Genomic DNA, 232,927 nt, shown 5'->3' on the forward strand with positions numbered 1-232,927 from the left:
TCTTATGATTTGTTACAATTTACTATAACGATTATGACGTATTAACTGCGTACCCTTTCTCATAACATTGAATTAAGCCGGGTAATTTTCCATTAAAACTTTAGCACATGCATGTCATAAACAATTAATCTTTAATATTTCCGCCTCTACAGGTAATATTTTGGAAATTAACCCGTAGGATTTTTTGTAAAAGGTAAAAAAATGTGTTTTGTTTTTATTTACTTAATGAAACGTGAGATGGGGGCAAGGGTAATGGCCCTAATGCGGTAAAAACTTAACTCATTTTAGATTTTTAGTACTAATTAACCCAATACCATTCTAAAATCATGATTACAGAAATACTTGTTTAATAATTTTAAAACATTTTATAAAAAAACATTGATGTTATATATTTTCTAATTTAATTTATAAAAAAATCTTAAAAACTTTTACTAAATAGTTTGATTTTTTGGCGAGTCAACTGGCCGTTTGTTAGTTACTAGTTTTCCTCGATATTTTACCTTATTAGGGACATCACACTACTCGACCAAAAGCTTGTTTTTATTTAAAAAATATTGTTTTAGTGTGTATTTGTAAATTAAATTAACAGACCAAGTTACCATAACTCGGCTGATTAGGTTAAAAGACTTAATTTTGGTATTATAAACGTCTGTTGTATATTAAATTAATAATTATAGATAATTGCAGCAAGGTCACTTCAAAAATATTTATATTTTTGTGCACAAACTAATATTTAGACCGTTTGACTGACAAAGATAAACTCTCTAACTACCCCCTTGTAATAGCAAATAAATTATGTTATAAAACAAATAAATGTTTCTTTTAAATATTAAAATAAAGATTCTTTTTTTTATTTAGAATCAATGTAGTTTTACTTTAACAAAATATGTGGAAAGACATCCACATTTTATTGCTGGGCGAGCCCCAAGTTGGAAAAACATCACTCATTTTATCATTGGTTAGCGAGGAATTTCCAGAGGGTGTCCCAACAAAGGTCGAAGAGATCACAATACCCGCTGATGTCACCCCAGAAAAAGTACCGACCTATATTGTCGATTATTCCGAAATCGATCAACCGTCCTATCAGTTATGTGAGGAAGTTGGCAGAGCAAATGTTGTGTGTTTGGTGTACGATTTAACCAACCTCTCCACCCTAGAAAAAGTCAAATCACGGTGGTTGCCATTAATTCGTGAATATTGTATGCAGGACACCATGCTACCAGTTGTATTGGTTGGCAATAAATCGGACTTAATTTCGGACTCGAAAATTTACGAAGCTATGCCTGTTATGAACGAATTTCCGGAGATCGAAACCTGTATTGAATGCTCTGCCAAGACTTTAAACAATGTTAGCGAAATGTTTTACTTTGCACAAAAAGCTGTTTTACACCCTACTGCCCCTTTGTATTCTGCGCAAGATGGTTACCTAAAAGCCGAAAGCAAAATAGCTTTGACTCGAATTTTTAAATTGTGTGATAGTGATAACGACGGCGTTTTAAATGACGAAGAGTTAAGTCATTTTCAAAAATTGTGTTTTAACACACCTTTAGCATCTCAGGCATTACAAGATGTTAAAAATGTTGTGCGTAAAAATTGTCCTGATGGCGTATATGAAGATAACCTAACGCTGGACGGTTTTCTTTATTTGCACCTTCTTTTTATTCAGAGAGGAAGACATGAGACTACATGGGCAGTCCTTAGAAAATTTGGCTACAACGATAACTTGTCTATTGCAGAAGAATATTTAATGCCTGATCTACCTGTTCAAGTCTCCGGTTCCGTTCCACAACTAACAAATGATGCAAATGAATTTTTAAATAAAGTTTTTCAAAAATATGATGCCGACGGTGACGGAGCTTTAAATGAATCAGAAATGAATGATCTGTTTAGTGTATTTCCATATGAACCATGGGGCCCAGATGTACTGCATACTGTCTGTACAAATCAAATAGGATGGATAACAAAAACGGGATTTATGTCCCAGTGGATGCTGACAACTTATCTGGATGTTCCACGAACACTGGAATATCTCGGCTACTTGGGGTATTCAACATTAACTGAGAAAAAATCTCAATCAAGTGCAGTGGTTATGGTACCAAATACTCAAGACGCTACAAACCAACAGAATTCGGTTTTCAGGAATATGTTTAGTTGCAAAGTTGTCGGCACAAGAGGTTGTGGTAAAACCTCATTTCTTCGCGGACTCATTGAAAAGTCAAACTACAAAGTCGAAGACAGCCATGTTTCTGTTATCGCAGTCAATGAAGTTTTGGTTAAGGACAATATGACAAGATACCTTCTACTTCATGAAGTTGATGCAGTCGATCTTCTTGCCTCAAGCGATCTTGAATTTATGTGTGATGCAGTTTGTTTATTGTATGATGTAACTGATGAAAAAAGCTTTCAATACTGCATTGAAATCCATAAGAAGTTGAATTCAAGCATGCCTGTTATAGTAGTTGCTACAAAGACAGACCGTAGTACAGTTCAGCAACATTGTGGAGTTCAACCTGTGCAATTTTGTAAACAAAATGGGCTTCATCCACCACTGCAGTTTTCACAAAGTGCAAAGGACTTTAATCTTTACCAAACAATTGCCGAAATTGCTGCTCTACCCAAGAGAAAAGATTCACAAAATAAAAACACTTGGGTTCAATTTTGTTTTAAATTCGGTGTCGTTTCAATTCTCGCTGCTGTTATTGGGTATGGCTGCTATAAATTTGGCCAGCGTAAGGTATTCACTTCCAAAACTTAAACAAAAATATATTTTAAATATGCTTAAATCCTAATTTGTGCCTTCCATTCATTAGGGTCGACATAATATTTATGATTATGCAGCTTCTACCAACTTTTAATTTTTATAAATGTTACATGTGTACTCAACAAAGTGTATGAATTTGTTATGTCATTAAAATACCTATTTAAATACTTGTGGTTTTTTGTAAAGAGTACATTAATACTATTGAATAAATGTAGAATTCTGTACTTAACCAAAGATTTATTTAACAACAAAACAGCATATTAACGCCGGCACTTAAACATTAGGTCACTGACCTTCAAAGATAACTTAAACCATTGACAAAATGATTTTTCACCTATATGCTTACGTTAACTAATTCCTGATGAAAATCATAATTCTGTAACAAAAAAAACTTGGAAAAAAAGATTATCTGCTGGTCTTTAAATAGTTTCTAATTCTCGGAGACGTTGCCAGATTTGTTGGATTTCCACTTTGGGGCAACTCTATTATTGTTGTTGTTACTGGAAGGTGGAAGTTCGTACACCAAGTATGGGTTCACCACATTGTTGCAGGTATTACACGTCTGCTTTATGTAAACCTGAGTAATATTTTAATTAAACAACAGAAAAAAATGTTATTAAAAACTAAAAAAGGAGTTTTTTCCAGATATAAATATGCTAATAAAAATATAATAAAGTTTAGGAGACGATATCTTTTTAACTTCACCGGCAGCTTGGTGTAGTGGTAAGGACACTTGCTACACCACACATGAGGTCGTGGGTTTAATCCCCACTGAGCTCATGCTGTAGCGCCCTCGAGTGAGGTGCTATAAACAATACGAACTCCTGCTGAGCCAGCACTTAATTAGCAGCATAATTATTGGGCAATTATAATCTATAAAATCCCAAGCTACCACAGGCAACTTGAGACTGGGTCGGAGTAACTGATGTTACTCTATGTTTAAGTCGCGCATTCGACTTTCCCACATCGAGGATAAAGATATATACAAAAAAAAACTAACAAAAATTATTGCAGGCGAATATTAGTTTATATAATTTTTAAGAAAAAGGTTTAGATATATAATTTAGTTTATAGAGTTTTTTTACCTTGCTTGTGCTAAGAACACACCACACATTTCGACTCTGCCATGCCCTCAGACATCGACGACAAAAAAACTGGCCGCACTTTCTCTCTAAGTCATGTTCCTTCGTTGGCTTGTTCAACACCACCACAACTGAGTCATCATCCCCACTCGATGTAATCGTTTGTTTTTGCTAAAAATTTTTATAAAAAAATTGTTTTTTGTTGGTGTGAGTAACATTACACATAAGGTCGTGGGTTCAATCCCCACTCATCTCATGCTGTAGCGCCCTTGAGTAAGGCGCTATAAACGGTACAAACTCCTGCTGAGCCAGCACTTTTTCAGCAGCATAATTATCGGGCAATTATAACCTATAATATCCCAAACTGCCACAGACAACTCGAGACTGGGTCGGAGTAACTTATGTTACTCTATGTTTAAGTCGCGCATTCGACCTCCCCACATCGAGGATAAAGATATATACAAAAAAAAAAATTACATTAATTTATTTGTATTTTTACCTTATCGGCATTGTCTTGTTCTTGTTTCAAAATTTCAATCTTGGCATGTTTTGGTGTTTTGTTCTTCGGAATGTTTTCTTTATTGTTTGACTGCTGTGTTAAATAAAAACAAATTAAGTTTTTAATATTAAATCAAAAAATTTAAATGTACAACTCTTGTACCTCAAAAGTGCTGTTATCCAAGAAAGACTGACCCTGATTTGGTTGCTTTCGGTTACCGACTCCACCTATAAAAACACAAATGTTAAGTTAAGGCTATTAGTTAAATGCGATTCTTTTACATTTAAAAACAAAAAAGGGGCAGTTAGCAAACCTTAAATATTTATCCTAGATGTGGGAAAGTCGAATGCGCGACTTAAACATAGAGTAACAACTGTTACTCCGACCCAGCCTCGAGTTGCCTGTGGCAGTTTGGGATATTATAGATTCTAATTGCCCAGTAATTATGCTGACGATTAAGTGCTGGCTGAGCAGGAGTTTATAGCGCCTTACTCAAGGGTGCTACAGCATTAGATCAGTGGCGATTGAACCCATGACCTCATATGTGGTGTAGCAAGTGTTCTTACCACTACACCACGCTGCCACCATTGCTAGGGCTTTAAACAAAAGATATACTTTTAATAATATTAATTTTTTCGAATTTTTAAATTATATATTAACCTTGCTGATAAAAATATTTTTATAAATTTTAACTCACGACTGACAGTTGATTTGTTAGGTTGTCTCTGACTTTGGTTCTTGATGTTAACTTGTTGAGAACGTTGGTTGGTAATCGGTCTTTTCCAAGCTGATCTACTAAAATCCAAATCAGTCTAAAAATGTTAAAAAAATATTATTTTCTATTTCTAATAAAATAGAACGATAATTCAAAATTATAATATTAATAACCGGCAGCGTGGTGGAGTGGTAAGAACACTTGCTACGCCACACATGAGGTTGTGGGTTCAATCCCCACTGATCTCATGCTATAGCGCCCTAAAGGCGCTATAAACGGTATAAACTCCTGCTGAGCCAGCACTTAATCAGCAGCATAATTACTGAGCAATTATAATCTATAATATCCCAAACTGCCACAGGCAACTCGAGACTGGTTCAAAGTAACTGATGTTACTCTATGTTTAAGTTGCACATTCAACTTTTCCACATCGATGATAAAAATATATATATACAAAAAAACAAACAATTTATGCAAAAAAACAAATTAGAACTTAAATGTTATCAATTTTTACCGGTCTTGAGTAAAGAGATTGGTTAAGTCTTATTGGATATTGAACCATAGTTGATCCATAAGAAGATAGAGTTTGACTTAAATCTTCATTTCTAAATTTTGGTTGAATCCTTACACCAAGACCTTAAATTAAGAACACAAACATGTGTTATTTAGAAAATTAAAAAAATGCAAATTATTAGTAAAAATTGCAATTTTTAACAGAAGCTATTATATGCATATCTGTAAATGTTAGTATTTACTACGTCTAAGCTATAAATGGAACAACTACAACGTAGATGTTAATATTTTAAAGAATACCATTTTGTCGGTAGTGACTAAAACAATTTTGTATTTAAATTTTTGGTACATAAGCAATATAGAAAGGTTAATGCACAGAGTTAAAATGATAACATACCACTATAGTTAAGTGGAGATCTTCCATTTCTACCTGATGCAAATTCATATCTAATATCAGGGACTTGCACTCCTAAAATTACCAAAAAAAATTTTGATAAGTTTAAATGAAGAAAGTTTAATTTTAAAATCCAAGTCATTAAACACAGTATTGTATAAGTTATAACTTTAAAAATATTGAAATTAAAATGACAAGAAAATACCAAAAAATAAAATGTAAAAACATCAAGATATTTTTTTATCTTTTAGCTTACATACCTTTTTAAAATAATAAACTTTTATTTGCAAAAATTAAAATTTCAATTAATTGGATAATTTGACTTGATCATTTTTTAAACAACCAACCTCTATCAATGGTATGACGAGCAGGTTGCACAGGTTGTGATTCGCTGCCACTTTTTCGACATAACTGGAGCTCTGGGTTGATTTGCTTTAGAAGTTGGACAAGTTGTGCTTTACGAACGGCTTCAGCTCTTAATTCTGGTGCTAGATGCTAAAATAAAACAAAAATTATCAAAAAAAAAGAAAAACACAAAGATAATTATTATTTATTAAGTTTAATGTATATGTATATTATCCTTTAGTGATTTTAACCCAAACTATAGTTATCTAGAAATGCCCTTTTAGGCTTTAGGTAAGTTCTAATACAAACACAATTTAAATTTCCCACACTACTTAAAACGTATGGAGAAATAAGGGAGTTACCCTAAACTGCGACAAATAACACGTGTAATTTTTGAATTTATTACTGGCATTCAAACTAACATGGAAACAAATTTTTGTAATAAAATAAAGCAGTTACCTGCCAAATAGCGTTTGTTGCTTGAAGGGGGCTATTTTCATGCACCATTTTAGGATCAACGTCAGTTCTTTTATTCCTATAATTCTGTTCACGTAGCCCTGTAAAATCGGTAACAAAACACTTTATTTTCGCAAAAACATTACATTTTTACTACTAAGGGTATGTTCTATGACTTTAATTACTATAATATTGCAAGTAGGTTTTATTTGCTTTGTCTTACCTTTAGGAGTTTCCTGAATAGCTAATCTAAATGCAGTTTTCTTAGTTGACATTTTAAAGCCAACATTTCAAATTCGAGGTCTAAATAAACGGAATTGAATTTTTAATTAAAATCATAACAGTAAAATATAAAATAAACTTTATCATATTTGTATGTTAAATTAAATATTTTTTATACAACTGCAGCTATTTGTTTATTTGTTATCCTAAAACTGTTAAAAGCTAAATATAAACTGTAACTGTAAAACAAATTACTCTCAGTAGCTAAATACTACTGCCTTGGATTGATTTAAAATGCTAAAACCTAAATCAATTAAAAGTGCCTTGCCTATGTCGATGCTTTAGGAAAGATCCTTCGCTAAAATATGCCGCGCAATTAGGCTACACCGCAAACAAACGCACGTTAAAAAAGCGCGTGTTTTGTGCCTAAGTTAATGCAAGCGGCTTCTTTAAAGGCTTTTCAATAAAAACTACTTGATATAATTTAATTAATGTTTAAAGCTGTGGTTTGTTTAAAGGTATACGTTTTTTGTGACACATTTCATGTTGTTTAAAAGATATAATAAAACAATATGTTATAAGGACATCACTTATTGTAATATATTTAATATATTTGCGTTTGATTTTCAGATGTATATAAAGAAAACGATTTTCAATATAGAATGACGAATTGTAGCTTTTGTATCACTTCTTTAGTAAAGTTATTTGATTTTAATCGTGGGTTCGAAAATTAAAAAACACATAAATAATTAAAGTGCTACTTTATGTGTACACCTTTCTCGCAATTATATCGAAATTGTTGCTTTTGAATACAAAGAAAGGGTTTAACGGTAAAGGTTAAATGACTTAGTCAAAATTTTGGCTTAGTAGTTCAACAAATTAAATGTATTTATAGGTTAATAAAAAGAACGTTAAAGAGGGACGTTTTGCATCAATTTTTATGTTTGTTTTTTATTGTTTTGCGTTTATAAATTAGCTAAATGGTTAGCAGTTATTAGGGCTATGCATTACTTTTACTTATTAACAAAGGCAACTTTATGTAAACCAAAAATAGTTAATTAAAATATTTTGAACTAAACAATTTAATAAAACCACAAACGCCGACGCAACTTAAAATTTATTTTCTCCCATAATTAGCCTACCTGCTTTATACAAGTAGCAAAGCGTAAACGACGTTATAATTGTGTACATCTGTATGGGTATTCAAAAATCGTACAAATTTCGCATAGAAATTTAGTATAATTGGTATTTAAAGAACGCAGATTAAAATAGAATTCAGTTGTGCAATAAGTATGTTAAAGTTTATGTAAAAGTAAAGATGTATTGTAACCTTGTTAGTAGTATGCTGTTTAACTTGGTGAGATTGAAGCCAAGAATTTTACACAATTAAAACTTTACGAAGGCCATTTTAATATGACATTTTAGCAAAAGTCTAAATACATTTATTTAAAGATCTTTCAGGACTTAAATTAAAAGTAATATTTAAATGGAGTACTTGCAAACTTTTGCGAAGTCAGGGGCTAAAGAAGCATCGTTTTACATTTCAAGCGGATCGTCGATTTCAATAGAAACTGAAGCTGCCATTTACTTTGGTAATAAAATACTTAAAATATTGTCTCTTTCTATATAACATCATCTTGGAATAAAAATTGGTTTTAAAGTCATGTTATATTTTAGATAAAGAGAATATTCTCCGCGGTAACTTGGAATGGATTCCCGATCCAAAGCAAGCAAAAGTCCAAGTCTATTTCTGCTCAAATCCTATGGGTATAGCAGATAATTAAAATGCTAGCTAATAATAAACCTAATTTACAAATGTAAACAACATGTTTGTTGTAACAGATTCAAAGCTAGAACGACATGAGATTATGACAAAAGTGAAATCGAAAATTAAAAAGAAGTTTGAGACTGATTACGACATTGAGTTAAAGGTACATCCAGTCATACCTAACTTAATTTTACTTTAAACATAAAGAATAACTTTTTTTTTGTTCTTATTTAGATAATTGACATGAACGCAGGACTCGAATACGGTGCAATAACTTCTGCGGAAGAACGTTTAAAACAAATAGAAAAATGTCAACAAGAGTCATTATCAACTTGTTTTATTGTAAGTTAAAAATCCCCCAAAAAAAATTGTTACGCAGCAGTTTTAAAATTCAAAAACAAAAACATAATACAAGTTGTTTTTTAAAAAGTTTTAAATTAAATATTTTAGGCAATGATAGGGCATAAGTATTGGGCGTTATCAACACACCCATCTATAGATGTACAAGTTTTCAATATTCTTCGACAAACAAGCAAACGATATTCTATCCCCGATGCGGTATTATTGGATGATTGCTATAAAAAAGACGACAACTCTATACCACCAGCCTACATATTAAAAATTAAGAAGGTACGCTACTGGTAACTTAAGGTTGTTTATACAGGCCAACGATTGCAGAATTGTACTAATTTAGCAAAACTTTTTAAGTAGTTGTTAATAAAATAGTTCAAGATGTTACAATAAAATATTTTTTACAGGACCACCAATACGACAACAAGACCCATAAACTTGACAAAGTTTTAAAATTGGCAGCAGAAAGAGCGTTTCAAGATGACCTTTTAACAAAGGAGCAATCAGATATGTTTTTAACGTCATGTAAATACATTTTTTTCAGTTAAAAAGCGGTTGCTTTTTAGTTACGTATATTATATGGATTTTTAAAAAGGGCCTGATTTTAAAATCAAATGTATTACTCTGGATTTTTGTATAGCCAAACTCAGCAGTATATGTGCAAAACTAAGCATGTAAATTGTTCAAAATCTTGCAAGTTATAACACCTCAGCGTTTTTTAAAGGTTTTAAAAAGGAACTCAACAAAGGTTTATTTGAAGCACAAGAAAAATATCTTGCAAACAGCGTGTGTTACATTCGTACGATCGAAGGCATGGAAGTCGACATGAACCTGGAACGAGTAAACTGCTTTATTGACATTTTGTCCTCTAATGTCGGCGAAACTTCGTATGTTAACGATGAAATGGTTGACGAGGCAGCTGCGCGTAACATGGAATTAATAAGAGAAGTAACATGTATTTTTAAAAAGTTTAATAAGGCTAAATAGGCCACCCCTTGTTAGTTTCACGTAGGCTTTTTTGTTTAAAGGCCGGTTCACTAAAGTTGCCTCGCGTAAGGCTACGTAGCTTATGTCGTGTAAACGGGCTTTGAAAAAGTAATAACACGACGACTAATTTACATAAAAAATACTTTCATACATACTTTAAAACAAGACTGTACTTTAGGTGGAGATACCCAAGGTAATAACAGAATCACAAAGCAACTTAAAAGTTTACAAATGTCAAGTAAAATGGGTTCCACAAGTCGGTTTACAAGCTCAAACACAAGTCAATTACTTGGACGATTTCTCAAATGAAATATACAATGTCATCATCAAAACAGCAATACCAAATATTCAAGATATAAAGTAAATAAAATATGGGTATCATTTTTATGCAACAGCTTACGCGAAAATGGCGATTACTCAAATATTTTCCATCACCCTTTTTAGAAGTAATTTATTTCGATATTTTTACAGAGATTCACAAGAATATAGTGAGATACTTTGTCATTGTTATATTGCCAAATCATTGCACGAAAGATATCAAGAAATATCAACGGATGCGATGAAAGATATACATTGTTACATAAACGATCAAACTAACAAACCTCTTATTTTACAAGGACCAAAAGCATCTGGAAAATCGTTCTTAATGGCCAATGTTGCATCTGAAGTAAGTAAAGAAACTGGTAAAATACAGCTTCCCGTGGCCTTATTAAGTACGATAGCTATAATTGGGCTCTGGTTCGTAACCAATTGGCAAAAGGTTAAAATTATTTTTTATGTATAGTTAAAAGTATATTGCCTATAAAACACTTTGCCTTAACTTTTTTACCAAGTTGAATGATAAATCAAAGCTTTATATCTTTTTTGAGGTAATGGAATGGTTTGAAAATGATGTCACTCCAATATGCGTTACTAGATTTATTGGTCAAACTTATTTATCTTCATATATGGTTCTACTACTTGATAGCATTTGTTCTCAACTTGAAAGTTATTTTAACATCAGTAATGGAGATAGATATTACACAGGTAATGATTTCAAAACAAAGAACTATATATATAGACTATTGGTATTTTGCCAAAACATATGTAAAACAACTTTTCTTCAATATATTTCAACAACTTAAAATGCTACCTAACAAACAAAAAAAAGTTAACACTTAAATTTGTAAATTATTATTATTTCAACTATTTTTGCCTTCTTATTCAGATAGTTTATACCTAAAGAAAAGATTGCTTACCTTATTAGAAAATGCAAACTACTACCAACCTATCATAATTTTGATTGATGGTATTGATCATCTTGAAGATATTTTTAATTTTCAAACATGGTCATCATGGCTACCAATTAATCTGCCAGAGTATGTGAAAGTTATTGTTTCAATGGATTCTAGCTGTACAAAAGTAAATGATTTACTACAAGATTTAAGGTAAATTTGACTTACATGCTTCTTAAAAAATATAGATATGTAAGTGTAATGAGAAAAGATAATAAGAACTTGAGGGTGGTTTAAAAATTGTATAATAAATTTAAATGTAATTGAATTACAGAATTGAGGGATTTGAAAATGTAAGTGTTCAGCTTATAAATAAAAACTCATATAGCCAAGTGTTAAGACATATGTTAGCCTCTGAAAACCGGTGTATTACTCCAGGGCAACATACATTTGCAATTCAAGCTGGATTTTTAGGTGATTTTTAATACCAAGTTAAAAAAATTTGAATAGTTGTACTACTTTTGACTTCCTTTATATGGTTAACATATATAAATTTAACTTAATATTTAGATAAAAGAATTACCACTACAACACCATTAATGGCAGATATTGTACACGCTCATGCAAAAAGGTATAAATATAACATTAACAAAAAACTAAAACTATTTTATATAAAATATATTCATAACCAACATTAAATTTTAAGTCTTGATATTAATTATGAGTATTTTATATAAATATTTTGGGTACCTCATAGATGGAGTTCAACAACAAATATTAATTTGAAAACTTTGGGCGTTGGCGAGAAAAATTCCCTCCATATATTTATGTTCAACTTGGAAGAAAAATACGGAGAAGAATTTGTCAAACTAGCATGTTGTCTAATTACTGTTTCAAAATTTGGAATTACTGAAAGTGATCTAGAAGACATATTGACAAGTTCTAAGTTGGTTGAAAACGAAATTTTAAATCAAAACTTGGATAAAGAAAATCCATCAATACCTGAAGGTGTAATTACTTTGAGAATCTCAAATTTTTTGGAGGATTTATCTTTTTTGCTGGCACAAAAATACATAGGTGGCTGTAAGGTAATTTGCTGGTCAAATTATCTCACAAGTGACATCATAAGTTCATTGTATTTTACCGACAAATCTACAAAGAAAACAATTGTTAACACTTTAACAGAACGTTATCTAAACTATATAAGTCATGGTACTTACCAAGTATGTTGTGATGTTCCATTAAAGACATTACATGTTGCTTTATCACTGCCATTTCTTTTAGAACAAACTGATAATCAAACTTCAGCCCTAAAAACTTGTTATCTGAATTTCTTTTGGCTTTCGATTATGATGAAAACCTATGGAATTTTATTTATATTGTTTAACTTAAAATTGGCATATGGAAAATACTGTGAGCAGGCCTTATTAATAGTTGAACAATGCATAAGAATATCTCTTCCAACAATTGCAAGGTCGCCTACTAGTTTTTCTGGGGAGATATTATCAAGAGCTTTACCATTTTCGACAAAATTTCCTTTGTTAAAAGATTTGATCATTCAAAGCACAAGTGCAAACTCTACTTCTGTTATTTGTCCTGCTGGTATAATTGGGCACAGTCCTGGAGCTCCTTTAAGAGTTTCTTTTAATGAGAATTTCCCAATTGCCAGTGGTTTAACAACCTATGAGACACAAAATGGTTTTGGGTTGGTATATTGTACAGAAAAGCATATCAAATGGTTTAATATGTTAACTGGTGAATCAATAAAAGAAATGGCATTTAGCCAAGAAATTACTTGGATGAAATTATCTTCAGATAGCCAGGTAAGTTTTAAAAACTAGAATTAAAATTTATTTAATATATTTTACTTTCAATAGATAAGATATTATCCTTTAACAAATAAAATGTGTTAATTTAAATAAAGCAATTCTTCACTAATCTTAGATTTTTAAAGTGTTCTACTTTACATTTTTAGCACATTGTAATTTATCTACACAATGACCAAACCTTGTTCATTATCAAACAGAAAAGTGGTTCTTGCCAAAATAAATTCAATTTAAAAGATTACTTTGGAGATGGTTTGTTTTAACCTATTTAATTTTCATAATTTATTAAAAAAAATTGTTTGCCGTTTTTTGGTAATTCTTAGTTTTATTTTTATACCTTTTAGATAATTTACTATCAAATTGTGGAGAAAACTATCTTGCTATTTGGTCCACCATCAACTGTGATCAAGTAGTTGTGATAGATATTCATCAGGGAGTTATCATACATTCCTACAATTGCAAACATCCAGTAAATATTTATAAATTTTCACTTTTCTTAACATCAAGTTGAATGTAACCAAAATTCTGTGACTGAACTTATAATTTATATTGTTTTAAACTACTTTTTTTAACATTACTACCTAAAGATCAACTCTATTTTAGCATTAGTAGCCTAATAAATAAATATTGTCAATTATTTTTTAGGTGGAAAAATGTTTAATTTCTGACAATGAACAGTTTGTATTTAATGTCCACCTACCTCAAACTATTTCAATATTTGACATCAAACACGAGTTCTTGTTTTGTACTTTGCAACCTGAAACAGAAACAAGTAAGTGTTTTAAAGTTAAACGCTAATATTCTAACAATAATATGAAGTTCAATTTTTAGACAAAAACCTCTATTTAAGTAATTAGGATAACCAAAACATACATTGTCCTAAAAAACGTTTTATTTAAAATTTAGGTGACAAAATAGTTGATATATATGACGTATTTAGCCAATATTTTATATCAGTTTATGAAAGTGGTTCTGTACATGTATGGGAATTTAATCGAGGCCAAACATTTAAATATATTACCGAACTAAATTCAAGGTAAATAATAAAACTAACTAACATATTTTACGTATGGTTTTTAGTTTCTTTTTTTTTCTGTTTCAGACATTATGGACAAGATCAATCAGTTAAAGTAATAAACACTTGTTTATCTAAAAACAACAAGCAACTTGCTGTGGTTAAAAGTCAAGATATTAGTATCTGGAATATGGAAACTGGGTCAAAAAACCTTATTCAGTCTCGAAAAGATGAAAAGTTCTTAATCGCTAATTTTCAAAATAATTATCTGCTTGTTGCAATGTCCAACAGCCATTTAGGAATTTATGTATGGAAACTAGAAAGGTATTAAATTTTGATATAGTAATTTGCTACCAAAGAAAATTAATGAGAATAAATGAAGTCTCATGAAATATCATCTAAACTATAAACAAACTAAAAAACATCATTAAAGTATTTTTACTTTTTATTTTAGAGACTACCCAGCATCTTGTGTTGCTATTTTAGACGGCCACACCAGTAATATGTGCAAACTTTTAGTGCCTTATTCACTAGAAAATAATAAAAACAAATGGGCTATATCGGTGTCGGGAAAAAATACAATCAATGTTTGGAACTTGGAAAATGTGAATTTTATACCAACACCTACGATTACTGGGAGGTTACTACAAACTATTTTAAACTACTGATAAATTACAACATGCAAAGCTTGTAATTTTTTTTCTAGAAATTGTAACATATAAATATTAAGTACACCTTATTTTTTATTCTTAGACCTATACTTAAAGTACTTACAGTTGGAGAAATAGCTGTGTCCATTGACAACACTTCAAAAATAGCAGTATGGAATATCTTGAATGGCAACATCTTGTTTTATCTTGAACATAATTCTCCTGTTATTCAATGTGTTGTGGCAAAAAATGGATTCAAAATTATTACAGCTGACAGCCTAGGGTTTCAGTACATTTGGGATCTAGAAAGTGGATTGAATTTGTTTAAAATTAAAGGCCCTAAGGTAATAACTGATATTTTTAGAGAAGCACTATTTCTAACTTAAATAGCCTCATTAAAATCTACTATATATGAAATAATAATACCTCATTTATTTTATATTTGTTTTTGATATTTTTTAAACTTATAAACTCACCAATGTTTTCAGGTCAGTGCTTTGGTTATTTCACCAAATGAGCAGATTATTGTTTCAGTTTTCGAGGAAGATACAAATGAAGAAACTACTAGAGCAGCTGCAAGAGTAAAAACAACTTATAAATAATTTTATAGCAAATTAATTATAATCAAATAGAGCAACACTTACCTTTTAGAAACTAATTGAATATTTAGGTTTGGAGATTAGACACAGCACAATTTGTGTGCACATTTAACTACACACTGCAAGATGCACAAATTACATCAGAGAACACTTTCGTTGTTGGTATTTCTTCCAGTGGTCGACTGAATGCAATCAGTGTTTGGATGGGAAGAATAACAAAGGTAAGTGATACCTCGAGTAAATAAAGACACTTCCTACACTACATAAGGTCCTGGGTTCAATCCCCAGTGATCTCATCTTAAGTAAGGCGCTATAAACAGTATAAACTCCTGTTGGGCTAATACTTAAACATTAGCTTAATTACCGGGCAATTATAATCAATAATAACCGTCAAAAGCAACTTGAGACTGATGTTACTCTATGTTTAGGTTGCGCATTTGACCTTTCAACATCGAGGATAAAGACATATACAAAAAAAACAACTTTAAACCAAAACTTTTTAATTTAGATAAATAGACAAATAATTTACCTTTAGATATCAGAAGTTTTATTTTTCTATGATATATGTGTAATTAGTTACACATAAAACAAGATGAAATTTGTTTTGAAGGTATTAGGGGATTCAACAAGTACTGTTATAAGTCTTCAGGCACTTTCAAAGCACGATCAAGTCATCACCCTAGATTCAAGAAATCAGGTTGTGGTGTGGAGTTTGAAGAAAGAAGAAATTCTTATTCTGTTGCACATCAACCAAGAAGATGTCAGCAGTGTAAGTATCACAAGTTGACTCATTTTTTTAAATTTATAATGCTCTGTTATATTAGTTTAATTTCCAAATTTTAATTAGAATTAAGCCTGTAGTTGCCAGAATACAAACCCCCAAATTTTGATTAGAATTAAGCCTGTATTGCCAGAATACAAACCTGCAGAAAATATAAAATGAGTTGGTTTTAAACCTAGAGTCCATAAAAAAATGTCACTTTTCCTAAACATTGTACTTAGGCATTAGTTTACAAATATTTTTTAAAGGCTTGTTTCTGTGAAAGTGGTGCTATAATGTTAACAGTGGATAGATTTGGAAACATGAAAGCATTAGATGTTAAACGAGGTAACATGATCTCAATTCGAAGCCACGTTCAACCACTTATGATTGAAATTGGGAGAAAAGGACTTTATTTCGCTTTTGTCAGTGCAAGTCCCAACCCAGTTAGTATATGTAGATGTTTCGAAAACTAAAAATACAAAAGTAGGATTAAAGCAAAAAATTAATTGTTTAAAAGTATAAATACTATTTTACATCTTTATACATTTTTTGTACAGAATACACCAGAAACTGACTTACTTTATGATCTAAATGTTGTTAAAGTAACAACCAGTCATATAATTGCCACTTACCCATTAGAAAGTGTTCCAACATGTATGTATATGTCACCTTCTGGTAGAAGGGTTGCTATAGGAACAGCTGAAGGCAAAGTTCTGGTTTTTAATATTAATACCACAGGTATACTACATAGAGAATATGTTGGAAACTAGAAATACTGTTTACTACACTTTTAAAAAGTTGCTTTAAACAACAAATTTAAAACCTTTTATTTATTGTTTTATCAATAGATGTCACTCCTGTTGATCCAGCAAATTTTCAAGCCAAAGAAACGCAAAGAAAAGTTTTTGATTCCGAATTGATTCCTGATGAAGATTGGAACGACCATGAACCAAAGTATTTACTGTAGACATAAAGCATAGTAAACTTAATATTGATAATATGTATTTAAAATTTTTATTGAGATACTTGTTCTTGTTATATTTGTAGTTATGATGAGTCTTTTACACCTTCTCAAGTTTCTTCATCTTCTTCAAGTTATTCATTAAATACAAAGAAGCAAACAGAAGCTCAACCAAACAAGGTTAAAAAAATACCTGATATATTGTTGTAAAAACTATTTCCTAATATAGAAAGTAACAAAAAAATTAGAATATATATATAGTAGTGCTTGTTGGGCAATAAATAAGTCCAATTCAAAGGCCTACAACATAAATAAAACTGCAGTTTGTGGTGCTCAGCTAAATCATCGCCGGCAATTAAGGTCGAGAATTGCGACTATATTACAACAATTAAAATGCTAATCATAGGGCAGGCTATCAAATAGTACTTTCTAATAATGCAACTTGGTTTTAAATTACTCAATCAATAAAAAGGAACAACTTAACAAATGTAGATAAATGATTGTGATATATTCAATCTGTTTATTATGATTTTAGATGAAGATTCACTTAGGACCAATGAAGATGCAAAAAAGTCAACCAAATAAATCAGTTAATATGTCACGCATAAGTAATAGCAGTAAAGTTAAAGTATTTATGTAATTTAAATCAATGTTTAACCCTTTCCTTAATATTATTATTCAAAAATGAAATAACATAAAATGTGAATCTAACAAAATAAAAAAACATTATACTGTAAATTAATAATGGCTTTATAATTAAAATAGGCAGCAGTTATTTGAAACTTTTTAAATGAAATTAAATATTTTTTTAAGTACGTTTTGACACTCATTTCTACACATATATTACAACTTTAAATTTATCAACACAATTTCAAAATCGACCAATAATAACATATCTGCTTAAAGATTTATGTACAGTATATATTTATACAACAAATTTATAGTTTTAAATATGGGACATAAACATAAATCATAATTTCACTTTACTTAGTACAAAGTTTTTCAATCATATTTTTACAAATAAACAATCATGCTGATCACATAGAGATCTTATATTTTCTTTATCTCTTAAATGAACTTGTCAATTTCCATGCCTTTGTTTCCCAACGTTGGGTAATAACGTTTACAATATGCTAAATATTAAAATATAAAGTCAAACATACTAGCAAAATTTCGATTTTTTAAAGTTTGATTCCACTTTCTAGCTTGTTAAGGTTATCAAAAAATAACAAAAAAACTACAATATTATTATTTCAAACAAAAAATATAATCAACACTAGTACAAGCAAATCAAAGTAGTATAAGAGTTATTTAAAATATATCAAAATAAAACTTATATTAGGCTTTTAAAATTTAAATACTTTACGAAAAATTATTTTCACAAGCAATTAAACACCATAAAAATCAAGATTTAGTTAGAATAATTTACCTGTACATCCTCTAGCATAGGTGGGTCAAACTGTGCTGTATAACTTGATGACTTTATACCAAAAGCAATCTTAGATTTAGTCTAAAAAATAAAAATATTATTTAAAATACTACATTTTGAATAAAATAAAATTTTTAAATTTTAAAAACAAAGCAATTAATTTAATTTGCATTTGATTGTTAATTGCAAATAGTTAATATATTATAAAGCAAAAGTTAGTAAAGAATTAAAAAATCACGCAGAAAAAGTAGCCTAAGGCATGTAACTTTAAAATAAAAAAAACTTTCCTTGTTTTAGTACTCAATTAACCAAAACCATGCAATTATTTAAACAAATAGGTAATAATTTCTTTAACCTTATTTAAAAAGTAAAGAAATTACTTAAAAATTAAAAGAAAACTTATAACAACTACAGCAAACATTACAAAAAATAGAATTGGATTATACATCAAAAATTACATCAAAAATTTGTTAATATCTTGTAATTAAAAATATAAGCTAAACACACTTCATCAATATCACTTAAAAATTATTTTAAATTCTTTCAAAAATTAAAAGAAAAATTATTTTAAAATCGTTGGGTTCCAAACGTAATACCGGATCGTTAGGTTGAGCAGTGGAATAAGTAGCAATATTAGTTTTGGTGCTTCTACGGCGGCCAAAAATAGGAAAAATTTTGTCTTGAGACGGTTGCCTTTGCATTTTAGCTTGTAATATGGCATTGACCCGGTTTTCACTATTAGGATCATTTGGCTAATGGTTAAAAAAATAAAAAAATCTTATAGAAAATAAATCACATTTATTTTATTTTTTTAGCATATAACATTAGCATTTGTTTTTTTTTCTAGATTTTGATACAAAGAAAAAAAAATTCCCTAAAAAAAACTAAATTCGAAACCAAATTTTTTTTTTGTATAACATAATAAAAGAAATTTTAAACAAAAAACCCCTGGTATATATATTACTTATGTAATATAAATACATCCACATTTCTTTACCTATTTTTTATTATATCATGAAGTTAATAAATGTATTAAAACATGATATATACAAAATCATAAAACCCAAATTTAGTTTTTATGCTTATTAATATATATGGTTGACCAAAATATTGAGCAATATCATGCTTTAAAAGAATGCACCAACAGCCCTTAAATAAAAATGCTCAGATTTTTAAGATATTTCGTACAACCCCTTTTACCTTACAGCGCTTAAAAGCAGAACGAGATTTATGTTTCTGAGCAAAATTTTAATATTTTTAAACAAATATTTTATTTTATTTACTTAAACTAATATTCCTTTACCTAAAAAAATTTAGCTATTGTGTAGAAACACTGTTTTATTAATTCCTATGTTAGTATAATAACATAGGCTTATTTTATAAAGAAAAATGTATTAGTAAATTAGTAAAATGCACCTATAGAAACAATGTTTATCAAAAGCCTAATTTTTTTAACAATCTTTTTTTTTGTTATTTACAGTTAAAAAAAACTTGTGAAAAAATATTTTTAATACCAACCTTTACTGAAAATTTGATTGAATTATTCGCCCAAATTGCTGGTTCATCTGTTATCTCTTCAAATAAAAATTTCCAATCTAGTTTCCACTTTCCCAATATTTCACCAGTATGGGCATAAAACACATTCCTAAAATTATTAAAACAATTCATAAACTTAAAGTTTAACTAGGCACAAAATAAACCCAAGTTTGGTAAATAAATGTGCAGGGTGCGAATTACCGTTAAAAAAACGATTCGCTAAAAATGAGGTCGCATTTTTAGAGTAATTATTAGGTCCAAGTCATAATCTTCGTTTTTTGATAACACTTGACGCGTTGCGTGGCATTTTTAAAATGTAACGTATTGTTACACAATTGTTAAGAATATTTCGCACGAAAAACGAGACATTTTTAATTCTTTTAAGGCTGTGTTATGCATTTAAAAAATTGCGCAACAACTGAACGATCTCGGGAGCGAAATTTACGCATTGCCAAAACATGGAAAGTGATCGTAAAAATATACACGAGAGTTTTATCACTGCCTGAACCTTTTTTGGTTGATTCGCTATTTCTAATATATTTGTAAAAAACGATTCGCTAATTTTAAAAAACGATTCGCTTTTAGCGAATAGCGACCCGTTATTTCGTTCCCTGATGTGCAATCAAATATTACTATTTTAGGCATTTAAATATAAACTATAATAAATTTAATTAAAATCTACTTAAGTTAACCCAGCATCTTACCACCTTCTGTATTGTAACACCTTTTGTACATGTATTTTTAAAATATTAAAGATAATCCTAAATAAATCAGCCAATAATATATATAAAAAAAAGGAGTATTAGGTATTAACTTACAAGCTATCAACTATAATCACTGAAACTGGCTCCTTCTTGGAGTTGACTTTTAAAGTTGCATGATCCAAATATATACCTTGAGCATAAGCACCTTCATCTATATTCTAATGGGAAAAAAAATAAATAAATAAAAACATTTAAAATTTTTTTACCCTACAAATATACCCTTGTAAGAATAATGTTATTGTACCCTTAATATTGACATTCCGGTTGCCTTCTTAAGGCAGTAAGGTTCAATAATATGAGAGGTTGGATCAATCCATCTTGCTGGTCTCATTCTATCCACATCATCCAATCTATCTGTGGCTCTAAATAAATCAAGTTTAAAATGTTAAGTTATTTTTTTTAAGGTTAACTTGAATAATAAAACCGAATCTAAATATTCAAACCTTTATTAAAATTGTAAAAATTATGTTTTTAAATATAAGACAATAAAAAAAACATTTTTTTTTTACTTTTGTAATCCTTCAAAAGTGTTGCTGGCAAGATCAACAAATCCACCAACAGGGCGAGCTACAGCCCCAATTAACCCCTTTCCTACCCCTTTAAAGAACCCAGAAGCCCCCTCATTCTTTGCCCCTTCAATTGGCTTCGTTACTAACCCAGTAACCCCACCAAATATACCCTAAAAAAACACAAAATGTAAAATACAAATTTTGTAGAAAAAAATAATGTATTAGGAATTTTTAAATCTGAAAATAGTTATGACATTACAAAACACATTAATTTCAACAGGCTTTCTGCTTAAACCCTAAATTAATTAGCAACTTAATGATAAGGAACTCTTACCAAGCAAAATTGCAAAAAGCTACAAAAAATTGAGCTAAAATAAAAAAAGTTTTTCTTAATTAAAAATAAACAAAAAGGATTTACTGTGATGACCCCCTTGCCCCCTCTAGCCAATCCTTCTTTGAGGTCTGCCGGTTTATTTTCCAACCTCTTCTTTTTATAATCATCATCCATTGTGATCGTGGCAATCCCTTTCCCGAGTGCTCCTGTTACCTTGGAAACTGCTCCTGCTGCTCCTCCTTTTAGCAAAATTTAAATGTTTAAAAAAATAAAATATTAAGAAACATTAAAAAAAGATACAATTTAAAAAATAGAAAAAAATTGCACAGAAATAAAAAGATTTATTTATATAAAAGAAATTTAATTTTTTGTGTTTTAATTTTTTCATACCTAACTTTACTTTAATGATCAAATTTTTATTTAATTTTTAATGATTTACCAAATGTGTGGCCAAGTAGACTGAGAGCTCCTATCCCCAATCCTTCAAAGAACTCCTCAGGTCCTTGAATAATTCCTTGATAAGGTTCGTAAAACAAATCAGCTACACCATCAGCAATACCTAAAGAAATAAAACAAATTTTTAATTATAATATTTTGAAAAACTTTACCAATTTCATTTTTAGTATTTATAAAATCCTGTTTTTCCAAATTTTTCAACGCTTATAAAATAAATTTAAATTTCCATATTGTTAAAAACATAAAACAAGAAAGCATGTACCCATAACCAGTCCATATGGATTTCCAATCACATCTAACCCAAGTACCAGAACATAAAGTTGCTTCATAGCCTGGCCAGTATAATGAGTTGAAACTGCTGACAGGAATTCTGAGCTCTCATAAAATTGAAATTTTCTTTCAAAGTAAGCGAGCCTAAGAAATATTAACACTTTAATTAGATTCGATAGAAACTTTTAATATTAAGTGTTAAACTACTGGCAGCATGATGTTGTAATTTCACAACATAAGGTCCTGGGTTCAACCCCCACTGCTGTCATGCTGTAGCTTCTTGAGTAAGGCACTATAATGATATGAATTCTTGCTGAGCCAACACTTAACCAGCAGCTTAATTATTAGGGAATTATAATCTATACTATTCCGAACTGCTAAAAGGCAACTCGAGACTGGGTTGGAGTAATTGATGTTACTCTATGCTAAGGTTGTGAAGTTGACCTTTTCACATCGAGGATAAACAAATATGAAAAAATAACTATGCAAGCACTTACTTGAACACAATGTCATCAATATCACTAACTGTAACACCGATGGATTTAAGAACTACAGAAAAGGCGTTAAACGGTAATTGTATTACACTTCCACCTTCCTCACTGCTTTTTGCTGTGTTTTGCATTGAAAAGGAAACATGAATCTACAAAAAATCAAAATTTAAACAAAAAAGTTTTTAAATACTTAAAAAAATATGTTAGACGGCAAAACGGTTAACGAACAAAGTAATGCAAACCTTTGTAAACTTCTGAAACCTAACTTGACCTATTATGATCATTATAACTTTAAAACTTAAGTTTTACCTTGAGTGGGGAAAGATGAAGAACATCGTAAAAGTTGAGTGAAGTTCCAGACTTTTCTACAACGCCATTTCCAATTTTGGTTGTCATGGCGACATCTTTAAGAAAGTAATGTCGATCCTAAAATTAAAACAAAAATTTAAACTTTACCACAATTAAATACCTAGATTTATTTTATTAAAAATAAAAAAAATTCAGTAGTTTTGTTTAGAATGCATGAGAACTGACTTGTTCAGCCGTCGTTGTAGTTTTTTCTGCTCCAAAAATTGGCAAGATTGAAAATATAAATCCCATGTCAACCTTAACACTAAACTCTTGCACAAGAACCTACAACAATTAAATTATTTAAAAATATTTAAAACCCAAAATACTTTTTATTTTAAATCTATAGTTTTACTTTTATTCATTTATTTATCTTTGATGTGGAAAAGTTGACTTTACAGTCTAACATTTGATTGAGTTCCTTTTGGCAGTTTATATGTTCTTGGTTACAATGCCTGATAATTAACTTGCCAATTGTTTATAGCTTAACAGAAAAAGTTGCTATAATATAAAAGCAGCAGGGATTGAACCCAGTACCTTAAGTAGTAAAACCTATTTTTCTAACCAGTACACTATTTTACCAGTAATATCATAAATTATACATATTTAATATTACAAGCTACAATAAAAAAAAGAGTTTCTACCTTAAAGTACTTGATGTGAGTAAAAGTTTGTTGTTTGTTTGTTCTCTGCATGATACTAACTTCAGCAAACGACTTTGGTGTAACTTCTGATGCAATACTCCGTGGTAGTGGAGTCCTTGATAGCACAACTGGAAAGATTGCCTCTGGAAGTTGGTTGTCTAATTGAAGCTCATTAACCTAGACAAAGTTAGGAATATCTTATTATTATCCTTACCAAATGGTATGTACAATAGTTTTTTTTCAGGTTATTTATCCTTGACATAAAAAGGTCAATAAACACATTAGCTTGCTTATAGTTTAACAAATGTTAATCCAGTCTCTAGGTTAATCCAGTCTAGAAGTCTTTGCTTAAGTATCACATCATTTTATATTAACAGCTGATGACATGGCAACAGTGGGAAACTGAGGCCAACCCCTGCCTTTTTAATTACAAAAACAACATGCTAAGCTAAGGGCCCTAAAAATGCATTTTAAAAAAAACTATACTTTTTTAATTAAAAAAAAATTTATGAACCTACCTTAGCATGTATAGACATTTGGTTATCAGATGAACTCATGAGAACCCAAACACCGGGTTGGAAGGAACGTTTGAGTGGACAGGAATAAGGTTTAACAACCCTCATCATTACTAAGTCAAACACATACTTGTCAACTGAAACTGTAGCTAAAAATATAAAAGTATTCGTTCATAAAATGAAAATTGGTTTTTTATTAGGATTAATAGAAAATTGTTTTTATAATAATTTAAAACTTTTTGTTAATTAATAATTAAATTTTTTGGTAAAGTAGCATTGTCAATGTATTTTATACATATATACTCAAGCAAAATTTTTTTTTTAATTTGACTAAAAATATGAACATTACTTTGTGAAGAACCAGCAATCGATTGTTTTTGATAACTTTCTTCAAGCATGTTGCTATACTTGATTGGAAGCTCTTTCCATCTCCTCTTAGGTTGTTCTTGCCATACTACACCTATGATAATAACATAACAATTTTAAAATTAAAAAAAATCAATTATTTTTTATTTAAAAGCATATATTGGATATGAATCTATGTATAATAGAGCTAAGTGAATGATATCTATATGTATGTCCAATTAATAGGCTTACAAAATTTATAAATATGCCGTTTTTGGTGCTGGTAGATTATTAGAGGCAAATATGAGTTGAGAGTTGTGACCATATTACAACAATTAAAAATCTTAATAGAGTGGGCTATTGACTAGACTATAAAATATTGTGCATTAGGCTTAACTATATAAATATTTTAACACTAGGAAAATTCAAACCTACCCGAACTTGTAATTGCTAAGAAAGCAACTTCCTTATGTAATGCACTATCAGTTAGTGAAAGAGAAATTCCATGCAAAGCAAAATCAAGTTCGAAAGCTGCTCGTTCAAAGTTGATCAAAGTCTCGGCTCGTTTCGATCGTTTTTCACTTTCAGTAAAGAAGAGGATACGCTGAAGACCATCCACCAATAGAACATAGTAAATCTAACAAAAAAAAATATATAAATTAACTTGATGGTATAGTTAAGTATATAAATTTGTAAGATTTACTGCAGAGGTTTCTTAGTTTGATTCTAATTGGCAGCATGGTGAAGTGATGAGAACACTTTACTTTACTACATGAGGTCCTGGGTTCGATTCACACTGCTCTCATGCTGTAGCATTCCTGAGTAAAGTGCTATAAATGGTATAAACTACTACTGAGCCAAAAACCAAATGGCAAGATATTTTTCGAACAATTATAACCAATAACATCCTTACTGCCAAAGACAATTTAAGACTTGGTTGGTGTAACAAACGTAACCTTTAATGCATTAGCATTCCACATCAAAAATAAATCTACATAGATAAAGTCAATAAGAATAATTTTAAATCTAAATTGTGAATGTTTTAATTCCCAAAATATTTCAACATTTACCTTTTTGTTGTTAGAAATAACAACTGAGTTTGTTTGTTCCAGATAAACATCAATGGTTTGAGTTTTACCATTGGGGTTTTCCCATGATAGCTCCCTCTTATCAGTTGGTTCAGGCCATAAAATATGGGTTGCTTCCCCGCTGTTCACTGACATTACAGCTGATCTATCTTGTCTAAGAATACAAAAATTGATATATTTATTGTTTAAAAATATATTGTAGGGTTTAAACACTTGGCTTCACCACATAAGGTTCTTGGTTTGATCCTTGCTGCTTCTATGCCAATACCTGTTTAGTCATGTATGGCAATAATATAAGCTAAGCCTTTTAAGAGTTAGCAGTAAAAACTAAACATTACTCTTTATATTCTATAACTATACAAAACTAAAAACCTATTTAATGTTATTATACATAAACAAAAACATAACAAATATAATAAAACACATACATAAAATTCTTAAAATATAAATACTTGAACTTAAGAGTTATTTCTTTTAGATCATTTACAACATAAACAGCTGAAGCTCCGTGGAAATAATTACGAACAGAAATATTGACGGCAGCTTCAGTTACCCCAACTTCAACAAACAAGGCCCATTCTCCAACTTTTACTAAAACTCCACTGTCAAGTCGGTTGTACCTGAAATTGTAGGGTGTACAATAAAGTTGTGTCTTAAAAAAAATGCAGCCTCAACATGGGAAAACTTTTGTAACCCAACCTAGTCTTGAGTTGACATTTTCAGTTTACGATATTATTGATTAAAGTTAACCAAAAATTAACCTGCCAATTGGTTTTTAGTTTCGGCAAAAGTTTATGCTGTTTATATTGCCTATTCAAGGGTACTAAAGCATAGAAGCAGTGTTAATAAAACACAGAAATATATCTAGTGAAGCCAGATGTTTTAAACCGCTACATCATGATGCATGTTATAGTAATTTTCCAAAAGTCAGTTTTGAATTACTTAAGCAAAAAAAAAAAATTAACTTTTATTACCTAAACTTATTAGACAGTGAAGATTGGATTCCCTTTATTCTCAACACAGAAAATTTATTTTCATGTTTTGGCCAAAAAGATAATTTTTTGCCCGATTCCACGGCTCTCCAACCTGTATGTTTAGAATCAAATTCTTTAATCTCAATATCATGGTCTGACTTGTTGTGAAAAGTGTAGTAAGGTGTAAATGTAACTACTTTGGTTAAACCAAAACTGGTTAGAGATATTTCAGTACCTGGAAATTAAAATTTAAAATTTAGAAAAAATGAAATTAAAATTTATCAAGTAAAAAATATGGACAGCTTTAAATAACTGGCAGCGTGGTGTAGTGGTAAGAACACTTACTACCCAAAGGCGTGGGTTCAATTCCCACTGCTCTCATGCTGTATCGCCCTTAAGTAAGGTTCTATAACTAGTATATACTCCTGCTAAGTCAGCACTTAATCAGCAGATTAATTATTGGGCAATTAAATCTATAATATCCCGAACTGGCAAAGGCAACTCAAGACTGGTTTGGAGTAACTGATGTTATTCTAAGTTTAAGTCGCGCATTCAACCTTCCCATATGGAGGATAAAGATATATACAAAAAAATAAAAAAAATTATTAAAAAAAAAAACTGAATAAATAATATAAAATATCTTACATTTAAAATATTTTTTAAGTCAACTTTAAGAAAATTTACAAAACATTACAATAAACAATTACCTACCGATCATATAAGAAAACTGTTTGGCTTTGCATTCAACGGATCCAGAACTACCAACAGCATCAATAGTAAAACCATCACTGAAATTTGAATTACAAACTCTGAGTTGAAGTTTGTTTTTCTTTAGCAATTTCGTTGATGTAAATGCAAAAAACTTTGCATCCTAAAATTTAAAAATTGACATTTTATTGTAACTTTTAATTAATTTTAAAAGTAAGTAGCCTAATAACTACATTTGGTTATGCTAGCAGTGGGAATTAAACTTTAGGCCCCCATTAAAGCAAATATTAACATTACATCATAAGTAAGTAAATATTATCTTTTATCTACATAGCCTATAGAAATAGCATTTCAAATTTAATTTATAAAAATAGTTTAGTATTTTACATCAAAAATGCAATCTTTTTATTTTAATATAAATATTTAATTTAAAACATTAAATTTACCTTATCATCTTCTGGGTGTTGCACAGAAGTTTCGTTGTTATTAGTTGACCTATAGTCAATGGGAAGCCCAGTTTTATTAACAACCCAATAAGGTGAATACAAAACTATCTCCATCACTCCATTAGTGTAAGCTAAAAAACAAATTTTTAGTTTAAGAAGGCAAAGATGATTTATAACATTAGCATTTTTATGGGTGTGAAGATAGTATTTAAAAATATTATGTTATAATGCCTTTAAACTAATACAAAAATAACATAAACAAAAAATTGATGAAACATTTTATTTTGATAAATATTGTCACATATAAACCTAAGTTTTAATTCAGTAAACACTAAAAATTATCTTACATTTATGTACGACATTAAATATGAGCAAATAAAAGCATTTACTTATTTGTTTAGCCAGTGTTAAAATAATATTGGGGTCATTTGAACTTTTAAATTCCCATGGAGATAATTCTGGCAGATTTTCACTCAGTATGATATTGGAATACCATTCTGAGGATTGGTATGATGGAATCTGTGAAAATAAAATTAAAAAGCATAACCATAAAAAAGATTAACATTGTCAAAGATAACACAAAGGTGGGTTAGATTAATGAATGTAACTCTATGTTTAGACTGTAATGTAGGCCATTTTCCATCAAAAAAAATAATAATCAAAACTATGTGTAAAAAGTTTTTACCTTTATTTTGATGTTACTTTTCCCGATGTCAGCTTCAATAAGTTCCACACTTTTTCCACGTTCTAATGTTTCCATCTTATTATATCCCACCTGGAGTAAATCATATTGAATGGGAAGAGGAAGATAGTTTTTGATGATGGCCGACTGGCGTAAATGAATAGACAACCCACGTTCGTTAAATTTGGTGCCTGTCAATTAAAAAAAATATAAACCGATGTTTTAGTAGTCAGAACACTTGGCTTCACTACATGAGGTCTTGGGTTCGATCCTTACTGCTTTCATGCTGTAAACCCTTAACGGCAACTTGAGACTGGGTTCAGGTAACTGATGTTACTCTATGTTTAGGTCATTAAGTTGACCTTTCCACATTGAAAATAAAAAATAAAATTACCTTTTTCAATAAATAATTTTTCTTCCTCAAAAGAAGTAGAAATATTTATCATTTTAAAATTAGCCACTTCATCAGTAAATGTAATGTTGGAGTTTATAATTGTTGGGTCAGTCATTGGCTTTCCCCATGATAAAGAAGCTCCTCTAAACTGGTTTCTAAACATTTAAAATTTTATAGTTCAGCAAAATATGTATAAAGAAAAGAATGCAACAATTCCTTATAACTTCTTTTAAAAAACTGCACACCTTCAAAAAAAGTTTTATTAAAAGACTAAGATTTTTTAAAATTTTACTTACTTAGCAGTAATTGGCTGTAGTTGGACAGCTTTTTGTTCCACTTGATTCAAGGGTACGTAATATTTCTTACCAGCCTTAAAAATATCAGCCGAGTTTTTGTTGAAAACTTCTGGTGTGAAATCTATGCTGGTGTGATTGTACACAACTATATGGCTACGTAAAGTGACAGTTCTAACACCTAAATGTAGTAAAAAAATTGTGTTTATTTGAAAATTGTTTCTTTCTAAAACGTTATAGGCCTACATAAAAAATAAATTGCTTTTTGCGGTGTACAGGTATATTATCAAAAGCAAACATTTGTTAAAAGTTGCTACCAGATCACAACAATGAAACCCCAACTGTAGGGTGTGCTACTAACTAGTTTATAATAAAAACTCAAACTTACTTGCACTTGTAGATATTTCAGCCACAAATGGGAAGGTTTTATTTTTCTCCGAGATAGAAAGAAGAGTGGAGCCAGTATAAGTGATATCAATCCTTATTGGACTTTTACCACCACTCACAATATCAAGATAACTGTTTTCTCTTTTTGTGTCGTTAGTTTGGTTAGCCAGCACTGACCACAAATCTTGTTGTTCTGACTCAATGTAATCCAATAGTAGGTAGTTGTTATTTTCTATCTTGTACCTAAAAAAGTTAATGACATTTTAATAAAAAACACAATAGTTAAAGGTTCAAGGCTTCACCAAATGAGGTCCTGGATTTATTCCTACTGATTTAGTACCCTATAGTTAGAGGCTATAAACTGTACTAACTTCTGCAAAGCCAAAAACCAAATTGAAAGGTTAATTATCAGGCAATTAAAATTAATTATATCCCAAACTGTTAAAGGCAATTAAAGACTAGTTTGGAGTTAATAGAATGAGTATTCAGATAAACAAAAAACAATATCTTTTGTTTAAAATCTAACCTTTTTCCAGATGTAAAAATATTAGCTGCACAAATAGCTAAACCATGAGTTAACTCAATCTCAAAACCAAGATGATTTAAAACAATAATTGAAGCTCCACTGCTTTCAGCCTCACTTTGAAACTTGGATAGTGTTTCAACTTGTTTAAATGAATGTTTGTCATTCAATGTTGCATCTTTAAATGCTGCAGCCAAATCATTTATCACCTAAAAAAATAAGAGTTGCCTGACTGAGTCTAATAATAAATAAAATAATCAAAAACAGTATGGCTCTAAGTAAAACAATATACTGTTAGGATTAACTTTAAAATGGTAGAGTTAACAATAAAATTTTGAAACACTGCATGACATAGAGACCTTTGCAGCATAAAAAGTCTTTATCAAAATATTTTAATTTACCTTATAAGCAGCATTAGTAAGTGTCATCTGTAATGTGTTATTTGACTCAATTGAAAGTGAAGTCAAGGGTGGTAGTTGACTGTTGGTGGCATCTTCTTCAATCTAACAATAAACAAATTTATATAATGTACCATTTACATTTATTTGTAATATTTTTTTTTTGTATATATCTTTATCCTCGATGTGGGAAAGTCGAATGCGCGACTTAAACATAGAGTAACATCAGTTACTCCAACCCAGTCTCGAGTTGCCTGTGGCAGTTTTGGATATTATAGATTATAATTGCCCAATAATTATACTGCTGATTAAGTGCTGGCTCAGCAGGAGTTCACACCGTTTATAGATTACTCAAGGTCGCTACAGCATGAGATCAGTGAGGATTGAACCCACGACCTCATGTGTGGTGTAGCAAGTGTTCTTACCACTACACTCTGCTGGTTATATGTCATGTCCAATTTAAAAGCCTTAAAAATAAAAAAAACTGCTGTTTGTGGTGCACCGTTAAATTATAACACGCGTTTGAGTGTGGTGACCATATTATGATAATCACAATACCAACTAAGTGCGGATTATAAACTAATGTTGTTAACAAACCTTAAAATAAAACAATAAACTAAAATCATTTTATCACTTACTGGTTTTCTTGCTTGGATCTTAGCAGTTAATTTCCAAGGTTCATATTTGCAATCTAACTGACCGGGGTTAATCTCAACCGGTTCAATAAGAGGTTCCCATAGTGAGAGGGAATCGTTAAAGTAAGCCGTACCTAGAGTCACATCAAACCAACCGTCCATTATATTTCCACTCCAGTTATTTATTCTGCCTGAAAAAATAAAAAATTTGTATTAATATTGGGTTATGGTGTGCTGTGTTTTAGCTATCTGTAAACGCCAGGCTTAAAGGCAAACAGTTTGGCATCGATAAGGCCCGAACTGTAAACCTATTGGCCCTGTGGCAGTTTAGGATATTATAGATTATAATTGCCCGGTATTTATGCTACTGATTAAGTGCTCAGCAGGAGTTTAAACCATTTATAGCGCCTTACTTAAGGCGCTACAGCATAGGAGCAGTGGGGATTGAACCCAGGACTTCATCTGTGGTTGAGCAAGTGTTCTTACCACGCTGCCATATATATGCTTTTATATTTAAAAAACTACTGTTTGTGGTGCACAAATTCTGAATGAAAAATATATTGGGTGACCCTGTTAAAAAAATAAAAATGCAAACATAAAAAAATGCAGCCTTTAGGGCAGAAAGTTTAAGTTGTTTTAAATTTACCTTCAATATGGCATTCTGTTATCAGTAATGGAACAGTATGGTGCCCTACACCTGCTTCTAATGTTATTTGAATCATGGGAATTTTTATTTGAGCCATTTCCATCAGACTTGGAATACTATGTTCAACTAGTTCACCCCTGTAATCTATCACATAAAAAATAAATTTAAAATAATAAAATTTATTAAAAAAAAATTAAATAACTAACCTTCTAAATCAACAAATGAGGAATCATCATCTTCCATAAACAATAATTTCATTGAAGATATCTGAATTAAATAAATATTTAATAAAATACTAAATTTAATAAATTTAAAATAAATGATAGATTACACTTTTAAGTTATTTTCTTATGTTATAATATTATTTTTAATTAAATTGACCTTTTGTGAAACCCATAATGCTGCCACATTCTTGCTCAACAAAGCTTTCGACAAATTCTCTGCCTCTTTAGTGTCCTCTTGTGGTAAAGATAATTGTGCGGAGATCTCGCTGATAGCAGTGATTGTAATTGGAGAAGCTTTAAGATGAACTGGGCTAATTTCAACGTTAAAATTCTAAAAAAAAAATAAATAAATTTTTAAAAAATATTTAAAAAACTGCAAAATTTAAAGTTGATTTTGGCAGTTTTTGGTAATTTGGATCATATTCCCAGTTAGTTAATCTATCAATATAGGTGTTAAAAGGACATATAATTTATAAAGCATTATTCTTTAGCACTACAGCATATAAGCATTGACAATTGAAGTAAAAAAATAAAAATATGGTATATACCTGTTGAGTATCATTGATAATAGCTTTTAATGTAACATCAAATGGGTGTAATATCTTCTTGTGTGTTTTGTTGGATTTTGAAAGCCTGTCCAACACAGTCTTAAATGAACATCCCATTACATTCATGTTTGTAATACTTGCAGTTAACTAAAACAAATTCAAAACATAAAAAAAGTTTGTAAATAAATACATTTTTTTAATTTTATGATAAAATACTCCATAGTAAAGTACTATATATTAATCCTCAACGTGGAGAGGTTGAGGTTGATTTCACAGTCTAAGCCTTTAGCTGTTTGAGATATTATATAAATTATAACTGCCTGATAATTAAACTGCAGATTAAATGTTTGCTCAGCAGAAGTTCATACACCTTACAGCGCCTTGCTTAAAGGCTACATTATAAGGGCAGTAAAATTAAACCAAGGACCTCATGTAGTATGGACAAGTGTTCTGACCACTACACCATGCTGCCGGTCAATTGTATTTATCAACTTACATTATAATTAAATACATAAACTGGTGTTAAAAATTTAGTTAAGTCTTACATTATCTTTTCCATATCCAGGGTTTGTGTTAAAGTTTGCAGCAATTTTCATCCCCAACAAAATAGCTTCAGAATCATGAGAATGAATATCTGTTACTAAAACTATCTCAGGTTCTTCCAGAAAAAAAGATACTGAGATTGTTGCAGATCTAAAAATATAATTTCTTAAGTAATTGTACAAAAAGGCAAAATAGATGAAGCACATCATTCTAAAATCTATACATAATGGGGTTCAATTGACAATATAAATATATATTTATGTATGTCTGTGCAATATATAGACCTACAAAATGAAATTACTGCAAATTATTACTGGCAAATGTTAGTTAAAAGTTGCTACCAAATTACAAAAATTTAAAACACCGATCGAATGACAAGCTATAAACTAGTATAATATTAAAAACATAACAAGTTGGCACAACTTTTTTAAAGAGTGATTTTAAAATATATAAAAGTTGTTCTCTTACTTGCTGTCTGTGCTCATGGTTGAAATTGTAGATTTTGATTCCTTTGGTTTAACTTGGGATTCAAGTTTAGCATCTTTTACAACAACAATATCACTTTCTTCTTCAACTTAAAATAAAAAAATTATTTTATAGTAAATATTAAGTTAAAAAAAATTAAATTAAAAACTTAATATATTTTATTTTTAAAGATATTTTTGTTTACATAAATTAAAACAATTATACATACCTTCTTTTATTTTTGGCGTTTCTTTTCCATTTATGCCAGTTAACAAGAATTGGACGACTTTCATTATAAACTCAACATTAATGATAATGTTTAATGAAGACACTGTACACTTAACATTCGTTGAACCATTTGAAGTTATTAAAATCTGAGCTTCAACTAATTGTTTAGGAACATCTAAAAAACAAAAGTTTAGATAGCAAAACATACAAATATCACATTATGTAAATTGACAACAGGAATTTGATAACTCCATAGGGTCCTGGGTTCGATCTCCAGTGCTTCCAAGCTGTAGTAAATAAGATGCCATAACCGGTATGAACTTTCTCTAACCAACAATTAATAAGCAACTTAATTTTTGAGCGACTATAATCAATGATATTCCAAACAGAGTAACTTATGTTACTCTATGTTTAAGTCGCGCATTCGACTTTCCCACATCAAGGATAAAAATATATATACAACAAAAAAAAAACTGCAAAAGTCAACTGGCTTAAGGTAACAAAAGTTACTCCATGTTTAGGTTTTTAAATTAGGTTTTTCACATTAGGACAAAAAATAGCAAAAATAACATAAAACTTACCTCCTGTCCCTGTTTTAACTAACACAAGTTTAGTGATTCCATCCTTGCTGCCTAATCTTGAATCTTCAATAAAGAACTTGGACAAAATAAAACCAACTCTAGTTGACTGATCTGATCTTATCACCACATTTGTTTTAATCTCATAAAGTTGTAGAAATGATAAAGGTTGAAAATGTTCGTCATCACTGAATAGTCTTAAGTTGATTGAGTTCACGTTAAATGAAACCTAAAAGTAAAAAAAATTTTAAATGATAAATTACATTCAGCCAATTGTTTAATACCTAGTTAGAAGGTTTAAAGTCAAAAACTTTTATTTTTTAACTTTAAAAAGATATGATTTAAAATAAAATAAATAAAAAAAAAGTTGTAATGGTCAGAACACTTGGCTTCACTACATGAGGTCCTGGGTTTAAACCCTTGCTTTAATGCTGTAGTGCCATTGAGTAAGGTGCTATAAACAATATAAACTACTGCTAAGCCAACACTTAATCAGCAGCTTAATTATCAGGCAATTATAATCTATAATATTCCAAACTTTCAAGCCGATATTAGATCATAGTTACTGATGCTACTTTATGTTTGGGTCGTGCAGTCGACCTTCCCACATTGAGGATAAATAAATGTAAAATAATTTAACTTTGTTCATTACCTTTAGTGTATCCCATATTTGTGACTTTGTTGTTACATCCGCTGTTACTGTTTTAACAACAGCACTTTCCTCTGTAGCAACTAGAGCCACAACTAAAATATCAAAAACATTGTTAAAATTTTACATCAATGTAAACTACTAACCACAGAAGGTTGTGGGTTCGATCCTTAACGCAACCATGTTTATAAACAAACAAAAATAAAACTTGATTAAGCCAAAGCTTTAAATTAACAATGGCAAAAGCAACTCAAGACAGAAGCAAAATATAAAAGAATTCTTGTTTGGTCTGCAAAGTTGACCTTTTCACATCGAGGATAAATGGGTATATGCATAAATAAATAAAAATAATTTTTACCTTTTTCTTTAGAAGCACTTGTTTTGGGACCCTCAGTTTCCACTTCATTTATGTTTTCGTTCAACATTGTAATGATAGCTTGTATCACAGATGTTGTAACTTCTAGTGACACATCAGGGACTTCCCCTTTGATTGTTATGTCAGGAATATTGTGATACCATGATGCAGATAAATTTCGAACAATCTGAAATTTAAAAATTTTGGTATTTATATATTAGTAAAGATAATTGTCGGCAGCTTGGTGTAGTAGTAAGAACACTTGTTACACCACATATAAGGTCGTGAGTTCAATCCCCACTGAGCTCATGCTGTAGCACCCTTGAGTAAGGCGCTATAAATGGTACAAACTTCTGCTGAGCCAGCACTTAATCAGCAGCATAATTATCAGGTAATTATAATCTATAATATCCCAAACTGCCACAGGTAACTCAAGACTGGGTCGGAGTAACTGATGTTACTCTATGTCTAAGTCGCGCATTCGACTTTCCCACATCGAGGATAAAGATATATACAAAAAAAATTGTAATATAAAATTTTAATATAAATATATAGAACTTTTAAATTAACAAAAAATTTACTTAAAAATAAAAATTTTTACCTCTACATTCATAGTAATTGGTGTCAGGAAAAATCTCTGATCAGTAACCTTCAACATTTGATCCAACTTACAAGTTGCCATCTTAACCTCAGTTAATGAAACCATCAACTCATCTTCAATCACTACACCTTGACTTTGTTTGTTTATCTTAAATGTGTTGCTTGCCTTGAAAATAACAAAAAAATGGGTTAAGTACATTTAAGACATTAATTTAAATGCAAAAGTTTTTACAATTTACATATTAAAAGTAAACTGTTATATATATACACATGTGCGTGTTAATATTTTCAAAACAGTTTTTTATTAACTTTTTTTGCATTTAATCTTACCTTCAATATACTACGATAATATATTTACTTTTTTTAAACCTCAATTATTATTAAAACAATATATTATTTAATTTATTATTAGAAATCTTACCTTTAAAATACCAAGATAGGCCACTAATGCTTCCCTAGACATGGAGTTCATTGGGATAACAACTTTTGGAGCTGACAAAGTGACATCAAGTAATATCCTTGGGTTAGAATCAGCTAATTCTTGTGCTTTTTCTGACACTTTTACCTAAAATAAAAACAAAATTTAAATAATTATTTTCTGATTTTTATACAATTTTTAATAAAATAAAAGAAAAAAATTAATTTTAAAATTAAAAAAAATATTTGTGAGCTCTTCGTGATTTTTAATTTTTTGATATGTATTTACTAAAAAAGTCAAGTTATTCTAAAACCTATTGTTACCTGTGCATCTGCTGCTGTTTCTATTGCAATTTGTTTGGCAAAAGCTAAATCTGTTGTAAAACCAATCAGGTTGTTCACAAATTTGTTTAAGAACACAACTTCAACTCGACCCATCTAAAAATACAATTTTATTAAAGTGATGTTTAATATGTACCTCAAACTTATATTTAATTTATTAAAAAATATTTATAAAATTTTGCTCTAAAAAACACTTGGTTCCACTACATAAGGTCCTATGTTCGAACCCCAATGCTTTAGGGGGTCAAAGTAGTAAATGTTACGTTATATAAAGTCAGCCTCCCCACATCAAGGATAAATACGCAATAACAAATGGCTCAAACTGCCAAAAATAATAATACATTTTTAACATATATAGTTTAACCAATTTAAAAAATAAATCTTTTTATTTTCAATACCTTTAGTTTAATGCTGGAATCTACTTTACTTGCATCAGTATACCCTGGACCTTTAGTTGCATTATTATAGGCTATAAACTCCAACATTAATATTTTATCATCCTCAGAACTTAATATAGTTGAATATAAAGTGTTGGGAGATGGATCACTTATCATAATGTTAAGAAGATTTAGATGTAGTTTTGTTGTTTCTTGAGTTAAAGTTACACTGCTTTTAATGCCATTGATCTAAATAAAAAAAGGATATTAAAAATTCAGAAAAAGGATATTAAAAATTCAAATAGTTGACTTTAAATGAGGGCAGTGGGAATCAAACATTAGGTCTTAGAAAAACTTAGTTTTAAATAAGGAATGTAATGAGCACATTTTATGATATTTCATAAATGATTCATTAAAAAAATTTATGCCCAAAAAATTAGATAAATAAAATAATATTTTACAAACTAAAAAGTAAAGAATTTAAATTTAATTGTAACTACAGCATGGTGTAGTGGTCAAAACACTTAGCTTTACTACATGAGATCCTAAGTTCGATCCCCACTGCTTTCATGCTGTAGCACCCTTGAGTATGGTGCTATAAATGGAATATTATCCCAAACTGCCAAAGGCAACTCAAGACTGAATTGGGTTAACAGTTGTTACTTTATGTTTAGGTTGTGAAGTTTGTAGCACAAATTTTAAGAAAATAGATTAACAAAAAAAAAACTTACATCTAAGTGGGCAATCTGTTTATATTGGTCCATAACATCCAACTCTATTAAATTTAAACTAGCATCCAAATGTAATTCTATTATATCAGGATTCACAGGTGTTATCACTGGCTCACTTATCTTTGATGTAGTGGTCTTGTATGTATCTGGCATCAAATTAAAAAATTTAATACAAAATAGGTTCAAAATTTATTTCCAAAAAATATTGAAGTTACGCTTTATAAAATCAAATTAAAAAAATTATGCTACAATATAAAGTAAAAATAGAATTATAAAAAATTTTAAAGTTACATTTAAAAAAATCAAAAAAAAAAAAAAAAAAAAAAAATTTTTATACATTAATTGAAATTTAGAATCCTTTCAAAATTTTTTAGATATAATTTACATTACTATGCGTTACTAATCGTACATAAACAGACTTGCAAGCTATGAGAATTGAACCCTAGACCTCATGTGGTGATGCCTGTGTATTAACCAATACACTTTAACTAAAATTTTGTTATAAAAATAAATAATTACCTTCACTAGCAGAAGTAGACGGTGAAAATGAATAAAAAGATGATTTTGATTCATCACTTGTAACCGCTTTAACCTCAGGTTTAACTTCTTGTTCGGTAGTGATAAAGTTTTGAGCAAAATCTCCAATTTTAACAATTGCTTGAGAGTGTAACGAAAACTTTAGTGTCCCAAACCTAAAAAATAACAAATATATTAATTTAAGGATATTAATCTTTTCCTTTTGATATCATTAATTACCCTTTTTAAGAAAAATATATAATCTATACAATGAGGTATAGTGGATGTTATATATATATACATGCATATTTAATTTATTGGTTTAATAAATAAAACTGCCATTTGTGATATTTTTTTTTTGTATATATAAATTTATCCTCGATGTGGTCGAATGTGCGACTTAAACATAGAGTAACATCAGTTACTCTCGAGTTACCTGTGGCAGTTTGGGATAATATAGATTATAATTGCCCGATAATTATGCTGCTGATTACGTGGTGGCTAAGCAGGAGTTCGTAATGTTTATAGCGCCTTACTCAAGGGCGCTACAGCATGAGCTCAGTGGGGATTGAACCCACGACCTCATGTGTGGTATAGCAGGTGTTCTTACCACTACACCAAGCTGCCGGTTGTACACCAAGCTGCCGGTTATATATAGTTTAATTATTGCAGGCAGATTTAAATTGAAAGTTGCAACTATATTATGACAACTAAAATGCCGACATAAGGAAATCTATTGACAGATAAAATATGAAACACAAAATATAAAATAAATAAATTACTTGATGTTAATTTTTTGTTTAGTTTTCTTGTGGATTGTGTTAAATTGTGGAGATTTAGGTTTGACTTGCAAGTAATCAACAGATAGAAGATAATCTTTGTCCTTTTGTGCAATGTTTTTGGATGTTAACAAATATAATGGAAGACCACTTGGCTCTTGAAACTTAAAATCAAAATAAAATAATATTAAAATTTATCCTCAATGTGGTAATATTTTTATATTACAACATAGCTAAAAAAACTAAAAATTACATTGAGTTAAATTCAGAATCAATTAAAAGAATATTTTAGATATTTTTAATATAGTTACCTGTGGTAGCTGTACAGTTAGGTAGTGAAGAATGACAGAAACATTCATTTCATAAGTTAACATATTCATTTTAGTTGATAGATTTCCAACAGTAAGGGTAAGCAAACTGTTGTATGTTGTTTCACCATTGAATTTCATTTCTTCAGTTAAAGTGACAACCATCTAGAAATTAAATTCAAAAACTTTTAACAATTGGCAGGTAGCAGTGTAAAGTAAATAATATTAAAAATTGGAAAACAACCTGGTAGAGTTTTGGTTAGAACACTTGGCATTACTACATGAGGTACAGGGCTAACACACATTTTTCTAAGCCATTGTTCTTATTGAAACATAATTTTTTATTTTTATTTTGTATATATCTTTATCCTCAATGTGGGAAAGTCGAATGCGTGACTTAAACATAGAGTAACATCAGTTACTCCAACCCAGTCTTAAGTTGCCTGTGGCAGTTTGGGATATTATAAATTATAATTGCGGTAATTATGCTGCTGATTAAGTGCTGGCTCAGCAGGGGTTTATACCGTTTATAGCACCTTACTTAAGGGCGCTACAGCATAAGATCCGTGGGGATTAAACCCACAACTTCATGTGTGGTGTAGCAAGTGTTCTTACCACTACACCATGCTGCCGGTATATATGTATATTTAAAAAAAAAGATTATATTTTTTACACTGAATGCTGTTCTTTTGTAAATGTACTAAAATACTTTTTTACTCGTTTTTACTAAGTTAAGACTTTCAATTTTGTCTTAACTTTTCTATGTTGATATACTTACTAACTTACATTTTTAATTTTCACTAAAAATTGTAATTCTGTTAATTCTTTGTGTTTTTTGCCCTTTTTCTTAAACTTTAATGCTTTTGTAATATTCATAACCTTGAAAAATCTGTTCTAATAAATGTAAACTGTTTTAACAGAAAAAAAACTAACTTACTGTATGCTAGATTAAGCTTAATAAATTTTTAAATCTTTTTTAGAACCAAAATTTATGTTTAATTTCTATCACTAGCAACTTTAGAAATTTTTCATCCAACTTAAAAAAAATTAACAAGCTAATAAAAAACTAATAACATCTAAATAAAGATTTAATAAACTGCCAAACCAGCTTATTTAATAATATTCAATAATGATAATTTAAAAGTCCAAAAAATAAATAAATTACCTGGTTCATGGTAACAGAAAGTTGAAGAGTTGTTATTTGTTTATCTTTGTTTTCTTCTTTCACCAAAGCTCTTGGTTTTTTCTCCTTGTCTTCAGTCTCACTTCTATATAAGTAACAAGATATACTCAAAATCACAAAAAATATATATAATGGAGCTAAGTAGACTATATACTATATATCTATCTAATTTATACCCCTGCAAAAATAATTAAAAGTGTGGTGCGCAGGTAAATTATTACATGCAGAATTAGAGTCCCTACCGCAGGGCTATTGACCAGCAATTATGTTATAGATATTATCAGGTAAATTATGTTATAGATATTATCAGGTATGTGAAAATCAATTTATAGAGCCCATTTAAAAATATTAAAAATTTTTCATTTTTTAATACAAAGTTTAATTTTATGTATACCCTGGATCATTTTCAGCAGAGTAGAAATCACTTGAAGTCTCGGAGTTAAGACTTAACTTTGATCCAAACTGATTCTTTATTGCTTTGTTCAACAACCTCACATCTCCAGTATTGTGTTCATACATCCAATCTTGTGTGTCCTATACGTTAAAATATATAAATTATTAACCAAGTTTTACTATCAAGTATTCTTAACGTTAAAATTCATGTTTAGTTTATTATTTTACACAGAAATTGCATAGAAAGAATTGAGTTAGATTGTATTTATTAATTTATTTTTAAAATAAGAAGGCTAACCATTTAGCTTGTCATTACCCTAACATAGTCTTAAGGTACCCCCTTTTACACATACCCTTGCAACACTTAACCCCAAAATATAAGATTCTACAAAAAAATAAAACAAACAATTTTAAACTAACCACAATATCATCAACTTGTTCATCAAAAGATGGAAGCGGAATACTTTCAACCAAACTCAAAATTTCTTTCAATTTCTTATCAGAAACCTCAATTCCTAAGTTAGGAATAGCACCCATAATTTTTAACCTGTTATAATTAATATATTTATTATTTATACATTTAAAAATACATTTTTATTTGACCAAAAAATTAAATAAAAGATATTTGTGGTATTGGTAAACAATTATGTTTGACAACTTTACACAAAGTTCAACATTAGAAATATTTTAAAATAGTGCTTTATATACTAAATACGGTTTATTTTTTAAGCAATACATGTAATACTAACAAGGGTAATGCTGCATCGTTAGTTATCATACATTTATAGATTTGTACAGAGAGGTTGATTGGCTGCAGAATATGCATTGGTGAAGTGTCAAGGGTTCGACATAATTTCCAATTATCACCTTAAATTAAAGTCAAATTTTAAGCAATTTCTAAGCTAACTACAATATGTTTTTTATTAAAACATAATTTTAGATATCTTTTTTATCTTTAAAGTAAGAATACTTAACTTATTACTGTGCTAGGTCTTCAGCTAATTAAATTAAATAACTGTTTATTAATATTACCTATATTGACTATTAAATAACCTCACAATTAAATGCTGTCTATATAAGAAAGAAATTATGTTAAACATTAAGTTACATACCTGCTCTAGCATATAGTAGTTGAATCTTTCTGATATCAATCTTAAATTTGTCGTAAGCTTTTGTTCTTAGCTCTTCCAAATCTAAAGAGTGATCCTAAAAAAATTAATCATTTTTATTTTCTAAACTTTTATACAGATAACAAAAAAATATTATTAAAATGCTAAATTATTTTTTAAAGTACAAAAACTATGAAAAATTGAACTCATAAAAAGAAACACAATTCAAATGCAAGACAAATTTTTTATTATAAAAACATTTAACAATGTTTTTTATATTTGTTTATCCTAGATCTGGAAAGGCTGACTTCACAACCCAAACATAGAGTAACATTTGTTACTCCAACCCAGTCTAAAAATACTATTAATAGTGTATTTTATTCACCCAATAATATGGCATCGTGGTGTAGTGGTAAGAACACTTGCTACACCACACATGAGGTTGTGGGTTCAATTCCCACTGATCTCATGCTGTAGCGCCCTTGAGTAAGGCTCTATAAACGGTATGAACTCCTGCTGAGCCAGCACTTAATCAGCAACATAATTACCGGGCAATTATAGTCTCTATAATATCCCAAACTGCCACAGGCAACTCGAGACTGGGTCAGAGTAACTTATGTTACTCTTATTTAAGTCGCCAATCGACTTTCCTACATCGAGGATAAAGATATATATATAAAAAAAATTGGTAGCTGCCTTTTCAAAAGTAAGTGAGAATTAAATTTTAAACCTAAACAAGTATAGATCATGGTCTTAACCCAGGCCAAGTTTTAATTTTAATGTAAACATTATGTAACAATACCTCCTTTGGTGCTTGCGTCCATGCAAAAGTTGGTGCTTTCTACAAGACAAACATGCAAAATAAAGTTTCATGAACAGCTACAATTCAACACAACATTGACAATATCTCTTTTATATGCTTATTTGTACAATGCAATCTACCATGCCTTTTACTAATACTTATTCTATATCATGCATTATTTATAAAAGTTCATATAGGTCTACACTTATATTAAATTTTACAATTTTAATAAATATCATGCACTCTTAGAATCTAGAATTAAGATAGTTGTATTTAAGCTAAACTTTAATATCCTTAAACCAATGCATTTACATACATTCTAATTTAATAAGTTTAAATTGTAAACTGAATAAATAATGTGAAAACTTAATTTTTTAACATAAAAATCACCCAATGTCGTACAAATAAAAAAAAAATTAAAATTAAAAAAAAATAAAACTTACCGGTTTCTTAGACTTTGGGGTTCTTCCTTCGTTGATACTATTAAGACTGAACTCTCCAAGATCAAGTACAATAACATTTGGGTTACTAAGAAAAAAATGTTAAGAATTAGTCAGATAATTAAAAAAAAAAAAGGGTTTTATGTTGTTTTATGGTAAGAAAAGCATTGTAGTTTATCCGAAACCTAATTTTGTTAACCAAAATCCATTTTTTTAATTCTTTTTAAAAAACCTTACATTATGATTTTTGACATTTACATAATAATTCAAAACTATAAAATAACCCCTACTTTTGCATGGTCCCGCATTGTGGAACAACCACAAAAGATGAGAATACATGAATAGAAATATCAGTGATTGATGTGGTGTCCATTACATGTTGTAAACCTGTTGCTGTCTGATCTTTTATTTCGTTGTAGGCAGAGAATGCAACCGACCGCAACCTTAAGAAGAAAACAATTGTTTTTTTGGTGAGCTAATGAAATTTATTATCACAACTAGTTATTGGCTTCTTCCTACAGTTAAGATTTTAGTTGTATTAATAGGGTTGCAACTCTCAACCATTAGATGCCAACAATAATTTACCCGCACACCACAAAAGCTAGTTTTGCTTATCTAGTAGGCCTATAAATTGGACATATATACAGTATATTCGGTCCATGATAAAGAGATTACAAAAAGTTGTGTGGTTAAGCGGTCATGGCAGCGAATTACGAGCCAAAAGGTTTCGGGTTCGAGCCGCACCATTGCCACACTATTAGCCCTTAAGCCTGGCGTCCACGGATAGCTCAAACACGTCACAATATCACATCCCTACCCAATAAAAAATATAATCAACATGGAAAAAAAAAAGAGATTACAAAAAGTTATGATTCAAAGTAGCCTGAAGTTATAATATGTTGTTTAAACTTACTGTTGTAACTGAACATCTCTCGGCGGTTTAAAAAAGTTGGCTAAGTTGTTGATAGTATTCTGAAAATTAAAGATTTAAAAGTTATTTTAATTTCACATGATTATGTTTTTTAATAGGCAAGTTATAAAAAATTTTATTAAAAGAATTTATTTTTAATTTTTTTTTTCGTATATATCTTTTTAATTTTTTTTTTTTGTATATATTTTTTTTGTATATACCGTTTATAGCGCCTTACTTAAGAGCGCTACAGCATGAGATCAGTGGGGATCGAACCCACAACCTCATGTGTGGTGTAGCAAGTGTTCTTTCCACTACACCACGATGCCAGTTAAATTATAATTAGACTATGATAGAATACTAATTTTTAAATACCTATTTTTTTTTATATTATTTAACATAAATTAAATTATTAATAAAATAATTTACAGCATCATAGAATATCTGCAGAGGTTGAATTTCCAAAATAATTCTTTGATCACTTTTTTCATCAAGAGGTTTTGTCTCAAATAGAACATTGAGTAAATGACCTGAAGAAAATCTAAACAAAAAGCACAAAAGCGGTTTTAAATAACATAAAAAAACAAAATTGATGTGTTATTTAACAGTTCAATTTATATTTAGTAATCATTTTACTAAAAAGTTAACCAAAAAAAAAAAAAAAAAAACTGAACAAACTTTAAATTAAATCATATTAATTTTTAGTTTTTTTTAAAGATATAAATTCTGATCTTTTTTTACTTAACAAAAATGACATAAAAATACTAACTCTGCATGGTCAACTGGTGAAATCATTCTTAGCTGGGAACCATTAACGGGCATGCCATCAACATTAAGTGAAGTCAGGTGAGCGGAGACACTAAAAGCAAAAGATGTCAATTAACCACCTAAACTTAACCATTTAATAATTTAAACTTTAGGTTATCGTAAAATAGTACTAAAAAATATCTATGTTAAAACAGAAGGTCTTGGGTCCAATCCCCACTGCTCTCATGCTGTAGCACCCTCAGATAGGGCATTAATTAGTAAGCCTGCTAATCCAACACCTAATCAGCAGCATAAATACCAGACAATTATATTCTAAAATATCCCAAACTGCCAAAAGCAACTCGAATCTGGGTCAAGGTAACTGATGTTACTCTTTGTTTAAGTTGTGAAGTCAACCTACCCATATCAATTGCAAATAAATATAGAAAAATAAAATAGAATATTTATTTCTTTAATTTAGATTTACCTGATACCAGATGTTGAAGGTCGTTGTTCAATTACTGATTTAACTTTGTCAAGATTAACACTCAATAAATCCTGCTTAGATACCAATTTATCAGCCAACTCAACTGAAAGCTGTAAAAAAATTAAATAAATATATAAATATTAACTGTTTTTTCTACAGCAAGACATTTTAAATATTTAAAATTTCTTAAAAATCAAAAATTGACCCAAAAAATGTAACTGAAGTTATTAAATTAAGTATTCCTTTTTGAAATACGAGTATTTAGGTTTAAAAAAAAACTTACTTTTGTTAGCTCCAGGTTTAATTGTGTGCCCACATAATCTGTAGGAAACTGTTCCAAGTCTTCAACCTGGCCTTCAGAATATCCGATCGCCGAAAATAAATTCTTTTTTTCCTCATCTGACATAACACTATCAAGTCCTGAGAAAAAGAATTAAAAAATTTAATATTAATTAATTAGTGTAAGTGTGCCTTGTTAATATCTTTATATTTTAAAGGTTCATATTTCAAGTACCGGCAGCATGGTGTAGTAGTAAGAACACTTGCTACACCTCACATGAGGTCGTGGGTTCAATACCCACTGCTCTCATGCTGTAGCGCCATTGAGTAAGGAGCTATAAACGGTATGAACACCTGCTGAGCTAGCACTTAATCAGCAATATAATTATCGGGCAATTGTAATCTATAACATCCCAAACTGCCACAGTCAACTCGAGACTGGATCGGAGTAACCAATGTTACTTTATGTTTAAGTCGCACATTCAACTTTTCCACATCGGGGATAAAGATATATACAAAAAAAATATAACAAATTGAATTAAAGTTTAAAATTAGAAACCAATCTGTCCTATATAATAATACAATAACATTGCCACAGTAGGATTCAAACTCTAGACCTCAGAAAGTGATGTTTAGTTCCATTCAATTCATCACACTTCTATGTTCAAAAAAAGTTATTTACATTTAAAGAATTTACGAACCTCCTTTTTTCTCCTCCTCCTCCTTAACTTCCTTCTTCTTTTTTGATCCAAACCAACCTCCAAACCATCTGGAAGACTTCTTATCTTCTTCAGATTGTTTCTGATGAACTGAAACTTTGTTTTTAATCTGAATTTTTGCTTTAACCATCTAAAAATTTTGATAAAAAATATATTTATTAAATTCAAATATATTTAAAGAGTACAATACTGTTATAAGCAATTTTTAGAAATATTTTACTTGAAATTAACTAGAATTTACAATATTCTATAATGTAGCTTAATGGACAATATATATGTATGTCTTATTTATAGGCCTACAAAATCAATACGACTTCCATTTGTGGTGCCTGGAGTAAATTATCGCAGACCCATATTAGTTGAAAGTTGCAACCATAATATGACAGTTTAAAATGGTAACCATAGGACAAGCTATTAACTAATAATAATAATAATAATAATAATAATAATGTTACCTCCACTTCTGACGTTTGTCTTGCAAGAATAATGTTAAAAACACTCAAATTATTTTCCATTGCAATTAGTTCATTGACCAGTGCCTAAAAACAAACAACAATTAAAAAAAATTTATAAGCAATCAACTATATATAAATTTAAATTTCACAAAATAATTTTTTTTTTTTTTTTTTTTTGTATATATCTTTATCCTCGATGTGGGAAAGTCGAATGCGCGACTTAAACATAGAGTAACATAAGTTACTCTGACCCAGTCTCGAGTTGCCTGTGGCAGTTTGGGATATTATAGAAACTATAATTGCCCGGTAATTATGCTGCTGATTAAGTGCTGGCTCAGCAGGAGTTCATACCGTTTATAGCGCCTTACTCAATGGCACTACAGCATGAGATCAGTGGGGATTGAACCCACGACCTCATGTGTGGTGTAGCAAGAGTTCTTACCACTACACCACGCTGCCGGTTAATTAAATTTAATATTGTTTTTATTGCAAAAATATTAGGCATAGTTAGTAAGTACATAAGTGAAACAATTTCCTCTGTTTTGTTTTTCACCTGTGGTGGATTTTTTTGCTGAAGTTTGAGTTTATATTTCTCCTTGTAATTTCTAACTTTTGCTCGATGTGCTTTTATGTGAGCCCAACTCCAGTATTTGTGTCTATCTGCAATTCCAGTTGATAGAATACTGTTATAAGCATATAACCACCTAAGAAATAGTAAGATAGGATTTATACAAAAACATAAAAAATATGAACAGGTAAGAAATGTTAAAAGAAAAAATTTTAAAATTATGTAGTTTTTAAACAGTTACAATTTGTTAGTGGGTATCGAACCCAAAACCTCATGTAGCCTTGTGCATAAGGCCACTAGTTTAACCATGCTAAATTTTATTTAAATTTTAAATCCAAAAGAAACAAAACAAGAACTAAAAACTACCATTCTTTAGCATTCCCTGAGACACCAGATAGTGGTTTGTATTTACGAAATGGTGCGTTAACAACCATCCTGTCCATACTTTCAGCCAGTTGCATGACCCCATGATATTGTTCGTGTAATAACCTGACCCCAACCTCTTGAAGGGTGACATCAAGGGTAATTTTAGGGTTCTTAAGATCATTTAAGGGGTGGGGGTTCATTCGTAAATGCGATTGCAGAGTAATAGGCTTAACAACTAAAAATTTTTTTAGAGGTTAAAACTTATAATTAACATCATATCGAAGCCTAGGTTGTAAGTTATAGTTTATTTTTTAAAGCAGGAATATTTTATCCACTCAGCAGCGTGAAGTGACCGTAAGAACACTTGCTACACCACATGAGGTCGTTGGTTCAATCCCCACTGCTCTCATGCGTAGCTCTTTTGAGTAAGGCACTATAAACGATATGAACTTCTGCTGAGCCAGCACTTAATCAGCAGCATAATTACCCGGCAATTATAGTCTCTATAATATCCCAAACTGCTAAGGGCAACTCAAGAATGGGTCGGAGTAACTGATGTTACTCTATGTTTATGTCGCACATTTGACGAAAATAAAGATATATAAAAAAAAAATCTTTTTTAACTTTGAGTTTGGAATTTGAAAAATTATTCTAAGTAAACTTAAATGATGCTAGTTTTTATAGTTAATTATTTATAACATGTGGTACGCTACCCTTTATGTTTGCCTAAAGTCTTAAAATTACCCAATAAAATTTAAAACAATATTTAGGTTGTACTTACTGTAGTTAAAAGTGTCAGGCACAGAGCTAGTTGAAGCAATTGTTTGTTTAAAAACCTTAAATTGGTCTGCTCGATTTATATCTAAACACAATATAATTAATTTTTTAATTTTAATATAGGTTTCAACAGACCAAAACTGAAATAATTTTAATACAAAAAAAAACAATATATTTATAGGATTTAATTGTCATATAATATCTTTATACAATTTTTTTTTTTTAATTAAAGAAATAGAAATAATGTTTTTCTCAACACACTAAACATGTTATTCCGTTATTTTATTTTTTTATTGCGTTTTAAACATTATTGTTTTACTTGAAAATTACATAAAGTAAAACACAAATATAACAAAATCCCCTTACTTGATAAAAATATTTTTGGGTGTGTATTCCAATAAACAGCAAGACATTGAAGGTCAACAATTTTATAAATAATTGGCATTGATTCATCCAATATACAAGGTAACCAATTTTCATTCGTAGTCTAGATAATCAAAATTTAAATTATTACCAAAAAATATTACTTTTTGCATTTAAAATTCCTATATACGCAGTATACAGGCATATTTTAATTTATATGTTAAGGATAATACTTATAAAGTTGGTTTTTTTTTATTATAGTGTTGCATTTGATATGATGAATTGAAAACATTAACTTTGTATTCAATATATTAAGTATATAAATTGATTGAGCAAGGAAATTATTTATCAACAAATTTTTTATGATCAAAGTTAAACTGAGGTTAATATCAATGATGTATTAGTGTTTTGGCTAAAGTTTTTTGTTTACACTTTGTCATTTTAGTCATAAGACTAGAAGTTTAAAATGGTTAAAGCAAGCATGATATTACCAGTAAAAGTGACACAAATATATTAGAAAAATATTTTTTTACAGACTTTTTTTAAAACATATAAACTTTTAAATTACACTGCTTAAGTTTTTTTTCTCGATGTGGGAAAGTCGAATGCGCAAATTAAACATAGAGTAGCATCAGTTACTCCGACCCAGTCTCGAGATGCCTGTGGCAGTTTGGGATATTATAGATTATAATTGCCCGATAACTATAATGCTGATTAAGTGCTGGCTCAGCAGGAGTTTATACCGTTTATAGCGCCTTACTTAAGGGCCCTACAGCATGAGATCAACAGGGATTGAGCCCACGACCTCATGTATGGTGTAGCAAGTGTTGTTACCACTAAAACTTAAAATTTATAAAGTGAACCTGAAAATGAAGACTTGAAAGTGTAATCCCAACACTGAAAGGTGGCTGAGGTGCTGGGGTAAACTAAAAACAAATCCACAATCATTTTAAAAAGCAAAAAAATTAAAAATAACAAAAATTGAATATAAATTAAATTGAATAAAATAATAAATGTTTAAGCGGTAAGGGTAAGTTTTACACACTAAAAGTGACACAAAAAATTAAGAATCAAAAAAATTAGGAATCCATTTAAACTGCAAAAAGATTTTTTTTAAATAATAAACTTCACTTACTTCATCCTCATATCTAACATGAATGTTTGAAATGTGAATTTGTAAATTTTTAATAACTTGGGTCGCAAGTTTTTCTGCAAAACTATCAGGCTTGTCTTCCTTTCCTACATAAAAAAAGTATTTAAATTTTTTTTATATATTTTGTCTAAAAATCTAAGTCATGCTATAGAAAAAAAAACATTTATTTAAATAGAATATATAACAGAAACAAATTAAGTTTTTACTAAACATTAAATTGTTTAATAAATTATCTTATTTTTTTAAAGCATTTTTTCAAATCTACATTGTTTTAAAATTCATAATCAATAAATTTAAAATGAACTAAAATTACCTTTTTTGCTTAGTAATTGTTGCTCTTCGATTGCTTTTAGTTCGGCTTGTTTATCTTTTTGTTCTTTCTCAGCTTCATGTTTAGCATCATACACCACACCTTAAGCACAAAAATTATTATTTTAAATTATTTAAATACTACCTAAAATTTGTAATAAAAAAAAAAAAAAAAATTTAATTTAGTAATTTATGTATATACAATGTATGTTAACTTTTGGTTTTTTAAATAATTATATGATTATTTTTTTTTTTTATATTTAAAATTTTATTTTTGAGAATTATATTTAATACAAAAGCTTTTGAAAGCCGCAGACAGCATTCGCACTTAGTAACAGGTTTAAATTAGATTTTCTAATCCCATGTGTTTTGTATTGTATTGTATACAGAGAAAAATATAATATGAACAATACTTGTATTTCATATTTTGAAAAATAATTGGCTATTTAAAATAAAGATCTTAACATGTTTATTTTTTTAACTACAGTATAATATTTTTATTGCAATACTTCAAATTTTTTTTTGTTGTTTTAGAAAAGCCAAATAAGGTTAATCACACATTAACTAAATTTAATGATTATTGGTTTGTTTACTGCTGTTAGGAACCGCCAACAAAAACAATCCGTCTAATGTTGCCTCCACCGATTCTTTGTACAAATTTTTCCATGGAATTTTCAACGTTAATTTTCCTGCATAATAAATAATTTAAAATCACAAAATTATTTTAAATATAATTAAATTATTTAATTATTAATTCCTGATAAAATGTTTTTTTTTTCTGTACAAGAAATAATTAAAAATCATAAATAATATATAAATATATAAACAATTACGAATATTTACAAAGACTTTTGGGCAGATTTTAATTATAATTGTATTAAATTTAATTAAACTAATTAATTATTTACACTAAAATTAAATCTTTCTTACCAATATAACCAGATTTTATTTTGACGGGAAGATTCAACTCTTTCTGTAAAATAATATTATAACAAAATAAAAAAGCAATTCATAAAAAAGTTCTTGACAAAATTTAAAAATTATAAACACACAACAAACAAGAATAAAATAACAAACCAATGGGCCTACCAAATTATCAGTAAATAATATATTGTCAATGTATGTAGATATTTTTTTACTTCACTTTATTTAAATATATAATTGCTAAAATACACATAAGCGTGTTAATAATAAAATGTAATGCAAGTATAAAAATATCATATGCTAAGTCCTTGATATAGAACCAAGCAATACAGGAAATTTTATTTTTAATCCGAAATTTTATTTTTAATCCGAAATTTTTATTTTTAATCCGAAATCTAGTATTTAAACGAAATCCGAAAATGTTCTTGGTAAAATAAGAACAATATAATTCAAAAATGATTTTTTTAATAATAATAGTATATATATACTTTAAATAAAAACAGACATATATATATATATATATATATATATATATAGGCTATATAAATCTTTTATTAAAGTTAAGTCTAATAATTACCAGTGCGTCTCCTTTAACATGTAAATTCTCTAACACAGCATTACCTGCAAAATGAATTAATGATAATTTTAATCTGAATCTAATATATTTATGTGTTAACCCAAATTGAATTAGTTAGTCAATCAACAATTCCTTATTTTTGCTTAATTTTAATGCAAGGATAAGAATTAATACATGTTTAATATAATATTGCAATTCAGTAGCGACAATACTTATTATTGTTTTTTTTACAAGAATGCAACTTATTTACCTCCCCAAATACCAAGCTTTAGTTGTGAGGAATCTAAGTTCTCTATATAAGCTCCCAGATATTTGTTCATTAAATCAACCACAAGTGATTCGAAAACCATCTTGAGTTTTTCAACTTGGATTTATTAACTTTTTAAACTTGTAACATTTTTAGTATGCAAAAATAAACCTGTCAGAATGAGTATTAATTAAAACAGAGTTCAATGGTAGGATGTGGGTTATACAATAAATTGCCCCTAAACTTATTATTTTGTTAATATTACTTGAAATCTAAAGCATATAAAAATTTACCCGTAATGGTTTACAAGCTTAAATCTTACATTACAGTACTTACTAAACCTAATAAACATCGTTTTTATAACAAAAACTATTCACTTACATCTAATAAACAAGTATTCATAATTTTTTTAGTGCAATATGTTTGTTATTAATGGCGGTTGCACTGTGCACATTGCATAACGTATTTTGTTGACGTATTCCGGTTGTCTGATGACGCTTGCACGTGACGTACTTTGCACGTAGGGGCTTTCCCGTCAATAAATTAAAACCTCAAAAAACACAATGACCTTGATGTAAAATTGTTAAATAATGATAAACAAGGCAATTTAGGTACTGTTTTAAAATATTAATCATAGACAATGTTCAAAATTTGTACGTTATTAGAATAATATTGACCTAACAGTCGTTAACAACGCCCTTCGCAAATGCAAAATGTCACGAGCTTCTGTACACGTGATTAATGTTTAAAACATTATTTAAAAAACAACAATTTTAAAAAAACATAAAAAAATGAGTAATTTTTGTAATTTACACGAGGTTTGTTTTCAGCGCATAAAAATATTATAACATTTATGTCATGCTTCGTTGCATCACATGGTTGCTTACATTGTTTGTAAACAATCATCCTGGCACCATACGTAATAAATTTGTACCAGTTGCAAAATGGTTGATAACCTGAACCCAGTAAAGCTATACGCAAAAGCTCATCCAATTGAGTGTATATTTTTCAGTGAATTCCATCATAAGCAGGGGCCAAGAATCACTTACCAAGTAAGACTTAAAAAAAAAGTAAAGTGACAACATGGGGTTTTTATATTAGCTGCTTCTTTTACTACAGCACTTCATTGCATGTAAGCAGTGGGTATCGAACCTAGGACCTCATGTAGTATAACCCAGTTTTCTAGCCACTACACCACCCACTGCTCATTAACTTTTGTGGCTTAGATCTTATTTATGTCACTTATTTTGTTTTGTCTTTTTTGAACTTAAATTTTTCTGTTATTGGTTTATTAATATGCCATGGAATTCATTTTCAATGCTAACATTGTTTTATTATTCAGTATCCAGATAGTGTTTTGATGAAAAATGGAGAACTGTTGGAAGCTGTTCTTAACTACATCATTCCAAAACCTGATCTTAAAAAAAAACTTATTACAACGTCTGTAAAATTTAATTATAACAACCCTAGTTCATAATATTTAAAAAATGCTACTACCTTTTGCCCATACATTACCATACCAAAAATTGATGACACTATTTGTTGTATTTATGTCCCTTTTTAGTTAACTTTTAAGAGCACACATTTAGATTCCAAACCTAATAAAACCTTGCCTTTATAGCATATATAATTAACTTTTCTCTTTTTTTAATAACTGAATTTTATTTCCCAGAAATGCTGTTGGTAAAAAAGTAATTGGTTGCCCAATTTGTATCGACGACGACACTTACATTCGAAACCAATATATTTTTAACTTTGGTTTAATTATTGACAACACCCATAAAAGCTCACCCTGCATTCCTATGGTAAAGAAATTGGCAAGATATATGACAGAACTTGAAAAAGAAAGCTATTTTGTTTCGAATGAAAATACAAGATCTCAGATACCGTGTACGTTGTTTTATTTTTTAATACATTCGAGTTTTATATTTGACAACGTGGTGGATTGGTAAAAACATTTGGCTTTACCATATGAGGTCCTGGGTTCGGTCCCCAATGCTTTTATGCTGTAGTGCCCTTGAGTAAGACGTCGTAGTTGGTGTAAACTTCTGATAATCCAGCACTTAATCAGCAGTCTAATTATCTTGCAATGATAATCTATAATATCCCAAACTGCCAAAGTCAGCTTGGGACTGGTTTGGGGTAACAAATGTTACTATATGTTCAGGTTGATATTAAAAAAAACAAACTGTAGTAAAAATACTTTTTGGTGATTTTAATAAAAAAAGTTAAATTTTTTCAGTTATTTTAAAAAACTTATATGAAGAAATAAATGCAGAAGGACAGTGCATGGTATCGGTAAATGAATCAACCACACTTTATCTTAAATTCTTCCCACCGAGTGTTAAACCTCCCGTTGTAAACAACCATGATGTTCCTATCTTATTGCTTCCACGCAAAGAATTTAAATCTGCAGAAAGAGACCTAACTACACAACAAGTTAGAACATTTTTTCAAGTTTAAATTTTTTTGTGACATGTTTTGTTTTGCAGTTTATTTGTAGATTTTTAGTCCCATTTTTGTTTTTTATCCTCGATATGGAAAGGTTAACTTCACAACCTCAACATAGAGTAACACAAGTTGTCTTAAAAATTAACCTATTAATTTCACCTTGGCAGGAGTTTGTATTATTTAAAGTGCCATAATCAACGGTGCTATAACAAAGAAGCAATGGGAATCGAACCCTTGACTTCATGCAGTGAATTTTTACCTATTTTATTAACTTTTATTTTGTATAGATATTACACTTTATCGATGGCTTTACCCATGTTCAAAAGATAGCAATGTTAGCTGATGTAGATCTTGAATTAACGAGGATATGTATTCAAAACTTAGCATTTTACAATTATGTTCATTTAATATCAATCTTCCAATACTCCAATGTGTATATGACTACATCAAAGCTAAATGGGTAATAAATATTATTCAATTAAACATTGTATGAACAAAACTATATTTTAACAACAAACGTTATGGTACCTTATTAAAATTAAATTTTCGATAGGCTATTGATTTTGAAAATCGATTATTGTCATAAAATAATATTGATTTTTTATGCAGTTTTATTTAACTTAAACAAATGTGTAGAGTCAATATTAGCTATTTGCGATTTACAATACTGTGTAACAATCTGAAGCTAAACTTTATAAATTTTTGAATGTAGAATAGTTGAAGACCAGCAACTGCAGGCCCAGTGTTTACAATATGTTGCACAGAAAGGAAATGTGTTGCCTTCTATACATGATGTCATGACCTTGTATTGTGGACTACATCCTGGAGTGACTGTAAAAGATTTGTGCATAAGACATCAAGAACAAACCTCAAGAATAAATGAACAGTAAGTGGTTTAAATTATGGTAAAAAAGGTTTATAACTTACAAATTGGTAAAGAACTACACTACACATGAGGTCGTGGGTTCAATCCCCACTGATCTCATGCTGTAGCGCCCTTGAGTAAGGCGCTATAAACGGTAGGAACTGCTGCTGAGCCAGCACTTAATCAGCAGCATAATTATCGGGCAATTATAATTTATAATATCCCAAACTGCCACAGGCAACTCGAGACTGGGTCGGAGGAACTGATGTTACTCTATGTTTAAGTCGCGCATTCAACTTTCCCACATCGAGGATAAAGATATATATAATTAAAAAATTTTAAAAAATACTCATTTTTCTGTTATCTTAGTTCTATTTGATTTATTAGTTCTGTTTTTTATAAGTTCTGTTTTTTTTAGCCTAATGTTTGCATACATTACAAAATCCAAATTATGTGAACTTTTAATTTCTTGTGTAATTTTATTTTAGAAAATTGATCCAGTTTGGATTAATACACGGGTTAATTCGAAGAATAAATATGTATCCAGTGCGACCAGAGTCAAAATGGCAACAAGTATTAAAATTCTAATTCCTATTACCTCTAATTTTTTAGCATACCAAACAACAGTGTATATAAATATATAGATAACAAAGATTTTGAAATTTTTTTATATTTTTAGAGTGTAAATCACAAACGCTACACTACTGGACAATATAGCGCCGATGAAATTTGTTGCAAATTTGCAATGAGCCGAAACGAACTAGTTACAAGACTGGAGAATGATGCAAACATTGTTACATGTTGGAAATAAATTCACCTCCTAAAAGTAGATATTATATGCTAGACAACATGTATAATATCCAATAAACTTTGGGTTTTTGCAGCTGTTTTCATTGGACTGCGTTAAATACAAATCCCTTGCTATCATATTTTACCTATCTAGAAAAAGAAAAGGGGAAAATGTTGTAGGTTTTTTTTTGTATATATCTTTATCCTCGATGTGGGAAAGTCGAATGCGTGACTTAAACATAGAGTAACATCAGTTACTCCGACCCAGTCTCGAGTTGCCTGTGGCAGTTTGGATATTATAGATTATAATTGCCGGGTAATTATGCTGCTGATTAAGTGCTGGCTCAGCAGGAGTTCATACCGTTTATTGCGCCTTACTCAAGAGCGCTACAGCATAAGGTCAGTGGGGATTGAACCCACGACCCCATGTGTGGTGTAGCAAGCGTTCTTACCACTACACCACGCTGCCGGTTTGTAAGTGCCTGTTTAGTTTATTTTTTCAATTAAATATGTAAACAATAGTCGCTTTCTATTAAGTATAACATTATCATGATGTTGCTTATTTTAACAACCTTAAGAAATAACATTACGTAATGTTGTATTTGCACTAAGCCAAATGTTATATTATCCACTGTACTTGAACATTTAAACAAATATTTTCCAACGCAAAGCTAATAAATCAATTGTAACATTTATTGATTTTTAGAGTTTCGGTTTTAAAAATGTTAAAAATAACAGAATTATGAAAGAGAATATAAAACTTTCAAGATTTACTGTAAGAAATATTGTTTAAAATATAGTGAAGTAATGGCCTTAATATTTATTTAATGGTCGTTTAATGATTAAAGGCGTAGGATAGAAACATTAATCCACTAGGTCCATAAAAAGAAAAGTTTTATTAGCCTAAACAAACACATAAACAGCGTTCTCGTTTTAAAACTTAAGTTGTGATGAGGTAAAGTTAAAATAGAAGACGCCCATTAACAAATTAAAGGTGTAACCATATTTAATAGGTACTTAATATGGTTCTCTAACAAATTTTAAAACCAATTCGACATAAACCACCAAAGTCACAAAAACAATGCATTTTTAAATATTAAAAAATAAAAAAAAATAGTTATATATCATTAGATAGAGTAATTACCGAGTAAGAATATATATGTATTTTGGGTAAAAGTATATATTTTAAAGAACCGTAAAAAGAATCAGCAAATTTCGAAAGTTTAAAATCGGACTTGATTTCAAATATTTACAGTTTATTAACTTCCACATTTAAGCAGAAGTAATTTTAATTTTTCGATGCTGCGCAAATGTTTTTTTCGTTATATCAACTCATTTTCGCTACAACCTTTCAGTCGATAAAATTTTGTTTCTTTAAAACAATAAAAGTAAACACGCTTTACCTCAATACGTCCTTAAATATTTGTATAGTGTTGAATATTAACATTATGGTGTGCTTACCCAAAGAACAATTATATCGGCCTTTGCACGTTATAATAGCGCCGGACGGTTTAGTATTATTTTTTAAATTTTAAATTTCGAAACCTAATTACTTTTATAGATTTTTACAGATAAGCGCGCCCGTATTTTGCGCCAATTAATTTTTATATCTATTAGTGATGTTGCAAGCAGTTCAAATGAACACAAGACAGTTGTATTGAATAATAGCTCAGTAAACATTTTCAAAGATCTTATAGTTTAGATAAATAAGGTCTTGAGGCGGGATTAGATCACGTGGTTTAAACGTGGTCGCTCGTAAAACGTCGTCTATAAAGAGTGACAAGCAAAAAACAGTTAAGCTGTTTATGTAAATATATTTTATTTTAGAATAGATATTGGTATTTAAAATTGAAGAATTAGGATTGGTTTAATAATTATTCGTTGTAGTTTTTTTTTAATTTAAAAACAGTGATGAGGCTGCCATTTTTCTGCATCGTGGTTTTATGTGTTACAACTTACGCAACAGGTAAATTTTGGCGCCTTTTTTACCGAACTTTTGACAATGTTTAATTATGATTAGGCAGTAAATATGCCCCCAAATTTTAAAATAATTTTATTATTTTTACGTAAGAAAAAACGATTGCTCCAAAATTTTTAAATATAACGTTAACAAACACGTTAATTGTGTATTTAATTATTTATTAATCTGTAAGCGATTAGTTTTAAATAATCAGGGAATTTAACACATGTAATATAATTAGTCGAATTCTCTAGTAATTTGGTTTTTAATAATAAAGATGGTGTCTTTATTAATATCGATTTACAATAAAATTTTACCAAAACATGCTTTTAGTGCCTTGGGTTTTTAAGTGACTTTGACGATCTTTATTATATTACGTTTATTAAATTGAAATTTTATGATGTCTATTAAATTTGACGCCATTTATTTTTCCCGCCTAAACAAAAATTTAAAATACGAATAAGCAATTCAATTGTGTTATTGTTACTTTAAATAAAATATCTTAAAAACAATAAAAAGGTGTATTTTGCGGGTGTATATAAAAAACTAACGAAGTTTTAAACGACCACTGTTTATTGTAATTTACATTTACGCAAATAAATAATTATATCCCTAACAAAACGGTAAATTTTTTAACTTAAAGCAGTAAGGTTTTACCAATTACAACATTCCAAAATAAGTTAAAATAATAATTTAAAAAATGACTTTATAAAACAATAATTATTAAACTTTTACACTTAAAAGCCTGTTACGCTGCTACAGGCCGTTTGCTGAATTATTTAAAGTTATTTTAAATTGTAGGTGATGACTCTATTTCCACTGGAAAAGGAATATTTTTAACTGAACCACAAGACCAACTAGTTCCACTCGAATCAACAGCGACGGTTTCTTTTCAATGCGAGGCCCAAGTAGAAAACCCAATTTACGAATGGGTTAAAGATGGCGTTGACGTAGACAGCGGTACGATTGTTGTAACAAATGGGTTTATTAAAAAAGTTTTATAACAAAAAGTGCTTTTCAGAATAATATTTTTATACCTAGGCCCGAATTTAAAGGTACTAAGCGCGTCCTTAAATTATGGGCACACTTTAAAACACAAACACTATCTAGAAAAAAAGTAAGGGCGTTTAATATATATAGATTAATGTTGATATTTTTTAAACTTTTTAGCAAACAAAAGGTACGAGATATTTAAAGGGTCGTTGTCCATTAAAACCCCACAAAAAGAGGATGCAGGGAGCTATCAATGTTTGGTACTATCTGCAAATGGCGACCGTATTGTTAGCAACTACGGCGTACTTAAATTCGCATGTGAGATTTTTGGTCAAATTTTTTGTACACAAATTTTGTTACAATTAAAAGGCAGTTATTAAGTATTAAAATGGATCTTTATATTTTTAGATATAAGCCAATTTGTGGATGTTGTAGCGAGTGAAACGATTAAGAAAACTCAAGGACATGGATTTGCAATACCATGCGAAAACGCTGACTACTATCCAAGTATATAGATTTTTTTAGAGTAATTTTTTAATAATATAGCCAAGGACCTTTTTGTATAAGCTCCATTAAATTAAAACCTTTATTTAGAAAACTCTGTTGCCTTTTATTGGGAGCGAAAAGACGACTTTGATATTATAAAACCTCCTGGTAACACGGAGTTATACGTCTCGCAAAAAACTGGTTCACTTTATTTCTCTAACCCTCAATTGGAAGATAGTGATAAGTATTCGTGTCGAATAAGATCTGCGTGGTCAGTAAACGATGAACATAAGACGGTGAAGTCAAGCACAAATAACATAGTGATCGTTGAAAGATCTAGTAAGAAAAAAATTAGAACCCAAATTAGTTTCAAAATAAGATCGTTAGAATTTCACAACAATCATAAAACGTTTTCAAAAATGCCATTATTTATTAGTTGGCCCTGCAAATGTAGTCTTACCCATAAAAAATTATAAATTAATTGTTTAAAGTATATTTTAAATTAAGACTTATTTTGAAATGCTGCTAAATATTTACACTTTTTGGTTTTGTTGCAGCTGCCAACTTGGCACCAGAATTTTTGTTGAAACCATATGGAGTAACTTATGGTGTTTTGGGTGGAATAAAATTGCTGGAATGCTTTGCTGGTGGAAAGTAAAACAAAAACTTTTTTGTCGATTTTATCAAATATAATAAATTTCTCAAATCAATAATATTTAATTTTTTATCTAAATTTTGTAAATTCATTTTTACATAAAATGTGGCTTTTTTAACAGCCCAACACCAGAAATAACATGGAGTAGGTTGGAGGGATTACCGATAGGCCACACTATCACCCCATCCCAACAACTTCTTTTGCAAAACATCACAAGTGATATGACTGGCACTTATACTTGTACTGCTACAAACTCTGAAGGAACTGTCCAGGCGTCTGGACAACTACATATGCAATGTGGGTAACATAATCTTATGTGCATTATATAGGGTCAGCAAACCGGCAGCGTGGTGTAGTGGTAAGAACACTTGCTACACCACACATGAGGTCGTGGGTTCAATCCCCACTGATCTCATGCTGTAGCGCCCTTGAGTAAGGCGCTATAAACTGTATGAACTCCTGCTGAGCCAGCACTTAATCAGCAGTGTAATTATCGGGCAATTATAACCTATAATATCCCAAACTGCCACAGGCAACTCGAGACTGGGTCGGAGTAACTGATGTTACTCTATGTTTAAGTCGCGCATTTGACTTTCCCACATCGAGGATAAAGATATATACAAAAAAAAAAGTTAAAAAATTCAATATGAAATTTGACCCATAAAAAATAGATTTTCACAGCTTAAGGTCATGTCATCAACCTATCCCAGGACTGTATTCCTTAAAAACAGACCTTTTTTACGAATTAACTCTTTTTTGTGATGTTAATAGATAAACCTCAATGGACGGATGAAATAGTATCGCTTAGTGTGGATGAAACCTTGGATACCAATATTCACTGTTCAGCTTCTGCAGAACCCTATGCTCAATATAAATGGTTAAAAGATGGAGCACCAGTTCAGGAAGGACACCGTATACGTATTGTAAGCATATTTTCTTCATTAAAATCTTATTTTTTTATAAAGAACTTTTCTTATTGTGGAAAGGCTGATTTTAAACATTAACATAGAGCAACATTTGTTTAATAGTTAGTGTCTTTGCAGCTGGGCTATAACTTTAAAGAGTTTTTTAAAAACAAACTTTTTGAGATCTTTTCTGTGATTTTAGTTTTTGTATAATAATGCTTTGTTGATAGGTAAGTGATAAGGAGGGAAGTTTCCTGCAAATAATGGAAGCAAATATGTCAGATCAGGCAATATATCAATGCATTGCAACTAACGAACTTGGAAGTATATTCTCAAGTGCAAAGTTGACTGTAAACTGTAAGTAAAATACTTTTTTGTAAACCATAAAAAAGCAAAACCATTTTTTAAAATTTAAACTGTCCATGCCCATACCTTATAACTATAATGTGAAAACAAATAAATTTATGTGTTATTTTAACATTAGATTTCATTAATTATGTTTTAAATCGGCAACATGGTGTAGTGGTAAGAACACTTGCTACACCACACATGAGGTCATGGGTTTAATCCCCATTAATAATATCCCAAACTGCCACAGGCAACTCGAGACTGGGTCGGAGTAACTGATGTTACTCTATGTTTAAGTCGCGCATTTGACTTTCCCACATCGAGGATAAAGATATATAAAAATCATCACTGTTTTAAATGCAATATTTCATAGCCTATCCCCCACAATTTAACCCTGGAAGCCCGGACATAATTGAAGTAAAAATAGGAAGTACAGCAAACCTAACTTGTGATGTAAGTGCTGCACCACCACCCAATGTAACTTGGTATGATGGGGAATACGAAATACAATTTGTGGACAAGTAGGTTCTAAACTAAGCTTGCTATTTATAATTTTAGATTTTTATGAGAGCTAAAATGTTAATTTTTTTGTGTATATCTTTATCCTCGATGTGGGAAAGTCGAATGCGCGACTTAAACATAGAGTAACATTAGTGACTCCGACCCAGTCTCGAGTTGCCTGTGGCAGTTTGGGATACTATAGATTATAATTGCCCGATAATTACGCTGCTGATTAAGTGCTAGCTCAGCAGGAGTTCATACCGTTTATAGCGCCTTACTCAAGGGCGCTACAGCATGAGATCAGTGGGGATTGAACCCACGACCTTATGTGTGGTGTAGCAAGTGTTCTTACCACTACACCACGCTGCCGGTTATTTAAAAACTTATAATAAATATAATAAAATATATAAAGTTTTTATTTTCCCATTCTTATCTTTAAGTTGCTATGACTTGTTTAGTGGAATATATCTTGCATTTTTGAATTAAATACTTATGTTTTCTCTGCTTTTATAATGCTTTAAATTTTATGCCAGTACACAAGAGAATTTGGTAAAAATATTACTACACTAAAAGCTGTATAAATAATTTTGTTGTCATAGTTACATGCTGGATGATGGCAAACATTTGTTGATCAAAGATGTAACACTAGGTGATGAGGGGGAGTATACTTGCAATGCGACAAATGTACTAAATCCTGTTGGAGTGACAAGGGATATTTTACTCAAAGTTTTCGGTAATTTTGCACAATTTTTCCTAAAAAAACAAGATAGCATATCTAAAGACTTATTCTATTTAATATCCTTAATGTCACCATACAATTATTTATAGATAAGTGTTAACATTATTACCCATGTCAAGACCACAATTTTAAGTGAGGTCGTGGGTTCAATCCCCACTGAGCTCATGCTGTAGGGCCCTTGAGTAAGGCGCTATAAACGGTATAAACTCCTGCTGAGCCAGCACTTAATCAGCAGTATAATTATCGGGCAATTATAATCTGTAATATCCCAAACTGCCACAGGCAACTTGAGACTGGGTTGGAGTAACTGATGTTACTCTATGTTTAAGTCGCGCATTCGACTTTACCATTTCGAAAATAAAGATATAGGTATACAAGTTGTTTAACAGACAATGTCATGCGTCCGACAATATTTAAAATTGTTTTTTAAACTTTGAAGGCATATTTTTTATTTAAATATTAATTTATTTTAATCATTTAACCAACTTTAATACAGAACCAAACGTGATAACACAACCGCCAAAAAACTTAACTGTACACGCTGGGGGGAACACAGAATTAAACTGTGGGGCAACATCTGATCCAAATCTTGAACTTAATTGGGTTTGGAGACAAAATGGTGATGTGGTTGCAGAATATGGTACTCATTATGTGACTAATGGAGATACATTAATGGTGAATACTATGTAAAAAAAGAAAAAGTTTAAGTGATATCTATTTTAAGAAATGTTAACAAAAAAAACAACATCTATATACATTAAACTAAACTTAAATTATTATTAGTTAAAGTCAGTCACCAGTGCTCAAAGTGGAACATATGAATGTTGTGCCAATACTAAGGTATCAACAGCTTGTGCAAGTTCAATTGTCATGGTTATAGGCAAGTTAAAACATTTTTAAAAATATTGCGCACCATACAAAAAATCCTAGTTACATTACAATAATAGTTGACCGGCAGCAGGGTGTAGTGGTAAAAACACTTGCTACACCACTAATGAGGTCTTGGGTTTAATCCCCACTGATCTCATGCTGTAGCGCGCTTGAGTAAGGTGCTATAAACGGTATAAATTCCTGCTGAGCCAGCACTTAATCTGCAGCATAATTACCGGGCAATTATAATCTATAATATCCCAAACTGCCACAGGCAACTCGAGACTGGGTTGGAGTAACTAATGTTACTCTATGTTTAAGTCGCGCATTCGAAAAAAAAATATTCCAAACAATTTAAGACCAGGGAAGCAAATGTTACCTCTATGTTTAAGCTCTAGTCAGCCTTCTCATACTAAGGTTAAACGAGTATATTATTCTAAAACTATTATTGTAGGCCCACCTGAGCCACCAACTGATGTTATCCAAACCACCGAATCCTCAGTCACAGCTCATATTACATGGTCAATCCCTGAAGACAATGGTGCACCAATTACAAACTATCTTGTATATGGCAAAAACGAATTTGAAAGTGAACTTAAACTGCTGTCGACGTCGCCCAATTATCTTAATCAAACATATTGTGACGCTCTTAACTTGCTTCCCTATAACCAATATCAATTTTCAGTTGTAGCCATTAACATGAATGGAATGAGTTCTTTCAGTGAGATGAGTGAGTTGGGACGTTATACAACACCAGCAGGTTTGCTTTTCAAACATTTTTCGATCTTTAAGTTATTTTAATTTGTGTGCTTTATTGTATAGTTTTGAAACATGTTATGGTGCATAAATGTACAAATTTAAAACAAATTTTTTTTTATTTTTAGCACCTGTAGTAGCTCCATCTAATGTTGGAAATGGAGAGGGAAAACTTGGAGAACTCGTTATAACATGGGAGGTTAGACTTTCTGTCCAACTACTTTTCACATTTTTATTTATTTTAAATAATTGCCTTGTAATTTTTTTTAAAGATTTGAAACTATTACTACTTGTTTTGTCCATAATTATTATTTTTTTTTGTATATATCTTTATCCTCGATGTGGGAAAGTCGAATGAGCGACAAATAAACATAGAGTAACATCAGTTACTCCGACCTAGTCTCGAGTTGCCTGTGGCAGTTTGGGATATTATAGATTATTATTGCCCGATAATTATGCTGCTGATTAAGTGCTGGCTCAGCAGGAGTTTGTACCGTTTATAGCGCCTAACTCAAGGGCGCTACAGCATGAAATCAGTGGGGATTGAACCCACGACCTCATGTGTGGTGTAGCAAATGTTCTTACCACTACACCACGCTGCCAGTTTTATAATATAACACTAAGGTTTATTATCCTAGGATAAACATTAAGCTTTCTGATTTGTTTGTAGCCATTACAACCGGAGTATTACGGATCGGATAGGGAAGGTGTTTTATACGAGATTGCTTATCAAAAATATGTAGATACATCCACAGGACTATTGGGAGAAGTTCAATGGATTACAGATATAAAAAGGGGATACCAATCATCAGAAATAACAATCACAGTACTTTAAATATTAAAAATAACTGACAATAAAATTAGCTAAGTAACTAAAGGCCTTTCATTTACCAAAATGATGGTGCCAATCATAATTTAAACATTTAAAAAAATATATTAATTAAGTAAAAAAAAAGTTTATAGACACAAAAAGGACCACTAACAATATTAGTCATTAATATACAAGACCCAAGACTTTGTGGCTGTATTTAAAATGTTATTTTAATTTTTTTTTAGGTAAGTGTGGATGAAATTTATGAGAGGTATGAAGCCAAAGTAAGAGCCGTCAACGACTTAGGAGAAGGGCCATACAGTGAAACTGTTTCAGTTTATACAGCAGAAATAGGTGCAATTTCAAAATCTTTAAAATTTTTATATTGCCCTTGTGTTTAAAACCAAATGAGAAACACCTTTCTTCTCATGCACCACCTTAGTTTTATATTTGTTACTATTTTTGTGCAATTAGTAAACCAAAATTATAACAATCAAGACTACAGGCAGTTGTTTTTTTTGTATATATTTTTATCTTCGATGTGGGAAGGTCAAATGCGCGACCTAAACATAAAAAAAACATCAGTTACCCCAACCTATTTTCGAGTTTACTCAGCAGGAGTTTGTTTATGGTGATCGAACCCAGGACCTCATGTAGAATAAAAAGTGTTCTGACCACTACACCACGCTGTCAGTAAATATGTTTACGTATTCTAACTAACTATCACAGTTTATTTTCAAATTTATGACATTAAATTTACCTCTATATAATAAGAATATTACAATATAATTATTATATCCGAAAAAATTTGACATTATTTTTTCCTTAACAAACACAGCTCCAAATGAAGCACCAAAAGACTTTAAAGTAACTCAAAAGGAAGCATATTGGGCAGACGTTGCATGGGAACCAGTAGCCCATAGCACTGGATACACAAGACTATATTACGTAACTATCACCCTGTTTATTTTTTATTCTTATTTAAAAACCCATTAACTATAAAAATATGTTAATACCCATAGGTGCGCATTTGTGATGTAATGGCGGATGAAATCTGCGAAAATCAGCAGCAGTGGGAAACTAAGGATGAGAAACCAAAAATTCATTTGATTGATTTAAAAGCGAACAATGTGTACAGCATTTCAGTTGCTGCAGCTAATTCTGCAGGTATCATTATAATAAAAGATACCATACTTAACTTATACATAAACAAGTTTTACCATACTTAACTTATACATAAACAAAAAATATTGTAAATAACACCAACGCTAATAAAATTGCACATTACTAACTAAAGATTGCTAATATCAAGTTAAAATATTTTTACAATGTACAAATTCAGGTATTGGACCTTACAGCACTTGGTGGGAGTTTACAACTAATCAACCACCCCCAAAAAATCCCCCGCAAAACTTTAAAATTACATTTCATAAGCAAAAGGTGCATGCTCAATGGGACCCAATACAAGTGGAACCCTTTGAGGCCAAAATTAAAGGATATGTGGTAAATATTATTTGCATTTATACTTTCTAACCACACTCGTACTTACTAATATATATTACCATAAAAACCAACAGCTTAACAGTGCATTAAAATATAAAATTTAAATTTGGGCCACTTATTAACATAACCTAGCAGCGTGGTGTAGTGGTAAGAACACTTGCTACACCACACATGAGGTCGTGGATTCAATCCCCACTGATCTCATGCTGTAGTGCCCTTGAGTAAGGCGCGATAAACGGTATGAACTCCTGCTGAGCCAGCACTTGATCAGCAGTATAATTATCGGCAACTATAATCTATAATATCCCAAATTGCCACAGGCAACTCGAGACTGGGTCGGAGTAACTTATGTTACTCTATGTTTAGGTCGCGCATTTGACTGTCCCACATCGAGGATAAAGATATATATACAACAAAAAAAAAACTTTGAATAATTTTAAGCGCTTAAAAATTGAAATAATTACTGTATTTAAAAACTTGTTGATAATATATTTCTAGATTCAATATTGGTATATAAACGAAACCAGTGAAAATGCAAAAGAGGTCTACACCCAGGATACAAGTTTTGATTTTGAATTACCCAACCAGGCAGACTATGATTTATGGGTGAGAAGTTACAGCGATGGGGGGTTCGGAACCCCATCCGCTACAATCTCAATATCAGGGGACCCAGGTATTATAAAAATTTAATTTTGAACTGAGCTAGTTTTTTTTTTATGTATATATCTTTATCCTCGATGTGGGAAAGTCGAATACACGACTTTAACATAGAGTAACATCAGTTACTCCGACCCAGTCTCGAGTTGCCAGTGGCAGTTTGGGATATTATAGATTATAGTTGCCGATAATTATACTGCTGATTAAGTGCTGGCTCAGCAGGAGTTCATACCGTTTATAGGGCCTTACTCAAGGGCGCTACAGCATGAGATCAGTAGGGATTAAACCCACAGCCTTATGTGTGGTGTAGCAAGTGTTCTTACCACTACACCACGCTGCCACATTATGTTAAATGATTTGATGGTATCTGGACAAATTGAATAAATTATAGCCGTAGGGAAGTTTAATAAGTTTTCATAAGCTAATCTAAATAGCAAAACATACTTTGGGTTTTGATAATATTAGTTATCAACCCTTACTAAATTTTTGCTTTTTCAGGGACAACTTTGAAATATTACGGTGGAAAAGCTAACACTTTGCATCAAGGAAAAACCATTTTCGTCTCGATATCTCTCCTGTTAGGTGTTTTGTACTCACTGCATTAATCATATTAATAAAATTAAAAAACTCAGCTAAAAGTATTCGATACCCCTCTTTAAGATGGAAATTAATGAAGAAAAATAAATTGTTTTTATACAGTTGTTGCTAGGCTATAATTTTTGTTGAATTTGATAACGTTGACACGATTGAATGAACCTTTTTAAGTTGTGTTTCTAATAATTTTTGTTGCAATGAAATTACAATCTGATTTATTTAATTAATTTAATTTTGTAATATTATGCAATTTTGTCTTAAATATTTGTTTATTTTTGCACAGTTAAATTATTAACTTCCTTATTTGATTTTGTTAGGGATAAAGTTAATAAAAAAACTTCTGCAAAAAAACAATTGGGTACTATTTAAATCTACCTAATTTAGATAGAAATGTTTTTGGGATAAATAAAAAGGCATCCATGTTTAAAACACAGACATTTAAATATACATAATGACTGGCAGCGTGGTGAAGTGGTAAGAACTCTTGCTACACCACCCATAAGGTCATGGGTTTAATTCCCACTGATCTCATGCTGTAGCGCTCTTGAATAAGGCACTATAAACGGTATGAATTCCTGCTGAGCAAGCACTTAATCAGCAGTATAATTATCAGGCAATTATAATCCATATTATCCCAAACTGCCACAGGCAACTCGAGACTGGGTCGGAGTAACTAATGTTACTCTATGTTTAAGTTGCGCATTCGACTTTCCCACATTGAGGATAAAGATATATACAAAAAAAAAATCTAAAACGGGGTCTCCACCCTCTTTAGTAAAACAACTTTATCTAAAAGATTACACAATAATAAAAATTTGCTTACTTTTAAATGTTGAGTCGATACTAGCAGTTTTTAAACTTTATAATAGAAGAGAGTTTCCATTCAACGAAGTATGTTAATAACAAATTCATATAACGCGGCCTCGGAATACAATTTTAAAACACAATAGCACATGGCGTACATATCTCAGAGTTGCCAATTTTTTTGACGTAATATTTGTTATTTGCCCTTAGAATTTTAAAATCTTTACTTGTTTATTAAATGAAATATTCTTAATAGAATGAAGTGGGGTTTATTAAATAGAATACGACTTAAAACGTTGTGTTTATAAGTTTAAAAACCTACGATTTTATCTTAAGTTTTTGCTAGGGATTTTAACCATAAAACGTAAGTTGTAAAAATTAAAATAAGAATATTTTAATATTAAAATAACTAAAATTCTATTTTCTTTAATTAGATTTTAAATTCAGTTTCTTTAAAGGTGTTAGCATATTTTTAATGTGTTTTAAAATTTTGAAGAGTTGTCGTTTCTTTATTATTAGCTTTAAGAAAAAGGGAAAAAACAAGGAAATGAAAATATAAACTTAAATTTCTAATTTTGTAAAACCTTATAAAAAGACCAAGAAGCTTTGAAATAATAATTTAGATTTCGGTTTTGGCAATATGATTAATTTAATTAATCGGATCTTTACATAATTTTTTTTAAATTCTAAAATCACGGAAATCCATAAAAATAACACATTCCATTGCAACTGAAATTTATTAAGAAAAGTTAACCATGTTGCGCTGGGTTAAAGTGTAATGAAATGAGGTTTGGAAGATGTGGTCTATCCTCAAGCTTGCTGTACTCCAAGTAGAACTCTTTCGCAACTTTCCTCCAATTCTGGCAGTCAAAATAGTAGTAAGTTCCCTGTTCATATGAGCTTGTTTTCATTCGTGGCTCAATTCCGGGTGCTCTTGTGATCCAGATCCTTTCCTCTTTGTGGTACCTCCAATCCCGATTATAAAGCTCAGCAGCAGCAGCAAGTTGTAGAACATCCCCTGGGTTGGAGTAGTAAACATAAAACAAAAGATCTTCTCCGTATCGGTTAAGCTTAATAGGGGCAAGCTTATCTCTTATATGAGCGTTGGTAAGATACTCGCTTGGTACAAAGAAATCGATGTCTTGAAGTCGGCAGGGTTGCCTAGAAAACGGGGATTGGAACTTATGATAGAGATTATCAGGAGAATTAAGGTTAAGACCCAAAGTGGTTAGGTCACTTCCAAGAGCAAGATGAACTAGAGTTGGATCCGTTTCCGCTGCTTTAATAAAAGCAAACAAACCGACTATTCCGTATTGATCTGTTAGCATGGAGTTGGGTATGTGTTTAATCGAGTTATCAGAAGACACTTGAATTCCTTTCTGGTGGTTGGGCAGTGTAGGTTTTTGGTTTGATCTGTCCAGCATTACTTGGCCGCCGATCTGCAAACTTCCGAGAGGATTAAACTTGCTGCTCGACTCGTCCCCTCTTCCATCTTGTTCCGGGAAAACAGCTTTCATAACATTCATAGCAGCCGCACCTGGCAGCGCTGGAAAATCTTCTTTGTGAATTTGAAATTCAGTATTTTCGTTGGGCTTGCTTAATAGGCCAACGTAAGGAGCTTTCGAATTGCCTGAACTTGAATTTGGCTGAGAACCAATCGGTCTTGTTCTTTGCTGAGCAAGGGCTGGAAAATCAGATTGCTCCAAATTGAAAGGGTTTAAACCAGGACCTCCGATGTGGTTTACGGGTGACGAGTTTTGAATGGGTTGTTGTTGTCTCATTTGAGATAAACTTTCACTGCCGATTGCACTCATGGGCATGGGTGATTGTGTAGAAAAAGATGAATGGTTTCTACTTATTGTGGAATTGAGTAAACGATTCCCTGGTTGCTTCATGTTATTGAACAAATCAATTGGAGACATGTCAAGTCTATCACTGACTTGTGTTGGACTGGGCATGCCTGGGCGATTTATTACATTGCTTCCAATTTGGCCGGGATTTTGTTGGCTTACACTCATGTTGTTTCGATTGATTGGCAACATTCCTCGGTTTTGATTCAGAGGCATGTTATGATCTGAGTTATTGGTTGGAAGATGGTTCCCGGTGCCTAAAAGGTTTCTTGGAAAACCAGGTTGGGAACCGACACCACTTCGGTTACCCAACACTCCAGAATTATGCTGCCCGTAAAAAGCAGAAGAGAGGGACGATGATTGACCAAAAAGATCTGTCACATTTGTGGAATTTCCCAGATAGGAAGACATATCGAATTCGCTTTCCTCTGGCATTTTATTTTTCTTTGGCGTTCCCATGTTTGAGCTAAACATTATGTTAGCTGCCTTTTCAGACTTTTGTGTTCTTTCATTAACCATTAATGCAGTTTATTTACTGATTGTCGAATTCCGTTTAACACTCAACAGCAAACCTTATTTTCGACACAAATTTACATACAAGTCAACTAATTTCCTGTGACAAGAAGAAAATTACACTAGAATTTTTAATAAGCATGGTTTAATTTAAAAACATAGTAAAAAAATGAGAAAACTGTAAAAGCGTTGGGGTGAAAAAAAACTAAGATAGTATAAATTAAGTAGTCAGACAGACATTTTAAAGCAGTAAAATTTAACTTATTCAAGCAAAAAGCATGCTTACATCTTGTAACAACATAAGTTATATACTGTAGTTGACATTTGTTTAAGCGGAACATACAAATTTATAAAAAAAATCTTCAAAAACCAGAAACGAAAAACAAAGCAAACTATTATCTTTTTTGTCAACCTACTAGTGGCAGATTTCTATTTCTAAATGGGTAAACAATCGCTAAGCCCGTACCTAAATTTTACTTGAAATATATTAACCTATGTTTTTATTTAAAAAATTGGAATTTTTTTAAATAAATTTAATGTGTATTGTATGTATTTAAATATAAAGAGAAAGGGGTTGAATACAAAACACCACTAGTGGACAACTGACTTAAACAGCTGGTTTATTAAAACGTGCGCATACTGGCTTAGAACAAATTTGTATTACTTACATTTGTTTATAACGTACAGAAATAAATAGACAAGAATGGATGCTAGTAATATTGCTTCAATGCTTAAAGGCATAGACAGATACAACCCTGAGAATTTAACTGTTCTAGAACCTTACATAAACAAACAAGTCGAGGAGAATTTTTGTGACGAGTCAGCGAACCTTGCAGTTCTTAAATTATACCAATTCAATCCATCCTATTTCCAAGTCGATATTGTGTGTAATATCCTATTAAAAGCACTAACCAATTTACCAAGTGCTGATTTCTCATTGTGTGAATGTTTGATTGACCAAAATCATCATGAAGACCCACAGATCGGAAGACTTATTTTTCTTCATCACTTATTGGAAACAAGCGACTACCGTCTCTTCTGGAGGGAGCTGGATGCTACTCCAGAATTGATTGATGGTTTCAAAGGCTTTGAGGATGCTATAAGAAAATTTATTTGTAAAACGATCGCAGTTTCTTACCAGAATATTCATTTATCTGAATTGTCCTCGCTTCTAGGAGATCTAATTGATTCAGATTTAGATAAATGGATAACTGAAAATGGTTGGGTTAAAAAGGAGAATGATTTAGTTTTTGTTGCCAACCAAGAGGAGAGTGTAAAAACCAGAAATATTGTCGATAAAGTTAACTTTGATAAAGTGCAAAGTGTAATGGCTTCAGGCATAGTTGCCTAAATGTTTAGGTGTTGGGTTTTAAAACTTTTTCTAATATACAAAGATTGTAAAGCGCTGGCAAACATTTTTAAATGTGATATACAGTTAATTAAATAAAGTATTTGAAAAGCATACCAATTTGTTTCCATTTTTTACAAATAAACATTTTAATATATGTATAAAAAATAAACTGATATATATTTTTTGTTAACAATTTTTATAACTTCATTATTAAATTGTGGTATGTTTTTTTGAATTATTTGTAATCTTCCCCTCGATTTACTTAAAATGGTTGATTGTATACTGATAATAAAACTGTTTTACTATAAATAAAGCTGCAAAACAAAAATAAACAACAAAATTCATAAAAAAATAATTCATTTCATTAAAAAAAAATAAAAGCACATTGTTTTAAGTATTACATGAATGATAAAAAATAAAAGAACAAATTTAACTTGAAATAATTTTAATAGGACCTATTCGATAAATAATAGCTAACCTAATATGCTACTAGTTAAGTGTGTAAGCATATGTCTGGCACATTGAGATTGTTCAGTGAAATATAAATCACAATAAAAACAGGTATAGTTGGTAGTGTCCATAGTAAGGGGTGATTCTAAAACAAAAGAAAAAATTTCAACCACAATTTATTTAATTTTAAATTATTTTTAACTAACCTTTAGATAAAGTTCCATTAGGCTCTTTTAGTTCTTTGGTTGGCGTAGAACTGAACAAAAATATTTTAACTTAGAAAAACCTAATCAATAAATTTACATTTTGAGCCGGCAGCATGGTGTAGTGGTAAGAACACTTGCTACACCACACATAAGGTCGTGGGTTCAATCCCCACTGATCTTATGCTGTAGCGTCCTTGAGTAAGGCGCTATAAACGGTATGAACTTCTGCTGAGCCAGAACTTAATCAGCAGAATTTCCCACATCGAGGATAAAGATATAGACAAAAAAAAATATATTTAAATAAATTTAAATTACCTTGTTTGTGTATTCTCTGAGCTATCTGATGATTTGCGTTTTTTAGTATTAGGTTCTTCTGCAGTTTCTAAAAAAACCCACAAAATTATTTATTTTTTAATACCACAATTTATCAAAAATATAAAGATTTCAAATTAATTACAAACCTGATACAATCTGAGCAGTGTTTTCACTTATTTTGGCTACACTGTCATCCTTAGTTTTAGGAATATGAATTATAACTAATTGTTCGTTATTTTCCGGTTCACCAGTCATGGTAAAAACATTAACTCGAGGCGAACGTTCTTCATTCTGTTCACTATGTTTTAATTCTTTTAAACTTTTTTCGGAAGTTTTTAAAGTTTTTTGTGTAGGTAATAAACCGTTCTGTTGATTCACAAGTTTAAAAGCAAATTTTTTGCTCATTAATGAAACAATTTGTGATAAATATCGCCGGGTTTCACTTCCAACAATATTTTCAGTTGTAACGTCAGATTCTAAAAACATAAAATGATTTTAAAAAATAATTTACAAAAATTTAGAAGCTTAAAAAGAGAAATAATAAGGCCACTACTTGATAATCGAGCTGAGTTGATGTCTCTTTCTTTACATGATTTTAGAAATCGATTAACATTTAAAAGAAGATCTTGCTCCGCTCTTCGGGATGTATTCACAATTGGTTTGTCAGAATTTGACCAAGGGCATGCTCTTTTTACTGGCATAGAATTTGTATGAAAAATTGGCATTGATTTGTTGGAATTAATGTTTTTATTATTGTCTTTCTGTGAGGAGGGAGTTGTTTTTAAATCTTCGTCATTTCCAGCAACCGTAAATCTACATTCGAGTTCACTTCGGTTAGAAATCTCCCATAACTTTGCTACCTCAAGAAAGTAACTTACAGGAAGAACAAACTTATGTGACGATTTTTCCACAAAACTAGTTCTGTCCATTTCAGTAGACTCCTCAGATGCTGGCATAAGTCGATAACTTTTAGGTGATGAGTTCACGAAACGGGTGTGAGCTAGTTTTTTAATATTGCCCTTGGAAACAGGTAGCCACGGCAAATTATACGACATCTTCAACAAATCTCGATCGTCAGATTCGATTTTAAGACCATCAATTGAAATGTTGTTAGATGGATAACTTGGCAGTGTACGAGATGCCTCATTAGTTGGTGTAAAAAACTCCCGGTGTGATGATGTGCTGTTAGGTTTCGATTTAAGTAATACAGAATGGCAGTGATTTGAAGTCATTCTTCTTAATCTAAAATTTAATATATAAAGGTAATGTATCTTATATAGCTTTTTTTTGTATATATCTTTATCCTCGATGTGGGAAAGTCGAATGCGCGACTTAAACATAAAGTAACATCAGTTACTCTGACCCAGTCTCGAGTTGCCTGTGGCAGTTTGGGATATTAAAGATAATAATTGCCCGGTAATTATGCTGCTGATTAAGTACTGGCTCAGCAGGAGTTCATACCGTTTATAGCGCCTTACTCAATGGCACTACAGCATGAGAGCAGTAGCTAATAAACAATACGTGTCACAATTCTAGTGTTGCTGGTTTAACTACTAATGTTAGTATATGACATCTTAGGCCAAACCTTTGCGCTTATTACATATATTGTAGACAGATTTTTAATTGATAAAGAAATAGAAAATATTAAATAATAGGCAATAGGTGATCATATCGATCAAACCTGTTTAGACAACAATTAGTTTACAAATTAAAAAAAAAGTTATAATGTAACAAAAACTATACTCAGATAAGTCGTACAATAAGTTACATACGATCCACCAAACTTATTTTCCATTTACATTTTAAACTAATATATATCAAAATTATTAAATTAAAATAAATATGTTTTATACACTTACCTTGTTCAATTTCACGATGACGTCACCTAAATATTACATCACGGTAAACAATATTTTATAAAAGTAGACACTTTAAAAAAAAGTATTTAAATTTATTTTATCCTCAAACACATTTTATAATTTTTCAAAGTAAAGTTATTTAAAACTAAATATATTACAATATTACCCTAAAGTTAACAATATAAATCATTTTATAATTAATAAAATTAAGAGAAAATTTAGTCAATTCTACAAAGTTAAACAAGAACCATTTTTTAAATTAATCGTGTGCAATTTATTTAATTGAGCAGACCCTTTTACCAGAAAATTAACAAATTATAGAACATATAATAATGAATAGTAATGTAATGCACATTTAATAATAAACAAACAAAATTCTGAAGCCAAGTGGTGGAAAAAAAACAAAAAAGGGAAAATAATAAATTTGTAGTAACTTTTCAACCAAAAAGAATAGTAAGTACGATTATATATTTAATATTTAAGTTACATTTTTGCCTCAACCAGCAACTTAAATTACAGAATAACAGAAATGCAATTGACCATTAAAATAAAACAATAGATAAGGCATTAACCAATTTAATTTAACAAAATAAACAACTAACTTTTTTGATGCACCGACCGTTTTATATATTAAGTATGAAGCCAGAAAATTAAATATTACTTACATAAAAAAAATTATTACAAAATATTGCCAATCGCAGTAATATTGGAATTACAAACAATAAAATTCTTAGGTTGAACACAGAAATTTAAAATGCATTTTTTTGTGTTTAAGTACCGTAGATAATTGGAGAAAATATTGTAATTATTAGAATACAATTTTAACAAAAAATAATTAAAATTTTATATTTATTGTGCTTAAAGAATAGATTAAAAATTAAATTTGATATTTGTACAGAAATGAAGTGCAAATCAAATTAAAAATTGACGTATAATGGTAATGACGCAATTTTCAAAATATCAACGTCATTTCCGTTAATTTAGATGGTAAATAATAAATTAATGCGTAGGTTATATCGGGAAAAATATTCATCAAGCATTTAATTTTTTTGTTATTAATTTAATGTCATTTTTTGAAATACAAAATATCTATTTAATCATTAAATTATTGATGATAAAAAAACACAATAATATAATCATTTGAAAAATTCCTTGATTCAAAATAAAAAATTTTTAAATAAGTAAGTAAGAACGAAGATATAAATATTCACGTCTTTGAAATGTGCAAGCAAAAAATAAATAAAACGAATTAGTAATTAATGTGGAACCAAATTTCGCTGAACTTTTTTTTCTGATTTTCTTCCTTGTCATTGCCATCCCATCCAAAATCATTTTCATTTGGGGTTTGAAAATTTTTAAATCAAAAATTTGAATCAGTTTTTGCTCAAAGGATCATCTTTAAAAATGCAGCAAAAAATCAAAAATGTTTTAAACTTTTGTAATTAGAGTTGACGGCGAAAATCACAGAGTGTTAGTATAGAAAAAAATTGCATGGCGATAATTTATTCAAAATCCCTCTCTCACGCCCCACGTGGCTGTATGACGTCATAGTTTGTAAGAAAACCTCGCAGTTTTTTGCGAGCCGGTGTTAATGCTAAACGTTAAACTCGTCGACCACCTCTTCGACTTTGCCCCCACATCGCAGTCGGTACTTTCCCGCGCCCCAGTTGATAGTGGGGTCCCAGAAGGCCCGGGATATTATGTAGGGGGTAAGGGTCTCCCTGACAAACCACGCGACCAAAAAGTCGCATTTTGTCATAAGAAGATGGCCGTTCTTTTAAAAACAGAAAATGTTAGTTAATTTTTGGAACGTTTATAAAAAAAATATTAAAATAAAACGTGAGTTAAAAACACATAATAGGTAGGATGTAGTATATAAAAACAAACTTTTACTGTTTATTTATATTAAACCCTGTTTGCTAATAATTCAGGAAGTCAAAATGCCTTTGAAAATATTTTTATTTCAACAACCTAATACCGGGCATATTTTGTAAGGCTCTTTTAACGCAGTGAGGCGTTTTACTATTAACGCTTGACCGCTTTAATTACTGTGCTATTGTACGGTGTGGTAAGTTAAGATTGCCATTACAAAATAAAAATATTTTGAAAAAATAAAATTTTAAAAATTTAAATTTTGGATGTTAATAATTATATAAAAAATATATTAAAAAATTGTAAAGTTGTGCTAGTTTTTGTCTTTTTCTGGTCTACGAATTGATTTTATCACTTTCCTATAAAAATGTGAGCAAATACAAAAACAGATATAAAATTGCCTTCAGCAATATTATAATAAAATAATAACATTTTTTAACGTTTTCAATAACAAGTTTCTGAAATGACTTCAAATAACCAGCGTTAAGCGGGTGTTTTTTTTAGTAGTAAGAAAATGTACCGCAAATTTCTTATTACTAAATACAAATATTTTGTTACAAAAAATGGCCTGTTTTAAATCACATCGGATAAAAAAAAATCGAATACTTAAAATTTAAAAAATGTTTTATTCTTTTTACTATGATTGAATTAAGTTGAAATTACCTCTAATTGTCGAAACAGCATGTAGTCCAATATAAACCAAGCCAAAACATGGTATAAAAACACAACTAACATATTCCAGGAGAAGAAATAAACACATGACCACGAAAACAGGAGACCAGATAGAAAGCACTCGGAAAATGGTTCTAGAATTACTGTGAAAGGAACCATGGCTATTCGAAGTTTAGTCCATCTAAAAACACAAAATTATTTAATTTTCTTTTCTTAAAAAATTTGGTACTTGATTTTAAAGGGAAGTCAATACACAGCTTAAGGTTCACAATATGTTGTCTTATCTTAAGTAATAGCTGACTTCCTATAATTTTCCTTTAATTAAAATACCGAAAACTATTCAATTTTTAACCCTATTTCAAAATTATCAAATGTTAAAGATAAGGAAATGTAAAAAACAATGAAAATAAACCAATTTTTAGCATTTTAAACTTTATTTTACGATAACGTTTTGTGATTGAACTGTAATATTAACAATGGCCTTATTATGTGATGCTGTTGATTTTAATATAAGCAATAACGATTGTAAGCCAAAATGTAATGCATTAATTGCATGGAAGTAATAGCAACAATATAAAGTCCATGTTTCTTACAATATGTAAATTCCATTCCATATTTGTTACACTGAACTTTGCAAGATTTTGAAGCGATTTTATATTTTATTTTTGAAATTTAAATTATTTATTCCTCCAACCCATTATGAGTCGGTTCCGTTGTTTTAGTATGTATATAGAGAATATTACGACAACCCTATATTAAGTTACTTTATCACAGAATTTTTTAGAAAGCCAAATTTACAAAAAGTTTTTTTCGAAAAAAAAATAAAAAAATTTTGTACATTTTTAGTTTGGTTTAAAAAAACATATGAGTATTTTTTCTTTTTAAAACGCGATAAAACACGAGTACTTAAATATTACGTAACCTATAGGTAGTATAATATCACACGAGAGGTCCAAAAATCAATGGTAATAAAATAATCAAATATTAGCTTTTTCAAACGGCCTAAGTACTAAAGGCCACGATATCAGCAAAGCACAAATGTTTATTTAACTTACTTAGACAAACATAAGGTTTTGACAAGCGAACGGGCGTTCATATAATTACTTAAGGCCGGGGCCGCTTTCTTAAAAAATATAGTAAGAAGAAAATTAAAATTTTTGTTTGTTTTTTTGTTTTACGCCCAATTTTCAAACAAAATGTAGTCCATTCACCATATTAACCCCACTTTTAAGGGTTAGATTTTTTATTTTATAAAATGACAAAAAAAAATTAATAATTAAAAATTTATTTTTAGTTTTTTTGACGCGATTTTATCCGAATTCAAGCCGCTCAAAGTTTTCGATCACGCGCACAACTTTACTACATCACGTGATCACGTGAAGTCGCTTAACCGATGACGTAATGGCCGCCTGTGACGGTTGAATATTAAGCCGCGCGGAAATTAGTCACAACTCAACCACGTGACCTGCAAATGGATCGAGATAAAAAAGAGAACGACAAATAAACATTCTGTGCAAAGCAGAGGGATTCGTAATAACCAGATGACGTCACGCGTATTACTAACTCTGTTATTTATTATTTAAACAACCTAACTTGGCGTAATTAAAAAACTGCCCAACAAAAGTCGTAATATGTTATGTAAGCATGGTTAAGCATATACGGTATGCCCCTATTTGACTTGGATATCCTACCACTCGACTTTGTCAGTGATTTATGAGAAGTGAATATTGCAGCTTGTGGTATTTTCCACACACAACTAAAACTATTATGTTGCCTCAATTCAAAACATCAGATTATAATCACACCACTATAGAAGGAAGTTGCATTATTTTACACTTGACAACGTTGTGAATTTTAGAAATGATTGGTTTATTAGGCCATATTTTCCCTTCGCGCGAATTTCACAAGTTTTAATATAAATAGTAAACAAACTGAATTAATTATAAACACAGCAATCTAATGTGTGTGACTAAGTAAACCATTATTCATGACCTTATTTTAGACAAATAAATAATGAGGCAATGTTCTAAAAGTGGTATAGAAGTGTGTAAACAACATAATAATAGAAATATTGGCCAAGTTACAGCTTGTCTACCTTAACCTTATGACAACAAAGGTATAGAGAAATATTAAAAAGTTTTTAACAATCGAAAAATTCAAACTAAACATATTTTTTAATAAGGCGGATGTCACAATTTAAAAAAGTTAAAATTTTCTCCTATTATATTAAACAAACGAAATTGAAAACAGATCAAGTGTCTTAAAAGAATGAGCTCACAACACTTTCTTTTTTCTACGTCACAACACATTGAAATAACGAACACAAAACAATCCCTTACACATTTTTAGGCCTTACAAAGAAATAATTCCACAAAAAAATGTAGGGTAATATACACAATAGCTCACAAGCTAGTTAACCTTAGTAGGATTACAAATAAGCTTTAAAGAAATTCTAAAAAACCTAAGTCATTCATGCTTAACCAGTGTCCATTTTATACAAACCTAACTAACTGGACATAGAAAATAACTTAAGCTTTTAACAAGAACATCGTATGGGCTTGTAACGGAAGGATTTGCTAATGTATTTTGAATGTTTAATATCATTTTGTTGTTTTCTTACCTTGTCATTCTGTCGATAAAACTTCGGACACCATAGTTCCCAGAGTTTTGCAGAGCTGGATAAGAGGCCAACGCTAATTTGTAGCCACTGTAAAATAATAAAAAAACATGATTAAAATTGTCAACAAAAATGTCACGTTTAAAATCATAATTAAGCATTAATAAACAAATGATTATGCTACATCGGCAACATTATGATGACAATTTTATGACATATATTTATAAACTAAAAATTACTGATAAATAAATTTTTTTCATAACATTTTGATAAAGTTTTTTTGTTGTTTTTCAAAACAATGACACACACATACAAATGTTGTTACTGTAGTTAAGTAAATATGTTGTTTAATATACAACAATAAAGAGGTTTAACAGATTGTTTCGTTAGTAATCGCTAACAGACTTACAGGAAACTGAAATCTCATTTATAAACTGAACAAAGATGAATAACAGTTTTGTATTACAATACTTATGCAGATACACAATCTGCAAAACATATGTTTATAATAAATATAATATAAGACCAATATTTAATTCTTTTTTTTTCTTTTTTGTACATACCTGTCTGATATTAGTTTGGCCATGAAATAATCCTCGGCGATATATTGTGAAAGTTTTCCTAAACTTCCGACTGATTTTTCAAAATAATCTTTTCTGATTAACGTTGACATTCCGGTCATACAAATAACTCCCATTAAGTTGGCGTTTAAATAAACCCTCGTATGTTGGGTCCCAAAATATATCTAAAAATAATAAGAACACAAACATAATAAAAATTTGAAACAGAAAGTCTGTACTTTAGGCAAAATTAAAAAAAAACATATAGTTTTAAATTAATTAAACTCATTAATCATTAAATACCTTTTCTATAGTGCTTGAAAATCCCTTTCTATTAGCAGTATAGGGAACTGCATGTACTAGGGCCACATTTTCCCCCATTTTTGATACTAAATCACGAAGGGTTAGCGGCAGGATTCGAACCCCGGAATCGCAGATCCAAAATAAATTATGTTTCATGGAGTTATATGCTGGCATTAAATTATTAATTTTCGGATTGGCTCCGATTTTTTTACCACCTGAAAAAAAATTTTTTTTAGGATTTTATTTCAGAATTAGAATTTAAAGTTTAATGAATAGAAAATGCTGCAGGCAATTTAACATTTTTTGTTTCAATAACATCAATATAAAATATGGATATAATTAAATAATGTCAATTTTTTTAAAATAAAGGAAATAATTAATTTAAAATGTTGTCTACCAGCTAAGGATTAATGTTTAAATCATTATCATGTTCCAATCATCACTGTCACGTTTACAGAATATATTACGAAAATAAAACATGCATTAACTTGGCAATAAATACAACTGGCAATAAATACATTGACATAAGCACCAACTTAGTAGGTATAAACTTTATTGTATATGTACTAAGTCGTAAAAGGCTTAAAATCTTCATTAAAATTTTTTTGCAAACTTTTGGCATTTTAAACTTTGGACATTTTTATGTTGACGATATAACAATAAACTGATAATTAAAACTAAGTTTAAAATGGTAACTTTGTGGGATCATGTAAGCCTGTTAATAGGAGATCGGAAAACAAACATTTAAAACTAATATTTGTTTTACGTCATGTTGTTAAACCTTACTTAGTTTCCTTTTTTGGACCAATGAAGTAACTACAAATTTTGGTATTTTTGGACTGTATATGAAGTAACAATTAACAGCAATTTATCAATATCAAACTAAATAATTTATAACACAATGAAACATTACAAAATATATAAAAAACAATTAACGAAATGACTCAGAAAAAAAAACTTTAAAATAATAAATAAGTATATAATATCAAATGATTGTTAAATCATACATAAAACTGAAACTGGGTAAAAGTTGACAAAAAGGTTTAAAATTTCATATTGTAAATTTGTAATAGAAGACATACCTGATACAATGCGAGCATCAATGTTGGGATGTTTTTCAATTAAGCGATTAACAACTTCATGAGCTGGATCATCAGCATCTTGTATACAAAATAATATCTCTAACTAAAAAAAGAAAGGTCATATTACTTTTTAATCATTGTGTGCTTTTTTTTCTAGTAAAACAATAATTTAAAAAGGCAGTCACATAAAAGATTGTAAAATAGGCTTAAATATCAAGTTAGGGGGTAAAGATCAACCCCCAAAAATGGGTATACACTGTTGGTACTTCAAGTGTACCAGCAGAATAACTATATTTATTAATAAACCCCAAACATTATGTAAATCGCTATTCTTACAAACTTTTAACATAACTTTCTTTTTTTTCCAAACTTGTTAATATTAATTATTACCTCTGGATAGTCGACTTTAAATAGAGTATCTAAATTTTCTTCTAAATGGGGATCCACCCCTTTCAATGGTTTAAGAATTGAAACACCTTGAACTTCAGCTTTCATTAAATCAGGTGGCTTCTTATTCATATAAAATTTTCTGCAAAAATTAAACACATTTTAAACTTAACTACAATATGTTACGGATATAGACAACTTTATCAAAATTAAATAAATATTCAATCTGCATTTAAAACATAAAAATCCAAGTATATAGTAGGCCCTATATATTCCATTAATTTATCAAATTTTTACAAAAATTTAGAACCCAACTTACGAATATATAATGGCAACGATATGCATAAGAAATAAACATGAATTTAAAATAATTCCAAACGCCGCTACACCCTCTACAAAATATACAAGTGAAATCCACCACCAGACCATTATTATTTCTGCTAAAAATAGAGATAATTTTTATAATTGGTAGCTTATACTGTTCAACTGTTACTATGAATATCATATTTAAAAACAGTTTTTGAATATCTAAAATCTATTTTTAATTTACTGCATTGAAAACCCTTAAAAGTTGCTTTAAAATGTACAGAAATGTATTTAAAAAGTTCTAGCGTTCATGCCTAATCAACCAATACATTCTGACATTGCATTCTAGTTTACCAAACTTGTAAACCAATTATACTACAGCTTACTGTAGTGTTATATTACAGCGTTTATAAACTGTTAAATCTTATTGCATTACTAACTGGCTTATAGTAATCTGGTTAACAATAAAGGAAAGATAGCACTAACAGAACAGGTCGTTTTTATATTAATGTACTTACACAGTTATAATAGATACCATTTTTTTTAGCCATTTTATAACACATTATTAGCCTATATAGCGACAGACTGACTTACCTATCTGCCTATAAATCCCCCGCGTAATTTTATTAAAAAATCGATTGAAAATTTTGAAATACGAAATACTACGTTGTTTCCTTGGTAACTTAATATAATAAGCACTTCTACGTACGCCCTACACTACTTCTCGTCAATGGTATCACATGCTCACCACAGAATCTGTCTGCTGACCATTCTCTCTCCTAGAATTTAGATCGTTTTATTTATAAAAGGGTATACCAAGCTGTATTGTGCGTCAACATGCTTTGTCATCGTAATACGAAACGAAATTTGTCGCCGGCCGTAATTGAAATCGATGATTTCGCAACTCCATTTTCTTTCTCTATACCTACTCCCTTGACTACAAAATGCGTACAATATTAAACAAGTTAGAGTTGAGAGAGTAAGCAAGGAAGGTTTGTATTTGTGCAAAAGGTAAACTAAACTGTTGCGCAACTGCCGGGTCCATTGATCAAATTTGCAATATTCCGTTTATAGTAATACATCACTAATTGCAGAAACACGGTCAACTAGGTGCATTTAAAATGTTAGAATATATATTGGTGAACTATAGATGGCTTATAGTATGCGTATTTCTTTTACCAATCTCGTTTTTGTTTGATATTTACATGTTTTTGCGGGCAAAAATTATATTCAAGCTGAATAGTGCACCGAATCAACATGACGTAAGAGTTAAAGAGGTGCAACGACAGGTAAGAACTGTTAAATCTAAAAATAACCTTAAAATAACTTAACACGTGCTAAAAAAACGCAATGCTTATATGCAATGCTATGCAGCATATAGTAAGCAAATATGCGGACTAGATTTTTTCGTATAAAATGCTATTTGTGGTGCCTACAAAGTTAGAAAAATTAGAACTTTTACCAAGTATAAATTGTCTTTAGGTTCGGGAATGGAAAGATAATGGGGATGGTAGAAAAATGTGTACTGCTCGTCCAGGATGGATGACAGTCTCCATAAGATTGGGAAAATACAAGAAAAATATGAAGAAAATAAAAATTAATTTGATGGATGTTCTAGATGTGGACACAGATAGAAAAGTAAATAATCTTTTAAAACTGTTAAAGATTATATAGAAACTAAATTGTGTTTAAAATAAATAACTTCTGTATTTTCATGGATTATGTTGGTGGTGGGAATTGAACCCAAAGCCTTAGGTCCTTACATCATGATGCTTAGTTTTTTAAAAGATTAAAATTTTATTTTTTTAAGATTGTAAGGTTAGAACCACTCGTAACAATGGGTCAAGTAACATCCTTGCTTTTACCAATGGGATGGACTCTTCCAGTTTTACCTGAGTTAGATGACTTAACAGTTGGTGGCCTAATTATGGGAACAGGTAAAACATAAATAAAAATTTTTTAATATATGTAATTGCTCTATTTGTTGAAATAAATATTTAATTCCAAAAAAATTAATTTTATGTTTTTAAGGGGTGGAAACTTCATCTCATAAATATGGTTTGTTTCAGCATATTTGTGAGTCTTATGAACTTGTTTTACCTGATGGATCATTAGTTAAATGCAGCAGGGTATGATAACTTAACTTTATTTTATCCAGTAAAATAACAGCCTTAAAAACATTATGTTTTTGAGTGTTTTATAGTAGTAAAGGAATACAAAATTTAAATATTTTACTTATCAAATAGTGTCTTTATAATTTAATATAAATTCTTTTCCTAGGAAGAAAACAGTGATTTGTTTTATTCTGTGCCATGGTCTTATGGTACTCTTGGTTTTCTAGTGGCAGCTGAAGTAAGAATAGTCCCTGCTAAACCTTTTGTTAAACTTAACTATCAACCTGTACACTCACTTAAAGAAATGACCGATCTTTTTATTGAAGGTAATTATTATTTTAAGAATTTTAAAGCAATTTATTTTATGTGTTATTGTATTTTAAACTTGTCGTGATATTTTAGAATCATCAAAACCCCAAATAAACGACTTTGTTGAATGTTTGGTGTACTCTGAAAACAATGCAGTTGTTATGACGGGCAACTACAGCGACACCTACCATACTAACAAAGTAAATTACTGTCCTGTTAAGATAGCAAAAATCCCAATCAAGTCCTTAATGTAAAAACTTAAACATATAAAATTTTGACAGTTAAATGCGATTGGAAAGTGGTACAAACCCTGGTTTTTTAAACATGTTGAAAGCTTTCTAAGGGAAGGAAAAAGTGTAGAGTATATTCCTTTAAGGGATTATTATCACAGACACACAAGAAGCATATTTTGGGAGTTGCAGGTAGATTAATCTACTTTTGTATGTATAACTTGTGAAAAAAATTGCTAACATGTTCAAATATAAGTTAATAAGTGCATCAAGAATGTAATTAAGTGTAACATTTTGATTTTTAGGACATTATACCGTTTGGAAATCACCCTCTTTTTCGCTTAATAGCAGGTTGGTTGGTTCCCCCTAAAATCTCGCTCCTTAAACTTACCCAAGGTGAAGCAGTTAAGAAGTTGTATGAGGAACATCACGTAGTTCAAGACATGATTATTCCTATAAATAAGTTGGAGGATTGCATAAAAGTTTTCCATAAAGAAATAAAGGTGAATTTAAATTTTTTTTAATAAGTTAAAGTACAAATAATATATTTTAAAATTCTGATCATAATTTCTTTAGTTGTATCCTCTGTGGGTTTGCCCCTTGATGTTACCTGATGACCCAGGCATGGTTCACCCATCCACAGGGAAGACAGAGATGTATGTAGACATAGGAGCTTATGGAGAACCCCATGTTGAAAATTTCAATAGTCGAAGAACGATTGGAAGGTTGGAAAGAGCAACAAAAGATTTTGATGGGTAAAAATTTGTAGTTTTTTTATACAATATATTTTATTTTTAAAAATAGTTTAAGCTCTAAATGATGTTCTTAAACTGATATCCTTGGTTAAATTATCACTTGCAGCATAATGGCTTAATTTTAAAGTAAGCTTTCACCTGTAGTTAAGTTGGTTTAAGGCTAAAACCAATTGCCAAATTCACAGCCTTAACATTAAGTCCTTTTGTTATTATATAACCTGGTCTCAAGTGATTTTTGCCATGTTTAATCTAACTTATTACTTACCTCTAGATTTCAGATGTTGTATGCAGACAGTTACATGCCAGAGGATGAGTTCCGTGAAATGTTTGATCATAGCTTGTATGACAAAGTTCGCGCTGACATTCCACTCTGTGATAAAAGAATGCCGAGAATTTATCAAAAAATTCATAAAGAACGATAAATTGATAACTTTCTTTGGAAACAGGTTTGATTCTGATTGTCTTGTTGTTTGAATAACCTACAAATGAAGAATCAATTTTTGTTTTGTGCCTTTATGATATTTAAACTCTAATTTAATTTCTATAAATTATTTATGCAACTTAATTATTAAGTTATGCGAGATTTAATTATATGCATCAGGTTGCCTTAAAATTTATTTATATCATGTTTTAAAATATTTACTTAATTTTTGCATTGTGAAATTTAGAATTCTTAATTGCTGTGATCTTGTATATTCCTTGTTTATATTGTATGCAAAATTTAGTGTTTTAATACAGGTTAAAAGTGTGTAATTCTTATTACATGTAAGACCAAAATTAGTTTTATATTAGCCTACTTTAAAAAATCAATAAAAGTTAAAAATTTTCGAAAACAATTTAAAAGATAAAATAAAAATGCCAAGAAAATGTTTATTGATGCTAAAATGGGCAAAAACGGATAAAAATAAAAAATGATTTCACTAAATAAATCATTCTTTATTTTCTTGACAGGTTCGAAATGGGTGAATAAGCATTTTAACCCACTTGTTTTTACAATTTTGTGAACAAGGCATAAACTAACAACTACTATATACAAGTGCCTAGTACTTAATACATCAAATATACACTCACATATTCAAGTACATAATAACACAAAGTTCCAGAAAAAAATTTAGCTCTTGAAAGCTTACAGAAAGTTTTCAATATTTTAAAAATAGTTAGTCCATGATTTTAGCAATCTTATCATTAAAGTTCATGTAAACTTTAAATACATAAAGGGTCATAAAAATTGTCCTTGCAACAAGGTTAAATAAATACAAAACTGGCAGTTTTCTATCAATAACAATAGAGTTGGCAATGCAAAAAAAAAACACATAGGTAAGCGATGATAACCAATGTGAAAAACCTGGAAAAATAAAATTGTCCAAAAAAAAACATTTGAAGACATTTAATAATAATAATAATAGTAGTAGAGGCTTACAGAATAACTCACATACTGCAACATTAAACATGATATTACATTTACGATAATGAGAAATAGATACGCAAACATTAAAAACACTGTTACTTACAGAAGAGCAATAACACAAGAGTTTTGTCAATGTTTATTTTAATGTGCAATTAAAATACAATTCATTTTTCATTTGTTTTTGAGTTGCAATTAACAGTTAATGGACCCCAATTTTCAATTTGATAGTTCATAAAAAAAACACTAGATAAAAAATAAAAAAATGATAGTTTTGATATTTATAAACCACAAATAAAATAACATTTTTGTTTTTGTGTATTATTATTATTATTGCTTTGCAATCAAGCATTAACAAAGGCAGTGCAAAAATGAAGTAAATTTTTACAAAAATTCATATTTTGATTTAGCGACCTTTGTGATAAAAAATTAAAAATATTTTTCAGATTTTTTTTTTAAATCAACTGATGTTTATATATATAGTTCAAGGTAGTATAAAATTATGTAAAAAACAGTGAAATACAAAACATAGTAAAAGCACCAATTCTGAATTTGTATTCGGCACTTTTTGATAATTATATAAAAGTTCATTTAAAAAAGGATTTGATTAAATTTTTGAAGAGTTGAATATTTTCAATGTTTAATGTAGAAAAATACACAACTATAAAAGTTATACTTTTCACAGTGCATTTTACTCATAAATGACCACCATGAACAGTATTTGATTAAAATATTAATACGACAATGTACTACGGCTACGCACGATTAAAATATGTTTCAAGATTGTACAATTGATTGAGAATGCGGTAACATATGATCACTGTAGCCCTGAATAGGGTAACTTTCTTCTGTCTTTGGATTTCTGAACGTTGTTAAACGACCATGAACCTGAGAAAACTGTCCGTTACATTCTTTTATCACTTGAGCGTCAGGTATGTTGTTAGTTTTAATATTTTGGTGTCGTAAATTTTTTCCAATTTTCGGTGCTTTGTGATGTTTGTAGAAATGGACCATAAGTAGATTTCGAGAGCTGTAGTTGCGACCGCATTTAATACACACATGCCTGTTGGTAGTGCTGTGATGTTTCACAACTATGTGACTTTTAAGCAGGGAGAGCCTGGAGAAATTACGGTTAGGGCAATGTTGGCATTTAAATGGGAACATCGACTTTTTCTTGGGTTTTTGAGGCATCATTTTGGCCTTGAAGATTTTTTTCATTTCCTTTCCAACTTTCAGATGTGAACGGTTAGTAAATTTTTCTGGATTTTGCTTTACTAACACTGGTTGCTTGGGCACACTGTTTAAACTGTTATTTGTAGCATTATATTGGGTAAATTGGGGCGTGGGTTGGGTCATAACTGGGTTAGAAAAAGCTGGATTTGCTGTGTTGTTGTTAGGGTAAATGTTTTGGGGAGCAGCATCATTTTGCATAACCTGATTCTAATAAAAAAATTCACTTTATAAATTAAAAATGTTATAAAGATAAACACAGTCTTGTTTATTTTGTTTTTTAATAAAACTAAATAGGAAATCTTTGTTGCTTAAATTAAAAGCTGTGAAATTTTTAATGAATTGGTCATTGAATTACCCAGTAATTTCCCTTGTTGTGCTCATTATTAATCACAGCTTGTTGCCGGTTTCCTATTCCCGGTTGAGATTGAGTTTGTTGATAAGTTTCAATAGGATGTTTGTTTACCACTTCATTCTGTATTCAAATATAAAGAACAACTAAACTGACAAAGTACTGTTAAGATAAAATAGAAATAGAGTAATAATTTGAAAAAATCTTTTTCAAAATCAATTCATTTTATCTTGATATTATTTTTTTTCTGTGTTAAAATATCCATTACTTACAGTGTGCAGGTGTTTTTTGTTGCTGTAATTAGGTTTCGTGGCAGGTTTAATCGGCCTTCCAAAGTGATCTAACTCCTTAGCTCCTAAAATGGGTTCAGTTTCTACAAAAAGGTGGCTGTACTTCTGCATGAACTCGCCTGATTTTTTCTTGTTTTTGGCAAAGTGCTTGCGCTGCATGTGCCCTCGTAAGTGGTGCGCTGTGAGGCACCTCTTGCCACATTCGGGGCAGTTGCAGGGGTTTAAATGGGAGGTGTCAGAGTTTGTGACTTTGGTGTCAATGTGGGAACGCATATGACGTTGCAGGTAACATAACCTGTAAAAATTTAATCAATTTCAAATTTATTACCATCTACAAAATATAATTTTTAGATTAAGGCTTATTAAACATAACTGTGCTTATATTTAAATACTAACATTGATGCTTAGGCCCTATACAAAAATCATTTGGAATATGTATTTTAGTCTACCTTAACCAGGGGCTTTCTTCAAAAATTAATATACAGTAAAGCATATGGTATTACCTGTCAAATGTTGAATCACATTCTCTACATCTGAATGGACGTTCTCTTAAATGCACGAAGCGAATATGACGCTTCACGTTGCCAGCTTGTGCAAACCTCTTGTTACAAATACAACACTCGTGCGGGTTAACACTGAGATGGACACTTTCAACATGTTGCATCAAGTTATCTATTCCCTGAGTAAGTAAACATAAAAATTAAATTTAAAAATGAAAAAAAAAATACATATAATGAAGTATATATAATAGATTTTTAGTGAACCCTACAAAATGAATAAAACTGCCATTTGTGGTGCAGGGTAAATTATCACAGGCAAATATTAGTTGAGAGTTGTAATATTACAACAATTAAAATACAGACTGTAGGGCGGGCTATTGACTTTTAGAAATACGAGTTGTATGTATTTTAAAGAAACATTTTTGCAAAAAATATAAATTTTGATTAAGGAGCAATATCTTACCATGAACACTTGATTACAGACTGTACAGTTAAACTTCTGTGACTCTTCATCCTCCCCCTCCTTGACAATCATCGATTGTGATCCATACAAGTCATCCTCATCTTCCGCACCTTCCTCCCTTCTTTTCCTCTTCTTTGGTCGACCCCTTCTAGCCTGGATCATGGGGGAAGATTCGATCCTCTCAGTTTGAGGAGGATGTGGAGTGATGTTTACTACAGGAGGAGCAACTTGGGTCTTCTTCTGAGGAGTTGATTCCGGGATGACTGTCTTGGTGTTGTCAGAGAAAGGTTGGACTGGCTGTGGAGGATAAATCATGCTCTCTTCAATGGTTTGTGGGATTCCTGCAACATCCAGAGGAACAGGAGTACTGCCAAGAGGAGCTGGGTTGGGATTATGGAAGATTGGAAGAGGAGCATTCGGTTGGAACACAGCCGGAACTCCTTGCAAATAATCCTGGGTGTTGATAGAGAGATCATAATAGGAGAAATCTGATAATGTCTTCATAGCCATAGAGAATGCCTCAGAGACTGTGTCGGTAGTGTTAGTGACCCCAAGGTCAATCGAATGAGGATAATCCATAACAGGATTCATATTTTTGTTTATTTCTTCGCAGTGCTTAGGTCCACTATTTAACACAACCTGTTGTTGGCAAATATTCAATTGAGGTACAGAGTTTGAAGTGTTTATCGCGGCATGGTTCAACCACTCTGGGTCCGGTAATTTTACTTCTTCACTTATGCTTTGTTGAGGCATTATCAACTGTTGTGGTGGATTCACAATCTGCTGTTGTTGATATAGCATCTGGTTCTTGGTGACATTAGTGTTGATGTAGTTTGTGTTGTGTGGTAATGAGTAGGGAACATAAGAGTGAGAGGAGATGACAAGTTGTTCAGGTTTGTGGAGAACAATTTGTTCGTGCGCTGTTGAGATCGTAGGGTGTTGAATCTCAGGTCTTGATTGCATTGCTAAAAATAATATTTACCTTTAAAAAAATTGTTTTTAAAAAAATATCCAAAAAGATTAAACCAATGGTGTAGTTGTTAGAACACTTTGCTTTACTACAAAAGGTCCCGAGTTTAATTCACACTGCTTCTTTGCTGTAGCGGCTTTAAGTTAGGTGCAAAGCATAAAACAAATTTTCCATTTGGGAGATTAATTATCAGGTAATTATAATCAATAATATCCCAAACTGCCAAAGTCAACTCGAAACTGAATCAGGACAACAAATGTTACTCTACGCTTAGGCTTTGAAGTTGACCTTTCCAAAACTTGATTTTAATTTTTACCAAAAAACTATTTACCTTCAGTTTTTATAACTTGAGATAAATTTGAAATATTCTGAGTAACCAGTTTGTCATCAGGATGAACTTGTTTCATATGTTCTTGCACATTTAAACTTGATGTAAAAACTTGATCACATTTTACACACATCAACTTATTATCCCCCTTTTCACTGCAAAAAAAACAAGATTTTAGTTAAAAAATTGCCAAGTTTTTTGTAGTTTTATAGTTAGGATGATTTTAAATGCAGAACAGAATAGGATTTTAATGAATACAGTGTATCATAATATATGCTACAAAATGTAACAAATTTCTAGGTAGATTAATTATTAAATGCAATTTTCCTGCAACGTTACTTAATTAAATTATCTAATATTTTAATATAAAATTTAATTATATTCAGGATGTCGGTTTTTCCACCTACATATTTAATTAAAATTAAATGTAAAAAAAATCAATATTAAACCAAGAAAAGACAGAACAAGTTAAACTGTTTGTAGTTGTTTCGCTTATCTTGCTAACACGAAACCTTAAATTTCATTTTATTGACTGACTTATTTACACTTTGATTTAAATAACAGGATGTTAATATCACCAGCAACCTTTCTATAAATACCAAATTGAAAAACAGGAACTGTTAGAACAGGAAATAGTTTAGTTGTATAACTAAATAGTATAAGCAAAAATTTTCAATACCTGACTGTGATAAAATATATGACGTTACTTAATAAGCATGAACTGTGCTACTTACTCGATGCCTTCAATATTTAATAAGAAAAACTGAGTTTTTAATTTGATTAAGTCGACTGACTGCAAAACAACATATCAAATATTTATGAGGCAGAACTAAATAAGGTTAAAAAGCGGGTGAAGCTGCAATATTCTTTCTTGCCAATATTAAATATTTACAATAAAAAATTAACTGTCAGATTGAATTTAATGATAATTTGAAGATTTTTTTTTTCTAGTCTATATAAATATACTTATCAATATCTGTATTAGTATTTTTTTAATATTACTTTTTGTTACTAAATTGACACAGTTTTAATTCAAATACTACAAGCCCTTTTCTTTTAAAATCACAACATAAATAAACTAGCAATACTTGAAAAAAAAACTGATAAATAATTTAAACACATCCTAGAGGCCCTTGTAATTAAACAAGCAAATCATTAATATTAGAGTCCCCATGCATTTTTAAAGTCATTGACCCAATTTAGAATCTAAATCTCCATTGTCAGTTGATGTTTATTCACAAATTGGGACTATCAGTTTTAATTTGTTCTAATTACTTAAATCCAATTATAATTTCATTTTTTGTTGTCAAATTTGTAATAATCTATCTATATATACACCTATTGATTAAGTCTGTTTATTTTTATTAAATTCTAAATAAAGATTAAAATAATTTTAAATTGGATGTTTGAAATTAAAATATTGACTTGTATAAACAAATAGCTTTTAACTGTCTAGACAGGAAAGAAAATTACAATTTCTATCAGATTGTAATACATTTGTAATTGGAAATTGGTTTGGTATTAGCTTATTTCAAATAAAACTTCATATTTTCTTACCCATGTAGTTTCTTGATGTGCCTTTTTAGATTTTTTTCTGATGACACGGTTTTATGACAAATCTCGCATGAAAAAGTTCGACTGCTTTTATTAATCTTACGCATGTAGTCAGCATCTTCAAGTTCATGTAAACTCTTACTGTGATTCTCGAAAATTTTGTTGTTCATAAAACTAAGATCACAGCTAAAAATAAAAATGATTCAAATAAAGAGTTTAAAATCAATGTATCGCGATTGTTCAAAAAGGGTTAAAAATGCAAAAAACAAATTGTTACTTTAAGACCTATTAAAGTTCATTAAGTATTCATGATTTAAAGAAAATTTAATTATGTTCTAAGAAAAGATTAGACAAAAAGGGTAAAGTTAACTAAATACATAATTTTAATGAATTTTATATATATATACTTGAACAATATATAAAAGTTAGATAATAGTTTACCATGTTTAAAATATTAATACATAGCTAAATAAAAATTAAGCTTACCGAACACATAAGTGCCCCGTAACATTCAAGGCATTATGGGATGCTTCAACATGTGAGAGTAAACTGCTCACTGACACGAAACCTTTCGAGCACTCTCCACATTTATAAGGATGTTCATGGTCATGCACAGTTAGAAGATGCCTCTTCAGATGATCCCCCCTCTTAAATTGCTTTAAAAAACACAAAAATTAATTAATTAGTAAAAAATAACATCTTTGAAAATAAATCAACCCTAATGCTATAAAAAGCTGTTTTACATAAGCAAACATTAAGTTAAGAACATTTATGACTTCTTTAAAAATTTAGAATATTATTTACCTTAGAACAGGTGGGGCAAGGATAAATACGTTCTTGTTTTCCTTTGTTATCACCCGTCGATTGCACGCTTACATTTAAAGTAGATTCATTAACAGAAGGTTGTAATACTGTGTTTACAGGTTGAACATATTGTTGTTGTTGGTTATAACTATATTGGCTCACAGAATTAAAATTGTTTTGTTGTTCTAGGTTAGGTTTTGGTAAAATCCGAGCGGTTGCTGATATTGAATTTTGAAAACCAGTCGGTAATAAGCTAGACTCTGTGTTTTGTGGGAAAAGGTGGTTGTTGTTGTTTATGTTATTTTGTGTTGCAGTGACATACATTTTAGATGGTTGTTGATCCGGTAAAGATGCTGAAAACTGCAGGTTATTAAACTGTAAACTCGTTGACATGGTTGGCTGTATAATACCAATATTTTGAGAGTTAATGTTTGAGTTATTAGTTTCAAAGTTTTCTTTGATATTTAGAGTTGAGTTTCCATTGCAATGGTGCCATTGAGTTGTGTTAATTTGAGCATTAGTTTGGTTTAAAGGAACACTTATAATAACATTATTATGATGTTGAGAATTTAACCTATTCATCTAAAAAGTAAAAGTTTTAAATTAAAATCCTATATGGCCAGAAGTATATAAAAAGAATCACAATAAAACTATAGCAATTTAACTTATAAAATAAAAATATATGTAAACGTAAAATGACAGACATTTTTAAAAAATATAACAAAGATTTATACTTTCAGAATTTTTGACTTTCTTTGGCACTTGCTTACTTAACTAGAAAACAAACCAAATACAGCTTTTAAACTAACTAAATATGAATTAATTAGACCTTATTAAGTGTATACTCTTATTAAACAATCCTGCTGCTAAACAACCAACTAATATTTATTAACAACAATATTTTACCTTTTATTTATTGAGACTGTTCTGAAATGCGGTTCACCATGATTTGCTAAACTTACAAAATATCTCCGCCAAGCGGACACAAAAGATTAATCTATAAAAACCATTTTTTAATCAATTTATTAAGCATATTTATGTAGTTTATATAACTCTTAATCCTTCCCTAGTAATTTTTTATATATATGTTAAGTTATTTATTAAAACTAAAAGTCGTTATTTTTGCGAAAGAATATAGGATATGTAGCGTCGTCCAAAATTCACGTATTGCGCAATTACAGTACAAAAACAACTAAACTTTATAGTTATTGACCTAAAAAGTATATTTACAATCACTTTTTAAAGCGCTGTGCTCAATACCTTTTACTTACTGAGGATTTTTTGTATTGCAACCTAGCACAATGATGTCCTACTGATTAAATAAATAAAACAACTTTTTACAGTTTAGAATACTGATAAAATAAAATTGAACGAGCATAATAAAGAATAAACAATTATGGGCACCAGCTGTTTATAAACAATTAAAATTATATTTGCAACTTACTTTTTTCTTAATGATTTTTAAATTTAAAACAAGACAGTATTGCACAAAAAAATAAAAGTAGTTCATAGAAAACACAGTTAAAAACGTAATTGTATTTGTTTAAAATCATCTAACAACAACGGGTAGATATTTTTCAAGGTCGGATCTTAATTTTAGTTCAAGTTTACGTCCATCGTTATGGGAAAGAACAAAATCATGAGATTGTAATGCAATCTTATAACAATGACTTATTCTTTTAACATCGTTTATAATCATAACGTACTCATCCGCCAATGAAATATTAACAATTAAATCATCTAGAACGTTCTTTACAAAGTTCATAAAAATAGATGGTGAATATTCAAGTCTTGTAAAGAACTTTTCGTTTTTGGAATTGTTTTTAATATCTTCATAATCATTCAACCAAAAACTTATGTGAAATTCATATTTAGTAGGGTAAAGTGAAAATAGTTTGTACACTTGTTTCCTTAGGCAAGCATTTTGCAAACGTAATTGAGTTTCTTTGTTAAGAGACCATACTATTTGTTGGTCTGGAATAGATAAACCAGAAATTAAAATGCATGCTATTAGGTCCATATCAAGCAATATTATAGTATAAATATGTTGTTTATAATCTACCACTGCTTGAAGACCAATTACTTGTGCATTGCTATTTGTTGAAGGAACAGTGATCAGGGTTAAACTTTTTGTCGAGTAATTGCAATCATTGACATTATGTAATATAACATCAATACCATGTCTTACGTTGGATGAAATGTTATAATTATCAAGGCACTGTTTTACATTTGAACTTATGTTATTGTCAGTAAATTTACAGTGTATATTTTTCCATTCAAAAGTGTGACTATTGTTTTCTGGCGAATATGATTTAAATATTTTGGAAGATATATCGTCGGCATTTAACATTCCTTTTTGTATCATCACAACTTCATAATGAACTTGCGAATACATTAAATCTTCAATGGTATTGCATAGGTTAATAACAGGACCACCATAACTAAAATATTGGGTTTGGTTGGAGTGTATTTCAAATAACCAAAATTCAAGGTTCTTTAGTAATGATTTTGCTAGAGAAATTTCCTTTTTAATTTTGGAAGAAATATGTAAATGGTCTATTCCGCCACAATCTAAATTGTCTTTTTGTGGATAGATTGAATTATCTTCTTCCACTTTTAATAAGAAATCTTTTTGTGGGTTAAATTTAAAATTTGATAAAAATACATCTTGAAAATACTTCTGGGCCAAAAATTGATTTGGATCTTTAGCTAAATTTAATTTTTTAGAAATTGCAGGGGGTAGTGTATTATAATCTACTTTGTGAAGAGGCAAAACATCCCAATCTAAAAAAAAATTGGCAATTTTAAAGATATATACACCTGAAAAGTAAAGGTATCATATACATTACCTTCATTTAACTGTAAAATTGTGGGAGCCTGTACAAATGTATGAGTGATTGCTCCTTCCAATATAAATTCATTCCCTGCTCCTCTTTTACCGGTGCATTTATACTCAGGATATTTATCATAATCGAACTCAAGCACCTCATTTAATATAAACCCAGAATAGGCAGCCATTTCAACAATCTATAAAAATAATTAAAACATACATTCATAACAGTTTAGTGGTCCATTTTTTTAATAAAACTAATTTACATTTCAAAGTCAATAAATATAAAAACACCTTTTAAAAAATGTGTTTTGTATAAACTTGCCTGCCAATGATTTTGAGTTTCTCTGTGTTTTGTATCAGCTGGTGTTCCACCCTGTCCTGCACAAAGAGTAATTTCTACACATCCATCTTTAGTTAAAACTTGCTTACAAGATGCCAGAAACTCTTTTAATAAAGCTCTAAATTAAAAAAATTAGAAATTGAAACGTTACTATTATTATTTTAAGGAAATATAACTGTATTTGTATTTACCTATTTCGTTTGATGCCAGCTTTTCTTCCAATATGTGGAAAATTAAATATTACTTTCTTAAAAAGAGTGTCTCCAACATTTAAGGTGCCTTGTATGTCTTTAGCATCAACAGAGTGAAACACCTTAACGCCATTTTCTTTTAACCACAATATGTTAGAAGAAGTTTTATCTCCATATTTTTTTATACATGTTGTTTCGTCTTCATATGTTGAAGTCCAAATGTTCAATTTGTTTCCTTCGGATATTAAAAGTTTTGCAAGAGACAAGCTAAACGATAAATTACCTTCCCCGACAATTAAACAACTCATCATATTAAGCTATGTGGAAAAAACAAAACTGCTTTAAGTAGAAAAAAAACTTTGATAAACAATAACAAATAGTACACGTGGATCCCGGGTCGAGCTGGGTTTTCCGGGTTTTGTTTTTGGCACCAGGAAGTGAATACATACATAAGGTTTTCGCTAAAAACACCACATCGCTTATATAATAATTTATACAATTATAAATAAACATAAATTTAATCCGTGCAGTTATTCTTTTGCCACTAACACTTTGCAGCTTCAAGCCGAAAATGGCGAAAGTCACGTGGGGCTAAAAGGCAAGCTGCGCAAGCGCAGAACGTTGGCTTTTTTATTATCGCTAATGGCAGATTGTGATCGGCTTTTTTTTCTTAATTAAACCTTTATTTTAAATAACATAGTAAGTTATTTAAACCTTTAATTAAAAAAAATATAAATTTCAGGTTTTAAATTAATATTGTAGTGGATTTATAAAGCCTTCGTTTTAAAGATTAAAATTTGTGGTGTTTACGAAAAAGTCAAAAAAGAATAAACAAAACGGACAACGGTAAGTGTTTTACCCCACTTTTGTTTAATTATTGATTGTTTAGTTATTTTTTAATTTATTTCTGAATATTTTAAAGATGATGCTTATCTGCTTATTGCTTACAACATTTAAAAATTGAATTTTCAAGCTGTCAAGGTTTAATACGAAATTTTTTTATTGACTAAGAAAAAAATTTTAAACCTTTACAAAAAACATTACATTTTATAAACCAATTAATATTTACTCAAATTTATTTAAAGTAGTTCTTTTTATTTTGGCTTATAAAATTTGTTGTTTGTTTGTTGCAAACATATTATCTAATCTAAATATATCTGATTATTAATCCATAAAAATGTTATAGAAGCTTTACAAGAACCTTAGTTTTTAGAAACACCTCTTTCAGAAATATGTTTGTGGTGTATAAAATCAATATCAATCTATTTTATACAACAGAATTTGCCCTTTCTTTTTTTGGTCATATATTTAGCTAAATCTTTATGATTTCAAATGCAGTTAAAATCCTATATGTTTAGTTTGTTTTATACATGATAACAGTCCTCGACCTCCTATAAACTTCGCGAGCCCTCATTTCTAACAAGTTAAACTATGCAAAAAAAAACAGATCTAATTCTATGCCCATTAAATGAAAACATTCTTTGTTAGCCTTAACATGAATTTAAAGTGCCCCGAAAAAATCTCAATTGCTTTCGAACTTTTGAATTAAATATGAGATTGTATTATATTATATCTAATTTATTGTAATATTTGTTACATTAGCAGTTTGCGTACAACTTATTACTGATTTCTCAATTTCACAATACAATGTTATTCTCTCTAGAATTTACCAAACTTCATGATCAAAAACAGAATCTATCAAACTTTTAAAAATCTTCTTTAAATAATAACTTTAGGTCGAACAAAGTTGATATTCAGTCTTCTTAAAATGATGTGTAATTATGGCAAGCAGTTAAAATGTAGCAGATTTTGTTTTTCTATCTTTGCTTACTTACCAAATTTGAGGTCTTTATATTTGGGCTTAACTATTTACCTTTAACATTGTTTATCAACAGAGTTTTAGCAAACAATATGGATCGTTACGGAGACTCACAATTTAGGCCCCAGGGACAAGGGGGTTACCCCAGGCAAACTGGGTCTGGTAGAGGGTCAGGTATCTTAGGCCAGATGCCAACTAGAAGGGCACAGGGTTACCAAGATTCTCAATACTCACCTGCCACTTCCCAACAAGGGTATAACAATAAACCTCAATGGAAGCCTAGCCAATCTACTGGTATTTTAGGTGCAAGTCCAAAGCGTGAATATGGCCGTGATGATGGAAACTATAATAAACCAGCCCCCTATTCTAATCAAGCTCGTAACCAAGCAAATCCAGCTAGAAATGCGCCTGTCCCGAATGAAGTTCGTAAGCTTATGCAGACTCTCGGGCTTTCCCAGTCTGACATGCAAAAACTAAGCCAACTTCCAGAAAAGGATTTGTCGCATGGTAACTTGGCAAGAGCTATAGGAAACTTGCGACAACAAAAAGAGCGGGCCAATCAAGGGCCAGCTAATAACTCAGATGAAAGGCGATTCGAGTCTTCTAATGCTGATAACAATTATCAAGACTCATACGATCGCTCTGACTATCAAAATGATAATCGCAACCGTGGTTCTTTTGATAATAATAATTACAATAACTACCCCTCACGTCAGCAAGATAGTGGCCGTATGGCACCCCAAAACAGACCAAAAACAGCCAATAACGATCTTCGTAATGATATTTACCCAAACAACTCTGCTCGTAACAAACCCACAGGGGTTAAAGTTACGATTAAGCCGTCTGACTCTATGCCATCTGGCCGATTTCGTGATCAGGGTTACTATGACAACAGACAGGATCGCGGTGAATACTACAGTGATTCTAATCGCCGTAGCGATTACGCTGATAACCAATCAAATGATCGATTCGATTCTTATAGCGAAAACAACCATAGAGATGATTTTAACAAACCAGTAAATAACCGTCAGGTAAAGTAGATAATTTTTAGAGATTTTCACAAGTAATAAATGTTTTGCCGATCTTGCAAGGGATGGTTTCTTTTAACTTAATCTCATCTATGCTGACTTCTTCTGTCATAGTCTACAAAAATCTAGGCTGACTTTCGTTTGGCAACGACATTTGTTCTTCACTGATTAAAGGCTTTTCTTAGTTTAATATGTCCACCATTCTTTTAGTTTTAATAATCTTTATTAAATTTAAATGTTTATATTTATACTTTGTTACGACCGCATTGGTGTGTTTTATACTTATATTAGTTTTGTTATTTTAGGGACAAAATTATGGAAACAACAGAAATTACAACAATCAGCGACCACCAGATAATGTAAGTAGAAATTAAATTATCGCGTTATATTTTATGCAAAATATTTGTATCTAAAAGTGAAGTTTATTAGACAGAATAACCTCTTCTCACAATTCTTTAAACTTTTTTTTTTTTTTCAGCGATCTGGTCCTGGCCCCGTTGGTCTTCCCCGGAATCAGGGAGTCCGAGGAATCCAGAAACCCGCTGGAAACAACATCCCATCTCTCCTCGGGATCAATGTTTCTCCATCAGCTAAGCTCATGACTCCAGCATCCAACTTACTCGGAGTGTCAAGTGGTTTACTTGGTAAATTAAATTAACTTGAAACTAAGTTTTTTAGAGGGGGGATAATTTTTTGGTTTCTAACCCTTAAATATTTTAAAGGAAATCCAATGCAGCCCAGTTCTATTGGTCTCGATTCGTTGGCAGCTCAAGTTCGAACCCCAGTCAATGCTGTTAGTCAAGCCGCTTCTTTGCTGAATCCATTGTTGTTGGTGAGTTAAAACAAACAATTTATTGTTTGATTAATTGTAAATCCAGTTATTAAATTACTTGTCATTTTTGTATGCGTTTTTCAAAGGAAAACCACTGACTGAATATATACCCAAACTTATATAAGTGTAATTGATTTAAATAAATCCTTTTTAAGGCATCCCAAGCTGCAGATCCTAATGTTCTTGAAGCTCAGATCCAGGCCATGAAAGTCTTGCAGGCCGAGTTAACACGTAAGCAACAACCTCAACAAAACCAGGGCCAAGGTAAGATTCACAATAAAAAATAAACAAAACACTTACGTGGTAATTCATTTTAATTAAAACTTTTATTAACTTAAGGTAATAGAAGAGATGATGATAGACAACGTCCAATGATGAGAAGGGATAGAAGGCAGTCACCAAACAGAAACGAACGCAGGGTAGTACAAGAAGCTAGAGAAATTGTAAGTTAGAAAATAAAGGATTTTTATACCTTGCTTTTCGATATCCAGGCACTTGGTTAGATTCAGTGACATTTATTAAAAATTTCTTTTTAGGGTGCTGAAATGAGAAAAGAGCGTGGAAAGGTTTTGTACATAAGATACAAATCAAACAGAATTGGTGAGAACGATTTACGCAAGCTTGCTACAGCATTTGGTCGCATCACAAACCTGTTCACAATTCGAGCAAAAATTCCAAACGGCCATCACCAGGTAGTTAAAAAATACAACAAACTCCTTTGTTTTAGACTTTGCTATAATGCTTGTGAAATTTACAGTGCTGATAGTTAAACTTTATAAAATTATAATACTTGAAGAAGTACTAGTTTGGGTATTATTATTTCTAAAGGTCAACTCTTTGTTTTTAGAGCTTCATGGAGATGGAATCCTGGGACTGTGCGGCTGCTATGTTGGAGCATTATCTCATCAACCCACCAACCATTAAGGAAGGCCCTGTCACAGTTGAAAGATCAAACCACAAAGATCTAAGGACCAGGCATCAGAATGTAAGTTTAAATTTAGAATTTTTTTTGGTTAGTTAATAAAATCTAAATTTTTTCAAATCAATTTAATTTTTTTTGCAGAATGAAATGAAAAGAGTACGCTCCATATCGCCATTAAGAGAGTATGTTTTGGTTTCACTTCAGTTGTCAATATTTTTATTTTATATTTACCAACTCATTCTATTTTAACTTTTGGTATTTTTGTTTACTAGGGGTACAACCCAATTATCCCGAAAACGAGTTCGTGATGAGAAAAATGGGTCATTAAATGTTTCTGTTTCATCTGAGAATAAACGAGTAGTAACGAAACACGACGATAGAAATGACGACAGAAAGCGATCGAGAAACAGTAAAGACAAAGTAAGTGCAAGTGGTGTTGCAGATATTTACATAGGCATCAATTTAAAAGTGTCACTGTAAAATTTGGATCTAAAATTTAAGTGGAAGCCCAAGTGACCTGTGTTGTTTACAATCCTATTTTTAAAAGTAAAAAATGTTTATGTTTAAAAATCTTTTAGAATGATACAAAAAAGACAGATTCCAAGGACACTAAAAGTGGAGACAAAAAATCAAATTCACCTCGCCGAGAATCAAGAAGACTTTCAGATCGTCGTCGTAGCGACAATCGTAAATCGAGATGGCCTGATAAAGAAAAGGAGAATAAAAAGGGGGCAGAGGACAAAAACAAAGACAAGAAACCCGAGAAAAAAGACATCAAAAAAGAACCAAGTGTAACGAAAAATGAAAAGACTGAGGATACTAAGAAAGAAAACCCTGAAAAACCTGTGAAGGAGGACAAAGTTGAAGTTAAAAAGGAGGCAACTGACATCGGTAAATTTCCTAAATTGTTGAATACTAGAAGTTTGACCACCTTTTCTTTGTTCACTTTGATTAACAAAACTCTTGTTTTGCAGAAGATCCTCTGGATGCTATTGCGGATGAAATCGCTCTTGCTGAAGATTTTGTTCTTATGGATGAAGTCAAGGAGAAGACGCTCTCTAAAGATGAAGACGAACACACAGGTAGAAAAATGCAAATGTGCTGTTTGTGGTAGCAAGTAAATTATCATGGTTAAATGTTAGTTGCAAGTTGTGACAATATTACGACAACTAAAATTCTGACCAAGGGAAAGGCTTTCGACTAGTAAATTTAATTGTTAAATTGTTAACTATCTCATTACACAAATTTTTAAATAAATTGATAATTATTTTTTTATTGACAGGCACTGAGTCGCATCCAGGAGTTGATCTTGACAGTGGGGACATGGATCTTGAGAACGTAAATGTTGAGGAAGCAAGAGAGACCCCACAAGAGGGAGACTCTGAGGAAAAAATGGAGGAAGATCACAAACCCGATGAGGAGAAGAAGGATGTCGAGATCGATGGTAAAGTTGAAGATCAAGAAGAGGAGAAAGAAAAGAATGATGAGGACCAATCTGTTGCCGACAATGACAAAAGTGAAGATCCTGAGGAGGATCTTAAAGATGTTGAGAAGGATGCAGCAACAGAGGAAGAGACTACAGAGACAATAGAAGATGAAAGTGCATCCCAGAATGAAGATGACCTTAATGACACAATTGAAATGCAGGTAAAAACATTTTTTGGAAGATTATAGTGAAAAATCTAAGGGTAAAATGTGTAGTTAGTATGTTTATGGAAGGTTATTTTATGTGCTTGATAATAAGTAGTTTTATTGATTTTGATCAAACTTTATTTTACAGGAAAGTGATCTTGGTTCAAATTTCGAATCCAAGTCTGAAGATGAGACAATATTGGTGAACGATATTAGTCAGTTTGCTGTGCTTGATTCAACAGGATGTGAAGAGAACGGGAAAGATGAGGATCCAACAGAAACTCCTCCAGAAGAAGAAGAAGAAGATGACAATAAAGTAATTCCATATTTTAATTTAAAATCTTTTTAATCATATTTTTAAAGTATCAAAATATTGGCAAATTTTACTTTTTATATAGACTCATGGGCACTTATTTTTTAAATTATATATATTTTTAATGGTATATAAAGAGTTTAAATAATTTACCTTTATTTTCTGCAGGTCAATCCATTGCTATCTGTGATAAATCTAACCCTTGAAGATATTCTGGAAGCACAAACCCAGCTTGTTGCATTGGTCAAATCAACTAAAAATGTAAATTAGTAAAAATCGAAAAAAATTAAAATTTTTTATCAATTACTAAATTTTAAATTTTGATTTTTTTAACAGCAAAAGTCACAAGTTATTGCCAAGAAGTTAAAAGAGAGCCTGGACAACGCAGTTACAAAACTTCAAAATGCATCACATAATAACACAGAATAAAACAACAGTTTAAATTTAGCATTTTTTATCTTAACACTCGATTTTAACCCCAACTTCTCTTCTGTATTTGTTTTACACTGAAAATAATGTTGTTCTGCCTGCTTCATTTTATTGTATGGCGTTTGCTATTGTGTGTAAATTTCAAAAATACAATTTGAATGCTTTGAATAAATGTTGTTTTTTTCGGTTATCGACATATATCTTAAGCGGATGAGGCAAGTCAGTTATGCATGTGCATAGCAGCCTAAGGTAAAATAAATTTATATTTTAAATGGGGCAATGTACTTCAATAAAAGCATATCTTGTAAAGCAGGGTCCCAGAAATAAAATAAAACATACAAAATGGGTAACGCATTTCTTCAGGATGTCAAGATTTTGGCTATGGCTTCAAAAAGATTTACAAACGTTTTGCCATAAAGTAAAATATTTAAAGCAATTATAACTCGTGTCGAAATCCTAACACTTGTTGAAAACCCGTTCCTTATTTAAATACTTCACCCCTACACGTGCCTTATAGTATATACATATAATAACGTTGTCATTCCAGTTTTATATTTAAAGTTAAACCTGATATCTTCATCGGGTATTGTTTTCAAACCAACAACAAAAAATACTCGTGAGAAGGTTTCAAGAATTAATGTCTCGCCCCCACCCCGAGATCACGTGATGTTGCTAGTCACGTGACACCGGGAATGTTGACATATTTTTTATAAGCGTGTATAAAGTTAGCTGTTATGTAATTAATATATTCGTGTTTTTGTATATTTATTTATCTTTAATGAAGGTTGACTTCACTGTATAAACATAGAGTAATATCACTTACCCATAACCAGTCTCAAGTTGTCATTTGCAGTTTGGGATATTATAGATTATAATTGCCCGATTATTAAGCTGCTGATTAAGTATTGGCTCAAAAGAACTTTACAGCGTAATTTTCAAAAACACATCCGTATGCATGAGAGCAGTGGGGATTAAACTCAGGACCTCATGTAGTAACTTCAAATTTAAAAAAGTTTTAGAAATCAAAAATCAAGTTAGGACGACGTTTTTTTGACTCTTAACTTAATCCCATTTCAATGACGCATATATTTCCATAAATAATCATATTCACGTGTCTAGCGAGAAGTGTTGTCCACTCACGTATATTATGTCCACTATACGTAAGCAGCACGCTTATACAACGTCACAAATAATATCAGATTTCTCGTAAATACGTTGAATGTTTTTACCCAAAAAAAGCTTAAAAAAGTCAGATTTTTTTAAATCAACAAATGTGACATTGACTAAAAGCTTAAATATGGTTTTAGTAACCAACTTCAAAATAGATCTGTTTTGATATAAATTAAAGACACTGATTGAGTTTCGGACAATCTTTGATATATTGTTTGTAATATCAAATGTTATTTATCCACAACAATCAATATTATAACGCGTTATTATACGAATTGTATCCAATTTTTGCGGTGATATCACAACAGTTGTGTTTCAAATACAAATCCACCCAATCACGATTATATTCATCGCGAATAAAGGTGACTGTTACGTCATATATAGGAAGTGGGCGACTAGACCGGGGTAGTGTGTCGCATAGGCGAAGCATAATGTAACAAAATAAAGACCGGGTAAAATGGAAAGAACTGGTGACTGAATGTGCATTGTTCAACGTTTGGTGATTAATGAAAGATTGTCTTGTTTTCTGTATTAAGAATGGGCCCAAATGTTGTCAGTTTGTTTAGCGGACAAAAGAAATTGGCTTGTTTACCAGTTTTGCTAATCAAAACTTTCGTTTAGAACAAACGTCGGGTCATGTTCGCTTACTTAAGCGCACGAGTTTGTGATACCTAATATGTGTTAGTTTGGATAGGATCCTATTACCCCTAACTTGTTCTGGCAGTGTATAGGAACGCTTTAACCCTATACCTTTCCTTCTAGTAGGTTTATAAGTCCCACGGTTGGGAAAGAGTTATTTTGCTGTCCTAGCTACATGGGTATGTTATGAAACAGGTGCTGTGGTGTTTGTTGATGTAGCTGTGGCAATTCCTGGAGAGTGAAATTTGGAAATTGTGTCAACGCGAGAGGACAAGAGGGATGACCGTTTTAAAATTCCAGAAGAAAGGTCGTTGTTTTTTGGGCAATCTCTTGAAATAACTAAAGACATAGGCCTACTTGCCTAATGCATATATGACTTAAAAGATAATTTTTTGGGGGGGGGGGGGTAGTAGTCTGTACCCCAAATTAGAAATAGATGAATTACAAATACTTTTTAATTTTGTATTTTTGTCCAAAACCACGTTTTTTCAAAGTGGCTCTGTGATCATTTTTAGGGTTTTATTTTAAGCCATCTTTAATTTAAATGTAACAAAAAATTAAAAAGTTTTTTTTTTCAATATTTTCTGTTTACAACTTATTGAAATCATACTAGTTATTTTGTTAGATTGATACATTTATAATCTATTCTAGTTTCATCATTTAACAACTACCTATTTTTATACCGATTCAAAATATTTTACGAACAATTAACCCAAACATTTCATGGATATGAGTGAATCAAACTAACTTCTATATAACGAGAAAGAATTTTTTTAAATAATTTCTTTGTGACGTTGTCATTGTTCTAGAACGTTTTTCGCCAAATTGTTTTAGATTTTACAGAAGTAATTGAAGACAATTAGGTTTAGTTGCGACATAGGGTAAGATAGAAAGGTATTGTTAATAAATCAGGTTTATTTAATATTAATTTAATAGTTTGAAATATTTAGAATTGATACATCGAAAATACAAAAAAAATTATTCTGAAAATGTGCTTAAATAATATATATTAAAACTGATAGTTAATTTAAATTATAAAAATATTTTTAAAAAATAAAAAGTTTTAGTTAGTTTAAACTTATTATTTTTAAACTTTTTTTTTCGTTTTGGTTTTTCTATTTAAATGTTTGAAAAAGAAGCATTTTTTTATTTTTAGTAAACTAACTTTTAAGGAGTACAGTTTTTAATTTAAAATTTAACCTAATATTTACTTTTAAAATTAATAAAATTAGTCTTATAGATTATTAAAATTGTAAATTTTAAAAAGTTTATCATATATGAAGTTGAAGAAATGTATATAAATTACTAAAGTTGGACAATAATAAAATGGATAATAATTTAAACGGAGTTTCGGGCGATGAAGCATCGGGAAGACAGACACCTGTCGACGGTGAAATGGAGCTCGAAACCCCGCGTGAGGAGGAAGGCACTCCCGAGGTTTTTGTTCCGTCAAGGGTGAACTCCGGCCACGTGAGGGTGTCATGGACAAAGGAATCGCAGAGATACCCCCAAGTCGACGGGAGAATACCCGAGAAACCCAAAAGCTTCGGCGTTGTTGGAAATATTGTTCGAAATATTTTTAAATGGCGGCGGGGACGATCGACCCCACAAGTGACCCCTGAAACAGGGTCAAAGTTCATTGACCCCACGAGGTCGCAAACAGACACCCACGGGTCAAGTTCAAAGGGTAGCGGGTCAATCGCGCTGCAAACGTTCCAGGAACCCCAAAATCTAGAGCCAAACAAAAACCAATATTCGAACCCCAATTATATTAAAAGCACCTCGGAGAGCGATCGTTTCGATGAAGCCATTTTTACCGCGAATTCGGTCGGAACCCATGTCCCTATTACGATCGAAGAGGACGAAGCGCCGGATGATTTATTGTCTATAGGTATGACGTCACAAAAAATATTTAAGGAAAAAAGTTAGGATTTAAAAAGAAGGATTAATTTTTAATTACGTAAAGTAAACACAATGTGCCTTATAAGAGGTTCTTTTTATACAAGACCGTAAAAAGTTAATTTATAAGGGAATTGTACTCAACACATGGAGTATTGTACCCCTTTATATGTAATAGGTAACTTTAAAATCGCCTAGGATACTTTAGCCCAAGAACAGAATTATTAATAAAGACTTTTTTATTTTTGTGCATAGATGATGATAACGCATTTGAAGATACAGATTCGCAAACTAACTTGGAACCGAGAACAAACATGTCGACATTTATGTCTAACTGTAAACGACTCGCACGCGCCGTCTGGCGGAAGACATATTTACCAGATAGCAATTTAATATATGGTTGGCTGATGGTGGTTACACTTGTTTTCCTTTATAACTTGTGGCTTATTCCGTTACGAGCATCATTTATTATAGGTAAAAATATTGAATACATCGTTGTTTAAGTGAAGTGTTGTTAATTTATAGCAATTTTATCATGACCAAAAAAAAATGTAAAATTAAACTTTTTTGTTATTTTGTTTTTTTTGTAACACTATTTAAAGCGTAAATTTAAACATCCGACTGGAAGTTTGACACCGTTTTACTTGCAATATCAACACTTAAACTGCTAATTAAAATTAATTTAACATTAGAAGGGTGATAGATCAAGCCCCTTCTAATACTTACTAATAATAAACCCACTTTTTAATTTGGAAATAATTTTTTTTTTGTTGTAAATTTTTAATATTATTTTAGGTGTTCAGATCCCATACCAAGATATGTTTTTTGCGTTTGATGCAATTTCAGACGTTGTTTACATTATCGATATTATTGTGAAATTTCGAACAAGATATATCGACAAGGGGGTATATGTAAAAGGTAAAAAAATATCAAAAAAAATTTTGAGAAAAAAAAATTATTTTTTAAATTTTTTTAAAATTTTTGTTTAGATCGAAAGCGTTTAAATCGGCATCATGTGAGAGATTGGACAGTAGTACTCGATTTTTTATCAGTATTTCCAACCGATTTATTCTTCCTGCAATCAATTAATCCTTACTACAGAATAAATCGTATTATGCGATTTTATAGAGTGGTAAAAAACGCTTTTTCATTTAATTAACTGATTTTAGTTTGAAATATATCTTAATGTACCTTAAAATTGATACATGGGTGCTGTAAATTGTCTTAAAAAAACTTCTTTAAAAAAGTGCTTAATTTTTCTCATTTTTCAGTTTACGCTTTACCGCATGGTGGAGCTGCGCACCCGGGTCCCCAACCTCTGGCGTGTGCTTCAACTTATCCACTTCGTAGTGGTTTTGATCCATTATAACGCCTGCATATACTACGCTGCAGCTGTTGCCAATGGTTATGGTAAGAATTCTAATTATTCTATATTTTAAAATCCTAATACAATGACTAACAATACCAATATAGTTAAAAAAATTAAAATTTTAAAAGTAAAAAATAATTTTGAAATGTGTTTAGGTGCCACACTTAGCAATTGGGCATTTCCTAACCCATTGTTATTCCCAGAATATAGTGAGTTAACACGACAATACACTTACTCTTTTTACTGGATTTTACATGCAATGTGCTCGATAGGAAGCAGACCTTTGCCAGAAACGAGTTGGCAGTAAGTTACTTGTTTAACTCAGTTTTGAAAAAAACAAATACAAAAAAAATATCAAAACTTTATATTTTAACTTAAAAATCTATTTTATAATTGCTTAATGCCAAAATTGGGGTGGTGACCAAAAAATTATTTGATTGAACACGCCCCCTAAACATTTATTCGTAAGGGGTGGGTTGTAGGCGTTTTTTGAAGCTTTTAACATCGGTAGTTAACCGAAATAAACACAAATAAACCAATACCAGTTAATTTATGTATATACCTACCTAAAATACATTAAGTTTCGTTTTATTTTTTAGATTCACGTACACAATATTTTTGAACATCAGTGGTGTGGCAATAATGGCTTTCGTAATAGGTAAGTTCTGTTTCCCCTATATAATAAACAAGGGAATAAAAATACTGTGGCTTCTAATGTCAACTTATTACGTTTCGCAATGTATTTACACATAAATATACTACAAGAGGTGGTTTATTTTTATTCAAATTTTTTATGATGCAGGTTACGTCACCACGCTGTTGCTAGGCTACCAGTCGTCTAAAGTCGAGTTTGAAAGATCGATGGAAACGGCGCGGAGTTTTATGAAACGTCGTCATCTTCCAAGAGAGTTAAGACACCAAGTGGAGAGGTTTTATCATCATATGTGGACAAAGTAGGAAGAAAAACAAAAAAAGTTTTTTGAAGATTCAAAAAAATATTTTTTTAGTTCTAAAATTTTAAAACGAAAAAAATTTTTTTTTAGTTCGGAGTTTTCCCAATTAGATGAGAAAGCTTTGTTACGTCATCTTCCCTTATCCGTAAAACAAGAAATTGCAATCCACGGGAATTATTCGGTCATAAAAAAGGTATGAGCGAACAATCACGTAGACAAACCTCGAATAAAATCCATGACGTCACAATGTCATCTCTATGACGTCACTATTTCTATACAAGTCCAAAATACAACAATTGTAAAACAAATTAATCATTAATTTCGACATTTTATTTGGTTAACAATTGTAATTTATGACGTCACAACAGATTCCAGAGTTCGCGACGTGCGATTCGAGTATCCTCCGGGAGCTTGTGATGCGGATGAAGAGGAGGACTTATCTTCCAGGGCAGTTTGTGTACAGGAACGGGGATGCGGGATCAGAGATGTTCATAGTCGGAGAAGGATACCTCCAAGCCATAAGGTAGGTTTTTTTATGAAAAACACCAAAGCAACTTTTAGGGACGTTTTTGAGCTATCTGTGAATGCCGGGCTCTAAGGTGGCAATAATGCGGCTCAAACCCGAAACCTTTTGACCCGTAGTTGGATGCCATGACCGCTTAAGAGTTTATGGTGTAACAGTAGTATTTTATATCTACTGAAGCTTAGTGTACCATACAAATGTATATATGTATGTCCAATTTATAGGCCCACAAAAAAGATAAAACTGCTGTTTGTGGTGAGCTGGTAAATTATCGCCAAAGAAATCAGTGGAAAGTTGCAATCTTATTACAACAATAAAAATCCTGACCATACAGCGGGTGATTAACTGGTTATAATAAGGAAAAGAAGAAACAGTTTATGTACATCTGGGATATGAAAAATAAACTTGTTTAGTAGAAGATTTTTTGTTTCTAGATCGAGCGACGGGAACGTTGGACTTCTGAGAGACGGCGACGTCTTCGGCGAGATGAACATCCTCAACCTCCGCAAAAACCATCGACGTACTTGTGACGTCATCTCGTGCGGATACACCGAACTCTACGTCCTCGATTCAAATGACGTCACCGACGCCCTATCCAAATATCCGAGGGTCATGGTAAGGATGACGTCACATTAAAAAATAATTTGATGACGTCACTGAATATTTACAAAAATGTTTTTTTTTAGAACTTGGTTCTTCAGCAGGCCCGACGTCATCACTCAGTGACGCGGAACGCCCCAAATTCCGCGTACGGAAGTCACGTGACCAAGGGTCAAACATCGGGGGTCGATAGCGGGTAAATAAATATTTTAACCCCCTTTTTTATCCATTTTCTCTAGAAAATTTACGTTTGGGATTTTTTTCAGGAAAGGATCGAGTTATCGTAGTCACATTTGGGAGGAAAACACCAACACACGCGACACGAGCCCGGACAGCGCCCTACCCTCGTCCCCAGCGTGTCACGTGACCAGCGGGAGCCGAATTCGGGTTCCCTCCGGGATCGGGACGGTGATTAGACCGGATCTGGCAGAAACTTTAACAAAAGTTTACCAGGAAAATTTGAGATCTTTGGAAAAATCGCTGAGCGATGTCTGGGTAAATAAGTAATACTTAAAAGTTGGGTAAAAGGGGGTTTAAACAATTATATTGGGGAGTCAATTCTGGGGTGACTTAAATGTTGTAATTTGTTTTAAAAAATCCTACTGTATCTTAATAGGTTATACTGTAAAGCACTAAAAAATTGAATCCAAAGTAATGCAGTTTGTTAAGGTGATATTGCTTATTTTTTGTGGGACTTAACATAATTCTAGGCTCAAGAAATCTCCACTTTACAACATCGCATCGCAATTACTGAAGCCGAGCGAGATCAGAAAGCAAACGAAGTGATACAACTACGTGAACGGGAAGAAACCGAGAACAATAATTCACTCACTAAGCCACAAACCAAACAATCAAACGTCGACCTTCAAAAACCAGTTTCGAAACAGAAAGATGATTTACCGAAGAAAGATCCAAAAATTATAAATAAGACAGCTTATATGAATAACAGTAAGGTAACCTCGCAAGCAAAGGGGGCACGGAAACGGACGATTTTTCCAACGGCCTCTACGTCATCATCTACAGACACTCCGTCAACTTTTGCAAGCGATGCAAGTCTGCAAAGACGTGCAAGCCAAGCACCGAAGCATAACCCCATCCAAGAAACACCACTTGACGTTTACAAGTCGCTAACGTCACTTAAATCAGTCACGTGACCTATCTTAAAACGTCTTAACCACAATTTGAAGGCATTGAAACATAGGTATGCCGACTTAGCAGGAGTGTTAAGCGATTTAAATATAAAAGGAGGTGGTTTTAGATTATGGAGCCTATATACATGATCCTGGTATGGTAGACAATGGCGCGAGTTGTTGAACTTTGGTTTATTGTAAGGTTTTGGGTATTACGTTAAAACAATCTGTCGTTGCATCATTTGAACTTTTTTGATGGATTCCCGTTGGTCTTGTTTATTTACTTTTCTTGACATGCAAATATATTTCAAATAAATTAAACGCGTGATGGGTTTTCTAGTTCAAATACCCTCAGACCATGGTATAACCACCATTAAAAATAGGAAAAAAAATTTAAGTGATAATTATGTAAAATATAAGCCACAATTTTTGGTATGCTGTAAATTTTGAAAAACCCAACGAATTATTTTTAAGTGGCTCAAGTGCCGGGTTGAAGCGGTTAGAAAAATATGACGTAGTTATCGAAACCAATTCCGTCCGCTCGATCGAACAACGAAACCAATCGATTACGATCGATTACATTTTTAAGTAAAACAAATTAACTAAAAACATAACTACAGCCATTCGTAAGAAGTCTAATGAATTATCAAGAAATAAGTATATAGTTATATTATATGGAAAACTAGCATAGTTGAAATATATACGTTAAAGAAAATATGAAAAAATAGTTAGTTAGAAAATGGGTTAATTTATTGAAAACATTTTTATGTTAAAATCCAAGTGGCCATAATATGCTTTTAAATAAATCCAATGTAGCCAAATATCATTAATAACACCCACACATATGTATACAGTTGACAGATACATCGAAACCAGTCTAGCTTAACACACCACAACAGCCAAGGGCTACGTTAAAGAGTCTGGCTAGAATATAAGCTAAACGCATCAGTAAACCATGGACCGGTTATACCACAATAAAGTAGATAAAAATTACATTTTTGGTGAGTTCTAGGTACTTTAGAATCTTAGTATTATAATAATATAATAAATTCAGCTGTAGAATGGCAATTATAAATATGAGTAATTATTAGAATACTGTAAACAGTAATTAAAAATGGTCTTAATAACAATGTTATTACTGAATGCATTGTGTAATTGTTTATTTAGCTGACCAGTTTGGTTAGCTTGAATTGTGTTTAAATTTTTAATTTGTTTTTATTAATGTCATTTAGTAATCATAGCCCGCATATAATAGTCGCATGTCGGGAATTTATATTATTGGCATTGATGTGTGATTATAGGATGTCCTGCGTATGACAAATGTTGCTGCAATGACAAGTCAAATTAAATCGCCGATAAAGTTTGTTATGGTTAGAATTGAACGTTTAAAATGTGTGTGTTTTAATAGGTAGGAACATATAGGATTGTAAGCATTTTTTTTGGTGGTTTCAACTCGCGGGAAATGCCTGTAAAACGTATGGTTCAACAAAATTCACGGTCCGACGGTTTAACTAGGTGAAATGCCAACATTTTTAGGTACGAAAAATTTTCTATGCAAACTATTCAATACGCGTAATTTTGTGAATTTTTTATTTAATTAAAATTTTTAACGATGTTATATCTAAACTACCTAAAACAAATTTTGTAAAATTAAAAACAAACTCACTTTGGTTAAGTAAATTCCAACTCCAAATTCTTGCTTTTTTCGTCTTAAAACAGCAAAGCAAATTCGTAATCTGTGTATCTAAAAATATAAAATAGATAATAAAAAAAAATTTAAAATGGAGAAAAAATATTATATAAAATATAGTAGTCGTGAATAAAACTGTGTCATAAACTTTTTAAATGGTATCAATTTTAACGCATTAGTCATAGATGGGTAGTAATATGGCAACAAGGTTTTTGTTAAAAATAATATAAAATTTAAACTAAATAAATAGCAATATATAGGCAGCTAATTATAAGCCCAATACTGAAAAAACGTGTTAAAAATAATTTAAAAAATATTTCGCATAAGAGAATTACAGTTTGGTTAAAAAAATTAAAAATAATGATTATTTTGGTCATAAAAATGTAACGAAATTCTTGTAATTATTTTATGTCGTGAGAGACACCTGTATAAGGGGGTGGAACCGGTAAAATATAGACGAACGTACGTGATAATATACGCCCACTGTGAACAAATAAAAAGGAAAAGCTTATAGAGTGCAAGTCTGGATGTGCATTGTTCCCGACAGATGACGTCACAAATAAAACAATCGACTAACAATTAAACACTTTCTGTTTGATCTACTTATTATAGATATAAAATATATATTAATATACAGTAATGGTAGCTATATATAATACGTCCCGTTTACTGTATTATGACGTAATTTATGATAACAATGGCGTCGCGGTCACGTGGTTAATTGATGTTAAATATTAACAATTCACCTTGATGGTTGTATTAACCACGAAACAAGAGATTACGAAACAGAGATAACTGAATACACATTATTATAATTGTGCGGTCAATATTTAAATTCTATTATTACGTTTTACCATTGATTAAATAGGTTTATTATCGATAGAATTGGTTAAATATATTTTAATTAACTGTATGTTAAGACTAGTGTGTTATGGTATATATTTAAAAATATAAAACGATCTGTGGAATTTTTCTGTGGAAAACGTTTCTGTGGAAAACGTTCTGTGGAAAACGTTCTGTGGCGTTCTGTGGAATGTTAAATTTAAATTTAGCGCTTTTGTTAATTAATAAATATGTAAAACGTAAAATTTAAGAATTATTTTCGGACGAAAATGCAAGTTAAAAATTATAAAGTGCAAGTTCAAAATGTAACAGGTAGACTTTACACTTGCGGTGACGTCACGACAACGTCATCGCCGCTTTCCATTGTTGGTTTAAAGTCGAAGTCTGGGGCACACGCGACGATACACAAGAGAAAAAGGCAGCAATGCAAATTTTCAAAGCGACAAAGTTACGACGAGGACTGGTATAAAGGTTAGTGTGAACTCTCACTAAGCACAAGCGAAAGTTTTAGCACCAACAAAGTAGCAAAGCTACAGTAATGGCAGCTATACAGATAAGGCATTACACAAAATCGTATAAACTTCAGCGATAAGAAAGGAGTATATTATAGTTGTATAGTCAAGAGTATTTAGTATTTCTTTCGACAGAGCGTGATTAACTGACTTATTGTTTGAACAGTTTCATGAAGCGTTAGTTATTTAAGTGCATGACTATACACATATCAAATCATTTCCTGGTAAAGCACGACCTAGTCAATAGAGTCCATTATTTTAACAACAGCACAATAGTTAGCCATAAAACAATTAATTATAATCTAGTTAGCAGGCCTATATTTTTATAGATCTAATTCAAATGAAGTCTAGTTAATATATTGTAGGTAATCTAAACTGCTATTCGCATTCGTTGTTTGTATTAACGAATATGTGAAGTAGTTTAGAGTATACTTAGCTGATAACTTATTCCATTACGAAATGTTGTACATGGTTTACATAGCTTAGTATAGGTACAAAAATTTATAATAGTAAAGAACCTAAAATCGTAAAATCTCAATGTAATGTTACTGTTTATTACAGTAGCCTAGTTAATTATTGTTTATTGGCCTATAAGAAATGGTTTGATAATAACCAAGTAAGACAGATAAGACAGTTAGAATACATAAGGGAATCTTATGCATTATACACAGTCTGCGTGGTATTACTAATCTATAATTGATGCAAACCGTACTTAGTGTGCCAGTCAAGCTATTGGTATAGTGCGCATTAAATGTCAGCAAGTTGTTGTATATATAGAAGGTTAAAACAAAGCATTTGTATAATTACCAACATCTGCGTTATAAGAACGTTCGTAACGTTGTTAAGAAAAAAAAGTTAAAAGCCTATTGTTAACATGTATTTGAACTAGCTATATAATTAGAAGTTTTACTTATACAGTGTGTAAATAGATTAAGTATGTACGTACAGTATTATTATATAGCTTTAAACTCGCTTATATATAAAGTTTACTGTCAATTACGTCACTTCCTCAACTTAACCCTTTTCCTTTTTCCTATACAGATATATTTATAAGGTGTTAATATAACATACTCAATGGTAGAAACAATTATGCGAAGTGAATTAGCAGTGGATATTATGAGTGTTGCCGATTTCAGCGAAGAAGGTCACCAAACTGAGGACATAGTTCATCTACTTGAAAGTAAGTCGACGATTACTTAATCTTTTACACGTTCTTTTAACAAAATCAGGCAGCCTATCTTATAGTTCAAATAATTAAGATTTACTGTTATTGACAAGGCTGGTCTTAATATTTCTGTTGATATTTTAAATAAAAAAACACGATTTAAAATTAAGGCTGTGGCTTTGCTTAACCACACAGCTTGAAAGGTCATGGACTTGTGTATAAAATAAAGATAATCCTAATTCCAGATTAGACAACAAAGTCAAAATACCAATAGTGTCATTGTTGTTATTGCTTAAAAAATAATATTTTTGCCTTTACTTACCAAATGAAGTAGCATTTATAGCTCAAATTTACTTTATTATATGATCAAAAATTTAAACATTTAATTTTGTTTCTAGCATTACACGAAAAATGTGGAAACTTTGAGAAAACCTTTGAAGATTGGCAGACCAAGTTCAGTGACGTAACGACCGACGAAAATGCGGATGAATACTCTGAACTTCATTCTACATCCGCACCTGTCGATAAGCCGGCACTGAGACGCCGTCGGACGATAGGATCAAACCGAAACGAACGCAGCGGCGGTTTTCAGAAAAGGGAAAGCACCTCGTATGAATTCAACGAGAAATTGTTTGAAGTTGATTGGGAACTGAATAATTCGGAAGATATACCCGAAACGTAAGTGATGGATATTCTAAACGTAACTCAGCTATTAAAGAAACAATTTGTACAGCATTCACTTGGTTATTTTTATCTAAACCCTTTCAATTCTATGTACTTCTTTTGAAATCTATTTTTAACGTAAAATTTTAAACTTTAGGCCTATGAGTGATTTACTTGAGCGCCTTCGTGAAACAAAAGAACGAGTAACTGCACAATGTAGTCAGATAAATGACACCATTAATGACGTAGACAAGGGAGTAGAAGAGAATTGTAACTTGAGGGAGAGGATTGCAATGGCGCATCAGTCCCTTATTTTGCTGGAGAGAAGGCAAGAAAAGTTAACAAGAGAAGCACTACATGAAAGTTGTAAGTTTAAAACTTGATTTTTAACAGAATTGAACCCCATCCTTTTAAACTTAACAAAATAAACTTACAATAGGATTTCCTCTTCCAACTATTTATTATTTTTCTATTTTTGCAGTTACTTCTAACCTTGATATTCGCAAACTTCACGATGAAGTCATCGAGTTAAAAATCCGCGACGCGCAGCACCAGGGCGACATCCAGCGGCTGATGGCCGAAAACGCGAGACTGAAGTTAAAGCTTATGGAAGCAAGATGCAGAAACTCAAGAACAATGCAAAACGTAACTTCGCTAAACGAAAAAAATACCAAAGAGGTCAAAGAAGAACCTGTCACCCCCAAATATAACCCTTTACCCAGTACATCGGCAGGTTTATCGAATTTGGGACAATTAAATGTACCTGTATCGCATGGAGTTATCCAAAGAGCTGCCATGCCATCTTTTGTGCGTCGAAACGAGTCTCTAAGTTTAATCAGCTCAAGTGACATTGTACTCCATGAAAACACCGCTAATAAACGAAACCAAAGATGTCCCCTATGCAATAGCCAGTCACCAACGGAAGACGACGAATTTAAATACGAAGACGGAGTTTTCCAACAGCCTAATACTCGAAGTATCGGTACTTCAACGGCAGATATTGAAAACATAGTCGCTTTACGTAGTACAGTATGTATTATGGGCATATATCTACCTATACCTTTATTTATTGCATGTACACTAGATACTATCGACCAGAGTATGGCAGTTATTGGACGCGTTTGCTTTGCCGAATTTCCCCCGTTTAACGATGGGCTACGGAGAGGACAAACTGATTTGTTGTGCGCTTTGCATGAAATGCGAAGAAGTATTGCAAATTATAACCAATAGGTTTTATTACTAGGTTATAAACGCTTCCCTTTTTCATTTAAAATAGTTCAATATTTATTTTTTGTTTCTAGTTATTATTTTTTCTGCTATTTTTCACTGTGACAATAAAAACAAAAAACTTTACTTGAATATTTTTTTAGAGGTATACATGTACTTAGTTGGATCAAATTAACAATGTATTATTAGTCATCCAAGTTTAAAAAACCTTGGTTATTCTCTACATAAACTAACTAACAAGATCTAAAACAAGGTCTGTAACTGTTTTAAATTAAAATAATTAGGAGCTAAAACTAAAAATTTAAAACTGAAAAAAGAACTGCTTCACTTACATTTCAATAATACTTCTTTTAGACTTCTAATATTTTCTAATTCGATTCAGTTTTCCTGAAATTTTTTATTAGAATGAATGTCAAAAAACGTATAAAACAAGATAGCAAGATAATTACAAAAGAACATAATAAAAAAGTTAGTTTGCCGATATATTGTATTCAGATATTATTCATTTCTTTTAATTTAGCTTTTAAAATCGGGGCTAAATTGTAATAAAAAACAAAATTAGCTTATGTGTTATTAAGTTTTACAAATAACATCATAAACCGTTTTAATTCTTTTAAAGATTTTAGCAAAATATTGCTTAAATGTTTTTTTTTGGCAGTGTTTTTTATGTGTATCATATTCTATCTACTGCCTCCAACATTAAAATAGAATTTCCTCGCACCACAACCATTCCTATGGTTTCTATCGAACCATCTTTTCGCTTACCAACTGCATCGTCGATCACCAAATTCATGAACGGATCAAATCCTCTTAAGACTCCTTGGATGCTTCTCCCACCATTTAATTTTACTAAAAAATAGTAAAGTAGCACAATTATATAAGCCATAGAATTTATAAACTATTGTTGTTTATTGTCCATATATTTCTCCATGAATATAAGAAACTTTAGTTCTTGCACACAAAATTGTAACTTAAATAAATAGAAAAACTAAATTAAGAATTATTGTTTACATTTTTCACAGGGCAATTAGCAGAATTATAAAATTCGAATTAAGATCTGTGAATTTGTTTGGTAAAATACTAGATATTGTTATAAGGTCAGTAAGTCTTTAAAACTTTAATTGCATTTCACTATCTCAAACTCATTTGATAATTAATAAAAAAACATCACATGGAAATTTTTTTTAAATGGTTGGTGCAAACAAAATAAAACTATTTGCGTATCCATTAAAATATTAATAAATATATAAAAATCAACACGAATTTGTTAAAAGTGGTACTTACAATCTAATTTCTTGTCCATAAACCTAAAAAGTTAAAAACGTAAATTTGTAAACGGTTATGAATATGGTCATACTAAACTTATATAAATATTTTGGTTAAGAATAATTTTAACGTATATTTTACACCTTATAAGTTTCAAAACTACTTACTTCTTTAACTCAGGTGGATGTGCTTTACTCATTCTGATATTTACAGATATAAATCCTAAAAATTACTCAAAACAAGCGAAATTTTAGGAAAAAACTTGAAAGTTGGTGGCGAAAAGTTCGAACGACACACGAATTTACTTCCTTTAGATGGAGCTATTTTATTTTTATAAATGGACGGGTACTCTGTTTAACATTATTAATAAATAAATTCAATAATTTAAATGCAAAAAATTAATTAAATAAGATAAAAAATTATTAAACATGTTGTTTTACTACATAAAATATGATTTATAAGTAATGCGTTTTTCATAAAGGCCGTAAGGAATTTACTACCATCACATTCTTTCCATTATCAGATTATCTATCTCTCTAACGCTTAATAAAAATAGGTCGATATTAGATTTGCTTAGCCATTGTGGTCTTTTGTATAGTTATACTTAGATATAATACTTTTTATTGATTGGTATGTCAGCAGCTGCAATCTACATTCGCAACGTCAAGATTTATTAGCAATAAACAAACGAAGAAACGACCTTATGACCCCCTATACCAAAGCTATTTGTTTCAACCTTTGAAAGCATTTTAATAACTTTGATGTTACTATCAGATTGTGGTTAGTTGTTTGATCTGTCGTTAGTATTGTTTGAACAGCTTATTTATATACGTATGGTATAAGAATATGGTAAAAATAAATCTTAAAATTGTGTTTTTAATTTACGAGTATGCTTATATGATTTTAGAAAAAAAGATTACGTTGTTGTGTTTTTGCCGAGCAGTTGTTACTTAAAAATATTTATTAATAATATTTACCTTGCAGATGTATGTAAATATATAAAGAATTTTAATATGGATCCGGTCAAAAACATTTGTGTTTTGGCTGAAGGTCTGTTTGGATGGTTGAAGGTGAAAAATGAAGATCTATCAACATTAATACTACAAAGTTCTGCAGATATAAGAGACCTACAGCAGAGACATAACCACCATGAGATGATAATACTAGAATTAGATGCTAAGCGTGACGTTATTCAAAATACAATTCACAATGCAAACTTCACAGTTTCAAATCAAATAAATGAGGTTGAAACAAATAGCTTTGGTTCATTAACTACAACAGATGGAACTCCTGTTCAAATTTCGGAGAACGAAGAGGTTCTTAAAGTACTGCAAAAACTGGTCGGTGATTTAACCGAGGAATGGAATTTGGTTTGGAAAAGGAGCAAACAGCTTTCGCAGAAGATTGACGAACTGCTCCCATCTGTTCAAAAATTATGGGATCTTATTTCTGCTTCCACTGATTTGTTAAAGGAACTGGAAGGTATTCGAGATACCTGGAAAAGTGTTGGTGAGCTCGCTGTTGAATCATTGCAAGAACATATTTTAAAAATGAAGCAATTTCACTCTGTTTCAATTCAACCACTTTCCAACCTTGTCACTGAACTGGAGTTACAATTAAAAAAGCTGGAAGAGACACATCCTGGTCTACCTTCGAATGTGACAAATAGAGTCGATGAGATAAAGATGAGGTGGAAGTTGATCCAGATTTACTGCAGTGAGAGAATAAAACAACTGATTGATGCTGTTCGCGATTTTGGCCCAAACTCTCAACTGTTTTTAACAAATTCTGTGGAAGGCCCTTGGGAGAGATCAGTAGCAGTGAACAAGGTCCCCTATTACATAAACCACCAAAAGCAAACAACTAGTTGGGATCACCCAAAAATGGGAGAACTAATGGACTCTATGGGTGATTTAAATGATGTTAGATTTTCAGCATATCGAACAGCGATGAAGTTACGACGATTACAAAAAGCTCTGTGTTTGGATCTGCTGCCATTACGAGCTGCAATTGCTGCATTTGATTTGCACAAACTTAGCTGCACTGTTAGTAATCCAATAGAAAATAAACGCATTGGAATATTGGACATGATTGGGTGCCTCACTACACTCTATGATACTTTGGAGCGAGATTATTTGAATCTTGTTAATGTTCCTCTATGTGTTGATATGTGCTTAAATTGGATTTTAAATGTTTACGATACAAAGAGAGAAGGTAAAATAAGGGCATTGTCGTTTAAAGTGTGTTTGGTAGCGTTATGCGATGCAAAATTAGAGGACAAATATCGCTACATGTTTTGTCAAATATCCCCAGACACAGGGTTCGCTGATGAAGAAAGCCTTGCCTTGTTAATTGAAAATATAATGCAAATCCCCTGGCAGTTGGGAGAAGCCAGTGCTTTCGGGGGTTCAAACTCAGCCCCTAGTGTGCAAAGTTGTTTTCAGTTGGTGGCAAATCGACCAGAAATTGATGCCGCACAATTTATTGATTGGATGAAATTGGAACCACAATCTTTAGTTTGGCTGCCGGTTTTGCACAGACTCGCTGCAGCAGAATCTGTTAATCATCCTGCAAGATGTTCGGTTTGTCGGGAGTTTCCCATTGTTGGTTTACGATATAGAAGTTTACGCCACTTTAATTATGATGTATGTCAAAGTTGTTTTTTCTCTGGCGGAATTGCAAAGGGAAATAAATTTTATTATCCGATGGTTGAGTATTGCATGCCAACTACATCCACAGAAAACTTTAAAGATTTTGCCAAAGTGTTGAAGAACAAAATCCGCCGCAAAGGCAACAAGAAAAACATTGGCTACTTACCTGTACATGCTGAGAAATCAGTACCAGTAAAGTCAATCACTGTAGCAAATACGACATCTCCATCTGGAACAACACAAAATGGCTCCTCAAACGTTGATGTTTTGGTTTCACGTAGCAGTACAAACTCTCAAAATAGTGACTCACTATCTCCTGATACCCACCAAAGAATTCAACAATATGCCAACCGCCTAGCTGACCTTGACCAAGATTTGTCGATTCACTCTACTACAGCCACAGAAGGTTTAGGAGAAGAACATAAATTAATCCTTGAATATTATGAAACTGTTGAAAACACTGTACAGCCAAATGAAACGAGGCACTATCAGCAGCGACATTCAGCAATTTTTAACCAAAAACCTGAAGAGCGACCATTTCGAGTTGATGATGTTGATACCATAAAACCTCCTGTGCATATATTTCCTAGTACAAGTCAATCGATTAGGTCACCAGATTTATCCTATATACCACCAGACTTATGCCAACCCACTCTTGATTTTTCTCAAGCTTATCTGCCACACCGAAAAAATAATTATGAAAACTACTCAGGTGTAAATGTGTCAAGTCCACATGAAAATGGATTGGATACTCAAGCAAGCATGTTTAAAGATCACAACCAAATAATTCAAGAACAACTGAGCGAGTTACATGATCTTATGGACGAAAAGCCTCAAGAAAAAACGAATGATTTATACCCACCTGCCCAGTCTTTCCTCAGTGACGGGGTTTTTAGATCACCTTCTAGTTATATTAACCAACTTTTAGCTGGCACTGACAACTTAACACATGCTATGAACGAAAGATTAAACTTATGAATTGTTGCATATTTTTTAACTGCATTGGTTATGCTTAAAAGGGTAATTTAAAGGGCTTTAGTTTTCTTTACTGCATTACACATTATTCTGTACATTAATTTTTATAGGAATATACTTATTTATTAGTTTCTTGTCGATTTAAAATGTGTTACTTAATGATGGTTATAACCTTAAAATAGTGTAGGGCCTGTTTAATGTTTGGACTGGTATTAGGAACAAGTAACTGTTTTTTGCTAATTTATATATCTTGATTTTCTTCCTTTTAATTGAGTTAAAAAATTTTTATCCAACAACTTTGGTGACATTTTTAAATCATAAAAATGTAAAGTAAAATCTAACTGAACAACACCAGCACCCCTTGCCTAAACTTATTTATTTTGCGCATGCACTAAAAATATACCACCTTAACTTATTAATTTTAAGTTTTTGCTAACAAAAAATAATAGAACACGATAATTAAAACTTTACCTAATTAATAAAATAATAAATAGGTGCCAAACAACTTTACTGTAAATTAAATAGTGTCTATTTTGTAAATCAAATTATGGTACACATTTAAGATTTTTATTATTGTTTATATTTACTCTTGCACTCTTTACTATAAATATAACAATTTTTTTACTGTTCACCTCAAACTTTTTTGAATCAAGTTGATATACAGTTTACAAACTGTTTATTTATGAATAAATATTTTTCTTTTATTTATTAAATGTTTTTTTAATATGGGAATTGTATCCAAACTATACAGCATCTAGGGTAAGTTAAAAAGAAATGTGTAGTTGAAATATGTGATTTATTGGATTTCTTTATACCTGCAAAAAGTGTTATGCAGACTCCATATATGTAAGGATTATGGCATGACACATGGACTCTTACTTTAATTATATATTATACTAAAAACCTATTAAATTTAAGTTAAAAAAAGTTTGAGGCAGTCTAGCAAGCAAAGTTAATATTCGTTTTTCAATATGTGCTTACTTGTTTTGGAGCAAAAGTTCGAGTTTTTGACATGGGTATTTTAAATTAGTTTATAGATAGCAATTTTTCAATAAAAATACTTTTTAATCTTTATTAAAACATGTTCAGGCAATTTACTGCGAAACGGAAGTAGGACCTTCTGTACAGAAGATTAAACGAGCTTACGACATGCCCAAACGTTTTTCTCTAAAAAAATATAAGCTCTTTTCGCTATGCATCAACGGTATCTCTATCTCCTTTACATACATTCTGAAGCATTCATGCCGTAGTGATATACTAGCTACTAGTAATTCAGTTGTGGTTAAAGATACAACGTTTGTACCCTAGTTTGTTTACTAAGAGCAGTTAAACTCAAAGTTCAGTTTTTTATTTAACGAGGCAGGGCACAGTAAACTAAAACGGACAAAAAATGGATGTTATAAATGCGATACTAGCTTCGAAAAATCAAAGAGATATTTTATCTTTAATAAAAGGAATACGGAATGGAATTGCGTAAGTAATAGTGACGTAAATTAAATCGAATTTATTACGTATTTTGGCTTTGATTTTTAACTAACAGGGGTAACAATAAGTAAAAATAGTTGGTAGTAAAATTATTTTAATTTTTTATTTTAGATATGGAATTAAAATTCGTTTTCCCCATGCCCTGGTTATGACATTTTTGTTCAAAAATGCAACGTAAGTTTTACAAATAATTGTGTATTTTAATGAACCTAAAATTGTTTTATTCTTAACGTTTTTTTTTAACTCTGATTGCTGTTTTTAGCTTCAAGGAAAAGGTCAAGTTAATATTAAAAGCCACTTTCCAACATGCTAAAAACCTGGCACATTTCACATTCTTATACAAACTGATAACTACAACATTGGCAAAAATGGGAAATCAAACAACACCAGCATATGGTGGAGCCAAAAAGCCACTTCATGTTATTGCTGCAGCTTCTTTTGCTGGTTATTTGGTGTTTGGTAAAAACAACCCAATCAACATGCAGGTAAAATATTATTTTTTTGTATATATCTTTATCCTCCATGTAGGAAGTTCGAATGCACGACCTAAACATAGAGTAACATAAGTTACTCTGACCCAGTCTCGAGTTGCCTGTGGCAGTTTGGGATATTATAGAGACTATAATTGCCCGGTAATTATGCTGCTGATTAAGTGCTGGCTCAACAGGAGTTCATACCGTTTATAGCGCCTTACTCAAGGGCGCTACAGCATGAGATCAGTGGGGATTGAACCCACGACTTCATGTGTGCTGTAGCAAGTTCTTACCACTACACCCTGCTGCCAGGATTGAACCCACTACCTCATCATGGGTTTGATCCCCATTTATTTTGTCCTAATTCATGTAAAGACTTGGTTGGAAGAACAACAGTTTATTTAATAATGATAGAAAACTGTTGTTTTGACAATATTGTTTACCAAACGAATGTGTTTTAGATCAACATGTACCTTCTATCAAGAGTTATTTTTGGTATATGTCGTGTGTGCTCAGAGAAAGGTTATCTACCCAACACTGACCTTGAAAAAGGTGGAAGAGATTATTTTCCAGTATTTGCAGCTGCTGTGTGGGGAATAGTTCTGTATTTGTTTGAATATCACCAGCACACCTTGCAGCCATCTTTACAGGCTTCTATGACCTATTTGTATAATGATAGCAATGTCTGGCATAATATTGTAGATTTCCTTATCTATAACCGAATGCCTGCCCCTTAAATTCATTATGTTTTATAGTCTTCATTAAACAATTATTTTTAAATCAGTCATGTTGTAACACAGTACTATGACAACATATTTCTAGTTAATTTTAGGAAATATTTTTAATAAAATATGCAATTATTTTTATTTTTTTTAAATCTTTATTTATTTTATTGATTTTAGAAAGTAAACGAACTTAACAGCGTACTTTTTGGCAGTGATTGTTTTATGTGTATTTTGTTTTTATCATTTTATTCTTTTAAAATTGTTTAATTAGGAAATACAATTAATATACAAGCATAAATTGTAAATTGTGAGGTTTGTAATAAAGTTAATGTATAGTTTAATCCCCCAAAAGCTTTTAGTTTTTATGTTGTAGCAATTTGTAAAGCAATCTTCAAATGCCAAGTTTTGTAAGTGTTTAAAACTTAAAATGTAGTTTTTTTATAATTATAATACAAGTCCAGGACTTGTACAACCAATATTAACTTGCCACATTGTGTTTTAGAAAAATAGAATCCTACTAAAATATTATTTTGAAAGTTCTAGTATTTTTTTGATGCAATATTTTACAGTTTGTTAAGAAACATGCATGATAAATCATTTTTAATTTTTCAAAAAACAAATGATTATAATAATATATGATTTCTATGTTGTAATCGCGCAATGCTTGCTCGCTCTTTCCAAGTTTTTTCTTCGCCATTAACGCATTTTTGTTATTCTGGATTTTGTTTGTATAAAATTAACAGCTAGCACAGCAAGGGTTAATTTTTTTTAAACAGCTATGTCTTACAACGGGATAGGATTGGATACTGTAAGAGGCAGTGGCACAAATGGCTATGTGCAACGGAATCTTTCGAATGTTCGACGGGTTCGCGAAAAAGTTGGTTTCAAGACCGAAGAGGAACTAAATAAACTGGATTCAAGGTTTGATTTTTATTTATGCTACACTGTGTAAATATTTGGGCATTGTGGCATTTGTTAACGGGTAAATTTAAACATATTAAGGTGATTGAATTCATGTTTTTTAGAATGGAACGGCCACCTAATGCTGAATTGTTGCAGCATGATATGAAACGGAGAGTCGAAGTTAAGTGCATGGAGTTAAGGGTAAGGATTATCATTAGTATTGCATCTAAATAAAAAAAAAATAATATTTGATATTTTTTTGCTAATGTATAGAATGCAAAATATTTTATTTTGCATTTAGTTTATTTTATATTAACTTTTATTTTTTTAGGTTTTAATGGAAGAGCAAGGGTATGATGAAGATGAAATCATAAAAAAGATTTCTTCCTTTAGAGAGATGCTTTCGGAAAAAAATACCCTTCTTCCAGGAAAGGAGGACTCTAGTGGTCGACGAGTAATTACTGAAACTCATCAGATTGCAGAGATGAAGGAGCAGGAAAACGAGAAGCTTCGGTCAGCTTTTGGAATCAAAAAAGATTATGTAAAAGGCAGTGCTTTTTCTGACAGGTTGAATAAACCAGAACCTGAGGAAAAAGAGCCTCGTTATCAGATGATCAGGTCACCGAGCCGATCGCCCTCACCGGAAAAGAAAAAGGAATCAAAGAAATCTAAAAAATCAAAGAAGAAAAAACCTTCAAAAAAGCGAAAGCACAAAAAGGACAGCTCCTCTGAAGATAGTTCTGAAAGCGAGGAAAAAGAGAGAAAAAAGCGAAAGAAACGAAAACCACAAAAATCATCTAGTGATGATTCAAGTTCAGATTCTGATGAAGCTAAACCTGTTACAAAAATAGCAAAAATAGAGAAACTTCCGACCAGTGAATCCAATGACTCGGAGCCGGAAAAGAAACCAACTCAAAGCAGAAGAAGCCCTCCAAGGCGACAATCTAGATCTCCAATGCAAAGAGGACGCAACAGAAGTCCTCAGCAGCGGTATAACAGAGGTAATTTTCAGCGGAGAGATGACAGAAGCAACTTTCAGCGGAGAGATGACAGAAACAACTATCCAAGAAGAGATGACAGGGACAGACAGCCTTACCGTGGTGGTAGAGCTAGAAATGAACCTACCAGGAACAGATATGATGACAGGCAAAGAAGTAGACATGATTCACCTGAAAGAAGAGGTCAAGGATCAAGGGATCGTCACAGATCAAGAGACCACTCAAGATCCCCTGATCGTAACAGAACAGTTGAAAAACAAAGATCTAAATCTCCTCGGCAGCAAAGGAAAGCACAACCACTTGTTCGAAGTCCTTCTCCCCTGGCAAGAAATATCAAAGATGATCCATCTAGTGATTCTTCCAGTGAAAGTGATCACGGGAAGTCCAAATCTGTAAAGTCTAAAATGGTACCAAGCAGAAAAAGCAGACCCTCATCCTCAAGTTCTGACAGTTCCGCTGAGGAAAAAATTAAACATGATAAAATGCCAGGAAAAATATCACCGAAACGGCAACCAAGGGATTCTAATAAACAAAGGAAAGAAATGTTGAAGAAGCAAGAAAGTTCGTCTTCAAGTGAAGATGACACAGTTGAACAAAAAAGATCCAACCGTCCAGTTGTTAAAAGTGATCCAAGACATGAAAAACCTAAACCGAAAAGCTCGTCATCATCATCATCAGAAGCAGAAACAAAAATAACCCAAAAGTCGAGAGTGCAAATTCCAAAAAAGCGTACACGATCCTCCTCATCTGATTCTTCTCCGGAGAAAAATATTCGAAAAAGATCTGAACAAAAACAAAGAAATGGAGACCAGAGATCTTCTAATGACAGGCATCACACAGAAAGTAAGAGAACCACACAACCGAATCGGCAGTCAGCTCGTGCTACAAAACCACAAACTAGTTCTTCTTCAGATGAGGACGAACCTAAAGTTTCCAAACAGCAAGTTCAAAAAAACAGAAGACCTTTGTCAAAACCTGCTTCCCAGAGCAAAGTTAGCTCCTCCAGCTCAAGTTCCAGTGATGAAGAACCACAACCCAAAAAACAACAACGAGTCGTACAAAAACGAAAACCACCGTCAGCTCACAGTTCGTCATCGAGTGATAGCAGCTCTGATTCTTCACCTTTAAGAACTGCCCAGTCATCCAAAACTAAGAGTCCTTCTGTTGAGCAGCTTGTAAAGACACCTACATTAAGCCCAGTACCAAGACAGTCACCAGAAAAACCACACCGACGATCCAGACCAGTCAGATCTCCATCTAAAACTCCACCCAGAAATTATGCAGATGTTAACAGATCAAGAGACCGTAATGCTGATCGTCATTCATCAAATGCAGGTCGTAGAGGACGACATATTCGCAATTCCCCCCCAAGACATCAACAAGGCAGACGATCTCCTCGAAGAAATGTCTCGTCGAGGCGTAGATCCCCATCACCTAGAAGAAGACAACAACGATCAAGAAGTCCTATTCGGAGAAATACTTCAAGCGATAAGCGTAACAGTAGAGGAGGAGGAGGTGAAAGAAAACCAAGGAATACCCGACATTCTAGATCGCTTAGTTATTCCCCATTGAGAAAGCCAAATAAGAAGTCATCGAGTGAAGATTCTTCATCTGACTCATCTTCCGATTCCTCATCTGCTAGCTCTTAAATTTAAAAAAACTTTACGATGTGTTAAACGAAAACAATGGCTGTTAAATGTTGTTAACCTATTTTTTAAAAAGATGTACAGGTTAAAAAAATGAGTTTAATTAAAGTGACAAAGAAATGAATTTTTCATTCCAGAAGATGATGTTGTTTGGTAGTTAATTTTATTTTTGTCCAGCTCTTTAAAATTTAATGAATTAAGAAAGATTTTATATTATAAGTTACTGCACCACCATCGGGATTACAAAACAATCATTTAACTAAAACTTATGTAAAGTATTTAATTATTTGGGTAAAATAATTATGTTATGAATTTAAAATAAGTTGTTTTTTTTACTGACAACGCCATTCATTTTATTTAAACTGAATGTTTAAAAAATGTTCATTTGTAATTAATTAATCATTTGTTTAAAATAACTGGCCGTTAATAATTTGTTTTTTTTGCTTCTGTATTTATCATACCAATAAAACTTATCTTTTAAGGTAAGGCGGTTCTATTTTGCTTGGTTTTCAACATAAAAAATTTGCTAATCACTGTTGCTTACAAACTATGAATAAGAAATAATAAACCATTCTTATTCTTTTTTATTTACATACAATTTTTTTGCACCCCACAATTTACAAATATAATTTAATAAGTTCATCACTAACTGCTGATGGCGTAAGGACTCCCAAATCAGTAATTAATAAACTTATGAGAATTGGAGGGGTATAATCAACTTGTGGGTGCTCTCTACATAAATCAACATTGTCCTGTTGCAAAACAGAGGCTTTATATTTAAATGAATTTGGTAAATCCAACTGGTTGAGAGGATATAATCGAACAAACTTAAAACTTTCCGCCAAAACATAAACTGGTTTGTTTAAAGCCTTGGCACAGAGTCCAAGTTGGTAACTTCCGATTTTGTTTATAATCCCCCCATTTTCAACAACTCCTTCTGCTCCAATTAAAACAAGATCAACACGCTCCAATACGTAACTTGCAGCAGCATCAAGTATTATGGTAACAGGAATATCATGTTCACTTAAAGTTTGAGCCATTTTTTGACCAGACATATCAGGACAAGACTCTGTTACATAAACCGAAAAGCGTTTTTTAGATTGTGCTGCTTTTATCAAAACACTCGCTACAACTCTGGAGCAAGAATGGGTCATAATCACTGCACCATCTTTTATAAAAGGCATTCCGAGCTTGGCAATTTTTGGTCGGCATGACAACACATTTTGAAGAAATAATTCTCCTCGATGGATTAGGGTTTGTTTCACCTCATGAAAATCTGGGGATTCTAGAGAAGCAGCTAAAGTGATAAATCTTAGAAACAATTCAGATCCTGATGACACAGAGGTACTAGCTAAGCAATCAGTTCGGATGAGTGTTTTAATCGCTTTCTTAAGATTTTCAATTAATCCCACCAAAGTTCCAGTGGTATCTTGGCGTAGACATTCTAGCAAGGTTTCAATGGCGGCAACAGCAGAAGAAACATCTGTATTCTCAAGTTTCTTGGTAAAGTATTCTGATATTTTATTGTCGTTCATCTTTGGAACTTGTAATTGGATCTAAAAGAGAAAACTACAAATTATATATTCCATAGATCAATTAAATTTATTTTTATTCATATGACGTTTAATGAATAAATCACAATAACGTGGTGTAAACACTTTTGATCATATACGCAGGCAACACTATTAAAAAGCTGTAGCACTAAAACAACGTGGGAAGAAGGGGAATTTTTGGCGGCCATTTTTAGTAAACAACGAAAGTAGTCATTACCGAAAAACTTAAAATTGTGCATAAAGAAAAGGAGAGATGGGAATATAAAAATATAGTTTAATGTAAACATTTTTATGTTTTTAAGTCAGTAAGAATGCTTTAAACCTAAGACACTTTATTTATTTATCAACTATTTCAGTAAAACCGGTTACCACAAGCGCCATAACAACACAACGCGTTTCGCTTCATCAAGTTTTGTACAGTATCTGGAAAACACAAGTTTTTTTCTATAAATCACGCCTTTTAGAAGCAAAATGTCGGCTTTGGAAAGCTATTACGAAGCCCAAGCTTTTGAAGTCGTTAACAAAGCTATTGAAGCTGCAGTAGAAGCGATCGCCCGTGAAAAAACATACAATTTGGTCAGTAAATTACAATAGACTGACTGGCTGATAGATACTGTAACACCAAAAAATGATTTTTTAAATTATTATAGTTAACAAATACGCAATTTAGTTAATTAAAAATAAATAAGGGAATTATTTTATTGTTGTATATATTTTTGGAATATAAAACGAATTAATTGTTTTGCTATATATCTTGTTCTGTTAAAACTTAAAAAACAATTTGTTAAAGATAGGCTAATATTGGTCAATCTATTGAGTTTAAAGATGAAGAATTTGAAACTCCAAATATAGAATGGACTCCTTGCAAAAACTTTACTTCTGGAGAGGGCGTAAAACAGATTGAAGAATTCGTTAATGTATGTTAGGTGTTCATCTAATTACAATTAATATTATATTTGTTTAGTTGAGGTTGTGGGTTTAATCCCCACTGCTTCCATGCTGTAGCGCCCTTGAGTAAGGCACTATAAACAGTACAAACTCCTGCTGAGCCAACATTTAATTAGCAGTATAATTATCGGGCAATTATAGTCTCTATAATATCCCAAACTGCCACAGGCAACTCGAGACTGGGTCGGGGTAACTGATGTTACTCTATGTTTAGGTCGCGCATTCAACCATTCAGCATCGAGGATAAAAATATATACAAAAAAATTAAATTATAAAATGTTGTGTTATTGTGTCTTTCTAAAATGTCTATTTAAACTAATCTTTTAACTTAATTTATGCAATTTCCTAATGATATAAAAACTAATACCAAAAACGTTTGGTTTACCCTTCTTTTTCTCTGTGTACTATTTAATGCAATAACTTTTTCAATGACATCTTAATGTGGATGCAGTTGAAATATAAACCAGAACAACATGTTATGATGCCTAGTGTTTAACTTTTGTTCTATGCCTAGTGTCTAACTTTTATTCTATGGTTATTGTGTTAATTATGAACAGAAAATTTAACTTAGCTTTAATAACAGACATGGAAAAGGGATAGTGCTTGGTTACATTGCATTGACTACTTGGGAGAAGAAGATCATGATTATGACACCAGATTCAAATATCGAGTAAGATGGAGTGTTCCAACTCGTCGTAAACCAATTCCAAGGGCTACTGCATGTGTCTACTTTACATTGTATGTCTCAAAGATCAAGCCAGACGTAAGTTAAATAATATATGCAGTGTATTCAAATTTCTTCTTACTAATAACTGAATTTTTTTCTAGACTTTACCTATTGAAGTGTATTATGTATTTGAAGGGAATAGATTAGTGCACAGGTAAGGATTAAGTTAAAATAGAGTGTTTACTTATTGTTAGCTAGAGAATAATAATAACATAACCTTGTTTTTAATGCTTATAGACCAGGACGATCACGGTTTCGTGAAATTTGGCTAAAAAACATTATTGAGAGCAAAATAATCAGCATGGAAAAAGTTGACTTTTAAACATATTGAATTTTATGAAGTCTGTCTTATGTTAAATATATTTTCTTTATTATTTTTTGTAACCCTACAAATAAATTTATCTTATTGTTAGTAGCTTTTTTTAATAAATTAATACAATTATTTTAGTACCTAAAAAATGTTATTAGATGTCTATTGTTTATATTAAAGTAGACCAGAAGTATTGTTTAGTGACAATTTGATTATGATAACACATAATATAGGAATTGTTACACCCACATATAGTCATTATTTTAAACGTGGGTGTTTAAAATGAAGGGTTCTTTATTATATTGCGTTATTTCCTAGCAGGAACAACGTAAAAAGAACAAGTTATGATAATATTTAAAAATGTGCATAAAGAACAAAATAACCAGGCTAATATTTACAGTAAATATTGGTAGTTTCAACGGATGTTGGTACGCAAAATATATGAAATAATTTAGAGGAGCACAAAAATGTGTTTATTTAGTTAAAAGGTCAGTCGGCCTTTGTTGCCTCCATTCGTTTATTTGACAGAACAGGTTTCTTTTTGGTTGCATACCCAGTAAATATATAGTAAAAATGGCCTTGTTATTTCGCATTTGACGATACACTTTTCATAAACTAATCACGCGATTCTGTAAAGTTTATTAGAAGGTTGTGTTTTGTTTGTACATACTTAAAACAAACATTTAAAAAAGAATTCGTATAAAGCAACTGTCCTTGAAAACTGAGAAATTAAAAAAGTAAGTTATTTAAAAAACAGGCGTTCGTATAATGTACTAAAACAAATTGTAAGACTTTATTGTTTTAATATTTCTATGTGTTAACTTAACAAAACGACATAACGCTTGTGCATGCACATGTAACAATGAAAATCTCAGGAAATGAAATTGCGCTCTGTGTATACCTCACGATAGAGTGATACGGATATATAGTAGTGCTATTTACAATAACAATTATACCCTTTTAATTACGAATTACTAATATTTGTGCTATGCATTTAGCAGTCTCATCTGGGTAGTATAACTAAAAGATACAAGGCTAATTTTTTCAGCTAAATCAACCTGTTAAAGTAGGGTTTTAGGAGGTCATAAATTACTGCTGGATATTATCTTTAACTAGTTGGTTTTGTTTACTAAGGTATATGTCTTACCATTAAACAGTTAGATAAATTTATAGGCTTGTCAAAATTAAAACCCATTACCTTAAATGACACTGGATTTCTATAAATAATAAAATTGTGGTCTTTTTTTAAGAAGTTTGGATGACCTTCTGGCAAAGTTAATTATCGACATGTTTTGTATTTGTTTATAACGTGATTTCCCAAAACATTTTTTTCCACGTCATTAAAATCAACATCATTTACAAATTCCTTTATGTAAAAAATTACGGCAAATCAATTAAATAATTATTTACTTAAAGCCATTGTTTTAACTGATATAAAGTCATTAGGCTTCTTATAATCAGCAAATTAACAAAAACTTTTACGTATGCTGTGGTTCGCGTTTCAAGGCTGAAGTTATTAGCTTTTACAGCAATCGAGGCCAGTTAAACAAAGGCAAGGAAAGGTTATGAAAATTGTGCTTGTTTTAATGACGTCACTATATTTATCAGAGGTTTATAAGTATTGCAAAATAGTGCGGAAGTCGCGCACTTATAATTAGTCAGTTTTACGAGGTTTTGAAGATTTCGAAAGAGTTTTTTTAACATGGCAAGAAGCGACAGCAACAATGTAAGAACGACTGAAATATTGTACTAAAAAAATTAGGCCTAAAAAATAATATAACTTTGGTGTAATTTTTATTTTTCTTTTAAGGACCTCGCAACGGTAGCAGAGTTCTACCATGGAAAAACGGTTGTTTTAACTGGAGGTACTGGGTTTTTGGGCCAAGGCGTGGTCGAGAAATTATTGAGAACTTGTCCTGGGATCAAAGAAATTATAATTCTGATTCGTCCAAAGAAAGATGTACCACCAGAAGAAAGACTTAAAGAGCTGGCAACACAACCGGTAGGCTAACAAAACTAATTCATAAAAAACATATATTTGTATCTTTAAAAGGGTACTTAAAAAATATCTAAATTAAATAAATTGCCCTTAAACCATTTTAAATTTATTTAATACATTCGTTTCAGGCGATTTTGATTAAGTGAATTTAATAGGTCAATTTGTATAATTTGAGCTAGTTTGTTTATGAAATAAATGTTATTTCAGGCATTCAATAATCTGCGAAAACTTGACCCGCACTTTGCCGAAAAAATCTCGTGTATGGGTTGTGACCTTGGAGCCCCAGGTCTTGGGTTAAGCAAGGAAGATAGAATGAAACTTATCAAGGACTGTAATGTATTTATTCACTGTGCCGCTACTTTAAAATTCACAGAGCATCTAAGGTAAGCATTTAAAAAGTTTTTGGTAAACTTAATGATTATGAATTCTCAATAAAAAAACTTGTGTGTTTTATACGGAAGCGGTGTATTGTGCTTTAAAATCTGCAGTTTAAACTGTAACCTTAACGCCTCTGTCGAAACCATGAATAAAACTTAACTTTACTTTGCTTTGTTTGTCAGTCAATATACCTACTTGTGTTTAGACTTGCGTTTGAGGTCAATGTTCAATGTGTTCGAAAAATTGTCGACCTTTGCCATCAGATGTATCGATTGTTCGCACTCATCCACATTTCAACAGGTAATCGTAATCTTTATTTGCACTAAACTGATAGAAAAGGGCAACATAGGTCAACTCTGGGTTAGGTTTACTCTAAACTATTGGCCCAATGTAGAATTCTAATGCATAGTTTTTTTGTTTTTTTTATTTACAGTTTTATTTTAAGAGCAACTTAATAAACAACGACTATTTTGACAGCTTATTCAAACTGTGACATCCACCATATTGAGGAAAAAATTTACGACCCACCAATTGATTACATCGAGTTGGAAAGATCTTTAAAATGGATGGACGATGAAGCTATTACTGCAGTAACTCCTCGACTACTTGGCAAAAGGTTTCATACATTTAACATTAATCGTTACATAAATTGCCATTGTACATGACATTCAATTCATGCTATTTACGATGAAGATATTAAATGAGAACTTGATTGTTTTATTTAGACCTAATACCTACACACTGACAAAAGCTTTAGCCGAAGATGTCATAGCCCGAGAAAGTGGAAATCTACCAGTTTGTATCGTACGACCAAGCATGATAATAGCAGCGTTAAGTGAACCATTACCGGTTAGTATTGACACCTTGCTTTAAATTTGTTTAATTATGCTTAGTGTCAACATTTGTTTAATTATGCTTCAAATTTTTACCAAATCCTGCCGCTATACCAAATCAACAATGCGAAGCTAGGTTTTTTGGTAACGTTTTAAGCATATTCCTTTGTTGTAGGGATGGTGTACCAACGCTTATGGACCTACTGCGTTTGCTGCTGCATATCTGAAAGGACTTCTTCGTTCCATGTTGGCAGATCCAGATATTGTAGCCGACTTGGTGCCGGTCGATCTAGTGGTAAACGGAATTGTTGTGGCTGGTTTAAAAACTGCGCAGGACCATATTGAACGAAGAAGATTGCTGGGTTATAATAGCGGCGGTGAAGATTACTTTTCAGGTATTTTTCTTAAACACATTGTAACAGTAACTTGAAAAAGGCGTTTTATTTGAATATGCGTTTAAAAGTGTCTAATTTCTGTTATTGTAGTACTTTTAAAATAAATATTTCATCTTATATTATAGGCTCTTCAACTGCATCAGAATCCATTTCGCAAAATATTCCGAAAAAGAAACTTCAATGCCAAAACAACAACGTTCCAGTCTACACCTTTAACACCAGTGGGTTAAATCCATTACACCTTCCCTTCTTCAGTAAGTTTATAAACAATTAATACCATAAATATTATTGGGTTTAGGGTTAAAGTTTTGTGTTTATTTGAACAGTAAAATACGGAACCTTCTGGGCTGAAAAGTATCCCTGCACTGTCTTGAGGAATCCCAAAGTGACAATTCGCAAAAACAAGTGAGTTTTTGTTTGTAATTATGCCTAAACTACCAATTTAAAGAACTACTTGTTAAAATTTCAATGTATGTTGTTTTTGTAGGGGGTTTAATAAACTGAGTTCTTATTCTGTAATATATTTTTTTTAGATTGACTCATAACACTTCAGTATTTTTTGAGCAAACCATTCCTTCGATAATGATCGACTGTCTTTTAAAACTTTTCAGACAAAAATTCAGGTAATAAATAACAAATTTTAATAAAATAATTATTACAAACTAGTTTTATATATCTTTTGACACAAATTTTATTTTTGAAGTAGTTAAATGTATTGTTAATATTGTACATTGCATTAATAAATTACATGTTTTTTTAGAATGTCGATTGTTAATCAGAAAATAATCACTGGTAATGAAGTTATGGAATACTTTTTTACAAATACCTTTACCTGGAATACTGACAACACTTTGAAACTAATGGACGGGTTGGCAGAAAAAGACAAAAAGGTAAACTTATCATTACCCTCAAATAAGCAAAATTGTTTGCTTTAAAATTGCATTTTTGGTTGGCTTAAGTGGCTTGTATAAATTTACGATGGTTTTGACCTTGAAGCGTTGTTTATTCTTTATTTTGAAAAGTAGATTTGAAATTATTTCTTGGGTATACTTTATTTAACAAATAGCATACATTTTTTTACCCTTGTTATAGAAAGGTCGACTTCACGGACTAAACATAAAGTAACATTATTTACCTCGACCCAGTCTTAAGTTGCCTTTGGCAGCTCGCGTATTTGCCGCATCAATTTGAGTAATACTATTGAAGAATAAGTTCAATGAACAATAAAAATCTGTATCTTAATGTATTTAATTTTTTTACAGGCTTTCAACTTCCGAGCTGACAAATATCATTGGTACGACTACATGGAACATTATGTGATAGGTGTAGGAAAGTACATCTTAAAAGAAGAGCATGGTGATTACAGCAAGCCAAAACAAACACTCAGAACGTAATACAAGTTTACAATTAACCATATTCGATCTATTTTTTACGGATTTTTAAAAAAAGTTATGTTTTTTTAGTGTAAGGATAGTAGAGCATACCTTCAATGCTGCGCTAGTTCTTGGAGCGGTTGGGATTGCTTCAGCTTACGGCTTAACCAGCGCAATCTGGGACTACACTTCATCCATTTTGGGCGACATCAGCATTGGAATTTTTTCTTAAAACCAACCCTCTATTTTGTTTTTATTATAAGAATGTTAAAGTGCGCTATATTAGCTGTTGTATTTATGCAGATCTTGTATAGCCAAGCTGTGTAATTTGCGTTTTATATGGAGATGTGTGTTGTATATAGGAAATGTACACAGCTGGTTTATGTTTTATGTAATTGCTCCGTTGTTTTCACTTGACCTATTAAAAGCTCTGTAATTGGTTTTATATTTTTTTCTTTACTAATTGTATAATTTTCCTGTGTTTTCTATGCGACTAACTTTAAAAATAAAAATATTTAATAAGAAAAAAAATGTTACGCCTGAACAAGTACATGTGTTTATGGTTACAAACGTAAACTTTCGAAATCCAAATTTTCTTTAAAAGTTTAATTTTTAATTTATATTAAAATAAATAATTAAACAGGTAAGTAATTATTGTTTGACTTTGTAATTGGTGAACTGACAGACGGATAAATGATGGAACCTCAACAACAGGTTTTGTTATCTGTTGAAGCGGAGGCGATTATTGAAGCACTGGAGGATTACAAAATAAAAGATATTGGCGGTCCAAAGTAGGTTTTTATTTTCTTCTAAGAGTATTATAATAAATTTAAAGCAGTGTTAAACTGTCTGTATCAGGTAGCACTAGCAGAAATTTAACCGGCGAGCCGGCAGCCTGGTGTAGTAAAAAGAACACTTGCTACACCACACATAAGGCTGTGGGTTTAATTCCCACTGCTCTCATGCTGTAGCGCCGTTGAGTAAGGCGCTATAAACGGCATGAACTCCTGCTGAGCCAGCACTTAACAAGCAGTGTAATTATCAGGCAATTATAATTCACAATATTCCAAACTGCCATAGGCAATTCGAAACTGGGTCGGAGTAACTTATGTTACTCTATGTTTATGTCATAAAGTCAACTTTTCCACATCGAGGATAAATGAATGCGAAAAAAAACTATAGTTCTTATGTCCTTAAACATTGCGTTAGTAAAAATGTTTTCTTATTTTCATAGATGGCAAAAGCATCATGAATATGTTGAAAGGTTAAACATGCAAGCTTTATTAAGCGCTTCACAAAAAGAAGAAGAATTCATAAAAGAAACTTTAATAACTCTAGACAAGGTTTATTCATTTTTTGTACTAATTAAACTAAGTTTTAAAAGTTAAAAATGCCTATGCAGACATACTTTTGCTAATTTTTTGGTTTTATGTTTTAGATTCCTGTGTTGATTACTGATTTAATTGCTACTGAAATCTGGAAACAAAATGTTTTTAAAATAATTCTCCAAACCAACTTTAAACCAAATTCAACTATTCCGTTATACATGACAGTAAGTTAGTTTTAAAATTACAATAATTTTTTTTGTATTTCTATTTATTCTCTATGTGGTAAGGTCAAATTTACGACCTTAACATAGAATATTGTTTGTTACCCCGACCCAGTCTTAAGTTTAGGTAGGCTGTTTAGAATATTATTGACTATAATTGCCCTGCCTAATAATTTAACTCCTAATTGGTTGTTGACTCATCAGGAGTTCATACCATTTATAGCACCTTACTAGGGTCACTACAGTTTAAAAGCAGTGGGGATCGAACCCAAAACCTTATGTAGTAAAGCCAAGTGTTTTTACCACCGTACTGCTACAGTGACTTCAACAAGACCACACTGCTACAGTGACTTCAACAAGACTCCTACAAAAAAATTACAAACTTTTTCAGTTATACCATGAAGCAACATTGGTCAACTTAATTGAAACCGTGGTTTTCCACAAAGAGAGCTTGGAATCGGCTGAGGACTCTGTTTTGGATCTTCTTGATTATTGCTACAACAAACTTACTCTTGCTGTATCTGACAAACATAAACCTAATATTGAAGAAATTACAAGAGAAAGTGAAGAACCGAACTGCTTAGAGGTATGGTCAAATTTAATAAATCAAAGCTTGTAAAAATTGAACAAAATATTTAATTTAAAATATATATATAAGCTGAAAATTTTTAGTGTAATTTTTTCTGTTACTTTTTAACTTTGTGTGCCAATAGGAACTAAAGCAACAAAGTACTAAAATGGATTTTGAAATATCTGTTAAAGCCATCTCTATACTCCGATACATAACAGATTCAATTGAAAGGTAAAATTCACAAGATTTTTTATAATTCCTAACATGTTATAGCCATTGTTTTTTAATACGTAAGGTGATATTTGTTTTAGTTTGCCCTTAAGCATGTTATCTCGTGTGTTGAACACTCACAATATTCCATGTCTTCTTGTGGAGTTATTAGAGCATCCTCCTTGGACATATATAGAAGGTGGAACGACTAAAAAATATATTGGTAAGCATAAAAATTTTAATACAATCTAATATAAAATTTTTATGTATTTTATGTATATTTTTTAGACATCATTTTTTTTAAATTTTTAAACCTTTTTTTTCATTCAATATTACAAATTGTAAATTGAACATTGTTTTTGTTAAATTTTTTTATTTCTCAATAACAAGATGGAAAATGGAAGGAATTGTCCGGCCCAGATATTTTACAACTTACTAAGATTGAAGGTCAGGTTTGGCTCTCACTTTATAACCTAATAATGAACCCAACATGTATGAGAAAATATGATTTCAACTCTTTCAACAAAGCACAAATCATGAAGGTAAACATAAGGCAAACATATTTTATTCTATACTTTTATTTTAATTTGGTGATTTTTTATAAGGTTAAAACATATATGAATGAAGTTCTGTTGGATCAACTTCCGATATTGGTTGAAATGAGAAGATATTTGGAACAGATTTCAATGACTGACTCACCTCCTCCAAAGTAAATTACTTTTAAAGTGTATGTTAACCGAAAAAATAAAATAAATGTCTAATTATTTTCCTTTTAAGACAAGATCTTGTGTTGGAGCAATTACCTGAAATTAGAGACATGATTTTAAAGGAGAACAACGGCAAATGGAAAGCAATTGCAAAATTCCAAATGAAAAATTATTTTGATCCAAGTTTTGACGACATTAAGAAGCAAGCCCAGAGGTAAATAAATCTATTCAATTTTTAAATCCTAACTTTATTAGATTTTTTATCTATTACAAAAAATGTTTTTTTAGATTAGCTGACACTTATAACTTTGATGCAATGGATTCATTGCTCTCTGAGGTCCCCAAGTGTTCAGTTTGTGGCGAGGAGGCAACTAAGCGATGTTCAAGATGTCGACAAGAGTGGTATTGCAAACGGTAAGATCAAAAATTTGACATTTTTTGACTGTTTAAGTATTTTGTCCTGTTGGTTTTAAAGGTTTAGTATAGGATTTTTGCCCCACTTTTTAATCCTTTTATATATAGATTTTAATATGCCAGTTATTATCCTTTTCATTATATTTAAACAGGGAATGCCAAGTTCAACACTGGCCAAAACACAAAGCAGTTTGTGATGTAATGTCAGCTGGGGATGCAAAATCTTAATACAGGTTTTCAATTTGTTTGGAATATTGAAAAAAGCTTCAAATTTTGACTAAGTATTCATATTTTTAGTGTTGTATTTTTATGTTTGAAATATATATAAATTGTTGTTTATTTTTTTAAAAGGTTTATCAATTTTTAATCATTAAGATATGGGTTGGCCACTGTTCTACTTAAATAGCAATCCAAAAAATTATTTTTTCAGCTAGAGGTTTATTAATATGTAAATAAATCTAGCACACTAAATTAAAAAATAAATAAGAAAAAACAACATTTTGATATTCTAGGATATAAAATCGGTTAAATATTGCCATTTTAAAACCATAAAAATAATTCACAAATATATTTTTATCAAGACATCACCTTTAAACCAAAATATAAATCGTCGTAGAAATCTTTAGGTATAAGCACGACTAAATGTGTAAATTATTTAAAAAGGCCACAAATATAATATTTCCATTCAAGAAACTAAAACACTAGCGCTAGAATATATTAATAATAAAAATGTAGAACTAATATAATCCCTATAAAGTATTGTTATTATTAACAGCAATTTCTTTTGGTGTATATCACTTGACCTTACTATTAAATTATTAATTTCTACTGCTATTAATTATTATTAAGTCATGTTATGGGAAGAGTAATACAAAAAAGTGCAAATATAATGTATAGTTACAAACCATATACTGCCTTCTAAAATAAAACCAACATAAAAACAATAAACAGTTAGAAGCACGTTAAAAGGATATGGGTAAAACAAATGTGTATAATAATCATTGAATGTTTTAAAGTTAAAATCTACTTGGGAATGTACCGTAACTGCAAATTGGAATTGAAATGATATTGCAGTTGGAAAAAATTAAAGCAATCTTATGATATGCAAACTATCTCTTAAAATGGTAGAAAATAAATATTTGAAGGTTATTTCAGCAGCAAAAACACTACAATCAAGATATACAAGGCTAAATAAAAATTGGTATTGTGGTATTTTTGTTGCCATTGGGAATAATTAATACTAAAATAAGGCACATAATATTTAAATAATTGCTTTTTTACCGGCATTTGGTATTACATTTTTGCTTTCTGGCTTCGGTAAACTGTAAATATAAACTGCTGATATAACTAGACCAGCGCCAACAACAAACAAGCCGGTAACATCAAAGTTAAATAAAAATACTGCAGCAATGGTGGATACAATAATTGAGACTGATGTCGCAAAACCCTTTAAGATATTGTCCGCGTACTTTATTACAACAGCAACTAATAATCCACCAAATGCCTGGTTACAAATGATAAACCAAACTAAAGGTGAGTATCCGAAGAAAAAACCTTTTTCAGCAACACCGGCACCATCTTTAGTCCATACTCCTATTAGACCTGACATGACGCCGAACATACCAAGTTGAATATTACGAAGCCACACCGATCCCTTGCTTCCTTTTAAAATTTTTTCAAAATATACTCCCGCGAATCCGGAAGACAAACAAGAAACTATGACAGCTGCAAGTCCAACCAGTGCATTTTGTCCATCATTGACTGTTGTGCTTGAAGATTTTGACTGAACTTGAACCTAAGCAACATAAAAAGAATTTAAGAGTTTGAAGTACTTTCATTGTCATCAAATACAAGCTACTTAAACATTGTTACAAATATGATACATTTACTTTTTGTTTCAATTTGGAATTAGGTAATTTTTAAATACACTTTCTACCTGAACAATAGCTACTCCAGTGAATAGAAGGATCATAGAAAACCACTGCATTTTAGAAAGTGTTTTGCCCAACATAAGCACAGAGAATAATGCTGTCGTTAAAATCTTTAATTGATATGAAACCTGAAAACACAAAAATTCTTGATTTACAAAAAAAATTAATTTAGTTAATTCGTTTTTAATTTAAATAAAGATTAACATAAGTTATAAATATAATTTTTTAGAATTACTTGAAATGTAGCAGCAGGAAGGTTAGAAACAGCGACATACAAAAGATTATTTTGAACCATGTATATTAATGAAGGCACGGCTAACTTTAACGTATCCAATGGTTGTTTAATTATATTATCATTCAAAAAACTTCCAAATTGCTTAAAATTTCCTGAAAAAGATTGTTGTGATTAATAGTTCAGGAATTTTAATAAGGAATATTATCACAATAAATGACTTTGACCTTACACCCTTTATATATCTATTTTAAAAGTTTTATAATATGAAAGTTTTATACAGAATGACCTTTTGTATAACTGTATTACAAATATAATCATTGTTTAACCATTTCCAAAATTACACAAATTGTTTACCTTTATGTTCATATAGAATGATCAGTAAACAAGTCACTAGTTTGAGTAATTCAGAAGCCGCCACTGCGGTTGTAGGAAAGAATACATCTCCTTCTCTAGTTCTGGCATGTCTCATAGTTAGAATTAATGTTGCATTTTGAATAATAAGAAATACCAAAGACACATACTTCATATTTGCTGTAATATTTAAAACATAGTATTAAATAAATTTACTAATGTATGGTACATTTACATTTGTTAGTTAGTCCTTAATTTACTATTGGCATTTTTTAATCAAACTAATACAAATGTATATATATTACTAACTGACAAACTTATAATTAAGTAGAGTTGATTATGCCGAATTCAATATTTTAACTATTGTTAAAGTAAGTACATGATAAACATAATTTTAATTCTAAGCTTAATATAAACTTATAAAATTTATCGCATTTTTTACCTGCCATGATTTCGGAAAATCCCTTCTTTTTCTGTTGACCCTTCACTAAGTTAGCTTCTAATAAGTTCTCGTTATCCATGTACGCTAGTGTGTGATAGGCAAACGAAAAAAGCGAAAATTCACGCTTCTTACTGCAGTTAATGCAAACAAACCTCACCAATACCGTGCGCTTTTTACGAGTATTTGTAAATAACCCCACAGGCGTTTGTTTTTGAGTTCGCACCTGGGTAATATCCACGTATGGCGTAGCGTACCAGGGTTTCCAAGTAAATTTTATATTTTACCTAAAAGGAAATGCTTTCTGCTTAAAATAAATCTGAATTTTGTGAAACAAAGCAAAAAATTAAACCTAAAACCAAGCATACTATTAGATTATAAATGTAGTAAAATAACGATGAAGTTATGGACAACAAGTTAATAAGTTTTTATTTTTATGAAACACTTTGTAATTTTAAGGTTGTCTGATGTCAACACCTTTTTTTTTCTGTGCTAAAAATGTATTGCAAGTTTTGCTTCTAAAGCTACAAGATGAAAAACTTACTTTAAATCTCCTTTAATATGGTATGTATGGTAAGTTAATTTATTTGCTTTTTGGGTGGGTCTAATTTTGTCATATTGGTAAGAAAAAACTGAAAGTGGCAACTAAACACCTTTCTACACCACACATGAGGTCGTGGGTTCAATCCCCATTGAGCTCATGTTGTAGCGGCCTTGAGTAAGGCGCTATAAACGGTACGAAGTTTTGCTGAGCCAGCACTTAATCAGCAGCATAATTATCGAGCAATTATAATCTATAATATCCCAAACTGCCACAGGCAACTCGAGACTGGGTCGGAGTAACTGATGTTACTCTATGTTTAAGTCGCGCATTTGACTTTCCCACATCGAGGATAGAGATATATACAAAAAAAAATTTAAATTTCTGTACACTATCAAGCTCTAGTTGTTAACTGTTTTTGGAGCACTGCTAATATCAAACTAGCCTTTTGTATTTTTAAACCCCTTACTCAGTACACACATTTTATTTATAAATGATTTATTATATTCACACAATTAAAAAGCAATACAAACTAAAGTTGTTTTAAAAAAGAAAATAAATAGCCTATTATAGAAAATCAGCAGTCTAAAGCGGTAAAACTATCTTTGCAATTTAAATATCAGTGATATTTATTAATTTCAGTTAATTTATTTTGTTAATTCTAAGGTCAAAATCTCCACTTGGACTGTATCGACACAGCATATCATCTTTACCATCTCCATTAACATCTAATGCAATAAGCTGGGGTTTAGGATAGATGGATTTTGCTGAAGACGCAGCACAAAATTCATCAGAGTAAACCGACGGTGATTCAAATTTTCCATTTTTTGACAAGTATACATTTGTTCCACTTAACATAAAAAACAAATTTAAAAAATAGGTAAGCTATTATAACATGTAAATCTTACTTAAAAACGAATCTTGTATATATATACAAAATATGTCCAAGAATGTTATGATACTCCGAATTATATAAGTAATAATTTTATTGGAAATTACCGATCTCCTGAACAAGCAATATCATCAGAATCATCTCCATTAAAATCGCCAATAATTGTACTTTCAATATCACACATAGGACCTTTACCTTTCCATCTTTTATTGGTTATTTTACCATCCGAAGATCCATAACCAATATATCTAAAGGTCCAGAAAAAAATTCCGGTAATTAATTAACTTTATAAATTCTACAACATCATCTAATACTTTGGTATATTTTAAAGGGTATATATATTTGTTTTTTTATTGTATACATATTTAATTTTTCTATACAACTAAAATTGGTGTCTTTAATAATTACAGTTACAAGTATTTACAAATACTTACAAATTACCATTGCTTGAGCATAAAACATCTTCCTTCTTATCTCCATTGAAATCTCCAAAAATCCAACCGGTTTGTTTTACATGGGAACCAGGTAAGTCCTTACAAATTCCTTCCATTTTCTCAGGTACCAAATGAAACAGGGAAGCTAAAAAAGAAGCAGGTATTACTAGCTACGGTTTATAAATAACTGACAGCGTGGTGTAGTGACCAGAACAGTCAGTTTCACTACATGAGGTCCTGGATTTGATCCCCACTGCTCGTATGCTATAGCATGACTAAGAAAGGTGATATAAACGGTATAAACTCCTGCTGAGCCAATACTTAATCAGCAGTTTAATTATCAGGCAATTACAAACAAAAAAAATTACAACAATATAAATTTATTTTACCTGGAGGTATAGGTGCATCATAACCACTATTTATTGCTGATTTTCCTAAAATACGAGGTGCTTGTAGGCCAGAATTGGATGAAGGTGTTCCACAATACCATCCCTCACCCGGTGTTATTCCACTTGATCCTGAGTGTACTGTTGTCTTCTGCGGTTTTCCATCTACTGGACATGGATATCTAAAAAAAAAATTTTTCTAATGCCTTATGTGTTCGGTTAATTCTCAGTGCTGGTATGTAAAACGTCATTTGCATCTGAATATATTAAACCCGATATAAATTTGCAGATAAAAAGTTATTTTACTTTTCCATACAAGAGCAACTTAACATAGCCTGGCAAAAATGATGGTGCTTTTGGACAGCCTTACACACTGTAGAGTTTAATCTGTTACCTGACATAGCAGAATTTATATTCTTTCGATGACCCAGGACATCCTGTTTTAATTTCATTTCCTTTAAGGCAAGTTCTTGTTCGTTGACAACTTTCATGTTTCTGAGTTCCACAAGTGACAGAGCAAGAAGAATAAGCTCCCCATGGCGACCAAGCCAATCGATTGTTTACTTCAAAAAGTTATTAATAATTATTTATTTTATTTTTTATAAATTTATTTATCCTCAGTGTGGGAAGGTCAACTACACGACTTTTTTTTCTGTATATATCTTTATCCTCGATGTGGGAAAGTCGTATGTGCGACTTAAACATAGAGTAACATCAGTTACTACGACCCAGTCTCGAGTTGTCTGTGGCAGTTCGGGATATTATAGATCATAATTGCCCGATAATAATGCTGCCGATTAAGTACTGGCTCAGCAGGAGTTTATACCGATTATAGCGCCTTACTAAAGAGAGCTACAGCATGAGATTAGTGGGGATTGAACCCACGACCTCATGTGATGTAGCAGGTGTTCTTACCACTCCACCACTCTACTGGTAAAATCTGTCTTACATGCATTACTTTTACCTGGACTTGGTTGGTTTGTGGTTGTAACAACCTTATTTGTCTGCCAAGTTGATTGTGTCGTGATAACTCTTGTTGTTGTTAATAGTCCAGGTGTCCGAATAGGAAAAGTGGAAGTTGTGGCTATAGTTCGAACAGTTGCTGTGGTTATTGGTAAGGGACGTTGAGTAAAAGCAGTTGTAGTGGTAGGTATTGTAGTATAAGGTGGGGTAGTTGATGCTGTTGTTAGTTGTCCTGATGAAGAAGTTGTAGTTGTTGCTATTGTTGTGGAGAGGTCACCTAAATATAAGATTATAGTGGTGGCTTTGAATTTATATAAAGAAGATGCTTTTTTTAAATTTTTAAAAAAGAGTATACATTTTTCTTTATTATTATTGGTGATAATTTTTGATTAATTAGCTCCTTACAAATATATTGATACGGTATGATTGGCTTTAAACCAGATATAATTACCTGGACAAGTAACTTGACAAACTTCTGAGGACATATGATTTCCATCACATAATTGTCCTTCTGCAACTCCCTGACCGTAACAGAGTCTGCCTCTGTGATTACATTAAGTATAAACATGCTAGATACTAAAGTTGTCACTTTAATGTCTGATGTTATAGCAAAATTGCCACCAGTTTATTTTTTTGAGTTGATTTAATTTTATTACCTTAATCTTATGCTTTCCCCGTCACCACATTCACCCTGGCATGCACCCCATGGATACCAATCCGACCACTGCCTCTCTCTCTGACTACAAGGCACTTCACCTTGACATTCACTCTTCTCATAATAAGCTCTCGGATCCCCACAATTTCCTGCACCCTTGTTAAGATAAAAATAGTTTCTGTAAGTGTTATGTTAATTTATGTTTTTTGTAATTATGTTCTATCAAGCCTTGAGTAATGTGCTATAAACGAGCCAACACCTAATTAGCAGCTTAATTATTGGGCAATTATAAATCCATAATATCCCAAATTGTCAAAGTTAACTTGAGACTGGGTCAGGTTACTGATTTTACTCTATGTTTAGGTCGTAAAGTTGACCTTCCCACATTAAAAAAATTATGCAATGAACATCTTAAATAAAGTTAAGCAGCAAATTTTTTTTTTTTACTTGAGCGCAAACTCTTCTTCTGACATGGTATGGAACCTCATCTCCCATACATTCGCATGTGCTTGACCAGGGCCCCCAGAAGGCCCACACATGTTTAGTCACCCCCTCACGATCCACAAATGTCTTGTAGCGAATATCCCCCTTATTTTCTTTGGAAACACTGTAAGGAACTACTTTTCCACCTAAAAAAAAAGTTAAATATTAGTATTGTTAAGCTAAAGTCAATTGCCTATAACTGTAAACTTGGAAATATAACCAGTCTTTTTAGCCTGGAAAAAAACACTGTAGCCAATAGTTCATTTAAAATTTAGGATGTACAATATATATTTAATATATAAAAAACATATTTAAACAATTTTTTTGTATTTTTACCTTTACTGGGGCAAGGATATAAACGATTCAACTCAAAGAGATCTTGTTCTGAAAATGTGTTCCCTTTTGTTATTGTTTGGTCCTCTAAAACAACAAAAAACAAATTTCACTATAAAAAATACAGTGTTAAGATTAGATATGCTAACCTCTTTTTAAAAGTGTCATAACTGGTTGCCCATTTGAGGAAAATGCAAATGTATCGTAATGCATAAGTGAATCATAATCATATGGTGAACCTAGATCCAATGCAATTTCAGTAGCAATAAACTTGAAATTGTGCATTTTTGCTAAAAAAAGTTTTTTTTATAAATTTCTTTAATATAAAAAAGGCCTATTGTTAATCTAATTTTTGTTACTCTGACCCAGTCTTAAGATTAATGTGTTTTTATTGTCTAATATCTAAAAATTTATACTTAAAAATTTAAGACATTTTTTTGGGGAATTAAACTAATAAGCGATATGCCACTATTTATACAGTTTACACTTACATGGCTCAATATTATTATTGTTAATTCTAACAAATTCATTTCGGTCATTTCTAGCTTGTTCATGCAGAAAACCAAGTGCATGCATTAACTCATGGATAATAATGTTCGGAAAAACACAACCTAAACAATTTTTGTAATATACTGGTAATATATATATTTTTTTGTATATATCTTTATCCTCGATGTGGGAAAGTCAAATGCCCGACTTAAACTTAGAGTAACAACTGTTACTCCGACCCAGTCTCGAGTTGCCTTCAGCAGTTTGAGATATTATAGATTATATTTGCCTAGTAATTATGCTGCTGATTAAGTGCTGGCTCAGCAGGAGTTCATACCATTTATAGCGCCTTACTTAAGGGTGCTGCAGCATGAGAGCAGTGGGGATTGAACCCACGACCTCGTGGTGGTGTAGCAAAGGTTCTCACCACTACACCACGCTGCCGGTTAAAAATATAGTGTGCCATAAAAATATGCATTGACAATTGAGTAAATTACATCTTAGTTAAACTGCATATAGTTTACCTGGCCCCAAATTTAAAAACTGTTTTTTTCTTTCCACCCGCCAGATAGCTTTTCCTACAGCAGATCTATAACATAAAAAACAATTCTAAATTATGTTTAATCTGTTACAATTCATGCCTATTTAACCCTTTTTTAGCCATTACAACCCTTATGTCTTTATCTCTATGTCTATATACATATTTTAATGAATTTTTTTTACCCACAGCCTCTGTCCTGTCTTGTTGTAATAGTTAAATAGTATAAAGGATCCTCAGCAGGTTTAGGTCTAATACGAATGCAAGTCCTGTCATCAAACTCCTTTATTGCAGCCTTAAATTGTGCATCCCCAGTTAACGTGGCTAAAAAATAAAGTTATTGCATGATTTAATAGAAATTTAATTGCTAAAAACCCCTATTAGTAATAACTCTGAATTTTACTGACTGTCTGCTTCATAGTACATGTAAAAAAGATCATCTACAACGTTGTCCCCCCACAAACTATCATATCTTCCAACAGACCCCCCTCCAAATATACTCAGTTTTGATCCTTCTTCAACAAGACCATATTCCTTTAAATAAAAACCATTTAAACAGTTTAATTTCTGTATTTGGGTAATTCAATGGGCAACAATGTCTTAGGCTTAAAATCTAGGCTTAGTTTATATTGCTGTCTTGTTACTAAATGTTTTATTTTACCGACAAAAACACAGGCAAAGATTCTTCATTAAATTGGATGTCTCCTTCAAATTGTCCGGCAGTTGCACATTCACAAGATACTGGACAGTTGTCCTCATTATAATATCCAAATGGACAATCCAGCTCACATAAAGTTACATCAAATGTACATTTTTCAGCTAAAAAAATAATAAAATGTTAAAAATTTAAAGTTTACTTCCTTTTTACTACATGAATGACTGGGTTAAAAGTTAATTGACTGACTCACATTTGCAATTATTAACAAGGATTGGATCTTTTCCAGGCACAGTACAGGCTGAGTAGACTTTAGATGAGGAACCTGAAAAAATTGGTAAAATCATTATTTTTAGATATACAAACACCTTGAATATTAACGAATTTATATTAACATAAAACTGCCTAATTACATAACAGAAAAAAACATGCATATACTTACTAAAATAAGCAATTAATATAACTATTCCAACGATCAGCACTCCACCAATTAAGGCAATTACAGATTTTTTAGAGCCCGTATCTTTTTGTTTTGTAACTTGTTTTCTACGTTGACTATCTATACCAATTAAGTAACTGATTTAGGTTTTGACTTTAAAATAAAGTTTAGGTAGCCTGTTGTATGTCAATACTGTCGTACTGTTAAGGCTGGTACTTACTGTGCGGTTTTTGTTGCCTTCTTTGACCCTTTTTAGATTGAACCATTTCATTGGTAGAAGCGCTTGCAATAATACTTTAACATTACAGCAAGTTATTAATAATAAAAGCCTGGACTTTTTATGGTAATAGTTTTAAAGAACTGTAAGTGGTATAGGCAATTAATACTTAGATTTAAAAGCTTCAATAACTTACAGTTAACAATAACAGGTTTCGTGTTTAAGGGTATTATGAATAATAATAAAACAATATTTTAATAATAAGCACGTGTTTTTGTATAAACAGCAATAACATTACAAATTTATGACTGAGCAGGTATTTTTACTTAAAATTTAATGGTTTAAATTGCTTCTCCCTTGGAAGAAATTGGCTTAAAATAGTTTGTTAAATGCTTCAGTTTTTCAAGATTGTTTTATTTTTGGGTTATTTAATTTAAAGATAAGCTAATAGACGAACAATTAAAGTGTTATCCTCAAGCAAATATTTAACCACAGTGGTGTTAGTTTAAGGTTTTGACTCTACACTGAATTTAACGTTTATTATAAAAGCAGATGGTAAAGCACTGAGCATAGTTGATTTTATACGGAGAGTCGATGACACATTAAAACCAACGGTTAAAATCCAATATTCAGGATGAATTATGTATCATTGCAAACTAGTAGTAAGTATTATTCATTCAGTTTTAATAACTGTAAGTCATTTATAAAGGTAAAAGCTAAAAGCTGTAAAAATGTTTAAGAAATCGTTTAAGTTAATTCCAAGTTGTAAAATAGGTAATTCACATCGCTACGATTGTACTAATATAACCCAAATACTTTACCGTGGAGACCTCAATGATTTAGAAGAATATTTTAAAGTTAGTGTCATATCTGATCAAACAAAAGCTAAACTCAACGAAATTGATGAATTCGAAGGCCTAGCACCGTTACATTTGTCTATAAGGTAAGCTAAGCACTAGAAAAATCACCTAATAAACTAAGAATATATTGAAATAAATGTTTTTTATGCTAGATTTGGATACGCGGACGCTTGTAAGTTACTAATAAAGCATGGAGCCGATATTAAACTTAAAGATAAGGAGGGAAAGTATCCTATTCATTATTCAACCAAATTCTTCAAAAAATCAAAAACTTTGGCACAGGTATGATAGGTTAATATTGTTCAGTTAACATTCTTAATTTAACAACCATGAATTTTAAAGAAATTTAGTGACTTACTCACTCTCAGAACAAACACTTGCATCAGAAAAGCAACTGCATTGGAATTTTGTTAAGTCACAACGTAGACGTAAACAGCAAGGATCAATTTGATAACACTGCGTTACATTATGCTTGCTATAAAAACCACGTCGAAGCTGTGAAATTATTGTTAGCTGTTGAATCTGTTGATATTCAGGTTAGAACGTTTTTATTATATGAACTTATGCCTTGTAACACCCGGCAACGTATGTAGTGGTTGGAACATTTGTTATTACTACATATGGCCAAGGGTTCGATCCCCACGGTAATATATTTTTATGGCGCCCTAGACTGTATAAAATCCTGCTAAGCCGATAATTTAAACTGCAAAGGGAAACTCGAGACTGGGTTTTTACAAGTCTTTTTTTCATCAAAATTATTCGAAATTTATTTATTAATTAATTTAATTTCATAGGCACAAAATGACCATGGATTTTCGCCATTACATGAAGCCGTTAGACAAGGACACGGCGACGTAGTAAAACTTCTTCTGCAATATGCGAAACAAAAACATATTCTTAGTGATATTATTGCCAGCAGAACGGAGAAGCAAAGAACGCCACTTATTTTCGCATGCGATGGAGGCTACACCGAGGTAAATGTGTTACATTTTTTACTTTATTTAATATAAAAAAGAATAGCGTGGTGTAGTGGTCAGAACACTTGGCTTCACTACATTGGGTCATGGGTTCGTTACCTATTGCTTTCATGCTGTTGCGCCCTTAAGTAAGGAGCTATAAAACGGTATGAACTTCTGCTAAGCCAATATTTAATCAGCAGATGAATAATCGAGCAATTATAATCTATAATATCTCAAACTGCTGAAGGCAACTTACGATTGGGTCTGAGTAACTAATGTTAGCCTACTCTATTTTAAAGGCCGTGAAGTCGACTTTACCACATCGAGGGTAAAAAATATTAAAAAGACCTCTTTTTTAATTTACTTTATTATTAGGTAGCTCGTATTATTCTTAATGCTGCTGGGAATCAGAATGATGAGGAATTGATGTTAAGATTATTAGATGTTGATGTAGATCTTAACAATTCTCTTCATGTGGCAATTGAAAGCGGTTCACTATCTATGGTTGATTTATTAATTAAAACTTGGAAATCGAAAATGGATTCGTCTAAAGAAACAAAAAACTTAATCTTGTTAGGTACAATATTTGATGTCTTAAGTAAAGAATGGGCGATTTTTTAATTTTATCTATTACAATCAAGTTTTTTAATTTTTTTGTTGACGTATTAGAGAACTACGGAAACTACATCGATATTGCTCAAAAAGACGGTAATGCCCCCTTGCATATTGCAGCAGAAACAGGAAATCTTGAGAACCTAAAACGCTTGCTTGAAAACAATGCGATGATAAATTCAAGAAACAATATTCAAGCTACTCCAATATGTTCTGCTGCACATAGAGGACATACACAATGTGTTCAATATTTGCTAGATATGTACGTTTTTTTATTTATTCTCGATGTGGAAAAGTCGAATTAACGACCTTAACATAGAGTAACATCAGTTACCTCGACCCAGTCTTAAGTTGCCTTTAACAGTTTGGAATATTATAAATTATAATTAGGGGAGTTCATAATGTTTATAGCGCGTTACTTAAGGGCGTTACAACATTAGAGCAGTGCGGATCGAACCAAGGACCTCATGTAGTAATACCAAGTGTTTTGACCACTACATCACGCTGCCAGTTAAGTTTATTATTTTATTTTTAAACCTTTATATATTCATTATTAACTTTTATTATCAAAAGGGGATGTGACCCTAATCTTCCAAATTTATTTAACTTAACGCCACTTCTTGTGGCATGTGGAAACGGTCACGTTGAAATCATAACTGCTCTTCTTAAACACAAAGCAGTAAATTGCGACTACGTTGATGTTAATGGAAGGAATTGTCTTATGTTAGCTGTGCTAAGTGGAAATAGCGAAGCTATAAAGGTAATTGGAAAAACTAACTATACATATAACAATTTATTTAACTCTGTAAAGTTCTTTTTTTTTGCAAAAGATTTTGTTTTTTAGGTTTTGGTTGATCACCATCCGAATTTTTATGATCTTCTGCATGAAGGTGATAGGTTTGGTGACACAGCTTTACATGTTGCTGCGTTAAAAGCAAACCAAGAGGCTTTAATGGTTGGTATTTGTCTCTATAAAACCTAATTTTTATTTAAAATTAACAAGTGTCAAAAAATACCTACATTAAAAACAGTTACGTATAAATGAAACACATTTTAACCTCGATTTTACCTACTTCCTCAAAGTTAAGTATTCTAGTTGTAATATTTTTATCCCAATTTAAATTTTAAGCTATTACTTGCATTCACGACTCATAAAAACATCCGAAACGATAAAGAACAAACTCCTCTTTTGATTGCTGCTGCGGAGGGACACACGAATTTAGTTCGCGTCATTGTGTCATGTGACCAGTCACTCTTGAGTGACCACGATGAGCATTCGAGAACAGCAATGCACGCTGCTGCCTCACGTGGTCATACCAAAACTATTTCCGAGTTGATTGAACTGGGCGCCGATGTTTTTGTTCTGTAAGTTTATTTTCGATTTTTGTAAACTTATTTCTAATTATTGTATTAAATTCATTAAAAAAATTTATTTTTATACAACATTTTATTGTTTTTTTAGAGACAGAATGTCATGGACTCCATTAGATTATTGCATTACTGGAGGCTTTATTAAATCAGCTAAAGTTTTATTGGAAGCTGCTCCCGATCTAGTACGAAATAGAAACAGGCAAGGGGTAAGACTTATATAACTAAAATAATTTTTAAAGTACAATCTATGTTACAACCTCACAAATAACTTTATTTTTTGTTTCTATAAAACTAAGTACATTTTCTATTTTTTTAGTTAAATAAATACTATTCCATGGGTCCTATAGAACTAATTCAAGGATTAAAGATGTTATTTTATACGCACTTAAACATTGAGCCTATATTTTGCATAGTCATCTAATTACTTACATTTTTTATAAAAGGAAACGCCGCTTCACTTGGCTTGCGCAGAAGCAAACGGTAAAATGGTTAATTTATTGTTAAACCATAACGCCGACGTGACTGCCCGACTCAGCGACGGAAGAAACCCGCTAGATGTCGCTATAGATAACGATAATCAGGATTGTGTCATGGAGATTTTGCAACACAAAGATTGGGAGAAGGCTTTGAAAAACGCAACAATGCCACTAAGCTCTAGTAAAACATTTAAAATACAATTTTTTAAAGTCTTAGTTTTTTTATAGTTCAACTATCCTTGAAAGTTACCTTCATTTAATTATGTCACTCTTTACTTTTAGTTGCTATTATCGATGTATAGGTGAAATGTAATACGTAGTTTAATTAGCAGATTTAAATTTTGTGTATTTTTAGATGTAGTATCTACACCGCTGAGAAGGTTAGTTGAAAAAATGCCTTCAGCCGCTGACGCAGCTTTAACTAAGTTTATGTCTTATAATGGAGCACGAATCGACAGTCAAGACTACCAGGCAATCTTTGTTCTTAAAATCTTATAATACAATGAACCTTATTAATATTTTTTTTATTTATTCTTAATGTGGGATGGTTGATTTCACGACTTAAACATAGAGTAGCATCAGTTACCCTGACCCAGACTCGAATTGCCATTAGCGGTTTAAAATATTATAAATTATAGTTGCCCGATATTCATGCTGCTGATAATTTATCGGCTTAGCAAGAGTTCATATCGTTTATAGCGCCTTACTCAAGAAAGCTACAGCATGAGAGCAGTGGGGATCAAACCCAGGACGTCATGTAATGAAGCCAAATGTGGGGAAGTGTTTTTTTGTAATACTTTAATGCATCTTGGGTTTTTAATTGTCGTAAAACTTTATAATTTCTGTCTCAGATAACTTTTAATTATGAGTTTCTGGACGACGCTTTTGAAATACCAAGATGGAGTAAAATTGAAACCGAAACCTCCTTCTCTGAACAACTTTCTTACACTAAACTAAGTAAGACAACAACCGTCAATCTAAATGAAAAAGAACTGGTATGTTAACATACACATGGTTAAAAAAACTTTTTATTAATTCATTTAAATGGAATTGCTACTAACTCACAATTTGCCACCCCAACCTAAGATTTTTTAGTTATTTTTTGTAATATAAAGTTTCTTATGCTAACTTTTTTTTTACAGTATGCAAACAACAAAGACTTTGCTGAGCCTAAATCACGTGACAAGGACAAACTTATATTGTTACGTAACACTGATACTAATATTTATAATGATGATGGGGTATTGAAAGCTGATGCACAAGCATATTGTAAGGACACCCATGTAGTTGCTAAAAACCACGTTCTTAACATCATGGTAGGTTAATCAAGCTATAATTTTTTAATTTTAAAGTTTATTTACGCTAAAAGGGTTCAATTTCTGCTACTTGTATTTCCTAATATGGGTTAATATGCACTTTTACTTATAAGTTTAATAATTTTTGACACTTTTAATTTTTTTTCATGTCACTGTAGATGATATGTTTTTTTGATATTTTTATCAGGTAAGGGCTGTTGTGACGTGTTTAAGCTATCTGTAAACATCGGGCTTAATTAAAGGCAAATAGTGTGGCATTGATGGGACCCAAATTTAAAACCTTTCGGCCCGTAGTTCGACGCCATGACCGGCTGTGTTTTTTTTTTTTTTTTTTTTATTTATATTTTTTATTGGGAAGGGTGTGCTGTTATGACGTGTTTTAAGCTATCCGTAAACGCCGGGCTCAAGGGCGAATAGTGTGGCATTGGTGCGGCTCGAACCCGAAACCTTTCGGCTCGTAGTCCGACGCCATGACCGGTTCGACACACTACCGGACAAGTGTTTTGTTTTTTTTAGGTTGAAACAAAACGTGAACGTCTCTTGCGACACCCGACGGTCATCAGTTTACTTAATCATAAGTGGAGAAAGTATGGCCATTTACTCTACTTTCTAAATCTGACAAGTTATTTAATATTTATGGGAGTATTTAACATTTACATGACAACAACGCCACCAAGATTTGCTGTTAACTTAACTGGGACGCAGATACAAATAGATGATGGAGCGCCCTGTATATTGTAAGTACTATTAACTTGAAAAACACAACTTTATTTTTTTGATAGATAAGTAATATTGCTTTTTACAAGATGTATGTTATTATAACTGAACTAGGTCTTAAAATGTCTTTTTAGCAGTCTTCAAGTAACCAAAATAAAGTTAGTAAATCAACCTTATGAGGCAATGTGCCAAACCTTATTTAAAAGCAATGTTAAATGAATGGTAACTAATCAATAATAATTTGTTTTTTTGGACTTTTTTTGTTACAGAATTAACGAGGACTCACAAGATGCTTGGGGTTCTGAATGTCAAGAGGGCTCAGATTTTCGATATGTGACGATTGCTCTTATTATTGCCTTTTCCTCAATTCAACTCTTTAAAGAGGTATAGCCTAAGCTATTCAACTCTTTAAAGAGGTATAGCCTTACTTACTCTTTACATTTTAAATTTTTTGAGATAGCACATAAAAAAATAGGTTAGGGTATTTTAAAAGCTAGATTGTTTGCTTTTAGGTAGTTTTTAATGTAGGATTTCTATATCTTTTTTTCTTTAAGGTTTTGCAAATTCTTCATCTCAAGGTGAAATATTTTTTACACCTTTCTAAATACATGGAAATATCTCTTTATATTTTGGCCATATTGGTTGTTATAAATGCTGATAAACTTGGGGCAGATACAGGGATTAGACAGGTAAGACAACTTTAGTTTTAAAAAGGCAACTTTTTTTTAATGTTTTTTTTTACAGAAATGGCAATGGGAAATTGGTGCTTTTGCTATATTAATATCTTGGATTAATTTACTGTTGTATGTACGTCGCACTCTATGGTTGGGTATTTATGTTTTTATGGTGGCGACTGTTGGAAAATCGTTCATCAAATTTTCGGTTGTGTTCCTCATGTTTTTGTTTGGTTTTTCGTTTAGTTTCTACGTTTTACTTTCCAACCAAGTAAGTATTATTTAAAGTTTAATTTAAATTCATAAATTTAGAAGCCAAAAGTTAATAAGCTGCTTGATTATCAAGCAATTATATTCAACAATATCCCAAACTGCCAAAGTCAATTCGAGACTGGGTCAAGGTAACTAATGTTACTCTATGTTTAGATCGCAAAGTCGACCTTTCTACAACGAGGACAAATAAATATAAAAACATTTTAAATAAATAAGCTCTATATTTATATAATCTTATTTTCTTATTAAAAATATTTAAAATTAAATCATATTTTTATTTTTTTACGATCATTTTAGTATGCTTTTTACTCACCTATAACTGCTTGTATTAAAACATTTGTTATGATGATTGGTGAGATGGATTATGCGACAATATTTCTATCCCATTACACTAGCACTGATTACCACGACGGTGTGCAATACTTAGACGCCAGTTTTTGTATTTTTGTTATTTTTGTCGTGGTGATGAGTTTACTTTTAACAAATTTATTGGTAAGTAGTTGCATTAAAAACTAACTTGGTGCTTAAGTTGTATTGCAATATAGGTAACTGTGCTTTTTAAATGGTGCTATTTTTGTATATATCTTTATCCTCGATGTGGGAAAGTTGAATGCGCGACCTAAACATAGAGTAACATCAGTTACTCCGACCCAGTCTCGAGTTGCCTGTAGCAGTTTGGGATATTATAGATTATAAAATTGCCCGATAATTATACTGCTGATTAAGTGCTAGCTTAGCAGGAGTTCATACCGTTTATATTGCCTTACTTAAGGGCACTACATCATGAGAGCAGTGGTGATTGAACTCACGACCTCATGTGTGGTGTAGCAAGTGTTCTTACCACTACACCACGCTGCTGGCCAAGTATTATTAATATGTATACATAACGAAGCTCGCGGGTCATATATTAGCTACGACCATATTAAGACAATTTAAATATAGGGCGGGTGATTAATAAGTGTCTATAATAAATAATAGTTTACCTTTTTATATTTTTTTGTTAAGGTCGGTTTAGCTGTCGATGATATTGCTTCAGTCCAGGACCAAGCTGGTTTACAGCGCCTTGCTTTACAGGTTTAAACATTAGTCAGCTCAAAATATATTTACAAAACTTAATTGAAGCAAACTTTTTATAATTTTTTTAAAATTTAGGTTAACGGAATGTTGGACACTGAATATGTCGCTCCATTTTTTATACGTCGTCGCTGGATGGCGCGGAAGAGGTCAGTGTTTCCAAATAAATATGCTAACCGGAATTTTCTACTACGATGGTTTTTTGAGGAGGAGAGCATGAGCCTAAAATATATTCAGAGGACATTAAACCCTCTAAAAGTAAGAGAATATCATAACGTTGAAATATAACAATAAACTAAGAATACTTTTTACTATTTAGGTTATATATAGGCATTTATTTACCTAAAAAATTAACCCAATTCTTATAATTTCTAATTTATTGCATGTAAATTAAATAATTGTTTTTATAGACTGAAACAGAAAAGTTGAGCATGGAACTGGAAAGAATAAAACAAATGTTACACGGAATTAAAACTCAACTAAGAACTTAAAACCAATTATTTTTTATGTTTTAGTCGTTATTATAAATATAAAGTAAATAAAATAATAAATGGACTTTTATATTAAATACATAGCCTGTTTTAGGTGTATATGATAAAAGTACGTTGTGTACAAATTTAGTTTTGAAAATTATTGCAAATGTTAAAATCCTCGCCAAGTTAGTAGGCATGTTTATTGTGCATATACAGTTTAAGCCTATATGTTAACAAAGGCTTACTAAAACACGTGTTTCTGCGAACTTTAGTTAATGCTTGAGATTGCCTACGCGTTGTTTTTGTGTGTTTTTTTTTCAAAAAACGCCGCGGCGTAATTTAAAGAAAACGCCGCTTTTACCAGGTGCTGTGTTAAAGAAAACGCAACAGTATAACTCAAGACTTTGTTACTATTAAGAATAGTATAAGAAATTTTACATTCAAATCAGTTACATTTTAATAAATAAAGATCGTTTAGAAAGGTACCCTAAGTTTTTAAATAATTTTTTTAATAACAATATCATGGCAGTATCTTAATGGGTTTACATTAAAATTATAGATATTTTTGAAGCAAAATATCTTAAAATTAAACAAAGAAACTGTAAAAGAACTGGTGTAACAACAATTTGAAACCTGATGAAAGAAAAGGTAGTTGCTTGTTTTTATTTTTAAAATTTATTAGACTATTGGCGTCACTATTTAATATTAGATGTAACAAAATTATATAAGGTATTTAATATTTTTGGCTGGGTGACTCTAACAATTCAGGCCGCTAGTTGGGAGTAAAGGGTTATTTTTAAAACAATTTGGTAGCTGTGTTTTTGCACAGTTTTTGGTAAAAGCGTTAAAAAAATTTACTTAAGATTATCTTAGACCGTAATTCACAATACCTTGCTACTTTTTGCTATAAGACTTTAACTTTATTATTAATTCAAATATCATAAATCATTTGCTACAATTTGACAGCATTTTAAAAGTTATAATATAGCATGAATGGAATACACCTCATAGCTGAACTATATATACCCAATAATGTTAAATAGAATACGGCTTTAGTAACGCTATGTGAAATTCAATAAAACTAAAAACAACGCAAAGTCTAAATTACCAAAACTATTCGGCCTTTGTGAAAAAAACTTTGTTGATTTCCGTTTTAGGATGTAACATTGAACTTCTGTAAGTCGACCTTTTATTCAAAGACAGTTCATTAGAGCCAGGTAGCATAACGAGGCTTTAAAATGGCGTTGATTGACGAAAAGCTGTCAGGTTTAAAGAAAATAAAATAACTTTTTTATAAATCTTAAATATTATATATGTAAATATTAAATATTAAGTCTTATAGAAATAAAGTTTAAAATATTGCTTGCGTTATTATGATTAATGGAATTTTTGATTTTATTAAATGTTTTATTTATATCATGGTGAAATTTGTTGATATATTTATCAATTTTCCGGATAAAAATACTTGTATTAATGTAATTTTTTTAAAATAGTAATGGCTTTACACATTATTCTATTTCAATTTATGTTTAGTATATATATATATATATAAATTTGGTTGGATTTTAAAAATGATGTATAGAATAGGGTCATGTATATTTGTAGCAGTATATTTAGATTTATATATTTTTATTGGTATTTTGTTTTTTGTATTATGTTTATTTTTTTATTCTTTTGGGTTTAAAAATTGTGTTTTACTTTTGAGTTTTCTAAAGTTACTTTAGTTACATATCTATAAGTTGAATTGGTTTGTTAAATTAATTGCTTAAACAAGTGAGTTTTTAGTTTAAGATTTAGTTTATACAATTATATTTATATTTGTTGGTACTAATTATTTTAATTGTTTTACGTTTTTAGTTTGTTTATTTTTTACCTGAATTAAGGATTGTTTATATTATAAATAAATAAATAACTTGAAGTCGAATTTAACAATACAGTTTTATTTTAATGGAATAAATATGTTTTTTACATTATATTATACAGTTTTTGCTGATTTTTTTCATTTATTTACTTTTAAAATTAATATTAATTATGTTAGCGAATTTTTAGACATTTTTGATTGTTAACTTTGTGTTAAGAACATTGTTAAAAAAAATGAAATATAACTTCTTGACGGATTAACTTTATAGGCTCAGATTTAATTTAAATTTATATTTTGTTTCAACTTAAACTTATGTGAAAGATTATAATCTTTTAAACATATTTGATTATCCAAAGATAAAACTTAACAAAGCAAAAGAACTTGATTTTGTTTTGCACTTTTTTTAAATTTGAAAAAAACTAAAAAAAAAATTAATTTGGCAATTTTTAAAATTTATTTTGTATAAGAGTTTGTAATAATATCACTTATTTGTCTATCTTAGCGAATTCCTATTTAATACGCATTTTATTTTGTAATATTTAAATTCCGCGCCATTTTGTTAATAAATTTTAAAATTAATTTCCTCGTCTTTACTAAGCCTACATTAGACACCACATTAAATCTTCTTAAACACGTGCTAATGTCGAAAATCTATTACTAAACATAACAACGTAACTTCATTGTTTAAATAAATTCGCTGGTCCGTAAATAATGTAGTTTTAAACCAGGTGATGTAGATTTTGATGGAAAAAAGTTTTAAATTTTTTAAGGAATTCATGTTTTGATAATGAGTTGTTAAAAAATTTTGGAAAATAATTTAACTTTTATTTTATTTCAAAAATGTAATTGCTTAAATCTTGTTTTACAATTTATTTTAAGCAAATCTTAATAATTGTTTATTGTTTTTTTTGCTGTAACATCAATTGCAGAATTATCTAAAAAAATGTAAAAAAAACATGAAATAAACATATCAAAATAATGGTTATTTTTAATTAAAAATAAATGCCGAGGTAATCAGAAATAAATTCAAAAATATTTTGTTTTAAATTTAAACAACAACATTTAACAGATTACATCATTGGCATTGCGTCGCTTTATAATACTTGGTCCCTATATCAAGTTGTTACAAAATATACAGAAAATACTCGTCGCAAAATACCGGTCCACCCAACTGTCGCGTCATATCTGCTAATAACCCAATTGAGAACCTAATTGTGATTACTGCCAGGCCTAGCTGTTGATTTAACCAGTACGCTGATACACAGAATTAATTCAATAAATGACGTTAGGTATGGGTATAAGTGCATAGAGTTTTGTAGCCTTTTTAAGGAAGCTTCGAGTCGAGCTGGTTTAAACCAACAAATGAAGTTTGAATGCACTCTAGAGCGGTGTGAGGCGGAAAAGAATTGGTTGGTTTTGTTGTCGTTGCTTCTGTGCCGGTATTTTTATCACTTGGTCTCTCTTTAACCGTTTGGGTTTAATCCATTTGTTTTTATCTGCTTGTGATGACCTCGCTGTAAGTTGGAAATTGATTGATGGGACTTGAATTTTTTTCACTAATTTCGAATAATTTTTAAGTAGAAAATAAATGATTTAAAACTTTTACAAATAAATTTATTTTACACCCTACAAACTACACAAAAATGTTTTTTAAAATTACTAAAAGTTATTTTTTGGACATCTTTTTACAAGGTTTTTTAAAGTTTCTTCCAGTCAAAAACGAGAACATTTTTATCGCTCAAAACGCGCCTAAAAGACATGCAATAAGAACCGCTGATAAGAATCGTTGATGTGTTGATTAACGTCCCCTATTTTTTACCCTTTTACCCCACACATGGGGCAATGATCACACAGAAACACCGCGCGTCTGGAAACCTAAAAAGTGCTTTCATATTTTTAGCTAAAATCTTTGAATGCTTTTGTTAAAGGTTTTTCAGGTTGATATTTTTGGTTGATTTGGGATTTAAAAAAAAAATGTTTTCCTCTGTTATTAGAATTAAATTTTATTGTTAAAATATAGATTACATTTTTTTGAGTTAATTAAAAAAAAACTTGCTTGTAAAATTAAATTTTTTATTTTTTTTATTTAAAAACCAACTGTTCTGATGCGGATTAGTGTTTGATATTAAAACAATGTTTTTCATATTTTTAGAGACATTTTAGGGTAATAAATAAACTTTATATTTTTAATACGATTTTCCATACGACCAAATTTTGATTCCTATATTTCAAACAACATTAAAAAATGATTCATAATTTTCAAATTCCAATTTGAACAAGAGTATATAGTGTTAAAGGCAACGAAGTGCATACAATAAGGTAGCAATTTACGAGGGAACTTCACGCCTTCGCCCTGTTATTAGATAATCCGAGACATTTACGGATTTGTTCTTTTTAGCGAGATTTCGAAAATGGCAATCTGCTGTGTAAAGTGCTTTGTTTCGCAAATGCTAGTTTAGCATAATCTTTGTAAATGTTATCTTTAAAGGAAATTGTGATTTAATATTTTTAACCTATTCAGGTATACTGCTTTATTGTTTGCTGAATTTTGAATAATATTTTACTTGATTCGAAATGCTTTTTTTAAATTGAATATTGGATTGTAATTCATATATACACCTCTTATTTTTAGTGATTAATTAAAATAAATTAAATTTTAGTTAAATTCCTTTTTTTGATGTAAAAAAGATTGACCTTTTTTCTCTCTAGAACTAGTTTATTGTCTTTTGTTTTAAAAATTGCGCGGTAAAAACGAAAATGAACAACAACATAGGCCATATGAGAAGTTTCATAAATAAAATATTATAAAACTAAAATATTAAGATCATAACAAAAACATTATGTTCTTCGTTGAAGAATTGTCAAAAATTAAATTTAAAAACATAAAAATATTTCAAGAGTATAATTTTTTCATTTTTAGATAAATAAAAAAACAGCCGAATTATGGTATTTGTTTTAAAGATATTGTTTATAAAAATACATAAATTTTGGTATGAGGTAGAGTCGTGTGTTTATAGTTTTCGTTTAAGATGGAATTGCTTTATGTATATACATGTATCGGTTGAGTGTACCATGTTAAAAGCCTTTGAAACCACGTCTTAAAATTTTCACAATAATAACACAACATTAGTCTGTTAAATTTCAAGAAAATTTTAAAGTAGAACGATATTTCATGAAGTCTAAAAATCGTTTAAAAAAGTCTTTAAAAAATTTAACAAAAAATCAAAATGGCTGACTAGTAAACAGTGAAAAGGCGAATTCATGTAAACAACATAACATCGTCTTACTATTTTCAGATAACAACAGACTTAATTTCAAAATATTCGTTTAAACAATAAAACAACAATTAAGTAGTACGCGCAACGTCGTCAAAAATAATAAAAAAAAAAAAAAATTTGGTGTCAAAACTTAAAAACACTGAAACTTAAATGTTGGCTATTTTGAAGTTTCCAATTTTTAAACAATTGTATGCAAATCTTAAATTACCAAAAAATGCATTTATGTCTAGTAATGGTATACTAGGCATTGTACATTACATAATAAACTTTAAAGTTTCTAAATAGTCGGAATGTACCGTTCAAATCCGCCATACCCACCAGCTGGTGACCTAATATAAGGATTGGCTGAAATGCCGTTGATTTGGGCGGGGGTTTGTAATGTGGTGAAGTCACTGGATAGCCCGCTTATCCCACTGTTTGTGACGTCATTGTAGTGGTGCAAGGGGTTAGCAAACGCCCCCGGGTAACCTGACTTAATCTGCAGACCTGAAAGCCTTTGGTTCCCGCCGATCGAGTACGGGCTACTCGATGTCGGGCAAGAATAGGCCTGAACGTTCATCGAGAGCGATCTCGGCGATGCGCCGTGAAATGAGTAAGGTGAGACCGCCGCGGCTGATGGCGATGCCGGGGTAGTGGTACTGGCCATACCTCGAGCTCCTGGAACTGTCATTGACGAGTAACCGCCCGGCGAACCAAGACCCTGACTCGCGTGATGATTTTCGTGCATGTGGCCGTTACCTTGAGCTATCGGTGCGTGGCGTTCCGATGCAATCGACCCCTCGTGTAGATTAGAATGAATCCCATCAGTCGGAACAGAGTGTTCAAGGTACAAACTATTATGCAAGTCACTACCCTCACCAGGCCTGTTTGTATGCCCAATAATATTTTCAATACTAAACATTCTCGGGTTACCTACTGACGGTGAATGTGATATAGGGCCCGGATAATGACCGAGCATTTGATGTGAAGGTGGTCCAGCTCCGACGGGGTGCATTAATGGTGGTAAATAATTGCCAGTCATTACTGTAGGCTGACCATAGTAGGCGTTAGATGATGGATGCTGTTGCCCATAAGCTTTTATCATATTAGTTGGCGTGAACGCACTCTGGTCTTGCATGTACGAATTTAACAACGCCTTCTCGGATTCGGATCGTTTAAACCGCTTTCTCCGCCTTAAAAATGATCCGTTGTCAAACATATCTTCCGCTGCCGGATCTAAAGTCCAGTAATTTCCCTTTCCGGGTTTTCCGGGCTCGCGCGGGAGCTTAATAAAGCAGTCGTTCAAGGTCAGGTTGTGCCGGATCGAGTTTTGCCATTTTTTGTTCTGTTCTCTGTAGAAAGGAAATCGCTCCATGATGAACTTGTAAATATGACCCAAGGTCAACTTGCGCTCTGGTGAACTTGCGATCGCCATGGATATCAGCGCGATGTAGCTGTATGGGGGCTTCCCCCGTTGTATTGGTCGTTTTCGTCTTCTGCCCGAACTAGTTGTTGTTATCACGTCAGGATCCGAAGATTTATTTGGATTGTCGTCCACGTTTTCTTTCTCGAGCTGCGTGTCGTCACAAGTATCATTCATGACGTCATCGTCGCACTGTGAATCACCCAAGTCTACGTCATCGCCGCTGCAATCGCTCATTTTCGACACGGAGACGTTCATGTCGTTCTCATCTCCCAACATATCGCTGCAGTCTAATTCGAGCTTGGCTGAATTTATTGGGGCGTGACTGCTGACGTCACCTTCATGACGTGGCCGAGTTACTGGAGGGTCGTTATACATAGGGTAACTCCCTCTTTCATTTGTGTTGTGGGGTTGTTGGTGGTCTGGGTAAACTACGTTTGGGTGACCTGGGGAGCTAGTAGTACTAGATGGGGCTGGTCGTACGTCACAAGAAGGGTTTGTGACGTTACGATTATCAGAAAGTGACGTCACGTGCGCAATACCAGGCGACGAAAATGATGACGTCACGTGTGGTTGGTGGGAATTACTCGAAAAATGGTTTTCCGGGTTCCTGGTTCGGTCGAAATTCGGATGGTTAGCAAAATGGGAGTTATGGTAACCATGGTAACCCATTGCGTCGGATCCCGGCGCGTTCTGGGTGCGCCTAGGGTGGTGAGAGGAACCGGGATGGATCCGGGAGTTATGTTGGTGAACACCTTGAACCTAACATACAAAATAAAAAATTAAAAAATATTAAAAATTAAAAAAATAAAATAAAATAAAAAAAAACACACAAAAAAAACAAAAAAAAACGACCTATGTTCTAGGAAATTACAATTCAGTTGATTTAAAAATAAAATTATAATCAATTATTACAATTAAGTAGGACAAAAAATATTTGCAAAATATTTTCCAAATTATTTTTTAGCAAAACACAAAAACATTCTGAACCGTGAAATTCGATCGGGGAAGTTCATTTCAATAAGTCTTAGGTGGTCTAACTAATTTCGTTTTTGATTTATTATCTAATATTTATAATAATTATTAAGGAATTTGTATAAAAAGATTAGTTTGGATAATTTTAATAAGAATAAATATTTGTTGATTTTTTGTTTTTTGATAGGTTTTTTGTTTTAATCTAATTTAAAAATGTAAAAATAAATTTAAAACTATAAATACATACAATAACATATTCTATAGAAAAATTACTTTAACCTTATACTATAAAGATAAAAAATTAATAAAATTTTTGGGTGATCATAATATTTAAAAAAAAATTAAAACTCTTACTCAACAAATTTTCTGTAAATGCGGACGTTACAATTTTTTTTCTAAATGTGGTTAAAATATTTTTTGTACTTAACTATTGAACCTTAATACCGAGTTTTAGGTTCTTTAATTCTAGTTAGATTTCATATTGATTTCAAAGGCTTTGTTTTCGTCAATGCAAGCTTAAGGCATTATTATATTGTAATTCGATTACACACAGGTTAATTTTACATAGGATTAACTATCCATCTAGTAAATATTAGTCTAATGTGGTTATAGAAATTGTACTCAGTTGTTGAATTATTGTTTTTCGATTAATTTTATAATGTGAAACTTTAATTTTTGTTTTTTATTTTCAAAATATATAAATTGTAGTTGTTTTTTAATATTTTGTTTTATTTAAAAAGTTTGTAAATGTAAAATATTATATAAATTAGTCAAACTTTGGTGATTGTTTAGACTATGTTTTAAAATAATAGAGAAGTTTTGATTTAAATGTTTGTGGTATAAAAACTGTAGAAAAAATTGTTAAAAAACTGTTAAAAATTGTAGAATATCTGTAATTTAAAAATTGTAAGAAAATTGTATAGTATCAAATTTTGGTTTGCTTTTCTTTTTAAATATACAGACCGCACGCGAATCAATTAACTGTGTTTGACAATACAATAAAGTGTACGAATCCTTTGCAAACATTAGATCACTATCTGACCATTCTTTAAGCAAACGTAAACCACAATTATCTTGTTGTTATCATCACAGACAACCTCGCTGATCCGTTCTGCAAATATGTTCGATTTATTTGTTTACGGGCGTTGGGGTTTTTATTTCAAAGATAAATGAACGTTTATAGCGCGTGACTGGGTAATCCTTACCTACTACTAGATAGACACGAGATACGAATTTAAGAATTGATTTAAATTTTGCCTTATTGGTTAAAGTAATAGGGGTTACAGTTTTTAATAAACCAATTACACAACTTTTAAAATTTTAGCCAATTTTGTTGTTTAAACATTTATTTTTTAATTGTTTAAAAAGGTTGTTTTTTATTCTTTGTAGCTTCAACTTAAATTTGATTTAAAATTGTGAAGACCGTTTGAATGTCGTTGTTACCTTTTGTTTTTTTGATGTTAATACGTTAAATAATTTTGATTTCTTAACGTCGATGCTTGGTAAATTAAAATTTGTAGACTGTTTTAATATTATGTTTTGATATAAACGGCGATGTCTTATTTACTATAACTATCTAGTTAAACTGAAAGTAAATATTCTTTCATAAAACGTGACATTTATAGAACGAGTTAACCAAAATACTAAATAACTTTCAAAATAAAAGTACTTTAATTAAATAATAAATAAAATAAATATTTCATTTACTTACCTCGTGAAAATAGGTTAACATTTTAAATCCAATATAGCATTAAATCGCTATAACTTTTAGATAGATTTTAACTTCTTTTTTAATCAAAATACCTTAATTTTGAAATCTTAATTCTAAAACATACGTTAGCGGCATTAATGTAATTATTAAATAAGGGATTTAGTTTTTAAAATTTTTTCTATGTACTGAAACTAGTTCTTTTTTTATTTAAAATTTTTAAAATTTAAAAAAAAAAATTTTTAATTTTTTTTAATTATATTTTAGTAATTTCGCTTTATGTTTAATTCTGAAAATAAATAATAAAATTTAATTAAATATTCTTTTTTACCTGCGGTTTATACAGTTGGCGTATTTGGTTTTAAAACTGTTAAAGTAGTTTTTAATCCTAAGCACTTATTTTAACTTTAACTTTTTTGCGCAAAAATAAAAATGGCGACCTTGACATTGTAAAAAAAAACTTTATTTTTTAAAAATCATTAAAAATATTATTTCCAATTTTAAAAGATGTCGCCAATGCCGTTAAATATTACATAGACACAACGGAAAGGTTTCGGTTATAAATATTGGAAAATATTTATAGTCGGCCATTTTTAATTTTTAGAACATACGAAACGGATTATTTTAAAAACACGAAAAATAATATAAGTATTAAACTCAAGTTTTATGTACTCTATTAAATTCTACTGCTTAGACAAATAGGAGCACTGTAGAAAATTTAACTATTTAAAAACTGCCTGAATGTGAAACTAAGTTTGCGTTAATCCCAAATACTTAAGTCTGACTTATCATTCTGCCAATCTATCTAAGATACTCAATAAATTTTCAACTTTGTTATAATACTGCTTTAACTTATGTGACGACGGATGAACAATTCCATTTGAAAATATCTACTCGTCTGACCGGCTCATAGCCTATGAGCTGTCCCCCGCTTACTACCGGGGACCTAGCAATAGTTTTAATGAATAATCGCCGTAAGATCATAGACTGGGGCAGACCGTTTCGCTCGACTGGAAATGTTTTGACGAATTTTTTCTCGGCCGCACGACGGCAACCAAGTAATTTTGATCCTTCTTTAGTTAACTTAACTCGTCTTTCTTGCTATCCTGTTCGAATAGTTTGCATTTGGGTTTAAAGTTCGAAACAAAAAGGATCTGTTTTGGCAAAACCTTTAGTTTTTTACGCCCTGCGTTGCTTGCTATGCAAACACGTCGCTTGTAGCTCAGCAACAAAACAATTTCTGTTGTTTTTTTACTTATGAAAACATATAGAGGTGTTGTATCAATTTTAATTTAATTTTATGATCTTTATTGTACATTGGGACCTGTTATTTATATAAGATATGTAAAGAAAAGTGTGTTTTGGTGTTTAGAGTGTTTAGAAACTGGTCAATTCACTTTATTAAAGTGCAGCATTACGCTTTAAATCAAATGAATAATATTCAGATTAACTTTTGTATTTACCTGTAGTGATTGTGGATCCATTTGCTTTGGCTCCGTCTCCAATTCTTGAAAATCTTGTTTCTTTCCGCTTTTTCCGTCTTGTACTTCATCCTTCAACTCCGCGCTTTGAGATAAAATTAAAGGCGGAAGCGAGATTCCGGGCAATGCCGCATTCCGGTTTTCCAACTCCTCGTACGTGGCCGGCGCTTGGTTGTTCTCAAGTTTTACTCCGTTATCTCTACCCTGGTCAAAATTAACCGGAGCAAAAGTCTGGGAGCTATACGGTACCGGGTTCGACGAACTACCAAGACTTAGGAATTGGTTGATTGGCGAACTTCTAGTTTTTGTGTAATCATACGGGGAAAACGAGTAGGGTAAACTTGAAACAAAAGGTTGCAATGTATTTGAGATCTGGTTAGTTACATATGGGTTTGTAAAAGTCTGGTACGTAACACCGGTAAAAGCTGAAGGCTGAGTCGGGTACGAATCATTCCAACTTCTCGACATTGAAATACTGGGCACGTTGGAAAACTTGTCCCGATTCTGCGGTGAAGATTGGTTGCTTATTTCGATGTTTGATAGGTTTTCAGCGCCAGTATGCCCGCTGCTGTTTGTCGGGGAGATGTGACCAATGGTTTGGGGCATTTTTACCGTGTCCATATCCTGTAATGTTCCGTTATTTGACGCCACACTATAACCTTCAAAACTATACCGCGGCAGAAGACCTAAAGAGACAACATTTTAATAAAGCTCACCAGACGCCATTTTATCATTTTAAAAAAGGCTTAACTTAACAAGTTTGTTAATTACCTATATCCAGTGAAGAATCATCTAATAAAGTTCTTTCGTTTATAGCGTTATCACCCCTTTTATATTGGTTATAGATCTGCGAGTCTGGGTTACTTTTTACCCCTACTAACTCCGTCATGTGGGGCGCACATTTAAACTCTACGTCGTTGTCCATTATTACGGCCTGAAGAAGACCCTTGTTTGGGGCCGTGGACCCTGATCCACCCCCTAAATGTAGAGGAACATTGCGGATTGATGGCGAATCCATAATTTTGTTTAAAATTAAATTAAAAAATATCCTGAAAAAAATTAAAATTTAAATATAACAAATAATTCTCATCCAACACATAATTTAATATTTAAAACATTTCTGATTTTTATTTCAAAATTTCATCGCTTATTAAATTTAAATAAAAACCTTTTGTGCGCAAAACTACGACCCGAATTGAATCACGAATTTTATGGAAAGCGAATTTTTTTTTGTGATTCCTGGATCGGGTAGCGACACACGAAGGTTGTCGTCGTCATTGTTACATCACAATAGAAAATACTTTCGGTAAATAATGGATAAAAATGAGAACCCAACGGCTGACAGACCGACATCGAAAAAAAATTTTTTTTTTATTTTTTGACAAATTTTACAAAAAATTTTTTTTTAATATATTTAAATTTAAATATAATTAAATTAAAAAACACAAAATAAGCAAAAAAATAGACAAGTTTTATATGTTTAATAAAAATAAAAAAAGGTTTAAAATAGTACTTTTTCTTTTATTAAAAATTTAAACAAAAAAATGCTGAATTTTTGCGCTAATGTTATTTCTATCCCCTAATAATCGCGATATTATCGACAACTAATATGTTGTTATTCACTCTGTTTTAACAATATACCTGTTCTCTAAAGGCTCTGAAATCACAAGCTCACAGTAGCTCTGTATAAAATTAATGTTGCCTCGCTTCGTTGTAGAATAAAATTTCGAAGTGGAGTGGTCCTTCAAATCAAATTCTTGTTATTATTTCGCCTACCTGACGATCTGCGAACCTTTTGCTTTAGTATATTAAGGTGGACTGGGAATATCACGCTTAGAGGTCCCTTAAACGCTTAAATATCGATTGAGATAATGACTATAAATGGTTAGAGTAAAATATGTAAAAATTTGTCATTTTTTTAACAGTGTTTTTGTCATTGATTAATATTAATTCGAGATGTTGTCAAAAATAATTTTTTTTGAAAATTACAAATCTGGTCAAATAAAAAATTGTTGAACGAATCAGGTCACGTGACTTTCGACCGAAGTTCGAGATCGTGCACGTGACCTAAAACGTTAAAAATTCGTTTTCCATAAATCAGTGAATTTCTATTCAGTGAAAATAAGAATAGGTTGGCACTTATCGTGGTGGGTTAACTATGACTTGGCCGTATTGTAATATGTCGCTAATATGCTAAAAATCGGCTTCTTCCGCTTATGACGTCACAAAACAACATCTGAGGAGTCGCGGTAATAGCGACCCAGGATCGACGAAACGATCTCTTTGTGTCGTGGTCCGAACAAAAGCGTTCTCGTTTTTATTTGTCCTCAGATTTAAATCCGAACAAAAACGAAATCTAAAAATTGACACAAAAGCGCAAAAATTCCTGATGCGATAAAGTGTCACGTGATCTGTGTATTGCTATTTCGATAACGGAACCGTTTTTAAATTTAATTTAAATTTATGTCGACGTTTGAATTTCGGTATTTTTTTTTTTTTTTTATTAAAATGTCACAAAATTTAAAAACCTAATTTTTAAAATGATTAAGCAAAAAATAACTTTAGGTATTAAAGTTTTATTAACATAATAAATTTTATATTTTTTGTGTAAAAAAGTATGTAAATTTAGTCATTTTTCTGGTAAAAATGTCCTAGGTACCAGCAAAAGAAAGCTACATTTATTTCATATTCATATACCATAGTTTACATAAAGATATGTTATGACTGAACCAAATACAACATGTGTACTTTACTGACCTGTGTACAAAAACACTTTCGGATTACCTCAAAATAAATGTGTTTGATTATACACAACCTTACAATCACAAATCTTTATAAGGGCCAGCAATAAAAATATTATGTATCGACAATGCACCAATATCAACTACCAAAATAAGCTTGTGTATGCAGCACTATAGGAAATGGTATAAAGGCCTTAGTTAGGTTGGGACACACGTCCAAGGGCCGTTGTGTATACAACACTTTCAGCTAAATGTTACTACAGACATTGCCTTATAATCAAACAGTTTACCTTGTGCCTTTGTCATAGGTGTGTATACAATATTATATAATGCACTTCTAAGATTACAACTGTGTTATTAAAGCAGTTAACCCAACAAACAACATGTGCTGTAGAATAGTCAATGAATCTACTACACCAACACTTTCAGATTCAATAAAAACACAAAATTTGATACAAACCAACTGCAAAAACAACTTATTGGGATATTCATAGCAGTGTGAAAAAAAAAATTCCCACAGATACTTTATTTAAGAGTAAATGTGCTAAATCAGTAACCAATGTAAATAAACGCTCGCTCTTAGGTTTGTTAAAAATTAAAGCCTAATTTGTTTGGATGCATGTCATTTAACCTATTTACTCAGTTACAGCCTGTCAGCATGCTTGTTTAGGTTGTTTAAAGGGCATCAAATACAAGACAGATGACTCAACAAAAAAGTTTAAATCTTAATAAAACTGTAGCAGATTAATTTTACATACTTAAATCTTTATATAAATAAAGACTTATGTTATTTTGTATTTACAAAATTGTGCAACTGTTTTATTGTAAGACAGTAGGCTTTATATTTGGACCAACAGTTAAGTTAACAGGGTTTACTTTAATATAAACAAGTTAAAATCCTATCCACGTGCGGTATAATATCTTATAATACGTCTACACCTATCATAATCCTACAGCAAAGCAAAAATTGCTGAGTAACTTAAGATTTTTCCGATCTGTAGTTTTTAACAAAGGGGTTGTTTAGGCGATTGTATCACTTTAAACCTGGTATTATCGGTTTGACTTTAAGTACCAGGTGCTGATTTTCAAAAGTTAAAGCCCAGGCCGCTAAACCCATTTTTAAAAGTTTTTGTTTATGTTAAGTTTGCATTTGTATTTTGTTAACTTAGCTAGTTAAAAATTAAATTTTTTATATTAGTTTTTATATTTTCATAATTAAACATTATTTATTTTTACAGAAACTTGAAATTCTGATTTGGCGTACTTTCTAAAATGCCTTTGTCAACCCAATGAAGCTAAAAAGCAAATTTCCAAAACAAACTGTACAAAATCCGCTAAAATATTGAAGGTAAATACACAAATTTTTATAATTACAATTGTTTAAAGCTGGAAAAGTTGAATTTTGTTCTGAGTTGGGTATGGGATTAAAAGTTAGGCCGACGGGGCCCTAATCACAATATTAACGATGCATGACCCCGCGCGAGATCAAAATACGGTTTCCTACAGCAGGTTGTCAGTGAGTGAAGCCTCTAATTTCATGTTATCTGCTTGGACATCTTTTGAGAAGTAGGAATCCCTTTGAACGCGATAAGGTAACGCCGGGTATCTTTGGCGAGAAAAAATCTGAAGTGGCGCTTGTACCGTTCGGGTAGAACCTAAAAATCGTGGTTTAATTTTCGCAGCAACGTGGCATCAAAAATTATTACTGTATTATTAAAAGCATTTACCCGAATTTTTAATGCAAATTTTAATATGTTTTAAATGCTACTACAAAACAAAAGTCACTTAATAATAAATTCAGCCTTTTTTAATGGCTAAAATGCGCTTAATCGTAATTGTTAGGATCGTGTTAGCAGGCTGGTATTTGTTGACAGGTGATTTGGACACAGTTGCAAACTAATATCACGTGACCTCCCGATTGAGTGGATATTTGACATTAAGTGATCTCAAATTATTGACGAAAACACTAACGACTATTCTTACAATTTCACATTTAAATCACAGTAAATTTTTAAAATTAAAAACGACTAAGTCTCATTTAAAAACTTCAATGTTAAAATTTCTTACGCTAGAAGATAAATGCTAAAACTTTTTAGTTTTTAAGTCTTTTTTTTAATAATTTAATTTACATATCGGTCACTACTTTATAATTTAACCTAATACCTGGTTGGACTTGTAATATTTAATAACAAAATGCACAGTTTGCAATGATCTTTTTTTATTTTACTACAAAAGCTTTAAAATTCGTACTCGGTAATATACATTCTAAAATAAATTACAAGAAAAAAATTGCACAACAACTACAAACAGAAGTTATGTAAAGTACATGTCATGTTAAAACACAGTTAAGAAACTTCTATATAGCTAGCATATAACAAAGCATGATTTTTTTTATTGTGTATAAGCTAAAAGTTGTGTGAATACCTATAAATAGTGCAATTTTGTTTAAAAAGGGGTTAGTAAAAGGGTGAAAGAATGTGTAAACAGCGGTGTATGCTAACATGTTGCAATTAATTAATTTATTAAAAAAAAGAAAAAAAATTCATTTGGCTTCAACGTATGCGTTTTATTGGACTAAAACGGTTTTGTTGCTAAGGAAATGATGACGTAACGATTTCTTAGACGTCGTGCTGTTTGATCATGGTGTGAGTTCGCACAAACGGGGAATAACCGGGGGCATGTGGGTGATCGCTGTCCATGGTGAACTTATTGACGCCGTGACCCGCTACCCCATTGTGATGTAAGCGGTGATGGGTCACGTGATCTCGGTCTGGGTTGTCGAATTCGGTGACTTGTTCGATCGGTGGCATAAGTGCCACGAAGCCGTTGGTTTTTTGTGGCGTGGCGGCGGTCACGGGGTTTAAAAGTGGGGTAGTGGTGGGTAAAGTCAACTTTGCAAGTTTAGCTTGAGCTTGGTCAAATTTCGCCTTAAAAATAAAATAAAAAAAATTATATTAATTTGTAAAAATAAAAATTAATTTGTAAAAATAAAAGTATTTTATATAAGAGTAGATAGAGCGTTTTGAATAGCTTAAAAATCCCCAAGAATAACAGTTTTTAAAATTGTTTGTTGATCAAAAAATAAATAAATCTCCTTTGTTCTCGAGTTGAATTTAAAAAGATAAATGATTGCTCTTCGTGGGCGAGATAAAATACTTTTAAACTCGAGAAGTCACTTTTCGTGCGACCACGAAATCAAGAATGATCAAGGCTCAGAGATTGAGGATATTATTAATTTCTACGCACACAAAAACGAGTGGCATTCATCAGATTCGCTTGGTTTGAAGAGGTGCTTAGACTCCCGTATATTATTCTCAAGCCTGATCATATCTAGAGGGCCTTATACTGGACAGGGGCGTTCAATATTCGGTGCTAAGGGGTCAAAACGGGTTTCAACAAAATGGGGGGTTAACTATTGGTATAATGCATTAATTAGAGTAAAAAACACTTATTTAACATTCTAAAAGTTAACAGAACTAGAAAAATGCTATATGAAAGACTATATAGTTTATAAGAAGAATTACTTTACGACCCACCGTTTGCGTGTCCCTTGTTAATAGTATAAAGCATAAGCGGGATTATAAATCATTTTCCTATCTTCCCAGCCTCGCGTAGGAGAGAGTGGGCAAGACAAGTGCTAACCTGAGACTCTCGGTCGCCACTCGATATAAATTATGATGGGAGATGGGAAATAAGGGGTCGGGACAAAGTGATGACCACCGATCAAAAAAAATTTAAATAAATATTTGACATTTTAAAAATAAAAATCCAGCATTTGGTTTTGAAAATAGTGCTTAAATGATAAAATTCAAGTTTTATCAAAGAAGGTCCCTACAAAACCTATTTTTAAGCAAAATAAACGTATTTAAAACAGCTTTAAACAGAGTTTATACATAAACTTATACAGAGGCACCTAAATTATAAATTTTTTAAAAATAATTTACACAAAAAAGGTCTTAAAAATGAATACAAAATTTTTCCACGAATTCGGACATTCCAACGAGAACCCGGGGATCTATCTCGATCGGAGGTGATAAGTGGGCATTGTGACGTCACAGTGATATGTCACGCGGCGTCGCCTGTTAGTCTGCAACGCGGCGAGGTAACGCTACCGTAAGAAGTGCGATCGAACCCCTAATCTTTACATACACTTACAAGTGGAAGGATTGTAAATCGCATTAAGATTACTAATAACGATCCTGCGACGCCAAGAAAGATCGACGATCAAAAAATCAGAAAACGTTTAAAAGAATATTAATGGTTTGCCGCCTATATTTAATATCCTATTATTAATCTTTTTTTTAGAGTGTTTTAAATTTTAAAAACGCTTTTTTGTTGATAGTTTTTTAAATTTTTAGGGGGGTTACTTTTTAAATTTTTTTTTGGGGGGTTACTTTTTTAAATATTTTTTGGAGGTTACTTTTTAGATGTTTTTTTTGAAGGGGGGTTACTTTGTTACATTTTTTGAGAGATTGGATTTTTTGGGGGGTTTTACTTTTTTGAATTTTTTTTGGGGGGAGGGTTACTTTTTTGGATTTTTTTGGGGGGGGGGGGTTAAATTTAGATAAATCATGTTCACACATTATTAATTCCTTGTATTCCGACAACTTAATACTTGAACAAATATATCACACTAACTAAAACTAACACAAGATTAACAAAAATACCAACAAAACTTATTTTTGTTTCTACATAGTACGTGGGGTCCGGAATGCCTCTATGACGTCATCACTCACAAGAAGATGACGTCACGTCCAACGAAATGACGTCACAAGACCACACAGGGCCAACGATGTGTGATCAATTATTATCGGGGTTGTTCGTCATCGAGTAATCACGAAATCTAGAGACGACCATGACGCCGCGAACGAAGGTCACGTGACTATAAGGTAAGTGGGCTTTTGATTGATTGGATTTTGGATGAAATTTCATTAACGGGAATCCGAGTTTAGTAGCAAAAAAAAATCTGATTTAAATACTCAAAATGCAATTTAAATTGGTACTGAATTCATAAGCAATTGTAAACTTGGTAGATATGTATATACATGCCAATATATTTCAAACTATAGACCCAATTTTGCATTAGTTCAAGGTTAATTTTTAATGGTAAAATGATAAAGGTTCAAAATATTAGCCCACAATCTCAGCCTTATAAATTTATGTTTTTTAGAAGTGCAGGTTATAGCCCAAAATCCCAATTTTATAGTTTAATATTCTTTAGGCAATTATGCAACCATGTACAAATTGTACGATTTTATCGCAAGACCGTTGATTTTTTTCGATTAATCACCCTCTAAGAAAGCTAAAAACATGAAATTCTGACGGCAAAAAACGACGATAACAACGAAAAAATTATGTTCCCACCGTCGTAGAAATCAAGACAATATTGTCCTCAAGCCAAAACGTCATTTCTCATTGTTAAATACTCGATACGAAGTCGACGTAGCGCATATTACAAGACAAACGAACAATAATAATAAATCTCCATGTCACGTGACCCTTAAATCGGAAACGAAAGTTTTCATCGTCGATCGCTAGACAGTGGGTCGGTTTAAAACGGGAGAAGGGGGTCCAAAAACGGGGTCAATTTGGGGTGAATCGGTTTAATTTGAAGGTTTAATTGTGAGCTTGACATTTTATATGATTTCATCGAAAATTTCGAGGATATTATTACTTGTTTGACGTCAGAAAATCTTTGTATTTTTTAATTATGACACAACAAAATCGATGACGAAAAGCGACATAAAAGTAAAAATATTTTCATTAAAAATTCTAGGAAATTATTTCACCAAATTTAATCCTATTATACCTAACAAGGAAATGCCAAAAACGGGGCTAAGTAAGAATAAATGATTTTCTATTCTAAGAATAATTTTTTTATTTGACTACAAATGTCCCACATTACAGGCAAGAATTTTCCATTGCAATCACGTGGTCACATTTTTCTAAAAAGATGACGTCACAAATCACCCAAGCTTCAACAATTGGGCTCTAATGGATGCCACATTAAGGCCCTTGATTAATCGGTATCGAATGCGTTTCAATCACAGCTATATATACGTAGTACACGCATGACCAAAATTAACACAACAATTCCTACTAAATGCTTGTCCTTACAGCCGATAATGTACTCGAAACCAGCGCGAATAAAACTTGTTTGGATATACAGGAGTCGCTGTTGTTTTTGCATGGGCTTCAATACCAGTTAAAATTACTCGTTCAGAATATTTAGGATCGATTAAAACTGAATTTTTTTTTCGTCGTCGGTGGCGATTTAGGGGGGTGATTGACAGGTACAAAATACCGGGGAATTAAAAGCGCATAAAGCTGCCTACGTATGACGTCATAATGTGATATCACAGGTGCTCGTTTGTCTTGTTAATCGTCGAGAAAGTAAAACTATTTTCGGAATAAAAAACTAAGATATCCATCAAAATAAATATCAAAAATTGGAATAAATGTTTTTCTGATGATTTAATGACATAATAATGAAATCATAGCCAAATAAAACAAAGTTTTAGCAAAAAAGTTGTACGAAAATACACCACGTTAACCCACGTACGATGTTCCCACACCTTTCTCCACAATCTATCATATTTATTTAGTTGTTATACCCTTATAAAACAACAACAGCTTTAGGCATCGTTCCTACCCAAACAGGCAGTCACGTGATCCCACTACGACAGAACCAGCAATTGGGTCGAGTGGAAGCGATTGCAATGCGTTGACAGATAATCCCAATTCGGCAAAAAAGCGTAATAGTAAATACATGTGGATATAATTCGATAAGCCTTAGCGTGATGTTAGCGTAGAATAACAACGGAAGTCGGAGGGACGCGCGCTGGCTTAACGTCGGGACGGAACCGCTCTAGCGTAAATGACGCACTCCGTTGCAAAGTAATTAGAAGTGCTGTCCGGCTGGAATGACCGGTGGGCTGGTAAATTTACTTTCCTTCCCTCTTCAAGTGAGCAATTTAGTGTACCTGTTATTTTACTCGAGGGCTTAGATTGGAATTCGATTAAATTTGAAGTGGACGTGGAAAAATAACTACGTGTAATGGTCATCGAAAAATTAGAAATTTATTCGTCCGTAAACACTGCGAAAAGTTTTGAACAAATAAAGGTGAATAATTTAATCACGGTAAACACATAAGAACCGTGTACAAAAATGCTAAATACAGTATCACAGGAATTTTTTAAAATTTAAAAAATAACCCCCAAATTTTAACTAGTAACTACTCCACCATTATTCCAGTAACTTGATTTAAGAATGTAATAAACAGAATTTCAGTGACCTTGTTTCACAAAATCCATTTTTAAGCCTCTTAACTATTTCACAATAACCCAGACAGGGGGTAAAAAAGGTGTCGGTTGATAAATGTTGTAACCCAATAAGATTGCGACCACCTAGGTATGGTAAATAAGCTTGACAATCGGCCTGTCATCTTTTTCTTAAGGCTCGCACAGTTAAACGCTCACAAAGCACGTGTCTCAAGTGGCGCACAGATTATAAATCCTTTAAATTCCTACAAATCATCTATACCTATTCTCTAACAATACATTTTGGCGCAATTTTTGGCTACGCAAAAAGTATTGGGTTACTGAAAAATTAAGTCGACTGCCAGAATTGCAAAGGAAATTGCTTGGGCCTTTGCCACGTGATTTATCGGCCTGTGCTGTCATAATATATTAAAATAAAGCTGCAAAATGTTGTGGTGCGTGTTTTTGGAAATAAGGAATTAACCTCACATACATTTGTCAGGCTTATCGGGACGACTGGCCGTGAAATCCAGCAATACATCGCCGAAGTCTGACAAGTTTTGCCTTAAATAAAACTAATTGGGTTATTAGAAAACAAAGACAGTGTCAAGTAACCGTAAATATCACTCGAAATTCAATATCAAGACCCGGTTCGTTCAGATAGCGATTCCACGCTTTTTTAGTAATATACAATACAGTTATTGAACACAAATGGATACAAAGAATAATATGGTGAAAAGTCAAGGCAAACCAGATGCTTATCTCCGATTTTTCAACATTTCCAAGGCCACAAACGTAAAACGTGACAAAGCAGAGGTCTTTGTACTTTAATTATCGGCACTAAAGTGAGGCTGGTGCCATTAAAAACAAAAGTTACTATGGCAAGCATTTGATTAAGGCCTTAATCACTTCAATTTCTATGAAAATAATTAAATTAATTAAAAATTTGTGGACCCTAATGTAAAGTGTTTAAAGAAATGTTTTATATTGATGACGCGTTGTTGGACTTGGGTGTGGTGTTGGAGTCCCCGCCCTTTTTGAATTGGCGGCGACACAAAATAGAAATTATTGAACAAGATGGTGGCAAATGTCGTGCAAAATATTATGATATGTTATGATGGGCAGATGGCAATCGCCTGTTTATTGTTGTTTTCAACTGCAGCAGAGCAAGTCAAAATATCGTTCAAAAATGTCAACCTTCGCGATAAAAACAGCTTTTTGTTGCTACTGGGTAGCTCAAAAAAATTTACATTGTAGAAAAGTGTCACGAAAAATAACATATTTTCCAAAACAAACAGTAGTAGGTATATCGACCATTTTTAATTTATGAAACAAATTCAATTGTTAGCAAGACACAGGCATATTTGTCCTTTAATTATCAAACTTTTTCCTGGCAAACAGCCACTAATGCCGAGCGGCCAAAAACTTTCAAATTGACCTAACTTATAAACTCAATTTATCTTCAAAAAAGTCGGAAACACTAAGTTTACTTTAGCAATAGGGTCGTGTGCCGACAATGTGTGCATTGTAACCTTATGCTGTCCACACATTGGTTTACACAGGGTCAAAAAAGCCGGGAAAAATGAGAACCGGTATGTTTGCATAGCGGTGAGGCTATGTCAACGCAAATGTAACGTCTGTCGATTATCTCGAAAGCGAAACGGGGGCTCAGAGGGAATTTTCTGTTGACTTACCCCATTCAAAAATCTCAGTCTTATGCAAACAAGAGCGTTGTAGTTTTTTGAAAGGCAGAAATTAGGAAAACCACTTCTGAAACTACAACAGCAAGATTGTGGCTAGTTTGAGTAATTTAAAAAAGTTAGCATTTCCAGTTTAGCTATTAACAACCTGCTTTTTATATTAGCACATTATAATTTAAACCCAGTCTTCTTTCTTTCCTAGCAAGATTTGAGTTGATTTTAAAGCTTTAAAAAGATATTTTTAGCCTAAATGCAGCAATTTTAGAAAACAAAATTTTGTTTTAAAGAAATTCGTTTTAGGCCTACTTGCAAGCCCGACCGTGAATGTCAGACGAGAGATTAAGGAATGCGTTAAAGCCAATTATGTTTGTAGCAATCCCAAACATAGAGCACTTCTCAGGTTAAAATAAGAACAAGATTTGATTCCGAGTTGCAAGGCTAGCTGATAACATCTACGGGAAACTAACACGCGTTCAATGATGGCAATAACATAATTGTAAGTGAGAGAATTGGTGTGAAAACGAGAGAGTTGATAAAAAAGGATAACTTAGGCCGGACTTAACATTTTTTGCATAACCAAACCTAATCAAAATTAAATAAAAAAAACTAAAAACAAATTAAACTCCCCAAAAAATAGTTCTCAAATGTAAAAGTACCTAAAAAATTAGGTATAGCGCGCAATTGAATATTCAATTTTTCACAAGTGAACTTTGGATTCAGAAAAACCAAGACCCATATTTAAATTTTACCAAAAATTTTGCAAAACTTTGTAAATTATTATCTATAGGCCGTTTCAACTTAACTTTTGAAGTTTAAAAAGCAAAAACATAAGATTAAAAACCGCGTGCTTTTTCTATTAATTATAACCATCCGAAGAACCCGAAAAATTTAATAAATTAACCAACCCAACAATAGATCAAAACATTTCATATTAAATAACGATGATAAATTTGTACGAGCGGCAATAAATCTAACTTAAATTTTAAGTATATTGGATGCACGTGGTTTTCTTAATTAGCGAGCCTGCCAATCCATCAAAATGGTAAGGTTCAAATAAATAAAAAAGCTTAAGCAGAATTCTATAACTTAGGTTCTTTTTAAAAATTTTAGTTTAAAGCGTTAGAATGATAATGTTGCACTTCACAAGTCGGGCGTCCAATTTCCGCCATTTTGTATTTCGGGAATTTATTTTTTTCTTTTCACCTTTTTTATTGAAAATACTTATAGGTTTAAATTTAAACACTACTTTGATTAATTTACCGATAGTTGTTTTTTTGAAGCTATATTTTATTTAAATTATTAGCTAGTGCGATAAAAAGGCCTTATTTTAATTGCATTACGCGTTTTAATAACACAAAATAAACTTATTTTCTGTCTGAAAAATCAAAATCTATTTAAAAAGCAATTAAAACTCAATTTATCTTAGAAGTGCGAAAAACTTAATTTCCGAAAAAAAGTTGGGTAGATAATTTGCTTTAAGGGGGCCTGGCGACGATAGGTCTGGGTACGGGTGCAGAACTGACCCTCACACGGGTGATTAGGGTTTTGTTTCCACCCTCAAAGGCACCAGATTGTGGTGGGTAATTGGGGTCAAGTAAGATCAGTGGGTAAAGCGTAATCGGATAGTTGCTAAGTGACCGACATAGCAACTGACCGTACTGACCGATGTAACTTTCGTTTTTTTTTTCAAGTTTTTTTTAGCGAATTTGTTATTTTAAAGCGATATGCTGGTGTGAATGTTAGTTTAAAGCTGATACAAATTTGCTTTTGTTTGCGAATTTAAAATGTTTGTTGTTTTAAATTAAACTATTTAATAAAAAAAATTAGGGTTATTATTAAACAAGTTTTTAACCAACAGATTTAATTAAAATAAATACAGAAATTAAATGTATGATTAGGGGTATATTTAAATATAAAATTTTAAATAAAGCGTTGTACAGTATTCGAAACTTTGTTTAAAATTTATTTTTGTTTACTTAATTCACTACACAAAATGGACGAACTCTAAAAGAAGTTTTTAAAAGTTAATAAATTCTTTTTTTTGTTGCTTCTTAAATGTTAAACGATAACGCATAACAAAATTTAAACATTTATAATTTAAATTATTATTAATATTAAACAAAAAATTCCGAATTTTAAAAAAGGGCCCCATACCACCAAGGGTGAGAAACTGTTAGGGAAACGTGAGAATAGGGGTTCCAGATAACATCTGGTTAAGATACGGGGGCAAGATGGGGCGATAAGATAGTTTGGGGCAAGATTTACCTCAAAAATGGAGGCTCAGTAATTTAATTAAATTTGCAAATTTTGAGAGTTTAAAAAAAAACTAAATTTTGTTTAATTTAGTAACCGTTTGTATAGAGTATATTTGATTTTATTAAAAAGAACTGTGTTTATAAATTAACCTAATTGAGAAAGTTAACTTAACTTGCTTTAATTATTTTTAAATAATTTTGTGATTTGTAAATTTAAAAGCGTTTGTTATTTAGTACTACTTTAAAAACGAGTAAAAAATCTTAGCCTACCTATTTTGATTACGAAAAAGAATATACTTATTAAAGAAGTATTAAATAAATCTTCTATTAAATTTTTTTGTGGTGTATTTCTGTTAATTGTGTACTTTTAAATTAATACTTTTAATATAAAGAAAAAACTCCGTTTTGTAATAGCGATGTTAAGAGACACTTTTTTAAATACACTTTTTTTGCAATACATAATTGCAATTTTGCAAAAATGATTTGTCATACCACTAGAATGATTTAATTACACCAAGCATAGCTTTAACCTGTAATTGGCCAGCAAAAATAGCAAGTACAAACTTGCATAGATTTAAGCATGTAAAACTATAAAGTATTTGACATTTTTACTAAGTAAATTCCGTAAAATTATACAAAATTTAATTTATTTTTTCATATTTTCGAAGTAGCAGAATAATAAATATTTTAACAAATTAGAAAACTTACAGTTTACCCTTTATGCCAATATGTAGTTTAACACACAAACTCACCTTATTATAACATAGAACCCCTGATATCGCCACGAACATTCCAAGCACGTTGGTCGCTGTGACTGGATTTTTAAGGGCAATAAGAGATACGCTGATTACAGCTATTCTTTTGGTTGCATTTGCTACCGAATAGGACAGTGGGGATATCTAAAAAAATTAAAAATTTTAACAAAATTTTGGAATTTTAATTGTGGTGTTTATGAAAAAAAATTTGTGCTCACTTACCAATGATATGACTGTAAATGCAACCATACTTTGAGCAAAATTACAGAAGGCATCAATAAATACAAGCATCATTAACCAAACTCCGTTTGCCATCTAACATTTAAACACAAATAAAAGATTAATAACCAACAAATATGTGAGAACATAATTAATCAAAATCCAGGGTTATAGGTTATAACGATTATTATCAGATTCGCGTAACTAAGTAGAATGGAGTTATGTGTAAAAAAAATTTCTAAATTTTGATGCGCGATTCGTTATATATTGTTAAAGTAAAATAAATGTTAGGATTTTTTAAATTATTTTAAATCGGAATTTACGATAAAAATTCGGATCAAAAGATTGATGTTATCAATCGGCCGTGTAAGTCTATTTAAAACGAAGTTTAACTATTAAATCATAGAAATTTAAATGCAATGTTTAAAAGCATTTTTAAATAAGCTTAATTAAGGAATTTTATTGAAGGATAACATATACCAATGCGCGCAAGTCAGAAACGCAAAAATAGGTAATACATTTTCTTGGGTTATGGTGCGCTGTTGTGACGTGTTTGAGCTATCCGTAAACGCCGGGCTCAAGGCCGAATAGTGAGGCACTGGTGCGGCTCGAACCACAAACCTTTAGGCTGGTAATATAATGCCATGATCGGTATACCACATTTTTGTATTAATATGTCAAAAATGTTTTCTACTACGTTAACATTAGTACTCTGCTGCCCTCTGCCGGCAATAAAAATAACTCTTACATTTACAAAAAATGCGTAAATTTCATTTTGATAAAGAAAAACATGCATAGGATAAAAAGAATTAAAAAAATAATTTTAACACTTTTTACTTGTTGGTTTTCTTCTTCTATCTCTATAGCTGGTTGCAACCATCTAACACCATCTGTTAACAACCATACAGGAATGGTTATAAGAAAAGATATGAAACCAAGAATGTTTAATAAATGTAGATGGTGTATTTTGGTTTGTTTCATGACCTTTAAAAAATAAAAAAAAATCTTTTAGTTTTTGAAAAAAATTAATAATTTAAAACCGAAATATAAATTAAACATATGGTAAAACCATGTCAAATACTGGTTATACCATTATATAAGAACCATATTATTTGGTTGTTAAAATTATATGGTAAAGCTGCCCTAAATGTTACTTCTAAATGTTAAAGGTTATTATAACTATAGGGTTCAACTTGTAAATTATCCAGTTTGTTACAAATATCGAGTTAGTTGTGGTAATTTTACTGATCTTAGCCCAGGGGCATTGGTATTATATGTGTAAAATGTAATCTAATAATCAATGTATTATAACCACAATACATGCTAACCATTTGTTTATTAAAAAATTAACAAATTTTACCTTTTTCGAAAAAATATTTTGTAAGGAAAAATTTAGGGTAGCGAATAAGGCGCTCAACAACCCGATAACGTTAAATGATATTTCGGTAACGGTGGCTATTGCAATTCCTATTACAATCGGAACGAGAGAAAAATACACCTAAAAATTTTAAAAATAAAAATTAAAAAAACATTTTGTATTAGTGTATTATAATATTTTTAATAAGCTTAGATTGGAGTATTTTTTATAACTGTATTGACTATTACTCTAAATACACTGCTTGCGATTTTTTAAGTAAAGTTATGTTTAATGTTTTTTGCTTACCAACCAACTTTGTTTCTCTTTAAAAAATATTCTAGTAAGAAGAACAGTAAAGATTGGCATCGATGCTTTCACTAAAAACACATAAAAAATATTTAAAAAAATTTAAATGTTATTTTCAAAGTTTAAAAAAATTTCATGAAATTATTTTTTTAGAGATTTCTAAAAGCAACTAACCTGTATGTGAATACGATAATGGGACTTTATAAATACTAAATTGTGATGCAACTGAAGCAAGAACTTTACCAAATGCCAAAGGTAAAATAACTTTGAAATAATATTGGTTTGATAAAGGAACCCTCGGTGGGATCTAAAAAAAAATTATTTAAATTTTTAAGAATTTAAAATAAGTTAAAATGTTTATGTTATTTTGTTTAAAAAGAGGTTTAAAGGACACAAGCAGTTTTAATAATACTTGTTGTGTATTAAAAAGCGAGTTATAGTTATAAGTGATGTAAGAAAAGGTAGTATAAAAGTAAATTGACAGTAAGTAATTTTATTTGCTATTTTTAACAATTTAAACTACTCAGTGTTAAATTAAGAATATTAAAATTCAGCTAATTATTTGTAATCTGGAATTACATTTTTTTAATAAATTCCATTTTATTGATGTGGTATTTTTTTAATATTTTTTTTTTATAAATTTTAGATTTTTTTATGGAACGCATATTAAACGACTTTCAAAATATAAGGGGCTTTAGTAAAAGTAATATGAGAATAATTTCCTGTTTAATTTTAAGTACAATGGTAAGATGAAATTTTAATACAGGCATAGGTAGCACCCATGTGTAATAAACTTTCCACTAATCACTTTTATATCCTTCATATCAAGTTACATTATTCCCAGTATTGAAACTTTTATTTGTTTTTATTTTACTATTGATCTATCATAAGCTAATATTTTACTTAAGGGTTTTTTAATATTATTTACCTATACATATATATATACAATGGTAAATAAAAATACTAATTTTTGTACACCCTTATTGTGGATATTGAACAATACATAGAAGTATCTTAGTCATTTACTATACAAAATAATACACCATTTAATAACATTTCCTAAATAGATTCATTATGTTTTATCTTAAATCTCTAACAAAATTTGTGTAGTAAATTTTTGGACTATATTTTACTTTACATAAAATAATATATTTACCGGCAGCGTGATGTAGTGGTAAGAACACTTGCTACACCACACATGAGGTCGTGGGTTCAATCCCCACTGATCTCATGCTGTAGCGCCCTTGAGTAAGGCGCTATAAACGGTATAAACTCCTGCTGAGCCAGCACTTAATCAGCAGCATAATTATCGGGCAAATATAGTCTCTATAATATCCCAAACTGCCACAGGCAACTCGAGACTGGGTCGGAGTAACATATGTTACTCTATGTTTAAGTCGCGCATTCAACTTTCCCACATCGAGGATAAAGATATATACAAAAAAAAAAAAAAAAAATTAGTTTACCTTCCATAATTTTAAAATGGGTCCCAAGAAAACAACAACAGCAATGGAATGTGCTAGAGACAACGTTGTAGGATATGGAAAATCATTTAAAATTATTTTTCCAACTAGATTCCCAGTGGCACTTAAAGTATACCTAAACACCATGTTAATATATATGTCAATATAATAAAATATCAATAGCTTAATAACAAATTAATAGGCTTATATATTTTTACATAAATATTATATTGACTTTTTTTATATAAATTTATATATTTACAAAGCTTCTTATTAAAATACTTTTTTTAATGTATAACAATTAGATTATATAGTTGGTAAGATGCTTAATTAATTTGGTTACCAGGCAACACATAATAGAAATATCCTTGCTGCTTTTTGAATAATTAATTTTGTGTTTCTTTTTTCATCCTGTTCTGACAATGTATCTGAAAGTAAAAATGTTTTAACCTTAATGGTAAAACTGGATTAGACACTTATTTATGTTATTAATACACTTGGTTTTTAGGCATCTATATTTAAATAAACTTTATAAATTGTATGTACTTTTATATATTTTTAATTTAAACTGTAAATTTTATACAATTTAAAATAGAAATTAAATAAACTTTAATATCAGAATATTAACTTACAATTCTCCATTTTTAACTAACTCAATTAGTTAACACCTACAAGGTACACATTCTATGTTTACTTTAAAACCTATAAACTGCTCAACGAAACTCGTAAAATAGTTTTCTATGATATAAAGCCGAAGCTAATGATTCATCATAACAACACTTCTAAAATCAGCTGTTTTAGACATGACGTCATTAATTATTGAAACTTAAATTACCACTGTTTTAAACATAATATGTTCTTATATAAACTTAAATTAAGTTAAAATAATATTTTTAAACATTAAAATGTATGATACTGATTTTGTAAAGCTGCGCACAGATATAAATTAAAATTATAAAATATTAAAAATATTGAGGATAAATTGTCTGAATATTGGGGATTTCCCAGCTTGTACAATTCAATAAACGTGAAAATTTTTTTAAAGTTGTACAAATAAACGTATTGCTGGTTAACAGTTAAAATATGAATTCTAAGAAGCCAAAAATGGTTTGGAAATCCAAAAGTCAGAAGTTACAACCTTCAATTTCTGTTATGGACGAACTTGATTTCGTAGAAAATGTTTCATCTTTGAATACAAAAAATAAGTGAATATATTTTTTTGTTTAACATTTGTTAATTATATTTTCATACTAAAACATTATTAAGTATTTATATTATATAAAGAAAGATCAAAATGAGACCAAACTTTTCTAAAGAGGATGTTAAGAATAAAGTAAAAAATTTAAAAGAAGAAAGCAGTAACTTGGTGTCTGAAGATAAATATGAAGAAGCAATAGAAAGGTTGTAAAATATTTTTTTATATATATCTTCATCCTCGATGAGGGAAAGTCGAATTCACGACCTAAACATAGAGTAACATCAGTTACTCCGACCTAATCTTGTGTTGCCTTTAGCTGTTTGGATTATTATAGATTATGATTGCCCGGTAATTATACTGCTGATTAAATGCTGGCTCAGCAGGAGTTCATACCGTTTATAGCGCCTTTGAGAGCAATGGGGATTAAACCCACGACCTCATGGTGGTGTAGCAAGTGTTCTTACCACTACACCACGCTGCCGGTATAATACGTTTTTTAAATATTTATTAAAACCTATTAAAAAGCTGATTATACAATAATTTATTTCAACAATATTAATATTAATTAAATGTAGGTTAAATGAAGCTAGAGAACTGCAACCAGAAGATGAAACGATATATGAAATGCTTTCTCAAATATATATATTAACAAGAAAAGTAATTATCAGTATTTATCATTTTTATTACTTTTGTTATGTGACTTTAAAAAATTTCTGTGAATTCATTAGGCTATTAAAATTTTGTTTTAGGATTTTCAAGCGATAAAGTTTGGTGAAAAAGTTGTTGAGATGAAAAGAATTTGGTGGATAGGTTGGCAAACTTTAGGAAGGGCACAAATGAACTATGGAGATGTTGATATGGTAAATAACTATGATGTTTTATTATAAGGTTAATATGGTTAAAATTTGCTCTAATATGTTAACCATTTTTCAAAAATATAATTTAAAAATTTGAGTTAAAATATAAAAATAATTGTTATAATTCACTTTTTTTGTATATATCTTTATCCTCGATGTGGAAAGGTCGAATGCACGACCTAAACATAGTGTAACATCAGTTACTCCGACCCAGTCTCAAGTTGCCTGTGGCAGTTTCGGATATAGATTATAATTGCCCGATAATTATACTGCTGATTAAGTGCTGGCTCAGCAGGAGTTCACACCATTTATAGCGCCTTAAAAATACTTTAACAAATCTTTGTGTTTATAATTCACGTTTATTTAATATTTTATGTTAAGGCAATTAAAAGTTTTTCCCGTGCTCTGCACCTAAAACCCGATGACAATGATTTACAAACTGAAGATTTAGAATGGGCAGTTTCAATTAAACAATCACAACTACAAACTGAAAATGGATGACCCTACCCACTTACATCCAAATGTAAGTTAGTTTATTAATAAATTTGGTAAATCTAGTAAACTTCTATTTAAGAATGTGCCTGGTTATTGGTCAATCTTAGCAAGCACATATATGAATAGAAAAAAGTTTTATTTTGGATATTTGTTCGATAATATATTGTTCATACACAAGTTAAAAAAGAGTTGCTAAGTATATTAAAACTATGGTGTTATGGTTAGTTATTTAGTTTAAATTCATTATTGGAACAATTAATGGTAAAAGGGCATTACTTAAGTACAAATCACATTTAAAAAAGTATTTACAGAGAACCAGAACAACATTATTTTGAATGTATCAAAAAATGAAAAATATGACATTACTCCAATACTTTCTTAAAAAAAGTATGGTATACTGAAAGCAGTTATTAAAAATATAAAACAAATTAAAGCTAACATGATTGCTTATAGCTCATAACAAAAATTAAAGAATTTGTTCATTATTTTGTTCTTGCTATTAGATTTATAAAGTCAATTATCAAAATTGGAATTAAATTCATAAGCTGTATGTATACCAGACTAAAGTTGTTACATTTACTATAAATAATAATTCAATTATCAGTTGTATTCATAGTGATCTTTGTTCAGGGCAGACTTCTGTTTTCTTCCTCTTGATCTTCCGTATCTCGAGTAATAAGTCGGAATACCCACAGCATCTGGAAACCCAGATGGGTACATCTCATAGGCCCCCTCCATACCCCTACCCCAACCTCCGACATTTCGTCCAGCCCCATGAAAAGTGGGGCCTTCGTCATCGCCGAAAACTTCTTTGGTTATGTCCTGATGTCTTGTCTTCCATGCCTCACCAAACTTTTCACTTAAATGGTAAAGTTCAAACACATTAAGCACCACCATAACACAACCAGTAGCATAGAACGCACAAATCATTACTGTCTTCTCTTTAGGTCTGTAAAACAAGAAATTTAATTATTTTCAATTATACCGAAGGTAACCTTACAATAATTAACAAAGAAGCAACAACCAATATCGTCCTATCTTTGGGCCTGTAAAAAAAGATATTTTATCTGCTATTTATACATCTTAGCATTTTTTTTTTTAAAGATCCTATCCAATCGAAAATGTGGCCACTTAAATAAGAAACAAAACCAGCCATAACGTTATTAAATCTCTTGTCGCAATATGGTTGGAACAGATAGTTGCCCGCGCTTTAAAAACGTTTTATTTAAATGCATATTTTTTCTATTTATGCTTCAACCTGTGTATATTCTTTTCTATGTTAAATTTGTTTCTTATTTTCGTTTAGTGCCTACCTTGATACGAAGCAGTCCACGACATTAGGGCAAGGCCAGTGCTGGCATTGGAATAATTCAGGAACTACAAACTTGAAAGTATAAATATAATACTGGCCTACCATGAACCCCACTTCCATCATTAAACGGGCAAACACCTGCACAATGCAAATATTATGTTATTCCATGCTATTATGAGGTAATAGATTTACTCTGTGAAGTGGGGACTTAAATTGTATGAAGTTAAATTTGCTGAAATTTCAAATGGATGCTTAATTTAACAAATCCTGATCAAACATTAAAAGTTTTGTTTGTATATTTGGTTACACATGTATAATGAAAATGTGAGGTTTTAATTTTATGTCCATGTCAAACACTTACCATGAAAAAGTAGGCAAGAAATAACTTGGCGGGACTGTCTTCTGTTAATTTGGTAGCAATGCCGTCGTCTTCGTTTTTCTTTGGTTCATCTTTCTTATCATCTTTCTTTACCTCTGTAAAACACAAAGTGTAAATAATTTTTCTTAAAGTGAAACAAGATAAAGATAATTTAAACCAAAAATGGTTGTAATCCCCCTGCTTTTAAATGTAAAAACAAAGGCAGTGTAAAATTCCAACACTTAATCAACAAGAAAGCAAAGGTAAAATAAAATGGCTACATTTTAAATTATTTTAAGAATCCTAATGCTTCTAGTTTTAACAACTGAAAACTCTTTAAAATGAAACTCACAAAATGTAAGTAAATGCTTACCAGTAACTTTCGACTTGAGAGCTTTTGCTTCTTCTTCCCCCACTGAAGCAATCATGAGATCGTGTTCTTGTTTCTCACGAAGCGCTCTTTTCTAAAATTGCAAAACAAAAAATGTTGTTTGTTAAACAACATTATAACCACTATTATAATTAAATCACACTTGTAGTTGACGGTTTTAACAGAATCGTGAAAATAATCAAAAAATCGGCGAGGACCGTAAAGTTAATTTGCTTAAACTTGCTTAAGAAACATAATCTTTAAGTGATCGAGTTAATTTAGTAAAGTTAATGGAATAATATAAATCAAAACCCACTTTACATTTTAAATATTTAGCCATTTAGTTTACAGAGATGCGCATAACTTTATACACAGACACTGGACAAACATTTAAAGTCAACACACATTGTATCAGAGCATAAAAGCTCGCCCAACTAACCCAGTTATTAAAAAATCGTTTTTTAAATACGACCTCAGCCTATGACATGTCCGTAAATATTAAGTGACGTCGGTTTTAACGACGAGCCACTATTCAAATAAAGGTTGGTTTTGTTTTAAACCTCAGTAATTTAGGTTTACCCTTTTTGAAGATTTTTTTCTAGTGTGTTTTACGAGAATGCCCTTTTAAAAACCGCTTATTAAACCAGAAGACGGCAACATATTGTTGCATAAGCTACAATAGAATGCGTGGGTAGGCTACTTAAATGACTTAAAAATAATGATCTTTTAAAATTGGAACGCACTTTTTAAACGGTACAGTTTAAATTACTTAACTTTTTTATAATTTGTTTTGGTGTGATAGCTTCTGTGATAAAATTAATTATAATTTTTTTTTTAAATTAACAAAAGTTACCGTTTCTCTTTTTTTCTGCTCCCATTTTCGTTTGTGTCCAATAGCATGATGAACTAGAGCTATTTTATGTTTTGTGTACACGATAAATATAATAGACATTATACCAACCGCTAAGATTTGAAAGAACCAATACCTTATCTGAAATGTTAAAAAATAAATTAAAAAATTATGTATGTCCAATATTAGTGAAATTATAGGAATCTGTTACTTATAAGTTTCGTAAAAGCTTTGTCATAGTTTAATTGCGTAACATTTACGAATAAAAGCTTGAAGTTTATTTACTTTTGGTGGTTCAAGTGCTAGGTGTGTTCTGATAAAGCGAAAATTGACTTTTATTTAAAATAACCTTACGTTGTGTATTTAGTTAGATAATATTTTTTAGGGTAAACACTTACATCTGTTTTTTTGTATAGCTTTAAAATAGTTTGCCAATTTTTTTTGTGTTATAAATTTTTTTATTATTTTTGTTATAGATTGATAATGTTTTAAGTATATCTTACCGGGGCAATTGGACTAAACTCGTTGAAACAAACATTCTTACAACCAGGAGATTTTGTGTTGCATACAAACGATCCCTGGGCGTCGGACCACGTTGTTTCTAAATAAAAACAACAAACAGTTATACTTATCCAAATACACAACATGTTATTTGGTTAGGCAGGTTTTTCTATTTAAATCACCGTATATTTAATGTTAGATTCGTATTTATATATGTCACAAATCAGTAGTAAAAGCAATAAAAATCTAAGAGGGCAAATTAAATAAAAAACTGTCACTATTTTAAACTTTAATATATTATATAATTAATATTGCCACATTAGGTAAAAATTAAAGTTAAATAAACTACTTAGTAAAACAAAAAAACTGAATGTACTCTATTTTATTTAAAAAAAGGTATTTATGGAATATACTAATTAAATCAATTAAAGAATGTATTTCGTTTTGTGTACGTGATACATATAGGGTGCACCTTATTTCTATATTTGCTTATGCTTAAGATAGCTAGTTGTTCAAACTAATTTAAAGTCTTATCTCAAACTTTAATAATATTGTAAATTTATGGCACTGGATAATTTAATCAAGTTGTTTGGTATAGAAAGGGTTTGTTTGCTGTTAAGGTAATAACCACACCATTTAAAGTGGTCATAAAATATTTCTCAAGGAACTATTATATTTTTATATACATGTTTTTCAATTTATGATTTTATTTGGTGTATATTAAATATCAATTTCTAATAAATGACATATAAAATATTTTAAATTCAAATGTACTTTAAACAATAAAAATTTAATAAAAACGTTGTGGTTTTACTAAAAAAAGTTCAACTCAAAGAAATTTGTTCTTTAAATTATTGCGCAATACTAGAATCTAGATCTATCTTATATTTTTTTACAGTAATTTAAAAACTTAATAAATTGGAGACATTAAAAATAGTAAAACTTACTTGCTATTGAAATTACTAACAGAAATCGAATAATAAAAAATGAAGTAATCCAAAATTTTCCAATTAAAGTTGAATGTTCGCCGACTCCTTCAACTAACTTCTGAACAATATGCCAACCCATAATTCAGTATTAAAACGATTAAATTTAAATTTTTAACTCATCTCTGTTAACATTTATTATGTAAGTATTAAATAATTTAGGATTTTTATCTTCCTTCTGTTTGACAAATTCTAAAAATCAAGTTAAAAAAATATCTGATTTTGAATGTCGTTTTTTTAGTCAATAGGCTCACAGACTATTTTATACAAAAACACTTTTTCATAGTAATTTATAAATAACTTGATATTTTTTAAATCTAACGATCTAAAATAACTTTAAATTGTTAATAGTAACAAGCATAAAAATATTGCTAAACTCAATCTAGTATCTAGCGTTTAACAAGCTGAGCAGGCCTACTTCAACAAGCGAGTAGTATTTAAAAATGCCGACTTGTAATGGGTTGTTAATATCTCTATAAGCGCTTCTCTTGTATCTCTCTCTCTTCTTTTGGGTCGTTTGTGATAAATTAATGTTGTTCAAATAATAAAAACATTTTTGTTTGTACTGCGCTACATCATACATGTAAGTACAACGCCCTTAAAAAATAGTAGAAATAAATCTAGTATAGCTATTCTTTAAAATTTTGTAACATTTTTTATAAACTTGATAGAAAAACTTCTTGTGTTAAACTTAATCTATTTTAATTAAATAGTTTCGTTTCAGTTGTATACGCCAAGCTTTTTTAACTTTAATATTTTTCTTTTAATTAATCTTCGAAGATTTTCTGAACAAGTGTTTTGTTCAGTTTACTTTTTTAGTCACGTCTGCTATTTTGTTCGACCAGTTTAGATTTGTATTACAACCGCAAAGCCAAAGTTAAACATTAACTGTTTTAATGCCCTAGTATTTAGATGTCTTGAAAGTATTTCTAATATATATAAGTATCAAATCCTATTTAAATTTTTTATTTCTGTATAGGCAGTAAAACCAAAAAATATTAAATTTATTTAGTAAAATATAACTGTTCTATGTAGCCTACTTTATTTGTTTTATGAATTCTTGAATATTTTTTATATTTCTTTTTTATTACGTCATTTTTAGTTAAGTGGGTTAAGCATTTCTCAATACTACCCATGCTTAGTCACAGTGAATTTAAAAACTTTCTAAGAAGGTTGAAATCATTTTTGTCAATATTGCGGATATATTTCATTAACCTAATATTTATAATTAAATATTTTTTATTTAACATTATTAAACAAGACATTTGAATACAAAAGAAAGCTTGATATGTTATTTCCCAATATAATTAACTTAAAGAAACGTTTTTACTCGTAACTAGTTTCTGTTTTTTAAATTTTAAATCAAAAACGTTTGTAATTTTTTTTTATTTTTTATAGTGTAATAAATGGTTTTATATATTACAAAAGTAGTAACAAATTTTATTAATACCTAAAAATATAAAATTACAAAGTTGTAACTTGTCGCATAAACATCGTAATATTTCTGGAAAATGTTTTAGAAATAATTTTATTTTTGGAAACCCTGCCCTCGTGTTTGGAAGAAATTTTTTTTGCAAATGTGAAACGATTAACAATAAAATTGTAGCAAACTTTCACGTTAAAATTAAGGTTTTTAGGCCATAAATTATCTATATATTTATATAAAAGCATAGTATAGTTGTGCTTAATGATTTCTTTTATTTTTAGAAATAAATTTACCACCCTTTAACTGCATTAACAGATTAACGTAATCAGATAAAATAAATAAATCTAGAATGGGGAAAACAAAAAATGATTCGATCGCAGATGAATCTGTTGTTCAAGAGGATAAAAAATCGTATGAAGAGTTATTAAAATACCTAAATCCGATCGCAAAACCATTAGCTTCTAAAAAACTTACCAAGAAAGTTTACAGATGTATTAAAAAAGCGTCGAAACAGAAATCTCTAAGAAGAGGTGTAAAGGAGGTAAAAATATTAATAATTAACGAACAATAAAATTATTTTAGTTTAAAATTTAATAAACTTGTTTTCAAATTTTTCATATTTTATTTTAGGTTCAAAAATATTTAAAGAAGGGAGAAAAGGGTTTCGTTGTTTTTGCTGGGGACACTCGGCCAATTGAAGTAATGTGCCATATTCCTATAATGTGCGAAGATGCAGACATTCCATATTGTTATACACCAGCTAAACAAGTAATTCAATGTTATGTTTACTTTATAGCATTATATTCTTCTAATCTTAAAAATAGGGCAGTGTGCATTTCTAATTTTCTTTGTTTTACAAAATTTGCTCATAAATTGTGCATATTTTATTTTTTTTTATTTTTAAACAATGTATTTTTTATAGCGGTATTTTTATTTTTTTAGCGGTATTTTTATTTTTAAACAATCTTTTTTGTGTAGCTTTTGTATATAATATGAAAAATTTGTGTTCATTAGCATTTTTTTTTTTTTTTTGGTGGTAAAATCTGTGTTTCTTTTTAGGATCTTGGTGGAGCTAGCGGTTCAAAGCGGCCTGCTTGCTGCATGTTGGTCAAAACTCATTCTGATTATGAAGATACATTTAATGAATGCATGGATCTCGTTAAAAAGCTACCACCTCCATATTGAACAAATACTCAAAACATTGCTGGGTAACTTATCAGCATTTTTTGTACGATTTGAAAACGTTAAAACTTATTTTCATTATATATAGCCGGGATATTCCAAATTTGTCCTGTTATTTTGAAACACTTTTCGGGTGGTGAAAAGTTGTGATTTTTTACATAAATCTTTTTTAATTCCTAAAAGCTGATAATATTTTTTGTTACTTAAACTTTTATTGTGCATTATTAAATGCAGGCCTTCACTGCCATTTTACTCTTATATTAATTGGTGTTTAACAGTGGTTTCACTACATCCAAAATTTGTAGGAATAATTTAAATAAAACCCCATTTATTTTCAGCCATTTTGTTGACTGTTATCAGACAATTGAACTTTTTTGTTAGCAACTGTGTAACTACTGTTATTTATTCACAAGTGACAATAGACAATGTCAATACCAACAACAACCAAGCATTAAAACTGTACACAGTGATAACATATTTACAAAATGCAACAATTTGTACAAATAACAGGTTTTAAATCACATTTCAATTGAGGTAATGGTATGAAAGTCTCTGGTATAACAATCACCAGCTTAGTTCATTTAGTTGCAAAAGGGCAAGCTGCAAGAACAAAACAAGCTTTTAAATTCCACTTAAATTTTTTTTTAGTAATATATTTAAAGAAAAATTAAAAATTATGCTAAAAATGAAAAATTAAAAAAAAGCTTTTTAAGCAAAACAGGGCGAAGCACAATTATTTACAAAAAACAATTTAAACACTTTTAGCTATTAAAAAACGTATTATCCCTTTAAAAGGAGTTATTTTTATGTTAAAAAATCAGATTAAAAAGTTGTGTTATGTTAGCACCTTTAAATATTATACAATAAAACATGATTGTCAGAACTTTATACAAATAACGGAACCCAAAACTTATTGTTATGCCAGAATTTATCAAAAGAGACACCTATGTACATTATCATACTGTTTAACAACTTAAAACTATCGTCTTAATATCATTAGCAGGGATTTTAGCGTCTTCAGTTTCACCAACTATCCTAAAAGCAATATCTTTGTTGTAAGGCAAAGTCACCGTGCCTGTCGTTTCTCTTGTAAACCAACCAGTTCCATCTCGTTTGTACATTGTCACGGAAACAGTAGGAGCGTAACCGACAACGGCCCAAAAAGTAGCGGTGGTTGCATTTCTTTGGTGTCCAAATGCCAGCTCCTCCACTTCTTTTCGGTTGATGCTTAATTCTGTGCATCCCTTGAAGTCCCCGATCAATCTTCTTCCTCCGTTTAGGTCCAGGATGTCCCAGGTGCCAATCTGACCCAATGCACATCGCACCTGATCCATTTGTGTGTATGAAAGTTGTCCTCGGAAAAAGTACGGAATAAGTGGGTCAGTTAATATCATCGTGTAAGAGCGAGTAAATGACGAAATGAACTCCCTTAAATTTTCTTCCAAAATCACGGCGGAATCTGCTTTTATGCTGTCATCTACTTCACAAGTTTTGTTCATTAAAATCACTTTTACAATAAATTTATTTTCGGTTAAGCATATTCCAGCTCTTAGTAAATGATTTCGAAGAATGTTTGCTTTTTGTTTGGTTTCTGCCACGGGGTTAATGTACTGTATTTGTTTAAATTTTGACTCTCCAAGGCTTTTGTGTTGTTCCCAATGTTTCGAGTCCTCGCATGCCGTAATCTTACCGCCCCAGTTTTTAATTTCCAAACAATATATCCCGTATCCAGTCACAACAAGAAGGTCAATCTCATGTCGCCGAGTTTGAAATTGATCGGGAACACGAAGTGCTCGGAACATGTCACTACTTGCCACACCACCTACTGTCCTCAACAACTCCTGGACTTTCTCTTCCGCTTGTCTTCCTGCAATCCGATGTTCATCATCAATGTGTGGGACAGGACTGGATGCCTGTTGGGCTTGGATTAATCGACTCGCGATGCCAAGCATAGCATGAGCTCCTTTAGCAGCGATTACAACCTGAGCAAATACAAATCTTAATTATAAGTTCTTAATTACTAAATGTTAGATTTTTTGTAGGTTTTGTTTTTTTAACTAAGATTTTTATGTAACTTGGTAAAGGTTAAATCAGTTCAGAATTGTTACGATCTTGTGGAATTAAATTTTTTATTTTTTTAAGTACAGGTACAGAAGTAACTATGGTCTAAAAGTACAATTTCGTACGGGAATTAATCTATTTAGAAAAACAATAAACTGTCTTTGTTTAATCTTTAGTTTTGTTAATGCAAAAAGTCTGCTATCTAACGTAACAAAGGGTATGTATAGGCCAATTTTTGTAAGCCAAAATATTTTAAATCCTACGTTTTTGTTCATAAAACAAGAAACTGGTTAATTAAAAAGCGTAAAATACAGTTTATTTAGGTTTAAAAGCATGAAACTGAAATAATATGGATAACTTACGTGAACCATTAAACAGGTAACTCTTTTTTCTTTAACAAAATCTTAATCACGTCTTTAAAATTGCGAAAATTTCTGTAATAACAATTTGTTGTTTACGTGTATCAGCTGTCCTTTGTTTACATTTATCACGTGACCTAAAAACACAACAAAGAAAGATTTGGCCACGTCAAGCGCTATTTTAGATAAAGTGTTTCTACAAAAATGGTCCTACAAATACCAACCTTACATATTGACTTTTTTGTTTATTTTTAACTGTTAAAAGTAAAAGTTTTATATAGTTATTTGTTGTAATATTTTTATGTTTTTTTTTTTATTTCCCGCGTAAATAAACAAAATTTATTTTTGTTTAAAATTTGAACAGGTTTCCAATAAATCTTACAAATTTTGTTGATATTATAAATTAGATAATATAAACTTGTGAAAGCTTTTTTACTAAACATTAATTAATTAAGACTAATTAATAATAACAGATATGGGAATACCTAAACAATTAAATTAAGCTTGTCAAATTTAAAAAAAAAATTTAAGCCTAATTATAATTACCTTTAAAGTTAAATATTTAAGTTCAAAATAATGTCAATTAAGGTTTTATTATCTTTTATTGTATAAACGTACTATTTTTTTAATTGATATTAATTATCTTTCAAAATTTTTTTTTTATTTTCTTACAATAGATTTAAAATTATTGGAAACACTAATGTCATCATCTTATTTCGCTTTTTGAAAACTTTCCGAGGGAATTGCGATCTGACGTCGACCATTACAAATACTGTAAAACAGGATTGTTTTTTTTATTAATCGTCTTAAATTGTTTATTTTTAATAGGTTAGACTGCAGAGATGTTTTACGCACAGTTTGTGCTAAGCAAACGCGGCCCGTTGGCCAAAATTTGGCTAGCGGCGCACTGGGATAAAAAATTAACGAAAGCTCATATTTTTGAAACCGATTTGGAAGACAGCGTTGAAAATATTATAAGTCCGCAAGTTAAAATTGCACTTCGTACATCTGGTCATCTTTTGTTGGGTGTGGTTCGGATTTACAATAGAAAAGCAAAGTATTTGTTAGCTGACTGCAATGAAGCGTTTGTCAAAATCAAAATGGCGTTTAGGCCCGGGGTTGTGGATTTACCAGAAGAGAATAGAGAAGCACAGCATAATCAAATTTATCTTGTCGATGAATTCCACCCGTTTGATGTGCCTCTGCCTGACATCTCAGACTTTGATATGAGTCGACATCAGACTCTGAATCAATCAAGAATTGACGAAATCACAATGCCAGAGGAGGTTCCAACTACTCTGTGCTTGGATGAGGGATTCGGAGGTGACATGCTTGGATATGAGGAAAAGGATGTTACAGAGAATTTCACTTCTGAAGATTTTCAAAACATGTTTTACAAAGATGACGGAGATGGTGAAAGAGGAGAAGGTTTAAAAATGTTGGGTGATAACATGGGTTTAGGAGAAGGAGACGACAATGAACTTCTTGGAAGAAATTTCTTGCAAGGAAATGGATTATTTGGGGAAGTACCAAAAGGTGGTTTATTTGGGGATCCTCTTAAATCTAATGTTTTGGAGAAGGATTCCACAGAAATGGAGGTTGACCGTGATAACAATCAAATTATTTCGTTTGAGCCTGCTACACCCCCTGTTGTTGAGGATCTTAATCAAACCAAGGAACAAGAATCAGTGTTGATGCCTCAAATCATTGATACTTTTAATAAAACTCCAACGAACGAGCAACCTGAACCTGCTTTGGACACAACCCTTGTGCAAAATCCAAACGAAACTTTGGTGAATGAAGATCAAACCACGCTGATTGCAAATACAGAAGAAGCATTTGTTCTTGGGCCTCTAGATGTTACCGGAGTACGGGATCTCAGAATACGACGGAAACGAAAACTTATCGTGGACCACATGATTGAATTGGATGGGCAGACAATGCGAGAGCAGTTGAAGGATTTTAAAGATATAATCACCACAATGGATATGGCCCCTCCTACCAAGAGGTTAATGCAATGGAAAGAGTTTGGTGGGGTGGACAAGTTATTTTCAAGACCCTGCAAAACAGTTGGAGAATTTCCAATGAAGTTTTTCACCTCAAACTTACACACTGTTGTACCAGAAGACTTGCACACCCTGCCTGAAATGGAACTACAGAAGAATTACAAAGATCAGTCGACTGTTGATATTTCCATGGTTTCAAATGAGGTTCCAAGAGATGAAGTAAATCAAAATAGCATGCTTCACAGAGAACCGAATGTTTCCCACTCGATTCTACAAGGAAAAGACCCCTCAATGCATCAGCTTAATGCATCTGGTTATGCTTCTGATGATAATGCTGAACCATATAGCGTAGGACCGCAAAGTGTGGAATCAAATTTTGAGGATCCAGAAATGATGTTACAAGCCAACCCACTTCCAAATGATTCAATCATGTCTGCCTTAGATGTCAATGCACCAGAAATATCTGGTTTACAAGAACCAGATAGCATTGGAAACCTTTTTCCAACAGGTAGTCCTAGTGCGGAAGACAATGAAAACCAAGCATATGCTGATGATGTAGATGATCTAAGGTGGAACAAGAGGACGCAACATCTTCTTCGATCCTTACAGCGCTCATTTAAGCATGAGCATGAGGTTTCGTTCTTTAAAATGACCGATGGTTTAAACAAAAAACAAGCTGTCTCGAAATTTTATTCACTTCTGGTGTTGGCAAAACAGGAAGCTACCAACCTAAGACAGTTTCAAACTTTTGGAGATGTTTCAGTGCAAAAAGGACCTAAATTTGATGCAATACTTATGTGATTGAACTAATAATGAACATTTTGTATTTGGGCAATCTGCCTATTGCATAAAAGAATGGTAACTGGTGATATTGTGGTATGGAACTGAGACGTGCCATGTATATACATATTTTGTATTTTTTTTAAAAAATACAGATTCAGATACTTTATTTTTTAATGGGTATGTTTTATTGTAAAGGGTTATTCAAAGTGAGATAAGGGACCTTTTTTACCAGTTGTGATTTTTTTTGTACCATGTTTAAAATGTAGCCTATTAAACATTAAATTGTAACAATTTTTAAAGTTTTACTTCATTTTTTTGTTTTTCATTTGACGTTTTTTTTTACTGTTTTAGTAATATAAAACAATGAAATATCTTTTTGTTAGTTTTTCATGTTTTTAGAGGGCCAATAGCACATAAAAATTTGACCTAACAAGACAATAACCCTGCCTAGTCATTTAATTCGCATTGCTTATAAGTAGAAATGTCATTGATATAAATATTATGATGTTTTATATATTTTTGTACAAAAAAAATGTTGTTAATTTCTTTAATAACCCATTTGTTAAATTGTTTTTTTTTCATTTTATTAGAATGTTGTTTTCTAAAATAAACAGGTTTATTTTAATAACTAATAGGTGTTATGTGTTAAAACCTATTGGAGTAAACAAGAAATTCAGCGTCACCAACTGTTGTATTCCAAGAGTATTAAATTCTAGTGTTACAACATTAAGTTCTGGCTTAATCATACCCTATAAGCGCATACATGATACCAGTCGTATGAATTATGTAAATCTTCTCAGTGAAAACGAAAATAAAATTCAGAAATCCTTAAAAAAATGTCTGGATGATGCAGTTGGTAAAGATGGTGTCACCCACCAAGCATTACTGGTTTCAGATGAGACCATTAACCAATTTTGTAGCAACTACAGAATGCTGAATGATGACGAAAAACAGAAAACATTGTTGCTGGTTTGTAAACAGTATGGGGTTAAACATTCTGCTGTAGGTGAAGCTTGCAATTGGTTTGAAAAGAATAATAATTCAAATGTAAGAATTTCAATTTTACAAATTTCTAGTGGACATTTTCAATGTTACACAATCTTATTTATGTATTTAAAAGCATTATGCAAGTTTAATAGCATTGTATTCAACAGCGTGATGAGTTAACTCTTTTACAAGCGGAGGACAGGCTAAGAATAAAGTTGCATCCAATGTATATTCACCTATTTATGTTGATCGGAAGGTTGGAAAATGGAGTAAAATTTCTAACAGACTTTCGATTTGATGTGCTCAATGCAATAAGTGAATCTAAAAATGATTTGTCCACAAGTACGATGCTAAGGTAAGTTTACAAAAAAATGCTAGCTAATTAAGCACAAGATAACTTTTTTTAATTTATGTAGAGATTTTTCAAATCATTTAAAAAACACCTTGGCAGTTTGGTTTAGTGTTGGTCTGTTGCAAAGAAGACAAATAAATTGGCAAACTTCTGCAGATATTTTGGAAAAGGTTTGTTTATTTTCATATAATACACAAGAAAAAAAATTGTTTTGTTATAATCATTAATATATTTATTATAATCTGATGAAAAAAAATTTTTTTAAACCATTTGTTTACTTTTATTTTAATTGATGACGATCACCGTTTTTTCTTATTTTGTTTCTGGTTTAGATTGCCCGAAATGAAGCAGTGCATCGTGTTGTAAGTTGGTTGGATTTAAGGCACAGGCTTGGAGCCAACCGCAGATGTTATGCATTTTTTCATAGCAGTATGCCGAGAGAGCCTTTAGTAATATTACATGTTGCTTTAACTAATGAAATTTCAAGCAATATTACTGATATCATGGATAGAGAAGGCATAGAAACAAAGACAGAATCTAGCAATGACAAAAAGGCTGCAATATTTTATTCTATCACCTCAACTCAAAAGGGCCTACAGGTATATATTTTAAATTGTTTTTTTTTTTTTAGAGATGTTGATATAGTAAATAACTATCATGTTTTATTACAAGATTAATATGGTTAAATCTTGCTCTAATATGTTAACCATTTTTCAAAAATATAATTTAAAAATTTGAGTTAAAATATAAAAATAATTGTTATAATTTACTTTTTTTTGTATATATCTTTATCTTCGATGTGGGAAAGTCGAATGCGCGACTTAAACATAGAGTAACATAAGTTACTCCGACCCAGTCTCGAGTTGCCTGTGCCAGTTTGGGATATTACAGAGACTATAATTGCCCGGTAATTATGCTGCTGATTAAGTGCTGGTTCAGCAGGAGTTCATACCGTTTATAGCGCCTTACTCAAGGGCGCTACTGCATGAGAGCAGTGGTAATTGAACCCACGACCTCATGTGTGGTGTAGCAAGAGTTCTTACCACTACACCACGCTGCCGGTTATTTTTATAACATAGCTTATTAAAGACACTTAAATTTTTTTTCTGGCTTTCTAGGGAATAGAGTTTGGAGTTCATATGATAAGAGGAGTAGTTCAAGAATTGAGCAATGAATTTCCTAATCTCAATCAGTTTTCAAGTTTGTCTCCGATCCCCAAATTTCGAACCTGGCTACTAGAAAACATCAGCTCAAACTTAAAACAAAAAGAAGCAAAGCCAACATTTTCACAGACTGAAATTTCAGCAATGTCAAAATGTTTTGGAATATCGGAAAAACATGTAGTAAATCATATTGCGCATACTTTACAGGATCGGAGTTGGATGAAAAATGAAGAGGTAGCGACCGTTTTAAAGCCAATTTTGATTCGATCTTGCGCACAATTTCTGTGCAACACAAAAAGAAGAGGTTACGCCTTCGACCCAGTTGCAAACTTTCATTTGCACAATGGCGCCACCCTATGGCGTATAAATTGGATGGCTGATCCGTCACTTAAGGGAAACATGGAGTCCTGTGGCATGATGGCCAATTACAGATATTATCTAAATAATGTCGAGGAAAATAGCAAGCAATATATCTTGAAAAAAACTGTTTTTGTTTCACCTAATGTTACCAGTTTGCTAGAACAGAATATAAAAAATAAACTTTAAAATCGTTAAGTATTAATCATGTTTAATATATAGTACATGGTGTTGTGTAATCATATAGACCTATGCAACTTATTTATTGTCCTTTTATTGGAATTTGTGTAATACTGTGTTAAATTAATTGTGTTTGGTGTAAGGTATAGTGCATGCTTATTTTTTTACCTATAATTTGGGCAATTTTAAAGTTTTTTATTGAAATAATGGTCAAAAAAATTTTTGATTTCTGTAACTACATTTCAATTTAAACTATTAGTTATTAAAAAATAATTATATTTAATTTTCTAGAAACCTTAGAAAAAATGGAAATATCAGCTCATGCATTAGGTATTAGGGTAATTGTTAATAATATTTGTAAGTATCTTTCATTGGTGGAGTTACTGCAAATTGAAGAAGTTTGCAAACTATGGCAAAACAGTGTCCATCAAACCTTATCTCAGAGAAAAGACTCTTTAATTTTAGTTTCACAAAATGAAACTTTTGCAAGTTTAGAGAATGTTAATTCGAACCAGTCAACATTAAGAAGTGTTGCCAAAGAAAAAGCAATAGAAAAAGTCTTCTTAACTTTTTTAAAATGGCGAAATAAATGGATGGTTTTGCCCGAAACTGTGTTTTTAATTTGCACTTCATTTAGTACCAACTTTTTAACTTCAAAAGTAATAAAAAATAAACTGTTTTTAAGAATTCAAAGCACTCTTCCTTATTCTTGTAGGTTAATTCTTGTGATGAATCTAGCTCCTGATGAACACAATGTGTCAGATGATGAACATCTATTTTGGCTGAATAGTTGGGCACTAGCACCTACTGTACAACTATCCTCAGTGCTTTTCACTTGTTCAAAGTTTAAGACTAGCAAAACAAAAGGAAACCTTCTAAAAGAACTTGACTGCCTTTTGGAACAACAAACCAATCTTAAACTGTGTTTGGTTTTTCTTCATGTCACAAACCAAAGAGAATATTCGTGGTCGAGCGACATTCTATTACCGAAAATGAACAAAAATGTGTGTAAAAAAATGGGAGCTTGTGTTTTTGGTGCATTTGTAGCTGATCGAACTTCTATTGGTAACATCATCTCTGAAAATCCTGAAGCATGTGATACACCGCCATGTCAAACCAACGCAGAGTTTGATTTCCTTAGTTATATGTTTTGCGGGGAAAATATTTCGGTTTCTTCAGTTGTTTTGCAGTGTAGGTCATTCCAAGATAGAACAGAACCGAAAGAAGAGTTTGAAAAGCGAATAAATAATAAATTGTCCCGCCTTAAGCAATCTGTTGGTGCCAAGAAAGTTTTGTTAAAATTTTGCGTGTCATGTTGTAGCCAAAAAGGAATTACAAAAACAATTGAAAGAAAAGTTGGCGACAAATTGGTTAAATATTCTCTAATTGAAGCTGCGTTTAATGATGCTTTTCCAAATTTGCCGACATTTAACCTTATTGGTGGTGGTGAGATAGGTTTGGATTACAATTTAGTTGGAGAACAAGAATTAAATGATGATTCTCTTGATCGACAATTTTGCTCGATTTTTGCTGTGGTTTCATACTAAATTGATTGCTTACGACACAAAAAAAATCATGTACATATATTTTTTTGTATGTAACTTTATCCTTATTGTGGAAAGGTCGACTTTACAGCCTAAAACATAGAGTAACAACTGTTACCCTGATTCAGTCTTGCGTTGCCTCTGGCAGTTTGGAATAAATTATAATTGCCCAATAAGCTGCGCTGGCCGCTGGCACTACAGCATGAGAGCATATTGGATTAAACCCAGTTCCTCTTGTATTGTGGAGAAAGTGTTTTGACAACTACATCGCTAGTATATACAAACAAACACAAAGAAAAATTCTAAAATGTTGAACAAAATAGTCTAATATGGCTGTGTAGGATCAAGTTTGTTTTAAGTTAATAAGTAACTGACATCCACAAATACATAAAATTTTGTTTTTATATTATAAGTGGACACCAGACCAGTTTTACATTGAATAGAGATCAAAATAGTTCACACAGCTTCTTCATTCAGACTTCCTGACCAAGCAACTAAATCTTCGGCTTCAAGTTCCCATGCTTCTGGTTTTGTGCTGTGTGTTTTAACCCCAGTATTTGCAACGGAAACACTGGTAATGTCGGTCATTGATGTGGTAGGAGCAGAATGTCTCTTTTCTGGACGAAAACAATTCAAAAAATTTGTTTGGGTTTAAAGGTTATGTTATATAGTGTTTAATATCTTTTTGTTTTATACTATAAGTATATTAGTATATTTATTTTTTCCTATGTTCTTTCTATCATTTTGTTCCTGGTATAATTATTTTTTATTACAAATAACACTCCAAAAAATTGTAATTATTTTAAATATCCTTTTTCTTTACCTTCACTGTCTTCGATTGTTCTGTTCATATAAAGTTGTTTCATTGCGGAAATTCGTTCCATTTTTTTCTGGCGCAGTGAGTTTGTATTTGAATTATTTTTATGAGGAGGAGACTTGATTCGATTTAATCTGATGCTCGAGGCAGGAGTGTAGGATCGAGGAAAATCAGGATTCCAAAGTTGAAGATCTATATCACTTCGCTGTTCCGGTTCTACATCTAAAAACAGTTTTATTTATTTCAACTTTTAATTTAAATCTATAACAAAATATACGGGGTATAGGCAACAATATACTGCTGTTAAGTTAACTTATACATTTGTTATTTAAATATGCTTTAAAGATGGAGCTATAGGCATCAATAGTAAAGTTTAATATTTGTTAGAAAAACTAATTTACATCTTGAGACTGGTTTTGTTGTCCCGACTTCCACCCAAGCTTTGTGATATACATCAAAAGAAACTTGTTTTGCTTTTGATATAAGATTTATTGTAGAAGCAGATTTTTCTTCAGTTTTAGGTGTGATATATTGAATAGTTGATGGCATTTCGTTAAGTATTGATGGTAAATGAGCTAATACACGATTGTCTAAAACTTCTATTTAAATATAAAAACAACAAATTGTTTAAGGTAATTACTTTAAACCAGTACTGATAATATGCCTAAAATATAACTTGGCAATGCACAAACAGGTTACATTAGTTGGTGGGTGAATAACACATAAATAACTTAATTTTTGTATGAAAAAAATGGCATGTTATTTTTGTGAAATAAGCATTTTATAACATAAGAAATACCTTGAAGACGTAAACTTTCATTAGCGCATTGCTTGACCATTTTCTCATATTCATTTGGATCATCTTGAAGCATTGAAGCTGCTTCTGTATTAACTACATCATTTAAAATTGGGTGCGACAAAAGTGTCTATAAAAGAATACATATCATTTAAAATGTAATACTTCACACTATACAAATTTTTAACATAGTTTTAAATCTAATGGATCTAACTTTCATTCAACTAAAAAAACTAATCTGTTATTTAGTTGCCTACACAAATTTATAAAAACCTTAAAAAAGGCCTAGCTAAACTCATATAATATTAGTCATTGGCTAATAAAGGAGAAGTAGCAAAAAATATTTATTAGAAAGTTAATAAACCTGTATAGTAAGAAGAATATTTGTCAAAGTTAAAACTTGTTGATCACCAACAGGGCAATTAATATCTCGAAAGTTAATGCAAAGTTTTCCACTTTCTGGGTGCACTGTAATATAAAAATTAAGTTGATGACAATAAATAATTAACTCATATTTAAATTATACGCTATTAATATGGTTTAAACCCCTATTTAACTACAAATAATTTGCAGCGTTTAAAGTTATCTTACCATTAGGGTGAAAGGGAATTGTATTAAATACAACATTTGGTCCATCTTCATCAAAGTGTTCAGAAAATTTTAATGTTGCATGAAAAATTCCATTCTGCCATGAACTACCCTTAAGACCTATTAAAATTGACAAGATTTAAAAAGTTTTTTAACTACTGTGTTGCGTTTAAAATAACTTAAACACAAACCCCTTTATTAATTTATGTTTACCTGAGATATTAACAAAAAAATATAAAGGTTTTTGATGAACTTTTTCCAACGAAATTCCATACAATGGCTTTCGTTGTAGTTCATTAAACTCGTCATCTAGAAGTAACACAGCCCGACAATGCATTTTAAATCTTTTAATTATAAACAATGCGTCAGATTTTATGTTGAACTGGACTTCTAGGGTGCCCGGGCGTTTTTTAGGACCTCATAATCTGATTTTCAAATCGAAACCAAATTATTTGTCCATAAACAAAGAGTTAAACAGTTTTAAAATAGTGTATACCTGCTAAACAAAGCTTACTTTTAGCACCGATACATATTATAGAATATGAATGATATAAATTATTATTAAATGCGAGAATTTAAGCTAAATATAAAAAAAAATCCGGCAAAAAAGTGTTTTGTTTTGGCGTCTACAGTTACCAGGTTACGTCACATATGGGGAAGAGTTATAACAGCAAACGGCAAACAATATGTGTCACGACTTTTCCAAATTAAGAAGAAGTTACAACAGCGACTTTCTTAAAGTTGCAATTAAAAATATATAAATAAAATATTAAATTAAATCCGTTATTGGTATTTTTATTTACTGTTTTTTATTTAATTGCCAAAGTCTAAAAAATACGTAAAAACATTATACGCATTGCCCCCGGCAATCACTTTAGTAAAAAGCCACAAAAAGAGAATAATTACTTGAAATTTAGTTTTTAAACAGTTGTTTAAATAGTTTTAACTCTTTTATATGTTTTATTGAAAATACCTAAATTAAAAGAGTATTAGAAAGTTTTATTAAATGATGTTACAGATATAACTTAAGGAAAGTTTTATCTAAATAGTTTTTAAAAAGGTTATTGAAACGTTTATTTAGCTCGTATGTTTAATTTTTAGTGTAGACATTTGTTAAGGGGTTTGTTTGGTACTAAAAATTTTCAATGATTGGGTCCAAATGTCGTTTACTTTTTAAAACATTATGGATATTGCAAACTTGTTTTATATTTGTGATAATTTACACAAGTTATGTGTTAGTTACTTGGACCTACACAAAAAGAACTCAAAACAGGGTAATACCAGACCAAATCCGACAAACAATTGTCATTTTATTCACAAATAAGCGGTCTGGATCTACATTTTTAGGCGAACTGTTCAATTCAAATCTAAATGCGTTTTACATGTTCGAGCCACTTTTTCCTTTTACTAGAAATTGCGATGAGTTGAAACTAGAACGCGTGGCTGCACTTAAACAACTTGTCAACTGCAATTTTACAGATTTGCATGGAATTTACCAAAGAACGTTTCAAATTACAGAACATTCAGATCAATTTGCCAAGTGCATGAAAAACAATATATGTTTCGTAGATCGACAATCACCATTAATAGCTAAATATAATAAACATTGTTTACAAAACAATGCGTCTAGAAACTGTGGATTGCCATTAATCGAAAATATTCTATCTTCACTCTGTTCTTCAACGCCGTTGGTTGTGTTTAAAATACTTCGAATTTGCGAAATGAAAACTTTGCTAGAATTCTTTGAGAACATGGAATCCCAATCAGTATTATCAATCAAAATTGTCCATTTAATTCGCGATCCAAGAGCAATACTAACATCCAGGTTAAAGGTAAGTAAGTTTCTTTACTAGGTACCTTGCTTGTATATTATTTAACTTAAGCACAATAATTGGTTTTTAGATACCAGAAGACGATACTGGCCAAGCTAACAACAAACTTAGTTTTGCAGCAAAAGATTTGTGTTCACGGTTGCTAGACAACACGAAGTTTGCCAACATGTATTGGAAAAGTAAGTTATAAGTTGTATTACTATCATCATAACTATACTATTTTTAAGTAACGCAACTTATTATTCTTTTTAGATGACAAAATATCTACTTCGTACTTACGTAAGCGCCATGAGGATATAACAACTTGGCCTTTTAAAGTTAGTCAAGAAATTTATGATTTTATTGGACAAAAAATACCAATCGAAGTAAACAACACTATTAAAAATGCCATGACAAGCGAGGTACATTTTTAACGTTTATTTATTGTCTAAAAGTTTTTTTTTTATTTTAAGCAAATGTTGTGTTTTAATTTTTGAAGGTTGGGCTTCGTGATCCATTTGCGATAACACGTAGGTCAAATGAAGTTTTAAACAAGTGGAGGCACGAGTTGTCTCTTGAACAAGTCAAAATAATTCAGGAACAATGTAGTGACGTCATGGACACTTTTGGTTACGTTAAAGTAGATTCACTTAAAGATTTAAAAGACGAAAATATGCAGCTTTGGTGAAAGAAACTGTAACGTTTTTGTGTATGTTTTTTAATTTAAAATTGTATTATTTATTTAAGCTAATTTTTGTTAGCATTTTCATAATAAATTTTATTAATTTGGCAAAATAAAATTCCTATTTAAATGAACAAAAAAAATAAAAATGATTTTGTTTACGAAATTTTTACATAGTATTGAAGTAGATTTACTAATTTAGCTAATTATTATGAATGAGATTCGTAAAGGTAATTAAAATGATTTGAATTCTTGTTTTGTTGTTTTTTGATTAATTTTTAAGTACAACACAATAGTAGGTGCTCATTTTGGCAACCACTTAAAAATGATAGCAAAAACACTTAAAAAATACTCTACGGGATATAATAAGTTTGATGAATGATTTAACCCTTGTTCAACGTAATGGTGGGTTGTTTTTGCGGTTATTTTGGTTTAGAACGATGTCAGCTATTATCACATTATTAAAATGAGCAGACATAAAGTTCGAACAGGTAATGTAATTACTAGAAATTTGTTAAAAAGAAAGATTTTTGAAAATACTAAGATTTAAATCTATGTTATTTGTGTAGAAATTTCAAATCATCACAACCACCGTTCAGATAAATCACGAACAAATATGAAGAATTTTGAGACTGGAAAGCGTTTGTTATTATTTTGTGGAACTGTAGCAGTTTTATCCTTTATTCTTAACATTGTAGCGTTTGTTGTAGTAAGTACTTAACTAATTGAAATATTTTAACCTATTTTTACAAACAAAATGTATGCATATAAAGGCTTGGAGTTTAAGTACTTATTTTTTATATTTAGTTGTTTAATTTACAAGCTCATACCGAGAACAAATTTAGCAAGATTTCTGACCGTTTAAACCGCAATCAAAAAGATAATTCACGACAAACTACAAATACTGCGAATAATTCAAATAAGCAACAACTCCAGCTACAAGAGCAAATAGGTACGTTGTTTTTATATAAATTTAGTAATTGATTTGTAATACAAATATGCTTGCAGATGACTTAAAGAGAAGACTAAATAATGCAAATACCGAAAGAAAAAAATTGTCGGATGATATTGATAATGCGGAAGAAAGAGCGATTGGGGCAGAAAAGCGGATAAATTCCGCTTGGAGGAAAGGTTGTCCACAACATGGGCTTTCAAATGGGACGTTTTGTTACGTGATAAATCCACGTCGTGAAAATTATACAACTGCGCTAGAAAGTTGTGAAACTGAGGTATTGAACATAAGACGTAATAAATAACAAGCTAGAATAATAGCGTGTTTTTTTAAATTTTTTTATTTGTTTTTGAACAGGGAGGAATCTTAACGATAATACAAAATAAAAAGTTGCTGGGGATTATAACAGATAACTTTTCAGCTGGGCCGTTCTTTGTTGATGCCCATTTTAGTGATGGTATGTAGTTTTTTGTAAAAATTTTTTTAACTAATAGCTTATACGATAAAATGCTATTTTTTGCAAAATTTTACTTCTTAAAAGTAGTCTATTGATTTACAAAAAATATTGTTAATTTGGCCTTTATAAATAACTAAACTCACTTGCAATTAAACAAAGACTGTGTAGGTTATTGGAAAACAAGTTTTGGGCAAGTTTTAGACCATTTTTCATGGCTAGCTAATGAAAGAGGTACCGAAGGAGATTGTGTATACGGATACAGAAATGGTTACACCCGTTGGCATTGCCATGCTCATTTGCCATATCTTTGCTTGTTTTAAACAAATATATATATTATTTTTAGATGTGTTTTTTATTTAAAATTAATAATATTGTTGTTAATTAATATTTTTAACAGCAAGTATTATATCGAAAAAATATATAAAATGACAAAGTCAGTCATGCGGGGCAGATTTCTCTGCAAAACAAAATGAAGTGTTTGTGCTACTGGGCGTATTTGCTTGAAAGTTTTGTTTGCTTTTGTATTTACACTTTCAGGCTTTACAGTCGATTTAGTTGTTTGTTTTTGTCATTAAAATGCACTGAACTATATGTAATACCGGTGCGTGTAATTTAACTGGTTAAAAGACGGTTAATCTACTGTTAGTCAGTTAGTTAGACCAAAGACAGAAGAAAGATTTCGTCGTTTCGTTATTTTTTTTTATTACAGACTGACAGACACAAAAATAAAAAGAAAGTTTAAGGGGTTGGCATGTTTACATTACTTCAGAATAATTTAATAGTATAAAACAATAATTCTGAAGTTGACTGTACACAATAATTGTTTATATGTATTCTTTTTCTTGTTCTTTAATTTAATAAGTATTACAGCTTATAGGTCAGTAGGTTGGTTTCTTATTCAGTTAGTTGCTAATTCATTAAAGATGTCTTGTGACAGTAATATCAATGTGTATTATTCTTCAATTTCAAGCAGCTTAAAAGTAAGTATATATACTGGTTAATTTAAATATACATATTATTTTTTGGGTGTAAAAATTCAACTTGAAACTATACTTTTTAGATCAAGAAATGCCAGCAACATGTGGAGTCAATCTTATCGGGTAAAGATTACAATGCAAAGTTTCTTGATCTTGCTTCTGGTGAGCATGGAACGATATCCGACCTAAGGGGGAAATGTGGGAAGGAAACTGCCATGCCTCCGCAAATATTTAATGGTGACACCTACTGTGGAGTAAGTAGGCTTAATTATTATTATTTTTTTTGTATATATCTTTATCTTCGATGTGGGAAAGTCGAATGCGCTACTTAAACATAGAGTAACATCAGTTACTACGACCCAGTCTCAATGTGCCTGTGGCAGTTTGGGATAGTATAGATTCTAATTGCCCGATAATTATGCTGCTGATTGAGTGTTGGCTCAGCAGGAGTTCATAATGTTTATAGCGCCTTACTCAAGGGCGCTACAGCATGAGATCAGTGGGGATTGAACCCAAGACCTCATGTGTGGTGTAGCAAGTGTTCTTACCGCTACACCATGCTGCCAGTTGATTAATACATGTATAATTTTATGTAATCTAAATCTAAGACCATTGTGGTCATTCGATTTTCAAGACGTTCAATACTTGAATGGATTTATATAAGATCCTTCACAATAATTAATTTATTATTTGTTTAATGTTTATTAGGATTATGAGGAATTTGCATTAGCTGTTGAGGATAAGGAACTTAAAAGTTTTTTAAAAATGGAATAAGGTTTAGATTGACATATACACTATCATTTTCTACCTTTTATTACAACGCTTGGCCACTGCAATCTTTTAAGCCTTTTTGAGTGTCCAAAATATATTATACAATTTTGTTCTATTTTAGATGTTGTTTATTGTTGTAGGGATAATAATTGCTCAAATTTTTGCTTCCAACAAGTTTTATAGCAAGAATTATATCTAATGCAGTGTTTTAATTCTAGTTCATTTTTGTCCTGGTAATTATATTATTTTATCTAGCTGCCCAAGTGTTAAATTTAGTTTCATTTTTGTTTTATAAAATTCTAACTATTGTTAATTCTATGTATAAGAAGTTATTTGTAAAATTTAAGTTAAAGCATATTTAAATTGTTTGTTTTGTAAATTAAAATGCATATCATTTTGGCTAACTTTTTTATGATTTTAAAGGGTAAAAATGTGTTCTGTAACTACTTCAACATTTAATTAAAAGAATGTATTTTATGTTAATTAGCATGAATAAAACAAAACACAACATAAATATATATTAAAATAATTGTTTTATTTTCTTTTACATGTTTTGTATTCTTAAGAAGCAGATAAGGTTAATATTGCCATAAATTTAAGGGGCAATTTATTAAAAATTAACCAAGTTTTTAGCAAATATTTACCAGATTGCAACATTTATTGTGGTTCAAGTCTGCTTAAAAATGCAAAATCAATAGTTGAATAGTTACGTTAATATTTACATAAAAACTTTCGTTTTACATATACCGGGTATTGGAAATTTACTTTTTGTTTTATAATAAATTTATTTATGATGTTTAAACAGTTCTTTTCAGAAAAATTAAAAAAAATGAATTTGTTTAAAAAGAAAGGGCCAAAAGTGAACGCTAAGTTTTAAAGTTTACCCATTTCAGATCTAAAAAATCTTATATTATTAAGTCTATTAAATTTAGTAACTATATACTTATATTAAATTTGCCTTTGTAATTTTTTTTATTATAATTTAGTATCAGGAAAATAGCCTTGCCATTGTTATTATTTTCATTGACTAATTTGCTCAACTTAGCTATAACTTTTGTCGTGAAACATTATTTTACAACAGCTGTTTCGAACTAAACAATAAACTAACAACTCGTGTTGGTCATTGTTATTGTTTGTAAAGAAGGAAACGCAATAAACTTTGTAATATGCTAAGCAATGGTTCCGTATAGTAGTTAGCATTGCTTTTTTATGTTAACGTATACGTAGTGACGACGCTTTTCTTTTGACAAACTACAAACTGACGGTGACGAAGTTTCGTATTTTTTTCATTTGAAATCCTGGGCTGCTTGGAGCATTTACAAATTTCGTAAAATGGGTAACTGTTTTGGAACGGACACTGTTGAAGATGATAGCATATCGCTGTTACAGGAGAATGAATATGAAGATGATCATCAGCTGCCACCACCTGCATACCAGGATGTACCACAACAACAGGTAAAAACTTTTAAAATAATTTTGTAGAATAAAACTAAATAATAAACTGACAAATTTATGTGGTAAATTGTGTATGACCATGTGTTGGTAAATCGGGAGGAGTTTTAAATATATACAGATATTAAACAGTTGAAGTAAAATAATTTTAAATATTTTATTAATAAGTTTATGAGTTTAGTGTAAAAATGTTGTGCAAATAATTTTAGAACATTGTTATAAATAAGTGCTTACTATTTTAACTGGACTAAGCGAACAATTGCACTATTTGGTGTATATGATCATACAGATAAATTTAGTTTATTGTTTTAAGTTTGGTAGGGTGATAAAGTTTGGGTTTTTCACGAAAAAGGATTAAAAAATTTTTTTTCAAGATCAAAATAGAAGTTTGGGTTTTTCACGAAAAAGGTTTTATATTGAAAAAAAAAATTTAAATATTGAAAAAAAATATTCATAAATATGAGTTTTATGCGATAACTATTTCCATATAGAGTATAATAATCTAGTTTTGTATACTTGTATATTAGCAATCATTTGCAGATACATATTATGTTAAACCTTGAAATATGTACATTAAACAGTTTTCTTATAAAAATTCCACACTTGAATTTATTGGTAAAATGAATTAGGTTTTATTTCTAATATACCAGTGCCATAGATCTAGCTGTGAATAATAAATTATTTTATCTAACTGACAATTGTGCTTAAATTTTAGCAGCATCTTTCATATGGATTGGTTGAAGAAATAAAACTGGTTTAAGGTAGTTTTGTAGGATTTAATTTTATTACAAAAACATAAGTAGGTAAATTTGTTATTGATTTTGCTTATGAATGTTTGTTCAAAGCATTGTAATTAGTCAAGTTCACTAATTTAATGGAAATACCTCATTAGTAGGTTAATACGGCTACGGAATTATTATTACGACTTGCGCCACTTCTTATGACGCGTTCTCTCGCCTCTCCTTTTTCTCCAGAAACCTCTCTTGCGAAACGAAACGAGCGACGCGCACAAAGGAACAAGTAACAAGTCAGCTGACCGCAATGTTATCGCTTCAGCGCTTCGTTCTGTCTTTGAGCGATTTATTTTTCGTGTTCAAGGGCAGTCAGCTCGTCTATAATAGTCCACAAAAAGTTAATTGACTATTTAGTGTATTGCGCAAGGTTTAAAAGTCTGGTTTTCTGGTATTTAACAGTCAAAATCCGCAAAAAAACTTGTAGGTTTAAACGTAAGAAATAAAACTTCGAAATCTTGAGATTTTTTGTAAAGTTATGGCGAAAAACGTGTTTTAATTATTTAGTTCATTTCCTGTTTGAGTATAACGCTAGATATTGCGTATTGGAATTAGTCATAGAGTTAATTTACTAGCTTGTTATTATTTAGCGACTCGCATGTCAAACCAATTAAAATATGATGACGTAATTTGTTTGTTTACTAAAAACATTTCGTGTGTTCTAAATCTGATAAATGATTAACCTATGAGCTACATGTAGTTATGTAGTTTAAATTTCTTTACTTTAAGTGTCTTATATTAGGGGAACAAGATAGAAAAACTTATAAAGTTGGTAAACAATGTTTAGAGTTAATTATTTTGGTTTAGTTGGTGTGTCAACAAGTTTAGTCATGAGATGTCCATTATTTAAATGTTTAATAATGACACAGCAATATTAGTTGCATTGTAAACATTAAATAACTATCAAACTACTGTATAAAAAGGGAACTATATATAACGAAGCTTTATCATTTAGAGTTTAGGTTTTAACTTTTTTAGGAACTTTGTTGTTAATATTTAGTAAATTACGTTAATATAATGGGTAATGAAATGGGTACACAGTCTGCATATGGCTCAGACACTAGTAGCACACATTCTGACAGTATGTACGCAATAAGCACTAACCGAGAAATACTAGCACCATCAGTACCACATCATTCTGGTCACAGAACCAAACATCATTCAAGATCAAGAGTTAAACTTATTCCAATATCTGGAAGTCCCAACACAACTCTTAGTAGTTCTCTACCTAATATACCTGTTCATAGAAATAGTGTAAGTGGTTATAAATTATGGTAATTAAAGTATTATGAGTGATAGTTAATTTAATTAATACAAACATTATCCTAGGTATAATTGTAATATTAATTAACCTGGTTTTTGACCAATTTTATATTAAGTCATTTTTATTATTAATGTACTTATATTGGAATTAATTCTCGAGTTATTAATGTACTTATATTGGAATTAATTCTCAGTTTTTAATCTTTTTGCGAATGTACAACACCAAAATCAATATCTAATCTACTATCTAGACTTACCAGTGCTTTAACAGAATTTAATTAACATTACCCAGTTTTAAAAGCAATTGTGTTTTTAATGAAAGAATTTTAAGGGCAGATTGAGTTTAGATATTAAATCAGAACAACAAAATCTTTAGCAGTGTTTACTTAAGTAAAGTTTACCATGCAAATATTGAGTCAGCAGATCTTATTTTATAAATTAACCACATAGGCGTCATACACTTACAACATATTTATTTTATGGGGTCGTTTAAAATGACCTTGCTTTTATTATGGGGTCCAAGGATTCAAGAATATTAAGTTTCAAACCTGTTTTTATTGGTCTTAAAGTCAAGTGAACCCTTTTACACTTATTGATTTAGAATTATTATTTTTTCAGCCTGATTCGCAACCCAATTCCACCGTTTACCATTTAAGTCCGGGGCAATCATGTACAGCAGATGAACTAACTGAAGAAGAACAAATTAAAGTGGCACAGAGAATGGGCCTCATTCAACATTTGCCTAGAAACACTTGGGACGACAGTCAAATCAACAACAAGAAAGTCAGAGAGTAAGTTTTAAACCAAAGTTTATAAATACAATTCCATACAAACTCTAGCAAAATGCTATGGTATTTTTGGTACACATCGTTGGTTGCCTGTTAAAAATTCTTAAATTACCAGTTCTTTATATTATGCTAACATAGATGCTGTATCTGCATGATTGACTTCGACCAGGGGGAACCAATTCGTTATTTACCTTGTATGCATTATTACCATTTGGACTGTATAGATGATTGGTTAATGCGATCTTTTACTTGCCCTACTTGCATGGAACCGGTTGATGCTGCCCTTCTTTCGACCTACGGTAGTCAAAACTTTGACACACTTAGCTAGTATGTGTTGAACTTCTCTAAAGACTTCGCTGCCATTAAATTTGATTTAAAAACCACAAATATTTTATTGTTTTGTGTTGAAGTTGGTTTTGAAAGGCCTGCTTTCAAAATCTTCTTTATTTTTTTTGTTTTTGGGTCAGTAAGTACATTTTAGGTGCTGTTATGTTGTTGCATTTTTTGAAGTGTGGAATATCATTGCTTAAAAACAATTTGACAATCTTACTCTACAATAAGCTTAAATATTTATCAGAAATCAACAACATGAAGTAGAAAAAAAAGTAAAAAAAACATATGAACGTTCATGGTAACATATTTTTGCAATCTGTGGTAAAGAACACACAACTTAAATTATTAAATGAACCAGGACTCCTTTAGTCGTCCTGGATAAGCACTGTAGTTTGTTGTTTTTTGTGCAAATGCTGTCTGTCTGTTTCTCGCACTTACCTACTCTATCTTAAGCAGGCACGCTCATTTTCTGGCTAATGCGCTTTTGTTAATTGTACAATACAGCTATGTCGTTTTTTTTTGCTGTTTAGCCATTATAGGATAAAACACACAAAATATACCTTTAGAATATTGTGGTATTGGTTAAAATATACAATTTTCTACCATTCCCATAAATGTTGGTCACTTAAAAATAGCCAAGCAGTTACCTTCAATATTTTACAAGTAATAATAGTTGTTTATTTTTTTTTTCATTTGTAAAATTTGCTAATTTTTATTTATTTTTAAAAACAATTAAATTCAGATTTAAACATTGCAATCATTCAGTTGCACTTCGTTATTCTCCACAAACTCTTGCTTTAAACACGTGACAACTGCTTAATATTTATAGTATTTTGCTTCTTATAGGTTTATATTTAAAATATATATAAATAAATTTGGATTTTAATAGAACAAAAGTTAAAAAAAGAGTTTTAAAAAAAACTTTTCGATTCGTATTAAAATGATCAAAATCTCTTGCCAAATATTATTAATGTTTTACGATAAAACAGTTCGTTATTAATAAACAAAAAACCAGCTTATTTTATGTATTGGGATTGTTATATGCTGATGTCGGTTTCGTTGCGGTCGGGTGTTATGTGTAGGTAATTAATGTTTAGTTGCTTGGCTTGCTTATTCAGCGGTTGATATGTTTATGTTTCAGCAATTTTTGAAACATGATATTTTTAATTGGTTACATAATATGGAAAATTGTTTACTGTAAAATCATTGTTAAAAATACAGTTGGCACTGCTGGCAGCGCTAAGTTATTAAAAATTAATATTCAAAATACTTTTAAAATTATTTTGCGTGTTTTTAAATACTAGTTTTTCCAAAATATTCATTTAAACGATTTTTTGTTATGTCTTGCTTGATGTGATGTAAAAATATAATAAAATCTGTTTTTTAAATTAACTTAAAAAGTATTTTTATGTAAAAATTGGTCTAAATTTTATCCAAAAATTAGTAAAATTAAATGTAGTTAAATTAGTGGATTTTTAATATTATTATTAAAAAAGCCCAGTATTTTCGTTGTTATCAATTATTATTTGCTAGAATGAGTATATCTATTTAAAGTGAAACTAAATAACACTATAATAGTGCTGTGTTATTATTTGTATTGTTATGTAATGTGAATTCGAGGTGTTGAAAATATTTATAGGCGATCAGGAGCGCCAACTTTCGACCAAATATTTTTGTAAATTTTAGGCAGCACAAGATTTAAGTACCATATTTTTTGAGCAAAGTTCAAACCAGGGTTCATTTCGGTTTTTGATTGTGATAAGCCTGTCATTAATTTATGACACCAGCACTTTAAGACGGGTTAAAATAGAATCACAATCCTGTAATACTTCAATTGCTTTTCAAAACAAAAACCCGTTTTTTGAAAAAGATTCGATAACCAGCTCAAATATGAATCACAAAAAAAAATTCGTGCGCTAATCGCTTTGGATCAGACTACAAAGTATCGCACCATTCTTTAGCTTAGCAAAACTCTAAAGCAAATCAGATTGAACTCCAGATAAGTTTTAGAATCATTCTTATAAAATGAGCGAAGAGATTCAGTTGTAAAGCCGAATGCCTGTCGCCATCAGTCTGACAACTATGTAGTTAGCATAAAATAGAAAGGAGTATTAATCACTGGTATCATTAAAATCTTGGTGGTAGTTCGCGATCGAAATTTCTTTGTTAAATTTGTCGAATATTTACTTTTCCAAACACCCGCGCCAACCGGGAACAATACTGAAGACTTATCAGGGACTTAATCAGACGAGTAAGATGAATAGCCAACAATAGAGTTAGGCTACTTGTTCTCGCGTTATACAAAGTCGTACTGTCATAACGACGACTGTTTGTTAAGATTAAAAGTTTAATAAATTTCTTTTCTTACAAGATCGGTTCAAAAATTAATTTTTGTGCTTTCTATCTGTAATTTTTGCGTCTTTTTCGTTGTAGTATAGTGCTATGTAGGTGGCATTTTATATTATCGGCCCGTTGTATCTTTTCTAATCACCCATTTAAGGTATATCACTGTGTAACGAAAACAGTTTAATTAAGTCGTTAGGTTGGGGGCCTAAAAAAGCAAATTAAAGTTTACGGATTAGGTCAGATAATCTTGCCTGCAAAGAACGCTAAATTTGGGCTGGGCAGAAGGGCGTCTATGCTAATCGCAACGCCATAAATCAAAATGCTTGTTATCTGTTAAAATTGAAAAGTAATTACGCCAACCATACCCTCACACTGTAACAACAACTTGTCATTTTACACGAGCGCATCTTGTTATTTAAATCCCACTGAAAACGCAGCGTTCTCGTTGGCCACCCGTACGATTTCCTATTCTGCCATTTTGCTATTCAATCACTTTTCATTGTTCGTAGTTGTACAATTAGTCTGAAAGATTGCCCGACTGCGCGGGGTCCAATCAAGATAACGGTTTGCAGTGATTCATTGGGTAAACTTAGCAGATTATTGCTTTATATGCATAGGTTATTGACCCTAACAGGCCTAGCACGAATCGCACTTTAAAATAAGAATTATATTTAATAAAACACATAATTAGGCAAAAGTAACTATTACCAAAAACCATTTACAATTACAGGATAATCTTTGATGTCAATTTACGCTAATTTGATAAATAGTTTGTGCATATTTGCAATATATTGTCAATCTATTAAACTAATGTTTAAAACTTAGTTCCGTTTTATCGATAACACAGCAAGCTTGCAAATCAAAACAAGCGAACTTCGGAAAAATCGGAATATTTTCCGCCTAATTAAAGTTGATATGAAGCTGTGAAAGCTTAGGATCTTTATACAAAAGAGGTCGCGCGCCCCGCGGATTTAAGTTCAATCGTTCCCAACTTATTGTTTTCAACTCTTTTTTACGACATCCACTAAATGCTGATTGCTTAATTAGGCAGAAATATGCGTAATTGTAAATAATTTGTGCTAATGTGTTTATTGGATGTTCTGTTAAAACGGAAGCAATTGGTGTTTTTAAATATATCTATATCTAAAAGTTATTTACACGTTCCATAGACTACTTACTACAGACATATCATTAATATAAAGCGAATATAGTCAATTTGTACAATAGGCGACGAAAATTAACTATTCACTACTTTAGCCTTCGTAAATATCGCTTCTATTTAGTTTGTTATTTCGTGAGTTTTTCATAACCACAATCATGAGAAATGAAGGCTCTATTTAAGCGCCCTTTACCCGGTGTGGACAGATATCTGACAACAGACAAACCTGGCTAGCCTAAGCAGCACGTGGGTAGCTATTTATTATGCCAACAATGAGTATTTGGTATGCACTAATGCCTACACTAATGCGTTGTACGTGGGTGAAGCAAATGGGTTTAAAGGTATGCCATTGACCCCTTCTAAAAATTTTCTTGGAATTTTCAGAGGGAAAATATTTAGTTGTAAACAAAAATCCTAAAATCCATTAAAAATATAATAAATTGCGAAGTTGCTAGTTTAAATACGATTCATCAAACTTGGTGTTTAACAGTATAATAAAATGTGCTATCATATTTGTAGTTGTGTTTGATTTTAACCAAGCACAATACGTTGACCTAATATAGGCAAGCATGACAAAGTAATACATAATCTTTTACCCCCATGAACCTGTGTAAACATTAAATCTATGCTAATCAACCATTTTCGGGGTATACCGAGCTAGGTAGGGGTTCGTGGGTGGGCTCCGTTATCAGAGTATTCGATTACGACAGTCGAAACATGACCGAACGTTGAGCTAGTTAACTTCTTAAGAATCCCGTTTTATCAAAACGGCGACCAACAACGCGAAACTAATCGTTAGCCCCTGCCTATATACGCTGTCGTCGTAGAGTTGACGTCTCTGCTAATTGCTGGTATGTTGTTCAGACTAATCGTTGTTAAGGGGATCTCGGTCTGGGTGGCCGCGCTAAGGGTCGAAAGTTAACCAAACCAAATCACAGAAACTACTTAGAGCTTCTTTAGGCAGTCAAGTGTTTAACTGTTTAATCCCATGCTTAACATGCCAATATGAAACTAGATACACTTAATAGCATAAGCTACAAAACATGCACCGTTGGATAGAAGGCAATAAACGCCATATTTAAATCGAAAAAGGCTTTGATAAACTTTGTTTAAGGCTTAAACTGAACAACCTTGAAGGCAAACATAAATCATTAAGTCTGTGTTATATAGTATTTGTATTTGTGCATAAAATTCGATAGGAAAACGATAAATAAAAACGTATACACAACAAAAAAAATTTGCAATAAAGATAGTTCTTTTAACGCATCAGTTACAGAGTAAATAATCGAATACATCAGCATACCGCGAAAATCACTTTCATATCTCGTTGCAAAATACAGCAATGTCGGATCTTCGCCAGCAAAAATCGCGCATTTGTCATCGAGATTTTGCTCAGGCCGTGATTAATTTACTGTTAGAGATATCAGCTGCGAACTTGGATACAGTTGGTTGAATATTACGTGTCAAGGTCAAGGAATTACTTTCCTTTGATTTTTTATCAAAGAATTTTTACCATGAGTGCTGATTTTAAATTTTCAACGATTATTGAACAGAATAGAACGCATAAACGCGTATATATTTTTGAACTTGATTTAGTTATCACTGGTCGTTACTTCAATGTCCATGCAGTCATCTTCGCTTGATATTGATCGTATCGACGAGCCTTCGTTACTTGGCCATTCCTTTACCTATAATATTAAGGGTTAATGCTTTAATTAGAATTTTTAAAATACCTTTAATTAAATTCAAGTTTTTTTTAAAGGGCGTTTAATTACAAATTGTTAAATTTAAATGGCAATTTTAGACTTTTTTTATGTAAGTTACAACTATATTAAATATTAAACCTTAAATATTTTGTTATTAATTGCGCGGTCTAATAATAAGTTTAGCTTGGTCTGTGGCATTTTTTAATTTTTTTTAGATTATGTTGTAGCAACGAAGTTTATGGCGTTATTTATCGATCTGTTTTCGCCGTTTAGCGTCGAAATAATGTTTATTTATATATTATATCGGTATGCTAATGGCAGTTGTACGTGAATATCGGTTAAAATTCATAAACCAAATGCGTTTGTAAAGGGGTTAGATTGTAAATAAGGAGATGTCAAACTGTACTTACCGTTTTTATGTCGTTTGTCATTTCTTCAACGTCGCGTTTTAGTTTTGCCCTTCTGTTCTGAAACCAAGTAATAACCTAGAAAATTAAAACCCAATTAATATGTGGTTACTCAAATTTTTATCCTTTAAATATAATGAATATTTTTATGAACTTGATTCTTTCCATTAAACCTACGATTGGTCCCAATTTTAAGAGTAAAAAATTACCTGTGGTGCTGTTAATCCTAGTGCATGGGCAATTTGGTCTCTGTCAGCTGGGGTTAAATACTTATGGCAGTTAAATCTTTGTTCTAATATAGAAAGTTGAAAAGCTGTGAACGCAGTTCTGCATTTTCTTCGCTTCGCTCTGGCCTCCCTTCCAACTACGATCGAATGTAGTTGATGTTGTTCTGTCAAAAAATACAAAGTTTATTGCATGAGTTACATATCACAATATATTGTAAAGTACAACTTTAGGGCTGTAACTTAACAAATTTTTGCTTATTATGCCAATTCAATAATTTTATAACTTTTGATTTAAAAATATTGTTAAGGGATTTACTTTTTTCCATGCTTCGGAAAGTGGAGCAGGTTAATTTTTCAAGCGCATGCAGAGGGGATGAGGTGGGATTCGAACCCGGGCGTTGTTGTTTTGTATTTTCTTCTCGGTTATCTTCTGACTCGGACACATCATCGACGCTTCCGCCATTTTGTAAAACAGGTCTGCATTGGTTCTCGGACCGGGGACTTAACGATTCATTCGGCGGCGAATCCAATCGATTATCCCCGGCTTGTAAATTACGTTCTCGTAATTTATAATCAGAACTCGGTTTTGTGCTACTATTAACGCGATGTATCGAAAAGTCTCGTTCGTATCGACTTCTTACGTTTTGTATTCCCCTTTCAAGTAAATTACGTTCTCTTACCGGTCTTGGATCGGATAAAAAGTACGGGTTTAAGGCTGTAACTGCGCACAACCTTTGCAAACTTTCAAACCATTTAACATAGGCATCGTGGTTCCAAGTAGATAGGTTCGTATTGCTTGTGTTGTCGAGTAAGTAGCTAGAAAAATGGGTTTGTGGTAGAATATTTACTGGTTTTTGAAGAATTGGCGAAGGTTCTAAAGGTTTTGATTTCTTATTCGCCAAAATGTCGTCGATTGAAAACGGGGTAACTCGTTTTTTTATAAATGTTGTTGGACTTGTCCGATTTTCTCGGGATTTTCGACGTTCTGTAGAAACTCGGTGAATTCTTGACGAACTTAACGACATTTTCATGTTACAAAATCTATAATAAATCTAAAAAAAACGGCAATTATTTTACATGCATGAACCTATTAAATTTTTTTAAAACTTTTAAAACTTGCACTGTCTTAAACCTCCACTAATTTATTTAACAAATGTGTTTAATCATTCACTATTTTTTAAAATAGTTTTTTACTATACTTATATATTTTGCATTTAAACTAATTTATAATGAAACTCTTACTAAATAACCCTCATCTTATATTTGTAATAATAACACGCTTACTAGATTACTAATACATTATCAATACAACTTCTGTATTGTAATCTCTAAATACAACTATCAACACTTTGGTTCAGATAGATTTATAACCATGTCTTAGCACAGAGCAAAAATACACATATCTCGCTATATTAATATATATAAAAGCTAAACTAAAATATAAAAATATGGTTCACAATTTTTTTTAACTAAAATTTTTGTAAAATTTATAAAATATATTTTTTTAAATTTTTTTTAGCTTTTCTTGATAAACTTAACACTTTTTAGCTGCTTATCTGAATGCGTGTTAGCCATGTTGCATCGCCGAACTGACTGCTCTACCACCTGCGTTGTTTTTATAAGCAGCTACGAACTCCCAATGCTAAGCTATCCTAAGGGATTTTGCCTTGGACCCGAGTTACTCTCTTTTTTATTGGAGAGAGAGCAATAATTAATGATTCAATTGGCCGAGAAGTTTAACTCTTTTCTCACGAGTTAAATAATAGTCGACAATATGACTAGGACATTTTATTGTGGAAATGAGGCCGTTTAATGTAGTCATAAATAACAAAATGTGAGAAAACAAGTGTAAATTCTTAATTGATGATGAATTAGATTTCAAGATTTCCGACTTTTATGGCAAACTTGACTTTCACAAAAACAGTCAAAATTTATTTACAAATAAATTCGTTAGTAAAATATTTAGAGCATAAAATTTTATATAACTTGCCTTTAAACAATACCATTTAATGCTTTGGTGGTTCGGTAACTCAAGTTGTTAATAAACAGAGAGTGTGTATATAGTTATCGTAAACCTAATATAGTGTTGACAATACATTCCTATGTTAACACTAAGCCCCCTTGTACCGCTCATAAATCTCACATTTGACTTGTGTTCTGTGTTTCCGATCGAAATTTCATTACTGTTAAGATGGTGTAACGCTGTCATCAATTTAGCAGCGCGTCTAACTTGTTGAATTGAAATTAGATTTCGTTGTTTACAACGCCCTAGTTGATGTCTTGTCATTACCTATCTCGTGTGCATGTAATTAGTTAGTAATGTAATTACCGTTTTATGTTAGTTTATTAGCAAACTTCAAGTAGTAGATCCTGTTGTTTTTTTTCTTTTTTGACTGCTGATTGTATAAATAAACAAACTTTTGGTTTTAAAGTTTGGCATTAAACGTTGGTGTTTTTAGGTGGTTTTGTTAGTGTGTTAAGAATATAAAGTAGCGTCTTTTATCTAAAATTGGTTTGGTTAAATATTTTTTTTTAAATGTTAAAACCTTTGTAAAAATGTGAAATCACAAATGAATATTTTTTAAATATTTTTTGTCATCTAAACTTAAAATTTCGACGCTAATTCGTGACGTCACACAACACGTGTTCGATTACAATTGTACGAGATTTTTATTCAAATAAATTAAGAAATCAAACGTGTAGTGGAAATTTAAATCACGAGGTTAAAAATTCCCCAGTTGCCAGTATTTTCACGCTCGATTTAAGGCAATTAAGATATCGTAAAACGAAAGCGCGTTAGCGTCCTTTTGTAAACAACTACGAATCAAATATCGTTGCTTAGCTAGGGAATAGTCGTGTGCCAGATTTTGATATTCGGGTTCAAAGCTAATAAAATATTGAAATTCACACGCTATAGTTTAATTAAATAGAAAATAAATTCAATTCACTGATAACTAATTATAGTTCACAACTGTGAATCAATCATTATTTTTTTAATAAAAGTTCGACAAAATAACTTGTAGTTTATACAAATTAAATGCAGTCTAAATAAAAAAGAAACATATGCATTAAGGTTTCGTGTTATATATATATATATATAATCGGCATTTTTGAAGATGTGTTTATTTAAGATGAGTAGGCTACTCTTTGCTTGCTATGCTACAAAAAAAACCTATGTACAAACATATGCGCATAAGTTTAACGGGCGTTATTGCATTCATTGGACGCCACTTTGAGGCTATAAACAGCATGGCCCTTTTCCAAGCCTCTTTCTTTCCCTTTATTTTTTCGTACAAAAGGCTTGAACGGACTTCGGTTTTGGCTAGACTAGATTCATACTTTTATCATTAGAGACGCCATGTTTTTTAAAATATATCTTACGTATGAATTTTGTTAAACAAACGGATCTACTTTTATGTTACATATTTAGATTGACCTTTATTGCCACAAAATTTGTGCCATTTTTCGTGACACAAAGTGTTAAAAACACGCGCCACGTGTTTTAATACTAGAAATCTTATTACTACATTTAGGTGGTTTTGTAAAAAATTACCTTATTCGGATTGCGGTTATTTGTTGAAAATGAAACCAATTTCATAGAAACATTTCTTGTACGAAAAAGCATCACTGAAAAAGGTAAGTCGATGTAGCTTATTATATCAATATTTTTTTTACTTTTGTTTATCCTCGATGTGGGAAAGTCGAAATTCGTGACCCAAACATGAAATAACATCAAACCCTTAAGTTTCCTTACCAGTTTAGGATAATATAGTTTATAATTGCCCGGTAAATATGCTGCTGATTAAGTGTTGACTCGCCAGGAGTTCATACCGTTTATAGCACCTTATTCAAAGGCACTACAGCATGGAAGCAGTGGGGATTAAACCCAGGGCCTCATGTAGTGAAGATAAGTGTTCTGACTACAACACCACACTGCCATTTAATATGTAATTTTTACATTTGTTTTTATGGTTACATTGTTTTATCATGCACATTGTATTAATGTTAAAAGAAACTTTAAGCAAAAATTATATAAGCCTAAATATTTTATTAATATTAAAACATTATTCAAAATGCAATAAAACAGGGTATAAAGTCCTTACCGAAAACAAACATACTTTAAACTTCTTCAACTTAATTATTAACAGACTATAAAGAGTTTAAATGATCAAAAATTGTTATATTAAAGGATTTAAGTTTTACGTCAATATTTGTTAGGGTTTAGGTAAACCCTAGATTTTAAATATTTTAAAGTTAATATTTAACATAAATGTATGTATGTACATTTATGGCTATGAAAAGTTATATTAAAGATCTGGTGTTGTTTGTTTTTGGTGGAGATAGTTTCATACGCATTTAAGTAGTAGCTTGTGTATAATCATAAAATGAGATACATTGCAATTCGTGATTATGTTGCAACATCAGCAATAGATCTTTCATTTAAAAGTGGTGAAGTTTTACTTGTTTATAACAAGTAGGTAAAAATTGGTCAAGTTATTATATAATGCCTTAGGTAATTTTGTTTTATATTTTTTTTTGTTATAGGGTAGGAGAGACTTGGGAAGCTAGACATTTACTATCAGGAAAATGTGGGATTATTCCAATTGATTGTGTAACGCCAGCAACTTCTTATCAAAAAGAAGAGTAAGTTATATATAATAAACTGTAGGAGCAGAAGAATATTTTGTAAAGGCTAATATATCTCTTTGCATGGATTATACTTTTTTTTTACAAATAAAATTCTGCTTAGATGGTTTTTTGGAAAAATAACACGCTCAGATTGTAGTAAATTATTAAAGAAAAAGGAAAACATTGACGGAACATTTCTTGTTAGAGATAGCTTTGAAAAACCAGGTTGGTATTTTAAAGTAGTCTAATTTGTAACTAGAATTCAGTTGTAGTTTAAACACTTAATGCCATACAAAAATTTATAAGATTTTTGGTGTTATCAATGTTGAATGATATTGGTGATCTTTTGTTAAAATTTATGCTATTCTAATGGTATCAATATATTTATTTTTCAGGTTGTTTTTTTATAGCTGTATTGAAAAGATCAGTTTTAGGCATAATGCGTGTTTTTCATCATTTAATAAAAAGAGTTGGCATTGAAAGATTTGAAATCAATAAAAAGCAGTTTGATTCAATTGATAAAGTAGTTAAATATTGCCAAGGTAAGCAATA

At 31.0% G+C, this 232,927-nt stretch overlaps 39 protein-coding genes across 50 annotated transcripts; 24 read left to right on the forward strand and 15 right to left on the reverse strand.

The window, feature by feature from the left end:
• The first annotated feature begins 697 nt into the window (after window positions 1–697).
• LOC145744487 (mitochondrial Rho GTPase-like) lies at window positions 698–2,920 on the forward strand. Its single transcript, XM_082562326.1, has one exon. It carries the CDS (start codon window positions 887–889, stop codon window positions 2,753–2,755), a length of 1,869 nt encoding a protein of 622 aa, XP_082418452.1. The 5' UTR covers window positions 698–886; the 3' UTR covers window positions 2,756–2,920.
• Window positions 2,921–3,033: 113 nt separating this feature from the next.
• On the reverse strand, window positions 3,034–7,066 carry LOC145745690 (uncharacterized). 2 transcript variants are annotated; one of them, XM_082563832.1, is made up of 10 exons: window positions 6,989–7,066; window positions 6,769–6,866; window positions 6,312–6,459; window positions 5,968–6,039; window positions 5,572–5,693; window positions 5,040–5,154; window positions 4,505–4,569; window positions 4,343–4,432; window positions 3,847–4,014; window positions 3,034–3,338 (listed from the first exon to the last, which is right to left on the reverse strand). In XM_082563832.1, exons 1-10 carry the CDS (start codon window positions 7,038–7,040, stop codon window positions 3,192–3,194), a joined length of 1,077 nt encoding a protein of 358 aa, XP_082419958.1. In that variant the 5' UTR covers window positions 7,041–7,066; the 3' UTR covers window positions 3,034–3,191. The 2 variants fall into 2 exon arrangements, with proteins under 2 accessions (XP_082419958.1, XP_082419957.1); XM_082563831.1 differs by having other exon boundaries at window positions 4,343–4,435.
• A 1,407-nt stretch (window positions 7,067–8,473) lies between these two features.
• Window positions 8,474–17,112, forward strand: LOC145746001 (NACHT and WD repeat domain-containing protein 2-like; the record flags this gene model as incomplete). Its single annotated transcript, XM_082564179.1, is given in 27 exon segments — window positions 8,474–8,579; window positions 8,665–8,754; window positions 8,830–8,918; window positions 8,990–9,097; window positions 9,206–9,385; window positions 9,514–9,631; window positions 9,831–10,054; window positions 10,272–10,453; window positions 10,565–10,760; window positions 10,963–11,119; window positions 11,301–11,559; window positions 11,666–11,781; window positions 11,878–11,938; window positions 12,065–13,130; window positions 13,283–13,385; window positions 13,478–13,602; window positions 13,779–13,905; window positions 14,040–14,169; window positions 14,236–14,472; window positions 14,603–14,788; window positions 14,902–15,142; window positions 15,287–15,379; window positions 15,469–15,618; window positions 16,008–16,166; window positions 16,400–16,603; window positions 16,718–16,898; window positions 17,009–17,112. Coding segments are annotated over 27 exon segments (4,992 nt in total), but the record flags the coding sequence as incomplete, so codon positions are not given.
• On the reverse strand, window positions 10,247–52,843 carry LOC145746244 (intermembrane lipid transfer protein VPS13A-like). Of its 6 annotated transcripts, none has more exons than XR_014281299.1 (88): window positions 52,786–52,843; window positions 52,408–52,575; window positions 52,158–52,201; window positions 51,587–51,629; window positions 51,250–51,345; window positions 50,661–50,759; window positions 50,330–50,433; window positions 50,058–50,120; window positions 49,198–49,318; window positions 48,836–48,916; window positions 48,055–48,289; window positions 47,674–47,824; window positions 47,121–47,204; window positions 46,648–46,795; window positions 45,951–46,087; window positions 45,668–45,777; window positions 45,203–45,292; window positions 44,863–44,974; window positions 44,437–44,495; window positions 43,814–43,966; window positions 43,527–43,611; window positions 43,084–43,122; window positions 42,285–42,378; window positions 41,922–42,039; window positions 41,593–41,719; window positions 41,174–41,313; window positions 40,762–40,864; window positions 39,600–39,761; window positions 39,292–39,452; window positions 38,513–38,685; window positions 37,994–38,139; window positions 37,284–37,511; window positions 36,868–36,981; window positions 36,548–36,691; window positions 36,128–36,292; window positions 35,530–35,713; window positions 35,175–35,266; window positions 34,526–34,751; window positions 33,946–34,119; window positions 33,720–33,825; window positions 33,254–33,401; window positions 32,709–32,855; window positions 32,318–32,491; window positions 32,143–32,203; window positions 31,937–32,080; window positions 31,294–31,481; window positions 30,659–30,760; window positions 30,261–30,466; window positions 29,736–29,977; window positions 29,351–29,528; window positions 29,055–29,209; window positions 28,664–28,851; window positions 28,368–28,497; window positions 27,979–28,109; window positions 27,536–27,695; window positions 26,825–27,059; window positions 26,303–26,470; window positions 25,833–26,004; window positions 25,198–25,399; window positions 24,767–24,877; window positions 24,421–24,566; window positions 23,903–24,079; window positions 23,445–23,543; window positions 23,220–23,336; window positions 22,917–23,059; window positions 22,412–22,563; window positions 22,133–22,252; window positions 21,778–21,932; window positions 21,360–21,529; window positions 21,095–21,212; window positions 20,905–21,008; window positions 20,069–20,195; window positions 19,147–19,302; window positions 18,551–18,631; window positions 16,984–17,121; window positions 16,793–16,859; window positions 15,927–16,629; window positions 15,443–15,579; window positions 15,275–15,371; window positions 14,923–15,100; window positions 13,834–13,890; window positions 13,471–13,583; window positions 12,826–12,988; window positions 12,528–12,667; window positions 12,310–12,459; window positions 12,058–12,227; window positions 11,361–11,484; window positions 10,247–11,225 (listed from the first exon to the last, which is right to left on the reverse strand). XR_014281299.1 is itself a non-coding variant. In XM_082564478.1 (75 exons), exons 2-75 carry the CDS (start codon window positions 52,505–52,507, stop codon window positions 18,183–18,185), a joined length of 9,990 nt encoding a protein of 3,329 aa, XP_082420604.1. In that variant the 5' UTR covers window positions 52,508–52,575; window positions 52,786–52,843; the 3' UTR covers window positions 17,647–18,182. The 6 variants fall into 6 exon arrangements, 4 of the variants coding, with proteins under 4 accessions (XP_082420604.1, XP_082420607.1, XP_082420605.1 ...); XR_014281298.1 differs by having other exon boundaries at window positions 11,332–11,484; XM_082564478.1 differs by lacking the exons at window positions 10,247–11,225; window positions 11,361–11,484; window positions 12,058–12,227; ... (9 more) ...; window positions 16,793–16,859; window positions 16,984–17,121 and adding an exon at window positions 17,647–18,254.
• A 466-nt stretch (window positions 52,844–53,309) lies between these two features.
• On the forward strand, window positions 53,310–57,174 carry LOC145746245 (GATOR1 complex protein NPRL2-like). Its single transcript, XM_082564483.1, has 8 exons — window positions 53,310–53,456; window positions 53,747–53,844; window positions 54,077–54,294; window positions 54,647–54,843; window positions 55,143–55,315; window positions 55,568–55,741; window positions 56,209–56,293; window positions 56,400–57,174. Exons 1-8 carry the CDS (start codon window positions 53,349–53,351, stop codon window positions 56,529–56,531), a joined length of 1,185 nt encoding a protein of 394 aa, XP_082420609.1. The 5' UTR covers window positions 53,310–53,348; the 3' UTR covers window positions 56,532–57,174.
• Window positions 57,175–58,420: 1,246 nt separating this feature from the next.
• On the forward strand, window positions 58,421–68,298 carry LOC145746002 (contactin-4-like). Its single transcript, XM_082564180.1, has 22 exons — window positions 58,421–58,475; window positions 59,271–59,429; window positions 59,640–59,780; window positions 59,871–59,969; window positions 60,057–60,287; window positions 60,506–60,602; window positions 60,725–60,900; window positions 61,375–61,526; window positions 61,739–61,865; window positions 62,230–62,377; window positions 62,957–63,090; window positions 63,593–63,771; window positions 63,880–63,976; window positions 64,421–64,726; window positions 64,851–64,921; window positions 65,393–65,548; window positions 65,779–65,887; window positions 66,372–66,481; window positions 66,556–66,700; window positions 66,876–67,036; window positions 67,535–67,709; window positions 68,192–68,298. The coding sequence occupies exons 1-22, from the start codon at window positions 58,421–58,423 to the stop codon at window positions 68,296–68,298; spliced, it is 3,135 nt and encodes a 1,044-aa protein (XP_082420306.1).
• Window positions 68,299–69,566: 1,268 nt separating this feature from the next.
• LOC145745279 (CCR4-NOT transcription complex subunit 2-like) lies at window positions 69,567–71,733 on the reverse strand. The gene has a single exon (XM_082563307.1). It carries the CDS (start codon window positions 71,458–71,460, stop codon window positions 69,841–69,843), a length of 1,620 nt encoding a protein of 539 aa, XP_082419433.1. The 5' UTR covers window positions 71,461–71,733; the 3' UTR covers window positions 69,567–69,840.
• Window positions 71,734–72,058: 325 nt separating this feature from the next.
• LOC145744682 (eukaryotic translation initiation factor 3 subunit K-like) lies at window positions 72,059–73,143 on the forward strand. Its single transcript, XM_082562595.1, has one exon. The coding sequence runs from the start codon at window positions 72,158–72,160 to the stop codon at window positions 72,803–72,805; it is 648 nt and encodes a 215-aa protein (XP_082418721.1). The 5' UTR covers window positions 72,059–72,157; the 3' UTR covers window positions 72,806–73,143.
• A 2-nt stretch (window positions 73,144–73,145) lies between these two features.
• LOC145744681 (uncharacterized) lies at window positions 73,146–75,667 on the reverse strand. Of its 2 annotated transcripts, XM_082562594.1 has the most exons (6): window positions 75,636–75,667; window positions 74,330–75,018; window positions 73,923–74,252; window positions 73,777–73,843; window positions 73,462–73,511; window positions 73,146–73,400 (listed from the first exon to the last, which is right to left on the reverse strand). In XM_082562594.1, exons 2-6 carry the CDS (start codon window positions 75,006–75,008, stop codon window positions 73,279–73,281), a joined length of 1,248 nt encoding a protein of 415 aa, XP_082418720.1. In that variant the 5' UTR covers window positions 75,009–75,018; window positions 75,636–75,667; the 3' UTR covers window positions 73,146–73,278. The 2 variants fall into 2 exon arrangements, with proteins under 2 accessions (XP_082418720.1, XP_082418719.1); XM_082562593.1 differs by lacking the exon at window positions 75,636–75,667 and having other exon boundaries at window positions 74,330–75,568.
• A 231-nt stretch (window positions 75,668–75,898) lies between these two features.
• Window positions 75,899–84,189, reverse strand: LOC145744854 (ceramide glucosyltransferase-like). 2 transcript variants are annotated; one of them, XM_082562814.1, is made up of 9 exons: window positions 84,029–84,189; window positions 83,448–83,565; window positions 83,132–83,270; window positions 82,742–82,844; window positions 81,660–81,874; window positions 81,360–81,541; window positions 80,800–80,886; window positions 78,171–78,360; window positions 75,899–77,409 (listed from the first exon to the last, which is right to left on the reverse strand). In XM_082562814.1, the coding sequence occupies exons 2-9, from the start codon at window positions 83,555–83,557 to the stop codon at window positions 77,230–77,232; spliced, it is 1,206 nt and encodes a 401-aa protein (XP_082418940.1). In that variant the 5' UTR covers window positions 83,558–83,565; window positions 84,029–84,189; the 3' UTR covers window positions 75,899–77,229. The 2 variants fall into 2 exon arrangements, with proteins under 2 accessions (XP_082418940.1, XP_082418939.1); XM_082562813.1 differs by having other exon boundaries at window positions 83,448–83,568.
• A 222-nt stretch (window positions 84,190–84,411) lies between these two features.
• On the forward strand, window positions 84,412–87,521 carry LOC145744638 (delta(24)-sterol reductase-like). Its single transcript, XM_082562537.1, has 10 exons — window positions 84,412–84,723; window positions 84,917–85,072; window positions 85,245–85,371; window positions 85,466–85,563; window positions 85,715–85,874; window positions 85,951–86,057; window positions 86,139–86,279; window positions 86,393–86,590; window positions 86,664–86,842; window positions 87,114–87,521. The coding sequence occupies exons 1-10, from the start codon at window positions 84,556–84,558 to the stop codon at window positions 87,262–87,264; spliced, it is 1,485 nt and encodes a 494-aa protein (XP_082418663.1). The 5' UTR covers window positions 84,412–84,555; the 3' UTR covers window positions 87,265–87,521.
• A 186-nt stretch (window positions 87,522–87,707) lies between these two features.
• LOC145746004 (uncharacterized) lies at window positions 87,708–95,444 on the reverse strand. Its single transcript, XM_082564181.1, has 10 exons — window positions 95,439–95,444; window positions 94,739–95,320; window positions 94,421–94,590; window positions 93,938–94,120; window positions 92,384–92,535; window positions 91,083–92,047; window positions 90,623–90,798; window positions 90,102–90,414; window positions 89,836–89,952; window positions 87,708–89,687 (listed from the first exon to the last, which is right to left on the reverse strand). The coding sequence occupies exons 1-10, from the start codon at window positions 95,442–95,444 to the stop codon at window positions 89,025–89,027; spliced, it is 3,327 nt and encodes a 1,108-aa protein (XP_082420307.1). The 3' UTR covers window positions 87,708–89,024.
• Window positions 95,445–96,287: 843 nt separating this feature from the next.
• LOC145746005 (ferredoxin-fold anticodon-binding domain-containing protein 1 homolog) lies at window positions 96,288–98,536 on the reverse strand. Its single transcript, XM_082564182.1, has 4 exons — window positions 98,103–98,536; window positions 97,894–98,029; window positions 97,588–97,765; window positions 96,288–97,522 (listed from the first exon to the last, which is right to left on the reverse strand). Exons 1-4 carry the CDS (start codon window positions 98,411–98,413, stop codon window positions 96,288–96,290), a joined length of 1,860 nt encoding a protein of 619 aa, XP_082420308.1. The 5' UTR covers window positions 98,414–98,536.
• Window positions 98,537–98,808: 272 nt separating this feature from the next.
• LOC145744687 (uncharacterized) lies at window positions 98,809–105,237 on the forward strand. The gene is made up of 17 exons (XM_082562601.1): window positions 98,809–98,948; window positions 99,998–100,952; window positions 101,255–101,308; window positions 101,428–101,593; window positions 101,672–101,781; window positions 101,937–102,045; window positions 102,121–102,224; window positions 102,318–102,473; window positions 102,629–102,766; window positions 102,845–102,885; window positions 102,976–103,123; window positions 103,282–103,594; window positions 103,678–103,785; window positions 103,986–104,350; window positions 104,484–104,651; window positions 104,817–104,909; window positions 104,985–105,237. The coding sequence occupies exons 2-17, from the start codon at window positions 100,014–100,016 to the stop codon at window positions 105,075–105,077; spliced, it is 3,105 nt and encodes a 1,034-aa protein (XP_082418727.1). The 5' UTR covers window positions 98,809–98,948; window positions 99,998–100,013; the 3' UTR covers window positions 105,078–105,237.
• A 2,893-nt stretch (window positions 105,238–108,130) lies between these two features.
• Window positions 108,131–113,670, forward strand: LOC145745122 (uncharacterized). The gene is made up of 14 exons (XM_082563117.1): window positions 108,131–108,777; window positions 109,041–109,259; window positions 109,581–109,703; window positions 109,775–109,917; window positions 110,057–110,195; window positions 110,310–110,457; window positions 110,754–110,812; window positions 110,957–111,107; window positions 111,198–111,300; window positions 111,476–111,630; window positions 112,065–112,245; window positions 112,317–112,426; window positions 112,497–112,725; window positions 112,941–113,670. The coding sequence occupies exons 1-14, from the start codon at window positions 108,213–108,215 to the stop codon at window positions 113,382–113,384; spliced, it is 2,769 nt and encodes a 922-aa protein (XP_082419243.1). The 5' UTR covers window positions 108,131–108,212; the 3' UTR covers window positions 113,385–113,670.
• Window positions 113,671–117,450: 3,780 nt separating this feature from the next.
• Window positions 117,451–119,528, forward strand: LOC145745657 (uncharacterized). The gene is made up of 4 exons (XM_082563793.1): window positions 117,451–117,585; window positions 117,969–118,248; window positions 118,391–118,599; window positions 118,715–119,528. Exons 1-4 carry the CDS (start codon window positions 117,480–117,482, stop codon window positions 119,461–119,463), a joined length of 1,344 nt encoding a protein of 447 aa, XP_082419919.1. The 5' UTR covers window positions 117,451–117,479; the 3' UTR covers window positions 119,464–119,528.
• Window positions 119,529–119,858: 330 nt separating this feature from the next.
• LOC145745054 (small nuclear ribonucleoprotein G-like) lies at window positions 119,859–121,029 on the reverse strand. Its single transcript, XM_082563043.1, has 3 exons — window positions 120,894–121,029; window positions 120,745–120,767; window positions 119,859–120,309 (listed from the first exon to the last, which is right to left on the reverse strand). The coding sequence occupies exons 1-3, from the start codon at window positions 120,923–120,925 to the stop codon at window positions 120,134–120,136; spliced, it is 231 nt and encodes a 76-aa protein (XP_082419169.1). The 5' UTR covers window positions 120,926–121,029; the 3' UTR covers window positions 119,859–120,133.
• Window positions 121,030–121,727: 698 nt separating this feature from the next.
• Window positions 121,728–124,978, forward strand: LOC145745435 (utrophin-like). The gene has a single exon (XM_082563514.1). The coding sequence runs from the start codon at window positions 121,740–121,742 to the stop codon at window positions 124,353–124,355; it is 2,616 nt and encodes an 871-aa protein (XP_082419640.1). The 5' UTR covers window positions 121,728–121,739; the 3' UTR covers window positions 124,356–124,978.
• A 616-nt stretch (window positions 124,979–125,594) lies between these two features.
• LOC145745438 (peroxisomal membrane protein 4-like) lies at window positions 125,595–127,340 on the forward strand. The gene is made up of 4 exons (XM_082563517.1): window positions 125,595–125,825; window positions 125,949–126,011; window positions 126,100–126,322; window positions 126,772–127,340. The coding sequence occupies exons 1-4, from the start codon at window positions 125,743–125,745 to the stop codon at window positions 127,045–127,047; spliced, it is 645 nt and encodes a 214-aa protein (XP_082419643.1). The 5' UTR covers window positions 125,595–125,742; the 3' UTR covers window positions 127,048–127,340.
• Window positions 127,341–127,456: 116 nt separating this feature from the next.
• On the forward strand, window positions 127,457–131,170 carry LOC145745436 (uncharacterized). Its single transcript, XM_082563515.1, has 3 exons — window positions 127,457–127,956; window positions 128,061–128,139; window positions 128,270–131,170. The coding sequence occupies exons 1-3, from the start codon at window positions 127,814–127,816 to the stop codon at window positions 130,583–130,585; spliced, it is 2,538 nt and encodes an 845-aa protein (XP_082419641.1). The 5' UTR covers window positions 127,457–127,813; the 3' UTR covers window positions 130,586–131,170.
• On the reverse strand, window positions 131,082–132,287 carry LOC145745437 (translation initiation factor eIF2B subunit alpha-like). The gene has a single exon (XM_082563516.1). The coding sequence runs from the start codon at window positions 132,115–132,117 to the stop codon at window positions 131,200–131,202; it is 918 nt and encodes a 305-aa protein (XP_082419642.1). The 5' UTR covers window positions 132,118–132,287; the 3' UTR covers window positions 131,082–131,199.
• Window positions 132,288–132,564: 277 nt separating this feature from the next.
• Window positions 132,565–134,250, forward strand: LOC145745669 (A-kinase anchor protein 14-like). The gene is made up of 5 exons (XM_082563804.1): window positions 132,565–132,711; window positions 132,930–133,052; window positions 133,667–133,846; window positions 133,912–133,964; window positions 134,048–134,250. The coding sequence occupies exons 1-5, from the start codon at window positions 132,607–132,609 to the stop codon at window positions 134,130–134,132; spliced, it is 546 nt and encodes a 181-aa protein (XP_082419930.1). The 5' UTR covers window positions 132,565–132,606; the 3' UTR covers window positions 134,133–134,250.
• A 1,468-nt stretch (window positions 134,251–135,718) lies between these two features.
• On the forward strand, window positions 135,719–139,612 carry LOC145745627 (fatty acyl-CoA reductase 1-like). Its single transcript, XM_082563758.1, has 13 exons — window positions 135,719–135,846; window positions 135,931–136,122; window positions 136,327–136,502; window positions 136,703–136,797; window positions 136,975–137,113; window positions 137,223–137,346; window positions 137,506–137,725; window positions 137,851–137,979; window positions 138,052–138,130; window positions 138,259–138,348; window positions 138,486–138,615; window positions 138,988–139,115; window positions 139,189–139,612. The coding sequence occupies exons 1-13, from the start codon at window positions 135,823–135,825 to the stop codon at window positions 139,328–139,330; spliced, it is 1,668 nt and encodes a 555-aa protein (XP_082419884.1). The 5' UTR covers window positions 135,719–135,822; the 3' UTR covers window positions 139,331–139,612.
• Window positions 139,613–139,694: 82 nt separating this feature from the next.
• LOC145746096 (zinc finger MYND domain-containing protein 10-like) lies at window positions 139,695–143,493 on the forward strand. The gene is made up of 11 exons (XM_082564285.1): window positions 139,695–139,889; window positions 140,333–140,441; window positions 140,537–140,650; window positions 141,039–141,233; window positions 141,361–141,449; window positions 141,530–141,651; window positions 141,819–141,970; window positions 142,034–142,137; window positions 142,206–142,349; window positions 142,424–142,549; window positions 142,702–143,493. The coding sequence occupies exons 1-11, from the start codon at window positions 139,792–139,794 to the stop codon at window positions 142,775–142,777; spliced, it is 1,329 nt and encodes a 442-aa protein (XP_082420411.1). The 5' UTR covers window positions 139,695–139,791; the 3' UTR covers window positions 142,778–143,493.
• LOC145746097 (UDP-galactose translocator-like) lies at window positions 142,974–145,716 on the reverse strand. The gene is made up of 5 exons (XM_082564286.1): window positions 145,509–145,716; window positions 145,070–145,246; window positions 144,716–144,867; window positions 144,486–144,608; window positions 142,974–144,344 (listed from the first exon to the last, which is right to left on the reverse strand). Exons 1-5 carry the CDS (start codon window positions 145,585–145,587, stop codon window positions 143,811–143,813), a joined length of 1,065 nt encoding a protein of 354 aa, XP_082420412.1. The 5' UTR covers window positions 145,588–145,716; the 3' UTR covers window positions 142,974–143,810.
• Window positions 145,717–153,261: 7,545 nt separating this feature from the next.
• Window positions 153,262–161,353, forward strand: LOC145746006 (transient receptor potential cation channel subfamily A member 1-like). Its single transcript, XM_082564183.1, has 22 exons — window positions 153,262–153,473; window positions 153,543–153,672; window positions 153,759–153,926; window positions 154,185–154,364; window positions 154,725–154,926; window positions 155,019–155,223; window positions 155,535–155,721; window positions 155,806–155,916; window positions 156,091–156,326; window positions 156,424–156,538; window positions 156,776–156,989; window positions 157,164–157,279; window positions 157,660–157,803; window positions 157,951–158,124; window positions 158,641–158,861; window positions 159,111–159,225; window positions 159,396–159,530; window positions 159,586–159,786; window positions 160,086–160,280; window positions 160,794–160,862; window positions 160,941–161,120; window positions 161,273–161,353. The coding sequence occupies exons 1-22, from the start codon at window positions 153,262–153,264 to the stop codon at window positions 161,351–161,353; spliced, it is 3,591 nt and encodes a 1,196-aa protein (XP_082420309.1).
• Window positions 161,354–165,906: 4,553 nt separating this feature from the next.
• Window positions 165,907–173,004, reverse strand: LOC145744818 (uncharacterized). Its single transcript, XM_082562768.1, has 3 exons — window positions 172,812–173,004; window positions 172,023–172,726; window positions 165,907–168,638 (listed from the first exon to the last, which is right to left on the reverse strand). Exons 1-3 carry the CDS (start codon window positions 172,963–172,965, stop codon window positions 166,752–166,754), a joined length of 2,745 nt encoding a protein of 914 aa, XP_082418894.1. The 5' UTR covers window positions 172,966–173,004; the 3' UTR covers window positions 165,907–166,751.
• A 3,988-nt stretch (window positions 173,005–176,992) lies between these two features.
• On the reverse strand, window positions 176,993–190,837 carry LOC145744821 (solute carrier family 35 member E1 homolog). The gene is made up of 10 exons (XM_082562771.1): window positions 190,729–190,837; window positions 190,440–190,524; window positions 190,100–190,232; window positions 188,808–188,940; window positions 188,634–188,704; window positions 188,331–188,468; window positions 187,808–187,954; window positions 186,974–187,066; window positions 186,749–186,895; window positions 176,993–177,708 (listed from the first exon to the last, which is right to left on the reverse strand). The coding sequence occupies exons 1-10, from the start codon at window positions 190,736–190,738 to the stop codon at window positions 177,400–177,402; spliced, it is 1,266 nt and encodes a 421-aa protein (XP_082418897.1). The 5' UTR covers window positions 190,739–190,837; the 3' UTR covers window positions 176,993–177,399.
• Window positions 190,838–191,165: 328 nt separating this feature from the next.
• LOC145744825 (tetratricopeptide repeat protein 33-like) lies at window positions 191,166–196,595 on the forward strand. Of its 3 annotated transcripts, none has more exons than XM_082562774.1 (6): window positions 191,166–191,301; window positions 191,381–191,497; window positions 191,870–191,951; window positions 192,044–192,154; window positions 192,533–192,674; window positions 196,013–196,595. In XM_082562774.1, the coding sequence occupies exons 1-5, from the start codon at window positions 191,180–191,182 to the stop codon at window positions 192,650–192,652; spliced, it is 552 nt and encodes a 183-aa protein (XP_082418900.1). In that variant the 5' UTR covers window positions 191,166–191,179; the 3' UTR covers window positions 192,653–192,674; window positions 196,013–196,595. The 3 variants fall into 3 exon arrangements, with proteins under 3 accessions (XP_082418900.1, XP_082418901.1, XP_082418902.1); XM_082562775.1 differs by lacking the exon at window positions 196,013–196,595 and adding an exon at window positions 193,277–193,405; XM_082562776.1 differs by having other exon boundaries at window positions 191,174–191,301; window positions 191,385–191,497.
• LOC145746007 (gap junction Cx32.7 protein-like) lies at window positions 193,247–197,105 on the reverse strand. Its single transcript, XM_082564185.1, has 7 exons — window positions 196,985–197,105; window positions 196,040–196,137; window positions 195,531–195,677; window positions 194,697–194,719; window positions 194,320–194,461; window positions 193,960–194,096; window positions 193,247–193,595 (listed from the first exon to the last, which is right to left on the reverse strand). Exons 1-7 carry the CDS (start codon window positions 197,103–197,105, stop codon window positions 193,247–193,249), a joined length of 1,017 nt encoding a protein of 338 aa, XP_082420311.1.
• Window positions 197,106–198,734: 1,629 nt separating this feature from the next.
• LOC145744826 (H/ACA ribonucleoprotein complex subunit 2-like protein) lies at window positions 198,735–199,968 on the forward strand. The gene is made up of 3 exons (XM_082562777.1): window positions 198,735–198,990; window positions 199,080–199,217; window positions 199,509–199,968. Exons 1-3 carry the CDS (start codon window positions 198,799–198,801, stop codon window positions 199,632–199,634), a joined length of 456 nt encoding a protein of 151 aa, XP_082418903.1. The 5' UTR covers window positions 198,735–198,798; the 3' UTR covers window positions 199,635–199,968.
• Window positions 199,969–200,014: 46 nt separating this feature from the next.
• Window positions 200,015–202,175, reverse strand: LOC145744823 (uncharacterized). The gene is made up of 2 exons (XM_082562773.1): window positions 202,055–202,175; window positions 200,015–201,613 (listed from the first exon to the last, which is right to left on the reverse strand). The coding sequence occupies exons 1-2, from the start codon at window positions 202,061–202,063 to the stop codon at window positions 200,597–200,599; spliced, it is 1,026 nt and encodes a 341-aa protein (XP_082418899.1). The 5' UTR covers window positions 202,064–202,175; the 3' UTR covers window positions 200,015–200,596.
• A 703-nt stretch (window positions 202,176–202,878) lies between these two features.
• On the forward strand, window positions 202,879–205,264 carry LOC145744819 (double-strand-break repair protein rad21 homolog). The gene has a single exon (XM_082562769.1). The coding sequence runs from the start codon at window positions 202,894–202,896 to the stop codon at window positions 204,856–204,858; it is 1,965 nt and encodes a 654-aa protein (XP_082418895.1). The 5' UTR covers window positions 202,879–202,893; the 3' UTR covers window positions 204,859–205,264.
• A 77-nt stretch (window positions 205,265–205,341) lies between these two features.
• On the forward strand, window positions 205,342–207,907 carry LOC145744820 (malonyl-CoA decarboxylase, mitochondrial-like). Its single transcript, XM_082562770.1, has 5 exons — window positions 205,342–205,887; window positions 205,995–206,182; window positions 206,244–206,349; window positions 206,512–206,778; window positions 207,298–207,907. The coding sequence occupies exons 1-5, from the start codon at window positions 205,342–205,344 to the stop codon at window positions 207,886–207,888; spliced, it is 1,698 nt and encodes a 565-aa protein (XP_082418896.1). The 3' UTR covers window positions 207,889–207,907.
• Window positions 207,908–208,063: 156 nt separating this feature from the next.
• Window positions 208,064–212,119, reverse strand: LOC145744822 (ubiquitin-conjugating enzyme E2 U-like). Its single transcript, XM_082562772.1, has 7 exons — window positions 211,838–212,119; window positions 211,628–211,744; window positions 211,401–211,504; window positions 211,040–211,166; window positions 210,642–210,839; window positions 210,247–210,462; window positions 208,064–210,040 (listed from the first exon to the last, which is right to left on the reverse strand). Exons 1-7 carry the CDS (start codon window positions 211,959–211,961, stop codon window positions 209,880–209,882), a joined length of 1,047 nt encoding a protein of 348 aa, XP_082418898.1. The 5' UTR covers window positions 211,962–212,119; the 3' UTR covers window positions 208,064–209,879.
• Window positions 212,120–212,714: 595 nt separating this feature from the next.
• LOC145745540 (carbohydrate sulfotransferase 1-like) lies at window positions 212,715–214,154 on the forward strand. The gene is made up of 4 exons (XM_082563645.1): window positions 212,715–213,456; window positions 213,527–213,635; window positions 213,709–213,857; window positions 213,935–214,154. Exons 1-4 carry the CDS (start codon window positions 212,770–212,772, stop codon window positions 214,121–214,123), a joined length of 1,134 nt encoding a protein of 377 aa, XP_082419771.1. The 5' UTR covers window positions 212,715–212,769; the 3' UTR covers window positions 214,124–214,154.
• A 304-nt stretch (window positions 214,155–214,458) lies between these two features.
• LOC145745388 (uncharacterized) lies at window positions 214,459–216,240 on the forward strand. The gene is made up of 6 exons (XM_082563448.1): window positions 214,459–214,608; window positions 214,687–214,826; window positions 214,925–215,069; window positions 215,126–215,346; window positions 215,427–215,526; window positions 215,695–216,240. Exons 1-6 carry the CDS (start codon window positions 214,584–214,586, stop codon window positions 215,844–215,846), a joined length of 783 nt encoding a protein of 260 aa, XP_082419574.1. The 5' UTR covers window positions 214,459–214,583; the 3' UTR covers window positions 215,847–216,240.
• A 111-nt stretch (window positions 216,241–216,351) lies between these two features.
• Window positions 216,352–217,793, forward strand: LOC145745389 (SH3 domain-binding glutamic acid-rich-like protein 3). The gene is made up of 3 exons (XM_082563449.1): window positions 216,352–216,506; window positions 216,587–216,757; window positions 217,212–217,793. The coding sequence occupies exons 1-3, from the start codon at window positions 216,450–216,452 to the stop codon at window positions 217,275–217,277; spliced, it is 294 nt and encodes a 97-aa protein (XP_082419575.1). The 5' UTR covers window positions 216,352–216,449; the 3' UTR covers window positions 217,278–217,793.
• Window positions 217,794–218,360: 567 nt separating this feature from the next.
• Window positions 218,361–223,293, forward strand: LOC145744564 (RING finger protein 11-like). 2 transcript variants are annotated; one of them, XM_082562439.1, is made up of 3 exons: window positions 218,361–218,729; window positions 221,399–221,571; window positions 221,707–223,293. In XM_082562439.1, exons 1-3 carry the CDS (start codon window positions 218,607–218,609, stop codon window positions 221,894–221,896), a joined length of 486 nt encoding a protein of 161 aa, XP_082418565.1. In that variant the 5' UTR covers window positions 218,361–218,606; the 3' UTR covers window positions 221,897–223,293. The 2 variants fall into 2 exon arrangements, with proteins under 2 accessions (XP_082418565.1, XP_082418564.1); XM_082562438.1 differs by lacking the exon at window positions 218,361–218,729 and adding an exon at window positions 220,477–220,771.
• The last annotated feature ends 9,634 nt before the right edge of the window (window positions 223,294–232,927 follow it).

The sequence above is a fragment of the Corella eumyota genome, chromosome 3, assembly GCF_963082875.1.
Source record: "Corella eumyota chromosome 3, kaCorEumy4.1, whole genome shotgun sequence".
NCBI lineage: Eukaryota > Metazoa > Chordata > Ascidiacea > Phlebobranchia > Corellidae > Corella > Corella eumyota.

What these genes read in the sequence shown, in the direction of transcription:
- LOC145745279 (XM_082563307.1), bottom strand. Translation starts at nt 71,460, where the DNA reads ATGGTTAATGAAAGAACACAAAAGTCTGAAAAGGCAGCTAACATAATG.
- LOC145745627 (XM_082563758.1), top strand. Translation starts at nt 135,823, where the DNA reads ATGGCAAGAAGCGACAGCAACAAT. An exon ending in ACTCATCCACATTTCAACAG is followed by an intron (nt 136,798 to 136,974) that starts GTAATCGTAATC and finishes CTATTTTGACAG; the next exon opens with CTTATTCAAACTGTGACATC. An exon ending in CGTTAAGTGAACCATTACCG is followed by an intron (nt 137,347 to 137,505) that starts GTTAGTATTGAC and finishes CCTTTGTTGTAG; the next exon opens with GGATGGTGTACCAACGCTTA.
- LOC145744681 (XM_082562593.1), bottom strand. Translation starts at nt 75,116, where the DNA reads ATGTTTAAGTCGCGCATTCGACTTTCCCACATCGAGGATAAAGATATA. An exon ending in TCAGAGAATACACAAACAAG is followed by an intron (nt 73,512 to 73,776) that starts GTAATTTAAATT and finishes ATTTTTGTTCAG; the next exon opens with TTCTACGCCAACCAAAGAAC. An exon ending in TAATGGAACTTTATCTAAAG is followed by an intron (nt 73,401 to 73,461) that starts GTTAGTTAAAAA and finishes CTTTTGTTTTAG; the next exon opens with AATCACCCCTTACTATGGAC.
- LOC145745054 (XM_082563043.1), bottom strand. Translation starts at nt 120,925, where the DNA reads ATGAGTAAAGCACATCCACCTGAGTTAAAGAA. An exon ending in CATCCACCTGAGTTAAAGAA is followed by an intron (nt 120,768 to 120,893) that starts GTAAGTAGTTTT and finishes TTAACTTTTTAG; the next exon opens with GTTTATGGACAAGAAATTAG. An exon ending in TATGGACAAGAAATTAGATT is followed by an intron (nt 120,310 to 120,744) that starts GTAAGTACCACT and finishes ACTATTTTTTAG; the next exon opens with TAAAATTAAATGGTGGGAGA.
- LOC145745540 (XM_082563645.1), top strand. Translation starts at nt 212,770, where the DNA reads ATGATTGGGTCCAAATGTCGTTTACTTTTTAAAACATTATGGATATTG. An exon ending in TACTAACATCCAGGTTAAAG is followed by an intron (nt 213,457 to 213,526) that starts GTAAGTAAGTTT and finishes ATTGGTTTTTAG; the next exon opens with ATACCAGAAGACGATACTGG. An exon ending in TGCCAACATGTATTGGAAAA is followed by an intron (nt 213,636 to 213,708) that starts GTAAGTTATAAG and finishes TATTCTTTTTAG; the next exon opens with ATGACAAAATATCTACTTCG.
- LOC145744854 (XM_082562814.1), bottom strand. Translation starts at nt 83,557, where the DNA reads ATGGTCTGGTGGTGGATTTCACTTGTATATTTTGTAGAGGGTGTAGCG. An exon ending in ATCGTTGCCATTATATATTC is followed by an intron (nt 83,271 to 83,447) that starts GTAAGTTGGGTT and finishes TAATTTTTGCAG; the next exon opens with AAAATTTTATATGAATAAGA. An exon ending in TTAAAGTCGACTATCCAGAG is followed by an intron (nt 82,845 to 83,131) that starts GTAATAATTAAT and finishes TTCTTTTTTTAG; the next exon opens with TTAGAGATATTATTTTGTAT.
- LOC145746244 (XM_082564478.1), bottom strand. Translation starts at nt 52,507, where the DNA reads ATGGTTTTCGAATCACTTGTGGTTGATTTAATGAACAAATATCTGGGA. An exon ending in CATTATGGGTTTCACAAAAG is followed by an intron (nt 32,204 to 32,317) that starts GTCAATTTAATT and finishes TATTTAATTCAG; the next exon opens with ATATCTTCAATGAAATTATT. An exon ending in AAAGTAACATCAAAATAAAG is followed by an intron (nt 28,498 to 28,663) that starts GTAAAAACTTTT and finishes TTATTTTCACAG; the next exon opens with ATTCCATCATACCAATCCTC.
- LOC145744682 (XM_082562595.1), top strand. Translation starts at nt 72,158, where the DNA reads ATGGATGCTAGTAATATTGCTTCAATGCTTAAAGGCATAGACAGATAC.
- LOC145745437 (XM_082563516.1), bottom strand. Translation starts at nt 132,117, where the DNA reads ATGAACGACAATAAAATATCAGAATACTTTACCAAGAAACTTGAGAAT.
- LOC145745690 (XM_082563831.1), bottom strand. Translation starts at nt 7,040, where the DNA reads ATGTCAACTAAGAAAACTGCATTTAGATTAGCTATTCAGGAAACTCCT. An exon ending in TCGTCATACCATTGATAGAG is followed by an intron (nt 6,040 to 6,311) that starts GTTGGTTGTTTA and finishes TGGTAATTTTAG; the next exon opens with GAGTGCAAGTCCCTGATATT. An exon ending in GTGTTCTTAGCACAAGCAAG is followed by an intron (nt 3,339 to 3,846) that starts GTAAAAAAACTC and finishes AATATTACTCAG; the next exon opens with GTTTACATAAAGCAGACGTG.
- LOC145746005 (XM_082564182.1), bottom strand. Translation starts at nt 98,413, where the DNA reads ATGATGAGTTGTTTAATTGTCGGGGAAGGTAATTTATCGTTTAGCTTG. An exon ending in GCTGGCATCAAACGAAATAG is followed by an intron (nt 98,030 to 98,102) that starts GTAAATACAAAT and finishes TTTTTAATTTAG; the next exon opens with AGCTTTATTAAAAGAGTTTC. An exon ending in AAACTCAAAATCATTGGCAG is followed by an intron (nt 97,766 to 97,893) that starts GCAAGTTTATAC and finishes TTATTTTTATAG; the next exon opens with ATTGTTGAAATGGCTGCCTA.
- LOC145744822 (XM_082562772.1), bottom strand. Translation starts at nt 211,961, where the DNA reads ATGCATTGTCGGGCTGTGTTACTTCTAGATGACGAGTTTAATGAACTA. An exon ending in AACAAAACCAGTCTCAAGAT is followed by an intron (nt 210,463 to 210,641) that starts GTAAATTAGTTT and finishes AACTGTTTTTAG; the next exon opens with ATGTAGAACCGGAACAGCGA. An exon ending in AACAATCGAAGACAGTGAAG is followed by an intron (nt 210,041 to 210,246) that starts GTAAAGAAAAAG and finishes GTTTTCGTCCAG; the next exon opens with AAAAGAGACATTCTGCTCCT.
- LOC145746002 (XM_082564180.1), top strand. Translation starts at nt 58,421, where the DNA reads ATGAGGCTGCCATTTTTCTGCATCGTGGTTTTATGTGTTACAACTTAC. An exon ending in GAAATACAATTTGTGGACAA is followed by an intron (nt 62,378 to 62,956) that starts GTAGGTTCTAAA and finishes TTGTTGTCATAG; the next exon opens with TTACATGCTGGATGATGGCA. An exon ending in TATTTTACTCAAAGTTTTCG is followed by an intron (nt 63,091 to 63,592) that starts GTAATTTTGCAC and finishes ACTTTAATACAG; the next exon opens with AACCAAACGTGATAACACAA.
- LOC145746006 (XM_082564183.1), top strand. Translation starts at nt 153,262, where the DNA reads ATGTTTAAGAAATCGTTTAAGTTAATTCCAAGTTGTAAAATAGGTAAT. An exon ending in GCGATGGAGGCTACACCGAG is followed by an intron (nt 154,365 to 154,724) that starts GTAAATGTGTTA and finishes CTTTATTATTAG; the next exon opens with GTAGCTCGTATTATTCTTAA. An exon ending in GTTCAATATTTGCTAGATAT is followed by an intron (nt 155,224 to 155,534) that starts GTACGTTTTTTT and finishes TATTATCAAAAG; the next exon opens with GGGATGTGACCCTAATCTTC.
- LOC145744487 (XM_082562326.1), top strand. Translation starts at nt 887, where the DNA reads ATGTGGAAAGACATCCACATTTTATTGCTGGGCGAGCCCCAAGTTGGA.
- LOC145744826 (XM_082562777.1), top strand. Translation starts at nt 198,799, where the DNA reads ATGGGGAAAACAAAAAATGATTCGATCGCAGATGAATCTGTTGTTCAA. An exon ending in TAAGAAGAGGTGTAAAGGAG is followed by an intron (nt 198,991 to 199,079) that starts GTAAAAATATTA and finishes ATTTTATTTTAG; the next exon opens with GTTCAAAAATATTTAAAGAA. An exon ending in GTTATACACCAGCTAAACAA is followed by an intron (nt 199,218 to 199,508) that starts GTAATTCAATGT and finishes GTTTCTTTTTAG; the next exon opens with GATCTTGGTGGAGCTAGCGG.
- LOC145746007 (XM_082564185.1), bottom strand. Translation starts at nt 197,105, where the DNA reads ATGGGTTGGCATATTGTTCAGAAGTTAGTTGAAGGAGTCGGCGAACAT. An exon ending in GTTAGTAATTTCAATAGCAA is followed by an intron (nt 196,138 to 196,984) that starts GTAAGTTTTACT and finishes GTTTTTATTTAG; the next exon opens with AAACAACGTGGTCCGACGCC. An exon ending in GTGGACTGCTTCGTATCAAG is followed by an intron (nt 193,596 to 193,959) that starts GTAGGCACTAAA and finishes CTTGTTTTACAG; the next exon opens with ACCTAAAGAGAAGACAGTAA.
- LOC145744818 (XM_082562768.1), bottom strand. Translation starts at nt 172,965, where the DNA reads ATGGACAACGACGTAGAGTTTAAATGTGCGCCCCACATGACGGAGTTA. An exon ending in TGATTCTTCACTGGATATAG is followed by an intron (nt 172,727 to 172,811) that starts GTAATTAACAAA and finishes TTGTCTCTTTAG; the next exon opens with GTCTTCTGCCGCGGTATAGT. An exon ending in TGGATCCACAATCACTACAG is followed by an intron (nt 168,639 to 172,022) that starts GTAAATACAAAA and finishes TTTGTATGTTAG; the next exon opens with GTTCAAGGTGTTCACCAACA.
- LOC145744820 (XM_082562770.1), top strand. Translation starts at nt 205,342, where the DNA reads ATGATGTTTTATATATTTTTGTACAAAAAAAATGTTGTTAATTTCTTT. An exon ending in CTGCAGATATTTTGGAAAAG is followed by an intron (nt 206,350 to 206,511) that starts GTTTGTTTATTT and finishes TTTCTGGTTTAG; the next exon opens with ATTGCCCGAAATGAAGCAGT. An exon ending in CAACTCAAAAGGGCCTACAG is followed by an intron (nt 206,779 to 207,297) that starts GTATATATTTTA and finishes CTGGCTTTCTAG; the next exon opens with GGAATAGAGTTTGGAGTTCA.
- LOC145746004 (XM_082564181.1), bottom strand. An exon ending in CACATCAAGAAACTACATGG is followed by an intron (nt 92,536 to 93,937) that starts GTAAGAAAATAT and finishes TTTTTTTTGCAG; the next exon opens with TGAAAAGGGGGATAATAAGT. An exon ending in TGTGATTCAACATTTGACAG is followed by an intron (nt 90,415 to 90,622) that starts GTAATACCATAT and finishes AAATTTTTACAG; the next exon opens with GTTATGTTACCTGCAACGTC.
- LOC145746245 (XM_082564483.1), top strand. Translation starts at nt 53,349, where the DNA reads ATGGTTGATAACCTGAACCCAGTAAAGCTATACGCAAAAGCTCATCCA. An exon ending in GGCCAAGAATCACTTACCAA is followed by an intron (nt 53,457 to 53,746) that starts GTAAGACTTAAA and finishes TTTATTATTCAG; the next exon opens with TATCCAGATAGTGTTTTGAT. An exon ending in ACCTCAAGAATAAATGAACA is followed by an intron (nt 55,742 to 56,208) that starts GTAAGTGGTTTA and finishes ATTTTATTTTAG; the next exon opens with AAAATTGATCCAGTTTGGAT.
- LOC145745436 (XM_082563515.1), top strand. Translation starts at nt 127,814, where the DNA reads ATGTCTTACAACGGGATAGGATTGGATACTGTAAGAGGCAGTGGCACA. An exon ending in CTAAATAAACTGGATTCAAG is followed by an intron (nt 127,957 to 128,060) that starts GTTTGATTTTTA and finishes CATGTTTTTTAG; the next exon opens with AATGGAACGGCCACCTAATG. An exon ending in TTAAGTGCATGGAGTTAAGG is followed by an intron (nt 128,140 to 128,269) that starts GTAAGGATTATC and finishes TTATTTTTTTAG; the next exon opens with GTTTTAATGGAAGAGCAAGG.
- LOC145745389 (XM_082563449.1), top strand. Translation starts at nt 216,450, where the DNA reads ATGTCTTGTGACAGTAATATCAATGTGTATTATTCTTCAATTTCAAGC. An exon ending in CAATTTCAAGCAGCTTAAAA is followed by an intron (nt 216,507 to 216,586) that starts GTAAGTATATAT and finishes TATACTTTTTAG; the next exon opens with ATCAAGAAATGCCAGCAACA. An exon ending in ATGGTGACACCTACTGTGGA is followed by an intron (nt 216,758 to 217,211) that starts GTAAGTAGGCTT and finishes AATGTTTATTAG; the next exon opens with GATTATGAGGAATTTGCATT.
- LOC145745669 (XM_082563804.1), top strand. Translation starts at nt 132,607, where the DNA reads ATGTCGGCTTTGGAAAGCTATTACGAAGCCCAAGCTTTTGAAGTCGTT. An exon ending in AGATTGAAGAATTCGTTAAT is followed by an intron (nt 133,053 to 133,666) that starts GTATGTTAGGTG and finishes CTTTAATAACAG; the next exon opens with ACATGGAAAAGGGATAGTGC. An exon ending in TCTCAAAGATCAAGCCAGAC is followed by an intron (nt 133,847 to 133,911) that starts GTAAGTTAAATA and finishes ATTTTTTTCTAG; the next exon opens with ACTTTACCTATTGAAGTGTA.
- LOC145745435 (XM_082563514.1), top strand. Translation starts at nt 121,740, where the DNA reads ATGGATCCGGTCAAAAACATTTGTGTTTTGGCTGAAGGTCTGTTTGGA.
- LOC145745388 (XM_082563448.1), top strand. Translation starts at nt 214,584, where the DNA reads ATGAGCAGACATAAAGTTCGAACAG. An exon ending in ACATTGTAGCGTTTGTTGTA is followed by an intron (nt 214,827 to 214,924) that starts GTAAGTACTTAA and finishes TTTTATATTTAG; the next exon opens with TTGTTTAATTTACAAGCTCA. An exon ending in TAGAAAGTTGTGAAACTGAG is followed by an intron (nt 215,347 to 215,426) that starts GTATTGAACATA and finishes GTTTTTGAACAG; the next exon opens with GGAGGAATCTTAACGATAAT.
- LOC145746097 (XM_082564286.1), bottom strand. Translation starts at nt 145,587, where the DNA reads ATGGATAACGAGAACTTATTAGAAGCTAACTTAGTGAAGGGTCAACAG. An exon ending in ATTTTCCGAAATCATGGCAG is followed by an intron (nt 145,247 to 145,508) that starts GTAAAAAATGCG and finishes TAAATATTACAG; the next exon opens with CAAATATGAAGTATGTGTCT. An exon ending in CATTCTATATGAACATAAAG is followed by an intron (nt 144,868 to 145,069) that starts GTAAACAATTTG and finishes AATCTTTTTCAG; the next exon opens with GAAATTTTAAGCAATTTGGA.
- LOC145744819 (XM_082562769.1), top strand. Translation starts at nt 202,894, where the DNA reads ATGTTTTACGCACAGTTTGTGCTAAGCAAACGCGGCCCGTTGGCCAAA.
- LOC145746096 (XM_082564285.1), top strand. Translation starts at nt 139,792, where the DNA reads ATGATGGAACCTCAACAACAGGTTTTGTTATCTGTTGAAGCGGAGGCG. An exon ending in ATAACAGATTCAATTGAAAG is followed by an intron (nt 141,450 to 141,529) that starts GTAAAATTCACA and finishes TATTTGTTTTAG; the next exon opens with TTTGCCCTTAAGCATGTTAT. An exon ending in ACTGACTCACCTCCTCCAAA is followed by an intron (nt 142,138 to 142,205) that starts GTAAATTACTTT and finishes TTTCCTTTTAAG; the next exon opens with ACAAGATCTTGTGTTGGAGC.
- LOC145744687 (XM_082562601.1), top strand. Translation starts at nt 100,014, where the DNA reads ATGGATCGTTACGGAGACTCACAATTTAGGCCCCAGGGACAAGGGGGT. An exon ending in TACAAGAAGCTAGAGAAATT is followed by an intron (nt 102,225 to 102,317) that starts GTAAGTTAGAAA and finishes ATTTCTTTTTAG; the next exon opens with GGTGCTGAAATGAGAAAAGA. An exon ending in CGAGAAACAGTAAAGACAAA is followed by an intron (nt 103,124 to 103,281) that starts GTAAGTGCAAGT and finishes AAAATCTTTTAG; the next exon opens with AATGATACAAAAAAGACAGA.
- LOC145744825 (XM_082562774.1), top strand. Translation starts at nt 191,180, where the DNA reads ATGAATTCTAAGAAGCCAAAAATGGTTTGGAAATCCAAAAGTCAGAAG. An exon ending in TCTTTGAATACAAAAAATAA is followed by an intron (nt 191,302 to 191,380) that starts GTGAATATATTT and finishes TATTATATAAAG; the next exon opens with AAAGATCAAAATGAGACCAA. An exon ending in TATGAAGAAGCAATAGAAAG is followed by an intron (nt 191,498 to 191,869) that starts GTTGTAAAATAT and finishes AATTAAATGTAG; the next exon opens with GTTAAATGAAGCTAGAGAAC.
- LOC145745657 (XM_082563793.1), top strand. Translation starts at nt 117,480, where the DNA reads ATGGTAGAAACAATTATGCGAAGTGAATTAGCAGTGGATATTATGAGT. An exon ending in CATAGTTCATCTACTTGAAA is followed by an intron (nt 117,586 to 117,968) that starts GTAAGTCGACGA and finishes TTTTGTTTCTAG; the next exon opens with CATTACACGAAAAATGTGGA. An exon ending in TCGGAAGATATACCCGAAAC is followed by an intron (nt 118,249 to 118,390) that starts GTAAGTGATGGA and finishes TTTAAACTTTAG; the next exon opens with GCCTATGAGTGATTTACTTG.
- LOC145745122 (XM_082563117.1), top strand. Translation starts at nt 108,213, where the DNA reads ATGGATAATAATTTAAACGGAGTTTCGGGCGATGAAGCATCGGGAAGA. An exon ending in TTATGCGATTTTATAGAGTG is followed by an intron (nt 109,918 to 110,056) that starts GTAAAAAACGCT and finishes CTCATTTTTCAG; the next exon opens with TTTACGCTTTACCGCATGGT. An exon ending in AGCTGTTGCCAATGGTTATG is followed by an intron (nt 110,196 to 110,309) that starts GTAAGAATTCTA and finishes AAATGTGTTTAG; the next exon opens with GTGCCACACTTAGCAATTGG.
- LOC145744564 (XM_082562438.1), top strand. Translation starts at nt 220,535, where the DNA reads ATGGGTAATGAAATGGGTACACAGTCTGCATATGGCTCAGACACTAGT. An exon ending in TACCTGTTCATAGAAATAGT is followed by an intron (nt 220,772 to 221,398) that starts GTAAGTGGTTAT and finishes TTATTTTTTCAG; the next exon opens with CCTGATTCGCAACCCAATTC. An exon ending in AACAACAAGAAAGTCAGAGA is followed by an intron (nt 221,572 to 221,706) that starts GTAAGTTTTAAA and finishes ATGCTAACATAG; the next exon opens with ATGCTGTATCTGCATGATTG.
- LOC145744821 (XM_082562771.1), bottom strand. An exon ending in AAGAGAAACAAAGTTGGTTG is followed by an intron (nt 188,469 to 188,633) that starts GTAAGCAAAAAA and finishes TAAAATTTTTAG; the next exon opens with GTGTATTTTTCTCTCGTTCC. An exon ending in GGGTTCTATGTTATAATAAG is followed by an intron (nt 177,709 to 186,748) that starts GTGAGTTTGTGT and finishes TTTATTTTTAAG; the next exon opens with GCGAAATTTGACCAAGCTCA.
- LOC145744638 (XM_082562537.1), top strand. Translation starts at nt 84,556, where the DNA reads ATGTTAGAATATATATTGGTGAACTATAGATGGCTTATAGTATGCGTA. An exon ending in TTAAAGAGGTGCAACGACAG is followed by an intron (nt 84,724 to 84,916) that starts GTAAGAACTGTT and finishes AATTGTCTTTAG; the next exon opens with GTTCGGGAATGGAAAGATAA. An exon ending in ACACCTACCATACTAACAAA is followed by an intron (nt 86,058 to 86,138) that starts GTAAATTACTGT and finishes AAATTTTGACAG; the next exon opens with TTAAATGCGATTGGAAAGTG.
- LOC145745438 (XM_082563517.1), top strand. Translation starts at nt 125,743, where the DNA reads ATGGATGTTATAAATGCGATACTAGCTTCGAAAAATCAAAGAGATATT. An exon ending in GGAATACGGAATGGAATTGC is followed by an intron (nt 125,826 to 125,948) that starts GTAAGTAATAGT and finishes TTTTTATTTTAG; the next exon opens with ATATGGAATTAAAATTCGTT. An exon ending in TTTTTGTTCAAAAATGCAAC is followed by an intron (nt 126,012 to 126,099) that starts GTAAGTTTTACA and finishes TGCTGTTTTTAG; the next exon opens with CTTCAAGGAAAAGGTCAAGT.